The sequence below is a fragment of the Rhamphochromis longiceps genome, linkage group LG23 (assembly GCF_057381845.1).
Source record: "Rhamphochromis longiceps isolate RC_006_pf linkage group LG23, R_longiceps_female_GT1.1, whole genome shotgun sequence".
Lineage (NCBI taxonomy): Eukaryota > Metazoa > Chordata > Actinopteri > Cichliformes > Cichlidae > Rhamphochromis > Rhamphochromis longiceps.
The window spans coordinates 41458057-41746414 of NC_140578.1; the positions used below are offsets into that span (position 1 = coordinate 41458057).

The 288358-nt window shown below is 40.8% G+C and overlaps 8 protein-coding genes and 2 long non-coding RNA genes across 10 annotated transcripts; 6 read left to right on the top strand and 4 right to left on the bottom strand.

The window, feature by feature from the left end:
* Positions 1–45632: 45632 nt before the first annotated feature.
* sox1b (SRY-box transcription factor 1b) lies at positions 45633–47909 on the bottom strand. The gene is made up of 2 exons (XM_085398812.1): positions 46255–47909; positions 45633–46138 (listed from the first exon to the last, which is right to left on the bottom strand). Exon 1 carries the CDS (start codon positions 47556–47558, stop codon positions 46500–46502), a length of 1059 nt encoding a protein of 352 aa, XP_085254938.1. The 5' UTR covers positions 47559–47909; the 3' UTR covers positions 45633–46138; positions 46255–46499.
* Positions 47910–51078: 3169 nt separating this feature from the next.
* LOC146642597 (uncharacterized) lies at positions 51079–155989 on the bottom strand. Its single transcript, XR_014909528.1, has 3 exons — positions 155440–155989; positions 72991–73094; positions 51079–51203 (listed from the first exon to the last, which is right to left on the bottom strand). It is a non-coding gene; the product is annotated as an uncharacterized LOC146642597 (long non-coding RNA).
* LOC146642598 (uncharacterized) lies at positions 96348–97200 on the top strand. The gene is made up of 3 exons (XR_014909658.1): positions 96348–96515; positions 96654–96936; positions 97064–97200. It is a non-coding gene; the product is annotated as an uncharacterized LOC146642598 (long non-coding RNA).
* Positions 155990–164300: 8311 nt separating the features above from the next.
* LOC146642599 (interferon-induced protein 44-like) lies at positions 164301–181352 on the top strand. The gene is made up of 8 exons (XM_085399304.1): positions 164301–164387; positions 164488–164659; positions 168441–168861; positions 179706–179901; positions 180142–180294; positions 180374–180545; positions 180645–180745; positions 180953–181352. The coding sequence occupies exons 1-8, from the start codon at positions 164301–164303 to the stop codon at positions 181130–181132; spliced, it is 1482 nt and encodes a 493-aa protein (XP_085255430.1). The 3' UTR covers positions 181133–181352.
* A 4323-nt stretch (positions 181353–185675) lies between these two features.
* On the top strand, positions 185676–186799 carry LOC146642600 (interferon-induced protein 44-like). Its single transcript, XM_085398326.1, has 4 exons — positions 185676–185875; positions 185971–186142; positions 186235–186335; positions 186547–186799. The coding sequence occupies exons 1-4, from the start codon at positions 185789–185791 to the stop codon at positions 186712–186714; spliced, it is 528 nt and encodes a 175-aa protein (XP_085254452.1). The 5' UTR covers positions 185676–185788; the 3' UTR covers positions 186715–186799.
* Positions 186800–196914: 10115 nt separating this feature from the next.
* Positions 196915–198296, top strand: LOC146642601 (interferon-induced protein 44-like). The gene is made up of 5 exons (XM_085398436.1): positions 196915–197104; positions 197330–197482; positions 197579–197750; positions 197820–197920; positions 198129–198296. The coding sequence occupies exons 1-5, from the start codon at positions 196979–196981 to the stop codon at positions 198294–198296; spliced, it is 720 nt and encodes a 239-aa protein (XP_085254562.1). The 5' UTR covers positions 196915–196978.
* A 37552-nt stretch (positions 198297–235848) lies between these two features.
* Positions 235849–239793, top strand: LOC146642602 (interferon-induced protein 44-like). The gene is made up of 9 exons (XM_085398277.1): positions 235849–236043; positions 236230–236272; positions 236437–236457; positions 237249–237282; positions 238080–238281; positions 238506–238658; positions 238756–238927; positions 239016–239116; positions 239276–239793. Exons 1-9 carry the CDS (start codon positions 235858–235860, stop codon positions 239447–239449), a joined length of 1086 nt encoding a protein of 361 aa, XP_085254403.1. The 5' UTR covers positions 235849–235857; the 3' UTR covers positions 239450–239793.
* Positions 239794–260690: 20897 nt separating this feature from the next.
* On the bottom strand, positions 260691–267118 carry LOC146642603 (uncharacterized). The gene is made up of 2 exons (XM_085399305.1): positions 266945–267118; positions 260691–266641 (listed from the first exon to the last, which is right to left on the bottom strand). The coding sequence occupies exon 2, from the start codon at positions 266463–266465 to the stop codon at positions 260691–260693; it is 5775 nt and encodes a 1924-aa protein (XP_085255431.1). The 5' UTR covers positions 266466–266641; positions 266945–267118.
* A 4058-nt stretch (positions 267119–271176) lies between these two features.
* On the top strand, positions 271177–274203 carry LOC146642604 (interferon-induced protein 44-like). The gene is made up of 5 exons (XM_085398194.1): positions 271177–271366; positions 273186–273335; positions 273428–273599; positions 273731–273831; positions 274027–274203. Exons 2-5 carry the CDS (start codon positions 273252–273254, stop codon positions 274201–274203), a joined length of 534 nt encoding a protein of 177 aa, XP_085254320.1. The 5' UTR covers positions 271177–271366; positions 273186–273251.
* Positions 274204–279052: 4849 nt separating this feature from the next.
* On the bottom strand, positions 279053–283736 carry LOC146642605 (copper-transporting ATPase 2-like). Its single transcript, XM_085399341.1, has 5 exons — positions 283163–283736; positions 280606–280827; positions 280366–280529; positions 280135–280296; positions 279053–280045 (listed from the first exon to the last, which is right to left on the bottom strand). The coding sequence occupies exons 1-5, from the start codon at positions 283611–283613 to the stop codon at positions 279929–279931; spliced, it is 1116 nt and encodes a 371-aa protein (XP_085255467.1). The 5' UTR covers positions 283614–283736; the 3' UTR covers positions 279053–279928.
* Positions 283737–288358: the final 4622 nt, after the last annotated feature.

Genomic DNA, 288358 nt, shown 5'->3' on the forward strand with positions numbered 1-288358 from the left:
ACATCCCATTTTAACGCCTATAGTTTCAGACTCTGCTGTCCCCAGCCTGGCCTCCGTAGTTTAAATGGGATGCAAGCACCAGTAAACAGAAAAGAGGTGATAGCCTGTTTCATGTTGGCGGTGGCTAAATATGGGACACCGTCTGCATCACTCTGCTGACTGTCTCCTTTTACAAGTGCTGAAACAAACTAATCTGATTATCGTGCATCACCCTCTTCAATGCTGAATGGAGTCCAAGCACTCGAGGCAAAAACCTGACATTTCTCTGCTAACTCACTGCGATTCCCTTTCACAGCAATAGCTTAATCGCTGCTCTGAACGTGAATTATGTTTTGAGGTTTTGAAAACACCCATTCCTCTCCTTTTCTTCCCTCAATCCTCCTTTATTTCTTATAGTCACTCCTCTATTTCAGCACCACCATTCCTCTCCAGCCTTCTTGGCGCTCTCCTTTCCTCCCTCCCTTGCTTCATGTTGTCTACCAATCAGGTTGATTGATTTTATGCCTCGTCTTATCAAGCGGAGCAGCCGTTGTCAATAAATATCGTCTGTCATCTGTCTGTGCTCAGACCTGTGCACGGCAGGGAGAGCTGAGAAATTCAGTTTAGCTGCTTTTTTGAAGTTCATGCCGAGTCCACATGGTGCGCTTTTCATGAAACTGTCTTTAATCATGACCTTTGTAGTCCAGTCAATCACATCTGAGCAGTGATTATGTGTCTCTATCAATCAGGAGATCAATCAAATCTCCGAACAAATGTTTGGCAGGAGACGACAAGAACCACCCCATTGTTGTTATCCAATGAAAACCGTGTTTGCCAAATCAGATGTACCTACATAAGCTCCACACTACTTCTAAAGCTAAAGAATAATTTGGAGCAGCCAAAAAGTTACTTACGGTGGACATACGTTTGGCTTGAAGAACATTTTAAAGTGTCATAAACTGGTAGAAGGAACTCAAGAGCAGAGTGGTTTGATGTCTCCAAAACAGTTTATTTACAGCACCAGTGCACGATATATACAGTGAAAGGAAAATCCAAACTCCAGGGAATCATGGGGAAGCTCTCTCACACTTGCTCACGTCTTCTTGCCCAATATCACACACGCTCACACGGCAGGGAGGTCACAGATTCGGGGAGGAATGTCTGTAGCAGAGGAAAGGGAAGTCACTCACAAATCACGAATCACAAGAATACTAAAGCACAAGTTCACAGGAGCTGGGCGAATCACTAACGTCTGTAGTACAATCATCCAGCGATGAGAGGATCTGTGTTCCAGCCTCAAATAGTGCTCCAGGTGATGACAGCTGATTGTTGTCAGGTGTGTGGGGCAAGGGCGGGAGCCCACAGTGAGCTCCACCCAGGCAGAGAGGGAGAGTAAACCAAACACCACATGTAGCCTTGTGGGGCCGGCCGGGCAGGCACAGAGACCATGACATAAAGTGTTTGAGTACCCGGAGTGAACAGGGGGTTAGGTTAGCCCAAAGGTGTGAATGTGAGTGATTAACTCCATTACCGTTTGTGTTAGAATCCAAATTCAGACTTTTTTGGAAAGAAGAGAAGACTGGCTTTATGGTGATATTTGGTGTATCACAGTAGCACAAAGCATTCACAATGTACTGCTGTCTGAACACAGACTGATCACAGACAGAAATATCAGCTCCCCCTAGCTTTTTCCACGTGCACTTCACATTACTGTAACTCTGCAAACATTTTAATCTAGAGAGAATATTCAAATGGTTCCTGAAAGATTTTTTTTTGTGATTTCACAGCCAAAATTACTAAATAATTCCAGGCAACTTGTATGGTACTTTGGTGATAAAGGGTTAAGGCCAGGATTGTATTGCTGTGGTCTGCTTGATGTCCCACAGGAGGAAGCACATGCAGTTTGTGCCCATGTGGCCCCATAACGTAGTGCTTTACACATTCTACTAATAGGGGAAAGTGAAAGTAGCTTTTAATATTCAGTATAATGTACACATGCATGCAGTCAGTTCAATTAATAGGTATATAGCGTTTCATTAATCAACTGATAACTCTCTTCACTTGCTGCTTTGTGACTTTGTGTTATTTTGGTTATAATGTTAATCCATTAAAGTTGAAGCTATATTATCGTACTAGTGATTTGATGCTGTATGATCAATTTTTTAAATGTTTGTGTTTAAAATTTGGGCTCTTCTTAAATATACACATAAGGAAATTTATTGGGCCTCTTGAATACTTTGGCGTTGGTGGTATAACTCAAAATGAAGTCATATTAACTCATTAGCTTGCTTGATGAGCAGTTCTGCACAACACATCAGTCCTCCTGTGTCCTGTGTGACCTACAACACAAGTGGGGCTTTGCTATCCAGTACAAGCACTCACTAACTATTGCAATATAAACAATTAGACTTAAATCTAGTCCTACTGTGTAAAGTGTGCATTCCTTATTTGATGCTGACCATTATCTCACCTCTGCTGTTTGACTACATTTCTTGTAAAAGAGCAAATATGAATAAATGATCACGCTCTAATTCTAATCTGGAAGTGGGAATGATTCAGAAACCCTATGTAGGCCTTTAGCAGCCTGTGTCAGTGGTTTTTGAGCATTAACTCCAGTTTTATGTGCAGGTAATGCTGTTAAAGCTATTTATAAACCTAAACATAGCCAAACGATGACACTTTAACCAGCCAAATAAATCCTGGTGCACTTCAGCACCCGCACATCTTTAGAAAACCAGATATGACCATTTTTTCTTCTTCCTCTGTTTCTGCTTAACTGTCATTTAAATGGGTTCAGACATTTTATCATTTGAAAAGGTGCCAAACCTGCCAGTGTCTTTTCCTCAATTTCACACAGCCACAGAAAGAGAATGGGGGAGGGATCATTCAGTTTTTGTGGATTTCCTTTCAGGTGGTAGCTTTTCAAAACATTTCACAAAGAAAGACAGTAATATCCCGAGAGAAACTGCCAAGGTGCGGAAAAATAAACAAAGAACTCCTCTGTTTATGAAATGCCTCTTTTTTTAAAGGTTATATATACAAATACACACACGCACACACACACACACACACACACACACACACACATATATATATATATATATATATATATATATATATATATATATATATATATATATATTAGGGGTGCAACGATATTCGTATCGATATTGAACCGTTCGATACAGTGCTTTCGGTTCGGTACGCATATGTATCGAACAATACAATTTTTTTCAAATTTTTTTTTTTTCAAATTTTTTTTTGTTTTTTTTTTGTGTCCCGTTTGGATCTATAGCCATCAGAATTGTTGTCTTGAGGCCAAGAAAGATGCCAAGAGGATTTATTTTAAGTGGATCATCATATTGGTCCATTTGATTGACCTTTATTATAATTATGAATTTATTTTATTTTCAGTTGCAAACGGGACAGACATGACTGTGGGATAGGACAGGGGGAAAGAATGAAAGAAAGAGGGGGAGAGAAAGAAAGAAAACCAAAGGGGAAAAAAAAAAAGAACAATACAATATTTGTAATTTATTTTATCAACTTTCCTTCTGACGATGCTGTCTGTGTTGAGCGCTCAGTGAATCTGCATTTGACTACTCCGCCTAGGCTCGAGAGTGCAGCCTAGGCGGAGTAGTCGAACGCAGATTCACTGAGCACTCAACACAGACAGCATGGTCAGAAGGAAGAGCGCAGGGCAAGCTAGCGAGACAGAAGTGGACCTCCCCACCCTCATTCAGATCTGGCGTTTGGAATTATTTTGGTTTTCATGTGACGTATGACCCTGAAGGTAAGCGAGTCATGGACTAAAGTAAAACAGTATGTTGGATGTGCCATGCAATGCTCAATTACATGGGTGGGAGCTAGTGTGTTAGCGCAGTTAGCTCGTTAACATGTTGGCCGTCTAGCCCCTCTGTATAGGGTAGCTCGTTAACGGAGATTTGCCGTGTTGTGGCGTTAAGGTTATTTCAACGAGATTAACCTGAAAGCACTAGTGGGAACACAACGAATATGACTGCACATTTACACCGACATCATCCTAGTGCAAAGACAAAAACAACAAGCATGCTACAAACTTTAGCCGAGTCATTTAGACAGCTGTTAGCACAGGATTCTCCTTATGGAGACCTGATATGTTTAATATGCTGCTGAGAATATAGCCCAGAAGAAGCGGATAGTATAGCTTTTATTTTGGAAAGAGACATTTCTCTGTAATAAACTCTCTTTTCCAAAGATGAGTGATTCCTCAATCAGATACAGGGCTCGCAATATCGCTAGCCCGACGTCCCGGGGCTATCTCTGCCCTGCCTGTCGGGCTATTGTAGGAAGGAAAAATATATGTCAATGCTTTTGCATTCTTTCAGAAATGTAGCTGGGTAATTATGTCATTGGGTGAGCCATGCTCAATATGTGACATATTGAAATCGTGTTTGAATTTGCGCTTGTTTTTTTGCTTTCACGTTGCAATCGCGCGAACTGTGTATAAAGAGCGACAGCACTGATCTGTGAGTGATGATAATTTGTGCACCAATTCCTCTGACATCGTCTTATTAATTGTTAGCTTACTATGCAAACATGACAAGTGAAATCTCCCGCAGCTTAAACATGTGAGAGGTTGATCGCGCAGAGAATCGCTGAGCTTATGTGAGTGCGGCAGGATATATATTTCACTACGATGACCTGGATGATTGAGAACCTTCACAGACAGATATATATTTTAGTTCTGCTGAGCCAAATAAGACAGGTCAGGGTGAAGAAGTGACAGCCAAAGAAAAGCTTACCACAAAACGGAGAAGTTATGACAAATCAGACTATAAGGCAAAAAGAAAGTGCAGCTTTATGGTTTCATGGACAAAAGAATTTCTGTGGCTGCAATATGACGAGCTAAAAAACAACACGCACAAGGGTTAGGGTTAAATTTAAAAACTGTACTTTTGTGTTAAAATATATATTTATAATTTTAATAAATGACATATATATATATATATATATATATATACACATATACATATGTGTATATACATATACATTTTCAAACTGATGCCGTGGGTGTATCTACTAAAAATCTTGGACAAGATTGAAGTTTTCTGAAAATCTTTTGAATGCAATAACTTGAGAACGATAATACTTAAAAGATTAACACATTATATTTTATGAAATCTTTAAACTTGAATGACATTTATGACCGCAGTCATATATTTAATGTGTGTTTGATATATTTTTAATCCAAAATATACTTCCTAACATGAATCTGCTCTTCAGCTTCTACAGATTTTCATACGCTGCCCAATGGTGTGACAAGTATAATGTGTGTGTGTGCTTTGATTTTCCACTTCTAATCACAACATTTTAATCATTTCCAATAAGCCATAGAGAAACCTGAAAGCCTTCATTACACTTTCTACATCCACAGGTCGGCTTGGATACATACATTTGTCACATAAATTTTTTTAGTTGGCGATGAGAATCCGTGTAAATGTCCGTATTTTGTACATAAAAATGAATGAAAATTATTACCAAGAACATTAGAACATTTTAAAATATCTTTCAGCGATGAAGATAAGATTTAAGACTACTGGAACTGTTTTAAAAAAGTACTCCTGTATGAAATGTACAGGAAGAGGCTTTCAGGTCTTCTCTGGGAATTTGGGATAGGGCTGTGCACAGGTGTGTGTGTGTGTCTATATGTGCGTATGTGCGGCAGATGGAGGCAGATCCCCTTTCCCCCCAAGGGTTATATCATTACACGGATAATTAGGCCAAGCCTAAGGGAAGGGAAGCATCAAGACTGCAATTCCAGTATATTCAGAACGATCTTTGGCTGAATCATAGAGGTTGTGAAATATGTTTTTCTTGTCTTTTTTTTTTTGTGAGGTTGTGAAATGTTAAATATACACACACACACACACACACACACACACACACACACACACACACACACACACACACACACACACACACACACACCTGTTTTAATAAAGTTTTTTGTTTTTAGATTAACTTTGACTTGTTAATTTTTAAGCTTCAGTAAACCAGAAAGCTGGGGTATAGAATCGTTTACTTTATAACCTTTATACAGTGTGTATTAAAGTCATGGTGACTGACAGGACTCTAAATAGTCTCCTGACATTCAAATTAATTTCTGTTCTTTTATTTTTCCAACAGCCAAGATCAGAATTGACATTACCGCATGTGCAACACACCTTTTAAACAATTTAAGTAAGGAAAAGTTGTCCAGTTAAAGGAAAAAACTGTTCCACTTGGATCTCTAGTTAATTGGCAAACAGTGTTGGAGTCAAGGTTGGACATTCAAAAGAGACATTTAGCTAAGAAATGCTTAACAGCTCAGAGGAAAATAAAAACTTGATAATTAAAGGGTTACGATGCTGACCTCTGATTATGAAGATGAAATCGTGCTTCACTGCCAGATATTTTTCCTCTCTAAAGAAATTGCAGGAAGTTTAGCTCTTGCAGTACTAATGCTGTATTGAAGGAGTTAAGCCATGAAGGGTGGACCTTGGCACTCATTCAGTGATTAAGATGAATGGTCACAAAAAGGGATTTCTGGCTTTTTATATGAACCTTTCCTGGGCTGCAAGACCACCGTGTTTCTTTCCCACATTTAGAACAGTCTAGAGATAGACACTGCAAGTTGTGTGTGGCCTTCACACCTGGACTTCAAAGCACAAGTTCCACACATAAGACATACTTTTCCTACTTATCTTACTCAGAAAGTCACGAACATTATGTGGAAGGAACTTCAAGCCGAGGTGTACGCTGTGCTGGTTTTCACTGCAATCTTCTCTTGGTTGTTTTTGTCTGTGTGTGTAATTGTCTTTATTTGGCTGTACTGTTGTGTGTTTGTTTTTAAGCGCCAGAAAAAAATGTAGTCGAATTGTTTTACTGTTTTGTATTGAAATAAAGCTTTTAACTGATCAATAAAACAGGGCTTACGAATTCTTTTTAAGGGACTTCAAAGGAGAAGAGGCTTCAGTGAAGAACACTTTAATTTCGTTTTATTCACCATTATGGAGAAATAAATGAAAATAACCATGCTAGAGATGGAGAAAACTCAAAGGAGCAAGGACACCGAGAATAGAAGATCTTGATATCATTGTTTGTCTCGTCTGTCCATTGCGCTGGCTGTCTTGGTTAATATTTCTCTGTTACAGCGGCTAACCTTGCAGGCAATCAATTGGTTTGGACCGAGGATTCATATTTCTCATCACCCCTCCATTTAACTGGATTCACTTGAAGACAAAGACCTCCCCGACTGAATTCAAACTCCTACACTCACAGCTAAACTCAGTCACACACACACACACACACACACACACACACACACACACACACACACACACACACACACACACACACACACACACACACACACACACACACACACACACACACACACACACCTTCTAATATGTTTACCTCTCTTCACAGTTCTCACTCGCTTCTGAATTGATCCCATCTGAGCAGCCTTGGAAAACAGCATTGAGCTCTGCTAGCATTCATCTCCTCTTTCGTCTTCATCTCACTCTTTCTCTCTACTTTGCCTCTCTACCTCTCTGTTTTTTTTCTTTCCCTCCAACCTTGGATGCTTCTGAGAGCTGCTATTCTCAAGGGGGAGCTGTTGAATAGAACTTGCCTGGGAAGCTGCGGCACTTTGTGAAGTTTTTTAACCTTCTGGGAGTTTTCAAGGATTGTGGAGCTGAATGCAGTGCAGACACAGGTTGGGCTGATGCTCGGAGCCATTTGGTGTCATCCACTTCTTTAATGCGGCGCTTCTTTCCTGACCACAGCATTAAAACAAATGTTCAACAGTAAAGCACGACAAGTTTGTCAACCAACAGCCCGAGCCCACTTCTATCCCTCTGTTAAGGCTTATATTGTCGCACTTTAAAAATGGACCTTTACTGCTCTGCATGCAGTATTGGAGTGACATGTGTCTACTAGATGTGGGAATTACCAGACACGAGCAATACAATATCATTGTAATTTATGTCCCCAAAGTTAAACTTGTGAATATATCTATTTCTGATAATTCAGCAATACAACCAGCTGGCAACCAGCTGGCAGCCAGCTGAGTCGAGTTCCCTCGAGTTATGCTCATTGACAAAGACAAAGGAAATCTGTCTGCATTTATAAATTAGACAACAGTTATTTGCAAACCTTGACCAATCTGTCTGAGGGAGCTGCAGTCAGTTGCACATTGGACAAGGTGTGTGATGCCAGTATCTTCAGTTGAAAGAGTATTTGATGCATCAGGTTGAGAACACGTTGTTCATACACATAACAAGCTGCCATTTATACTCAGCTTCTGGCTGTTCACCTAATGTGAAGTCTGTGCAAACTGACAGAATTACTTTGACCTCTATGACGTCAGAGAACAGATTTACTCACAAAAATACTTCTTTGTCTGCAGTACTTTTCTTTTTTTTAACAACTCACTTGCCATCTGCGTTACTTACACAGAAAGTCCATGTGAAAAATACTCTTTTCCTCCACCTTCACTCTCTCTCCTCCTCCTCCTCTCCCCCAGCTGATATCTGATAGGAGTTCAAAGTTGCCTGTTTGATTCAGCACTGTCAGGATCTGATGGATGGCCCAGTATGGGGACATTAAAGGAGAATAATTACTGTTAAACACGGGAAATTAATACCCACCCACACACACACCCACACACACGCACACATGCAGGTTTAGAGGTTAAGAGCCATCCTTAAACCTGTCTTGATCTTACTCATGGCATCATTCTTATTTTCTATGAAAATTCTTATTAAAAACACTCCACCTCTCACCCTATTAACAGCTGGGATTGGCTCCAGGCCCCCCAACAACCCTGATAAGGATAATCGGAAGAGATGGATGGATGGATCTAAAAAAGTTCGGTTAGAATATAAACCTGAATATAACTTATTATATCTTCCTGTACACCTGACTGTCTGTGACAAACTAAATCTCCCAAGTGTGTTAGGACTAAAGCGGGAACACATTTGCTGAAATTAATCTCTACTTAATTATATTTCATCAGGCAATAACAAAGTTCAGAAGCAGAAGTCTTGACCTTGTCCCCATAAATGTCCAATAACAAACACGTATGCATGTGTCTGTAGTTTTGCCCCACCAGATACAGTCTGAATCAAAATCTATTTAAATTTAAAAAAATCTTATTTTGCATGGTTGGATCTTCACAAGGTTCCAAGTAGAGCTTCAACATCCAACAAGAAGAAATGGGAGTGAGACAAAACATTTATTTGAGGATGCAATTTACTGAAAAGAATGCTTAAACTGAAAGAGGCAGTTTTTAAGTTTAGGACCACATGCCTTTAAAAGGCCAAATCTGTGGAAAAATTTATTGTCATTTTCTGTCAGGTATTCACACTGTCATGATGTTCTGGTGGCAAAGGATTAGGGAACTTTCCGTTTTTAAACGTGGTCGAGTTGTTGAACGGCATAAGCAGGGTCTCTCGCAGCGCGCCATTGCACATCACATCTCATTGTGATGCAGGGTAATTTAACCAAATACCAGTGGGCCATATGTATATATCTGAGCCTATATATATAATTTTGACTCTGTGTAAATTCCAAAGTTAAAAAAATAAAATAAAATGTGCATCCAGTCGACTTTTTTAAGTCATTAAAGATGAGACCTGGTAAAAGAACAGTTCAAATAAATCATTAAAAGCCCCAAATTACCATGACATATCCCATGATGGTTGTAAACTTCTCACTCAAGCTGTATGTATGTGGATTTAAATGATCGGTTATTTTTGTATTTTCCCTACTTTACTCCTGTCCTGTATAACATCTCTTTTTCTTCCCCAGATTCAGGGTCTGAATTTAGTGACAGTGTATGGTGTAGACAGTCTATTGCATGGCCTTCTGCCAATTTACCAGTTAACCAAACCCTAACTTTGGAAGTGGGTAAAGTTGTGCTAGAAACTTTGTTTGTACACCAGAAACACCAAAATAGTGCTTGTTGTCCCTTTAAGTAGTCATACAATAGTTGTTTTCCAGGTTGCCCCAAGCTTAATCTTTGTGTAGAAATGTCATAGTTTTATTATCTGTAATGAAAACTGTTTGTTTGTAGCTTTTACAAAGTTCATAATTAAATCATTAGGCTAAACCATTGGTTAATGTTATTGCCCAGTCTAACAAAATACATGCATGCGTGCTTTTATATGTTGATTTCTGTCAGTGGGAGCTGAAGGATGAGCAGTGTCCATGTGTTCCCATGGTTTCTGTCTTGAGACAACAAGGCTGACACCACACACTTTGCAGTTTATTAGCCCATCGATTTCTAGTCAACATGAGCTGCTTGAAGTCAGAGCTTAGTAGTGTTGTTGCTTGATTCCGCACATACACACACACAGATCCCAGAGAGACCGAACTTGATCCCTGGCTCTACTGGCTTGTCAATCGTTTGTGGGATTGGCTTACAGATAATTGACAGTTGTTGGAGCTGATCCCAGTGCCAGGTAAAGAATGCTGGAAGAGCACGACAGGTGAGAGCTTGAGTGGGTGTGTAGTGTGAGTGTAAGTGAGGTCTTGGTACACTGCAGGGCTGTGTTATCTGATAAGAATCAATCGTAGAGGTTAAGAGTGTTTCCATGAATGAGTAAGAAGCACTCTTTAATCTATAGCATCGTCTTTTTGCTTGAAGAGCATCTGCACTGTTTGCCAAGAGCTTAAAGGAAGCATTTATACATTTCGGGAGTCATGCTGTTCCATGTTGTCATTAAGAATTAGACAAGAAAGGACTATCCTCCCCTAGGTTATCTGTGTAAACTGGATTTATAAAATATGTGTTGAGTTTAAGAGACCTATCAGCTGTTTTATGTATATGTGGTGTATTCAGCACTTTGAAAACTTGACTAAATGTCAACAAAATCTGAGTAAAAATCAGTAGCAGTTAGTGGCAAGCAAAGCAAACGAATTACTTAAAGGTTCCTGGGCAAACATCAGATATATTTTTACCATTTCCACCTCCACTCTTTTGTGGATTTTCTCTCCTTTTAAGTGGAGGAATACATACAGTATACTTTGTTTGAGTATTTCAGAACAAATGAGAGATGTAGTCCTTTTGTTGAAGAGAATGTTCATGAGAACAATTTCATATTTGTACTCAGCAATACACTGGTGGCAATTCTGAATTAGGTATTTAGGATCATTTAGTTTGACATCCAGGACCCAAAGATTTATTTATTAAATTTTTTATTCTATTTACTTTGTGCATCTTAAATAAAATGGATGGTAATATCACATCTCACACATTGGCTGCTGTTTTTTCTAGAGATGGACCGATCCGATATTACGTATCGGTCCGATACTGACCTAAATTACTGGATTGGATATCGGAGAGAAATAAAAAATTTAATCCGATCCGAAGTATCACAAAATCGCCTCACAAAATGCGCTACTTGGCGTAACCCAGCTCAGCACATTGGAGCAGTATGTGTCACGTGATAGAGCGGCTGTTGTCTGCGAGACATGTCGGTGGTCTGGTGGAGCATTTGGAGCCTCGCTACATGCTTCCAAACCGCGGTATTTCATCTTGGCGAAAACTATCCCAGAGAAGTAAAGTGTGTAAGTGCATTTCTGAATTTTTGCATACTATTCCCACGTTAAGCTTAACAACTGATATATGGAGCCACAGCTGGACTGGCCCTTGGAGTTCCATACTGAGGCGAAAAGGAAGCGATTTGTCCCGTACTTCAGCTAGAATGAAAAAAAGGCACAAAAAAAGGCAGGAGTTATCCTATCTTTGACGGACAGCTGCCTCTTTTTCTCTCATTCTCTCCCCCTCCCTCCCCTGTTGCAATCATGAAACTGATCAATGATCAGATGATTGGCTTTTCTGTCGCAAGTCCCGTCTTACTTGTTTGTTTATCGCCCACTTTGCGCCAGAAAGAGGAGACCAGCAGATAAACAGCTGCACATTTAAGCTTGATAAGCTGTTGTTAGAATGTATTTAATATTACTTTCTAGTATCAGCTGATGTTTGCTGGAGCCACAGCTGTAAAGCTGCTGGTCATGATGTCGGTTTGGTTATGTGGTGAGAGGGAAACATGAAGATGAAACCAGAAGATGTCCTTACTGAATCATCAGAGCTGAACAGGTGATGGAGAAACAGATTTACCTTTTAGGTGACATGAATGAGTTGAAGTTATGAACTGTTTCTGAGAGACAAATAACACCAGGATCCTTTTCTAAGTAGCTGACAGCTGGTAACTGTGCAGGGGCGGGTCTAGCAAAGTTTTGACAGGGGGCCAGGTTGGGCATTAACAGGGAAAAGGGGGGCACAAGAAAATACTTTTCTTTGTTACTTCATTTAAAATGACTAACTTTTGATAAATAATTATCTGAATCTTACAACCAAAGTGGTCATCTGATTAAATGTATAGAAATCCATTATTGTATATAGTAACTATTAAGTCCAATATACATCCTAGTAAGCTATAGTACTTTTTCCTTTGGGAAGGTACCATCTGTGCAGTCTGCAATTCTGTTGAAGAAAGATGTTGAATCTATTTAATTATTGTAGAAAAATAATTGATTTCTGTGCATTTGCTTTACACGTGCATTAAATTAAAGTTGATTATGTCGATTAAGCATTGTGAGGTGGAGGGTGGGGGGTGGTTTCCTAATATTTTTGCTGGGAGTTGGCAACCCTTTTAGTTAGGTTGTTTAATATTTCCGCTAAGTGCTTTTTAAGATACTAGAATAGGGAGGCTGGTGCAGCTTTAAGTTTATTAGATTGATCAGTATTGCTGAACTATGACATATTTTGGGTGCAGTGTATTTTTTGCATGCAAGTATAACAGAATAGCTTTAGTGTTTTGTTTTTTAACTTGAGTATGACATTATACAAAATCCAGCAACATATTTATAAAAAACTGTTTTATTGATCAAAGAATACACTATATCGGATTCATATTGGTATCGGCAGATATCCAAATTTATGATATCGGTATCGGACATAAAAAGCGGTATCGTGCAATCTCTAGTTTTTTCCCTCCACTCATGTTCAGGTTGTGTTGTAGAATAAAGGCACTCATGCCAAATATTGGAATTTAAGCTCATTAGAATTGTAAAAACTCTGTTTTTGCCATATATACAGTATGTTAATGTATGTTTGCAAGTTTCAGTAAGTTGTGGCACCTATTTCTAATTTTTATGTGAAAATATAAAGAAACAAGAAGCACTCCAAGAGCTCAAACCTCAGCTTGACCTCTGGTCAGTATTTAATTTGAAGGAAATAGTATTGGATTTTCTATATATTCTGTTTGTTTTTTTCTTTTTTGTGCCATGAAACACTTTGTGGCAGGCAGGGTTAGGACCAAGAACGCACGTGAGACAGGGCTGGGCCTGGGAATACAAGACTAGACTCTAGGGAGGACACAAGAAAGAACAGAGAGAGAGAAACAGACAATAAATACACAGAAGGTAATGAGGGAAAAGGAAACGGGTGGAAGCACAGTTGGGACTAATCACTGAAGATGAGACAAAGGAAGAAGGACTAAATACAATGCACAAGAGACAAGAGACTATCCATCCATCCATCCATCCATCCATCCATCCATCCATCCATCCATCCATCCATCCATCCATCCATCCATCCATCCATCCATCCATCCATCCATCCATCCATCCATCCATCCATTCCCTTCCACTTATCCTAGTCAGGAGTGACCTGTCACAGGACGCGCAAGACTGGGACAGGCTGGACTCGAAAGAGAACTAACATCATCATCTAAAAAGGAACCAAGGACTAGAAGCAAAGATCACAAACTCAGAGGCACTAGGAAATAATATCACACTCAAAGAACTGGACATGAATAACCTAAGCTGCTTATATGATATTAAACTACAATATATTTCTAACAGGGTAGCTTATTTTTCATTATTATACTTGAAAGATATAACACATTATGGGGTCAACTTGACAGAAAAGCATACGTGAAAGTGAGGTCAGAGGTCAAATATGACATGATATTTAAAATTCCCATATATAATTCCCTAAATGTTGTCAGTATAAACAATGGCAATAAGAAAAATAGGTTTAAGTATATCTATGGCATTATTATCACATTATTATCACTTTGACCTTCAGATCAAGCCATTGACCTTGACGTAGAGGTCAAATGTGACATATTTCTATATGTTCACAACACACACCACAAGTTTTTTTTATTTTTATCAATTTTCCGCCAATAAAGGATTGATGTGACATTGAAAATGGAAGCCAGATTTTAATGACTCATTAACATGGCCTCTCTCTTACAAAGTTTTATCAGAATTCTCAAGCTGTTGTGTTTAGAGACAGACCGGCAGGCATGCACACACGCAAACGCTACCAAAAACACATTTCCGTGGCAGAAGTAAGACAGTACTGTTCATTGCAACGGTGAAATTAAATGTTCTTTCAGTCTGTTTGCAGCTGATTCATATCAAAGCTGCTTCTAACCTTGTTGCTAAAACTAAAGCAATGCGTGTTGTCTTGAGCAGTTTCTTGGAAATCGACGTCCAAAGTTCGAAAAGTAGCTTGACAGCACCGTGCTAAACATGTTAGGAACCACTCATGCTACTTTTGGAAGCCTTTTTGTTATTGATTGCTAGAAACTGTGCTTTCTAGCAATCCCTTACCAATTCCTTTCCTTCCTCCTACCCCATTGCTCAGCTATCTTCAAAGCAGCAGCATACATTAGTGTCGGTGTGTGAATGTTCCCTACTGCACTGGGACCTAATATTGTGTCTGTGCATGTTCGTCTCTGCGTGTATGTGTGTGCAACAAGTCTACAAGCACGCATGAATTTGTTTGTTTGTTTGTTTTAATAGTGTTTTAATACTCACAAAGAAATATAATAACTGTACTTACGGGAAGAACAAAACCTCCAATAACATCCTGGACGGTCTTTACGTCTACCTGTATGGAACATCCACCATCACTTCTATAACTGTAATGACTTGTCATTATAAACTGGTCAGTATATTTCAAAGTTTATCAGATCCAGCCAGGACTTGGTGGTTGGAGGAAAAGGTGGCAGGTATTCACTGCAGTTCAGTCAAACCTGAAAACACCAAAACATGATTACAGTAAGCCAGGCTTTATACCATTCCTATCATGTCTAACACATTGGCGCCTTGCCCGCCAGATGGCTTCTGGCCATGTCTCTTCATAGTGTGGAATACGTGTGTGTATCTCTATGTAATGGAAATTTGACAGTATATGTCAGAGCAGTGGCTCTCAAAGACCGACCTTTGATTGTGGTTAGTCATGCTTCTTTGCAGAACCCTCACAGAGTCTTTTGCTATCCTATTTTCAACTAGCCAGGTGCCAGTTCATGTACAAAATCATGAAGAGTGCAGAGCAAAGCATCCATCGGTGGCTGGCAGCTGCTACCTTGAATGGTCTCTGCTGTGAAACCAGAGGTGATGTGAGGGAGAGGAGTGAAAGAGTTAGGGGAGGGCTGTAAAGCAGTAGTACATCAAGGTTAAGTTGTGGGCGAAGCAATTCCTAAACTTCACATTACAAAGGGAGTCTTGATCTGCTACTTAAAAGTAGCAGTTAAAAGGTTTTTCAAAAGAATTCTCATTAATGCATTTAATGCAACAGTCTGTAGAAGCAGATGTAATGTTTTAGCTCCGATTAAGCCGAGCTGTGGCAAATTTCATGTAGTGGTTTCAACTAACCCGGTGTCGGAGCTGGTGCTGGTGGGAAACCAGTTCTACTGGGGTGTCTTTTGATTGCCAAAGGTCAACATGTTAGCCAAGCATGATCTCTTGTTAAACAGAGACAGTTAAAGATACTTTTCATGGGAATAAAATCCTGATGGTCATAATCTTCATGGTGTCTCTGCAAGTGAGAGCGTCTTTCATGCTGATGGAATCAGTAGTTCTTGAGCTTTCAGATCAGTAGTTTTGTGGTTGTGAGTGGGCTGTTGTCTGCTGCTTGGTGCCAGGAATCTTTGTTTTTTGTGTGTGGAAGTGTGACAGTCCACATTGTTGGAAAAGAGGGTTCATTATGACTGTTCTGGATTTTATCCACAGTGTAGTTGTTTTTGATATATTAGTAGCTCAAGGTAATACATGTGGACTTATTCTGATCCTGAATTGAATAATCCTATCCTCGTATTCCACTTGAACCAGAGTAGGTGTATTTAAATAGTTTAGAGGTCAAGAGAGATTCACAGGGAAGTTATGTATCATGCCTGGCCAAAAAAGAGATGGATTCTGAGAAGAAGCTATTAAAGCTGTTTTACTTAGGCTGTTCCTATCAAGGGAAAATGCATTAATCTAAATATTGCAAAAGAATTGCCAGTGAAAACAAATTTAAATAAATGAGACTCTAATGAGTGTTTTTAGTATCACAGTTTGAGTAAATTGGGCGACATAACCAGCTCTTGAAGGTCTGATCTTGTTTTTGTGCCATTCTTGTCTGTAAACAGTCATAGTTTAACTCACAAATGACTCCAGTGAAAGCACGAGCTGCTAACGATGTGGACGTATTTCTCTATATGTACCTCCTGAACAGCTTCTAAATGAATGAAGTGTTATCTTCAAGCATGATATATAGCAGTCTTTATACAGGGAGGTCATTGAATACAGAAAATTTTGTTAAAATTTTGACTGTTGATTTTAAGTCAGACAAGGTCATTTCCAGGTCAAAGATTTCTCAAAATCCTTAACATTTCTTAGAATATAGTGGCGCTGGAGCAGATGATTTCAGAAAGTTGGACAAAGGTTCTTTGTTACTGTACGGTGGTATGGTAGAAGACTGTGATGGTACAAGCCTTATGAAACTTTTTCTGTCACTGTATAGAACCTGTGCTGTCTGTCTTTTCCCCCTGAACATTACCCTCATCTATTCATCTTCCTCTAATCTTCCCTCTTTCCCTCTCATTGTTCGTCTCCCTCCGTCTCACCCCCCCATCTCTCTTTTCTTCTTTCTCCTCCTTCAGTGACAGTAAACAGCCCCCCTGCTGCGTGTCTCCTATTACAGCCTCCATCCTGATTCCCCGCTTTCTTCCGTCCCTCCTCTTTTTTTCTGTCCCCTTTTCTCTCTAACCATCAGGCGCTCAGCCTAAAAGCTAAAGGCCCATTCTAGACTCTGGATAAAAAGATACAAGAGGTCCAGAACAATCAAAGAGCCTAAAGAGGAAAGTGATGACAACAGCAGTGATGATGATGAGGGTGAAAATAAAGGTGCTCGTGACAATGGCAGACACAATAACGGCAGATAGAAACCTATGATGACGATCTTTAACATGACAAATACGGGAATAATGTAAAGATTAGAGGTGATGATGACAGATTTAAGTAGTCTAGTTAAACTAAAGATAAGTATAGTCTTAGACTGAACGATGGGAGTAGTGTAACATGACCACAAGAAAAAATAAATTTTGACCTTGGGGATTATTCCTGAACCTTCAGTTAATATTGAGTAAGCTATAGTAAAGAGCTGACAGTATGGATTCCCATGAATTACCCCTACAAGGACTAGCCAGTTTAAAAAATGCATCCACAAACCATCTGTGGAGAAAAGTGGAAACCAGCTTTGGATGTGTCTGTCTTTGTGGCATCAATTTAAGCAGCTACCCTGCTTCTCTGTGCAGTTCAATTTGGTTGCCTCGTCATCTGGCTGTAACATTTAGATTAGGTGGCAGTAACTGTCTGCAAAGCCAGCCCTGCATCATTCTTCATGACGTCTAAATTGCTCTTCTGTAAACCAGCTCACCTAAAGTTATGTCACCATCATCAAAGTCTAGAAAAATTATTTATGCACTGCCTGTTAATTTTGCACTGACTCAGGCTCTATATTGGAAAATAAACTTAAATTCTCTGGCACAAAATAGCAGTTTACCTGAACCGAACCAACAATAATGTCATGCGGTTGAATCTTTACATGCTTTTTCTGCTGCTGCTTGAACTTGAACCGTAACACTACAGGATGAAGATAGCATTAAAACAATACCCCCCAAAAAAGTGCAGTTAAAAAGCATTGTCCTGAGGATGATCTGACAGGCATCTTTGGAGCAAATTCACTTGCCTTATTTTGCCAACACATCACAAATGTGGCGCTTAGAGTGACACTTCTGGGCACTGAAGCTGCATGCTTGTTTTTCTATTAATTTTTAAAATGAGTGACAAATAAAAGAAACATTTTTGAAAGGTATTGTCGCATCAACACCTTCTATGATGTATTAAATTGCTTGGAAAATTATACTGTGTATAACTCTGCTTGTATCTATGGCTGTGGAAAGCCTGTATATTTGTACTCTGAATGAAACGGGTTTAACTTCAAATATATTTCTCAACGAGGCCTTTAACTCTCAACAAGAGAGTTGATTTTAGTTTTAACAAATAATTATTTCAGATTTGAGGACTGCTACTTTTTTTTTTTTTTTTTTTTTTACAAATGAAGGACACTGGCATAGGTACAGCAACTGCTCCAGTACAGCGACTGGGAGGAGGAGGTAATTTCTGAATAACGAAAATGTGAATGCAAGTTGTGGAAAAGATTTTTGGATGAAATCCTAATGTTTAGGAATGGCACAATAGAAGAACTTGGAATGTTTCAAGTATATAAGCATATAAACATAAATATAACTTCAAGTTTGTTTCTGAATGTGATTTACAGTGAAATGTGATTAAAACACCACTTTTGATCTAGCCATCTCTAAATTTCAAGATTGATGCATCTATGCTGCGATTTATATGAAACCCATGAATTGCAATACTCTTCTTCACTATAACAGTAACGATTCATAATAAAAAACATAGCTAAGGGAAGAAATCCCCTAAGAAATTTCCTATTAAGCGGTTCATAGACTACAATACGGTGGTTAGCACTGTTGTCTCACAGCAAGAAGGTCCTGAGTTCAATTCCACCATCAGGCCCGGTGGAGTTTGCATGCTCTCCCCGTGTTTGCGGGGGTTCTCCCCGGGTACTCCAGCTTCCTCCCACAGTCCAAATACATGCTCTTAGTGGGGATAGGTTAATTGGAAACTCTAAATTGCCCATAGGTGTGAATGTGAACACGAATGGATGTCTCTGTCTACGTGTTGGCCCTGCGACAGACTGGTGACCTGTCCAGGGTGTACCCTGCCTCTCTCCCTAAGACAGCTGGGATAGGCTCCAAGCCCCCCCGCGACTATGAAAAGGATAAGCAGAAGCGAATGGATGGACAGACTACAATATGACATCATTTGTCTACATGCTCAACAGCGCCTGTAGTCAAGCTCTTATTGGACAAACAGTGTATTTCAGATAATAATAGCCATTCATACTAAAAGCATGGCGTATGCCATAGATAAACACTATCATGGCTGTAAACATGGCTCTCCTGCCACCCAGCATTTCATTGGTCTTGAACATATAACTCTTCCAACCAGAGGGGACAATTTGTCTAACCTGTTTTCTCAGAGAGGGATATATTGGATTTCAGTGCTCAACATAACCTGCTGGTCTGAAAGATGATTCTACTTTCTTGAGGAAAATGCCGATCGGGCATAAAATTGTGACTACCTGCCTAATTTTGTGTTGTTCTCCCTTTTGCTGCCAAAAAGCCCTGACCCGTCGAGGTATGGACTCAGATGTGGTATCTGGCACCAAGATGTTAGCAACAGATCCTTAAAGTCCGTAGGCTGTGAGGTGGGGCCTCCGTGGATCGAACTTGTTTGTCCAGCACATCCCACAGATGCTCGATTGGATTAAGATGTGGAGACCCGTTGTTGTGCTCCTCAAACCACTCATGACTGGGGGTCTGGGGAGGGAGATGGGAAAAAAGACATACTTTGGAAGAGGGGCAGAAATTCATGTGATTATAAACACATGGAGAGTGAAAGGAGGTGAGGGAAGAAGAAAGGCTCAGTGCATCATGGGAAGCCCCCAACTTCCAAACCAGCATTTACGATAGGATTCATTAGTAAACATGGTTTCTGTAACTTGCACAACTGTGAAGGCAACCTTAATGCTGAACAGAAGGCTTTTAGAGCAGAACAAACACATCCAAGTAATGTGTTTGTCATTGAAGTGCCTTCTTGATTTAAGCTAGATGACATCAAACCATATAATGCATGCATTTCCACTAATAACACCAGAAAATACACCAAAGGAGGCCCTGAACTGGTGAGCACCTGGAATCTCATGTAAAGCAAGGATAGGAAAATAGTTTCCCTTCAAATTTACAGCTTAATCTCCTCAGTTCCCAAATTAATAATTTTTTTTCATAAAATGGGGTATCCATAATTTCTGTCCCAATGTTTTTAATATGTTGCAAATGTAAAAAGAGCATATCTTTAAAAAAATAAAATAAAATCACAACTTCTTTTAATTTTATTTTATTTTTTTACATCTTTTGAACATTTTCTTAACTATTTTTTTGAAAATAGGATTGTAATTGCTCTGTAATTCAAGATGATAACAGCAGCTGTCCTCTACATCGGTAAGGAAGTGTAGTTTGATATATATATAAAAAAATCCCCACTGAAACGGCAGGAAATGGTAATAAGTGTTAAGGGTGCTGAATAATAATATAAAAAAACCACCCACTCTTTACTCTACATAAATGCTGACCAGTATGATGTTGATTAACAATTCATTTTGACGCATAATTATTTCAAAATAAAACAAGAAAACGCTCTCTGTGGGTGACAGTTTTTCATGTTTATAATAAGTTTGTTTGAGCCAAGTCATTAGCTCTAACAGCGTAGATTTGGATTTCAGCTTTTCAATATTACCTACTTTAAATTTACCCCATGCTACGTGTGTGCATGTGTGTGTGTACATCAAAATGTATCCAGTAGAAATGTAAAATGTGTGGCGTAGCTCCTCAGCAGGAAAAAAAGTCAGGAAAAATGACTCTTAATTCTCCTCATCTCACACTTTGTGGGGCTGGAGGACGTCCTGCGGGGCTTATGTGTGCGCATGCACTCACACACACACGGCCAGGTCAAAGCCCCGAAGCTTCTGTGGCAACTTGGAGGGCCAGAATAATGACTTCCATAATGTCTCCCTACAGCGAAGCAGAGTGAGAGAGAGTTGCTGAGGAAGAAAGTGAGAGAGAGGAGAGAGCACTTTCCTTTCCATGGCTGTAGGAGTCCTATTGTCGCTCGCCCTGCGGGAGCTTTTAGTCCTCGGCTCCAACTTATCGGCTGTCCAGCCACGTGGGGTTGGTGGCTAAGAGGGCGTGGGAGTGGGAGGGGGGGGGATTGCTACAGTAAAATGCCCTGGCCGTGCAGGGCTCAGAGGCTTTTTTTTTTTTTCTTTTTTGGTTGGTTTGAGTGTTGTGTGAGCAGAGAGGTCAGAACTACAGTCGATCAGCCTCCCTCCCTTTCTTTTCATCACCACCCGATTGATCTATTTTTCAGTTCTCTTGCTGTTGTGACTTTACTGCAGTTCAATATGTGATTTTTAATATCATAGACACCTGCCAATTGAGCATTGGGAAAGAGCATCGGTGGACACAAACACTGCTAGAAATGAAAGTATGTGAATTATGTGTTTTTTATGCCTTGGAAATAACAAGAGAGAGGAGACTTCCAGCACAAGGCCTATGCACAGCTGAGACACATCTTTATATGAGTAATTATATTACTGTGTCATATTGTTGGGATGTAATACTGCTCTCACTGTCTTGATATTTATATCTCTTAACTATACAGTTTTGCGTTAAATCATAGTTTTAGGTTAATGTAACACCTGCTGTTATTGCCATAAAAAGATAAAGATCCAGATTGTGCTCATCTCGCTTTTTAACCTAACCATATGTACAGAGGCTTAATAATTGATTCTGGGTACTGCATAGTGACTTTACTAAACTTTAACAGGCATAAATGGAGTGCAGAATTAAAACTAGAGAATGCTGAGACCTCCCAAAGCTACAACGTTTTTTTGTGTCGGTGTTCTTTGTGGGCAGAGGTGAACTGAAGGGTGTATTATGGAGGTGACATTAATGGATTAGCGAGCTATGTTGAGCTTAAAGTCAGAGTTTTCTGTCATGAAAGCGTCTCTCTTTTTACCAGCTGAAAGTGCTGCGTTTTCACGGATTCTTTGATTTACAGTATGTTTTAAGTATAATATAGATCAGGGGTGTCAAACTCAATTGCACAGGGGGCCAAACCTCATGGTACACTTTAGGTCGCGGGTCAAACAAGATAAACGTTTATTGAACACACTAAAACAATGTTTTTGTAAACATAAATATGAATAAAAAGAGACAGGAATATAAATCCAGAATAAATAAACTTAAAAAAATAAACTTTAACTTTAAATATTTTGCTCTCCATAAAAATATATCCTGTCAAAATTATGCAAGTTAGAAATATGAACATGCTGCCAAAACCCCAGAAAAAATAAATGAAAGCATACACAAGGTTGGAGCTGTAGACGGAGCTGGGTTGTTGCTTTAGGAATGGAACTAATACACTCTGCGGGCCATTCAGTGTCGTACTTTGCCTTGCGTGTCCCATTACAATGCAGCTCCATCTGAATCAGTTTCCACGTCGACTGTAAATGGGTTGTGAAGCAGCTCGAAATTCTCATTTTGTGCTTCAAAGTCACCAACTCAGTGCGCTCAGTTTATCAGCAAAGTGCGCGTTTGGGAACACTGTTGCACTGACTTGGTTCAACATTACTTGGCAACAGGGAAAGCGAGGCAAGTTGCACTGGTGCATTTGTGACAGCTTCACTTGAAATGACTTCACCGCATCGTCCATGAACTGACAGATTTCCTTGCTGAGCTCAAAAACTCTATTGAGCACTTTTCCCCAACTCAGCCAACGGACCTCTGTATGATAAGGAATGTCGGCAAACTCTGAATCTATTTCCCACATAAAAGACTGAAATTGACAGTGATTGTCACAGTCTGGCGAGGGCAGACTGTATGAATTGAAAAAGGACCCAAAATGCAGACTCCAAGGAACAGGGAACAAAACTTGAATGTTAACAAAAAGCGAGCCGTTTAATATGGCTGGAAAAAAAGGTACAAACAAAGGGCAAGGCAAACTGAAGCAAAATTAACACAAACCTAAACTGGGAAATCTAAACAAACAATAAGAAAAACCTAGACAAGAAACTTGGAAGCATGGCATAGGAAACATGGCGTGGATAACAGACGACCTGACAATCACATACTGAAAACAGAGGACTTAAATACACAGGAGGTGATTAGGGGAAGTGGAGACACATGAGGAAACAGCTGGCACACATGAACATAATGACGTCACAGTGGGAGAGTAAAACTGAACATGATGAACACAGAACACCAGACCTCTTCACAATAAAACAGGAAACATAATGAGACATAGACATGACAACCCGAACTTGACAACGTAAGACACAGACATGAAACGCATGAAGAGCAGGGGAGATTTAACATGGTTGGAAACACGAGGGGAAAATAATAACTAGAAACACTTAGGCATAATAATACAAACTTGATAACATAAGACACGCAGCATGAAACACGAAGGGTGAGGGGAAGCTTAAATACAGGGGAAGAAAACACAAGGAGTCTAATAACCAAATGAACTTAGATAACCTAATGAACAAAATAAACTCAAACTTAAAACGCTGGGTCAAAAGACCCAGGACCATGACAGTGATTTAAACCTTTAGCTCAGATAAAATGTACGGTTTACGTCACGGTGATCATTACATGCTCACTTTTAAGGACTTTACCACACAACCTTTCCTGGTGTGTGATGCATGCTGTTAACTCACCGGTACAGTTCTCTTGCATCTTTACTCGCATCCTGCCGACTAGTCCACTTTTTTCACCACACAACAGCGCTCCATCTGTTGTAAGTCCAACAAGTTTGTCCCAGGGCAGTTTCATGTCGATTGCACTTTGACATACGTTTCTCCTCAGGCTCACATTTGCCAAAATCTGCGTTTTGTCTGGACACAAGACATCGCACAGCTTCATCATGCAGCTCTTCAGAGCGGTACTGGGCTGATTTGGCTCCTCTGCTACAATAAAACTTGCTTTCACAACAGCTTCACTTTGTGATTTTGCTCTGGTGAAAAACATCTGCTGAAATGTCAGATTTTTCTTTAGCTCTTCTACTTTTTGTATGTTCTGCTCTGCATTTAGGTTTTTCAGCTTATCGTGATGTTTGTCTGGTAATGCGGTCTTAAATAAAATTCCTTAATCACAGCCACATTAGTTCCACTAATAAGACACACGGTTTACCGGCAATGTTTGTAAACATATATTCAGCCTCCCACCGGTGCTGAAAGGCTCTGTTTTCAGAATCAACTTTTCTCTTGGCCATTGTGGGGGCTAGCTTCGCAATAACAGAAGTTTGACTTGATTGACCGGTGTTGTGCCAAAAAGTGATTGTCTGCCAAAAAGTGATTTCCGGTATTTGCCAAAAACTGATTGCTCGTATTTAAACTGCTATAAGTAACTTGTTGGGCTATAATATGTGAAACATATGTCAAATGCATCCCTCATGGATGACATAAAGTCATCTTGAGCCACAAACAACATTCGTGTAACAAGGTAGAAGCCGCAATCAGTTTTTGGCAGTGACTTTTATATAACCTTTATTTAAACAGTTAAAAAAAATCTCATTAACATTAAAAATGTCTTTTGTAAGAGTAAGTTGGCCAAGAGGACAGCAGAAATGGCAGCAAATATTACAATATTTCTGTAAAAATATTTTAAGTGGGGATAAAGGACTGGATTGGTTATAATGTAAGTACAATAGCAGAGAGTTGTAAAGATACTTGAAAAACAGATATTGTTTTAATTCTCTATATAACCCCTTTGTAAACCCTGTTCACCGAAGTCTATTTACGAACATACGTAAAGATATTACACATAAAAAATACACAGAAACATTGGAAATCAATTTTTGGCAGACAATCACTTTTTGGCACAACACCGGGAATGTTCCCAGCTAGCCTAGCGTTTGGCAAGGAGGCGCTGCATTATGGGATCTGTAGTTTGTGTGTTACTAGCGCCTCATATCGCATAACAATAATAACAAATCTATATAAAATGATCTCGCGGGCCAGATATAAATGTCGGCCGGTCCAGATGTGGCCCGCGGGCCTTGAGTTTGACACATGTGTTATAGATAAACTGTCAATAGATGATAAACTAATAAGAACATATCAGCATTGCTCCTTTTAGTTTATTGTTCTTAACCACATTATTGGTTTGATAAAGATTTCATATAAAGCAAGACTTTAAAACCTTTCCTGAAATTAAATGCACAGAACCAGAGCTTTTACAACAATTGATCTTATTTGACAGAGACTTTTGTTTTGTCCTGCTATTTCTGAAAATTTAGTAGGAAACGTGTTCTTCTTCATCTTTTTATCATCATTAATGATTTTGGTGGTTTTTCTCTGACTAGAACTTGTTTTTATGGGAAAAAAATCCTCTATTTAAAAAAAAGCGTCAAAATTTGCAAAACCTGGAGTTTATATAAACCCAAAATAAACACACTATTCCCCTAGTATTTGTGTTCATAATGAAAGTATATGACAACTTAGTAATATTTCGCTTACTGATACCTATTACAGTGCCTCAACAACAAACAAGCTCCTCTTTTCAGTACCAGCAGTTCCCCTTTAAGGTAGTTTACAGAGAAGGGCTGTAAGTAAACACTGTTCTCATTGGTTGGGTGTAAGCATTCAGCTGTGCAAGCATGAGAAGCTTTCATGCAGTGTGTGTGTGTGTGTGCATCTGATTAGATGATTATTTCTCGACAAGATAAGCGGGTGAAATGGAGACTCTGTTGACCGCCATTCAGGTAATCAAAACACACACACACACACACACACACACACACACACACACACACACACACACACACACACACACACACACACACACACACACACATAATTCATGCCACGTCATGCCAGATTGCATTACCTGTCCCTTTTCATAGACACATAATGAGATCATGGAAACCTTAAACGGTTGGTTCGGACAAGAAAGAAAGATGGAAATTAAAAAATATATTAAAAGAAAAAGAAGAGAGGTCAAATCACAGAGCATAGATGAAAAGTTTAAGATATCTAAAGTTTCAAGATTTAAAAAAAAAAAAAGAATGAATAAAATGCTCTTAAATTGCTGAATTATCCTAATGAGATAATTTTGAAATATCTAACACTTCATTAATGTTAAAAATTCACTAACTTTGTTGTTAATCTGTTTGCAGTTCTGTTTATTTAATAGGATGGAGAGAAAGTGATAAGTAAATATGAATAGAGTGAGATGGAGATAAACAGAGAGGGAAATCTGGCTGCCTGTCGGCTCAGTTCACTGTGTCAATTTGTCCAAACAGAGGAAACTCAGGTTGCATTGCAGGGCCAGGTAACATGAGCTCTGACAGACAACACCTATGCAACATTGATCCCGCTACTTTACAAGCAAACGCTTGCAAATACAGTAAATGTATAGTGTGGCTGGTTTTCATGCCAGTCTAAAGATGATAGATTTCATAGAAATCACTAAAATCTATAACTGGTATTGACTTTAAAGAAAAGAAGACGAGAAGGTCAGATGTTTGAAAATATTAAACTTTATTAGACAGCTGGAAAAAAGCCTTTGGACTTCAAAAAACAGGAAAACATCAACATTATTATTATTTTACTGCTTTTAACTCCCCCCCCCCCCCCCCCATGCACTTGTCATAATTGGTTGGTCCATTAGTTGGCTTGCCACAGTGCTGCTAAGTGCGACAACAACAAAGTTTAAAAAAAGACTTTGAATAGCAGGATAATATCTACTTCTACATCAGGAGCTACATATTATGTAGCTCCTGATGTAGAAGTACAGTAGGGTTAAATGTGGGTACAAATTGGGCAGCCTGTTCTACCTCAGCCTCTTACCTAAGAAACTTTACGGCACTGGAGAGATGCTGTATTTCTCTGTCTGTGTGGAAATTTGATGTTTTCATATCACAGGTGGTGATCAGAGGGACTGAAATGTGAGTCTTACAGGTAAAACATGAGACCTGACATGTACATTAGGCTATTATAGGAGTTTAGTGGGTGGCAGCTGTTCTGCTTAATGTGCAGGACTTACTGTAGAGCGAGTGGTTCAGGGACCATGACTTCTTATTCTCAGTAGGGATGCACTGACTCAACTTTTTTCCAGCTCACAGTTGTTATTTATTAGTAAAATAATAAATGACAAACAGCCCTAAAACGAATAAAATACATAATCTCAGCAATTTTTAAACATGTGCAAACATACATGGAAATACAGAATATAAAGGCAAAACAATTCTGACAAGCTTGAAAGTCAATATCTGCCAAGACCACCTTTATTCTTCAGCACAGTCTGAACTCTCTTAGGCAGCTTTCTTGTCATGTCTTTAAGTAGTCTTAAAGGAATAGTTCTCCAGGGTTCTTGAAGGACATTCAAAGCTCTTCTTTGGATGTTTTGTTCTGTTCTCTGTCAACATGATCCCACACTGCTTTCAATAATGTTGAAGCCCGGGCTGTGGGGAGGCCAATCCATGACTGATAATGTTTCATTGTCTGTTTTTTCTATCCAGGTTTGCTTTTGATCATCGTCATGCTGAAGATGCGTTTCCAGATGATATTGCATAAAACCTGATGTTACTTTTCTGAATTTTAACCAAAAATGTCAAATTTTAATTCCTCACTGCATAACACCTGCTGTCATTTTGTACAATTTGGGATGACTTGCCTTTTATCCCTTTTCCCTTCTTTATGAATGGAGTGTGCAGGATACACCGATATCTGCTCCTGTGTGCAAGGAGGAACAGGATGAGAGAGCATCCTGACGGGAAACATCTTAACCTGGTTCGGAAACAGCACCATGCAGGACAGATGAGCTCTACAGAGGGTTGTGCGATCAGCTGAGCGCACCATCCGCTCCGAGCTCCCTGACCTGCACTCAATCTACAGCAGGCGGTGCTGGACCAAGGCCAGGAAGATGGTGAAGGACCTCAGCCATCCCAACAACAGACTGTTCTCTCTGTTGAGGTCAGGAAAGCGATTCCGCTCCCTGAAGACCAACACAGAGAGACTGAGGAGGAGCTTCTTCCCGCAGGCGATACGGTCTCTCAATCACACTACCACACAGTACTGACCCACACATATAGTTCTTACACACACACTGGACATTCTGGACATTGTTTCACTTCATCACTTAATCACTTTAAGCATATTTGCACTGCAGAAGACATAATGTGGATTGCACAACACTGGACATTGTATTCTTCATTTCCAGTTAATACTTGTACAGCTGCTGTTATTGTGTATATATTTATTTATATTTCTTCATACATTCTTATATAGTTCTATATTGTGTATTTTGTTGTACAGTTATTTTATTTTCAACTTTAATTTATATATTTTATCTTATTCTTTCCCAGTTAAATTTACCCTTCATTCTAATTTGTGTTGTACAGTTATTTCCTTTTTAACCTTAATTTATATTTTATTCCTTGCTAGTAAAATTTACCCTTTTTAATTTTTCATATTTATTTCCCTTTTTAATTTTTCATATTTATTTCCTATCTTATTCATAGCCTTTTCCTTTTTTTGTTTTCTTTAGGTCACGAGCAGTTGTCCAAGCATTTCACTGCATATCGTACTGTGTATGACTGTGTACGTGACAAATAAAATTTGAATTTGATTTGAATTTGATTTGAGCATCGCCAGAGCTACAACATGACTACCAGCAGGACACTGGTGTGAATGTCTCTGACCAAACAATCAGAAACACTTTATGAGGGTGGTCTGAGAGCCCGGTGTCTTCTAGTGGGCCCTGTGCTCACTGGCTGGCATTGGCATTTGGCATCAAATACCAGAATTGGCACGTCACATTCTGGCACCCTGTGTTTTTCACAGATGAGAGCAGGTTCACCCTTAGCACATGTGACATAAAGAATAATTTGCTGCCTGTAACATCAGTGAGCATGACTAGTTTGGTGGTGATGATCTGGGGAAGCACATCCATAGAGTGATGGACAGACCTCTATAGCCTAGGCAATAGCACCATGGCTGCCATCAAACATCAGGATGAAATCTTTGGACAGTTGTCACACGCAACGCTGGTGCAGTGGGTCCTGGGTTCCTTCTGGTATACAGCAATGCCTGGACACATGTTGTGGTATGTGGACAGTTCATGGAGGGTGAAAAAACTGATACCACTTACTGGCCACCACGCTCACCTGACCTAAATCCAACAGAACACTTCTGGGACATTACGTTTTCATTCATCTGATGCCACAAGGTTGCACCTCAGCCTGTCCAGGATCTCAGTGATGCCCAGCTCCAGATCTGGGGGCAGATCCTCCGGGACACCATCCATCATCTCATTAGGAACACCATTTGGACTAGCCAGCCACATCATTTTAAGTCTTTGAATTCAGCCCTCTGTAGGTTGATTATTTTCATTTCATTTATGTTTCAGCATGATATTTTTTCCCATTGAGATCTGAGTATTCCATTCATTTTTTTTTTTACATTGTATTCCTTGCTGTCCTTAGATAGCAGCATCAGATCAGAAAACACTTTACGGTAACAAACATTTTGTCGTGTCATTTGGAGGCGTTTTTTTCGTTGTTGTTTTATTAAAATTGGTACAGGCAGTAACAGCTATCGCAGCAAAAAACGTGATTGAGCGGAGATCTTGGAAGTGCAGTGCATAAGCACCTCACCACAAATAACCCACGATCTTGAAGATTAGCGGTTTCATCTGCCTGCGTGTCTTTAATCTCAGTGTCGTGTTAAACCGGGATGCCAAACCTGGCAGACGGCTCCTCTGATGGATTTCAGACATCACAGCAGTGGAGACAAGGTGGCTTCCTGGACACATTTCTGCAGCTGCCTGCACGCTTCATTATGCGGCTTATTCTCCTCATATTGCCCTCGGTTAACATGCTGATGCAACAGTCAGCAAGCTCACTCTTTCACTCCTCTTCCCTCCTCTCTCTACTCTGTCCTTTCTTCTTTCTCAGTGACCTCCTTCCATGTTGCCTCCTTTCTTTCATCTCTCCTTCCTCCTTTTTACATTCTCACCATTTGTTATTTCTTTTCCTTACTCCAAATTTTTGTTATTTTTTCACCATTAAAAATCATGGCGTTTCTACAACTATTCAGTAGCTCTATATTTTTTCATCTTTCCATCTTTTTGCTCTCGTCTGCTTTCCTTTCTTGTCTGTTATCCATGTGTAACTTCATTTTCTTATCACATTGCCCCTCCCTCTTTATTTCCTGTCTTTAACGTCTTCCCTTCTTTAAAAAAAGTTTTTCTAGTCTTTTAAATTTGTTTATTTTATCACAGTCCTTCCTTCCTTCTCTTCTCCGTATTCTTCCTTTAATTCTTCCCCTCATTTCTGACTCTCTCTCTCTTTTCCTTCATACTTTTTTTTCCTGTTGGAATGTGTGATGAGCCTCCAGCTAATCCCATCCCTAAAGCACCTTAGCAACGCTCGCTAAGGGAATTTGAAGGGAGCTACACAAAAAAAAAAAAAAAAAAAAATCACATATATACACACAGACATGCACAAAGCCCAGTGAGCAGCCCCCTATTGGCAGCAAGTGGATCCGGGGATGCACTAATACATCTTCAAATGTGCTTTTTAAAGCGTTTGGAAAAGCTCTGTCGTTAGGCGATAACTCCCCACCGGTTAAAGGATGGATGCTCCCGTTGTGTTTCAGCACTGCTTTTCCCTCCCTCTGTTTTTTCTCATCCTTCCACATCCCTCACCATCACCCCCCCTCCCCCAATTCTTCTTCTCATCTCCACCGACCAAGTTGTCTACTTTAAAGACAAAAAAAAAACAAGAAAAAGTTTGTGTCTAAACAAGAGCCACGTTGTCTAAAGTTTCTTCATGAGGATGTTTGACACGACTGTAGAGTCGGCGGGCCGTTCGATGTCTTGCTTTTGTTCTTCCTATTAGTTTATTCTTGCGTTTTAAATATTCAAAAGATGTACCAGCTGTCATAAGGTGCAGGTTAAATGATTACGTGAAACTGGTCGCCGGTAATGACAAACCCACAAAAAACCAACTCCCCTCAGCTCTGTGGAGCAGCAGTTGGTTTATTCATCTGCAATCAGCAGACGTGGAGTCACAGTCAACATTTCTAAGCATTTAGAAGCTAAAGTGCCAAATGAATGAATAATAGATTAGCCTGAAATATCACTTTAACTCCATCAGCTTTCACTGTTGTGTGCACAACTTGTTCTACCGGCCCTGTGTTGCTTCGAAATATTTATTCCACGAAAACGGTGTGATATAATGAGGTTATGCAAGAAGCTTCCTGCGCCTTCCCTTTATGTACAAGGTGTTCTTTGGTGTCGGCGCCCTGACACACCAGATGTGGCAATAACAGAATCAGTCACAAGTTTAACAGCTTCCCAATTTTTTGCGTGTTGGTTAGATTTAAGAGTTTGGTCTGGGGTAAAGTGCACAACATGAAGAATGCTGCAGTGTTCACATACTTTGTGTGTATCCACAAAGTTTAGATCAAGGTTGAATAATCCCTCATCAGCACTGCAGTATTTTCTTGCCGGTTTTTGTATTTTGCTCATTCACATCTTAATAAACATGATTTATTTTTACTGATCAGACATGATATAAATAGGGAGTAGGTTAAGATATTTTTAAAATCAACATAGAACTTTTCTCCATTGTTATCACGGTTTGTTTCGAGTCTGCCAATTTACATCATGTCAGCTCTATAAATATTCTGAAGGTGCTGTTTTCCAAGATGGACTTGGACAGTAGATGTACAGGTATAATTTCTGTTTACTGTACTGTGCAAAACTCTTGAGCTGTTGAACTCTTTCGTGTGATTTCTTCAGGAATAGTTCTCCAGGTTTGTTGAAGGACATTCAAAGCTCTGCTTTGGATGTTTCTGCCTTTTGTTCTGTTCTTTCTCAACATGATCCCACACTGCTTCAATAATGTTGAGGTCCAGCTCTGGGGAGGCCAATCCATGACTGATAGTGCTCCACTGTGTATTTTTCTATCCAGATTTTACTGCACTGGCAGTGTGTTTGGGATCATTGTCATGCTGAATGAAAATGAAACTGTTGTCAGTCAGCTGCTTCCCACATGGTATTGCATGATGGATTCCTTTACTTTTGACAAGCTCCCCGACACCACTGGCTGAAATTCTGCCCCATACTGTAAGAGAGCCTCCACATTTTACAGAGGCCTGCAGACACTCTCTCCTGACATCCTTTGCACATATCGATAATTGATTTGATTTAATTTGATTTGAATCAGAAACTTCACATTTGGATGAATCTTTCCGGTTGCCACTAATTTTCAGTCCAGCACTTGTGTAACTTGGCATTCCTCAGCCTTTTCTGCCTGTTTCTCCTTTCTGATCTGGAGGGCCAACAAAGTTCCTTGTGATACAAAATAAAGTGGCTTCTTTGCTTTCAGTTTTCTGTTATTTGTACACACATCACTGGTTCATTCTTTACCTTAGGTGCCTTTTTTATACCTAACATAGGTCAGTGTTAAATGGCTTAACAAACAAAAACATTCCTCTGAAAATGATCAGATACAAGGACTGGACTTGCAATCCTTGCACCTCTCTGCATTGAAGCATACTTGTTATTAATCTCTGGCTCTCTTCCACAGCTTGTCTTTTGTCCTGCCTTCCTTCTCTCATCCCCAGCTGGTCGCGGCAGATGGCCGCCCCTCCCTGAGCCTGGTTCTGCCAGAGGTTTCTTCCTGTTAAAAGTGTGTTTTTCCTTCCCACTGTCGCCAAAGTGCTTGCTCATAGGGGGTCATATGATTGTTGGGTTTTTCTCTGTATATTATTTGTATTCATACTGTGCATACTTCCCAGACTTACCTCAGTTCATAGGTCAGTTCAAGTGTACACGTCATAAAGAAACATCATGTATAGTAGAAACTGAGGAATCAGCTTTTCTTGTTTAGCACAGGGCTGGACAGAGGTAGGCACTGCGCTATAAATATGGTTTTACCTTCTAAATTCAGTGTATTTTCATGTACATTCAAACCTGAAGCAAAGAAGCCAGGTTAAACTGAAAATATGCTATGTTCAAATTTGGTCTAATCACAGTAAACAGATTAAGCTATATAGGTGATACGATTAGAGTGTGTGTGTGTGTTTGCACACGCTCGGATTCTGAGGCTATAATGAGAATCTGTAAATACCCTCAAACTGAATCCCTCTCCATGTTTAATCTGAGTCCATAACTACTGGCTGCCAACACAGATCATCCATGCACTCACACAAACATACATATAAACACACACCTACACACACACACACACATGCACGCTTACAATCGCAGCAAAGACAACAATATCAATATTCAATATGCAACATCCACAAATGACACAAACAGGAAAACCATGTATAGATGACACCACATATTCTGACAGATTATTCTCTCACTCACACACACACACACACACACACACACACACACACACACACACACACACACACACACACACACACACACACACACACTAGAAGGCCTACATAAGTGGATCAGGGAGGTGGGTGTGTGTAGGAAACTTCAGCCAGGCTATCGCTAACAAGCATGCTCCCCTCTCTTTCCCTGTCTCTCTCTCACTCTTTATACAGCAAATCCCTCCACTCCACGCCAGAGATTAGCATATTGTTTTGCCCTAATGCACACACACACACACACACACACACACACACACACACACACACACACACACACACACACACACATGCACGCACTCTCTGCTACTGATTATGAACATGTAGCGTTGCATTGCCCCAGATGCATGGACACTGGAGGGAAATGTTCACTCACATTATCACGAATTAAAAGTTAGAATTAAAAAAGTCGTTCCTCAACCATAACAGAAGGGGACCGTAACATTTTTCCCCTCTTTGGAGACTTTTTAGTAAGCGACATCACACACTGCTGGGTAGATAAACAGTAGGGTGTTTTTTACTTAATCTTTCTGAGCAGAGACACTCTCTAATGGCACTAAGAACTGCAAAGTAAACAGCTTTAATAAAACAGCTAATATTAAAAACAAACAAACAAAAAATGCATTATATCCTTTAATTTGGCAATAATGATCATTTTACAGTTTGGGTCTTATTTTGATTGTGTTAGTAAGCATCCCTGTCACCTATAATAAGGTTGTAATTACAAAGTTGAAGTTGCAGATACGTGAGAAACATGTGAAATATTACTGTGTAGATTTCATTCACCTGTGAGTTTGACCTTCAGAGTAATTGGTTTTGATGACCCAGGCTCCACTGTTTCTTTAGACTTCTTTCATCCCTGTTGTGTTAACATAACTGTTGGTCTGAACTATGAGCTGAGCTGTAATAAACTGGAACATTGTTTAAAGTGACCGTGAATCAGATGTTAGCGTTAGTTGAGATTGGAAATGCGACAAACTGCAAACTAATGGTAAAGTGCGTCTTCTCATCATTAGCCAGGTTGGCTACTTAATATATAGGTTCACGGGCTGGTGTCTTCCAAAATATTTCACAGAACAAGCCTTTATTCTGTCTGATGGCCACCAGATGGTGATAGCTGTGGTTGTAAAAGTACTTCCGGTCCTATGGAAGTCTACAGGAAAACAGCTTTGTGACTGGATAAACACTTTCCTGCTGAGTTTAAGGACTCAGTCACTCGCTTTAGATCATATTGAATTAAATAAGTTTATTTTGTAAATGTTCGTGATACCACGTTGGAAAATGGAGCACTTTCTGTCAGAGGTGGGACCAAGTCATTGTTTTGCAAGTCTCAAGTAAGTCTCAAGTCTTTATCCTCAAGTCTCAAGTCAAGTCTCAAGTAATGTCAGGCAAGTCAGAGTCGAGTCTCAAGTCACTGGTGTAAAAGTCCGAGTCAAGTCACAAGTCTGAAATTTTGAATTTCAAGTCCTTTCGAGTCTTTAAAAAAAAAACGAAAAAAAGCATGTTGCAGTTATGCTAAATGTAAATATTAGACCATGTAATTTTTAAATCTGTGTTTTTCTCAACACATGACAAAATAGTGAACTTAGAAAATATACACAAATTGTGAAATTGCACCTCTTTAAAATGCAGCTCAATTAAACCTAGCTCCAAGAATAATTTTCACCGACAGTTCTGAGATAAGCTGCATGTTATTCTTGGATGCGGTTGTAGGACTGGCTTTAAAATCGCATGACAAAAATATCATACACATTAAAAAAAACTGTATCACCAACGTAGCCTGGAAAACATTTGCTAGTTAGATGAAGTCAGCTATCTCATCGTAGCATATTTATAATTATAGCTTCTTGGAGTGAGTGGCTGTAGCTCGGGTGGCAGAGCAGGTCAGCCACTAATCAGAAGGTCGGTGGTTCGATCCCAGGCTGCATCCTGGCTGCATGCCAAATATCCTTGGGCAAGATACTAACCCCGTGTTTGCCTACTGGTGGTGGTCAGAGGGCCCGGTGGCGCCTGTGTCCGGCAGCCTCGCCTCTGTCAGTGCGCCCCAGGGCAGCTGTGGCTACAATGTAGCTTGCTATCGCCAGTGTGTGAATGACTGAATGTAGTGTAAAGCGCTTTGGGGTCCTATGGACTAGAAAAGCGCTATACAAATGCAGGCCATTTATACACTCATGAAGTTTAGTAACTTCAGGTCACTGCAACAAGCCCAGGTACAGTTTACTGACGGATGGGTACAGGACCTTGAAATGCACCGTGTAGAAAGTAAAGACCATCGTACGTATCATAAGTTTACCAGTCTCACAAATCGTCATCATAAATATACATTCCTTAACCGTTTATTAATAGGACCTTTGAGCTCAACGGTAATTAATTAGCAGTGGAAATAATTTCTGGTACGCCTTACAGAAATGTAGCAGTGACAATAATACTGTATGCTGTAATCGTACTGGACAATTAGTGATACAAAACAACTGTTTTATCCTGTGAATAAAAGTATATGTTTTTGTCAATGTACCATAATAACAGAAGCGAAACGCAATATTGTGTCAGGACAATTCACTATTTATGCACAATAAACAAAGGAGCATAGCGCGACAATTTCTGTTCAGCGCCAGACTTGCTTGTAACCTATATCACCAATTATGTTATGAAAATGACGCATTAACTACAACAGCAGACTGACCTTTGTGGGAATGCTTGGAGCAGACTAACCTGTGAGCTGGAGTGTTCTGGGACGTTATATTTGGTCTTTGAATGGCTGCAATCCAGTCGCCTCTTTGTTACTTCGGAAACATGGCTCGAACAATTTCTCTTCAACGACGTAATCCGATAACAACTGATCTCTTTACTCGTCGGCTTCCCGTGGCTGTCATGCGACCGGCTATTGCAGTTAATAATACAACAGCTTCTTGACATTTTTGTGTTTCTTTTTATCGCTGTGTAACTGATTTTAATTGAAAGCCTGCGTGCGCTAGTACCGCTTGCCACGAGTTCCCAGAATCCTTTGCGGTTCTACCCGTGAATGATGTCACATTTTCAATCTCTATATAATATGCATGTTAAATTTTATATTTGGGGTAAAATATCAAGTCTTTTCAAGTAAACCGGTTCAAGTCCAATTCAAGTCCCAGGTCATTGGTGTAAAAGTCCAAGTCAAGTCACAAGTCTTAGAACATTTTTTCAAGTCAAGTCTAAAGTCATAAAATTAATGACTCGAGTCTGACTCGAGTCCAAGTCATGTGACTCAAGTCCACACCTCTGCTTTCTGTGGAATAAAATCACACGCTCATTGGCTAACAAGCCATTCTTTTTTTCCCATCAACCTTTTTTTGAAAGATGGGGATGGTGGAAACTTATGTTGAGGCTTCAAAACAAGACTTCAAAAACCAATAGATGACATCATGGTAGCTAACGTGTTGTGTACTGTTTATCCCACAGTTGTGCCATTTCAACTGTATAAGAAAAACACAGTTGGCAATGAAAGTACTGTATTTGAGATGGATGAGTCATAATTGAGTTGCAAAAGTCAAAATGCAAATAATGCTATCGCTCTTTTCAGACCAAAGAAGGAAATCCTTCAAATTGAACAAAGCACCTGAAAGACTTGAGCTGTTCAAAGACAGTCAATGAGTCATAATTCAATATTCAACAACATCCAAAGTGTTATCCTTCTGAAATGCACGTAGCCATTATATTTGGGAGACCTTTGTTCCTCTGGTTAAATGCTTCCAGTGGGTAATCTTCTAACAATCTGTGTCCCATCACTAAAATAGAACGTTAACATTTTAAATAAATGGTCTGCTGTCAGCAGTGATATAAAAACACTTTTTCATAAGGAATTTCATAAGGAATTAGGATTACGTTTGAGTACATGGGACAATCAATTTTCAAAAATCGTGTCATTCTGCTGGTACTGATGACTAGATTTTTGAGATTGTGACATCCCTAATGTCACTACTGATCTAAAGTCCACTAAAAAGTCAAAGTCTTTAGGATGTTTCAGCTGTACACATGCTGAAAAAAAGATCAAATCATTCATAGCATGTGCAGAGTGGCAGCATTTAACTGAAGAACTAATGCAGTTTGGATGCAGTGAGTCTTGGTGCTCTGCCTCTTTTCCCTCTCGTTAGTGCGCACACACACACACACACACACACACACACACACACACACACACACACACACACACACACACACACACACACACACACACACACACTGCTCTGATAGACAGCCTAAGTAGTGTGACTAATGGCTCTCTGCCCTGTGTCTTACCTTGGCTACTGTGGGTCACCATGTTATAATGAGTGCATGAACTGCCTGTAGAGGCTGCACAATCACTTACACACATATGTACGCACACTCCTTCTATTCACAGTCCAGTTTGGGGAGGTGACTTATTTAGGCCTTTTTAGGGGAAAAAAGAGCATTGTGCTCTGGTGTGTTAGTCTATAAATCACACGTTTTATATTACTTTAAAGTGTTCACAACACTGATAAAATATGTGCATTTTGTTAATTTCAGGTAGATAATGGTTCCCGTTTTTTCCCCCAATAAGGTTGTGTTTGGCCATCCTCTGTACTGTTGTAGTTCCTGTAACTGCATCACCGTGCATTGTAACAGTTAGGGTTTCTAGCACAACTCCACTTACTTGGAAGGATATGTGACATTATGATTGATTTGTACATAACTGGGCATGAATAACTTATTATATTATATTATGCTACAGCATATTTCTAATTAGGTAGCTCACTCTTTTTCTCTTGATCATACTTTCTTTAACGATATAACACAAGATGTTTACAGACAGAATGACATGCACACAGTCAAATGCTACCCAAATCATAACCCCTCAGTGGACGAAACTAGAGCTGAATACACGACACATTCAGACATATGGTGACACTTGCCAAGTAATGTAAGATAATCATTACTAGCACGCAGTACTCTTGAGTCAGAACCACGCCCATCTTCAAAGTAACCTTCATTTTGATCCTTTACCTGTAAAGTTTTGCAGCTTCTTGCGTGGATACACCTGTCCATCAGCAGTGACTCTGTTGGTATTCTGTAAACCACTGTGTTTAATGAGAGATGTACGTGACAGCATGTCTTGTCTATAAAGGGATAGCTGTCATACAAGTTTACCAAAATAGTTTGCATTATGTTTGTAGGGTCTGTTGTTTGCAGACATGAGACTCAGTTATTTTATTCAATAAAAGGAAAGCTGGTAGTTAGGATAAAGCAAAAATTAGAGCTAAGCCTTGTCCAACATGGGTGGAACACAGTCAGCACTGAAGGCTCCTGCTTAGACAGTAAATAGTTTTTTTCATTTTTAAAGGTCTGACTCTTAAATACAAAAAAATAAAAATCCAGCCTGAATATGTTAAAAATGCAGAGTAATAAGATATAAACACACACACATGCACACAGAATTCTCCCCATGTCATACTACACCAGATAATTATGGAACCGCTGCTGATGAATGGCGCTAATTCACCAGTGTGTTTGGCACCCGGTTTGGTGGAAGTGAGGCGAGATTTGAACCAGATCTCACCTGCAATCTGCAAATGACAGAGTTCCCCTCTGCAGAGGTGAAAGGAAGAGAGAGTGTTTCATTGGCTTCTGGGCTGGCAGGAGACCTTTTAACTCCAGTGATTACCTGAGCCTGAGCTACAGTTGTAATCATGTTAGCGTTTTCCTGCTCTCTTCCATTCCTTCCTCTTCTCTCACCTGCGTTTTTCTTTCCGCACTAAAGTGCTTTAACCCTCCAGGAAAAGCACCTTGGTGTTTGAGGTAATTGGCTTGAAGAGACCTCACTTTTGCTCCTGCATTTATAATTGGTTAAAAGTAGATAGCCTGAAGCTTTTCTTTGCCTTCTTTCGACCAGTGTTTTGTTTTTCTCAAAGAACACTTGTTGCTTCATTTAAGGCCTTTAAACAGCCACTTGCAAACATTTTGCGTTGTTGTTCAGTGGCTCAAAATTGTGACATTTCCCTCGGAAGAAGACCACAACAGGTTTAAAACTGTGTGCAAGTAAATTGCCGGTGTTTTGAAACATAGACTAGGCCATCGCGGGACAGTAACAATCTTTATTTTGTTAGCAAACATGAGTCTGGTTTAGCAAACTTTAAAAGGACCAATAAAAAGAAATGTAGTAGTTGTGGTAAGCAATCTGACTACTGGCTCAATTCAGCACTGGACAGCTCACAGTTTAATGCATTTTACTGTATGTTCAATAAGGGCATCTAATAATGATTGATGATGTAATAAACAGTCTATTTCACTCCATCATTGCCCGATAGGTGAGAATTAGGAAGTGGAGACGACCAAAATATATCTACAATGATGGGATTTTTATAATATATTGTTACCAATACCAGTGTCTTTGAATAATCATCTACATAGTTACATACTCGAGCAGTTCTGGAGCAATTTCCCCATCAAAGTAATGAAAATATGAGAGAAAAGCATCCAGATTAAAATGCCCTCAGAAAGACATCTCTGCTGTAGAGAAAAACATCTAACTAATCCTGAACAGACAGACATTTATGGGATGTGTGTGTGTTTGTTTGACTCAAAAACCTGTGATCATGTGAATTATAAGTGTGTGTGTGTGTGTGTGTGTGTGTGTGTGTGTGTGTGTGTGTGTGTGTGTGTGTGTGTGTGTGTATATGTGTGTTATAGTGAAAAATATAGGTACAATATTTATCTCTGAGTGCATCACAGAGGAGAAGTATAAGAGAGCAGAGGATATAGCAGAGTAGAAAATGATATTTAGCTACAGCAAGAGCATATGGTTTTGGGTGGAAAACTCAAGACTTCATTAGTCATCTAATTACTCCATTATGAAGCAAGGTAAGACCCGCAGCGGAGAATTTTGCCATCATTAAGTACTTCATGGTTTCTGTTTTAAGAACAGCGTTTCAGGAAGCTGTGATTTAACCTTTTGGCTATGAGTGAAAGCTGGAAGAACTATTAAAACAAACAAAAAAAGACAAGAAGTATAAAAAGACAGGCAGTAAAGCCTTCCTAGTAAACCCGTAATATGCTGGAAAATGGCGCAGGCGGGTAAAACTTACAGGGGGAAAATCTACATTTAACACACACAGCCAGTGAGAAAGGGGAAAAAAACAAACACAGGATAATATGAAGTAAAATACCCTGAAATAAACCGCAGACTGTCTCCTTGCAGTTCCCAGTGGCCCTGTTACTTTATACTGAAGCGTCCAGGCGACGAGTGATGATTATAGGTCCCCAGGGAGATCTAGGGGGTACTCCCTAATTGATTGTCATGAAAGGCTCTAATTGAATTGAGAAGCGGTGGGGAACGAGACACCACACAGTCTGTTTGATGCCTGGTGACTTGTTTAAAATGCCTCCAGGCAGCTGCTCCACTATAAAGAGTGTAGGGAGATTTATAATGGAATTCTTTTTATTTTTCACATTAACTTTAACTGAGGTCATCTTCATATTAGCCAAAATGCTACTTTTACACCATAGATGCCAGGACTTGTGCTTTAAAATCTATTATTTGTGTCACTTGCTTTGCCCTCAGGTGTTTTTTCTTTTGTTTTTTTTAATGCAAAAACCTTACCGCAGACAGACACCTTCTTGTTTTGTGTCATATATATATATATATATATATATATATATATATATATATATATATATATATATATATATATATATATATATATTATTATTTTTTTTTTTTAATTAAAGTTTGCCTGTGAGACACTGGCTTTATATTGACCTTTACCTCGGACCATGTTTGCTTGGAATAAACAGAAGGGATGTAAAGAAAACAGCTCAATTCAATCATATCATGGAAATGGTCTGTGGGTGAATCTACAAACATTCAGACGCAACTAAATCAGGTTAATAAAAAGCTGATCAGTGTGTGTGTGAGAAGCCAGTTTTAATGCACATTTAAAAGCTTTAAACATCTTACATATATTCCAAATAACAGAAAAAAGGTAAGGGTGAGCAGTGGGAGAAATATTGAAATATCTAACTTTCCCAACCAGCTTAACATGGACATGCACTCTAAATTAGACAGCATGCAAGAATCTGGTGTTTTTTATGTGGAATTTAAGCTAATATGTTCAGTATTACTAAAATCACCACAGTCCAGTTCGTGCTCCATCCTTGGGTACAGTTAGATCCTCACATTGTGAATCAGTCTCAGAAAAACCAAAACAAGAGCAATTATCCAGAGCAGAGCATCAAATAATTTTTAAAAACAAATGTGAACATAGACAGAAAAACTGTTCATACTCATTGGGACTTTTGATTCTCGCCTCCAGGCTGACTGAATTTTGCCACAAAATGATCCTTTTTCTGTTCAGTTTCGATCTTAGATGTTACTGATCTTTTTATATCTCTTCCAAAGGAGTTAACTTTTTGGGGCATCTAATTTATCTTAAAAGTCTTTTTTCCAATTGAGAAAAAAAGATAACGCTGTGTTCATCCGTATTTTTTCCCCTCTTTTTTGAAAGATTTTGGAACGTCGACAGAAGCTGATAAAGAGAGCAAATGAGGCAGACTTTTTAGACGGCAGCAGAGACTGATGGAGAGAGTCAGACAGAGAGCAGTGAGACTCCCTCAGCACCAATAGGTCTGCTTTTGGAAAAGAGGAGGGGGAGGAAGGGGGGGGCGGGGGGTTGCTCGGATTAAGAGGCTGAAAAATGGTTAAAACGTGTCAACGTGTAATTGCACGATAAGGCCCCCTCGCGAGGAATCTGTTGGCCCCGTTGCTATTTTCTATGGCGTCCCCGGCTAATCTCCTCGCGCCACATTCAGTCTTGTGCAATCGGTCCCCCGTAATCTCCCATGACAGAACCGGGTCCAACGACAGAGGTGAGGGTTTTTATAGGAGGAGAGGGAGGGAAATATGCGGAGGCGTGATAAACTGACGCTGATTATCCACGTTCAGGACACCAGGAGCACATGGAATGGATTGGGGAAGGGGAGGGGAAGCGGGTGCACGGGGTTATGGAGTGGGACGTGCCAAAGCAGTGGTGTCCAAACATGTGCCAAGCTGAACATGAGGAGAGGAGGAAGACCTGCAGACACATGACTGTGGATGTGCGGATGCACAGGTCCAGCCCTCAGCCTCTCCTGATGATAGAAGCTGCTGCGTATAGCACAGTGTGGACCAGACCGAGCTGCACTTCTGACTGATGCATGCGCTGATTGATGTCTTTTTGCGTGGCGTATCTAGACAAGTGTCACTCGGGTATAATTTCATTTTACCTGGGTTTCGCGTCACATCAGGACCCGAGGATAAGCCTGATCATTTGAGTCCCACTTCTCTGATAATAGTAATTACTGACTCCCTTTCTCTTACACTTTGCGGAGGAAACGCTCCCATCATACCTCGAGGTTTAGCGAATCAATCAGAATAGCTGCGGCAGAATCCTCCACTTTCCCCTCTGCCATTTCCCTATCATCATATTAAGACATTTGCGATCAAAAAGTCCAATCAGAGCGGTATTCAGAGGCAATCATCTCACCTTTTATCACAATGAACAAATAATAATATCCTGCAGAAACAAGTTTTTGATGAGTGATAATTAAATAGTCAAATATCTCTTCACTTTTTTTTTGTTTAAATTATCTTTATTTTTTAATCCCCATTCTTCCACAGGAAGCCACGCTTTAGAAATGCGTCGAGGAGCTGAGAAGGAAGTGAAGTTAACTTCCTGCTCAAACTTGGCGTTTTTGCAAAGACTGCACGACGCTCTTTTTTTTAGTAGCGCTTCATTTCATGCAGCACGAAACCTGATTTGCAAGTCTTTTACAGCCTCAACATCTGGCCGATAATGTTGTAAACTCCATGAACAAGAACACGAATAATGGGGAATGGGGTTTATAAATGTAACAGGAAGTATTCTAAAGTAACGAAGAAAAAGTTCATCTGTACCTGACGTCAGTTGGGTTGTGTCAAAACTCAGAAAAATCTCTCTAATGTACATCATTGCATTTAGAAATGATTTTGTTCTTATAGATTCTAGTTTGCTGTTTTGTATTTTAGCTTCTATATTTACAGTATGTATTTAAAAAGAACTTACCTTACAGTGAGATACTTTGAGCTGTCCGTGTTAGAACACATGACCTTTAACCTCTGATCCTGGGCTCAGTCAGAATCTGGAGTCTTGCGTTTAGCCGTGGACGCTTGCATGGAGTTCCACAAAGTGTCACCTGTGTGATGTCCGAAGAGCATTTTTTATTCTGCTGTCTGTTTTTAACACGGTCTTAGTTTTAAACTTTTCCCAGCCTGCTTGGATCAGAGTCCATGTTGAAACATCCACTGACCTGTTAAAGCTTTCTGCTAACTAGTTCATTTTGTTTTTTCTTGTTTTAACCTTTTGTTGAAAATAATCCAAGTAGTGTCTTGTGAGCTCCTAAATGACCCCCTCTTTGATTGATGGGCTGTTTTCCCACGTTAAAAATAAATCCTGATGATAAAAGTCTGTCATAGTGTATCGAAATGTTAGCAGCTTTTTTAATATCAGAGAGCAAAGACAGAGCCAAACAAACCTGGCATTTTATGTAGGGAAAGAAAGAAATTATATAAGACCAACTGTGTGCATATTAAATACCTGCTGGAATCATCTTTACTAGATGTAACTCACATCCACGCTGCCCTCTCGCTTTTGAGTTCAGACCCGAGTGGGAATTAGTCTGATAAAACCACGGGTGTTGTTTGCCGGGCTTTTTGTTGGGGGTGACCTCCGGATTGCCCCGGCTTACACCAGGACTAATCCCCCATTCTCCTCCAACACAAAAACCTCCTCTCCTCTCCTCGCCTTCTCCCTTCCTACCTCCTCCTGCCCTCATTCATTGCTCGCTCCCAACCCGGGGGCCTCAACAGATTCAGCCATCAAATTTAAAAAAGGAAATAATGTAACAACCGTGACAATTGCACATACAGATGGAGGCATTTGATGCTGGAGGTCATGGGATGGGGTAAGATTTGAGGGCCGGCAGTAGAGTAAAAGCACCCAGGTGAAAGCGAGCGTTGAAGTGGGCCTGAGTGAGGGCACTGGGTGAATTGACTATCGGATACTTGCGTTATTGGATTTTCTTCAGATTGCTGAGGTCATGACCCTGCAGTAAATAAGACTGAAGAGGAAAACCAAAAACAAACAAACAATTAAAAATTATTATAATAATAATATTTTGTCTTGGCCTATAAGTACAATCATTAAAGAAGCCAGGTGCACATTATAAAGTAAGTTTTAAATGATCAAGTAGGATCGGGTAGGTCAAACTGATGATGGAGACAAAAATGTCCTCTCATCCTAAAGAAGGGTATATTTTAGCCATGACTTCCACAAACGCACACACTGAGGCTATTTTATGAGTAATTTTTTCAAATACATATCCTACGTGGACTAGTAAGGCGCTATATAAATACAGGCCATTTATTTACCATTTACGTGTGTTTTTAGAATTTGGATGTAAGAGATACTGAAAAATAAACAACAACAACATGGAACAATTTCTCAAAGTGGAAATAAAATAAAGCTTTGTATCTATCTATGGATGCGAATCACATGAGGGACAGTATTAAACATAGATATTAAAGAATAAAGGCACAGTTTATATTATATTTAAGAAAAAATAAAAAAAATCTTGAGTATTAGGACAGTGTTTGGCTAAAAATGTAGTCAATTTTTGTCTATATTTTAACCATCGACTGCACTCTTACAGATAAATTATCAGATTACAAAATATAGGATCCTATGTTGTCAGCACCTGAGTGTTTATTATTTTGAAATGCTTTTTTAAAAAAAATTCTAGTGCAGAAAACCCCAAATATAAACAAACAAACAACAAAGACGATTAAAAAAAATCTGCATTTACACCAATGAATCTGAATCTGTTCTCAGATGTCTGTTATCATCTTAATAATGATGATGAAAAGAGTAATGATGTAATCATGTAATGTAAAGAGTGATGTTAAGATCTTAATGGCGGGTAAATACCGTTTTTTAACTGTATCAATAAAACATAAATAAATTTAAAAAAAGGCTCGATCAGAATGAAGAGCAAAACCTGATCATGTTTTTATCAGAGGAGAAATCATCTATTAAAAACGCCGAGACTAATTCAAGGCATGCTATTATCAAAGTCACCTCTGTGGTTAGGAAACAGGCGTGCGTGCAACGTATTAATTATTATTTATTTCTTGTTTTGTGCATTTTTTGACCAGATTTGTTTTTCCCCGTCTACTTTAACGTTAATCCAGCCATACAAGGACGAGCATGTGTCGTTATATCCTAACAATACAGCCGATGTAGATAACCAGGAATTCTCAGAGCAGTTTAAATATGCAGACATTAAACAAACCACGAGCTTTCTCCAAGACAGAAGAAATTCTTTAAAATTTATTAAACTCGGCGCATATTCGTTTCCTCTTTAACCCCGCCCCCTCCCTCAAAAGAAAAAGAAATTGCGCATTTTTATAAATTATGTACAATTGCATAAAAGCGTTTTCAGTAGGCCTATTTATTCACAATTTACAAGATTTTACAACAACAAAAACAAAATTCAAATTACACCGACTGACTCACATGTTTACAAGCATTAAAACTGGAAATCATTTTTAAAAACTGCAGCCTAGAAACTTTTTTTCTCTCCTTAGTCTTCTTCTCCAACACATCTTCCATTCCCGCCCTCCGCTCATTTTTCGGACAGCTTTTATGGATCCCTTAAACACACCGCTGGTGCCTTTAATTCCACAGAAAAGTCGGGAAAAAAATAACCTTCAAATCGCACCAGCACTTCACGGATTATAATTTAAATCGTGTGAAAAAAATAAAAAACAAAACAAAAAAACAAAACACTTGGCATGCTCTGTTCCAGAGAGCGATAGTGAACCGTGTGCGCTTTCCTTTAAACTCGGACAGACAGAAGAATCCATCACTGAAAGAAAAAAATATAATAACGATAAAAAAAAGTTTGTTCAAAGTGATTGCATTTTTATGGCTATAACCGCCTATAATTTACAATTCATCAGCAGCTCGTGCCCACATCTAGAGTGTAAATATTTGGTTGTGGTTTGTGGTGCTTGCAGGACATGTGGGGGAGTTTAAATGTGGGTCAGAGGAACCGTCCCGTTTACCGGAGTGGAGCCGCTGCTCTGGTAGTGCTGCGGGTGGAGCACGTGCAGTCTGCTCTGAACGGAGGAGTCCCCCGCCACCTCACCGGTCGGCAGATACATGCTGATCATGTCCCGCAGGTCCCCCGTGGGGCACGGCGGCGGTGCGCGCGCGGTGGACACCGGCGGGCTCACGCTCGGCTCAGATTTCACGAGAGACCCCAAAGTGCCGCCGATGGCCCCGGACACCGGAGACACGCCGGAGCTTTGGTGCTGGTGGGTGTAGCCGGTGATGCCACCGTAGCCCGGCGGAGACGCGCTCATGTAGCTCTGAGAGTTTGAGATGGGGCTGTAAGATAAGGCGCTCATGTCGTACCTGTGCACGGGCTGCGGGTTGTGCGGGTGGTGGTGCGGGTGATGGTGCGGGTGGTGCGGGTGAGCCCCGGTGCCCGGGTGTTGCGTGTACGCCAGCTGCGCCTCCTGCATCATGGCGTGAGCCGCCGCCGCTGCCGCCGCCACCTGGCCCGAGTACGCGCCGTTGGCCCAGCCGTTCACGTGCGTGGCGTAGCCTGCGTTTGGCCCCGCGTGCCCCCCTCCGGGGCTCTCCAGCCGCTGCCCGCCGCCCATCCCCACAGCCGCTGAGGAGCCGAGGAGCCCGCCGGCCAGCGAGTATTTGTCCTTCTTCAGCAGCGTCTTGGTCTTTCTCCGCGGCCGGTACTTGTAGTCCGGGTGTTCCTTCATGTGCATGGCCCGGAGCCGCTTCGCCTCGTCGATGAACGGCCTCTTCTCCGCCTCCGTCATCACTTTCCACTCGGCGCCGAGCCGCTTGCTGATCTCCGAGTTGTGCATCTTGGGGTTCTCCTGTGCCATTTTCCTTCGCTGACCCCGGGACCACACCATGAAGGCGTTCATGGGTCTCTTGATCCTCTCCTGTGGGACTTTGCCTCCGGCCCCCCCGCCTCCGCCTCCCGCGTGTCCCCCCGGGTTGGACGGGTTGGTCTGGGGCACCACGGGGGAATGTAAGTCCGTTTCCATCATGATGCTGTACATTCACCTCGTCTTTGTGGGACACCAGTCAAACACGAAGAAACATTCAGGCTGGCCCGCGCGCGCAGCAGCTAAACCTCCGAGGGAGAGATGGATGAAGAGTGAAAGAAGCAGAGAGAGGGGATGAAATCCGCTCAGAGGTAAACCTGCTCCCGCACTTCCTCCGTTTTCACCTCTTTTTTTCTTCCTCTTTTTTCTCCCCCCTCTGTCATCCACGAGCGCAGACAAGAATGGAAACCGCTTGTTTGAGCTTACTTTGGTTGAAGCTGTAGTGGGGAAAAGTTACCGGAGCGTGCCCGGGCCGCGCGCTTTGACAGCAGCTAAATGAGCGCGAGACGGCCAATGGAGAGGCTCGAGCGCAGACGTGATTTGCATGCAGGGAGGGGGGGCTCGAGGTTCTGGTGACGTCGGAGCGCGAGACCTAAAAATTACTCCCTCTGTCATCTGTTTTTTTTATGTGTGTGTGTGTGTGTGAAAGAGAGAGAGAAAACACACAACATACAAACAGTTTAATTTTTGCGCACGTGCTCTTGCTTCAAACAGGCTGATTTAATCAGTGTTTACGATAAAAACAAGACGCCGTCAGGGCAAATTCACGCCACAAGCAAGTACGAATATAATACTAATATTAATAATTAATAACAACAGATTCACAGGCATCATATAAGCGTGTTAGCCCGCTGCTTACGGCCAGTGAAAACTACAAAGCAGAGCGCCTTCAGCTGCGTGTTTAGCTTTCCCGTTTAGCCGCAGCGCTATGAGATTTAATCCTTTGCTAAGTATTATACATTTAACCTAAATGGTCCCTAAAAAGCTCACCCCCACCATTTTTTTGCCTCTCATTCAGAGCCACAGGTGCTTTTCTGTTGTGCCCGTTGCTAGGTAACAGGTGAGTGACGCCCGGAGCACGTGCCATACAAAGCAGCATCTTTTGTTTGTTTCACCGGCGCTCCCGTGGCGAGCACGCACGAGAGGAAAAAGAGGAGGAGGAGGGAGGCCAGAAAACAAAAACTACAGTAATCCCATAATAAACGTTGGAAATGTTAGAGGCTCTTAATGAAAGCATTTTAATAAACTAATGAGGTCTAATAATAATAATACTAATAATAATGACGACGCTGTCAAGCAGCGGCAGGCCTGCTGCATTAGGCCCCAGATCTTCTTCCATGCTCCTGCTTTTGCAGAGATCATTATTATACATTATATATATATATATATATATATATATTTTCCCCTCTGAATAACTGTTCATAAATTCCTACAAATGCACAAGTCACGTTTTATTAGGGCTTCCACAAATAATCATAATCTGCACATTACTGCGTCTATTAATTGTTTGGTCAGAAAAATGTAATAAAAAAAGCCCATCACAGTTTTCCTGAGCTGACTACTCACAGACCAAAAGGGAAAGATATTCAGCTTAAATGTAAGCATCTGAAACCCAATAGAGAAATAATTCAAATAATTAATCAACAGGAGCTAAAAGGAGTGCAATTTATTTGCATTTGAATCTGTTTTTGGGCCCATGTGGTAGCTCCGAAGCCCTAAAATAGAAAAAAGAAAGAACACATAACAGACAGATAACATTAACATTTCAATTTGCTGTTAGGTATTCCGGTCTCCTCCTGCTTCCCTGGCTTCCCATCATGTGCAGGATCTTTTCATCCCTCTGGGATTATGCTCCCAAGTGGCATCTGTCAGGTGCTGCCCGCCTCTCAGCGAGCTGCTAAACTATATTGGCATGTTGGCACGGCTGGATTTTCCTGTCTCGCTCCCTTGTACCAGTTGGGTATAGTGCTGTTAAGTGGCTTGTGTGATCTGTTTAGCGCTCACTGTGAAATCTCTCTGCTTTTTCTCTTTCTTTTTTTCATGCTTCCAGCACACACACACACACACACACACACACACACACACACACGCACACGCACACACACACACACACGCGCGCGCACGGATGAGCACATTTAAATCCAGCAGAGGAACTCTTTGAGAAATCACATCAAAAGAATTGACAGAAATATTTCCCATTGAACAAATAATAATATCCTGTCAGTGAATGCACTTTGTGCTATTTTCTGATCTATTCATTTATTGATTTTGCGGCAGTGAGGGAGAGGGACTTTGTCACATACTGAGGGCTCACCTGACAGCTGATAGAGATTAAAACTCTTTGAAAGATTCTTTGTTGGGGACATTTGGATGGTTTCATTTACACGAAAAAGGCCGCAAGGACACTGCTCCCACCCTGTCTGTTACTCCATCATCAGTTAATTGGTCCCGTGTGCTGTCTTACTGCAGGTGAATTACCTGCTCCAGGTAAAAGCAGCCCCTTGGATATCCCCGAAGGAAATCTGGTCTGCTTCTGATTGTCAACGAGCACCATGTTTAGTAGCAAACATTATTGCTGCTGTTTTTTTTTTTTTCCATCTGTGACATAATTAAAGCTTGTTTGCATGCACATCAAAAGTGCAATTAGAGAATGATTAAGGCTATTTTTTTTAACAAGTTGCACATGCTCAGAGGAATATTTGAGGGCCTGGTGAAGTGTGTCGCTGTTATAGAGATCCACTTTTCTTCATTGTAGTGAAAATTTGATCTACTGGAGTCACTCTGTATTATTTGGAGAACTATTTATATGTGACCTTGAACCATATGAAGTTAGAAAAGCCAGTGCAGGTGCCTTCACAATACTAATCCAATGTATCTTTATTTTTCCGTCCCTGACTGAGCCTGATTTCCAAACCTAATCAGGTATTCTCTTCATATTAATCTTCATTATCAGGTTATTCTGAAAAACAATTTGTGTTATATATTCAAAAAGCACAGAACTGGAAGTGGAAACAAATGAACAGTTCATCCATCTTTTTTCTTAAGCCATGTCAGTTTTTTTTCTTTGGTAATTTTCTTTAACTTTATTATTATTATTAAAAAAGATAAGGGTAGCTTGCTGGAGTTTGTGTTCCCTGCTGTGCCATGGAAACAGGGGTAAATGGTGACTAAGTAAATAGCTGCTGTGTTTTGCATGCATGTTTAATTGTTATTAAGGAGCCAGTGGACAAAAATAATGTGATGAAATAAAGAACTGACTCATATCAGGTTATCCAAGTGAAGCTTTATAGTATTTACAGAAGGTTAACAACATGTTAAGATTCCAGGTGGTGTAGATGTAACTGAGGGAGTGTATTGACATATGTATTGCCCTAATAACTCCTGTCAATGCAACAACTTGTGTATTATAAGTGAGGCTTTGTGCTGGCTGTGTTAAAGCTCACCAGCTCCTCAACTGTTTATTGTGCCGCTGAATAGGAAGAGAATGTTAACAAATTAAAGATGTGAGAGTGACAGAGAAAGCATGGATAATGTAGCTTGAATCATGCAGTTTCATTTTTGATAAGGCAGCGTGTGACATCCACAATCATACATTATCTGCAGAAACCCGGAAGGATACAAGTAGTTTGTTCAGTGTCTCAGTGGAAGAGTTAGCAGTTAGTGAAACAGTTTAAAGGAACCTGAGCAACATTTATGTGGTTTTTAGCCATCAAAACTCCTGAGTTTGTGTGTTCAGTAATCCTGTTGTCTTGAGGTGGCAGATGATGTTGATGAGATGCAGTTCTTCATTTTCAAGCTTCACTTCAGATCAGTGAAAGTCTGCAACAGACAGAGCAGTTTAGCAAACTTGATAGAAGGGGGGTGGGGAACAAAGCACTTTAAAAGAGGAAGCACAAAAACAACAGCTTCATTCAGACAGTTTCCCTCATTTTATACTATTATTACTGCTCTTGATATGAGCGCTGCTGTCCTGACAAGCTCAGCTAATCTAAATAAATAAATAGCCTTTCCTCAAAATCACATTCAAAAGTCATGGCCAAAGTTACAGCTTGGTTGGGTTTATTTCCCCCCCCCCCCCCTAGTTTGTGAATAAAAAAAAAGATGAGTGTTTTCCCTGGAACATTTATCTCTTCAGTGGTTTAAAATTAGACTAGATGCTTTCCCATCATCAAAATCCTTCACATTTCTAACAAATTGAATGCTTAAACATACTAAACACTAAAATAGCAAAAGTCCTCTGTATAAGCGAAATGACATTATTAAAATAGTTTGCACTGGTTCAATTACCTGAAAGTTGGTGCACATGAATATTTTTTATTTTTGTACTTAAAATTAAAAATTGCATATGCATGTATCCAGCAGCTGCTGGATTTTAAGCAGACAGCAGCACTGAGTGAGCCTGGACAGGCTGGAAATATCCAGACTGCTCTGACGGATATTGTTTGTGTCAGGGCAGCCAGCGGGCCGATAGCACAGTGCAGGAAGCTCTGCTGTAGGTCGACTCTGGATTTTTGGAAAGTGAGACTTTCAGATGTGGGATTAAAACAATTATTCAGTTTTTCAAGTTTATAAAAGCCAAAAAGGAATAATGAAACACTGGATGACTTCTTGTGTTATCAGACATGTTTTTTTTCTTTCAATAAGCGCATTCACTGCTGTATTTTGTTATGTTTTTTTTTCTGTTTCATGGTCTATATATTAAAAATCTATGTGTATGCACTTTCAGACAGAGGTAATTCATGTAAAAGATGTTTTTTGTGCTGTCAGAAACCCTCATTTCGTCAGATGATGATCACTCTGTAGTCAATACAATATGTTCACAACTACGAAGGAAGTTCAACATAGTCAGATTTGCTTTGTGTTAGCTATCTTAACAAAGCTTAAACCCCAGTCAATCAACACAGCTTTCTTTGTTAACCCAGCTTTCTGCTTCAGCCTATGTTAAAAGAATTGACATAACTACTGTGATGCCATCCACTAGTTTCTGAAGTCCTGTTTTGAAGGCTCAAGATCAGCTTCCACTGCCGGCATGCCAAACACAGCATAACCAAGATTTACAAAATAGGAAGTTTTTTTTAATTCAGCAGAAGCTGAACGAGTGACTGAGATCATGAAATTCGTGAGCAAAATGTTTAGCAGAGATATTGTCATTAGAATGGGTGATAGAGATTTTACAAGATTATTAAAATATAACAGCAAAATGCAACACTGGTGCACTGGTGATGATAATCACAACCACGCATCAGTCGCAATCACAAAGAAGATTGTCTCAAGTTCTCTTTATTTTGCTGCTCCCAGTATTTTTTATTTGCTGCTCTCAGCTGCACATTAAAGCTCTGAAAGTTGATTTAGCCCAGTAAAATCAGACTTTATGCTCCACATAGGTCGCTAACCTATCATTCTCACTTCATAGTACAACAGACTGGAACCTTTACTTGGTAGACTTTACCTTTCGATGCTCCTCAGCAACGTTTTTAGAACTTTAAGTTACTAATTGTATCAAAGACACTTTCCATTATCCTCATCTTTTTATAAAACATACAATAATATTGCAAAAAGGGAATTTAAAAGATATCCCAATCTGTTTAGCTCTACTTAATACATCATATCGATCTCACTCCTGCGCAGAGCACATGATCAGATATTTTTTAGATAAAACAAGGTGTTAAGGATATTATTTCTATCTGCTTTTCGGCCTGAAGTATCTAACCTATAAGTCCAAGAACACACACACACACACACACACACACACACACACACACACACACACACACACACACACACACACACACACGCACACACACACACACACACATTCTAACAGAATCAAAGGCATTTCTTCTGTGCAGCAGCCGACCCGGTGGGTTTGTTTAAGGCTCACTGTCACAGCAAACTGTCAGCTCTACTGGAGCTCAGCAGCTCTGACTGAACAGACAGTACACAAACACACACATGCATGCTTGCATACAGTATGAATACACAGCTGGAAGGTATGACATATGTTAAGTGTTTAGAACAATTGTTAAGAAAAACCTCCTGGCATAGTCGAATTAAGCTTTTCTTTAAAGAAAATGCTAGCGCCGCTTCAGATATGTTATCTAGTCATGGGCTGGCTCGTCATATAAAAGGAGCTACAGTATCACATCAGATGTTGCTTTGTTTTCTGAAAGCTTCATTTTTTCTACATCTATTAAGAGGCAATATTTACATATATATTTTGAATACTTTTAGAGCATTTTTTTCTGCTCATGTGAAAAAACACACACACGGGGGGCGGGGGTGTTATTTTAGCTGAAAAGGTACTCGTAGTAACAATGCGTACAGGTGCAGAGACACCTGCTGCAGTCGGGGGCTGTGTTCTGTATGGTTGGACTATTGTAAATTATGGTGAACATTCAACAGTTGCTTTTATTTAGATAATTCCTTATCATCCTGATAAGTTATTACAGAATGCTTTTATTTTGAAAACCTTAATACCAATCAAGAATTTAAATGACAACATATAGTGGGATTTTTGATTGGATCGGTTGTTAGTGTTTTGTGTACTGATTCTTAGCAAAATACAAACGATTTAGATCATCTGTAAAGACTCATACATGCAAGCTGAATGATTGGAAGATGGAACATTCTGACTTGTCTACAAGAATTTGCCAACTACTCGCTGAGCAGCAGTGAAACTTGTAATATATGAGGCAAAAGGAAACAGAGACCATTTGTCTTACTGCTGGAACATACGCATAAAAAATGGGACAACTTTTACTTTGAAAGCGAGTGGTCTCAGTTTCCTCTGTGCCTCACCTTTTTTTTTTTTTTTTTTTACTAATGCTTAGTGACCAGTTGATGAGATGTATACTCTGCTGCACCATATACCTATCTGCACCACTGTTACACCAGCAATGGCCAGCATCAACCACTTTACTACAAACTGGGAAATACAAATTTTTCCCTATAGCGACCGGTGGTTGCTGAATGGTTTCTAAGCCTGTGTGACTGGGGGCTAAAATCTATAGACTCTCTTAGCCCCTGCCCACTGAGGCTAACCTTTACATCACATGAAGGTATCATTTTGTAATACCAATGATAGAGCAACGACATGCATTCAGTGTTGCCAACTCCTCAGTAAGGAAAATCGCTATTGGTTGTCCTAAAAGTCGCTAGAAGTCGTTAAATGACGTCATCGCCTAATTTGCATAATCGGTCATGCTAATCTAATTGTAACCTATGTTGTTGGAGAGAGAAATAACATCGTGGAAGAGACATAAAGTGAGTAAAAAACGTCCTAAATGCATTTAGAGTTTATTTAGAACTACAAATTAAATTTCTTTTAGCAATTATTGTTTTTTTTAATGTCATAATTCCAACCCTGCTCCTTTACCCGGGCTTGGACCGGCAAAAGTGACCCGAAATTGGCACTCTGATTGAGTTACTTTGTGTGTGTGTGTTTATAAGTAGTTTTAAACCTTGTGATCCACAAAACAGCATAAGAGTAAAAGAGTAAAAGAAGAACTGACTGCGTTACAGCACCCGCTGCTTGTTGAGAGTAAAAGCGATACGCGCTTTCACGCGCTAAGGGGTCTGAAAACTCGCTAAATATAGCGACAAAGTCGCTAAGTTGGCAACACTGCATGCATTTCCCTTTCCTTGTGTGGACAATAACGAGTTACGCCCAGGCATGTCTGACAGCGAAGTTCACGCGTTAGCCTCTGACGATTTAGAAAAAGGATCTGCTGTAATGACCTCCAACAAAGCACGATGCTTTCCAGTATATGTAAGAACATTGTTCCTGTCAAAAGGTAGAAACAACAGACTTGAGGTGAGTATAACCAGGATATGAAAAGTATATCGTAAAGTATAACTTTTTAAAAAAAAATTCTACATTTTTAAGCTGCTTGGTGTAACTTATATAATTGCACTGAGAAAAACTTGACTAACTCATTATTGAACTTTAATACTTAGTAGGCTAATACACAAATAAATCAAGACTGGAGCATTTGTGCAAAGTGTGTGGCACTGATAGCGATCTCAAATATTAAAATGTGATAGGCGTCTTTCCCAGACTGTTTCAGCACATTTTTCTGATTGCTGATTGGTCTTGGCCAGTATACTTGTGATCCCCCCACGTCCCCACCACCACCACCAAAACACTGTGCCATGTTCCAGTGAGATGGGCTGAATTTATGCACAGACAGATACAATGCAGTCTGTGATTTTGTCTTATGGGTGTTGCCCTTTGGTGGTTACCAAAGCCCCCTGGACAGCACAAATGTAGGAGTTACGACTGACACTCAAATGCAGTTTTTAACCAAATAAACGAGGAAAAAAATGTTTGCAAATGTGCAAATATTAGCACGAGTAAAAGAATTTAACATGGCTGCATTATATGTCATGTGAGTTATTTAAAACTGATGTATTCATTGTTACTGTTGCAGGTTTCAGAACACTGGAGAATCACAGACTTTGTTCGGATACTACGGCCGCTTCACTGAAATGTTCTAAGCTGTGAAATTGGAAGAAAGTCTACAAATGAACTAATTACAGTTTAATGATAATTACTGAGAGACAATGCGAGCACTTTAACTTCTCTTCGCTCCACTAGCAATTGGCGGCATCATCAAGCTTTGACTTCAAGGTTTTGAAATTCACTTTCTTTAATAACTTGCATGAATAAATTAACCAGTTGCAACCATCCAGTTCCAGCCATCTCCACAGAGACTAACATCATCTTTCTTCCATCCATTTCCCCCCACCCCATTTTCAAGTGTCAGAGTAAAGTGGCCTGGTGTACCGAACACTGTTAAGCATTTGCACTCATCATTTAATCATCACACCTCGTCCTTTGATTGATGCCTAATGAATGCCTGGGGTCTCGGTTTACAAGACGATTGCTAACAGAGCCTTGCTAATGGGTTTTGCCTGTCTGGCAGACAGCTAAGGGTGCAGGCAGAGAAGTCCCCATTTACACTGGAGCTTTAAAACCATTTACTCTAACATTTCTAATACAGATGTTGGACACTTAAAGTCACATATCCTGAGCCTTTCTTTCCGGTCAGGTCCGTTTGCATAAAATAAAACAGTTTTCAGCTCAGTGTAAACAAGACCACAGGTCATCTCTTTTCAAATACTTGAACAATTAGCAGCCACATCACTTTTTGCTAATGGGATCTAGCAGCAATGACCAGAAACTTGCTTTGAGCTTTATATCTCAAAAACAGCATGGAGATGCTTAGAGTGGAGATGCTCAGGCTGTGCCATTTCCCTACTCTTACTCTGGTCCACCTCTTGAGGACCCATCTGAACTTTTCAAAGAAAATGCTTAGAAAGACTTGCTGAGCTGTGAACTGTGTAATTACTACAAATGATTAAGAGCCTTTGGTGGGAGTATGGGGGTGGAGGAAAAGCATGCAAACTTAAAAATAAAGTCCATTAAAGCCAACTGGTTATACTGCCGTACCAAATGTAAGAGCGCATGATTTCTGACTGACTTCATGTTTCAGCTTCAGATGAGCTTCTACATCGTAGCTGAGACCAAATGCTCTGTGAGGTGATCTGGATTTTTGCTCTAAACCAGGGAAATTACGCATTACGTGCATCCTTGACGCCTTACAAGCATTCTGAATGCATTTCCTTTCTTTAGAAAGGATTTGAAAAGACTGTTTCATATAACCTGCATTGTTTATGCTCTACAGTATTTACTTCTGTCGTTGGCACATTGTCTGGTTGCTTTTTTTTCCTTTCCTCTCGTATTAACTGTACAAGATGTAGTCAAAGGTTGAACCTTTAGGCAGAAATTGATATTTTGCCTTCCATCTCAATGTTTGTCCAGCGTACAATGCAACCAGGCAAACAGGGACCTACTTAAGAAAAAGGTAGATCAAAAAAGACATAGTCCATTGTGCAATGAGCAATCAAAAACTGTTTCACAGGTGCAAAAGTCTTTTTTGCAGTAAGCAGGTGAGTATTTGCTTTTCAGACTCATGTTTAACTCTTTGTTTTTTTTTAGTCTTGTCTGTCGGTGATAGGTTAGGATCGGGAATGTTGTGTTCCCAAACACAAGCAGGAAAGGAATGGGAAATTCATTAGCAGAAATTGTCAAACTCTAATGAGTAATTTCTGAAACGTGATGTGTAAAAACAGATTATTAAAAAAAAACATGATGCTGTTAATGTAGCAGCGATGATCAACATCCTGCTTTGACCTTTGGCACTTTCAGCTGAGCTATTCACATCGAGCCTTTATTTCCTCCATCGCTCTTCCATCTGCTGCAGGCGGGTCAAGCAGTGTTGATGCCGCGGCTACATTTTTATTTGTGCCCCCCTCCCTCATAACATCCCCCACATACCCACAACCCTCCACAGACACACACACACACACACACACACACACACACACACACACACACACACACACACACACACACACACACACACACACACACACCAGAATACACATTTAATTTAATTAGAGCATGCGTGGCCTCCCTCTCTGCCAGTATTGTCGAGGCGCTCGGGAGCAGCCAACACTATCACTGATTGCTTCTAGATAGGCAGAAATATGATTAGACCACGTGTTTGAGTTTGCCTGTTTGTGCAGGAACTGGGAAGAAATCTGATTGGGGTTTTGTCAGCGGTGAGAGCAGAGGTAAGCTGAAGGGTTGAGAAAGATGAGGAGATGATTGGAAGGATTGGAAAGAAGTATTTTTTAATTTAATGGAGGTCTAAGGTGTTTGTCGTATACTGCATAGAAATGTTAATCCCTGGGATTCATGACATAAGGTGCTTTGCAATCAGCGTTTACTAAAAAGAAACTAAAACTGTGTGTTGAGAAGCAGTACAGGATTCTTGCAAGAAACAGCATCATAGAGATGGCTTTAAAACAATCATCACATTTTTGCTCAGGCAAGCAAGAAGGTCAGACTCAGCCACACTCCTGGTAAATCAGCTCTTTATGAAGTGAACTAGCAAATCCCACATGGAGTTCTGCATTTAAGTAGTGCTATATGTGTTGACACTGATGCCTGCTCTGTTGTTCTGTCTGCTCACATTTCTACATATGTGTGCATGGAAGGGCACAGAGGTCCCAGAAAAGACTGCAATAGCCACAAGATATAAATAGCTGCAGATGGAAACTACTACTCCAGAAAGAATCCTGCATTTGTAAGGCCACTCCTGTAGCTCTTACATGATCAGAGGGAAGTTGGAGGAAATGGTAAATGAAGAGTGGAAGGATCAGGAGGAGGAAGAGCACAGAGGGGGAGGAAGGAGATCCTTAACCTCTTATTATTAGTTTGATTTTCAAATGGACAGGAGGTAAACATGAAAGCCTTGATTCTTTGTATAATAAGATTAGTGTTATTAAAGGGAGAAGGGCAGATAGAAAGGAGCGAGGGAAGAATTAAGAAGTGACCTTTGAAGAACAAGGTAAGGAGAGAGGGAGGAACCCTGCTGAGGAGTGGTGAAAAGGGAAGTGTGTGTGTGTGTGTGTGTGTGTGTGTGTGTGTGTGTGTGTGTGTGTGTGTGTGTGTGTGTGTGTGTGAGAGAGAGAGAGAAAGAGAGAGACGGGGGGAGGGAGGGCGGGGATGGAGTGACCCGGCGAAAACAGATTAGTCGGCCATGAAGAGGATTACCAGCAATGATAGTCCCTCAGAGAGCAGTCAGTCTCAGCCAATGCAAACACACACACACACACACACACACACACACACACACACACACACACACACACACACACACACACACACACACACACACACACACACAATGAACACATCAAAGTGATCAGCATCAGTTCAACCTGTCTGGTTAATGCAAACACACACATATCTGTCAGAATACACAAAGCACATCCACTGCACACACAGTGTGAAATCATGATGCATGCTGGAACCTCGCTTTCATTCCACTGCTCAAATCCAGCAGCTGAATTCTTTTTTACGACAGGGTTTTTACAAAAAAACCAACTGTTTGCTGCTTTAAACGACTCAACGGGTGGGCTCAGCTCAAGTCTCCTGGGAGCTACAGGTCAGGTTGTTCTCTCCTATATGCAGATCAAAATTCGTTTTTTCTAAACTTTCAGAACTTGCAATCATAATCCAAGGTAAGAGCTTTAAAGTGGGGATGTAAAAGTAAGAGAAGCAAAGTAAGTACCTACAGTAGATGGTGGTTGGCACACCCTAGTTTGGCCCTTTTCAACACAGAACTACAGTCAATGCAAATGTCAAAGTTGGATTATCTACTTTTCAAATAATAACCAAACGTAAAGTAAGACACGTTAACTGAGACTACACACCATTAATCGTAGAATATGGATCTCAGTACTGTCAGTGCATTCACCTCTTTCATTTCCCTGGGACAACGTGACGTCACAGGTGTGAGTGCAAGAACTGCAGTGTAGTACTTCCTCCAGAGGAGGTGGATGCATCAGCAATTCTGAGATTCATATCCTCCTATGAGATCTGATTTTTCCCCCCTATTGTAAATCATGAATGAATGAAAGAAATTAACTAGTTCTGCATGACATTCAGGATTTACTTTTTGTTTGTTTGTTAACAAAACTGCTGAAGTTAAATGAGTCCAGCTCACTGTTGGTATAACACATATGCAATGATATCACAAGCACAGCGCTACTTTCATACACACCCTGCCCCTACTTTCTCTGTCATCAGCAGAGAAAACAGCTGACTGCCAACAGATACCTCTCTCTCTCTCTGTGTGTGTGTGTGTGTGTGTGTGTGTGTGTGTGTGTGTGTGTGTGTGTGTGTGTGTGTGTGTGTGTGTGTGTGTGTGGTTAGTGCCAGTGGCAAAGAGCAGCTAATCCCACACAACCCCACTGTGGCCGAGTTTACCTGACACATCTGATTCTGTCAGCTGAAATCACAGTTGTTCTAACTTTATGTTAACTTACCAGTTTATGAGGTTGTGGAGTACGGTGTGTGTAAAAACATATTAATTTATTCACTTGACAAATGTTTGGCTAACAACATGCATTTGAGGAGACATGATTTAACATTTTATTAAGAAAAAACAAGATTAATTATGAAATCTACTTTTTTTTATGTCTATTAGAACACAAATTCACATCTAATGAAATTAAAGCCCACTTCTTTATCTACCTTTAAAAAAACATGCAATACAGTGAAAAAGTAAAAGAAAATAAGTCATAAAGTTCAAATTACAATTTAAAAATGGTGACATTTACAAATTAGCTGTCTGATTTATTAGTCTAAGTTTGTTTGACAAAGTAAGTTTGACATATTCTGATTTTTTTGGTAGGAGGTAAAGGTAGTAGGAATTTGAGAGTATGTAAAAACCGTGTATAATGAAAAAAGTATAGGCAAATATAGAAATTCAGCATACAGATGATAATGATCCTTTTTCCCAAACGCACAATTATAACTTAATTTTATTAACAAAGAAAATAATAATAAAAAGCAACACCAAAAACTCAATGAACTTGTGAAGCTGGGAGCGTATGGTCGGTTAGCAATCTTCAGTTGATTTGCTTTCTGAAAGCAAAAATCCATATAACTTATGAGGTCGGTCTGAGGGTCATCTTTGCCAATTTTAATAATGACTGGAAAGAAATTATGGGATGGGAAAAATGTCTTCAAATTAGACGCTTAGACACGACCTGATCCAAAAAATCCAGCAGTGGCTTGTTTGTGGAAAATTGGGCTCCTCTAAGCTTATTGATAAAGACACTATAAGGAAGTGTGAAGGTCATTATTTTCAAATAAAATTGTCCCCTACCCTCAGTACAAAGTAACACAATACCAGTTCTGTTATCTAAGAAAACAAATTTTAACATGAAGTAGATCATTTTCATTTGAAATTAAGTTTTTGGAGTATAAAGAAGTTGAAAATCATAATTATGTTTTTTTTCTCTTCTTTTACTTGTATATGAGGGGATCCACAAAAACCAGAGGGAGCCTGATATAAGTTATTACACGACCTGAAGAATATTAATAATTCATAACTATTTTTTTTCACCAGTCATTTCTATTAGTGTCCAGTAATGGACTGGTCAACTTTAAATTCATCCATCCATCCATCCATCCATTCGCTACCGCTTATCCTTTTCAGGGTCGCGGGGGGTGCTGGTGCCAATCCCAGCTGTCATAGGGCGAGAGGCGGGGTACACCCTGGACGGGTCGCCAGTCTGTCACAGGGCTAACACACAAGGACAGACAACCATTCATACTCACATTCACTCGCACATTCACACCTAGTGGCAATTTGGATTATCCAATTAACCTATCCCCACAAACTTTAAATTCAACATCACAAAATTCAGAAAAGGCCAAACCTACACACAAATCAATATCCAAATAAAATGATGAAGGGCAGGAGCCTGAAGCAGTTTTTCTTGCTGACATTTCTCTCTATCCTGCTGAGGGAAAGTTTTGATATTGGACCCCCCTCAGAGGAGGATGGGGGTCCTCTCTCTCCCCCTACACATCCTAAATGAGGGCTTTTTCGTAGCTGTTGGTAGGGGGTGTCCGCTCTGGGAAGAATGAGGACTTCCTGTGGAGGGCCTTTAAGTGTGGGGTTGAGGAGCCGCTACCTCACTCTCTCGCGCTCCCTTGCACTTGTTCTCAATGTCTCTTGCTCATCCTAAATGGGTTCAAGCTTCAAGCCAGGGCCAGCTGCTTTCAAAGACCCCAAAGAGCAGTTATCCCGCACCTGCCCTTTCCTCCCTTCTCTTGATAACCTTTTCTTTTTATTTTGTTCCTTCCCTATTCCTTTTCACTCCTGTCCTTCACTTAAGCGTTCTCTCCTCTTCCTCCCATTTATGTCTCTCTGTCTATCCTATTTGCTTCTCTTGGTGTTTCCACCTGGAGTTACACTATCTGCTTTCTGTCTGCTTTGTATGATTCTAGTTTGAGCATGCTAGAAGAGTGATTTTGAGTGAGATTTTTCCTAGCCCAGGGTTTCTTCGTTGGGCTTAAATCACCCCTTAAATGAAATCTGAGCTGTTGTCATATATTAACAAGCCACATGTTTCGCAACAATCTGTAAGTACATGCTCACATTTAAGAATCTGCTCCCAGGAATCCAATCCAAGACAACAGTTACGCTCTGAAAAACACCGATGTCATATTTAAGGCACTAGAGCTTTTGCACACCACGTAAGCTGTTCCTTTCTCTGATTCTACATTGTGGTCACTTTCGGTGGTAATAAAACCATTTTGTTAAAGCTGAAAATCTGTGAAGGCCTACTTTTCTTCCTCATCACAAAATCAGCACTGAGAATTGAATGTATAAGTATAAGACACCAGCATTAATCTTCCCATGATTGTAAGATTCTTGACTAAAACTAAAAGACACCACATGGCTCTTGGCGAATGCACATAAATTTCCCCAATTCACTTCTTTCCATTGCCAGCTAACAAACCCAGCCATCAACAGTAGTCATAGTAGCTCTTTGCAGGGACCCTCTGCTACAACTTGGTGCAATTATTATATTTTTTTCGCCAATGATGTTGAGGCTTTTTGTAGTTTTTGTGAAAGCAGTGCTTATATGAGAACAGTTGTTGCATAATTATACAGATTCCCTGCTTTCAAAGCACGAAAATATACATTTACCTTCAGCAACTTATTAGCAAAAAAACTTCAACCATGCAAACACACACACACTGTCAGGCCTCAAAGGACCCTCCCTCCTTTAGAAGACGCAACATACCTTCCCTCATTTTACCAGCATCCATGCATCCATGACAATAAAGCAGCAGGTAGGCAAACTGAGAACTTTTCCTCCCAAATATCCATTTTGCCCTTGCAGTAACCAACGAGTCCATCAAGAGGCAAGAGACGCTTTGATTTGTACACTTTTTAAAAGCAATGTTTTCTGGATAGATAGAAGGTGAGCACAAAAGAATGGATGCCCGGTGCTGTCTCCATTATTCCTCATAAGTTCTTGTTTTTCCTAGTTAGATACATTTCCCACTACTTTTCCAATAGTCTGTGTATTGGCTAGCAGTGACAGATTGTCCCCTAGCACATCTTCGTTAGGTAGCTCCCACAGAGGTTTATATATCCATTAATGGCACAAACTTGGTTACGTGTTGGAGAACTAAACTCTGTCCCCGTTTTCAGTACCCATGACTTTTTCTTCTACTTCACTCCTTTTCCCAGTGCTTTCCTCCTGGGTTATTCTGAGCTCTTCCTAAAACCTCTTCTGGTGCTGCCTTGAATCAACTCCTCGGGCCTTCCCCGTTTGGTGTTCCTCCCATCTCTGATTCTTTCCAGTGCCACCACCGATGGCCGGCGTGGCTCTCCGCTCCCCTCCAACCAATACCGGGTTTTATTTAATTTGTCCATATAATAGACGTGAATGAACCCTGGGGTTTAGGGCTACACAGGCAGAGAAAGCAACAGAGGAGGGAGGGGCAGGGCGCTCAGCAATGTGTGTTAAAAGAGAAACAATAAGTGCCATTATTTTTGATTGGCTTCCCCTATTTGAAAATTACTTCCAAAGTGTGATGTCCTATTGTGGGAGCAGAATAACGCTGAACAATGTGGCAGGGGGCGGGAGCGAGAGGATAGTCTTATATACCCAGACTAATATTCAAGGGGGCTTTGGCTGATGCCGGCTGGCCCGCACTGGCTAACCCTGCAGTGCAGCACTGGGCCTGGGGTTAGGCTCATAATGGGATGCATTGGGAGGCCTTTAGTTCCCATTGTGGCAGCTATGTCAACAGAGAGGCCACTGGGAGCTGCCTGGCATGTGGAACGGAAAAAAGGCCCTTTATCCCCGTCTTTCTATGCTTCGTGTGTGTGAGAGAGGGAGACGTTATCACAGCAGTTCAGTGCACCAGCACAATCCATGTCCTTTTTTTACCCCATTAAAAGTCTGTTATAGACTGTAAAACTTGAACAAAATGTACCTATATTAAATATCTGTGCATGAGTCATTGCACTTACTATGCTACAGACTGTTTGGATGAAATTAACATATTTACTTATTGGTCTGTGAATTACAGTCCCCATTTTTAGGCAGCTAAAATGTTATGTCGTCAGGCCTAGAAGCAGTGTTGGTCAAGTTACTTGAAAAAAGTAATCAGTAACGAATTACTGATTACTTCCCCCAAAAAGTAATCCTGTTACTTTACTGATTACTTATTTTCAAAAGTAATTACTTAGTTACTTAGTTACTTTTTAAAAACACGATTTACAACCTGAATAGGTGATAAAGCGATAGATCTTTCAGCCCAATTCTACTTTTTCTGCATAATCCATCATACAAAATGTAATCAAATGGAAAAGTCTCTTTTTTTAAAACTTGTTTTATCAGTTTTAATCTTTTAACTTTATGCATCAAGCAAAAATTTAATTATATGCAACATTCTCTGACTGGAAGAAATTAGTTTAACATTTAAACCTATTTTCTGTACATTCCAGCACATAAAATATTTTTTGTGTTTACACTCAGTCTTTCAAATAGATGCAAGTAAAACACAGCAGAAAATAAATAAAATCAAAGACTAGCGGCCCTGTTGCTCTATTTTCACCTGTAAAGCAGGAGTGGGGTAGGCGGAGGTTTGCCCTGGTGCAGGTGTGCCGCAGCGGTCAGTGGAAGAATCCGTGAGTTTCTCTGTGAATTTCCCATTACGTGGTAGCGCACTCGGTGCTTGTTTAGGGTTTTTTTTCGCTGTAAAAAGAAGTTTTCTTCCCACGCACAATGGACGCTAATGTTTTTGTCACTTTTTATGGAATCAAACTCAAAGTAAGGTCAGTACTTCCACGCTTTAAACGCTGCACGCTCATACTCTCTCCCGCACTCGATATATGATCCATTGTTGATCTGCACACAGCTGTTGTCACGAACGTCGCACTTGATTACGTCACTGTCATGAGACATTCTCGCAAAAAAAAAATCACGGTTTTAGTAACACAGTAACGCAGCGTTCCTACGGGAAAGTAACGGTAATCTAATGACCTTTTTGCAATAGTAATCCCTTACTTTACTCGTTACTTGAAAAAAGTAATCAGATTACAGTAACGCATTACAAGTAACAGATAGTTGAACTCATCTGAGATTTTTAGTAGATGTTGTCACGGTGGGGTGCGCCGGTGTGAAGATGAGGTAGACCCAAAAGCAGACACGGTGGAGACAGAACTAAGTTTCCAAAAATAAAGTGAGCCTTTATTGTGGCTGCTGGCATGAGAAAAATACCAGAGACACACTGAAACTGGGAAAACTAAGGAGACTAAAACACTGTGTAAACTAAAAGACTATGACACTCTGTGAAAGAACTATGAAAAACTATACACGCAGAGTTACTAGGAATGCTATGAAACACAGTGAAACAATGAGGGAAAACTATGAAATCTGTGGTGAGGATAACAGACGATCTGACAAAGACTGAACTGAAACACACAGACTAAATACCCACAGGGATGATTAGAGGAAGTGGAAACACATGAGGGAGAACAGCTGACACACATAAACCTAATGACAGGACCGGGGACGTGAAACTGAACACAATGAACAAAGAACTCTTTCAAAATAAAACAGGAAACATGGAGAAGTAGACATGACAAACTTGACAATGAGAGCCATACAGACCAGAAATATGATAGATAAGACACATACAACAATGAGGGGAACTTGGACACAGGGGTGATAACACAAGGGGAACCTGATAAACCATGAACTAAAACTGTAAACTAGACATGACGAACTTAACTAGAAAACTGAAAAGAAACTGGAATACAGATGAAAAAACAAAATAACAGGAACTCAGAAACACTGGGTGGCCTGACCCAGGACCATGACAGATGTACCCATGGTGCCAATTTGAAAATCCCATGTTGCCTTGTTCTCAAGTTATCATGTTTACAAAGTTACAAAAATCAAGAAGTCCCCCTTCTTTCTGAAAATTGTTTATTTTTTAAAAAAAAATAACTCGACCATCTAATTTTTACTGTTAGATATGCATTATTTTTGTACAGTCCTGTATTTTGCTACCGAAAATGTTCACGCTAGTCAAAATCACAGTGAGTTATAGATTTACCAAGCTAGCTAGTCTATGCTAGCATTGCTGGATAACTCTCTAGCTTCTATCTGTTATTACATTCATAAAATATACCAGAAATAATATGCCAACGTACAAAATGCCAGAAAAAATAAAGTCTTGGCACAAAAAACACTGAGTCAGTTTAGCTGAACACAAATGGGACACAACATGATCAAGTTACAAAAAAAGATAAATAGTTTTACTAGATTGGTAAATGGTTAAACATCTGATAAAAATTTCACAAAATTTATAGAAACTGTCAATTTACAGATACTGTACACTATATAGTCAAAAGTATTCGCTCATCTACCTTCACACTCATATAATCCATTCTGAATCCACAGGTTTTAATATCTCGCCAGCCTACAGTTTACAGCTATAACACCTTCAACTATTGTGGAAAAGTTTTCCACAAGGTTTAGGAGTGTGTTTACAGGAATTTTTGAACATTCTTCCAGAAGTGCATTTGTGGGGTCAGACACTAATGAACGAGAAGGCCTGGCTCACAGTCTCTGCTCTAATTCATCCCCAAGGTATTCTGTCGGGTTGAGGTGAGGACTCTGTGCAGACCAGTCAACTTCTCCCACACGAAACTTGTGTCTTGTGTGAAACTTGTGTGAAAAGCATACAAGAGTGAAAACAGATATAAGATCCCTTGAAAAATTATATAAATGAAACTTGTATGTTTTGGATACTTACTAAAACAATATATGAAAGTAATGAGAAGGTGGCCACATTCATGAGTAAATCATATAAGCCTTATATGATTCACTATATGAAGTAGGCCACATCTTATGCAAGTCTTTTATAAGTTTTTACTATTTCTTTTCCATATGGGAAGGGCCTGGGCCCAAGTACCGAAAAACAACCCACACCTTAATCCTCCCTCCACCAAACTTTACTTTAAGTACCGTTAAGTACCGTTCTCCTGGCAACCACCAAACCCAACCTTGTCCACCCGATTGCCAGAGGGAGAAGTGTGTTTCATCACTCCAGAGAACACATCTCCACTGCTTTAGAGTCCAGTGGCTGCATGCTTTACACCACTGCATCCAGGTTAGATGCAGCTAATCTGACAGCTACATGGCGTTTGGAGATTTGCAGTGATTGACTCTTCAGAAAGTTGTCGACCTCTGTACCTCTGTTTCCACTTTCTTATGATACCACTAACAGTTGACTGTGAAATATCTAGTTGCTAGAAAATTTTATGACTGGACTTGTTGCACACGTGGCATTCTTTCACAGTACTACGCTGGAATTCACTGAGCTCCTGAGAGCGAGCCATTCTTTCACAAATGTTTGTAGAAGCAGTCTGCATGCCTAGGTACTTGATTTCTTTTTTTATACCTGTGGCCATGGAAGTGATTGGAACACCTGAACTCAATTATCAAGAAGGGTGAGTTAATACTTTTGGCAGTATAGCATACCTGCTGTAAAGACAGAAAAGTCGCCAGCCTCATTAAAGGGACATATTTGACTGCCGGGCCAGCTGGAAGGTGTGGCTGTGCTGAGCACGGTTTTCTCTCTCATACCTGAGAGGTTTCTTGGAAAAGGATTTGCTGCCAAATATTACATTTTATAACAGCAGTTTATGCTTCACAAACTCTTAGAATTCACTTTTTCTGACATAGTTTTGAGAAATATTTGTAGACCATTTAGTTAAAATAACAAATATTGTCCAGTTTCTGTTGGTTGTGTCATTGCTCGGCTGTTTTTGCGCACAGCTGGGTTTCTCTGTCTTTGGCCATATGCAGGATGACAAATCTGTTTTTTTTTTTAAAAAAATGACAGTTCAAATTAGGCAAAATTTCCAAAATCAAAATCAAACACCAGAAGTTCCTTCAATAACTATGAGTGAACAGCTATCAGAGCAGTTAGTGAAATTTCTATGTTACAAAGAGAGTAATATCTCACAGTTTTCCTGACAAACAATAAAAAACAGAAATGTGAACAAGCTAAGCAGCCAGTCTACATGCGCACACACACACACACACACACACACACACACACACACACACACACACACACACACACACACACACACACACACACACACACACACACACACACACACACACACGCAGATGCACACAAAAGGTAGCTGCTGGCTTGTCACTATCACTGAATTCATTCATCCAACTCCACCTGGGAATGAGACGGACACGTGTGTTTACTCTAGATTCTATTCCCCCCGGGCAAACACACACACAACAGTATTATTCTTGTCTCCTGGCTGAGAAGAGGCAACCTTGAGGAAGCCGGTGAAGCTGAATAAATAGTGGCATCCAAACACACGTGTACACATGTATGCAAATACACCCATACACACACCTAAACAAACAGCAATGGCAGAATCACACACTAAGCAGCTCTCATTACCAGCAGGCACAATAAGCTGATGTCCAGAAACACAGAAGGACTACACTGCAGCCCAGCGAGACTGGAAGGACAAACCAGCAAGCCAGACACACACACGCTATGCTAATGTCTCCAACTGCATGTCCAGTAAAGCTTTTTTGATTTTGCAAAAAAAAAAAAAACACAGATAAAATTCCTATGTGTAAATGTTTAAACATCATACAGGCTCACATAAATCTCTAATTTTAACCAGAGCAGAAAAGATGAGATTGGTTAAAAATGGGAGGCTGATGGACAGCTCTGGATTCTATTTGTTTGTCACAACCCGAGCAGCATCAGCAGTTTCCTATTGGTTCCTTTTGTTCGACTGACATAGATAAAGCACGAGAGAGCGTGTGTAAGTGGTCAGCACAGAAGGCAGTAGAAAGAAAAACACTGGCAGAGTGACATGATGTGTCAGGGGGAAAAAAAGCCAAATTTATAAATAACTCTTTATTTTGCATTTATATAGAGTTTAACCAGTCTTTTTATACACAACTTTCCAGTTTATGTGGTAGAGCTTCATGCTTTTTCTTTCTGAATTGAAGTTAAATGGAGCTGTCTTTCCATGTGTTCATGCTAGGCTTTAACTCAGCACATCCCAGCTGATCTCTAAAAACATCCAAATCTGGGATTTTGTCTTGGTGTCTTAAAAGTTAAGTCAATGTCCGATGGTGTCCCCATCTCATATGTTATGTTCAGATAAAATTAATCTGTAATAGTAGTACTGCAGATTTTGGTGTCGGTGTGATACCATGTAAATACAGGGCCAGTGTTGCCAATACCAAGACAGATACTTTTACTTTATAAAGGCAGCTTATGTAGGGGAGAGCAATGTGTCATGATTTATGAGATGATCACCATTAATTTGCAAATCCTGAACACATTTTAATGACCACTAAATCAATAAACTTTTTTTCTGTGGGCTACTTATTGAACGTGCCAGAAAGAAACAGTGTATTGATCCTATGGTACTAGCATCGAACCGATACCAATATCAGAGTTGGTATGGATATTATTGATATTTGGATCGTTCCGCCCGCCTCTATGTAACAGTAAAGATGGTAGCCTTGGAAATATTTAAAAAAGAAACTGAACAGGTTTAGTTCCTATGTAACTAATACAGTATATGTGCCAAACAGATGTATGTTTATAGTTTCCTTCTCTGACACAGCTTCCTCACAGCGATCAGTAAAGGCCCTCATATCTTATGTACACCTGTACACACTTTACCATGTGCACACATACATGCACGCGCACAGCTAATGACGAGCCCCCCGGCTGACCCGCTGACCCTCATCACAGTAACAAAGAGGCAGATAGCAGCAGCAGGACAATAGGATGAAGAGGTTGCTTAGGGTGACGAGATAAAAGCAGTGACACTAAGGTGATGGAGAGATCAAAAGCGTGACAGGAGGACAACACCAGGAGTAAGGGTTAGAGGAAGTGAATGCACAGAACTCATCTTGGATCTACCCGGCTGGAAAGTGAGATAATTATTTTAGAAATTAAATGAAAATATCTCTGAAGAGAAAAATCACTGTAAAAATCCCTCCACATCCTGTCCTCCATGTGTGCATCAGGCAGGTATTTAGGTGGGTGTATGCTGGGTGAAGAATCTAGAGCATCAGTGCTCAGTCAGACAAACTGGACAGATGATCAGGATAAGAGTAAGAAACAGGCACGTCCATCATTCTGGCTTTCTCCAGCATGAAGACCACACCTTATCATCTCATCACTGTGCTGTCAGCAGCATACTCCCGAACTACACACACACAACCTGTCATTTTGCACTGATAACACGTCCATTATTCTTGGTTCAGTTTGACTGACAACATAAGCGTATTTTTAGGGACACAAAATCACACATTCCTAGCACTGCTTTAGCACCCCTACATGTGTGTTTATTACACATCTGAATTTTAGTAGTAGCATTGTAGTAGCTGCACCATAAATGTAAAAATCCTTGGCGGCTTCTTTCTTGAGACATAGCATTTACCAGACTTTCAGAAAACTTAACCTCATGGTCTAGGTCAGAGGTCATGGTCAGTGACATCCGAACTTGTCTGAGATTTTTAACAGATGCCCCTATTGTATTAATTTAGAAATCCTATGTCACCTTGTTCTTGAGTAATCATGTAATCAAGTTTAAGGCTGAGGACTAAAAATTCTGTTGGGTGTTTGGAAAAGAATCATCTGATCTGAAAAATAGCGGACAAAGAAGTTTGCAGTAAATTTTAAATACATAGTTGAGTATAAAGGTTCTTAAAATGTTAATAAGTACTCAGTGTGTCCCCTTCTGCAAGCGCGGCACATATCCACACGATAGTCAAACTCGTCCCATACTCCAGGTTTGCGAATTTGAGATGAACGAACCTGACCTGATGAACCTGACCTGTATCTCCTCCCCATGTCACTCTCATACCATCTCTCCCAGGGTCTTCAGTCTCTGCTGAGGCTGGAAATCACAGAAGATCAATCCTTAATTGTTTCTCACGAAGCTATAGCTTGCATCCTAGTTCACCATTCCCGCCCACAAGTCACTACTCCATCATTTACTGTTAAATTAATGGATTTATTATAGTAATACTTTTCAAATAAAATGCAATTATAGAAATAAATTATATACGTTTATTTTCATCGAATTTACATTTTTACATTAAATTTTCATCATATTTAATGGTGTAATAATTGTTTACGAATTGGAAAAAAATAAAGCAGGGTCATTTTGTAACTTTATGAAATGGTGGTGAGTTATTGTCTGTCCGTTTTCACATTTTATGCAACAGAATATTCCTGGGACTATAAATAAGTCAACTGAGAAGGAGTTTAATGCCTTCTGTATCATTTGTATTGTCCTGTACTTTTTTTTTTTTTTTTAAGTACGTGAGGAAGTTTTAGGTATTGTCGGACAGTCTCTTTCACACAGTAATCCAAACCTTATACTTTCCCCTGAAAGATGTACTCATTTAACAAGAGCCCACAGTCTCACCTTGGAAAATGACTCGGTGAGTTTTAAATAGTTTAGCACTGTTGTTTGGTTATCATATATCAGGCAGGAGGAGCTAAAACTGCATGCTCCTGATCTGTAGTCAGCTTCATCGATTTCCTCTTTACCCCAAATTGGCTGAGGCAGATGATCGTCCACCTTGAGCCTGGTTCTGCTGGAGGTTTCTTTTTGTTACGAGATTTTGTTCCTTTCTGTTATCACTACATACTTGATCAAAGGGAATCGTTTGTTTTCAATCCATAACACTGCAAAGTACCTTGAGATTATTGTTGTTGTGAATTGGCATGCCATGAATTAAATGTATTCAATGGATCTCTGGGTATTAGCCACTGCACTGACCTCATCCAAACTACATGCACATTGATAAACTGAAGGGTTCAATTGGATTGTTCACTGAGGGAAACCAATATTTCTACTGAGCCTGTATTAAACATTATAGATTTCCTCCTGTGGAGAATCTATAACTCAAGTGTTTATCTCACTGAAAGCTCAGACACACACACACACACACACACACACACACACACACACACACACACACACACACACACACACACACACACACACACACACACATCGTCAGCCCTGGAAAGACTGAAAGAAGAAAAACTTTTTATAGAACAGCAATCTGACCAAAAAATAAAAGGTGGGCGAAAATTGTTTAACCTCCTAAGACCTGAACTCTTTCATGGCATGCATTTTTAATTTCTCTTTGATATTTGGGCATATTGGGACCTGATGAATGTAAAAACAAAGAATCACCAGATTTTTTTTTTTTGCAGTATAATGTCCTCGCAAGTGGATATCAGGTCCTTGTAGAGCAAAATTTAGTATTTTGGTCAAGACAACCTAAAATGTGATGTCCACATATGTGGACGCCAGGTCCTAGGAGGTTAAATGCAATTTTATCTTGAATCTCATCATTTTGATTTTAACAGTAAAGTTAAAATGAAAATGTTTAAAATGGACCCTTTGCAGTATGTTTTAAGTTTCAGTTTGATCTGATGAACTAACAGTATGATGCTCGTTGCACATCATACTGAATTGGAAGAATGGGCTGCAAAAACGGCTTGATTAGAGCCATCAGAATCACCTGATCTGTGTCTGGATTCTTCATATAAAAGGATGTAGAGAAACAGAATTGTCTGTCGAGGTTCAAATTTCAATGCTTATACAATTCTTACCTTTGGGAAGTACTTCAGCACCATGAAGGAGCCCTTCTCTCTTTAGAGATGTTTGAGTTGTTTTTGCTTTTAGCTTCAGCGTTGACCGCCACAAGATGTTTGTCCTAGAAAAAGGGGATAGATGCGAGAAGATGGTTATTCATGCACAAACTGCAAAGCCACTTACTGGAGTACCTTAAGTATTTGGGCTTAAACACAGCCTCTTTTCAGATGAAAAGAGGAAATAGAAAGGACGAAAGCCTGGAGTCAATGAATCAGTGAAGGAAAAAATGAGGTGGGATGAAAGCAGCCACATGATGCCTCTCAAACACTCTGGATGAAATTTTTCAACCTGGCATGATTTCGTTTTTGCAAAGTTTGATCAGCTACCACGTTTACCACATTTTGATATCAGATAAAAATATGACACTGTTGAAGAGGCAGCACTGTCAATTTTTTCACCTGCTGTCATCTCTCAGCCTTGAGCAAAGTTATTTGCTTTAGTTGGGAATTGTCAGATCAGGGACAAGAATGACAAAGAGTGAATAAACAGTGATTCCTGCAAAGACAAAGTATTAAATCGTTCACACAAAGCTTCAGGTCAAAAATGTCTCTTCCGCAGAGGTGAGTTTGTGCTTGTGTTGTTCTGATGGTCAGGTACAGATGCAACTTTAAGATCTCTGCATTTTACTTACATAACACATTTGTAAATGTTGCAGATATGAACAATAGATTCTAATATGTACTCTATAGACTGCTACACAACAGGTTTGATCTTAGTTTGAATTATTTTACAGACATTTTTCAAGAAACTCAAACACCGTCTCTAAATAATTAACAGACATTCAGCTGAAAATATCACAAATATTAACATTTTGTAGTTAATATTACATCGCGTCATGTCAGAGTGCTTCATGGCTTAACTCGTTAGCCCTTGTTATGTCCCCATGTTGGTCCCAAGAGTAAACAAATTAACATGAAGAGAGTGTTTGAGTCAGCTTGAAATGGTTTAATGATGAGATGTTAAAAAGGAAGCATAAATTTACTTCAGGGAGAGCCAAGGCCAACTTAACTAACAAAACAAAAGAGCATTAACTTTAAACAAAACTCCATCAACTATATAACTTAAGTCAAAAGAAACTTTACAGCACCTCAAGGTGGTGACAGCTCTCCTTTTACGAGCTTCTCTTACCAATGTAACAAAGAACCAATTAATAAAGTAGAATAAGCACAAACAAGCTAAGATAAGATAAGATAAGATAACTCTTTATTGTCATTGCACAGTCATACATAGTACAGTAGTACAATGAAATTGGAAAAACTGTCCTACGTCGGCACTACATATAACACAACACGACACGATATGACACATCACAACGTAACAAACAACACAACACAGTATATTAACTTAGTATAAAAAAGAAGAATAAGTGTATGTGTATTGCACACTGTTATTATTGCACATTAATTATTATTGCACCTTGTTATAAATATAAATATTATTGTTATCGTTTTAAACATTGTTACCTCCCCCTAAAAAGTCCAGGGAGGTATCCAGTCAGGTCAGCTATTTACATTGATCAGGGCTATTGCCCTGTTGTAAAAGCTGTCCTTGAGTCTATTTGTTCGGGACCTCAGCAGCCTGAACCTCCTGCCAGACGGCAGCAGCTTAAACACCCGGTGTCCTGGGTGTGTGCAGTCCCGTAGGATGCTGCGTGCCCTCTTGAGACAGCGAGTGCTGTACAGGTCCTTCAGGGAGGGAAGAGGATGTCCAATGATTTTTTGGGCCATGTTGATGACCCTCTGGAGTGCCTTTCTGTGTGCTGTGGTGCAGCTGGAGAACCACACACCGATGCAATATGTCAGCACACTTTCAATGGAGCAGCGGTAGAAGACGGTCAGCAGCTCCTTCTTCAGGTCCATTTTTCTGAGGATTCTCAGAAAGTGGAGACGCTGTTGGGCCTTCTTTAAGACCGCAGAGGTGTTAGAGCTCCATTGGAGGTCTGTGTCTATGTGCACACCCAGAAACTTGAAACTGGAGACCCTTTCCACGCACTCCCCGTTGATGCTGACAGGCTGCAGCTCGGACTTCCTCCTTCTGAAGTCAACTACCAGTTCTTTTGTTTTGGTGGTATTGAGGTCCAGGTTGTTGTCTGCACACCAATCTGACAGCCTCTGAACTTCAGCTCTGTATGCAGTCTCATCTCCCCCTGAGATGAGCCCCACCACAGTGGTATCATCTGCAAACTTGATGACTGTGTTGTCTGGGTGGGAACTAACACAGTCATGTGTGTACAGAGTGTACAGTAGGGGACTCAGTACACAGCCTTGTGGAGAGCCGGTGTTGAGGCTGAGGGCTGAGGAAAGATGAGGCCCCACTCTAACTCTCTGTACACAGCTAATGAGAAGCATAAAAATCTGAACCTAACAAGCATAAAGCAAAGACTAACAGTGCATTAACCACACCTACATATGTCCTGGAGGGCATCCATTGGCTGCAGGACTCAAACCCTGGCCAATGACATGAAAGGCAGAACCTGGAAAACCTAGACCTGAAAGCAGCATGGTAAACATGACCCTTTACATACACATTACATTGGTTTTAAGTGAATGTACAAGCCCTGAACGTACTTTGTAGGTGAATTGTGAATGTGGGCCGACCGTGGTTCAGAAGGTTGGGAAGCTCATCTTGTAACTGGAAGGTTACCGGTTCGATCCCCTGCTCTGTCTGTCTTGGTAGTTGTGTCCTTGGGCAAGACACTTCACCCTGCCGCCTACTGGTTTTGGCCAGAGGGGCCGATGGCGCGATATGGCAGCCTCACTTCTGTCAGTCTGCCCCAGGGCAGCTGTGGCTACAACTGTAGCTGCCTCCACCAGTGTGTGAATGAATAGTGGTATTGTACGGCATGGTCAGGATCCTGTTTCTTGACTTTTCCAGTGCCTTTAATACCTGTATGCTTCAGGAAAAACTGAACAGGATGGAGGTGGACCCCTGCCTGGTGGCTTGGATCTCCGACTACCTCACCGACAGGCCACAGTACGTCAGGCTGAAGGACATCACGTCTGACACAGTGGTCAGCAGCACAGGAGCACCACAGGGAACTGTGCTGTCCCCTCTTCTCTTCACCCTGTACACCTCTGACTTCTGCTACAACTCTGAATTATGCCACATTCAGAAGTTTGCAGACGACACAGCCATCATGGGGTGTATCTGGGATGATCAGGAAGAGGAGTACAGAAGTCTGGTGAGGAACTTTGTCGCATGGAGTCACACAAACCACCTGCAACTCAACACCTCAAAGACTAAGGAACTGGTTGTGGACTTCGGGAGGTCTAGAGCAGGTCCACTGCCGGTTCAGATAGAGGGGGAGGAGGTGGAGGTGGTCAACAAGTACAAGTACCTCGGGCTGTGGGTGGACAATAAACTGGACTGGTCATGCAACACAGAGCACCTGTATAAAAAAGCCCAAAGCCGACTGTACTTCCTCAGGAGGCTGAGGTCTTTTAACATCTGCAGGAAGCTCCTGAGGATGTTTTACCAGTCGGTGGTTGCTGGAGTACTTTTCTATGCTGTGGTGTGCTGGGGGAGCAGCACAGCAAAGAAGGACTCATCCAGGCTGGAGAAACTGATCAGGAGGGCTAGCTCTGTGGTTGGCATGAAGCTGGACACTCTGGTGACAGTGGCAGAGAAAAGGACATTAAAGAAACTGATGGACATTATGGACAATGCCAGGCATCCTCTGCACACGGCCATTAACCACCAGAAGAGTCTGTTCAGTGACAGGTTGCTTCTCCCCAAGACAAGAACTAACAGACTTAAAAACTCCTTTGTCCCACACGCCATCAAACTGTTTAACTCCTCTCTGGAGGGGAGAGGGAGGGGAGACAGGAGGACAAAGGAGGGGGGAACAACTAAGCTGTAGTGCCTCTTCACCTCACTGTACAATACCTTGTGCAATACTTTTTGTAAATAGTCAACAGTGCAATAGACTCAATACTTGAAATGTGCAATTCACTTGTATTTTTATTTTTTATTCCTATTTATTCTATTTATCCCCTTTGTATATTTTATTTATATTGTCTCTGTATTTATATATATATGTGTGTATGTGTGTGTGTGTGTGTGTGTGTGTGTGTGTGTGTGTATATATATATATATATAATATTCTGTAACTCTGTAACTTCTGTCGGTGCTGTGCTTTTTTGGAAATCGAATTTCCCAGAGGAACCCACCCGAGGGATTAATAAAGTTCTATCTAATCTAATCTAATCTAATCTAATCTAATCTAATCTAAGGTTCTTTACCTTACAATATAAAGCGCTTTTAGATTGTGTTTCCTTAAATCAGAGAAAGTCCGTTTCTAATGAAATGAACCTGTTCATGTTTCTGCTGGATGGCAGTTTAACAGACATGTCCACCGTCTCAATCACCTCATCACCACAATGCCTCTCTCTGCCTCTCTTAGTTTTCTCTCTCTCATACTGGCACCCTCTCCTCTTATATCACGAATTTTCTCTGCCACTCTTCTCTACTACTAATACACTCTAACACAAACACGTCCTCAACAAAAGGTTCATTCATAACCTTGCCATTTTCTACTTCTCCCCCTCTACTGTCTCACTCCCTCGTCTCTACCTCCATCCTCTCAAGGTCTCGGAGAATAATGGCAGATAGCAGATTAGCATTCGCCTCTTTGCGATGTGGTTTGACTCACAAACACACATGTGGGTACATGCAGACTACTGCAAGGCTGCTTGCCAACACAGAGATAATAAATGTGAAACAATTATCACTGTGGAGCTGTTAAACTAATCTGTGACCACACGGACACACACGGGTAGTTATTAATCTGTATATAAGCCTATGAAAGACTGTCACATCACATTCTGTGAAGTTTAGTTTTCTGAATGTGTGACCCCGAGTAAAATGTAATGCAGTGTGGCACCATGTCAAAGATTAAAATAAGCACTATTGTCCATTTCACTGACCCATCACAGTTGTATGGAGTGACACATCAGTGTCCAATGTAGTGGTTTATGTGCAAGTACACCATCAACACTGACACAAATACAAGAAAACAGCCTTTGAATAGCTGCCCACTGCAGTGACCACTATGTGTGGAAGGGTTAAAAGGAGTTTAGATGGCTTTTACATCTGACTAGGATGCCTCCCTCCTGCATGCCTTCTAGATGTTTAAGAGGGCAGTCCCAGGACATGCTGGAGAGATTGCGCTCGGCTTGCTTAGGAGCACTCTGGTGTCCTACGTGAAGAGGTACAGGAGTGGGCTGGAGAGAGGGGTTTCTGGGCGTGTCAGCTTTGACTGCAGCCCCGTGAAGCAGATAGGAAATGGCTACGTGGTCATCAGATGTCTCAGTGTAGAGTTTCAGTGCCTCACAATGACCAAAATGTCATTCAGAATATTTCCCCACCCCGAAAAGAATAAACAGAGTTATTTTCAAATCTGTTTTGTCGTTGCTTATTTGACCTGTCTCCTCTTCTCCTCTCTCTCCAAAATTCCTTTTAATATCTCACAGATGGTTTCACTCATTAAATAGAAAAGTAAATCAATAGCATGTCGATTAGTTTCTGACAACCCTCTCGTGCGTGTGTTTATACATCTTTGTGACGACAGATAATTGGCATGCCACTGTATTTGTGGGGTCCAATAGTCACTTAGGGGTTTAAAATGCTCATCCCCAGGCGTTTGAAGGCAGTTTTGAGGCTCAAAATGTGGTTTTAGTGTCAGTGTTACAGTTAGGTTATGGTTAGGTATGGGCTAAGGGTTAGGATAAGGCATTCATTTTTGATGGTTAAAGTTAGTGTAAGCAGCTGGGGAAAGCATTATGTCAATTAGATGTCCTCACTAAGATATGAGTGTGTGTGTGTGAGCAAGAGAAAAAACTGACGGTATTATTCAGCCAACAACCTCTTTAACACACACACACACACACACACACACACACACACACACACACACACACACACACACACACACACACACACACACACACACACACACACACACACACTGTGAAAGCGACAAAGACGCTGGGGGAAACGACTGATGGTTATCAGCCCCTGTAGGAAATTAAAGGGATGGTCCAGTGTTAATATTTAGATATGCAGATTGGTGACAGAGGCCTCTCTCGCTGTCTGTCAAGCATGTGCACACCACCAACCCACCCTCCCATTCATACAGACGCACACACAAACACGTGCACAGCTACCTATAGGTACAGGTAAACTGAGTGGTGTGTATCAGTGTGGAACTGCAAATGGGATGAGCAGCTTGATTAATCTGTGTGACATGAATACCAAATCAGAGGCTAAAAAGTGTGCGTCCATGTCTGAGTGAGTGCAAATTGATGGGATGATGATGGATGTGTGTATGCATGATGCAAATATAATAATAACAACATCAAACTTTGTTTATATAGAACTTTCCCCAACAATAATGTGCTTCACAGAAAGACTTTTTTTTAAATCCAAGAAATAGTTAAAAACGCAGCAAATACAGACTATGAAATATTCATGAAAGCTTCATGATAAGCATTTTAAGAAGAGATATGAAAAGATAATAAGGAAGTTACCATTCTGGTCTGAATGGGGGCTCTAATACCAAAAGTCTGCTGGCGTTTGTTTGCTAGCCAAGACCTCAGAATAACCAGCAGCACCCCACTCACCAATCCAAGTAAGCACCCAGGCCCATTAGGGATTAATAAGTCATAGAAATTCTTAAGAACTAGGCCATTATATGCTTAAAATTAATTGGTCGTGCCTTTTTAAGATTTAAAAAGGCACGACTGGACACTTTTTACAGTTTTTTACAGACGCTAGGACACATTTCTCAATACTTAAGTCACTTTTGCAAAACTCTTCACACAATCCTCCTAACTGACCCTCAGCCTGGCAAAGCAGTTCATTTCACATTCAAAATGCACTACAACTACCAAAACACTTCATTCAGGTCTCAAATGAACACATTCCTCCAGAACACTAGCAAAGGTTGACAGCCGACAAACACACTTTGTCACCCACAAAACAATGACCTAAAAAACACTAACAACATGTAGCATTACACAGTGTTTTCTTGTGTAAAACAAGGACACATCTCTGTTTATAATTTCAATATATGTTACTGGAATGAATCAGACATCATGTATTTATGTTTATGTATTTTTATTTTTTTGCACTAAGTAATCCCAAAATACAAGAATTTGTATACACACCATCCACTGATACACATACAATAGTAATGCTAATCTACTCGGTCTCCTCCATTTGGCCACAGGTTCTCATCCACATCACATCTTATGTCATCTAGGGTAATACACCTAGGAAAGAATCTTCTGGCTGCCAGAATTGAAGGAGTTGAAAAATTGAAGGAGTAACAACTGTGTAGATGTTCATCTACAATGAGAATCAGCTGTGGCTGGTTAAACTGCATTGTTAGATTTAAAATATGTTTCAATAAAATATTGCCGTTGGATTTTGCTGTCTTTTCAAGTTTTGCATTATGTTATTGTTTTGACCATGAGTTTAACAGTTTTGAAAACAGTATGTAAGCACATGCAAAATGTCCTGTCCGTACAAAGCTGTATGTAAGCATCAAATCAGAGCGTGGTGTTAAAATAACTCTGAGATTTTTAGCAGTTTGACAGCTTTGATCAATGAACCAAGTGTACTGTAGGCCAGGGTACTGGAATTTTACGAATTACTAATACTGTAGTTTTATCATGACTCTTTTTTGTAAAGTTATGTGACAGCTAGCATTTAGGCAGGTGAACACAGTATCAAGGCTTCTGGAGTTGTTTGAGGGGGAGGGACATAACTGTGTGCCATCTGCATAGCTGTGGTGAGTGATTTTATCTCTATTAATGATCTGGTTGAAGGGAAGAAATATACTGAAAATAAAAGTAGACTAAGGACAGAGCCTTAAACTACTAAAACTGTATCAATTCTTTCATCTTCCAGGAAATGCCTGGATACTCTCACCCAATGAGGCTGGGCATTGTTGAGCACCAGGAGGAATCCAGGACCCACTGCAACAGCGGAGGGTCTGACAGTTGCTCCAAGGATTTCATCCTGACACCTAATGGCAGTCAGGGTGCTGTTGCCTAGCTTGTAGAGGTCTGTGCATTACTCCATGGATATGCCTCCCCAGTCCATCACTGACACATGCTTACCAATGTTACAGGCAGCATAACTTTCTCCACAGCTTCTTCTGATTCTTTCATGTCTAACATGTGCTCAGGGTGAGATTTGAGGAACTGGCGATATAGAAAGCTACTATTGGCAAAATTACATTTTGTTTTACAAGTAAGCAGTTTTTGGTGGAAAGGAACTAAAATGGGAATTAATCACACAATGTTTGATCTAGTGTTCCCTGTCAGTCCTAGCAGCTGATTAGTGGCAGTCCAGTAATGATCACTAGGATTAGATCATATTAGATTAGGAGATAAAGATCTTTTACTGATATTTGTACCCACTAGGTCTCCATAGAACTCAGCAACTTCTTTGTCTGAGCATTGATGCTGTTACAGGAACCAGGGAAAATGAAAATGTCACTTCCAGGCAAGAATTTGCAAACATGTTCACAAATAGAAAATGAAAATGACCCCCTTTGGTGCACTGCTTATCTTTACTGTGTGAGTTTCTATATGTTTCCTTAAAAAAAAACCCTCTGCATGGCTGCGTACAGTGACTGTAAAGAAACATGAGCGACACATTTAGACAGAGAGACACAAAGTGAGTGAGAGAACATGAGTGAAGTGATTCAGAGGAGTGGTGATAAGGCGAACTGAAAAGAAAGTGGGTTCAGGCCACAATGTTGTTATTACAGATTGATATACTCTTCAGGTCCCCTTTATTCAAACAGCTCACCTCTCAAAATCAGATGCTCAAAGCTCTTTTGATGACTACTTTGAGCTGAATGTGTGTTATTACAGGTATTACATGAAATTGCCCGTGTTAGGTGAAGGGGATTATGGTGCTTTTGGGTCAATACTTCCTCTGAGCTGTTTGGCTGCTGGAGCTGAGGAGCGATTAGGCTTTTGTCTGTCAATCCGACTTCATAGCGGCGATTATCACACAGACACACACCACATACACGTAACCACCACCTATCAGCACACATACTCGTGCAGTGATTACGGCCTTAGGTATATCAGGCCCATTCAGTATGCTGAGAGGTGTCAGATCTAGTGGAACTGGAGCTGTAACACATGCACGCTCAGTTTGTTGGCTGCAGGAAGGGTGACAGGTGAAAGATGAAAGTGGAGTGCTGAGCTGAAATGAAGACTTGACAAGCTAAAACGTTAAGGGAAAAAAAAAAATCCAGTTTACAGGTTATTACTACAGGTACTTCTTTCATATTTTCTAAGCTTCTCTGAATGTACTTTCCCAAAAAGGTGATAGATTTTAATTCCATAAGAAGTCCTAATTTTTCTTTAGTCACTTTACTGCATGTAGAACTATAATCTAATTACTGCAGAAGTTTCAGTGATGAATTTTACACTTTTGGTTAGAATAAATAATAATTAGTTATATCTATGCTACTCCATTATGGTAAAAGATATTCAATCTGAAAGAGCCCCAGTACATAGAAACAGAAACATATACATAAACATATGCTATGTTCTCCATTTTCCTGATTTTCAAATTTCATGTAGAGTAGAAATAAATATATGTTCCTAGTTAAATTTAAAAGAAAAATGCTAGTTTACGAAATGACGTCGCATATGCTGGGGAATTTCAGTGTCGGGCACTGACCAGCAGCTTGCACATCAGCTCAAATGGACCAAACTACACAGGCAAACAGCCCAGAGATCCCCTTAACTGAACCCTGCAGCTTAAAGAGAGAAATCACAGTGTGCACCATAGAATATTCTCTTCACTTTCGTCACTTCTACTAATGTTGTTGTTAGGATACGCACAATAAACTATGTTAAAAAAATCAGAAAGTTACCTTGCATATTTATAACAGCAGGTAAAACAACCAGCTTTGCATCTGTCAAATATCTGTATGGGAAATGCTGGGAATTTACTGGTGACAGATTTATTTGGAGGACTGAAACAATGTTCAAAAACGTGTCAGCAGAAGCAGAGATATCCTGACTTTTAGATCCTGCTGTGAGGTGAGCTACTGAAGAACTGGATCTTTTTGTTAAAGCCTTGCTGCCAGGTAAACGGCCTTTTTCATGAAAAGGTTAAAGTCTCAAGTTCAAGCAGAGATTATTTTCTGCGACTTAACAAAGCACCTCTGAAGCCTTTTATTTACACAGGCTCTGTGTTACTGCCAAGACTGCTATACTGATCCTGATGTGTATTATTTGTATTTATTTATTATTTATCTGACAACAAAATCTGTGATTATATTACTTAAAATTAAGAAATTGGCATTTTGGATTAAATATACCAATTAAAATGTAGCCTGTGATGGAACACAGCAGTTTTCTTTTGGGATTAATAAATGACTTACTATCTGTGGACACAAACTAATTATTATTAATTAACAGTATCAATGAAGTAATTTGGGGTCTATTAACTTTATCTGCTGTGGTTCCATTTTTTTCCACAATAATTTTTCACAAAACCGATCTGGATAAATGCGATAATGAAGTGATGCTGTTTTTTTTCTTTTACAGCTTTTCATTTTTGAGTCTATTAACGTACTTTTGTAAGTGTCTCTTGTATTCATACAGCACAAGCTAGAGCAGAGCGATGTTATTAGGGGGCCTAGTCAGCCTCACAGTAGGGGCTGAGCTGACTGGGTATGGTGATTTCCACTTTACTTTTGTGTGGGTTAATGAAAAAAAACTGAAAAACCCTGAGCCTAATGGGATTTGGTGATAAGAAATTACCAGCGCCAGGTCCTTCTCCTTTGTCTCTTGCTGGGAGTTCAGTGGCTCAGCCAATAAGAGAGCTCAGGGCCACGGTTACCGTAGAGACGAGAGAACACAGGCCACGGCGTCGCCATGGTAAACAGGGGAGCTGTTTGTCAAAGTTCTTTTGATACACACACTCAGAGACACACAGAGTACTGTACGTACACGAGTGAAGCCTGTATCCAACGCTCCTTTTTTCCAAACTGCTGCAATTCAGAAGTTTAATTTAGGGACAAATTCAAATGGATACAAATGCAAAAACTGTATATAGTTACAGGCAGGTATTCATCTCAATGCTTTAGGGGCTAAAACTGCATTCCTGGATTCGGATTCTTCTCTTTTGTGAACTATCAGCAGCATTGTGACAATTGCCCTAATCACGCCAAGGTTACTGATATGCTGCTGTATTTGACATTTTAACACATGCTAGCCAGACTTTCAAAAATCCGAGCTGTGCAAATCCTGGAAACCACATCAAACATGTAAAAGATTCAAAGTATAAAGAAAAAACGGTGGCGTACACTTCTAAACACTTCTAAATTTGAACTTTTACATTTATATTAGTCTTTGCATTTATCGAAAGAAAAATACAGTATTATACCATAAAAATGTACAATATGGTTCCTTAAAGCTGTAAGTGTTTACTATAAGGGTTTTTTTTTTGTTTAAAATCAATTTTGGGCACTATTAGGGCTCTGTACTGTATAAAGTTGCAAAACAAATAATCCACATCTATATACTACTACACTACTACTAATAGAGATTTCAGTTAGAGTTGCAGCTTTAGGGTATGAAACATTTTCTACATATTCACTATATTCATGTAAGAACTGGATTTTATATTCAGTTTAGGAAAACTAACTGTAACAGACTACTCTATCAAACTATAGTCATATCACTTTGGGGGCATACACACACAAAAAAAAAAAAAATTAAAACGTGTTCTCCTATATGGGTGTTCTGTTGACAAAACAGGCTATTTTTAGAAATCTTTTACAATTACACAAAATGGGAAAATGAAGCTAGATGTTGATATTTTGGCACCTTTTAATTTAGATTACAATCAAAGGAGGATAAATGATGAACAGTCAGTTGAATCATCCTCAATTCTTTACATACTGTACAGGCAGCATTCATATTTTAAACTCGGAAAACCGACAGAGTGCTGCGTTTTCAATCATTCAGTCTTTTTTCGTCACTGTGAGACATTAGGCTCTGATTTCTGTGGTGTTTTTGGCCTGTGTTTTTCTTTTTAACTCGGGAGGCCGCAGAGCTGAGCTGAATAACACAATGACAACAATAGAAGAGAGCATAAACCGAGCAAATGGGCGAGTGAGCAAGGGAACGAGATAGTAGGAGAGAGAAAAAGAGAGAAAAACGCTCTTTGGCTTGCCTGCTCCTGCAGTGCGTCAGCTCTATGGCAAAGTGGAAAACAAGCAAATTACAGAGCACAGACGCAAAGACAGTGGCCTTGTCATTTCAACCTGCCAGTAAGGATTTCCTAAATTACCAGTAGTGCACTGGGAGGGCTGCCCTATAGCTTGTCTGCCGCTCCAGCAAAGAGAGAGACGGCAATCTTTCTGTGAAGGTTAGAGCACTGCAAGACATGAAGCCAGTGAAGTAGTGAGCACTGTCAGGTGCCCTGAGCTCATCAGTAATCATGCAGTGTGGAAGTAACTAAATAAATACATTTACTCAAGTACTCTAATGCAGTTTTGAACTGCAGTATAACTCCTCTGTTAAATTTTATTCTTGTGAAATGTTATTCTTGTGAATGTATTCCACTATGAGTTTAAAACACTGAACACATCTTATCATAATGGACATTAATTACCTGCTAGCACGATATGCCATTAATTGCTTGCTACCAAACTACTTTGAGAGCAATTAGCTAACAGCTAGTTGCTAGCTAACTAAGTAGCTTTTAATCAGGCATTAAGGTTACATGTTACTTGCCCATATTTCTAGTATTTGTAAATTATCGGCTTCACTGTGGAGTAATTTAGTAATAAATGTGTCATTAGATGGTTGGAAAAATGCAGCAGCTGTTGTTCTTGTTGTAAAATGTATCTGAGCTGAACCAACATGAATAACCGGTAGGTTTTCTCTGCAAATACAAGTAATAGGAAAAGTATAACTTAAAAATGTAAATAACAGCCAAACAACCAGGAATTTAAGTGTTCCAGATTAACGTTCTAGCACTTATATATAATGTCCTAAATGCATTTTGAGTCAGATATTTGAGCTGTACATGATGGTTTGCTAAATAAATTTTATTAAACATCTTGCAAACAAAACTGAAGTACATTAAGTTTGTATTATTCTAAGGTTGTATGAACATATTAGACAGTTTAATGCAGGCTGTTTAGTACTGTGAAGAAGAAGACAGTGATGCACTGTGTTGGACTGGTAGGGTAGCAGACATCAACTGATATTTGTAGTAATGATGTTGATTTACTCACAGAATTCTACTTTTTATATTAGCTTTGTTCTGTGTGGGGGTTGGAAATCAGGCATATAGCTCATGAAACATCTGTTTATATTTCAGTTGGATAAATCCACAAAGAGCGGTGCAGGGCCGTGCAGAGAGGTTTAAAGGGGCGGGTGCTCAAAGTTAAAAAGGGGCACATTGAACACACTGACATTTTAGACCTTCTTCAGAATACTGTATATACTATGGGCATCACGGTGCTGATCCAGAATCCTTACATAATTATTTATTACTAGAGCTACAATAATAAAGCAATGAGGAGGGGGAAGTAATAAATATGAAATAATGTATTTATGATGATTCCATTTGTTTCACTATCCACTCTGTGCAGGGCAAAGCTTATTACATTTTTAAACTGCAGAGATACAATAATTTTACTGCTGTAAAATCCAAATTTTGTCTTATTTAAAATATAAATCTAATATAATCTACTTCTTAATGTATGTTCTTTAAAATACAGCATGTTTTTTAATATATTATAATTATAATAATGCATAATTATGTGGACATGCATATTAGATCGTTTTTTAGTGAAATATAATCCCTCCAGAAAGGCAGGAAAAGCCCTGTAACTTACTTTAAAACTAAATATGTTCCCTAAAACGGTGACAGAGCTACAGACCCATGACAGCCTTACACAGGTAGCCAGCAGCTATGACTACTTGTGCAGTTAATAAAAGGACAGGTAATGTTTGTCGCGCTGTTGCACACACAGCACGCTCGTTTGTTTCAGTTCGTCAGTTGCAACAAGACAACTTTCCAACGTGTACGTAATAAGCCAATACTCCTGGGTGCTACACACTACAGTGTACGCTGTACACCTACTTACTGGTTTTGTCGCATCAGTCTGTGTCTCTGAGTTAACTTGTGTTTCTCCTACAGCTCCGGACCGCAAAAAATGCGCGTGCTCTTTGTGAGCTCGTTCCCGGCCCGTAACCAGCGCGTTCTGCCGACAAGGGCGATCATTGGTTAAATGTGATCATGTGACTGATGCAAGCCAGATTTTATTTAGCAAAACTGTGATTAATAGTTAAATATTATTGCTGAGGGGCACAGACAGGACTCCGCACGCACACACACATTAAAAAAAAAAATAAATTTTTTTTTTAAAAAAAAGTTGCCTCAACAAAAGGGCACTTTGGGCATCCATCAGGAAAGGGGCGGGTGCTCAAGCCCCTCTAGCCCCCCCCTCTGCACGTGCCTGGAGCGGTGAATGTGAAGCAGCAGCACACGTCACCTGATCACAGTCACTACATGAAGAAAAATATGCTGAAGCTCACAACACAGTTTGTCCTGACTTATTTCAGAGTAATTCTTTTTCCCATGCTCGCCGCTACACCCAGTCTTAGGGTTCCCCCACCTACCAAAGTCCTGCAAACAACATAATAACATAAACAGTTTTTAGCATGACTACTCACTGACTGTTAGACCAGCTCTGGTGGAAAGATAATAACCAGAATAATCTACTAAAAAATTCTATTAGCTTTCCACTGTTTTGAAAAGATGAAAGGGAAACTCAAAAACAGATTATGTCCAACTCTAAAAATCTCAAAAGGAAGCTATTGGATTAGTGAATAATGATTCTAATTTCCTGCGTCATTATGCTATGGCCCATTGCTTATATAGTAAACAACTGAGGAGAGTAAAATGGACAAAAGCTTGAATTTATGTCACAATGAAAAAAAAAAATTTAAAAGTGAATATTGTTACTGTTGCAGCAGCAGAGAGTGAATGCTAGTAATTTCGCATTGTAGGAAAAATGACAAGACATGAATGGGCCTTGTAAAAAATGTAACACACACACACACACCACAGAGGCAGCCCTACAGTAATGACATTTAAATGGCTCATTTGAAGATAAAAGGCCTGCTGACATCAAATGGATCCTTGTTATCATAATAGCAAACAACTAACAAGAAATGAAGCAGCATAAAAAGACATGCCTCATATTTGTCTCCATGAATACAATAACTAAGCAAACAAATATTGTTAACAAACAGCGATCTAAACTGTCTATTCACATGAACACATTATGCGAGTGTTTGCCAATTTATCCTTCACCAATAGCTGAAGGAAATTAGTGCGCATTACAACCAACTCTCCAAAGGTTTTCAATTAATTTCTGTAAACACGCATGACAAAACATAGTGCTGGCATTATAAAGACTGGATTTTTGTCAGCAAACAAAATCCAGATTAGAAAAGGAGATTCATTAGGCATGGCATGTTGTTTCGAGAATGAGACCCAAATTAACCAAAACATCATGAATGGCTCTTTACAGCTGTTTAATTAACACTTATAGACCCTCTACAGGAGCTAACATTTGCAAATATTTTTTCGACCAATACTCTGAGTCAATAGATCCTCCCTTAGAGCTGGACTTTAAACACCCAAAAGCTAAAAGTAAAGCATAAAGACCAAGGCTTGTTTTATAGTAGTGCATAATTTAATACATCTAAAATGAGAGAAAGCACCATTAGAGCTAAAAGTGTTTGTTTTTTAACAGATGCTGACTTTGTGGGCTTTAATGATAAAGATTTCTCCATATATGTAGTACCTTTGGGTGGAGCTGTAAGCATACTTGGCATTTTTAGATTGCTTCATGAAAGTTCTGTTCCTCAAAGGTCAAATACACCGCAACCACAAACAAGTAGAACAGTGATGCAAAAATACACAAAACACAAAAGAAGTTGATTAAAACACAACAGAAGTTGATTAAAACACAATGGAAGTGTTTTTTAGGGACATAATAATGCGAGCAGACAGCTGTGAAAGTGACTGAAACCTAAAGATGTGGAGGATTGCACTGAGGCATTTGTCAGTGTTCTGAGGGAGAAAAAGATGTGAGGTAATGTGTTTTTCTATCACATAAGCAGTGTTGGGTGAGTTACTTTAAATCAGTAACTTAGTTACATTACTAGTTACTTCTATCAAAAGTAACTCAGTTACTTCAAGTTACTCATTACTTTAAAAGTAACTAGTGACTAGGGAAAGTAACTTTGGTTTTACTCAGAATTCTCTTGTTAATGTGTTGCTTCCGTAACTGGATACCCAGCCAGATTGCCAGTCTTCTAGCTTGCTTACTTGCCACAAGTGCACTGTGCCACGTACCAATAGAAAGGAAAAAATAATGCGCATATTTCCACGAGAGAAATCCCACGCCTGGACCATCGTTGACCGCCGCCATGATTCTAGCCTACGTCACAGCGTCATGTGCGCTTTTTACATCCAACACGAAAACTGCAGTCGCGGTGCTTCGATTGTACTCAGAACTTGGAAATTCTGCCTTCCGAATAGGAAGATGTAGGTAACAACTGACTACAGATGAGCTGCATACAGGGCTGAACTGGGACAAGAAATCGGCCCGGGCGTTTTGACTAGAGACCGGCCCACCATTATAGGAAAAATCATAAAGGCAGATGTGCAGCGTAATGACAGAATAACTGCAGCTGTGTGTCTTTTTCATTGTAGCTGAAGTACGGGACAAACTGCATTCCTTTTCACCTCAATACGAAACGCGTAATATTTTCTCTGAATATCAGACGATTCCGTTTTTTAGGGGACGGTTGGCAACTCTAATAATTAACCTTATGAACAAAATAAAGTTCAACATCAGTAACATCATAGCACCACCCAGCTGTATAGAAACTCCGTCATGCTAGCTAGTACCCAGTACGAAAAAGTCAGCATAACGAAAATAAACTCCACCTTAACTTGGTTCATATCTGACCCAGATAGACTGCAGGTCATAACTTCAGTACACCTGACACTCGGACAAGCGGCCGCCTCGGGTCTCTTCTCCTCCTGCCTCCCCTTTCCCTCATCCACCTGTTGGCCTCCACCACTTGCTAATGTTACTGAATCTGTGGAAGCTCCGCGATAGCCACCACAAGAAGTAATGAATAACAACCCTATCTAAATCCCAGTAATGATTAAGTTAGCGTTACCGTGTTCGTTACCACAATAATAACGTAGTTACTGTAACGCGTTACTTAATAAGGTGTTAGTCCCTACACTGCACATAAGTCATATAATGCTGTAGATACATGTTTGCTGTTAGCTGTTTACTGTTAGCTTGTCACTTCCACAGCTGTTCCTTCAGGTTATTGTCTCCTCAAAAAGATTGTTTTGTGTGCTTTTACAGCATTTTTCTATTTGCTGACATTTTCTTAGGTTCCAGTGCATTTGACCTATCAAGGGCACCTGAAAGGTCATAACCATATAATACCCTAGTAATATCATGGTAACAACAGTGGTTGACGCATGACATGCACCGATGTCAGATGCCAGACCAACAACTGAAGAAGTCAAACATGCAGTCCATGCGCTAGAGAATGGGATATCACCCGGGCAGGACAAATTCATTGCAGAGGCAATCAAAACTGGAGGAAACATCTTCCTTTCTCGACTTCATGGACTAATTCAATAGATCTGGAGAACAGACGAGAGACTATTCTCTCATCCCACTTCAGAAGAAAGGCAACACCCGCGAATGCAAGAACTATCGTGGAATTAGCCTTCTTTCCATTGCTGGTAAGGTCTTTATGAAAATCATTCAGTCGCACCTAAAAAAGCATCATAAGCAGTCAAGCGGAGAAGACCAAGCCGGCTTTTGACCAATGGCCACCGTCTGTTTCACTGAAGACCAATCTGCAACTAAATTGATGTTCGCAGATCACAGCGCCATCTTTGCCGAAAATGACGCAGAGGCTAAAGACATCTTACACGACGTCGCCCAATTTGCCATATGGCCTGGTGTTTGGACTATAGTCAGACCCTGCTTCCATCATCAGTGATGATCCTCAGTGATTGTTTTGTAATCTGTTGGGTTTGACACTGAAGTTGATGTTTGCTGTCTGTGTAAAGTTGAGGCAGATGGGGAAGTTGCAGATTTGCTGTTGATCAGAAAGAAAAGGTACATAATGGGGCATAAAAGATAATGTACTATATCAAAGCAAAGCAATGGGCTGAGTTGCAGATTTTTCTTTTATTGTACCTTGTAAATCTTTTCTACGTACCCAATTATGGTGGGTGCAGATTTCTAGTCTTTTGAAGGTGGCTTTTGAGATTTTCTGGAGCTGTAACAAATACTACTGCATAATTAGTGTTGGAAATTTCCATTTCCTGCAGTTGTTTGGCTGTCTCTGTCCCACACTTGTTTTGTATTGATTGTTCATGATAATCTGGATTATGAGGTTCAACAATGCAGCTACAATCTTTTTTATAATTAAGTGTCTTTATAAATGCTACTTTTTTCCCCTTTTCATTTTCATTTAAATTGATCGAGAAGGTCTGTTGCAAGTCAAAAGTAAAAAAGCACAGCACAACCTGTGCTTGAACCTTAATTTTCAGCCAAAAGCAATCTGCCCACAAGCATATATTAGATTTTAACATTTCTTCAGGGAGAAATAACATCATGTTTTAAACACAGCAGCGACATCAGTGCCACCGGTAAGTAACAGAAGGACTGTGGTGTTCTGACCTTGGATGCTTGCTTTAAAAAGCTTTATTTGGATAAATCAGCCACATTTTCAAAATCTCAATTTCTTGTGGACAAAAATTCCTAAGTATAAAGAAGAGAAAGTATGGGAGATGGGGCCCGGTGTTGTTTTATAATCTGTTTGGTTTTGACCAATCAGCTGCTTTATTTTGATTTTTCTTACTGTTAAAAAGTTTCCTCACACACAGAACGGAGACCTATACGCATTCAATTGCTTCTCAGCTTCCGTTTCATCTTTTTCATCAGTGTCATCATCCTCTCTTTTTCTCTTTCCCATCATTCATCATTTTTTCAGCTCCTTCCTCCCCCTTTCCTCCCCTCTCGGAGGGTCTAGCTGTAATAGGCAGGTAATTTCCCCCCTATTACAAGATAGTACATTAGTATCTCCCTGCACTATTTACACAAGTTAGCGGTCCAACCAAGCCATTTACAGAGGATCATTATAGCATGTGGTGTCCCGATACGCTTGGGAATTCCAAGATGAAATGATGGCTTGAATGCATTATCCCATGAGTGTGTATGTGAGGGAGGAAGCGAGGGAGAGATCAAGGCAGGATCACACAATAGATCCTTTTAAAAGCCCAGCCCAAGATATATGATACTATTAAGATTTTTGAGTACCAATTACACCACCACTACCTTAAGTGGTATTCCAGCCATTCAATTTTGATACATTATGAAGATGGTTTCATATATTATACCAGAATCTTCTTTAAGATGTTCGACAGCTGACGGTAAGACCTCAAAGTGCTGCCGGCAATTTGACAAAATTATCAATCCTCCTGCATTTGGTTGCTGCCCCTTTTTCTGGGAGCAATATCCTTAAATGAGTGCACTCCCCCTTCCCACCTGACACTATCTTAACACCATTTACTGGTAACAGTGTAAGATCTAGCTGCCTAATGATATGGGACGACATCAGGCCAGCATGGCGTCTCAAGGATGTGAAGTAGTAGTCTGGTAGTCGGGGTATTGAGCCAAAACTGTTAGCTGTCCATATGCCTGCTGCTCACATGATACCTTGTACGCGCTGAGTCCGAATGTCAGAAATATAAAGCATTTGTGACTGCAGGGAAATCATTCAGATCAGAACAACATTGTTCACACATCATACAGTGCTGTCACCACCGAGCTGCTGTCACTGTTCAGCAGTGAACAGTGCATTCATGCATGCTGGTACGAGATGGAAAAGGCTCGTGGCTGCGTTTGGACAACTCAGTTTCACGTACATTCTGCTTTAGCGGTTATCAGTGGTGGCTGATAGAGCCTCAACATTATATCACCATATTTTAAGGAAAGTCGTGATAATCACATTTGTGACAAAAACAAAAACTAAACCATATTCTGTCGCTGATTGCATCTTCCAGGCATTTATTACTGCAACTCAAATGAAGGGAGTTTTCCCTTCTCTTCTAATAAGCCACTGTCACTGATGACACTACAGCTAAGTGTGAATCAGTTGCCACAAGATGCCAGCAGCAGCATTACAGTGCAAAGTAAAGACACAGCATAATACACAGTGACACAACAGAAGTCAAACATAAGCCAAGAAGCCACATGGGCTGTGTTTCCCCTGCAATTTTAGACTGCTTCACACTTTAACAATAACTAAACTAACCCAACCTTTTCGCTTTTTATCAGCCAACACAATATAATAAAATAATAAAATTAGGATGCCTACCTGGGATGTTGTAACTTGTGTCAAGCTTTTTAAATCAGTCAATCAATCCAAATATCAACCAGACCGATAACACTGGTGGTATTCGATTAATAATTTGTTTCTATTCTCAAGTTTAGTATATAGCCCACTGAATTGTGTTGCATTAATTCTTTTTTTAAATGGAAAAAATATACCTCAAACATGCACTATGAAAAATGTATGAACCTTTCTTGTTGACTGTCATGCTTATTTATAGCCAATAGCACATTTAAACAACAGAGTTGGCCAAGTGTTTTAGAGACAGGCACATTTACATATCAGGTCCAGTCCCAATTCACTGGGCATTTACTGTACATGCTTTTTCCAGAACTGTACTATTTCTAATGCTAGGATGCATGTGGCCCTTGTGCTGATTATTCAGTCCATATTGTAGGGCTGATTGTTGCACAAGAGCACAAATTCTTAGAGACAGAGCAGCTGTAAGACAAAATCTGTGGCATTTAAACCATATAACTGTATGTCTGTGATGGCGTGTTAGACTTAAAAGAAGGTGGCTCTGATGGCAAATGCTCTCCTGTAATAATGTCTTCTCAGAGGGGTTTCCTGTCTTAAAAGGGTGGGATAGACCCAACACACACCCACGCGCACACACTGTCTCACACACTGAATGGTCTCCCATGGCAGTATCAGTAGGACATTGTCAGGCCAAACAAAAGGCCTTATCTTTCTTTCCCCTTTCAGTCTGGGTGATTGGCCAAGAGAAATGAGTAGAAAAGGCCATGTCCTCACCCGAGGAACCACAAATGTCAGCCACCTTCCTATCTCCATCCAGCCAGTGTGTGTATGAGTGTGTGTGTGTGGGTGTGTGTGCGCGCACGTGCAAGTGTATGATGGAAGATCTACAGCAATCATATGTCTGCCAAGGCTGCAGAGGCTAGGGAAATCTTCCTGTCAGTATCAGTGTCATGAAATATGGACACAAACACACACGTGTGCATGCAACATGTGTCAGTGCATTCAAGTACATCACAGCTTCAGATATGCTGGTCTCTGTTAAAGCCCCCAAAGGCTATTTTCTTTGGGTGTAGTGAAATTTACAGAGGCCTTTGTACTCCTTTGTGATGTGTGGTAAAAAAAAAAAAGTCAGCCTATGAATTATATTAACGAGAACAACAGCACTCACAGTTGTGTGTATAATACTTTTAATACTGCATTGCATTAGAGGTTATGCATGGAAACAGACTGTATATTTAAGATGGACATCATCTGGCATTTTGAAGCCTCGTCATTGTTTTTTTAATGATATAGGTTGAAGGGCTCCGTTATCATCTAAGACTCAAGAGTTAGCGCTAACTTTGTGGGTGCAATGCACAGACACATGCCCCTGCTTGAAAAAGGAGCACGGATTTCCTGGGTGGGCTGTAACTTGCAGCAAGAAAGAATATTAGTGCCTTAGCAGCACAAACACAATCAACACGTCCACACCGGTGATCCAGCTGGCAGAGGTGAGGCCTAGCTGTCAGCTTCATTGTTCTGTGCTGGCACCTGCCAGTCACACCTGAGCTTTGAGCTTTAACACTATGCAAAAAAGTAAGTTTCAGAAAGATGATACCTTTTTAATGCAGACAGGAAACATTTTAGCTATAGAGGCCAAAAATACTTTTTTCCACACTGGCTTCAGTTTTCTGTACAAGAGGCTGGGAACTATAGCGAGTGTTTGAGAGGTAGCGCTTTTATTTTTAAATGTAACAACGTGATCTGGAAAGAGGTTGTGTATCTAGCTGTAGTGATGTTTTAAATACTAAAAAGCAGCACAAACTTCTGCTGAATGCGGACAGTACATGACAGATCTGAACTTTCTATGCCTTAAATCATACCTAAAAAATGTCGAGAATATAGTTATCATGATTCCTGTCATTCACAAACTGGTCATAACTAATTAATGATTACAGTTTTTTCTGATGGCTTAAGCACATTTTTTGTAACTATTGGCTATTTTTGCAAAACTCTACACACAAATAAGAAAACCCTTCATCCAATCAGCAAAACATTGTAGTTTCCTTGTAAAAGCGAATAACCCTTGCTTAACTCTCCACACCTTTGTAAAAATGGTATTTTCGTATCCAACAGTTAACACAAGCCATCATATTACAGTTTTTCTCGATTGCCTAAACACTATAACCAGGCTTTTAAACTAAAATTTCAAAACCGTAACGCTATTGTTCAAAAAGCTCACCCATTTCCCTGAACTATAAACACTATTCCCTGCTTTGACACATGACTCAAATTTGGTGAACTGTTACTGCAAAACTCTACACACAAATCCCTACATTTTACAGTGCTTACACCATGTAGTCATTTAGAAAGCACTAGCATGCAATAATGTTAACTTAAGTCAGCATAGCTTGAGCTCAATTAGCACACAATTAACCAGGTGGAAACACTAGGAGTCAAAATTTAGCACACACCAATCAGAACCTGCGATGGATAGATAAAAGGGCCAAAGTCAGCTCATTCAGGTTTGAAACAATGGATCCAAAGAGATGCAAAGGAAGAGGACGTGGTGGAGAAAGAGGATGTGTTGAAGGAGGAGGACGTGGTGGAAGAGGAGGAGGAGGTGGTCTAGGACAACAGGAAGGTGGTGGAGGAGGAGGAGGACGTGGTGAAGGAGGAGGACGTGGTGGAGGAAGAGGACATGGTGAAAGAGGAGGACGTAGTGGAAGAGGAGGAGGAGGTGGTCTAGGACAACAGGAAGGTGGTGGAGGAGGAGGGAGAGGTGGAGGAGGAGGAGGACGTGGTGAAGGAGGTGGAGGTGGAGAACGACGGCGACAAGGAAGGGGAAGAGCAAGGGCAAGAAGACAGTCAGTCTCGGATGAAATTCGAGCCACTTTAGTTGACCATGTCCTTGTCCATGGGATGACTATGAGGGAGGCTGGGCAACGAGTACAACCGAATTTGAGTCGCTTCACTGTTGTCTCCATCATCAGAACCTTCAGGGAGGAAAACAGGTAGGTGTACTTGCAGTAAGACTGCTTTGTACAGTAACGTTTAAGTTACTGAACTTATGTGTCTTGAGTATGTTTCCATTATTTGCCTGTAAAATGAATGTGTGACAGTTACAGTAATGAGTGCTTCTATTTTTGTAGGACACAGAGACGACCACCTGGTGGAGGCAGGTTAAGGCTTTTGTTGGAGGAGCAAGAGAGGGAACTTGTAAACATGGTAATTGCAAATAATGTAATCCGCCTGCAAGAGATTCAAAGGAGAGTGATTGAGGATGATCATCTTTTTCGAGGCATAAATGCCATCAGCCTCTCCACAATTGACCGCATCCTCCGAAAGAATCAATTCCGGATGAAACAGGCATACCGAGTCCCTTTCGAACGAAACTCTGACAGAGTGAAAAACCAACGTGTGGAATATGTTCAGGTATGAGTTTTGATACTGTATAAAGTATTGTGTACCATCACAGCATGGCAGTTTATGCTGCCATTTCAGCACTCTTGAACTGTGGTTCAGGGTACCGATTGACTCTACTGTGTTATGTGTTTTGCAGAGAATCTTTGAGATTGAAGGACGGCCTGTTCCCCATGAAATAATCTTTGTGGATGAGGCAGGTTTTAACCTGACCAAAAGAAGGAAAAGGGGGAGGAACATAATTGGCCATCGGGCTATTGTAAATGTCCCTGGTCAGCGTGGGGGGAATGTCACTATGTGCGCAGCCATCAGCCAACGAGGGGTACTCCACCGCCATGCCGTACTAGGACCCTATAACACTATGCTTCTCCTTGCTTTTCTTGATGGTTTAAGACAACATATGTTCCAGCTGGACTACAGGGAACCAGCACAGCCAGAGTAGCCTCACTACGTTGTTGTGTGGGATAACGTCAGCTTCCATCGCGCTGCTCTGGTTCGTGACTGGTTTACCAATAACCCAAGGTTTTCTAATATCTTTCTGCCTGCATACTCTCCCTTTCTAAACCCGATAGAGGAGTTATTTTCGGCATGGCGGTGGAAAGTGTATGACCGAGAACCTTATGTCCGTGTTCACCTCCTTCAGGCCATCGAAGAGGCCTGCCTAGACATATCAGTAGATGCATGCCAGGGGTGGATCAGGCATGCAAGAGGATTTTACCCCCGCTGCCTGGCTGGGGCCAATATAGCCTGTGATGTGGATGAGATTCTCTGGCCTGACCCAGACCAAAGACAAGATGCTGAGGTGGGATAATGTTTCTGGTGTGTGTTGTACTGTATAGTACATGAATGACAATGTGCCACTGTACATACATTGGTTGTGTCTTTTGTGTTTATCATGTGACAAGGGTTTTGAAGGGGAGAACCATAAGCAACCTATTTGTTTTGGAACTATTGTTTTGAATTAATTGTACCAGTGTGCAAAACTCTGTTGTGGTGTGTGTGTTTTTGAGGGCTTGTGTTTGATGTCTGAGGGCAAAGTTTGGTTTTTCAGCAGGAGTGAATAGTTTTGGGTGTAGAGCTTCATTTTGACCTGGAAATAGGATGTTTGGGAAATTGAGTGAGATGTTATGGATTTGTGTTTACAGTTGTGAGGATATGAGGCGTAGTTTCAAGAAATGTGTTTTAGCAATCGAGAAAAACTGTAAAGAAGTCCAGACGCTTTTCTTTGCAAGCTCCTTTGACTACGATGACCTGGATGACTGAGAACCTTCACAGACATACTCTTCTTACCCTTCCTCTCCCCCCTCCTCATTCTCCTCTTGCTCCTCTTGTTCCTCCTTGTCCTTGTCGTCCTCTTCATCCTACTACTTCACCTCCACGTCCTCTTGCTCGGCCTCTTCTACTTCTCACTCTTCCTGCTCCCTCCATTGTACTCCACACACAGAGCTTACCTGTATTATAGTGCTTAGGCTGATTGCAAAGTGAACTAATTATCTAAAAAAGTTTTCACATGTGACAGTGTGCCAGACAGTTGGCAAAATAGTGTAAATAATGGCCGTAAATGTGTATAGTTTTGCTAGAAATGCGTTGATCATTTGGGAATTGAGTGTAAAGCAGTGCGTTGTGTTTACAGTTCTGCAAAAAGAGTGCTGTGCAGTGGATTGTAGCTACAGGTTTGCAAAGTGTGTGTTACAAAATGGCAAACTAAGTGCAAAGCAGTGTTTGTGCTTTTAGTTTTGCAAACTCAGTGAGTGGTTTTGCTATAAGTACTAATAGTTTTAGAAATTGTACTATAAGAATCCCAGTTAGGGTTTAAGCATTCAGAAAAAACTGTAATAACTGTGCGGTTCTGGGTTATTGATCTTGGCTGATCTTTTCTCTGACAGATCTTGGCTGTTGAAGTTGTTTTTTTTTCATAATAACATAAGAAATCCACAACACCAGAGCTAAAAATTCTTACTAAAAATCGTGAACCCGTTTTTCAGCAGGTCTCACATTCTGCCATTTATTTCTCACAATGTGCCTGAGAAATTTTGGAAATACAACCCGCCAGAATCAATGAAAAGCAGTCTTTTGAACAACTGGTTTTAAGTTGTTTATAGACTAACAAACACGTGACTTACACAGGTGGCATGTGGACAAAAAACCTATTGTCCTGAAAAATATCCAAATTGAAACTGTTTCACAATTTGTCCCCCGTGTCCATTCCACATTTCCTAACAAAAGGCGAGAGGCCTCCCTTTGCGGAGCACACTTCAAAAATTACATGGCCAAATAAAAACATGTTTTTTTAAATATAAAACTGGCTCTCAGGCATTAAGAATATCACTGACATATTGGAGCAGATTATAAAAAACAACAGCTTTTGAGTTTTTTTTTAACCTTTCTGAATGTAGCTTGATGTAGTGGGACCATTAATCTGCGTGGGTGTGTTTGATCGGTCTTTTTTATTTTTTTTAATATGTATTTTTAGCTCACCTACAGACTACCTGAGGAAACCAAACAACAAAAAGCAGCCACAATCCTCAAATGCAGCGCTTCAACACACGCATCCATCACTGTCCATCTAAACTTTCTTTTCTTTCTCTCATTTTAAAGTGATGGCTTTAAAATCCCATTCTTGCTGTCCATCATGTGACGTGCTCTCTTCATGAGCTTTCCATCACTAATTGAAGGATCATTTTAGCCACAGGATATGGCTGAAGACACTAATCAAGACCTTGTTAAAGGTCGTTAAGGGACAATTGCCCATAATTCCTCTAATCCACTGGATATTTAATTAAACACCTATTAGAGACCAACAACTCTACAGCTGGCATGTTCAAACCAGACAGCCAATTCTAGATTGGCTCTGCTGTGCCATTAATTAGTATTTGAAGTAATTTTCAATTATAAATCTGTCTGAATTATGAATCCTGCTGGGTCTCAGGCCAGGAGGACACTTCTTTCAGTTCCAAGGTTTGATCAGCAAAATCACAGTGGAGCTTTCAAGCAGGGCTACTTTTGATGTTGTGCATCACCTACCCACTGTGATCAAAGTTCAAACTATTTTAAAGTTTAAACTAGTTCCCTTCGATGGTCCCGCTGCCTCAGTCCCTGCTCGACATCTCAGATGATTGATGAGTCCTACTTTTCTGCAGCTTTACTCTGAGACTGACCTTCATAGGTTTGAGTTAACTGTCTCAACAGTTGCTCTGTGGACTATCATAAAATCTGGCACAGATATTAACATAACCCCATCTTTAATAATTGCTTTACTATTTCTTAACATGTTAAACTAAAGTTAGAATGGGAAACATCACACACGATGCATTCCTTTTGACAGGAAGAAACCTCAGGCAGAACCAGGGTCAGGGTGCAGCAGCCATCAGCCACAACCAATGAGGGGTCAGGGGAGGGAGACAGGACACCGGATATGATCTTATGACTTTCTCTAGTGAATCTAATCATTTTGTGAGCTACACAAAATTAAGCCAGTCCTTAAACAGCTGTGTAACCCTGCACAATATATTTAATCAGGGTCGTATGCATATGATTGTGTTTCTTGAATTTATTTATCTTTTGTCTGGAGGGGAAGTACACAGTAAGGCCTCAGCAAGCTGGTGAACCTAAATGGGAACCATTATGTTCATTTCTAGCTCCTAATTTCTATCCTTGGAATCATGCTAAGCTAGCTTTCTACACAGCAAATTCAAAAGTGTTAAATGTTTTGGTGTTAGTAGTCTTCTTGCAAAAGTAGAGTTAAATTTACTCTAAGTAGAGTCACATTCTTTTAATGTAACTCTGAGGTGTAAAATGATAGTAGTTAAAATCGAGTGTTAAAAATGAGTGTTTCTGTGTCAAATCTGGAGGTGTTACAATGGAAACATTAACTCTTGACCTCTTAACTCTGAACTCCTACAGGGGCTATGACACCAATAGAGTAAATTCACAGACTCCGCCCCCAGCACCATAGGCTCCAATTGAAGCTGAAGTGAAGCCGTTTCAGAACATTTTGCTCTACATATTTGAGTTGTTTGCCATGCTTGGTAAGTCATTTTTTCAAAGATTGTTTCAATTATTATTATGAGCTTTTACTTCTGTGGCTCTTTGGAGTTGAGACAAAGCTGTGTGAAAGGCATTAGCCATGTTGCTCGCTGATAGCATAATATTCTGTTTTAGCTAGCTGAAAGGTATTGTTTGCGGGCAAATACCACAGCCTTGACAAAAAGCTTGCATGTGAATTTTCAGTCAAATTTTTGGTCAAATACACCTAAAACAATGTCTAGAATGTGAAATGTTGGTGTAATGGTGCTACTTGAAGCCTGAAAATGATCTCCCATAAAAAAACGAGCAAACAGCAGTAGCTGACGTCCTGACTGGGTTCTACGTTAGCATTTAGATCCCTCCAGAGTTTTGTGCACACGGTTTAGGTAAAAATGAAAAAGGTTGAGGTTTTACATTTAGTTCAGTATTACCTGTTGCCTGTGTTGTTGTCTTTTGGGAAAATACTTTACACAAGTAATGGCTCAAAAAGGATTCCTTTTTTTTTTTTTTTACTGTGCTGCAATTGATTACTGGATTATTTGTGCCATTAATTAGTGTCAACTAATTTTTATTCAATCTCCACACAGGATATGCTTGTGAAGATGGAATATGGGGGAGAGCAGAAGTGCGTTGAAGTTCCACAAAGTGATGAATGAAGGACATGCATATTGTATTGAAGAAATAAGTGATGAGAATGCTGTTATTTGCATTTACCAGCTCACCTATGTCAGACCTTTTGATAAACAAAATTCTAATGAAAGTGAGAACATGTACACTGTTACATCTTTCAGCAAATGTTTTGAAATTGTGGTGCACAGTTCAGAATAAATGTTTTTCAAAAACCATTGCGTCTTTTTAGTAAATGTTTATTTCCAAAAGAAATTTCTAGAAGTTCAGAACTAAAATACTCTTTGAGAGTTAATATATAAACTCTTAACACCTAGTTAGCATTAGTAAGTGTTAAATTATCAACTCCAGACAGATTTGGTGTTTAACACTAAATCAGAGTTAACTTACCAACTCTCCAAAAGGAGTTAAATTAACACTCTCTGGTGTGGACCCATATTAATAGTGTTGAAATCAAATCTGACAGTGTTAATTTGGACATGCTGGATTTGCAGTGTATGATTCAGTTTCATCTCATGCACCATCTGCCTGTTTTAGTGTAGCCAGACAGCCAACTTTCTTCTGATAGGCTTCCCCTCATAAACAAAAGGTTTGAATAGCAGATTGGTGGGGCTTTTGTGTATGCTTCCCTATATCAGGGATACCTGCACTTACTGACATCATAAAGTCTTAAGTCTGTGCTTTTGACAGACAGACTTTTTGTACATCTTTAGTTGGGTGTTTTTTTTTTAACGCTCCATGAAAACGTAGTTAATGTGAGCATATATCTTGCATAAATCAGTATTTAGTGTAACACAGCACTGCAAGCTGAAAATACTTTGCACGTGTGTTCTTGATGATCTTGACGGTCTAATCTTCTGGGGTCGGTCACCTCAAGTTAGACAAAGCGCTTAGATATAGACAAAAGTGCTTGTATGAATGTGAGTGAATGAGGCTTGAAGTTAAAAAAAAGAGTCCACAGTTATACTAGAAAAGTGCCATACATGCACCAGACCACCCAATCCTACTGAGGGTCATATTACATATGGGATTTAATAATCACATCGGGCCTTCATAGGCTGCATTCAACCTCTGCTTTTTAAGTGTGACTAATGAAATGTGATGACATAGAGATAAAAATCTAACAGTGATGCACTGGATGTATTTTCAGTATGCCTCCTGGCCGAGAACCAGAGGATATCAGTACACCTGGGTCAGCGGCTGAAAGGAGGAGCAGTAAACAATGAGCAGACAACAGCAGGGAGAGACCGAGAGAGGCAAACAAGTCGTTTGAGTGTGCTACTAATGTGTCCCTGCAGCAGGTGGGAAATCTATTATTGCCGTTTTCGAGACGCCTCTCAGCACAAACAATTAGAGGCTGAGGGGAGAAGAGGAAGAAAAAAAAAGAGCGGGAGTGAGTGAGGGGAAGATGGGGATGGATAAAGAGAGGCTACAGAATCAATTAGTCTTGTTAGCTTGTTAGGAGTAAGTTCATTTCTCGCTCTCTCTCTCTCTCACACACACACACACACACACACACACACACACACACACACACACACACACACACACACACACACACACACACACACACACACCTGCCCTCAGCTGTAGTCTTCCCATGCAGAGCGGGCCACCCGCAGACCATACGCCATCACAAAAGAGCGAAGTGGCATGGAGGTTTGCCCCCCCTTCACCCACCCCTCCATTCTCTTTACTCCATCTACCTCTCTCGCCCACTCGCTCACTCTCGCTCTGGCTGCTTCTTGAAAGTATGGGCTTTATCAGCCCCCCTGTAGAGATCATTCATCCACATAGTAACACACACACACACACAGAGACACACAGACACACACTAGGGGCTTCTAATTAGTGCTCAGACCGCCTGCCCAATTATTACCAGCCGTGCTCTAATTAGGACTTATTTAAAGTGTGCGTCAATTAGTCTTTAACATCATTGTGTGCTTGAGGGAGCTGGACCGGTTAACACTTCCTGAACCAGAGGCAGAGCAGAGAGGCTCAGACGCATCAACAGTTGGGGTCTGGCTTCATTTAACACAATAAACTTGATTTAACTACACGACAAACTCAGACAACACACTCACACCTTGTTGACATTGATATATGTCCTTATTTGATAGAACACCTCCCCACTAACTCAGTTTATTAGCTTTTTTAGAAAACTTAGCGGAGTCACATTATCTTCAAAGTTAAGTTTGTCTCAGCTGCGTTAAACTTCATTTTTTAATTTTTTCCTCTCATCACTTGTCATCCATGTTGGTTTAAAGGCATGGTGAAGCAGGCTCACCTCACAGTCTGCTATAGTAGCTGTCCTGGAGCTTTTGATCATGCCCCATTACGTAGAACAGGGACTTTAAAACGGTGAGACTCGCCTCCACAGAGAGGCGGGGAGAGATGGTTAATGTGGAGACGCAGGGGGTTGAACACGAGGGGTGGAGAAACGATATTCCTCAGAATTACGAGTGTGACTTGGGCTTTGTGAACGAGCGCATTACTGCTGATTCATCTTTGTGAATACACGAGCAACACGCTGCTTAGAAAAATAAAATGTTTCTATTAGTGTAAATCCTTCAGTCAGCAAATAGGGGTGTGTGAAAAACCTAGATGTTATTGGGGTTAATTCAGGGCTGGGACAGAGACAGCTTGCATCACACACACAGGGGGGTGACTGCAGTTAATTCGAAGGCTGAGTAAAAATGTGTTTCCATTATACTCAAATGTAAAAATGGGAAATGGGAAAGAAACACCATTAACATTTACAATAATTGTGTAGATGCAAAGTCAAATGTACAATGGTTCACATAATATGCCAACATAACACTGTGTCAGATGGGTTTGATCACTACACAAAAATGTAAAACTTGGCACAAAAGTGACCCCCCCTCCCCCCCAACAGCTTTACTGGGTCATTGTAATACCCTGTTTGTATAGTAACAGAACAGTAACAGAAGCAGAACTTCAATTCATTCCAGAAGACAATGAAGCCTTTCAAGGCTCCTTCGCATTGTATATGTATGCACAGAAGGCCCAAGGCAGGAAAAACACTCGCCTTTTTCCATTGGGAGAAACATAACTGTGAATATACTGTACAGATGAGGAAAACCCCCTCGACCCTTCACCCTAGTGGCAGAAAAATTGGCAAAAAAGGATGAGAAGAACAGTAAGAAAAACCCAAACAAATAAAACACTTTGCATCATATACCTCATTAAAGGCAATGAAGTATAAAACGTTTCTGATTTCAGAAGCAATATGGTGAGTGTTTATAAAGTGTATATAAAAGATGGATGTAGCGTTCAAGTCTGAAAAGTGAAGCCGAAATGAAAGTGGCTTAAACCTGGATTCTTTCTAATGCCCCGCCGGAGGGGTTGGCTGGTGGTGAGCACAAAACCCATATGATTAAAAAACAATCAGATTGTATAGAACCTCACGTTCCCAATAACCTTACGGTCGCATTGACTAGCTACTAGTATTTTTCATTTCAACATCCTTTTCTTTTAGCTGCTCCCTTTAGGGGTCATCACAGCGGATCATCTTCTGTATCTCCACTCTATTTCTAGCATCCTCTTCAGACTTGTCCTCCTTCGCTACATAACAAATATTTGTTCTTTTTCTCCTGCCTGGCAGCTCCATCTGCAACATCTTTTGTCTAGTATATCCACTATCCCTCCTCTGCACATGTCCCTAACAAGCCATCTCAGCCTCTCTTGCCTCTCTGACTCAGTCTCCAAACTGCTCAACCTGAGCTGTCCCTGTGATCATGAAACCCTTCTCGTTCACTCTTCTTCATCTCCCCTGACATTCATCTCCACCCTGCCTGCACTCTTTTCTTCACCTTTAACTACAACTTTCTTTGCTTCTTTCTTGCAAGTTGAAGATAAAGCCACATTTGATTTAGGGCGGGCTACCTTGTGATTGGCAAGTCACTAATGAGCAGAGTGGAGTGTCCAGATGACTGGATGACATCGCAGAGGCTGTATATAAAGTCAGCGTGCCCCTGATGGGGCACATGAAGGGGACACTTGAACGCCAGTGATCTTTTCTCAGCCCTAACTTGAGGTGACCGACCCCATCGCTGCATTAAAATAGGCCTGATTCAGTAGTGAGGACAAAAATTACTTGATGGGCTCAAACACCGATGAAATCACTGTTGATGAACATGGTCCATACAAAAGAAAGAAAAGAGATAAAGGATCCTGAAATGTCATTGCTCCATCTACTTCCAGAATATCCAGAGTTTAACCCACTGGGACAAAAGCAGTATAGCAACACATTTGGCTAGAACTGTCAGTTACATATTCCAGAACTTAATTTATGTAAATCTGCTCCCTGCATTGTTCAGAGGAATCAGAAGCCAAATATTGCTTTGGATGTCACCAGCTGTCACAAACTCACCAGGGAGAAGACTACTAGTCTGTGATTGAGACTGCTGTTGTTCTACCGGTACGACTGATAAAACAGATTCAAAAATTACACCAACGGCTAGGCTAAGGTTGCTATAATCCATGACATGTAGGGTCGTAGGAAGTGCATCAGATAGTTGCAAACTCTTTTCCCTCCTGCTTCCCTCCCTCCCTCTCTCCCTCCTCAGAGCGGTAATCTGTCTGTCAGTGTGTTGCCAGTGGTTCTCTGTGGGCGGCTGTCTGTTTGAGGCTGTTTTAATTAATTTTCAATCAGAGCAAAGTAAATTCATTAAGCACTCACAGCTCTGTTTGAAGACACACAAACATGCGCACATACGCACACATTTCACAAGCATGTCCTGCTCGCAGAAGTGAGCATTAACATGAACCTATGAATGTGATATGCACTAATCATACTGTCTTTTTTTTTTTATGTGTGTACGCTGTCAAATAGCTACACGGCAATTAGAGTGAAGATTATTTGAGTTTAACAGGATGAATAAAAAAGACAAACAGCAATAAAACAATATCACGTCCGACAGGACAAACACAGCTCTAAAACGCGACTGCACTGACATTACACTGAACACAAGCTAAAAGAAAATAATATTTTGATATAGAAATTCAATATTATATCAAAGCACTTACACTGCAGGTGGAAAGAAAGGAAATAAATATATTTGAAATGTTATTATGTAAATGATGACATGACCATTCTGGTTGTTATATTCTATTCACGGCAAGCTCCACACAGCAGTTGTTATACCCAAACAGTCTGCAATATTACCTCATCTAACAATGAGCCTCAGTGTTGTGTGGTATGCAGAATTTGGATGGACAAAGTGTGTTTGTACCAAAGAATCAAAAATTGGTATAAATTGGTCCAATGTATTGCCCTCGAGTTCATCAGTTAAAACTATTTATTTGTTTTGAAAATGCTGTATTTCATACATATGTCAGATTTTTACATTCTTAGAGATTTATCTAGAAGGTCCAAACAAAATGAAGAAAATAACCACAGAGTACCATTCATCTTTGAGTAAATAACTTATTATGTTAAAAAAACTCTATAAAACTCACTATATAAACTATTAATTGAATGAATTTGCAGAAAATGTACCATATTGTTGTTTTATTTTATTATATTAAATAATTATTTTATATAATGAGAAAAAAGGTAAGTAGTTAAGAAACTGCTGATCTACGAGTTTCCCGCACAACCATCATTAGGGTTTACAAAGAATGGCCGTTCTTGAGGTCAGAGGAGAATGGTCAAACTGCTTTGAGCTGATAGGAAGACAAGAATAACTCAATAAACACCATATGAAGAAGAGCACGTGACATCGGACCTTAAAGTAGATGTGCTACAGCAGCAGAAGACCACAATGGGTGTGACTCCTATCAGCTAAGAACAGGAAACTAAGGCTACAAGGACCTGGTAGAAACTGGTTGGACAATGGAAGACTGGAGAAACGTTTCCTGGTCTGATGAGTCTTGATTTCTGCAGTTTTCTGAGATTTGGTAGGGTCAGAATATGAAGCAGACAACATGAACGCAACTGCCTTACACTACTTCCTCAATAGTGTTTTTGAGAAGTTTCTACTATTTCTCTGATTGGTGTGTTTAATTTTTCACCCTGATGACGATGCTCTGTAACTGGTCATAAACAGTTAGTACAATGTTTGTGTAAATCTCCTTGAATTGAAGCTGAAGATCTGCACTGTGTTTCATTTCATATCAGCTGCGGTGGTGTGCAGAGGCAAATTTACCCAAACTCTGTCATCATCCTATTACTTTTGGATCCAGATGCTAATCTGTACATCTTTAGTATTCTAACATCACGATTCCCCAGATTACTCAACCTAACATGCTTCATTCATTTTTCATATTTTATCATGTAAAGATTGAGAACAAACCTTTAATGGAGCCATTAACACAGTAGACATGAAATGAAACTCAAGATTTCCCATTATTTTACAGTGTACAAATCATCCAGTGTAAAACTGTTGGCGCAAACAAAAAGGCTTAATTACATCATCTAGCATATAACAGATCCAGTAAGAGGGCCACATTTACATTCCAGAACTTCAGAACAGCTCGAACTAAACTTCCAGCGCTTGATGGAGATAAATGTGGAGACATGAAGGAATGTGCACAGGCAGACGGATGCAGAGTGTAGGTGGAAGGAGGCTGACGAAGGCTCGTTTGGTTTAAAAGGAGGATTTATCAGGCCTAATCTCTCAGCAAACCAAGCAGATCAATCTCCTCTTAACACATAGATACACACACTGGTGTGTATATTTAGCTCAGTAGCGCTCTCTCACTCTCGCTCGCTCTCTTTCTCTCCCCTTAACTGGGTTCTTGCTGGTAAAAGTGGCAGAGAGACAGAAAGAGAGAGAGAGAGGAAAAATGTTGTTGACCAAAAATGAGGAAGAAAGAACGACAGAGAGAGAAAGATAAAGAATGGTTTTGGAGAGAGAAAGAGAGCAAGAGAGGGAGAGACTTCTTAGAGGGCTAAAAGGATTAGCCCTCTCGTTTCTCCTGGATCACAATGTTTCCTGGGATATGTTTGATCAGCAGTTGTGTGTGTGTGTGTGAGGGAGAGAGAGAGAGAGAGAGAGATGTTTGCTCCGATATCAGCGCTGCCTCATCCTGATCCCATTACACGGCAATAAACAACAGCTACCAACATGCGGATTACCGAGTGTGAGAGAGCATGTGGAGATGTGTGCGCAACACTTCTGGTTTTTGGCTGGACTCTTTTTTTTCTTCTTTTTTCAAAAATAATAATCCTTAGAGAACGACGGTCTGTGTGTGTCTCTCACAACCTATGCTTTGAGTAAATATTTGTGTCAGGGCCAGCATAAAATCATAAACTGAACCGTAAATCTGTGTTTGTATTTGCTTCTTGAAACGTATTCAGCAAATTTGAGAAGTCATTTTCCCCCTCATTAGGCTCTTGATCGGCATCTGTGGCTGTGGGTACGTTTAGATGCAGAATTCAAACTAAAGCAAAAAGGTGCACCACTCCTTTCGCTAGATTTATAAAGCCATGTGTGTGCACAGTTCACCATAATAAATCTCAAACATCATGAAGCATACCTTCAGCTCTGTGTCATGTGAAAATCTTGTGTTGCATTGTCTACGTCCTGTAAAAGAAGCATGTTTGCACGTTATCTTAAATATGCACAGCAAATATTCTCCAAGACTCATTTTAATGTTTCAAACTAGACCCCAAAGCACAGAGAGGATGTCAGATCATCACCTGTCACAAAACCGAAGAGGAAGAATGAAAAAAAGCATGACGCTGGTGGAAACAAGATGCAATCTTATCTAGATTTACGTCAAAACATCCGCCCCGGCCTCCTCTTCAATAAGGCCGAACATCACGGTGCTACCTCGGCCTTTGCTTCAGTGTGACAACAGTCACTCTTTAAAGTCATGGTGCTACAAATGGGATGTTTTAAGCACTTGAAAAAAAACCCAAAAACCAAACAAATGATTGGGCTTTGGAGTATGGGTGGAAACAATAAGCTCTTCCAACATGATGACATTTGATTGTCAAGTAATACCTGGATGACTCATCATCCTGTGATCCGTTTTTGAGAATCTTGACTTTCTGCTGCTGTCCTTTGTGCACATTTGCGCTAAATGACAAACATAATCCAAACAAAAGCACGAAAGCCACTTAGCAGAAGGGACGTGAAACTGTAGGATCAGGCTGAATATTGAATTTACAGCAAAATCTTTGTTCTTTCACGTGTGTTAACCATTGTATAAAAAAAGAGAGATTAACAATCATTGCTGATGTTAAACAGTGGAACCAGTTTTCAGCTCACACTCTGATTTAAAGAAATAATAATAGAAAAAAAGGTGAAAGCATGATATTACATGTTTAAAGATAAAGCCAATCGAGCACTGTTTTAAACCAATTTGTTTAATAGCTTTATAAACTTCATTAAAAAAAGGGGGGGGAAAGTCCTTAAACCAACCCATTTATCCTCACGCTCCCTTCTTTTGCTCTTTTATTTCTATTCCTCCAAACTATCCCTCCTTCTCTCCCTCCCCCTCCATCCACCCCTATCCCTCCCATCACCTTTCTTTCTTACAGAAAATCTAAAAGGCTGACATGCAAATGGGGCTTATTAAATCCTATTAGGCCGTCTGTCACAAGCCAGCAGCGAGAGGGAGAGAGAGTGAAAGGGGGAGGGAGGGATAGAGAGAAGGAGCGAGAGACATTGCAATTAGAGGACGGGAGAAAGAGCGCTAAAAATTGTGTGTGAGTGCGTGTGTGTGTGTGTGTGTGTGTGGGGGGGGGGGGGGTGTTGGGGGTAAGAAAGTGAAGAAAGGATGGTTTTTACAAGTAGCTACAAGCTGTTTCCCTTCAGATATTTACTGTACATATAGATACATATATCTGAATACAGGCGAGTAAGATTTTTAGGATCATAGTTGCTCAACGTTTTTCATTTTTTGTGTGTCATTCCTCCTGAAAGCCTGTTTCCTGCCATGCAATCTATGACTTATATAATTCAAAGACATGTTTACTCCAAAATGATATCATAACTAATGATGCTATATACAAGCCCGTAGCTCAAACAGACCTATTCAAAACATAAATAAAATTAAACGTGATCTAAAATAGGCAGCTTTTCCCGTTTGAATGTGTCTCAGTTATTGTGCACATTCACACAGCTCTCAGTGGTAAAACGGAGAGGAGCAGGTACTGTTCATCCTTTGTGTCTGTATCACTGGAATCACTTTTGAAAAAAAGAACTCAAACCTTTTTCGTTTAAATCAAGCCTCTCAGCTCCCGTTTTACACATGAAAGCAGTTCTCCCGAAACGGAGACTTGCTTTCTTACTTCTAGACACGAAGGTGACAATAACAAAAACACACTTTTCTGCAGCAAGATAATTTTTCTAAATTAACACAATGTAACTGAGTATAAAATGTAGAAAGAGGAAAACGTAAAAAAAAGGAAGGACTATTTTTCATAGTTTTTCATATTTTTTAGGGGGGATATGCAGATGTGTATATATCAGCCATTCTGACAAAATAATGAGGTTTACAAAATAAGAAAAGCACTAATATGTTTTAATAGTATAGAGATGTGTCTTCCTGATACTTGAGAGGACATAGTGCTGCGCAATGCTGCAATTTTTGGTATCAATCCTGCAACAAGTAAATACAGGGCCATTTCTGTCAATACAAATAACATTACCAATACTTTAAACTTATAAACCCAACTTTCCAAAAATAATTAGCTAACACAACAAAACACACCTATCATTTTTTTTGAGACCTGGAATGTAATTGTGCCAGTCTCTAAAGCACTTTGGATCAGCGTCTGTTTAAATGCGCTACAGGTCTTAAATAAAAGAAAGGCGACAGTCAACACAAAAAGTTTCAGACATTTTTTGTAGTTCAGCATCGACCCATTGTTATCAATACTGTCAATATTTGGATCAATCCGCTCACCTCTAGTAGAGTTATGCTTTCAGCTAGTGTGTTTGCTGCTGTGTGTTTGTTTGAATGACAGCGACTTTGGTTAAAATCATTTTTTTTTATAATTTCCTTTGGAAAACTGAGATGTGCAACTTTCTAAATAATTCATTTGAGCTTCAAGTTAAAACCTTCAAAATTAATTTGAGATTCACTACAAGGAATGCAATGTGGCTTCACCATATAGACATAATATGCCATCTATTAAATTAATGCTGGCTCAGTATGCATGTTATTGATTGCACAATGTGAAATAAGTTTCAACAGTCAGCTACAGTAATGTATTTTCAAAGTATAATGAGACGTGAGTGGAAGCCAATGGCTGCCCAGAAGAGGAGCGTCTAAGTAAGATTCAGGCATGGCAGACTTTTACCTATGAGATCCCGTTTTTGGGTCACTAGGACCCCTGCTGTAAAACTGCTCATAAAATCTTAACCTTATGATTCAAAGTCAAGTTGTTTGTACACTCATTCTGCAGCAAAGTGCTGTCTCAATTTGAGTCAGCTTTTAAAATGTTTTCAGACACACGGTAGTGTCTCAGTAGTTCTTTGGATATGGTTCAATAGTCCAAAAACTACCTCCTACTGTTCCTCTTTTTCCTAATCATTTTTCCTTGTGGAAGATGTTCTGAAGTCAAGGAGGGTGTAAAAGAGAATTTCTAAAGAGTTGGGAAAAGAAGATCTGTGGTGTCCAACTGCACTAATACTAAACTTCTTGATGTTCCTAACGCTGTTTCATGAAGGTCATAGAAACTAAAACATTTGAAAAGAGAAAAAAAGATGACTTCATTACAAAGATTGGAACAAAAAAACAATTAAAGAATAAAATGAAATAAGTCGATTTTCTCTAAACCTGATTTAGAGAGCTTGTATGAGTTGACATTCGTGAACTGCAACACTTTCTTACAACAGTGTAAAGTAAACAGTTTAGCTTTGGCTTTACCAGCCCGTTGCTGAAAATTCAAAACATATCAGCAGGTTATCTAAATGGAAAACACACTTAGGACCGTTTTCAAGATCTGTACCACTTTGCCACCTCTGATCATTTTCATGAATAGTTGAGTGCCGTGTTATTTGGTTTTATATGTGGGAATTATCTCCTTTCCTTTCATACAGGTTGCTTCAGTGCATCCTGCTTCTGGGTCACTTCACTCAGTTAGCAAAACAGACTATTCAGTCGAACCTTCTGCCTTGGTAGTTTACCTTTCCTTAAACCCCTGCATATGTTTTAACCTTGTCTTGAACAGTCTGCTGGACTAGTGATATTATAACAAGCAGCAATCAGCTTAAGGATCTCTCACAATCCACACTTCAAGAGCAACTCTTACTTACATTGTAGTGTACGAGTTTAAGACGCAGATTGTCTTGACAGCGAAAATTTTTTGTCCAGTTTTCTGAGATCAATTAGACATCTACACAAATCACCAAACGAAAAGAAGGGTGATCAAGAAAATGAGATGTAAAAAGACAAAACCCTTTGATGCAGCAGTCCCCAACCCCCGGGCCACGGACCGGTATCGTTTGGTACCGGGCCGCGATGAGGCTCAGGTGTGAAATGTATGGTTTTCAGGGTTTTTATCGGTTTTTAGCATTAATTTGTTATCATTTTTAGCGTTAACTTGGTTTTCCTGGGTCTTTTCCCATGTGTTGTGAATAAATCTTCTTTTTTTTCAGTACCGGTACTAGTTTTATTTTGTTGTATTTATCCGCAACACCTTAAAGGCCGGTCCGTGAAAATATTGTCGGGCATAAACCGGTCCGTGTCGCAAAAAGTTTGGGGACCGCTGCTTTAATGTATTTAACAGCTATAAATATGTTTGGTGCCAAGACCATCATAAACACAGCATAATGTGATGACCTTGAATTAGAAACTACTACTTTTGAATCTGTATACTTCTACTCCTAGATCAAATATGTGTCAGATATCAGAGCGTTCTCACTCCCGAGGCGTAACATGTCGACGTTTTGTCACGTCCCGCGGCGTTCCTGAGGAACGCGAAAGGAGACCTTCGGCGTTCTTATGGTACGCGGCGGGTTATGGCTGGGATCCAGTGCAATGACGCTTCCGCGGTAATAGACGTTCCAGCCCTGTATTCCAGCCCTAAACCTAACCTTATCCCTAGCCCTGACCATAACCTTATTCCTGACCTTAACCAGGACTTTAATGAAGTTAAATAGCGTGTTTCTAAGCGATTTGAAGAAAAAGAGCGAACATGTGTAGATTCAGTCCAGACGGTTCTCATATTTCCTCTTTTTTCCGAGGTCGTCATTTAGGAACGTGGTGGGTAGCCGAAAACGTAATATGGTGACGATTTGTCACCTAGCGTAAAATGTTACGCTTTGGGAGTGAGAACGGGTTGCAGATATAAGGCCTGGGGGCCAAAATAGGGACTACAATCTGGCCAAAATGTGATTTTATTTATTTATTTATTTAGCTTTTAAGCTTTTGTTCATCATGACAACCTCCCCCATCACCAGTAGATGAACATTAAAATGAAAGAAAGTTCCAGTCTTTTCTTTACAATCTAGAAATCTCAGATTTTTACAGTGGACCCACAGTAAGAACACAATGTTCTGTCAATTAACAAAACCTCTGTTTTATAATTACAGGACATTTTGGGCAACAAACAAGCAAAACTTTTCCTGTAATTTTACACATTTATTTGTTACAGTTTAAGTCCAAAGAGTCGTGCTGATGGATGTCTTACATTTAATACAGCAGCATTTCTTTATCATGTCTAAAAAAGATAAGACCTACTGTTGAAATTGCATTTCTTTCACTTATCTTAAGATATCTCAGGAATGAAATGTGTAGTTAGACTTCTATACATTGACAGAAAAGGGGAGTTTGTCTGGTCTGGCTCGTATATGGCCCACAATGCAAAATTATTTTAACATCCCTGTCCTAGATGAACAGGGTGTCCAGATTTATAACAACTTTTACCTATTAGTTCAGCAGATAGGGTTAGTCTTTGATAAGGTCAGATTCTCAGCCCAAATCATTGTGTTATTCTTAGCTTAAACTACTCAATCCAACACCAGAAAGAAAATGTATTTCTCATAAGTCCTCACTGTGTGCTCTACATTTCTTTAAAAATTGGTTTATGTGGTATATTCATCTTTGAGGTACAGTAGCTATGATGATGATACATGAGTTATTATAACAATGACCAGGTCGAATTTTCACTTAGGATCATTGATAAAATTGTTTTCTTGTGATTGGGAATCTTGTTTATTAAAACAGCAGAATTCAACCTAAATGTCATGGTCCTGGGCCATGTGGGCCCAGTATTCTTAGTTCTTTGTATTTTTGTATTTCGTTCCTTATTTTAGGCCACGTTTTCTGAGTTGCCCTCTTGTGTTGTTCCCTTAGTGTTTTCCATTCGTGGCTTTTGCCCCCTGTGTGCCCCTCTGTGTATCTGTGAGCCCTCGTCTCTCCTTATGTTTTATTCCATGTTTCCCCAGCCCACTATGCCCGTGCTCTCTCTCTCTCCTCCTGTTTGCACCTCTGTGTACTTCCTGTTTTACTTTGACAGTCTCCCGTCAGTGTTGTTTACTCCTGCCATGTCTTGTTATGTTTATCTGTGTCAGCTGTGTTCCCATGTGTGGCCACTTCCCCTGATCATCCCTCTTGTGTATTTAGTCTCTGTGTTTCATGTAGTCTGTGTCGCGTCGTCTGTGTTATCTCCCCTACCCCTTGTCATAGTTCCCCAGCCTCAACTAGTCCTAGTTTGTACCTTGTTTAGCCATAGTTTTCCCAGTCTATGTTCAGGTTTTCCCTCAGTTCCTTTGCTGCCTTGTTCCTTATGTTTTCGGCCCTAAATAAAGGCTCGCCTTCTGTTAAGTCCGGTTTTGTGTCCTCACCTCTGTTTGCTCTTGGGTCCTCCACTCACTCCACACGGTCTGCCCCGGCGGTCCGTGACAGTACGACGCGACCAGTATGGACCCAGCGACACAGAGAAGGGAGGTCGTTCAGACAGTGGAAGCGCTATGCTGTCAGTGGATGCAGCGTTCCGGGGAGGAGGATACGGAGGAGTTGCTTCACCCATTGCGGGTGAGCGTAACCGTGTTCCCCTGGCTGTGGGAGGCGCTACCCCCCCTGATTTCTGATTACCTCCGCACCATCCTCCAACCCCGTCCTCAGGAGCAGGCGCCCAGCGCACGGGCCGCGTCACCACCGTTCCGCTGTCACGCAACTTCCCCATCACCGCCTCCACCATCTTGCGGCTCCGGGGTGATTAAAGTTGGCTCACTGAGACTCGGACGCAACCTGGGGTCGCTACCATCCATTCCTTCGTACACGAGCCGCTCACCCTCGCCGTTTCGTTCGGACTTCGCTTCTCCAGCCTCCTTTCTGGCACGGATGTGGTCGGAGGATGAGGAGCCAGCCGTCACAGCTATCAATGTTGTGTCAACAGCCGCTGCTAGGAGGAAGCGGCGCCTTCGTCGCCGCCGCACGTCAGCGCAGCCAGAGTCCGGGGTGTCGTCAGAGCAGTCGCCTGGGCCGGAACCGCTGGCCGAAGCCGCCTCCGAGTCCGTGTCAGCAGTGATTTTCGGCTCTGAGGAGATGTCCCCACAAATCACTGCCCGGGACATCGCTGAACGGGAGCAGGTGGTTCTCGCGGAGCTGGAGGAGAAGCTCCGGTGGAAGCCGTGGCTGACCCCCGACTGTGAGCAAGTCTTTCGGGGAACGCGCCTCGCTCTTGGGGGCCCGCGGAGCTGCCAGGGCCTGCCCCGTTTCACTTCCCCTGCAACCGGAGCTTCCGTCACCGCGTCGCCTTCAGGGAAGAGGCGACGGCGACGTCACCGTGGCGCCGCGCGGCAGCTGGCGGTTGGGGAGGGTCTCGTTTCATCTCGTGCCCCTTCCGAAATGGAGGTGAGTGACTGTGCTTTTGCTCCACGTGTCTTTTCCATGGGCGAGATCATGCCCACTGCTGAACTGCTGCCTTGCGGGCTCAGCCACAAGAGAGGCGATCGTATCAAAGAGCCAGAGTCCGTGCAAATATCTGTTTTACCGGCCAAGACTAAAGAGACTGTAAATGGACCAGCTGATAGTAATACTACGAGCAGCAAGACTGAAATTGAACAGCTAGAGAGGCCCCCCAAGGGTTGTAGAGTGTCTCAACATGAATGTTTAGCGTTTCCATGTGTGACCTGTGTTAACCACCACTCAATCACTGATGATGAGTCTGGGGGCATTCTTGTTGCTGGAAATGTGAGCAAAACTGAGCATGACCCATTAAGTGGGGTTTCCAGGAATTGTGATGTAGAAGCTCTTCATGTGGCCGTACAAGCGCCAACAGAAACCCTGCCAGTGTCATGTAGCGAGGATGGCAGGGCTGTGTCTACCTGTTCTGAGGGAGCAGATAAGGAAATTCGATACCATGTTAATGATTTAGAGAAACCAGAGACTGTTTCCTGTGTGGCTTATATAACTGAGCCTTTTGACTCCCAGTTGAATGCGTCTGAGAATTGTGACCATGAACCCACTCTAGTTGGTGAGGACGCCACTGTGAATTCTAGGCATGGGAACTTAGACCCAGAAATTGACCCTCCTCCATTCCGTGAGGGCAGGGCACCTGTTTCCACCTCTGCCAGGAGTAATTCAGTCCAGGACCTGAGACCAGGTGGCGAACTGATAAACAGTGAGTACATGGGCACGTTAGCCAAGAAGGTGTATTGTGTGTCAGAACATGCTCGGCCTGAGACAGTCATGACTCATGCTAGAGGGTCTATGGATAACCTGGACTGTGTTCTGGATGCTGTGAGAGATAAGGAAACTGTGTTTAGCTCCACAGCGAGGGCAGCCAAGGGCAGCAGAAGCCACGTTAATGGCTTAAAAGGACAAAGTTCTGTTTCAGGTGTTGCTCCCTCAGCCACGCCCCATGAAGCTAATGATCCCAAGGCTGAGTTTGAAGTGCAGTCTACTTTGGTTTTCTGTGACATGACGAATAACATTGTATGTGTTACTGATCGTGACACTGGAAACGTACCCCTAGGCAATATTTCCGCTGGCAGCCATGTGGAGGTCGTCCATGTGACCAAGTTTTCTCACATTAAACCTGAGACAATGAACTCTGAGTTTAAAGATTCTAAGACTGTTGACTCAGGAGACATTGTGTTCTCAGAGTCTAACGCCGGTACTGTGAACATTAAAAGCGTTCACTTTCTTGACCCCTGTTTGAAGATTGCAGGTGCTAAGGACTGTTCTTCACCTGCCCTCTCAGAGCGTGGAGTTATGTCCCAGCGGTCTGTTTCGCCACAGGCTTCAGCCCAGCTAGCAGCGCAGCTCCCTGCCCAGTTCGCAGCCCGACCTGCATCTGCTGCTGGATGCCCGGGTGTGCCCGGTGGGCCCGAGGAGCCCGTTCAGCCTCCTGTCTCCGCTGGAGGGTCCGAGGGGCCCGTTCAGCCTCATGCCACGTCTGCTGTACAGGTTGCTTCTCGGCCTGCTAGGAATGGCGTGAGCTTTCTCTCCGCCTCAGACTGCCTTCTGCTTCAGCCGTCTCTTCCTGCTGGAGGGCCCGAGGAGCACGTCCAGCACCATGCCATGTCAGCTGGAGGGCCCGAGTCGCCCATCCAGCCACCTTCGGCTTCTGCATCTGCTTCGTCTGCTGCGGCCCCGGCCTGTGCTTCGTCTGCTGCGGCCCCGGCCTGTGCTTCGTCTGGTCCCGCCACGATTGGTCCTGTGCCCACCGGGCCTCGGCCAGTATGCCTTCCGCACGGCCGGCCTCCGGACCAGCTCTGTCACCTGTGCCACCCGCCTGGTCGGCCCCCCGACCGTGTGACCCGTGAACTCTTGTGCCTGTGGGCTCTGGGTCGGCCCCCTGAACTTTCTTCGGACTATGGTCATGTGCTCCTGTGTTTTCTGTTTGTTTTTTGTTTCCCGTTCTGGTCCCTCCATCCTGGTCCCCCGCCTCCCGCCCTGGGTGGGATGTTTTCTGTTTTTGTTTTGTTTCTCGGGTTTGGGCTGTCGGGAGCCAGCCCTTTAGGGGGGGGTGATGTCATGGTCCTGGGCCATGTGGGCCCAGTATTCTTAGTTCTTTGTATTTTTGTATTTCGTTCCTTATTTTAGGCCACGTTTTCTGAGTTGCCCTCTTGTGTTGTTCCCTTAGTGTTTTCCATTCGTGGCTTTTGCCCCCTGTGTGCCCCTCTGTGTATCTGTGAGCCCTCGTCTCTCCTTATGTTTTATTCCATGTTTCCCCAGCCCACTATGCCCGTGCTCTCTCTCTCTCTCTCCTCCTGTTTGCACCTCTGTGTACTTCCTGTTTTACTTTGACAGTCTCCCGTCAGTGTTGTTTACTCCTGCCATGTCTTGTTATGTTTATCTGTGTCAGCTGTGTTCCCATGTGTGGCCACTTCCCCTGATCATCCCTCTTGTGTATTTAGTCTCTGTGTTTCATGTAGTCTGTGTCGCGTCGTCTGTGTTATCTCCCCTACCCCTTGTCATAGTTCCCCAGCCTCAACTAGTCCTAGTTTGTACCTTGTTTAGCCATAGTTTTCCCAGTCTATGTTCAGGTTTTCCCTCAGTTCCTTTGCTGCCTTGTTCCTTATGTTTTCGGCCCTAAATAAAGGCTCGCCTTCTGTTAAGTCCGGTTTTGTGTCCTCACCTCTGTTTGCTCTTGGGTCCTCCACTCACTCCACACGGTCTGCCCCGGCGGTCCGTGACACTAAAAGGTTAAAGTGCATCATACAAAAAGTGTACTTTAACTCAGCTGTCTATTCTCAGTGCTTGACATTTCGATCCATTCTCCCCCCACATTGCTACTTTTCATGAACATCCTCCAACTTTCTTCTTAATCACGGCCCTCATTGTGTTTGTCTCTGCTCTGTTGGTGCCCATTTCATGTACGTGAGCAAAACACTTCATGTAATTTGCTGCGGGCAACATATTACAGGTTATTACTGTTCCCTTCCTCTCATCCCTCACTTCTCTCCTCCTCTCCTTTGCTGTGTCTTTGATTTTCTTTTTCAATGATGAAACAGAGAGGAAGAGGCTGCCTTTCTCCTGCCTGTCAATTATCCCTCGTCCGTTTCTCCGTCCAGCTTAATTGGCGTTTGGGAGACGCTAGCGTTGTCCCAGCGGGCTCAGCCAGGACAATGGAGGCCCATATAGCTGACCGGCCCTCGGCTCAGCCCAAATTGAATTGGAAATCTTCCATCTTCTCTTTAGCATAACAAAGAGGGTGCAGGGTTTTTAGACAAAGGGCCCGTTTTAATGGAGAAAATCAATCTCTAGGAGGAAGCAGCGGCATTGTCTCCCATCAGCTGTACAGGTGTGTCTCGCTCACAGCGGCCTTAATCAGAGGTGGCAGGGGAGAGATCTGGAAGCTACATCTCTGTCACTGCGTGGAAGACTGGCAGTCAGAGGCAAGGAGAGGAGGGAGGGAGGAAGAACAACATGTGTCTAAATAAAAAAAAAAAAAAAAAATAAAAAAAAATCATATGGTGGTGGCACACAGCAAAAGTTAAAGGCTCATCCTATAGAGGGTGAATTTTAAAAAAGAGAGAAATTTTGGGTTTAGATTGTGATTGTGTGTTTTTCAGATGACCAATCAAAAATGCTCAAAAAGATTAGAAAAAAAACACGTTTTAAAACGCACACAATTTCAAACCATCCCTGTGTAACAATTCATTGCATGAAAGTAATATTTTGGATTGCTTCAATAAATGTCACATGAAGCTTCCAAGGGGCTCAAGTGGTTGGCACTGATAGTTTCTGATATAGGTTTAGATACTGTGTGATACTGAACCATTGATTAGAAAAAAGAAAAACTTCTTTTTTTTTTTTTTTTTTTTTTAGTGAAGTCACTTTAGCAGAAATCATCCACCAAGGTAAAACACTGGTATTACACATGCCTACAAGGGTCGCACTGAATCTGTCCCATGACACCACACCACTGTCAGAGAATTTAACCTTGACCCTTACTACACTTTCATACTAAACAGAATGAGTCAGTTTATTAGGGATCGACAGATCAATCCAAATATCGATAGTTTCAATAACAACTATGGTATTGGATCGATACTAGCAGAGTGATTTAGTGTGGTTCCCCAGCTGCACCAAGGCCGATCAGCAAGCACTCCAGCGGGTGGTGAAAGAAGCTGGCAGAATTATTGGAACAAGTCTGCCAGAGATCAGTAATATCTTCCCCACTCGCTGTCTGAGGAGGGTGCACAGTATCCTGCGGGACCAACATCACCCTGCGCGCCACCTTTTCCATCTGCTGCCCTCAGGGAGAAGGTACAGGTCTATACAGGCCAGAACATCCAGACTGGCCAACAGCCTGTATCCACAGGCTGTGAGGCTCCTGAACTCTCTGCCCCCCTCTCACGGACAATAACCATATCCAACTTCTTAATAGCAATGAACTGGTCTGCATTGGTGCATCATATCTTTATTCTCTTCCCCCTCCTGCCCCCCCCCCCCCCCTCTTTCTTAAATAGATAACTATCATATCTGATATCATATCTCACAGTACAATAATATTGAATGGGTTGCATTGTTGTATTTTGTCATGTTTCTCAGGTCTTTGTCTGAATTTCTACGAACATTATTGCTAAGGATTGTCTTATTGCATTGGAGTCACACTGGGTTAAATATGTACACTTGGGTTTTAAGGGGTATTTATTATTTTATTTTTTTTGGGTTGTATGGAAGCCCCAAACGCAATTTCATTGTTCTTGACAATGACAATAAATAAATAAATACTAAATACTAAATCATTAAAATGTGTTCAGATTTTTCAGATTGATGATGATTCATCTCATGGCACACTGCTGTCCCCTACATAAGCTGCTTTTATAAGTTAAAAGTATTGGCGTCGTACTTTAGCCCCCAAACACTTATTTGTTTTGTTAAATGACATCAGTCTTTGAAACATCTGAGACTTATCTTGGTACTTTCATTAGAAAGCATGCTGTCTATATCTACTACATCACTGCAGCCATCAGCCGTGTGATGTCACGAGCACTGCAGTTTGTATGAAAGATGATTAGGGCCACTGGGGGGAAAAAAGTGGGTACATATTTTTATCAGGATTCTCACACCGTGTCTGAGTGCTGCATTAACAGATCTTTGGTTCATTTTTAGCAGTAGCCACTGGTGTTAGTGGTTCCATCTTTGGAGAATTTTTGGGTGCTAGCTTTTTTGACACCTGCACTTTTTTAAATTGTTTTTGGTGAAAGTGTGTGTAGAGAGAGAGAGAGAAAAAAGCATATCAGTCAGTGTTAAAACAGTGAAGATGACACTTAAAAACTCTTAGCTTGATTAAACGCGAAGGACTTATTATAGAGATTACACTTGGCCTGTTCTCGAACAGCTTGAGGTTTGCGTTTGACTTGGTCCTAAATCCTTTGGTCGTGTTATTCCTGCACACTAATAATTAGCAGAGGTGGGACCAAGTCATTGTTTTGCAAGTCTCAAGTAAGTCTCAAGTCTTTATCCTCAAGTCTCAAGTCAAGTCTCAAGTAATGTCAGGCAAGTCAGAGTCGAGTCTCAAGTCACTGGTGTAAAAGTCCGAGTCAAGTCACAAGTCTGAAACTTTGAATTTCAAGTCCTTTCGAGTCTTTAAAAAAAAAAAGGAAAAAAATAATGTTGCAGTTATATGCTAAATGTAAATATTAGACCATGTAATTTTAAAATCTGTGTTTTTCTCAACACATGACAAAATAGTGAACTTAGAAAATATACACAAATTGTGAAATTGCACCTCTTTAAAATGCAGCTCAATTAAACCTAGCTCCAAGAATAATTTTCACAGTTCACACTTCTGAGATAAGCTGCATGTTATTCTTGGATGCGGTTGTAGGACCGGCTTTAAAATCGCATGACAAAAATATCATACACATTAAAAAAAAACTGTATCACCAACGTAGCCTGGACAACATTTGCTAGTTAGATGAAGTCAGCTATCTCATCTTAGCATATTTATATGCATATTTATAATTATACGGTTCTTGGAGTGAGTGCACACACTCATGAAGTTTAGTAACTTCAGGTCACTGCAACAAGCCCAGGTACAGTTTACCGACGGATGGGTACAGGACCTTGAAATGCACCGTGTAGAACGAAAGACCATTGTACGTATCATAAGTTTACCAGTCTCACAAATCGTCTTCATAAATACACATTCCTTAACCGTTTATTAATAGGACCTTTGAGCTCAACGGTAATTAATTAGTAGTGGAAATAATTTCTGGTACCCGTCACAGAAATGTAGCAGTGACAATAATATATGCTGTAATTGTACTGGACAATTAGTGATACAAAAAACCTGTTTTATCCTGTGAATAAAAGTATATGTTTTTGTCAATGTACCATAATAACAGAGGCGAAACGCAATATTGTGTCAGGACAATTCACTATTTATGCACAATAAACAAAGGAGCATAGCGCGACAATTTCTGTTCAGCGCCAGACTTGCTTGTAACCTATATCACCAATTATGTTATGAAAATGACGTATTAACTACTAAAAAACACTGACCTTCGTGTAAATGCTTGGAGCAGACTAACCTGTGAGCTGGAGTGTTCTGGGACGTTATATTTGGTCTTTGAATGGCTGCAATCCAGGCCATCCGTCGCCTCTTTGTTACTTCGGAAACATGGCTGAACAATTTCTCTTCAACGAGGTAATCCGATAACAACTGATCTCTTTACCCGTCGGCTTCCCGTGGCTGTCATGTGACCGGCTATTGCAGTTAATAATACAACAGCTTCTTGACATTTTTGTGTTTCTTTTTATCGCTGTATAACTGATTTTAATTGAAAGCCTGCGTGCGCTAGTACCGCTTGCCACGAGTTCCCAGAATCCTTTGCGGTTCTACCCGTGAATGACGTCACATTTTCAATCTCTATATAATATGCATGTTAAATTTTATATTTGGGGTAAAATATCAAGTCTTTTCAAGTAAACCGGTTCAAGTCCAATTCAAGTCCCAGGTCATTGGTGTAAAAGTCCAAGTCAAGTCACAAGTCTTAGAACATTTTTTCAAGTCAAGTCTAAAGTCATAAAATTAATGACTCGAGTCTGACTCGAGTCCAAGTCATGTGACTCGAGTCCACACCTCTGATAATTAGTTCTAACCACATGCGCTCTGAAAATCTTGCTCATTTATGTTATGCTTGCTTTAGCAGTATTTTAAGGCTCCATGAAACCTGGATGAATCTTAATGCAACATTCAAAGAGGTAGAGTCTATTCAAAAGCGGTTTATAAAAATCCACAGAGCTCAGCTGCTGGCCCGTCTTCTCTCAAAGGAGCCAAAATGGAAGATTTGGAGCCTCGTGGTTTTAGTGGCTGAGATTGTTGTCTCACTACAATGTTGAGAAGATATAAGTGAGAGCGGTGGACCGCCTCGAGCGGGTAGGATGCCGTGACAGATTACTTTCTTCCCTGCTGCGTTTGTCTTTCACATTGTCTTTCTTTGCACAGACCACAATAGAACTCGAGAAGGAGTCAGTCATTAGACAGTAGAGCGATCTGAAGGTTAGTTTAACCAGAAACACCCATTCCCCATTGGTGTATATGGTTTTCTTGGTGAATTAATTCATTTTGAAAATCTAAATCCGTAATTCACAACATGAACATCTTCACAAGTCTGATTATTGTCATCCAAAGGTGTCATATTCAAAAATATTCAATTTACTGCAAAAATCACATTTCACTAACTTGAATTATTAGCCATCATTCAGAGAAAAAGAAGTTTTTCCTGCTCTTATGGGTCAATACTAGACATCAGATATGATGGATTGCCTGTACATAAGGTGCTGGAGCTCGTTACATGACTATAATATATGTATCAAACATTAGGCTGCCCTCTTAAAAAGCTTCAGAGGTAAAAAGTCTGTGCCTGACGACTCGGCAGCAGCTACACAATGTTCACAACTCACACACATCGCACAGATTTGCATTACATTATTCAGTAATAGCAGACCTTCTGGATATTCGTGTTTTATACAGTAATACTCATGACTCATGCACTGATTGATTACTTAAACAGTATTACAGTGACACATTCACGCGCCCCATTTAAATACGTTAGGCAGCAACATCAAATTTAAGATTTAAGCGTCTGATTCTGTGAGACCAAACTGAGGCCTGTATGAAAGTTTTTTTGTTTTTGTTTTTTTTTATGTGTTGGCTTAGACAATGAAGTCATGCCTTTTGCGTTAAAGTGCAATATGAAATGAATGACTTCATTGTTTGACTTTTTTTCCCCTGAATAATCTGCTTCAGCTAACTTAGGTTGTTCTCTCGGTTTCCTGTTTCCTGTCAGGGTCTCTCAGCCACTCCGTCGGTGCTGTTAAGGAGTAGTCTCTCAGGTCTGGGTGTTTTGATAAGGTGAGTGTTTGTGTTTATCTGCGCACTCCCAGCTCTGTGCATTACCATGAGAATGGTTTAAGCTCTCTGCTAATCCTCTGTGTCTCTGTTGTAATAAATGTCTTCATTCATACGCTGCAGTGGAGAGGGGACCGGAGTACACAGCTATGGCAAACATGTCACCTTGTTCTGACCCAAAACTGTGGCATCCAGCTTGGAACCACCCACAAAAAAAGAAAGAGGAAAAAATTTGGTGTAAAACATGTAACATGGGTCTTGTAACGAAAGGCAAAAGTTTATTTTTTGTCACGTTTTGGGGTTAAGACTTTTCCCATAATATCAATCATACAGTATTACTGAAAATAACATTATGGTCATTAGGTCCATACTAAAGACTGGACAACTAGCCTTGGATTACCCACCATGACATCACCCATTGCACTCAAACCTCAACATTAGTCCTCATCATGTTATTTGTTTGGTAACACTTTAATTACATAGAAAAAAATGTCCTTAGGTGCAAGCCGTATTATAAGCAGAATTTAAATGTATTTTACATGAAATTACACTATAATTATATTTACTTAAGGTTTTAACAGAAAACGAGTACATTTAAGTAGTGTGTAAGTAATATAGCAATTATATAGTGCAAAATTATTCAGGAAAGGAGATTATTGTTTAAGTAGTCATTTTAGGTACTGCATAAGTAACTTTAAGTACTCTGCAATTTCATGGTAATTTTGTAGAAAAACAAACATCCTACATCGTAAGTACACTGTACTTTTTCTTGTGTAACTTCCTGGTAAAATTACTTATGCACTACTTAACTGTACTTACAATGTAATCATTTCTTCTTTCCTGTAAAACACATGAAGATATTATTACTTGCACAGTACTTACATTTACTTACAGTATAATTACTTCTTTTGATAAACAAGTGCAGAGCTAATCTATCAGCAATGGTTAGCAAGTTCAGTTTTCAAGCAGCGTCCACAAACTGGAAGCGTTTAACACACAGATAGACATGTCTACTAATTAGTGCTAACACACTAATGAAATACTTGAGTTTGTCTCACCAGAACCAGACAGTATTACAGATGACGTCCCAACTGGTATTTCTTATATCTCATGTATAGATCACAGTAAAAACAGTTAAAGTTACGCTTGAACAGAACTTCCTTAGAGCACATTTTATTGCACAGAGTACATCATTAGTTTCAGAAGCTGAGGGACTTCCATTGAACTCTATTGGACAACTCAGGACATCAAGAACTGAGACTATAGCCAAATATTCTCTGCTGTTTTCACCTCTGTCACCGATGCAGATGGTAATGAAAAGGGTGATGAATTAAAACAAACAAAAAAAGCAAATGAAAATAAGAGGTCAGAAATGAAAGTAAAAGCAAAATCTGAAAACAATTCTGTCTTCTGGATGGAAAATTGGATGGTCTCTTAATGTGGCTAGACTCTGTGGTACCATGTGAGCTAAAAACTTAAGTACTTGGTGGAAGATTAATTCACACGATTTAAAATTTTCTGGTTTCATGCCCTTGCACATCTTATTAACAGCATGGATTCCATTTGAATAGTTTTATTTATTTATTTTTTGTCAGCGCTTAAAGACTCTACTGTAAATATAATTAATAAATAAGAGTACAGTATAAATACAAATGTGGATTTGCTCTTATTTCATTTAACATGATCCAACATACTCTTTTCCAGAAAGGGTATTCACTGTATGTGTGGGTGCATTTAGGAGGAGATAATTCAAGCTATTTCAAACCCCTCTAAAGCCTGAATGTTGTATAATCTCTGAGAATGGAAACCAAATTGAAACAAAATGAGGGTTTGATGCAAACACAGCCGCGAATGTACCGAGCAGCAAATGGAAAGCTTTCCTGGCTGCCATGATTATAGGGTGGGAGAGAAATGTGAGGTTCAAACCCTTTAGCTGACGCCTGAAAAAACTCAAATCTTCAGTGGGACTCGGCGTAATTAGTTATTTGGTCTTCATCAGCACTGTAAAATTGATATCTGCGCCTTCAGCCAATTACTTTTTAGGAAATGTCACAGATGCAACTGCGATTTTTTTGTATTTAAATAAGGTGTTTAAATATGTTTAAGAATCAATAGTCCAGCAAACACCAATTGCCCACATGGTTTTTCAGCGAGCTATTCTCGCTGTCCTTCCGTCTCTCCCTGCCTGTGTCTCCCTGGGGACCTCCGCCCCCCCCCCCCCCCCCCCCCTCGTCACCCACAGATTTCCTCACACAAAGCAGTCTATTAAAAAGCCTTTAGCGAGGCCATTCACTTGGTTTGCTTTTGCAGAGAGATGAGGAATGGGTTTAGGGTAAAGGTCAGAGTGCTGTGTGTGGGCTGTGTGTATATGTGTGGGTTTGTGGATGTTGATGTGGCATGTAAGGTCTAGGCCTTTGGGCCCTTTTCAGTGTCATACCCAAGGGGATTTAGTGTTAGTGCAAAATGTCCTGTAATTCCATATAATCTTTCACAAATACATACGTAAATATACTAATATTAGCAGTACTTTCACTATTGTGTTGCTTTTTTACTAATCACAAAACAATGTTTCTCAGGTGCAGTAGAGCCTGCACCACAGATGAAGGCTAAACAGGAAACAATCTAAAGGATCTAAAGGATTTGAAATTTAACTCTCCCTCTCTCTCACAGTAATAACAATTTTGTTTGTTCATCACCACAAAAGCAGGTGATCATACAGTATAGTCAGCAAACTCAAACATACATCATGTGGGTGTGTATTTAAACTGTAAACAGCAGCTGCCAGGATCCTCTTACACACTTGTATAGAGTCACGAGGAGATGGACAATTCAGCACCTCAAACCAGACGATATCATAGCAGGTTTCTCAATTTGAAAATCCAGAAATCCAAACCTGCTGCCGTGAGATCTGAATACAAACTGCAGATTTATAAAGTAAATCTGCATACAGGCGATGACTGAAGAAACCTGAAACCTGAGCCTTACAGTGAGGATAACTGGTGGGTCTGTTATGTGTTATTCTGATGACTCTGCGGTGGTTGGATGCATCAGCAGGGATGATGAGACAGAGTACCGGGCTGTGGTCGACTCCTTTGTCACGTGGTGTGAGCAGAATCATCTGCAGCTCAACGTGGCAAAGACCAAGGAACTGATCGTGGACTTCAGGAAGACCAGGAAACACTTGACCCCTGTTTCAATTCAGGGGGTCAGTGTTGACATTGTGGAGGACTATAAATACCTTGGAGTACACATTGACAATAAACTGGACTGGGCTAAAAACACCACAGCACTTTACAGGAAGGGCCAGAGTCGTCTCTATTTTTTGAGGCGACTGAGGTCCTTCAACATCTGCCAGAAAATGCTGAGGATTTTCTATGAGTCTGTTGTGGCCAGTGCGATCCTCTATGCTGTTGCATGCTGGGGGAGCAGGCTGAGGGTCGCAGATGCCAACAGACTTAATAAACTAATCCGTAAGGCCAGCAATGTTGTGGGGATGGAGCTGGACTCCCTCAAGGTGGTGTCGGAGAGGCGGATGCTGTCCAAGATAAAGACAATGTTGGATAACACCTCCCACCCACTCCATGACATGCTGGTCAGTCACAGGAGCTCGTTCAGTGAGAGACTGAGATTACCGAAAAGCACCACTGAACGACACAGAAAATCATTCCTGCCTGTGGCCATCTCCCTGTACAACGCATCCACTTAACACACTGTTTGCTGCTACAACTACACATGTTTCTTTTCCAACTATTTATTTATGAGTGACTTATGTATGTATGTATGTATATATATGTATATATTGTACTATTCTTAGTTAGTGTATTGTCTGTCTTGTCTTAATGTTGGTTTAAAATGGAGCACTGTAACAAAAAATAATTTCCCCCAGGGATCAATAAAGTATTCTGATTCTGATTCTGATTCTGATTGTCAATCATTTACACCAAAAGTGTAAATGGGCAGCATTTAACACAACAGACTGAATGCTTGTGTCCTTCGCCAACAGTTTTTCAGATCACAATCAAAATAGTGGAAGGCCAAGAATAGAAAAGCTTCAGAGCAGAGGTCAGCATGACCGGAGGGAAAGAGTTCTAACCCAGTATATAACAATATCCTAATTCGTGTATTTTTAATTAACGTTTGGAAGAGTAAATTTGGGTAACAGTTTCAATTAAAGGTGGGATTAAATTAAATTACAGGGGTCAGTTTGACCCAGAACATAAAAGACATCTATTTGATTTAACATAATAGCTAAGATAATATTGCCTGCGCAAGGAAACAGTGAAAGTGCTCATCGTTACCATCCTATATCAGTATTTGGAGGCAGTACAGCCTGTACACATTGGTCAATATCTTCATGCTTTAAGCACACTTTAGCAGTCATCCATTTGTTTAAGCAAATTCTGCAGTATTTTAAAATAATAAAAACAAAGTACTATAACTATTACTGTTCCTCACAACAACATTTTACAAAGCATTTACCAAAGCAGGCGTCCTTTTACTCTAAAAATCTGAAGGTTGTGAAGCTACAACTCTTGTCACTCCAGCAAACAAAAAAAACTGAGACTCTTAGAGCTGAGATCTAAGGTCATACAAGTCCAATCTGAGGATCAGCCTTTTCTATACCCAGAACACTTCTGTCAGATACTTTGCTAATAGCAAAGACCGGGACAGAGAAGCAAGCGTGAGATGTAGAGCAATACAAAGATGCTCTGAAACCCACAGTTAGCCTTTGCACTTCCCTCTGTTTGAAGAAGATGAAGGGATCTGTGGGGAGGAAGGTGAGATGGCAAACCTCTTGAATACCTTTGATGCTCAGACAGCAGCAGGAGATCAGAGAAGGGCAGATGGAGAAAAGGGAACAGAGGGAAGAGTAGCAACAGATTGCAAAGAGATGGGAGAGAAAGGAAACTTAGATGGAATGAGAGTAAGTGTTCCAGAGGAAGAGAGGCAGATAGAGATCCGTGGGAGCAATAACGTCAATGTCAGAGATATCCTTCCCTTCCTGTGTTAAGTGCACTGCTATTGGGGTATGTCAAAGCAGTGTATTTAGTTTGGGGTTGTGCTTTATGCCAAAACAAACTTGTGAAAGCTACATAATAGCACAGATCTCCATGCTGTCATGTGTGTGTGTTTACCACAATAAGTAGATTGTCTAGCCAACATGCATCTTTCTGTCCAGCAGCCAAATGGAAAATTACACCCTGGCACGGCTTCAGTACTGAACGCACGCACGCGCGCGCACACACATCTGTGTGCATTTCTGCTGCTGTGAAGACTGCCAGTGAGCAAATTCCTTCCCGGACCCTAACCAAAAATAACTTTGGTCTCAACTGTGCTCTCACAACTAAGACAGGTACCAGTTTTTATAACAGTTTAATCACCTTTCAGGTTATCACAGTTGGCTTCTGTTAATTAACGTGAGCGTTAAAAGAAAATGTAGACAAGCAGAATTGCAGAAACTAAAAAACATTAAAAAAACCAAATTCTTTTTAGCTTGTTTTCTACTCCAAGCGGACATTTGTGCCAGATGTGGTGAAATATTATCAAAGTATCCTTGAGATATCACATCCACAAATTGAACTGACATGAGGTCAGAGTGACCTTGATCTAAATCACCGAAATTGAATCAGTTCTTCCTTGAGTCCAAATTAATGTTCGTGCCAGACTGGTTCTCTGGGTATGTGCACAGGATAGGATGGATGGGTGGACCGTCTCGGGCACAATGCTGTAAAAAAAATCTTTTTAAAAGTACAACCTGCCACTGTAGACGTGGTTAATCTTATTACAAGTGGACTATTGTCCAAGCTGCGCATGTCTGGCTGACTGTTAAAGAACAGGAAGATGCCACAGTGTGGTGTGTTTGCTGAGGTATTTGAATACTTTCTAGGTAAATGGAGATAAATGACACAGAGACAGGATAAAGTGATATTCAAACACACTCGAGATGATATGGATTACTGACCTTAAATGGAACACTAGCAGGTATTTTTGAATGATTTAGTCTCATTCAGATGCTATCTTGAATTTATGAGTTCATGTCAAGAGTTTGGCTGAGTTCCTCTCTTCTTCATTAGAATCTGGATAATTTAAGGAGATTAAATTTCAATCTAAAAAAAGGTTGCATTTTGTCAGAAATGTGTGTATTCGCAGCTTGCACGATGCACATAAACATCCAGAACACACACACACACACACACACACACACACACACACACACACACACACACACACACACACACACACACACACACACACACACACACTTTTCTGCAAACACACACTTGTTGTGGTTTGCAGCACAGGGACAAGAGATGGATGGGCAAATATTGAGCTGTGACAGAGTAAACAATGGCCTGGTTACCAGATGGCTGGACACACACACACACATATGCGCACACACACACTTGACAGCGTCTATCAAAACTGAATAGCTGGTGGCTTGAAAGAAAAATATAGACACTGTAGGGAAGCCATAGAGAGAATGAGAGCTTAGATATCCTCAACCCATTTATCATCGTCTCACTGAAGCTCTGAAATCCTTCTCCACATCCATCCATATCCATATTCTCCCTTACCTAAACATCTCTATTTTTGCTTGTATTTCTTTCATTCCTAACCCAAATTCTGTGAGATTAAATGGAGAGCAGAGGGTTTATTAATAAACCATAAATCTAGCAACTCCTTATCTAAAATAAATTCTTGTGTGCTTGTCACAGATGCTGAATTCTGTAATAGCTTAATGCACGAGAAACTGGGTCCAACCTGACCAGGCTACAACTCTAAGTCGGCGTCCACACCAAAACCAATGTAACGAAATGTCTGGAGCTTTGTTAGCAGGGGATACTGTGAAGCAATGTGAGCGCAGATGGCCATATGTACTTCTAAATTTGTAAAGTACGAACAAAATGAGTTACATAGAAATTGGAATCCGACTAATCACCTTTAGCAATGCCAGACTGACAAACAGCAACATTGCACAATCAGAAAAAAAGTGTCACATAGATTTATCAGCAGGTTTCTTTGCAAACTGTAGCTAAGAGTGTGCTGATGATCAGTAATGAGGACAGCAACTTCCCTGCTGACGGTCTCAGCTTCAGCACCACGGTCAGCAACTCGCCTTCTTCTCTTACAATAATCACTTACCAGTTGTGTATTGAAGGAAAACATTTTTTTACTTATAGTTAGGGAGTAAACTTCTACAGATAATAGGCTCGTTGTCAAGTCGATGAGGTCACCTTGTATGTGTATAAAAACTTACCTGCTGATCACATTTCCTTTCATGTAACCATCATCATTCCCATCCTCCCTTACAACAAACAGTCTGTGCAGGTTTACGGTTGTAGTCTTGTGGTCAGTTTTGATGGTATTAGCATCTAGATGGATGGCAGTTCCCACTGGAGAAACAGTGTAGTGCTATTCAGTTATGTATCATATTGTGTTATGAAATTGTATTAAATGTGATTTCATAACACATCTCAGGAGGATTTTACTGACTCAACCAGACCTTCAGTTCTGTTAAAAGAGCAATGCCTTAATTGGTGCAGCAGTACCGTTCAGGAGGTTTCAAACTGATTTAAGGACAAACGCCTATGGTTAGAAATTGTGTCATGCCACACACGAACTCCAGAGACACACAAAAACACACACATACACACACACACACCTGTCAGCTATTAAATATGCTGAACGTTTATCTTCCACAGGGCATTGGTCCAGCCCCATCATGAGCTGTATGGAGAGCAGTTTAATAGACCCCTGATTACAGAGCGTATCACCCTCCTGCTCACCCTCGATCTGGGCCTGTCCCACTGTTTTTACACCCCCCCCCCCACCCTTCACATCTCCATTAATGAACTGACAGAAGCAAGGTCTTAAAGCCGTTTTCTTCCAAAAGATTTCATTCACCCACATTTTTCTTTTCCTTTCACAGAAAACGTGATTCACTCGGAGATTTGAGCTGTCATCGTTCTCTTGTTAAGTTGACTCTAGACTCCTGGATTCAAGTCGGTAGCACTTTCATATCTGTCCAATTTTTAATATGACAATGGAGTCTGCAGCTGGCTAGCTATCTTAGCATTCGGGCTTTCCCCAAATACAAATTTTGTCAGTGGAATCAGACTCAACAGTTCACTATGATTAACTTTCTTTTTAAATGTGTGGAACTGACAGAATAATTAGCTGGGCTTCATGTGTGTCATGCTAAATCATGCTAGTGCTTTGGCTGACCTAACATCCTATATATACATGATCTTACTTTTAAGCAGTTTAACTATGGCTGGTGCTGCTGATAGTTGCATAATGGTACATAAGCACATGCTTAACCTTGCTCAGACCTTTACCATTCAGGCCTGCATCGATGAGGGGGCCAGGCTGGGTGAGAGTATGTCTTAAAGTTGTATGAACTGGGCTTTTACATCATTTGCATACCTGCTACTCTGATTTTCCATATATAATTTTATATATATAAAGACTATGTTTACTAATACAGCTTATTTACCACTTCCCACAATACGAGACTTCACACACATTCCTGCCCACAACTCTCTGCCTCAGATTGCAGCTAAAGTTATAGGTTAGAGCATAAACAAATGCTCAACTTGAGAAACTTTATTCTTTATTCTAAACGTAGAAGCAGTGATATAACCAAGAAATAATTGACCAAACACACATTTCATGCAAAAGACAGAAATAAAACAGGATAAAATTCAAGAACAGTTAAGATACCAGGGAAAAACATCCCCCCAAAACAAAAGCTAATTATAAACTGGTAAAAAAGTACATAAAAAAACTAATTGATACACAAGGAATTATCAAATGACAGATGGCCAACAAGAGGGAGATGGAGAGAGAAAACATCACATGAAAACAAATATAAAAAGGTCTTTCAAATGGACTCGAGTGAAATCACAAATTTTGTCACCTTCTCTCCTTAAGCAGTCATTCCAAAGCCAAGGGCCACACAGCTGTATGGCACACATGTGGTCACATCGATCCTTCCTATAACTGACTTTAATTGGCTGTCCTACCAATGCAAAGACTGAGAACAGGGTAGATTCAAAGCAATAAAATCGGCACCTTTAGTTGTATCTTGTTTACTAAAACTAAGTACAGATAGCACTGCTTTGTAGGTAGTTGATGCACAAGCCTCATGAATGTGATGCTTTTGAGTCCGTCAAAGCTACAGGTGGTTGAATGGTGACCAGTCATTAAAGCGTTACCTTCATGAAACGCAGCAAACTGTGGATAACCAAGCGCCAAACTCCTCAGCTCAAGCAGATCCTTCGCCGCACAGCCGCCTGCCTGCACGTGCACACTCACAATTACCATATGCTGTTTTGTGCGTCTTTGTATTCGTGGTCCAACCTGTATAATAGGTGTCACATTAGCAAGACAACAAATCAAACCAACCTTCATTTCCCAGGCCTCTCCTCTGCTTCCACAGCTGTAGGCCTCTCTTTGTTGTCAGGGGAGTTTCTAATTAATATGATAAATAAGATGGCGGCTTCGACTCCCTGATGCTTTTTAATTGGAGGAAGCCTTGAATGGCACGCGGGCACGGGCAGAGATTAGCGGGTTATTTGTGAGTGTTTTTGTATGAGGAGGGGAGAGAGAATTTTTTGTCCGTGCAGTGATTTCCTGTTTCATTGTGATACCCGACTCAGTGCTTGTAACACACACACACACACACACACTCACACACAGAGACAGAGAATTTGAGAGACAGCTGACAGTCTGGTTGCATGAGTGGCCATGTTAGCGCTTCCTTACAATCAGAACCACATTCATATAGTTCCGCTTCCGCCATCAGCATCACACTATTTACTCATAGAGTTTTGGACCATCTGCAAGTGTGATGACACAGAAAAAGTACGTTTTATTAAGTCTAATGGAGAAAAAACAGTCCTGTGTCAATTTTGCACACTTTTTGAAATATAACCAACAACATCTGGGTTGGATATTTGAAACTTTACTTTAGTTTTTAGTCGTGATCTGCAGGGTTTGATGCAGTGCAGGATCTGTGTGTGTGTATATCCTGCATGGTATGCTATGCACCACCTACGGAACACAAGAAAAATCGGTCGAATATCTGACAGCTTTGCCTCAAGCGTCTACGTATCACCAGCCCACTCCTCTTCAACACACACACACACACACATGCAAACACACTCTGCACACACTGATCTCCTCATCCTCAGCTAATCCTGCTCCATCTAAATCAGAACAAACAGCCCGGAGGGGACAAACCGCTGTTGTTTTGCACCCATCTAATCCTTCTCTCCATCATTCTCATCTCCTTCTTATGTCTGACAAGGCTCCTCACCATGAGTGGAGATCAACGAAACCCAAGAATGGTGAAACAACCACGGCGATCCAAAAGAGGATTTAACTCCAGTTTCTCCAGGCCTATTTTGGTGTCGCGTGTCAAGACTCGACAACTAAGAAAATGTCTGGCTGGACAGTCAAAACCTCTCACTGTCTCCTTCTGAGAAATTAGAGCGTGGATCTCTCCAGAATAAATGCCACTTCCTGGCGCAGCTGATGGCATGAAGAAAGGAAAGAGAAAGGAGGAGAAGGGAAGAGGAGCAAGGAGAAAGCGATTGGAGATGAAGAGAGATTAAGGATGTGAGAGGAGATCAGGTGGAGAAAGCAGCAGGGTGGCGGGAACAAATTAGGAAAACATGGAGAAGGATTACTGAACGACATATATAGCTATAAGAGAGGAGGTGATAAAGACTGGACAAGAAGGTACTGGAGATGAAGAGCAGAGACAAATGAGACAGAGTGGGAGAAGAAATACAGGAAGAACAAATGAGATAATTGGATGAAAGAGAAAGGAAGGTGAAGCATAAGAAGGAATGGGAGAGAAAAGGGATGTATAAAATTAGGAGAAAAGGAAGAGAAAAGAGGTGACTGAATAAAGGAGAAGATACTATATATGTTCTATCTATCTATCTATCTATCTATCTATCTATCTATCTATCTATCTATCTATCTATCTATCTATCTATCTATCTATCTATCTATCTATCTATCTATCTATATATATATATATATATATATATATATATATATAAAACACCCAGCACGCCCCTGCGGGCGGTTTATCCTTCAAGCTCGGGTCCTCTACCAGAGGCCTGGGAGCTTGAGGGTCCTGTGCAGTATCTTAGCTGTTCCCAGGACTGCGCTCTTCTGGACAGAGATCTCCGATGTTATTCCCGGGATCTGCTGGAGCCACTCGCCTAGCTTGGGAGTCACCGCACCTAGTGCTCCGATTACCACGGGGACCACCATTACCTTCACCCTCCACATCCTCTCGAGCTCTTCTCTGAGCCCTTGGTATTTCTCCAGCTTCTCGTGTTCCTTCTTCCTGATATTGCTGTCATTCGGAACCGCTACATCGATCACTACGGCCGTCTTCTTCTGTTTGTCTACCACCACTATGTCCGGTTGGTTAGCCACCACCATTTTGTCCGTCTGTATCTGGAAGTCCCACAGGATCTTAGCTCGGTCATTCTCCACCACCCTTGGGGGCATCTCCCATTTTGACCTCGGGACTTCTAGGTTATACTCGGCACAGATGTTCCTGTACACTATGCCGGCCACTTGGTTATGGCGTTCCATGTATGCCTTGCCTGCTAGCATCTTGCTAGCATCTTGGAGCAGAGGATCGCAAGTTCGATTCCTGCCTGGGGCGTCTGTAATCCAGTAAGGGTCCTAAGGCTAGACCCCTACAGGCCTACCGCAGACATGAGCGAGACAGATAAATATGAAGGCATGCCGGCTCGGACGTCACCCGGATCAACAAGGTCCGCGTCAGGTGTTGAGGAACCAGGGCACCCTGACGAAAAGTAGGCTACTGGAACAAGAAGGCATCAGTGGGCAAGTAACCCCGGCGGAAGAGGCTACATGAATAGGATGAGGGACATATATATATATATACAGACAAAAGGGAATAAGATAGAAAAGCAACAAGGATGCAATGATGAAAGAAAACTTTAACACAAACCCTTCCAGGACATTCATCCAATGCTTTTAGTTTATACAAAGACATGAGTGTTTTTGAACTTAGTGCCACAGTGCAAACTCCCACATCCCCAATTTGGACAGAATTTTGAAAATGGCAAACCGGCAATTCTTCCTGTTGACGTTTCTAGCAGAAAGACTCCTACCATTTGCAGCACTGTGCAATATTCTTGAACATGAACAAACTGTCTCACAGAACTTCACAACAGCAGACAAAAACAGTTGAGCCGAGCAAGATGCTGCAGAGAGAAATGTGAGGCATGTTTGTGAAGCAGGGCTCTGTGCATGGCCTCTGAAACGTCCCCACATGGAAGCTAGCAGACAAATATTTCTACATATTCTGTGACATTAAAAAACAATTATTACTTATTGCTTGGTTAGGTTTAACTAACAAATCTACTCAGTGAGAATTAGGAAAAGATCGTGGTTTGGGTTAAGGTGCCACTTTCAGTCAGAAAAGATTTACCATGAAATCAAGATGAGGAGGCTTGCACTGAGATCTCCAGCTGCCTTACGGGGATGATCTGGGTTCCAACACTTGAAAGCGAACAAGGATCGCACAGACCGTACAAACGGTCGGTAGTTTTGGTGCAGAGGGAAGGAGGAGGGGCACGGCAGGAAAAACAATGGAGATTAAAAGAGATTAGTGAAAGAAAAATGATGGAGGTGGTGGTGTGAAAAGAGCGCAAGAAGAGCCAAAAAGTGAGGCGAGGCAAAGACAATGAACAGAAGAGCAGGAGGAACTCAAACAAGAGGAAGGGCAGAGATGAGAGATTAAAAAAACAAGAAAAGGTAAGAAGATACAAGATGTGGAGAGGAACTATAAAGAGGAGAGGAAAGGAGATATAGAGGAGAGGAAACATGGAGATGAGAGGAAAAAGAACACACACACGCACACACACACACACACACACACACACACACACACACACACACATGGAGTTGCCACTTTGCCACAGCAGCATTTAAAGCTGTAATGACAGGCCAGAGAGTGATAAGAGACTCTGAGTGGAGAGGCCACTATAGCTGCTCTCCTCTCCCTGCTAACAACTGTAATTATCCAAACTCCACACTCACTACTATTGATCTCTCCCTCCTCCTCCCCCAGCCTGAGAATGTGTGTGCCTATGTCTCTCTCTCTCTCTCTGACAGGGTGACAGCAGAGTGCGTCTCTCTCAGCACAAGAGTTGTTCACACCTGCTGCCGGTAGCTGTGGAGAGCAGCGACAAGGACTTGGACAAATACGTGACAGCCGCGAAAACACAAATATTGGTGCAGCTCCGATGTTCCCCTTCATGGTGTGTGTTAAGTATGAGCAGTGTGTGTGTGTGTGTGTGTGTATTTGTTTGTGTGCACTCTCATGTCTCTCACACCTGGTTTGAAGAACATAGCTACAGCTCAACAACAATGTTGTGTGTATTGGTGTGTGTATGTTCATTTATTTAGAATGTACTCGCAAGGATAGAAAGCTTTGAAGTGGATAGTCCTTGCTTTTGAGTCTGCTTTTGTTTTAGTTGTTCATATTTCTTTATGTATAATAGTTTCCATACAAATAAAGGAGATCTTTCTGCTTCTACTGTAAGTTGTAGGATGAAGATTTGTTTTAATGTTACTGGACTACATAAGCAGGTATGTAAAAGCACTTGAACCGTATTCTCTTTTTTCATCCATGTGAGTCACAAAACTGTGGTCAAAATCATTTCAATCCAAATGCTTACGAGTTTTTCAACTTCTTTCGATAATATCACAAGACCATGTTTTGGAGGGGGCTCCTGTACAACAGTTTAAAAATTGCCCAAATGTATCTGTTCTAGCCAGAAAAGGTTGGTCTTGTTAAATCATGGTGATAATCCAAGCTAAGTGCTACTCCTGCAGACTTTTCAGTTTAATTGAATTCCGTTCGGTTTAAACTAAATAGTGCAAAATCACAACAACAGTCATCATAAGAAGCTTTATAATGTAAGGTAAAGATCCTACAACAATACAGAGAAAACCCCAACAATTACACAACCTCCTTTGACTAAGTGCTTGGGGACAGTGAGAAGGAAAAACTCCCTTTTAACAGGAAGAAAACTCTAGAACATGTGCAATGACCAGTTAGGGGTAAGGTGGAGGTGAGCCAGAGATTAATGATAACTAATAATTAAATGCAGAGTGGTGTATAAACACAGAGAGTGAAAAGAGATGAGTGAAGAAGAAAAAGGGAGTAAAAATCATCACAAGTAAAATATACAGTGGTGTGAAAAAATGCTTTCCCCCCTCAACGAAGTTAAGTTACCCCTTAGCGATAACTGGCCGTGAGTCTTTCGCAGTGCTGTGGAGGAATTTTTGCCCAATCATCTTTGCAGAATTGTTGTAATTCAGCGACGTTGGAGAGTTTTCGAGCACGAACTGCCTTTTTATGGTCATGCTTCCGATTTGATTCAAATCAGGATTTTGATTTGGCCACTTTTGTGTTTCTTAAACCAATCAGATGTGGACTAACGGATGTGTTTTGGATCACTGTCCTGCTGCAACACACAAATGTGCTTCAATTTGAGGTCAGAACAGATAGCTGGACATTCTCTTTCATGATGTTTTGGTAGACGGCACAATTCATGGTTCCATTTACCACAGCAAGTCTTCTAGGTCCTGAGGCAGCTAAACAGCCACAGACCATCACACTACGATCGCCATATTTTACTGTTGGCGTGATGTTCCGTTTCTCCAATGCTTTGTTACTTTTACATCAGATGTAATGGGACTTAAACCTCCCAACTGAGGCAAGTGAGGCCTGCAGTCCTTTGGATGTTGTTCTGGGGTCTTTGTCTGTGACCTCTTGGATGAGTCGTTGCAGTGCTCTTCGGATAATTTTGGTTGGCCAGTCACTGTTCCATGTTTTTGCCATTTGTGGATTTTGGCTCCACTTTCATTCTCATTTGTTCCTGAATTTCCTTGGATCGCGGCATGATGCCTGTCTTTTGAGGAGCTTTTTGTCTACTCCGCTTTGTCAGGCAGGCCCTATTTCAGTGATTTCTTTTTTGAGAACAGATGTGGCAATAATCCGGCCTGGCTGTGGCTAAAGAAATTCAACCCAGCTTCTACCTGCCCTTAGTTAATGTATAATATTATGACAATGTGATGTCATGTGCAAATTCCTTGAGAGTTGTCCACCATATTGGGTGACTGGTTGGAAGTTGTTCCTGGAGCTTGCTGGCTCTCGCTGGGTGAAATCAGTTGCAAAGAAGGCACTGCACCAAAAATCTCCCAGTGATTGCTTCGATTGCTATCAGATTGTCACTGTTACCTGTGGTTTTTCATGCTTGTCTTTAAAAACATGCTGACTGCAAGCTGAGCGGTACTAAAACTTTAAAAAGTGCAACAAAAACTGGAAATTGAGAACGTTTTTTTGCTTTAACTTGTTTGTAGTGGCAACTGAATATGGACATTGTCTGCACTTTGACACCTGTTCGTTAGCCTTGCTACTGGGCAGGAAAATGAAGGAAAAAGAAGATGGTACTCAGCCTCCCTGGGCTGAAAAGAGGTACAGGTTAGGTAGAAGAACAAGAGTAACTTGAAACTTCACCCAGCAAAAAGAAAAAGTAGTCCAAACTCAAACCAAAACAAGAATGGATCTTTGGAACTTGAGATGCTTCAAAAGCAGCCATCAGTTGGCATTATTTTTACTAAATCAATAAAGCCAATATCGCAGGTGAACTGCAGCCCTGAACATTTCTACACTGAGATGTGTGTGAGAATGCAATCATCAGATTCAGCTGCACTCAACATTAAATGCTCTTTAACCTTGTTAACAAAGTTATAAGCATGACTCTACTAGTGAAGCAGACTGCCATGGTGTCTGCTAAGGGTTTAAAAACTGTATAGTTTAGACATTACTCATGCAATGACCGCTGTCTGACCTTCCAGCTAGGAGCGAGAAAAAGTGTCAGGCAGCTAAACTTCTGATAATCATACTAAAGCTCCACCAACTTTGAAATGAGGCGATAACAAAATGCCTCCCTGACACTGACCAAAGATAAAGACGGTTATTTTTATTAGCACTTAAGGAGACATAGAGGGAAATTAAGCTGAGCGGCTTTTGTTAAAAACACTAACCTTGTCAAATTTTTCCACACAAGCTAAAATATAATCTGTTTCCAAGATTTCTTTTAAGCAGCTGGACTACCTACTGTGCTTTTTTTGTTTTTGTTTTTTACTTTAAAGTTTTATTAAATTTAAACGTGTTTTCTTTTTATTACAGTTTTACCTTTTGATTTTCTTCTAAGCACATTGCTTACTTATGGAAAAATACTTTGGTGCTGTTTGTTGAAAGCTTAAAAAAAAAACAAGGCTTTAATGTTGGTTTTTAATGAGGAGCCCTAACAACACAAGTCATTATTAAAGAAGATAAAGATGTGGAGAGCATGTTTGTAACAGCCACAAAGACCCGAAGAAGAAAAATAACGGAGTGAAACTGGAAATGTCAGGGCTTTAAGTGTCGAATCTAATCAGCTGAGCTGTCATTATAAAGGCAAGGTTAATAGCAGCTGACAGAATCACCTTCAGCAGACACCGAGATAAGAAAAGGTCTTTTTATTAGCACGCTGGAGCAGATACAAACACACACGTACACAGACATATATACATATAAAGTGTATATATTGTTGTGCGTATGTGAGCACATGTAAACACCGGGAGATCTCGTCTTGTAGCTCTATGTGGAACGTCAGATAGTGCCATTCAGCAGGGAGAAGGATTTACAAGTCACGTTGTGGCCTTGACACCCAGACAAAACCCCTCTTTTGTTCCCCCCATCACCTGGGCCAGATTTATGACGTCCAATTACAAGCAGGGATGCTAACAGTATTCCCCATTAGCCTATCAAATGCTTTAGTGGTTGTTCCTTCAAAAGGGTTATCTGGCTTTTCAGCAGGGGCGTAAGCAATTTATGGCCCCCCCAAGAAGATCTGAACAAAGACCTCCCTGGCTCTGCTTTTTGTTTTCCTGCGCCGCTCCCCAGGACAGGTAATTAACAGGGAAGGAGTTTGTGGTTAATTTGTGAGATAATTATCTAAATTAAACTGCCTTTCGTCGCACGGGGGCTCTATCGCTCTCTCGTACTTGCCCGCGTGCACGCGATCTCCTTCTATCACTTGATGAGGGTGGTCAGGGTATTGTGCGGCTGTAGAAACACAACCAGTAATGACATGTTCCTCTTTCTTTCCTTTTGTTTTCTTCTGCTTTGTTTTGCTTTTCTTTGTTTTTTAGTTAGGGAAGTAGTAAATGAAGAGGGTAAAAGAGCAAAGAGAGCGATATTGAGGAGCACAGAAAGAGAGGGAGATAATGGCAAGAATCAGTTTAGTTACAGACTTTACCAGATGACAAAGGAGAACAGTGCCATTAACACACACAGACTATAATTTGATCTGCTGCAGCTGTTATTTATCAGGTAGCTCTGAATAGCAGTGCTCATCAGCGAGTCTCACTGTGTGCATCTCGGGAAAAGCTGGCTCAGGAGATCAGATTACTGAGGCAAGATCTGGAGTGGAAATCCAAATTTAGTCTGCAGGAGCAACATCCAGCAGTGATTCAAGTGGGTTCCTTGAAGCAGAGATTCCCACAGATTTGTAGCACCTGATAACGATCCTGCTAAAGACCACTGGGCAAAAATATAGTTAACGCTCCGCAACCATCTTTTAGGTATAGAACTTCCTCATCCCTTCAGATACGTCTTATTTTGTTGACCTTAACATGCATGGCAACAAGAGTGAACCCAAACGTGCAGAAAGTTCCCACATGTCCTACATTAGTTTGCCTTTAGCTAGGTAGGCTACCAAGGTATATTTTGTAACTTAATTACCACAACCTGCAACCTTGGGTTAATTGGCTTAGGCACCTGTGATGCTGGAGTTGGACTTACTGCTGGAGATCCAGCTAATTACCCAAATGAAAGAGTAATTTATTGCATGTGTACACATGTGAATCTAATTCTGTGGGAAACATTAAAACAACAACCTTTTTGTGTCTCTTTGTCATTGTTTGACTTGCCAGGAATAAATGTTAACCACCACCTCAAAGAAAAAGACTAGGATAGGCCTGCATTGAGCAGACCGGTTCAGTAATACATCTGTGCCCATACATCCCGATAAAGTATACTGACCCATTTATATACAGATGTTTCACTTATTTGTCTATATACTCTATTTGACCTAGTCCAATCCTAATCATTTGCACAACTTTCTAATATTTACATTGCAATATTTTTAAATTGTTTATGTATTTATGTATTTGTCTTCTATCAATTAAAATTCACAAATGGGAAAATATCATATGATTAGATGAAAGACAGCCAGGTCTACAAAGCATAATTGTAAGACTTTCCTACCAACCTGGAACTTTGACCAATGCCTTTGAAAAGAAGCAGGTGAATATGTGAAATCAGCACAGAGTCACAGTGACATGCTGTTAACTTTTACTGTTACAACAAGCTGCAGCAAAAAAAGTGTCTGAATCCACATTTAAATATCATGATAAAATTACAGCAGTCACTTGATGCAAATCAGAAAGAAGAAAAAATACTTTTGATATTAGGTGAATAGCCTTTAAAAGCCTTATATGCAATCTAGACTACAGTGGAGCTGCTAAAACGTTAATTGTTTATTGGAAGAACTGTTGAATTTTAAGCTCTTCTGATTGCACATTCAAAAGTCTTTTTTAAGTGTTGTATGCCCACCACAAATGCTTCTCAAATTGGTGGGAAAAAAACGTCAGCACTCTGAAAAGCCAAGTATGGAGTAGGCAGTAAAAAGGACTGAATAGTCAACTTTAAAAACCTCAAAAATCAGTGAGGAGGGGAAAAGGCAGAAGAAAAGAAAGTACACAGCCACAGCTTGACAAACAAGGAACACACGCAAGTCTTAATACTGCAAGTATGCTAGCTACAGTCGGTTGCTGTAAAGAAATAACTTTAGGATTTAGCATAAGTGGATGTATGACTCTATGTGGTAGCAGCTGGGAGTTCAGGGTGAACGGATCGTATCCCCATGTCGGTGACAACATGGGCTTCAATCTAAAGTCTTAAATCAAACTCCTGGCCTCCAGCAGAAAAAGTTTTTCCTGAGAAAATTTCATTAGAATTAGCCATTTTTCATGCTGCTTTTCAAATTCGATACATCATAATTTGCATAAAAATGTGCCCGCATGGAAACCCAGCTAGCGCGGCTGTGTCTGTCTTACTCTCTCTGTCCTCATCCATCCCTCCTCACTTCCCCTCTCTCTCTGTACTGTATGAAGGAGGGATGATCGCTCCCTGTCACATCTGTTGGCACGTTGCCATCAAGCCTTGACAGGAAAATAACACTCTTCAGGGAAAATAATACACTCGTTCTGCCGTCGGCGCTCCCAGACACATGCCTCGCTGAGTGTGTGTGCGCGCGTGCGCCTAAAAGCCCTCGCTGTTGCTGTCAACCTGAGCACAAAGGATCACTTTATATGATTAGTATGCATCTCTGAAAAACATACTGAACAAAAAGCCCTGCCCCGAATGCTGCTCCACGCCAATTAATGGATTAAGAAATTATTTTGAGGCGAGGCTTGTTGTGAGACAGCTATGATACGTGGCTGGAGAGGCATTTCTCTTGTGGTTATTGCCAGCTATAAGGCCCGAAAGCTTTTTGATCATACAGCAGCAACATATACAACAAGATATTTGTCTTTGCTGAGTGACAAGGCCCATAAGACATCCCTCTGCTCTATTTAAAGCAAAGAAAAAGAGCTCGGTCCCTCTGAAAAGGTTCACATAAAACACTCTCTGGCAGCCATATCGGAGACTCTCGAGCAGCAGTGCTGGGGCCAATTCACTGTGTAGATTCAAACCGACAACCTTCCAGATCACTTCAGGCTGTGCTGTCCGCCACGCACAATCAGCGCTGCGCGGTTCAGAGGACAAAAGCCACTATGACACGGCAGTTAACCCAAGCCTGACAGAGCCCTGGACCCCAATTTAACCCTCTGCTCTCCCAGCTCTCAGCCCTGTGTTAAGAGCTGCATTTATGGGTTTTTGGAAAAGGTGAAAATAGAGATTGAAATCGACTTGGCCCCCGAGAATGACATTTGATTTCTTACTTAGTGGTGCTCTGGTTTAGGAGTGCATGGGAGTGTGTCTGTGTGTGTATTACATGGGGGAGGTGGGGTGGTTGCTTTAACCCTATTCATGCCTGTACAATGACGTGTTTTTATTTTTTATTTTTACATTAGGAAATATAATAAGTTTCTGACTGTTCCTAACAGCCCCACTGACTGTATAACCAACGGCTTTTGGAACAGAAGGGTCTTTTGTGGAAATATGGCTGATGTTAAAAATGTATTTTGCGATTGCTGTTTGCTAATATGCTGCTGAGGGACTATTCTTCTGGTCAGGCTTCTCTAAAAGGCAAAAATGCTCAAAAGTGGCTCTTAACATTCTCCAGAGGCCAAGGTAATGTTTCCCTGTGTTTACCCAAAATGTTCAGGGTTTTTTTATTGTTGTTTTTTTTTTTTTTGTAAATTTTCCCCGCGACCCTCAAAAGGATAAATGGATGAAATTGTCAGGCAGCACAGAGGCATGGTGGTTAGCACTGTCGCTGAAGGTCCTGAGTTCAATTCCACCATCAGGCCGGGGTCTTTCTGTGTGGAGTTTGCATGTTCTCCCCGTGTTTGCGTGGGTTCCATCCAGGTACTCCGGCTTCCTCTCACCTTCCAAAAACATGCAGTTTGTGGGGATAGGTTAATTGATTAATCCAAATTGCCCATAGGTGTGAATGTGAGTGCAAATGGATGTCTGTCTCTGTGTGTTAGCCCTGCAACAGACTGGTGACCTGTCCAGGGTGAACTCCGCCTCTCGCCCTATGACAGCTGGGATAGGCTCCAGCGCCCCCCGCGACCCTGAAATGAATAACCGGAAACGGATGGATGGACCATCAACCACCTGAAATTGTCCAGTTTAGAGCAATTATCTCAACCAACTAATATAATCATTTAGTTAGAAGCTAACTAATATTGGTCAATAAAATTGCTAAGTTCTGGTACTACCTATGGAAAACTTGTGTTATTGAAGTTTTTCAAAGTATGAGGACTGATACAGTCTGCATTAGGAGCCAAATGCACATGACTGAATCAGGAGATTCAAGTTTAGTGATAGATTGAGTTTTAGAATTCATCTCGAATAAGATTTGATTGCTTTGTAGCTAGCGCTGGTCAGGTTAGTGTTAGCCACCTTGAATGAAGTAACAGCATCTTTTAAAGTCACTGGTAGTCACTTCAACTGCTTACCACAAAGTGATGTTACACATTAGTAACAGTGTTGTTTTTTGTTTTGTTCTTTGCCTGGCATTCCCACAACAGCACACATTTTACAGGCATTTCTTAAAACACCCGATAGACACTACTTAACTTTCATTATTGTACAAGTTGTAATAACAGCTTGTACTTTATCTGCAAGCATGTGCATAAAACTAATTTCATTTTGAGAGTTTTTATGTTAAAAAGATCTTGTCACTCTGAAGCCTGAATTTCAAAATCTACAACTTTTTTAAAGTGGTTTAGCGTATCAAAAAAGTCATAGTGGGGAGTGCTGGTTCGAAAAGATGGATCCCCATTTTGATTGCAAAACATGTCTCCTCTATGAAAGTAAGCAGCGTGAAAAAAATAGGACACGTCACACTAAACATTCCCCTCCAGCATGTTTGGATACCAGCATCACTCCAGCCCCTGTGCTGCCTACTTTCCTGCCCTGTGCACTCACTAGCAAAGCTAAAAATACATTTGCTCATGTAATTAGAAATATATTGAAAAGACTTTCTAATGGTGTAAGTACCCAATGTGATACACGGTTTAAAAAAAGAAAAAAAAGAGGAAAAAAAAGAGGAGCGTGTAGCGTTACATCAGCCCGCTGATTGGTATCCTGTCCATTATAGACCCTGAAAAGAGCTCAATTCTCAACAACATGGAAAATGGCAGTCCATTTTCCTCCACTAATTCAAACAACATAGCTCCTCTAAAATCAATGTAATTGGCCCAGCCATTTACTTAGACTGAATATCTTGTGTAATGCTCGGAGTAGAGTGATGATGGCGGTGTAGTTCCTTCATCGTGTAGGGGTATAAGTAGGGCGCGGTGGGGGGGACACCAGCATGGATGATTGGGGAGTCTATTTAAATATATACACAGGCAGATTTGCATTTATGATGCTTGTCAACAGTTCACACAGCAGCTTTAATCCCACGTTGTTTTTTTTAGATTTATAGTATAAGTGTGGCTACGTTTCACTGATAAAAAGCCAAGCATAAAAAAAATCTTGCTTAGGTAGTTTCTAAGAGTGTCATTTGTCATTTACTTCCCCGTGATTCAAATATCAAATCAGCCTAAACTGATGGGACCCACCTTGCAGTTTCCCCTTATATGATGGCAGCACAAATTAGGTCTCAGACAGTAATAACAATGGATCAACAGAGAACAGCGCATGTTTTGGGGAAGACGGGATCACAGCAATGATAGAGGGGAGAGTAATAGAACCAGGAAATACTTATTATTCCTAAAAATGTGGATTCAAAAATGAAGCCAACTGTGCTGCTTGAGAGTGTGTTGCCCCTGCAGTGAATGTAATGGGACAGGAAGACAAAGCTGTGCTGATATACACCCCAAACTACAGGAACAACACACAACCAACAGCAAAATCACCTGGGCCAAGTCTAAGCCATAAACTGTATGCAAAAGATGGATGTGACCAATGTGCCATCACTCATTTGCTCGTGGAGTCTGTTTTGGGTACCTTCAAGTTACCATTTTGGATTTTAAAAACCTGGATCTCAAAAATGAGGGTTGGATCTGAGTGAGAACGCAAAGACACAACAACTTATACATTACACTTTGCCTAACCCATACACTCGTTCATTATCTATTTTACTCTAACTCGGACCATAACTTTTTCAAAATGAACATAACTATTTATTGAAAAAGACATCAAACTACCTCCCGAGAAATAAAATCACCAGGAAAATGTGTACTCAAGTAGTAAATAAACTCAGAAGTAAGGTAATTCCCCCCAATAAACTTAATATAAAGAAATGGCCTTAAGAGTCAGAGTCGCCACCTACTGGCTATTAGAAAGACTGCAAGTTTAGGGCACTTTAGCGCTACCCTCACATACCCCAACTGTAAGGCAGAAATTAAAGTTTCCTGTTGGTTTTTTTGTTTGTTTGTTTAAGTTATGAAGACCCTGGTGTTTGACTCTCTTTCCAGCTCTGAACACAATTTGCCGCTCGCCTCATTGGGGTGTGAAAACCACAAAACCACAATGCACTTACTGTGACAGTGTTTGCAGACACATGCTGGTTATATGGTTTCAGCAGGGCAGTAATCAACATCAGGTAAGCACTGGCCATGTGGGCATGAATGACAAGAGCTTGGTTTTCTCCTCACAAGTCTGCACTTTGAGATTCAGTTTTAGAAACACCAAAATAATTCCACAAAAAGTGCCCCTTTTTCAGGTTAACTGAAACGTTGACATTTATTAGGCTAGACGGGCTTTTGGATTATGATAATACAATTTTTTAGACTGACCAACAGTACACTTGGGTCTGCAGTTATTTAACTGTCTCTTCTGAATCTGATCATCTTCACCAAACAGCAATATTAATTTACAAGATTTACTAGAAAATAAAATCCATTTCATAGTATTAAGATAAACAATTAGAAAAATTTTAAGTTGAGGAATGCATAACTTCCTGCTGCCCTTTTTCCTAATTGAATCAGGTGATCACCATTACACTTTCAGCTTTCAGCAGTCAGGATTTTTACCCAATATTTTGTTTTCTTCACAATGCAGCACAAATGTGTCTTTCGGTTAATTTAAAATATTAAGACCAAATATTAAGACAAATAACTGAAAGTAGCTGCAAGCTCCACGCAGTAGCACCATGAACGTACCCCCCTCTTTCTTATAAAAGCAACAGCTGTTTTTGTTCTATTGTAAAAAAAGAAGAAAGATAAGGAGAAAGAAACTGCTTGTTCTCTGGATTTTTGGAAAGACTGGGTTTAGGAAACGTGTGTCTGTTTGTATTTGTATTTTTATGTAAAATGTACTTGAACCCAGGCTATATTTGTTGATGCATTAGAGGCGGAGAGGCGGTCGCTCTGTGCTGGAGGCCCTCTCACCAGGATCTGTTTGTCAGCTCCCATGTTTACTGCGTCGAGAATGAATGCATTCGGATATCCATCACATTAGCACGGTTTGATAGCAGGCTGGCACTTTGAGGCAATTCAGTCCACAGGAAGACTCTCGTATCCCACTGGTCCCTGCTTTTTCTGCAAATGGTTTGGAAAGCTTCACACCACTTATATTTCACAGGTTTCTTTTTTAAAATCAATTTCAGTGTAGTTGTTGCTGGTAGATTTTGGCTGTTTTATTGAATTCTGCAGTAAAGTTATTTATTTTGGCTTCATTTCTATAGCTCTCACCTCCTTTTTTTAGTGAAATACCTACTCGAGTTTGCAGACTGTTTCTAAACTTATGTTTAAATGTTGACACAGAGCAAATCTCTCCTCATTTTCAACTGCAACCAGACATTTTTACATTGGCCATTCATGCATGCCTTCTATAGCCTTTATTCTGTGAGATTTGCAAATGAAAATAACTAAAAAGAAAAAGTAGAAATGGCAAAACATCAAATGTAAAATTAGAGGACAAAGGACATCACCAATAAGATGTTGTCATAAAATCATTTTTATCAAAGATGTTAAAATGATAGTGGTTTGAACTGCCAATACACCATTAGCCAGCAGCCACGACCAAAGACTCACCGGCCATCAACCAGGGCACGCTAAGAGCTGGAGGTCTGACATCATTAAAGACGGCAAACAGATTAGACTGAGAAGATCCAACACTTCTACAGTCTTACTGTAAACTGTACATTCTGTGGTCAGACCTATTTGCCCGTTGCTACTTGGGATCTATATATATGACAAAGCTTTTAAAACTCATTTCAGAGCAAAAAATCTTAGATTTGGACCAGAGTTCAGAAACAACCAGTACAAAACTATAAGACGAGCAACTCGAATACCTAACCTGAATTCAGACTTGAAGACAAAAAATAGAAGCGGCAAAAATTTAAAAGCCTCCTCTGAATGTGTCTTTGTTGTTTGGAGAATTGTAAAGCAAAATGAGCATGACTGAGAACATATATAATAAATATATATAAATATGTAAAAATACATTTAAAATTACTGTCTGTAAAATAGTTTTCCACCTTAAATTCAACATATTTTTGTGGCATTTTCAGCTATAGAAAGAAATCATAATATTTTAAAGTAAAACCAAGAACAAGCTAACTGTGTGCACAATCAGAGCTTTAGATGTGCTTTAAATGCATTCTGTGTGTTTAATGTAGTGGTGGACATTCAGCACTTGTGTAATCATGGAAAGTAACTATGAAATATAAAGTTACAACTATATAATTGTTTAAAATAGTGTTTGGAAATGTTTTCAAAATGTCTATACTATTAATATAGTAGAATGACGAGTCAGTCACCAAAGAAATAAACAGATTATATTTTAAAAAGAAATGTGTGTTGTGATACGAGTGCTGGTCACCTTGTATTTCTCCTATAAGCAGCGATAACCATCGGCTGACCATGACGTCCTGCTTTCAGCACTCCCCACAAGCCCAACAGGACTGGGGAGGAACTGTAAAGTTTGACTTTGGGCCTACAGGTCAAACCTGGGATTAAAGGAGCCCACATGCTTCAGTTCAAGAGTGCAGATTTTTTTAAAGACAGCTAAAATCAATAAATTGTGTTTAAATATTTTATTTGGATTTACATTATATGAGTATATTTATGTTATTAGAGTCTTTTTTTTTTCTTTTACAACATTTGAGGGAGTATTGTCTTAATTTCATTATGCTTGTTGATGACAATAAAGACTTATGAACTAATTAGCTCAACAGACCTTCCTGATATTTGGAGACACTTACAGTTTTAACCCAACCTGTTTAAATTCTGTGCACAAGGATAAAAATGACAAATATAAACAAATTAATTACATCAGACTTATCAGCTATGGCACATCTAAACAGATAAGTTCTTTCACAGAAAGTTTGTGTTTAGTTTTACACATCAGACTTCCTGCAGCATTTAGAGTCAAACCACCTGTTGTTTTTCTCCAGTCTTCGTACTCAGTTAACCCCGGTCTCAGCGAGGAGTGAACAACAGTTTCACAATCCAGTCACATCTGAGAACTGAAGCTAATGGCGCAGCAACAGGTCGAGGCTCCGAGCTCACATAATGGCAGGCTTTATTCCACTCAAGCTCGTTTGGCCATTATGGTACAGTTAGTCTAAATAACAGCTGAAGAAATGGCATAATGCGCACATAGTGAGGAGAAGTGATATTTCCTACCCACCTATTCATATTTTAATCTCCGAGCCTCTGGAAAAAAACAGGCGCAATGAAAGGTTCTCCTGTGTATGAGCAGAAACTGTGGATTAATATTTTACAGTGTTTTAATGAACTAAAATTGCAGATTTTAAATAAATAAATAATCTAAATTATTCTCACACTGTGGTTGAGCTGCGCAGCCTGTGGTGATGTGACCATTTCTCTGTTCTAGCTCTAATCTGATGCACTTGAATCTTAAATGGAGACATTTGGAGGCCATGCTAAAAAGGTCTACCTCAAACTGAACCGAAACTGCATGTTTAATGAGACTGTGATGCTAATTTTGTGGGGTATTTCATTTCTTATTTGGAAAATTAAAATGTCATCTTCTGTGTTTTCAGTTTAATCACAGGGGTCAGTCCTTTCTCCCCAGAATATAAAAATGTTTTCATTATAAAAAAGCAAATATTAAACAAACACTATTGTAATGTGATGCCTTGTACTGCTATGAAGAGATGGCATTCTCTCAAATTAAGCTGTCTCTTAGCTGAACTTTGACTTACAGTGTGACAAACTTTATTGGATTTTACAGTCGTTTTTCACACTGCACAGCCTGTTAGAGGCACAACAACCAGCTATGAATACCAATTCAGAAGGCTTTCATTTTTCTTCTCTTGGTCAGTTAACATTATAGTTATATATAGTATTATAGAGTTTAGTACACACAAGCAGCTCGGGTTAACACAACTTCAGAGGCCTGTTGGTGGTTTCAATGAGCAGTTTTGAGGCGGATGTCAAGCTCCCTCTAGTGGAGGGTGTCTACCCTCTTCATCGTAGCAATAAAGAATCTATATTGAGCTTTTCTCTCAGACGCTCAGTGCAACAGGTCCTTATTCCTATATGTTACATATGCTACATGTACCAAACAGAGTGCAAAACTCTTGTTACTGGGCTATATAAATAACAAAAATGGCATTTTAATCTGTGCTGTGCCACTGTTGTGAGAAAAATCAATTAAACTAAATGCAAATATTGGTGTTTTAGCTTAGCATGGGAAACAGATATATCTATACTTCAGAGAAAGAAAGTCAAGTTTAAATGTTCAGCTCATACACAACTTTAACAAGAGCCAGAAAAAGATGCAGTGATCGTATACTTGAATAACCTAAAGATGATTTTCCATTTATATCAACATTTCCACATTTTTAACACCATTTTCAGACTTATTATGATGTCTTATGATAGTATTCTGACCTAAATGAGTTCAAAACACTGGTAATTTTGACAGGAATGTGTATTGTAAATGACTGTTAAGCTAACAAAATTCATGAAGAAATAATTCTATAGAGGTTATTGGTGGTAATTATATGTCTTTATGGTTAAATTTGTTGTCTTAGTTCACCATAATGAGCAATTAGCGGCTTTTTCCTCTTAAAGAAAAAAGCATTTAAAAAAGGACACTGGCATGCTGCTAGTTTAATTGTTCAAATCAGGCTCTGTCAGATAAAATAAAACATGCTCACAAACTGAAACGTTTAAGCTGATAGCTCTGATAAAACTGAATGTCTAACTCTGTAGAATAACTTAAAACTGTAAAACTGCAGTTACCTGCCAAAAGGAGTAAGTCTGTCCAGCATGAGTGTGCCGACACTGTCTTCCTGTTTGTTAGACTGTGCTGCCATCTAGTGATCTGATCAAGGTTCACACCATCTGTCAACTCAAACAGAGCAATCTAATCTCACCAGTCTGTTCTCTTCCAGCTTTTGTTAAAAAATTCCTTTAATAATTGTGTTTTAGATTTAGATCAACTTTAAATATACTGCACTCATTTCATTTCCTGTTTGTCCTATTTGATGGCAAATTGATCTCTTCTGGGTAAAATTCCACTGGATGCATCTGCACTTTAAATCATCTAAAACATCCTAAGCATTAGAAAACTGTCTGAAGTCATGCAATACAAGATCAAACGATGTTCCTTCTTTGAAAAAGAACCACTCGTCATCATCTGTGCAAAGGATCACTTTAAAGATAAAACACAGGAAGTGGTGCACTTTAACCTTCTGGTGTGTTTGACCTGAAGCGTCTTGTCATGACGAACATGATTCAGTATGGTTCATCTTCACATACACTGGAAATCCAAACACCAGCAGCCACCAATATGAGACTGTTTCACTGACAGGAAGTCCAGTTTAGAAAAAGTAATAAACAATAATTGAAATACAGTAAATCATATCAGATCTGTGTACACTTAAATATACGAGGTCTTTAATGCTGCGCTCTGTTATGACTAATGTTGATCTGTAATTAAAGAGAAACCAGGAAGCCTCAGCAATCACAAGAACCAATGTTTCAAAATATGCTTAATGAAGCAGTGATGTCATTTTGAACAGTTAAATTCATCCTGAAGGTTTTAGCCTCAGCCTGGCACTTAAATCTGAAACTTTTTACAAAGTTTGTATTAAAACAAAATAATATGCTGTATAATTTGTTGTTGTTTATATAATTGGTTACATTGAATATCAGAAACACCCTTTTTTTAGAGTCAGTTTTTGAAGTTCTTTCCTCTTTTACACTTGTGGCCTGAACAGCTTGATGCTGGCTATCCAGCAAAGTGAGAAACTTTTAACATTCAAATGCTTTACAGCAGCAGCAGGATTGAAAGACTGTGTAGCTACATTGCACAAAAGTGCAAAACAACCATACAGTAAATTTGCATCATTAAAATAAAATGAAATTCACACTTCATTTGAACACTACACTAACGATAAACCATTATTAACGGACTAATAACAACTTTCATGCAGGCCAGGACAGATTTGCTTCCAGGATACTCAGAATCAAAACAACTATATTAACCATCAGTTTTATGAATGCAATCATCTACACTCTGTGTAATATGAATATGGTTCATAAACAATTCAGAGTGTTCATTCTAATTTAAACATTTCACCAACACACGCATGAACATCTGTATGTCAACACTGCTATAGCTCTGATGTCTGCAAAGTCTCCTGATATAATCAGATTCAAAAGTAGCCACAGAAAGCTTTTAATGTGAAAGGTTGGTACCAGGAAGGATCCAGCATGAAGAAAAGCAGGTAAATAATAATGGAGAAAATGATTCTTTGTTGGGATACTGTTAGTTGCTTCACCTAAAGCAGTCACTCTGATTTGTTCACCATGTTGAGTTCGTGTTGAGTTCTTGTTAGTACCAATAGTGCCGATAAGTCATGTGACTAAATACAAGATCTCTTGTTCAGTCACGATTAAGATGCAACCTATCTGAGTCTGTTCTGTCCTTATTTTGCTGCAGGGGAACATGTTCGATCCTTAGTTTCAAGGATCCCCTTAAAAACTTTTATGAACATCATATAACTTTAGAGTGAGCGAACACACAGCTGTGAACAGATCAGTTCTGTCTGATGCATCTGAACTGCTTTATAAGTGCACATGTTTAATAAAGGTCTGCCTTTGCTCTCTCTGTGTGCTTTGCTTATTCATGGCTATGTGCTACACTTGCAACACAAAAAATGTTGTGACTGTAATATAGCAATGATTTTTAACTAGCTTCACAAACACACAGACATGGATGCATCAGGAAAACCTAAATCTGTTTCCCAAAATAGGATGATGAATGTTTTATTTAGTGAACTTTAAGGCCATTACTAATTAAACAGTATGTAATAAAGTGAACCAATGAAGGAATGAATCATCTTATTTCTTAGCTTAGATTTACACAGGGACTACACAGACAGAGAAGCCAAACATGGACAGAGTAAGAATAATTGGAACAACCGACCAGAATGTCGCAGCTTTGTATGAGGATAATCAGACAGCTTTAAGCTTGTATACAGTGGGTAAAGCAAAGAATATGAAGCTTTTCTTATCCTGCTTTTGGTGTCATCTTTAATGTCAGCTGTGATAACCTGTTTCATGGGCAGAAACCAGCTTAATTATGTTTTCTATCAAATTCATTCTGATCATAAATATGGGTTGTTGTTGTTTTTTTTGTTTTGTTTTTTAAGCTTGGGCTGTTGCTTAACAACTTAACAACTAACAGAAACATCAAGAAAAACACTGAAATATTCCTTCCGTGTGCAACAAGACTTAAAAAAAACATTCGATTCCAAACAAACAAAATATGCAAAAGCAGCACTTGCAACAGATCTTTTGTCAAAAAGTTTGGTCCCGATTTTAAACTGTACCTTATTTCTTGGATGTCTTCACTGTAACACAGCAGGTGGATTTCCATGCAGGAGCAGATGATGATGTCACTGTTCCCTCTCTGTTAAAGGGTTAAACGTTCAGATAAATTATTCTCCAAGCACTGAAGTCCTAGTCTTTTGAAGTTGTATAATTGCCATTTTGTTAGTTTTTAAGCAAAGAGACGCGTTTTTGCTCATTGGTACATCGCTGTGGTCCTGCCATACTGCTGATGCTGAGGTTTGTCATCACCCCTCAACCTGCACCTCCTTGTCTTCTTTTTATTTTGCTTAAAGTCTTCCAACTTTCAGCAGATTTAACAAATTTAGCAACCAGAGAGGTGAAAAAATTGCAAATCCACTTTTAATTTAATGAAGAAGAAAAACCTTCCTCAAATTGGCAAGTAGGCTGTGCTCAGAGAAAAGTAATCCTTCCACACCTGTTGCCTGGCCAAGAAAACCCCAGTCAAGCTAATGTTTTTCTAGCAACAAGTCAAAGAAGAGCAAGCCCCAACACCGTCATTTCTCCAACAGAGACAGCAGAGAAACGGGGTAAAGGATGGAGAGAGGAGGCGAGCATCCTGTCGTCTCTCAGCCAGGAGGATGAATGGAAAGCCTGCCTCTCTGCCTCCCTTTATATTCTCTTTCTCTCTTCCCCTGCTGCCTCACTTTGGCTTTTACCCTGGCTTCAGTATATGTGTGTGTGTGTGTGTAGGGAGAGAGAGAGAGAGACCTCTTTCAGAGCAGCAGGAATATATTATAACCCAAACAAAAGGAGTCGGCTTATTGTTTATGAATTACCAGCCTTCCAAGCCAACAAAGGCCCCTATTTTCATAGAAAACTCCATTTTCATTTCAGCTCCATTTGATTACCAGAGCAAAGAAAAATAAAAAGGCCTCTCCGGTCGCAGCGTCCCAAAGGGATTCATTCCTCCTTCTCTCGCTCATTCAACTCCACTGAAAAGGTTTCTTTATTGCTTTCTTTTCAGGATCGACGTCAAATGGGCTTTTAGGAGTAAACCAATGACAAAAATTATTGCTGGGCTATTTTGTACAATAACAGGGCCGGGGGAAGAGAGGAGTCCTGTGTTGTCTTTGTCATCTTTCTTTCCCCCTTTTCTTTCGCTCCTTTCTGCTATTGGAGAGGAAAATTGCAGAGGCTGAAAATTAATGGTGAGGCTTTTGGAAGGAAAGAGTGAGAAAGAAAGAGGGGGACACGATGCAACAATACAAGTCAAATAGAAATTATCACAAGCTATTCAGCACAATGAAGAGACAGAAAGGTACTGTACGGCTCCAGAGGACTTTGCCTGTGTGCATGTGGGAGTACCTTTCACAAAGCAGACACCTGTTGGACGAAAACAATAAAACTCCAGTGATTCCTTTCACTCTTAGTCAGTATCCTGCATGCATGTGTGGACTCACACTGCAGTCTAGCTCCTGATTATTAGTTTCCTCTGCCACCAGTCGCCTGTCGACTGATCTGTGAACAGTGATGCTTGTTAATGGACTAAATTTAACTAAGTTACATTTGGAGTTAGACAAGTATGGGCAACAAAACCGCTGACACCACTGAAAAAGAAGTCAAAAGTGCTAATGCTGCTGAAGCTTTTCTGTCTAAGTTGTTGTGAAGAAAGAAGAACATTATGTAATATTTCCACAGAACTACCTTTAGTTTAAGATTGCCACTCATACACTAAGTGAATGAAGGGGGCTGCAGTTATTTGGTCATCTTCTTACAAAGCAATGTTCTCTCTGCTGGGTTGTGGTATTACCAACCACCTAATCTTAGTTGAAAACACACACACACACCCAGTGGCAATGGCACGCTCTGACTACAACAGAAGCTAAACTGAAATGTTCTTAGACTTAGACGCAAAACAAGTGAACACGCATCAGCTTTATAAAATATCTGCATCAGCCAGTTTTGTTTTTGTCGCGTGCATCAGTGAATGAGATTTGAATCACAGGTCTGTCATGCACCCTTGTTTCTATATAAGTAAATGTTTACTTTGTGGTATGTTAAAGAGATAGTGATGGGGCTGTTGTAAGGGAGAAAAAAAAGCAGACTGAAGGAATTCAAACAATACTGTTCAAGAAGGCAGACAAAAATTAGGCGTGGGTTGAAAAAGCCAAGGTGACGAAAGCTGATTCTAGTGATACGTTTCACTGGCTCACGTAAGTATGACCTGGTCAGTTGGCACAAGATGAGAAACTTACTGCATGAATGAGAAAAAGAAAGACATCCATAAGTGAGCTATTACCGAGAAGGTTGGGTGCAAGTGATGACATGTAGCAAAGATGAACTTGGTGACGATCCTCATACGAACAAGCATCCATGGAGCCCCAAAGCCAGCATCTCACAGGAGGCACAGGCCCAGCTGTCAGCATCTCAGGGCAATAACCAAGCAAGTAAACGAACAAGCAGCCCATGTGATATTAGGCCGTGATTTTAATGTTTTAGATATTAACATTCAGTATTCCTCAACGTCAACATAATTTTAGAAGGCATAGTTTAATGAGGGCAAGTCAGAAGTTTTCTGAACTGACACTTAAGTCAGCACATGAGCACCAAATATTCTGGTATTTTACAAGCTAGACTTGTTGTTTGTTTGTTTTTCAAAGAGAATAGATGAACACTATCCGCACACACTGTGAAACTGAAGATTCTCTTTCATCTTTCACTTTGCCTCCGGCTTTGTCCTGCAGAATGAATATTTGGCTCAAGACAAAAGGTGAGCCGATCAATTATTCCTCTCGCAGAGCCTGGGTGCTGTTGTGAAAAGCGTTGACATTTGAGCTTTCCAGACGACATCTGCAAATTTATATGCCTTCTATTGTGTGAGGCAGCCAGCCTGTATCAAAGGCTGTAAAAGGCCTTGTCAATTTCGTAAGGACAACTCCACAAAGACTCCTTTCTTGTCTGTTGTTATGGGAATAATGCTTTACGCTGGTGTCCTGCCAAAACCTCTTGGCAATCTGGCCATGTGATGTTATTGATTGCATTGATATTAGGTATCTACCATGGAAACCATCACACTGTCAGTAATGTGTTGTGAAACATCAGAAAATGCATATTTGGTGATCAGCTTCAACAAAAATGTTTTCACAGAGGCTCTGCATACAAATTGTGTACAGTAAATATCTTTTCTCTGACTTCCTGAAGTTCAATGAAACCACTGATAATCAGTAAATAAACTCTGTCTGTGCCATGGAGTCTGGAGAGGATGAGGTTAGTTAACTTTTTACCCAGTTGATGTTTCTGGTTTTCATACTCAGGCAGAGATTTTTCCCTAACATCCACACTGAATGCGTCACACCTTGTGTCCAGTTAAGATGTTTGCTTGGGACGCATTTTGATCTTTATCAGGACTCTTTGCTCTTTGATGAAACCTGCTGTAATTAATCTCAAAACATACCTGTGCAGCCCCAGGCTATTCCCACTCCTGTGAAATAAAACTTGGAGATCCCAGAGAGACACAAACCAGGTGTGCTGTGGCACATTGTGTAACAGCTACGTTGAAACAAGTCTCACCCTGTGGTGGAGGCTGGGAAAAGCTGAGTATGAAGGTGAGTCCTTGATGATCATCTATGTCCAATTGCGAGTGAATCCGAGTGAATGAAATTAAATCAATAGCGTCACCTCCACTCTTTGCCTTGGCAGAGGGCAGTGATGTACTGCTGGGACACAATATTTTCACAAGCTTAAGTGAGGCTAAATGCAGGGACACTTGCATCAGCCACTCTGAGGTTCAGCTTTCCATTTCACCTCAGTCGCTTCCAATTCTTTGTATATCATGTTGGACCAAGCATGAATACCAACGCTAAATGCCCTTTGTGCAAGCACATTGTTAAGGCACCAGAGCTGCCGCCTTTTGGGTCCTTTTCTACAACTCCACACGGCTTGCCCCGCAAACCGTGACAAGTTCACTTTAATCCTTTAACCTTAACTTAAAAATAACAGTTTCAGTTTTACCATATCCAAATGATCAAAAACCCAAAAGGTCCTGAAATTATCCTAAATTATTAAACAATTAAATTATTAAACCCTAAACCCCCCTTTATCTTGATACATTTCATGTGTCAAGATACTATACAAAACTTAAAAATGCTCAGTTTCCCCACTCATGATCCAATCTATGTCATAAAAATAAACTTAAAACAGAACAGTTATCAGTCATGTGTTTCTTCAATTAATGGTAACTGAGTTGCCTCAAAAAATATTTCCCCTTTAGCATTTGGCATTCTCCCAACAATATACTATAATCCCATAATCTAACCCCACTTAATAAAACAAAACAGAAATTTTCTCTGGTAAAAACAAATCATATTTAGTGTTTTTATTTTACGTTAAATAATCACTTTAGTAAAGTGTAATTTGACACAGAACCCAAGGATTGACGCTTCAGCTTTGTCGTTTAGCAGTGCCTTTATTGACAGTAGTGATTACTGTGGTTTCGGGATTCTGCCCAGGACGCCGGCACTCCTCTGCAACTGTCACTCTCTTCTGCTACGTCTCACTGCAAGACAAAAAGAGTTGCCCTTCATCAAACCAGTTCAGCACACCTGCTCTTCCCCGCCTCCACTCCGCTCTGTGAGCTCACTGCATCACCCCTACTCTGCAGCATTCTTGCAAGCAGACTAGCAGTTAAAGTAAACTAAATTCTCTTCTGGGACACCCAGATTATAAACAGATTATAAGAGAAACCCAGGGTTTTTTTCTTCAATAATGAATAGTAAGATGTTCTAGCTTTACGGAGGGCTTTCTCATAAGGCAGCAAACTATTTCTCCATGGCTAAATGATGATCATCTAAATATGTGATATGCTATTCCCTCTCCAGCTTATGAGTTATCTGCCTGAAGTGCGCGTTTGAGAAATATACCTGGGAGTCAAGTACTTCTCATTTGAAACTCTTTTTTTCACAGGAGCTACAATATAAGTACAAGATAGGTACAAGAACAACATTATTGACCTCTGTAGGAGTAGAAGTCAGGCAGCTGCTTTGTGTTGGTACAAGTATGAAATACAAAATCTGGGAAATACTGGAGCCAAGAATAGTTTTGCACTCCTTGCTCTGTGTTCCCAAGTTTATGTACTAGGGAAAACTACGCAGTGCGTAAACTTGGGAACATGGAGCAAGGAGTGCAAAACTATGATGGTAGGAGATGACAAAGGACAGTGGAAGATGGAGACAATAAATGCACACTGGATAACAAGAATTTAGGCACCGAGTGGTACCCAACCCTGCCGGGGAGGTGTCTGAGAAGACTAGCTGGCGATGAGTCACTGGAGTTATTCACTGGAATAATAAAACTAAGTAGACGAACTACATTACAAACTGAAACTACGGAGGATATGATAAATACTAAAGGAAACTCTTAACCAAAGTATGGTCAAACTAAAACACAATAGATTCTCAAAAATACAGGGAATCACAAAAAAAAGTCAGTGAAAAAGAAATCAACTAACAAAACAGTGCAGACATGTAGTGTGAGTTGCAAAGAAGAGTGTGTTGAGTTCCAAGAGGGACAACTACATCAACAAACACAAGATTTTGTCATTTAAGCGAGGGGCTTGAGTGATTTTTCTTCCCCCAGTAGCAGTGCTAGAAATGTGTATGTTTGCAAGGAAAAACAAGAACCTTTAATATGAGATAGTGCTGAGAAATTCTAAAGAAGGTGTTACCTTTCCTTTTTATGTTCGAGTTTTGTTGTATCTGTTTGCAGTTTTGGTTCAAACATAGCTGAACGCCATGGTTTTGTTAGCCACTTCTATAGGGCTGTCTGCAGCTGCAATACGCCTTCTTTTCATTTGTATTGTGTTCTTAATGTTAAGCACCTTAGTCAGAACTTCAAAGGACCATATAAATAAAGTATCTCGGCTGGGCTTGGTGTATCTCTGCTCGTGAATGTGTGTCTTGTACTACAAGCTGGCTGGAATTCAGTGACCTATAAACAACTATTTAGATACTTCTTTCACTTTTCATTAGTGAATGACCTACATTTAAAATAAGTCATTGTATTCAACATGGTAAATATTTGTTGTAGCCACTAACTACAGCATGTCTATAAAGCTGAACCATTAGAACCATTAATACAAAAGCAACTTTGTTTGAAAGTGCTTTATAAATAAAGTTAATAATAATAATAATAATAATATCATCATCATCATCATCATCATCATTATTATTACTATTATTACTGTAAAGTACATAAGTTGAGAGACTATCAAAATAAAACAGGAAGCCTACTCAAAAACTGACTAAACACGGGAAACCTAACAGAAACACAGACTAGGCACAAGGAACATACAGTAGAAGAAAAGGAAAAACTTGAGAATAACAAAGACAACTATGAATACTAAATCACAACAGAGCGGAGGTAAAAAGGCTAAAACTGATTGAGCTGTAAAAAACCCAGAATTATGATACAAGTGAGTTTCTGATTTTAAGAAATAGATGTTAGTGACACATACAAACTAAAAAGCTATGCAGCTACATCTAATCTAGCTGCATAGCTAGATTAGACTGCCATCAGATAGATTAGACTGCCATCAGATAGAGGGAATAATAGAAGTCACATGACCCAAAGAGAAAGTGAAACAGCATTTATAGATCCAAACTCATACTTGAAAGTCATACAAATCCATCAGCTGAAACAAAACCAAGACACACCAACTTCACAGCACAGTTGGACATTCAGGTACGGTAACACTGTGTTAATAATCCAATGCAAGAAATACATTTATTAAATTATTAAATTGACTGGACTGAGTCATCTCTACCATTTGGTTCAGATGTGTCAAGTTAAAAGAATTTAGTTTCTAGAAGAATTTAAATAATTTACTGTTTTTTAAATTTACTGTCTTTTCTGTTTGTTTAATTCACAATTAGTTGATGACAAAAAAAAACATGGAGAAAATTAAAAATATCTTTTGGGGTAAGCATTTTTTTTTCATATCATATTCATTGTTGGTGGTTTTCTTGCCACCCTTTGCCGTTAATATATTGTCATACTTGTGAAGCCCTCAAGGCTTTCAAGTGTAATATTGAGCTACATGAATAAAACTAGCTTGACTTCACTCAACTGTTTAGAAATGAGGAAATGCTGGAGACTCAAGTGATCTTGATCTGAATTTGTTATAGATGTTAAATTATTTTACAGTGGAATAGTTACTATGATGTCCTTTGATTTGAAAGTGGCAAAAAGTAACATTATATTTGACTTGAAGAAAAAAAAAAAACCTGCCCAGAATATGGAAAAGTGTTGCTAACATGTTTTTACTTTGTCATACTTCAATTGCAGGAAATCGTTCATCTTCTCGTAAGAAATTTAAATTATGATGCAAAATTATTTAGCGCTGAAGACAAAACTTGAGGCTGTTACACACTGGACAAGTAAAATCCGTGCAAATATTTCCTGGGTCACAAATATTTTTCGGACTCATCTGTTCTTTACGCAGCTGTTCACACTGACAGTTTGAGCTGAAGAATTCCAGGAAGTTTAAAAAAAAAAAGGTTTCTGTAATGGAACTTTAGATGAGGTGGGATTGATTAGAGGCAGAGCAACTTTACTGAAATCCCGAGTAAATAGTGGAATTAATTCTTTGTCCTATTTTTCAGATCCAAATACCTGATCAGGCCACTGGGTTTGACAACAACTGTGATCTTAACCCACATGGCACTCGTACTGAATACACAGATGGAAATAGTCACACGATATTATTTATCTTGGACACACAGTTACACGATGCTCTGGTTCAGTCGGCTCTGTGAAATGATTTCTCTGCCTCCTCAGATCTGGTCCCAACTCTACCAACAACACCTCAAACTGTCCCACTGACATCCTGAACTATGTACGAACACACAGCTTCAGCTCCTGGATCCAATCATGAAATTCTCCCTGCTGCTGCTCTCTTAGTTTCCTACTTTTCTGAGCTTGTCATTGTTTGAAGTCGGCTTCATTTTTAGTTTTCACAGTTCGTTTATTGAGGAGGAATTGTCCTCAAAAGCACAACGTGTTCAGTGTGTAACAGCCTTAACACATAATGATGTGTAGTTGCTCTTCCAGTGTGACTCATACAATTAACATTTTCCATTTACAGTGTTAGAGGTAGAAGCAAGGAGTATACCATGGGGGTGAGTATTAAGGGTTACTGCTGAGGTTACAATGCCACAGAAATTCACAGTTTCACATGGTGATGCAGAAATCTATATTTGGTAATTTCATGCTGCTAAAATTGCAGGGAGTAGAACACAGATGTCAGTCTGTCTCAGTAGTACACCCCTTGAAGGGTTTTGTTTGTTTATTTTATTAATTGGTGTTTGTTCATATTAGTATGGTAAAATGTTAAACTGTAAGTGTAAACTGAATGCTGTTGTAATTTTCTGAATGAACAGTGAAAGAGAGCGAGACCTGCAGCTTGTCAGAGATTACAAGCCTCACAAAGATGTCCAGCATCTCCAAATTCTGCTTTATGGACCACCAGGTGCTGGAAAGTCCAGCTTCATCAACTCTGTGGACAGTACTTTAAGAGGCAAAATTGCAACTCGAGCTTTGGCAGCAGCAAACTCTGGTGATAGTTTCACCATTGCAGTATGTATCTATTCTTATCACAATTGCTTTTAGATGCATGCATGAAAATACATTCATTTCCTTTGAGGTTTTCAAGGACTACAGGGATGCACTGCAGTGGTAACTCCTCTGTAGACGTTGAACTATAAGTAGTATTCAGAAAACTGTTCTCTGAGACTTTAGTATATGGCACTGTAACACCTACACACTTTGCTATTTACAGTGCAGAACATATAAAATTCAGAGAGAAGAGCAAGGAACATTTTACTCTTTTGTCTTCACTGACACCATGGGCCTTGAGAGGGGAGCTAAGGGAGGAATTCATGTGGAAGACATCAAACTTGCCATGAATGGACATGTCAAAGAAGGTTACAAGGTATGACATCTTTATTCAGATGCTTGTACACAGTCTGTGATACATAAACTATATCATGCAAAAAGGTTTCAGTGAGTTTGATTTTTGTTTACTTCCCCAGTTCAATCCCAAATGTCCCTTGTCTGAAATGGATCCTAACTACAGAGCCTCCTCCACTTTAGATGACAAAGCCCACATTCTGGTTTTAGTCATTCGTGCTGACTCAGTGAGCATAATCGATGATAAAACTGTGATGAAGATGAAAGATGTCAGAGCAGCAGCTTGTGACAAAGGTGAGAGCAGATGTTGTTCTACATGTATGATATCACAATTTGAAATAGTAGAAAAACATGAGACAATTAATGATATTTGAGGAACTTTATAACTCCAGTGTGTTCAGTTAAGTAACTCACAAAAAATAATCAGAATACATAACACATAAAGTTATTTTCAGTTCATCATTTCATTTTTAAGGTCTGCTTTCAAGTCACATTTATTTTCTAAAGCCATCCTTAATTCAATGTGTTAGCTGGCTCTAGCCCTCTGACCCGGAGTTGGATAAGCAGAAGAGAATAGATGGATGGATGTTTTATGACTGAGGTTTTAAACCCATAGAAGTATCCAGATATGAAAGTCCAAATCAGGTTAATCTTTCATCCTTCTAAGTTTACTTTTTTAGGTGATGGTAGATTGGAACAACTATAGTGCTACCTGTAACTAAAATATCAAATGTATGATTGGTTGAAAAGCCAATCAATTTAACAGTTACTTCTCTCTGTATTCAGACATTGTTGTTGGTGATGAGACCCACCACTGTTGTGTCATATGCAAACTTGATGATGTGATTTAAGCTGCACTGTGCAGTACAGTCATGTGTTAGCAGGATGAACAGCAGTGGAATAAGCACACAGCCCTGCGGCGATCCTGTACTCAGTCTGTGGAGGTTTTATTTCCTACAGAGACAGACTGGGGTCTGTCAGTTAGGAAGTCCAAGATCCAATTGCAGAGAGTGGTGTTTAAGACAAAGGATCTAAAAAATCACCCAAAACACATCAAATCTGAGTATGACATTTTTTTTTTTGTTTTTTGTTGTTTTATCTTTTTTTTACTGTAAAAGATTTGCAGTTAATATATTGTCATATTTGTGAAGCCAGCAGGGCTTTATTTGTAATATTAAGCTAAAAAAAACAAAACTAGCTTGACTTGACAAACAGTTTTGAAATAAGGGAATTCTGGACACTTATAGATCTTTGCTAAATTATTTTATAATGGAATAGTTACCATAATTTACTTAGATTTGAAAGTGGCTAACTTAATATTTCATTTGACGTGAGGAAAAAATCAAATGACTTCTGTTAGAGTGAATTGTTAAATGTTGTCATTTTATGCTTGCCAACTCTGATGAAAGGAATTCCACTGTCCTTCCCCCCAGATTCTCGAGGTTCTGGTTGGGGGGCTGTAATGTTTTATTGCAGATACCTGGCCAGGTCGCAGCCCCAGGAGAGAGGTCTGCTGAATGAGCGAGTGTGTTATTCGCCCAGTTCCTGTAGCAAGATGGCGCCGGTGTACGTGGCTTGCCGTCCTCGGCTACATCTGCTTCGCTGCTTCTTACCCTCTCTACGCTCTTTATGGACCTTGGCATTGTATTTTTTTTATCCTTTTAGTTGTATGCGCATCTAATGGCTGTGCACTGATTACATACGACAGGCAAACACTTTTAAATCTAAGACTCTCTCATTCCTCTCGGCCTGATCCTTGCTGGAACCTGAGTGACGCCACCGCGCCCCGACCGGTCCCTCCGACCGGCTTCCTCCATCTATCTATTCCGAATCTACACAAGAAACGCTATAGGAAACGCGGTAGAAGGAGCGGCCGTCGCGTTCGCTTCAGGCTCTACTTTAAAGCCAGAGCCACTGGCTACCCACATGCCAGCCTGGATATCTTATCTTCTTTCCCTCCTTCCCAGGAGCGCTCTGATGCTAAGTTGCTCACCCACCGTTGGATCTGCTTGGCCGACCACGAAGTCTACCCTGCGATTCCTGTGGCATGTTCTCCTGCTCGGGTTTGGATAACATCGCTCCGACGCGGCGTTTGCCGAAACAACCTAAGTGTCCTACGACGCACCACCCGTGGCGACTTAGCCCCTAGGATACGGATGGCATTGCTTAATGTCAGGTCGCTGGTCAATAAGACCTTTTTTTTTAAATGACTTCATCTCCACTAATGGGATTGATGCCTTATTCCTGACTGAAACCTGGATTCGTCCTGGTGAGTTCATCCCTTTTACTGAACTTCTTCCGTCGGACTGTGTTGCTTTTAGCTCACCAAGGCTTACTGGTAGGGGTGGCGGCGTAGCCTCGGTTTTTAAGAATTCGTATGCAGTTCGGCAGCTACCCTCACCTACCTACTCTAGCTTTGAAGTCTAATTATTGGAGATGACTGCATCCACGACCACACTCTGCGTGGTGGTTTATCGACCGCCTAAATATAGCAAATATTTTATCACGGACTTTGCTGATCTCCTAGGCTCCGTTCTTTTTAAGTATGGTTGTGTTCTCATTGTCGGTGATTTTAACATACACACTTGCTGTAAGGATGACTCATTTGCTAAAGACTTCCTTGCCTTAACGGACTCTTTTAACCTGGCTCAGTGGGTTAATGACCCAACGCATGTTAAAGGACATACTTTGGACTTGGTTTTCTCATATGGTCTGGACATTTGTATCAAGGATATAAGTGACACTGGGATCTCGGATCATTTCCCAGTTATATTTGATACTGGCTTATGCACTAATGAACTACATCCTGCGGCTCCCCTTCGCCCGCTACGTGTAATTAATGCTGAAGTGATGTCAAACTTCTCTATGTCTTTCTTGGATTCTGCATCTGTCACTCTCGACTGTTGTTCTTTTCACTCGGTTGATGACTGTGCTAATTCCTTCCTATCGCTGATTTCTTCAATCCTTGATACTGTTGCCCCCATTAAGATGAAGCGCCCTAGAACCTACTCTCAGTGTTGGCTTAATGACACTACGCGCGCCTTACGTCGCGTGTGTCGGCGCGCTGAGAGAAGGTGGAAAAAAGATAAACTTCAGGTTTCCCATGACATGCTACGGACTAGCTGCTTAAAATTCCAAAGTGCTGCTAAAACGGCCAAAGCGTCCTTCTTGTCCAAAATCATCCTGGACAATGACCATAACTCCCGTACCTTATTTAAAATTTTTAACTCTGTGGTTAACCCTTCTCCGGACATGCCTTTAATTCATTCTCAGGGTCTTTGTGAGCGATTTCAAACTCACTTTTAAAAAAAGGTCTCATCTCTTAAGTCCTCCCTTCCCCCTGCTTTATATCCTCTCCCCATTCCTGAGTGCATTTCAACTTTCCACCAGTTTGAGCCTGTGTCACTTTTGACTCTTAAGCGGCTAGTTGCTCAAATGAATAACACCAATACTGTGCTTGACATTCTTCCATCTTGTTTAGCTAAGGACTGTTTTGATGTAATCGGACCTAGTATCCTATTTCTTATGAACTTTTCCTTGCTCTCAGGCTGTGTTCCTTTGTCCTTTAAGCATGCTGTAGTCCACCCGATTCTAAAAAAAAGAAATTCTGACTGTTATGACCTTTCAAACTATAGACCGATCTCTAAGCTTTCGTTCTTGTCCAAGATCCTGGAGAGACTAGTTCTCTCCCAGCTCCAGGCGTACTTGGACACGAACAATATTGCTGAGAAATTTCAATCTGCCTTTAAGCCATTGCATAGCACTGAAACAGCATTGGTTAGAGTTCTTAATGATATTCTTGTAATCACTGATACTGGACGCTCTATGGTCCTAGTTTTACTGGACCTCTCTTCGGCCTTGGATATGGTAGACCATAACATTTTATTACTAAGACTTGAGCACACTGTGGGTATTAGAGGCACTGCCCTCGACTGGTTTAAATCATACCTCGCTGATAGATCCTTATCAGTTCACTTAGGCACCTTCTCCTCTTCCTCCGCTCCGGTCTGTTGTGGTGTGCCTCAAGGATCAGTTTTAGGCCCTATTCTCTTCTCATTGTATTTGCTCCCTCTAGGTGCAATCTTTGAAAAATACAATATCGCCTTCCACTGTTATGCCGATGACATACAGATCTATTTTGAACTTACTGACGACCTTGCTGTGTCCCTGCACTACTTTCAAGAATGCATGCGGGAGGTCAAAGAATGGTTCCTGAGTAATTCCCTCGTTTTAAATGATAAGAAGACTGAGATTGTGGTGTTCAACAGTAAAATCCCTCGTGCCCAACTCTGTGCTGCCCTGGGTTCCTTTGCTAGTTTTTCTTGTGACTATGTCAGTAACTTGGGTGTACTGCTGGATAGCTCGCTCAAACTCGATAAGCAAGTGTCTGCTGTAGTGAGATCTAGCTTCCACCAACTGCGCCTTATCTCTAAGGCTAGGCATTATATTCCGCATGAGGACCTGGAGAAGCTTATTCACACTTTTGTGACCTCCAGGTTGGATTATTGTAACTCCTTGTACTATGGTCTTCCCTCTTCTCTTCTTCTTAGACTGCAAACAGTCCAAAATGCAGCAGCCCGCCTTTTAACTGGTACCAGGAAATTTTGCCATATTACCCCTGTCCTAGCTAGCCTGCATTGGCTGCCCATAAAGTACCGTATTCAATTTAAAATATTACTTCTTACTTTCAAAACTATTAATAAATTAGCGCCAAGTTATCTTAGTGAACTTCTCAAACCACATACTCCTGCTAGAACACTCAGATCTGCCACTCAACTACTTCTGACCCAACCCAGATCTCGACTGAAGTCTCGGGGTGACCGTGCGTTTGCTCTGGCTGCCCCGGTACTGTGGAATACCCTTCCTCTCGACCTCCGCGCATCTGATTCCATTGCACTGTTCAAATCACGATTAAAAACCCACTTATTCAATCTTGCCTTTCCCTCTAGTTAATATTTCTTTTATGATTTTATATCATGCACTTTTATGCTCATTTAAATTCTTGTTTGCTCTGTACCTGTTGCTTTCCTATGTATTAGTGACAGTTATCTGCTTGCATATTTAGTACTTGCTTTGGTCCTATTTCTATTATCCTCCTCCTATACTCTATTTTACTTGTTAAGCACCTTGGTATACCCTTGGTTTTTAAGTGTGCTTTATAAATAAAGTTTATTATTATTATATTATACATCCTATCTGGAAGATCTGTTTCTTGTGATGTTGCTCCTGCTTTTATGACCCTTTGGTCAGCAGGAGGTAACACACACACACACACACACACACACACACACACACACACACACACACACACACACACACACACACACACACACACACACACACACACACACATTCTTACAGAAGTTCACACATATACATACGATGCCTTGTCTGGGCGTTGCTTTGCTGTGATGTGTTTTGTGTGAACTGTCTCTCAATAAAAGGCAGCTTTGGGGTCATTTTTTTGGTGGACACAGACGAGGCCTCCCTTGCGCGAGTAATCGATCGATCGACTGTCTTGTTTTCTTCATGACGAATAAGTCTCTAGAATTAGCGGGGCTTGTGGAAACACAGACCCAACAACTTCCTACATTGTCTTTTTTGCATGTACCCCCCCTCCACCTGCAGGAAATCGCTCAGTAAGTCCTGCTTCACCTCTTTGTAAGATGTTTAAAATATGGTACAAAATATTTAATCATGAAGACAAAATTAAATGCTTTTACACACTGGATGTGTAAAATCCATACAAATAATCCTGCACAAAGAATATTTTACTGACTTATCTATTCTCTATCCAGCTGTTCACACTAACTGTTGGAGCTGAAGAATTCCAGGAAGTTTGGAAAAAAAAAGTTTCTGTAATGATTGCAACACCCGTCCCACATTCTATTGAGAGGGGCCCTGGGTTCCCGTTGTTACTCTCCTACTGATACTCCCTTTTTAATACTTATAGTATAAAATATGCAATAAAACTACGCTATATGGAAATAAACCACACACAAGCAGGTCAATTAGAAAGTTAACTCCACTTTAGTGAACGATTACTTAACAACAACACAAAAGACAATAAGTAAAATTAATAAAGTTCGTTAAACAATGGTAAGGTATCTACCTCAACAGAAACAAAATAATCAAATAATATTGTGGGCCCACACACACTCTCACCAGCACACACACACCTCAAGTGATACAGTCTTTCTGCTAGCAAACCCCTCGTTGCAGGCCTGAGTCGTGGCTCGGGTGCGTTGGGACCTAAAACAATGTGGTCGCTTCACTCATTGCCAAGCAGTAAAATAAAAAGCACGTGCAAACAATAGTACTCACACCTCCCAGCCCCCCCGCCCCAACAGACAACAGAGAACGGGGGTGTGTGAAGCCTCCAAACCTCCCTCCACCCGCTCATATGTAGTGTTGAGCTCCCCTGCTGACCCCAGTAGGCGCCCCCATATTCTGCAACCCACCAGGGAAAGGAGGCCCAGGCCCATCCGGACCAGGGCCCAGTTCAGCAGCACTGCCTGGCTCCACAAAGCCCGGGACAGCCCACCCGCTCCACCACAGAGAAAACTGCACTCACCCCGTCATCCACTCATCTTCCAGACTACACAAGACAATAGACACCCAGACTGAGATCTCCTATATTTCCCCCTCCTGCAGAGTGAGTTTCTGAAGAGAGGAGACCTCCTGCAAGATGTAACAGCCTCCCCCACCAGTCGAAGAGCCCCCCAGGTGGCTCGATGCACTGGCGGCACCCTGCGCCAGGGCTGGGCCACCTTACACCCACCCGCCCACAACCCAGGCGACACACCAACCAGGACCCAAACTCCCAAGGCCCAGCCAGGGCCCCAGCCCAGAGACGGAGCACCCCCAGACCCACCCATGGGCAGCCAGGCTACCAAGAGAGCATGGATATAATTGTCTGGTGTATTGGTTTGACAGTGTGAGCAGTTGTTGGTAGACGTAAAGCCTATCTTGAACATCCGATGACCTGTAGAGTGTACTCTATGTAGTATTTTGTATTGAATTAATTGAAGACTGGGCTTTCTAATTAAATGAAAGGTTTTTAAGCATGTCTGAGACCAGACGTTTTGTTCTTAGTTAACTGATAAATCTGCTTCCCATTTCGCAATAGGAAGTGATATTGATTCATCTGTTTTAGAAAGTATTCTGTATATTTTGGAAAGTAATTTTGGGGGGGGGTTCTTACTTTTCTCAGCTTGCCATCGTTTGACGTCGACTTCATTTTAGTTTTCACAGTCCGTTTATTGAGGAGGAATTGTCCTCAAAAACGCAAGGAGCTCAGTGTGTAACAGCCTTGAAACATAATATTTAATAAATATTAATTTAAAATGTTACCCTTCCAGTGTGACTCATACAATTAACATTTTCACTTTACAGCGTTAGAGGTAGAAAAGAGGAGCATACCATGGGGATGAGTATTAAGGGTGTGGTTAGAGAGAGGTGTACTAGAATTATTAAGACTAACCCTTTAATTTCACCAATTCTATAAATCCTAGAGTCACATTTCTTATTATTACAGTTACTGTTAGAGGCTTGCATGAAAAACACATTTCCTGCAATATTTTCTAGAACTACAGGAGTGCAATGAAGTGTTAACTGCTTTGTAGATGAACTATAAGTACATTTACAGTACAGGACATCTCAAACTCAGAAAGAAATGCCAGGAACTTGAGATGTAGGTTGGATGCTGTACACAAATATGTCCGGCTTTCCGACCCTAGTCAGACTGTTACTCATGAAACTGGTAAGTTTACCTTCTCAGCTTTGTGTTTAATTGTTTCCATTTAAAATAAGTTCAGCCAGCCAGGCTGATACTTTGTTACTACTGCCAGTGTGAGAGTCGCAACATTGTAGCAGTAAACAGTGTAATAGCATTGCTTTACAGACTGTTTCAGTTGATTGTTGTTATTGTGTAGAGCTTGTTGTGTGTTGTAATTAGTACTGTAATATCTACGCTGTCTTTGCAAAAAGCCACATATGTGAGCCCACGTGTCACATGTATTTAAATGTATTTAAGTGTATTCTTAAGAGGGCAGTTTCTATACAACAATGACAATTTCATCACATTTAACTATGATTGTGGGTTTATACCATATTGTATTATCTGCCTCTGTCTCACAGTTAAGATGATATTTTCTTGTTTTTTTACCTGAATAATTGAATATATGAATATATTTATATTACTATTTCCTACTTATACCAATTTCATATTTCTACTTGCCAGTGATGGTGTGTGCCTAAAGTGTGGCAGTGATAAACACAGTTCTCCAATACCGTGTCATTATATTATGACCGTACATTATTACAATGGGACAGCACTGAACCACGTTCCAGAGACAATGGGTTATATTGGATCTGCTATAATATGAATCAAAAGCATGTTGGGTGATTCCCTGATAAATGTTTTCTGCTTCCATGTATATTATATCCTTATATGAAAAATTAATATATTAAGAAAACCTTACCAGCTTGTACTGTAAGTTGCCAAGTTGAAGAATACGTTGAGTTCTAGAGCCACAAATACATCTTTAGATGGCAAATCGTTGAAGCTAGAATTTAAGCATGTGTATAGCATGTGATTTCCCTCCCAGTAACTTTAGTGTTTGAAATGTGTTGGATTGTTTGCCACAAAAATTAAGGACATTTAAAATGAGATACTGCTGAGAAACTCTAAAGAGGCTTATAACAGATATAACACAACTATGTTATAGCTGTGTTATATATGTTTGCAGTTTTATTTAAAAAAAAAACAGTTGGCAGGTTTTGTAAGCTGCCAAATGCTTCTATAAGGCCGTGTCTCTGCAACTGCAATAAGCATCATATATTGTTTAATACTTTAGATGCTGTTGTTGATTTTCCACAGACTGCACTGAATCTGTATTTGAAGTATGTGAAAACTTTTCAAATGTCTTTGTGGATAAGGTGTCTAATATGAGAACTCAGATATCACCATATGCCATTTACCCATCATCTTCTTTTCCCTGCTCTGCTGCCTTTTATCAGTTTTTTAAGCCTGTGACTTTACCTTTTTTATATGAGGTTGTTGGTCAACAGAAGTCCTCGGGTTCCCCACAGATGCAGTCCCACCCTGACTATTTAAAAGAGGTGATTTCTGCTTTGGGGCCAGTTCTTGTTAGCAACAGCAGCTTGTCCTTGACTGTAACTCCAAAAGACTTTAGGCTTATGTGCAGCACTTTGTGACTCTGTCGAGAAAGGTGCTATATAAATAAAATTGTATTTTCATTATTTTATTTTATCATGTAACCTAATTAGAAAGTCTGGCCTGGCTTCCAACATGATGTCCAATTTTAGAGCAATCTCCAAGCTACCTTATTTCAAACATTTTGGGAAAAAAAAGAGTCTATATTATATATTATATTATATTATTATAATATCTTTTTAAGGGATTTTAGTCTGGTTTAAATTTTTTTCATAGGACAGTACCTGTACTACTAAGGGTTTTTAATGACATTCTTTTAGCTACAGATGGTTGGAATTATTTGATCCTAGTTTTTACTAGATTAATAGCCTTTGCTACAGTGGGTCACATTATTCTGATATTTTGTTTGGAACATTTTGCACGCATTAATGGCACTACCCTGAATTGGTGTAAGTCCTACCTGGCTGAAAGAACATTTTGTTATCTTTAATAGATTTAAGTCATCATGTTCTCCTTGTCATGTTGGGTACCTCAGGGCTCAACCCTTGGGCCCCTGCTATTTTTATTAAATCTTCTTCCCCTGTGCTCCATGTTTAGAAAGCATAAATGTGCTTCCCAGTTTTATGCTGGTAACAGTCAGGTGTATATGCCCGTTAACTTAGAAAAACCTTAAATGTCTTGATAAAGTAAAAGTTATTACTGGTGGGTCTCCTCCTTTAGATTTGGGCCTTCTTACACAATACAAAACATTTTGTCACTAACCTGGGTGTCAAAATGGACAGTGATTAAAAGCAATTCAGTGCTGTGGTGAGAGCGAGTGTCTTCTTTTTTATTTACCATATACAATTGGTCAAACACAATCTTCCAGACTTCATTTTAAAATTCTGTAGTTTATTTTTAAGTCTTTAAATGACCTTGCCCCACTCTCTGAGCTCTTACAGGTGCACTCACCCTCCTAGTCACAAATGTCAGCTAAGTTGTGGAATTCACTGCCCTTGCATATTACACATGCTTCTGCACTGACGTTTTTTAAGTAACTATTTAAAGCCCACCTTTTTTCATTGGCCACAGTGAGAGAGTTGACTTTAAAAAATTTTTATTATTATTAATGAATTTGAATTTCTATTGTGAGCTTAATGATGAGCATTTTAGCCAGCATATTGTTTTAAAGCACTTTATAAAAAGTGCTTTGAAGCAAAAAACAGCTAGGCTTGGCTGGGCTTTGCGTGTCTCTGCTAATGAATGTGTGTCCTGTACTACCTGTAGAACAAGTTGGCTGAGTGGCTGGATTTCACTGACGTATAAACAACTCACGCTCACCTACTTCTTTCACTTTTCAGAAAGACCTACATTTAAAAAACATCATTGTATTCAACTTGGTAATCATTTGTTATAGTCATTAACTAAAACATGTCTATGAATCTGTCATTGTTTAGGGGGGATTAGTAGTAATGGCCATATGACACCGATGCTCCAATACAAGCCTCCAACTCCAATTTGTATTTTCCTTGAACCACTGCTTCAAAGCTTACTTTAATGCCGGAGGGCAGACAAACAAACACTTGGCCCGTGATGTCTCCTCACGTCTACTCCACCTTGAATCTGCTTGAAGCAATTGATACTGCTACACGAGATTCTTTGTAACATTTTATTCCCATGTGAATGTGTGTTTTCGAAAGCTGGAGAAGTTGCTAGCAAGAAACTAAAAACCAAAAACAAACCAATGTAAAAATAATTGTGATTAAAAGTCTTTAAATCCCGGTCCCATGTAAGATTAGTCACACCCCGCTTTAGTTACACAAGCACACCCTATCATCCCACCACATCCTGTTTCCAACTGCTTACAACTGCTACAATGCAATTGCTTTGGTTGTATTTGTATCAATCATAAAAACCGTTATTGCACTCAGCACATGATTATTGAGACATTGTTTTGCTTTGTCTTAATTTGCCACTAAAACCTATTTTCAATACAATTCATTAAGTAGTTCAATACTGATTCATTGCTTCATTTGCGCATCACTAGGAATTAAGAGGCAAATGCAGACCCCAAGACTGATTTGAGGAAATGAAAAATAAACCTTTGTGGGGCGATCATGGCTCAAGAGTTGGCTGTTCTTCTTGTAATTGGAAGGTTGCCGGTTTGGTCCCGGCTCCGACAGTCTCGGCTGTTGTTTCCTTGGTCAAGACACGTCATCTGTTGCCTGCTGGTGGTGGTCAGAGGGCCCGGTGGCGCCAGTGTCCGGCAGCCTCGCCTCTGTCAGTGCGCCCCAGGTCGGCTGTGGCTTCAATGTAGCTTGCCATCACCAGTGTGTAAATGTGTGTGTGAATGGGTGAAGGACTGAATGTAGTGTAAAGCACTTTGGGGTCCTTAGGGACTAAGTAAAGTAAAATACAGGCCATTTACCATTTTACAGCGCAAGCATCAAATCCAGGTGGATGAAAAAAACAGGAGACAAAATTACTGAGGCAGACAAACAGTACAACATGACAGAGAACTAAAGAAAGCTATACAGGTACAACTAGAGTAGACTGCCATCAGATAGAAAGAATAACAGAAGTCACATGACCCAAAGAGAAAGTGAAACGACAATTTAAAACCCAAACTCACACATCATCTTCATCAGTGTGAACAACAACCACGACACACCAACTTCACAGCACAATTGGACATTCAGGTACGGTAACATTGTGTTAATAATCCAATGCAGGAAATCCAGTCATTAAATTATTAATTTGAGCGGATTGAGTCATCTCACATTTGGTTCAGATGTGTTAAGTTAAAAGAGTTTACTTTTCTTTTCCGTTTGTTTTATTTACAGGTAGTTGGTAACAAAAAGACATGAAACTTTTTCAGTGTAAGTCATTGTTGTGACTTTCTTCTTTTTCTTTGTTGATTTGCCCTTAACACAGTTTGTTCAGCCCTCTGGGATTTAACATGTAACATTGAGCTACACAAATAAAACTGGCTTGACTTAACAAATAGTTTTGAAATGAGGAAATGCTGGAGACTCAAGTGATCTTGATCTGAATTTGTTACAGATGTTTGCAATATTTTATATAATGGAATAGTTACCGGGGCAGCACGGTGGCACGGTGGTTAGCACTGTTGCCGCACAGCAAGAAGGTCCTGAGTTCAATTCCACCATCAGGCCGGGGTCTTTCTGTGTGGAGTTTGCATGTTCTCCCCGTGTTTGCGTGGGTTCTCTCCGGGTACTCCGGCTTCCTCCCACCGTCCAAAGACATGCAACTTGTGGGGATAGGTTAATTGGATAATCCAAATTGTCACTAGGTGTGAATGTGAGAGCGAATGGTTGTCTGTCCCTGTGTGTTGGCCCTGCGACAGACTGGCGACCTGTCCAGGGTGTACCCTGCCTCTCGCCCCATGACAGCTGGGATAGGCTCCAGCGCCCCCCGCGACCCTGGAAAGGATAAGTGGAAGCGAATGGATGGATGGATGGATGGAATAGTTACCATGATGTCCTTTGATTTGAAAGTGGCAAAAAGTAAAATTTCATTTGCCTGGAAAATCTAATGTAACCGTGCCTGAATATGGAAAAGTGTTGCTAACATGTTTGTAAATTGTCATATTTCAATTGCAGTTAAACGGCCAGCATGCCCTGTTTCACCTCCTCGTAAGATATTTTAAATATTATACAAAATTCAAACCTGAAGACAAAACAAGAGGCTTTTACACACCGGATCCGTGCAAATACTTCCTGGTTTACAAATATTTTTCGGACTCATCTGTTCTTTATGCAGCTGTTCACACTGACCATTTGAGCAGCAGAACTCCAGGAAGTTTAGAAAAAAAAGATTCAGTAATTGAACTTTGGGCGAGGTGAGACTGATTAGAGTCAGAGCAACGTTACTGAAACCCTGAATAAATCGCGGCATTTTTTTTTTTCAGACCAACCGATTCTTCCGATTTCTTGAATCTAAATAAAAAAGACCTGACCAACAAGCCCACTGCATTTGGCAGCTCTTAACTCACATGACACCTGTACTGAATACACAACCAGATGGAAATAGTCACGTGATATTATTTACATCAGACACACAGTTACATGATAATCCAGTTCAGTTGGCTCTGTGAAATGATTTCGCTGCCTCCTGAGATCTGGTCCCAACTCTACCAACAACACCTCAACAACAGCTGCCCCACTGACATCCTGAACTATGTACGAACACACAGCTTCAGCTCCTGGATGCAACCATGAAATTCTTTCTGCTGCTGTTTTCTTAGTTTCTTACTTTTCTCATCTTGGTATTGTTTGATGTCGGCTTCATTTTTAGTTTTCACAGTCCGTTTATTGAGGAGGAATTGTCCTCAAAAACGCAACGTGTTCAGTGTGTAACAGCCTTAACACATGATGTGTGACTCATTTAAAATGTTGCCCTTCCAGTGTGACTTTTATACAATTTACATTTTCACTTTACAGTGTTAGAGGTAGACGAGAGGATCATACCATGGAGGTGAGTATTAAGGGTGTGGTTCCTTAGAGAGGTGTACCAGAATTATTAAAAAATAACTCTTTAATTTCACCAACTCTCTGTGACTCTGTTAATCCCAGAGTCACAATTTTTATATCACGAAATTGATCTGTTTCAACTTGTTATAACAGCAGTCTGGCGAGGAAGGAGCGGCTAGCAGGTCCACCGAGCATGTTGTTGGGGGAGCCAGTCAGTTAAATCGAACAACAGACCTTTATTTGACATTAGCAACATAAGACCATACAGGCTAGGTCTCCAAGGCTCTACTCCGCCCGTACATACATGTAGGGGCATCGGTGCCAGCCTGTTATGTTATGTTATGAATGGTTTCTCTCGGAACAGACACACTAGCAGCATGAAACGTCTGCCACTATACTCACACACACTAGGAGACTCCCACAACTACTACAATAATAATAATTTTCATTCTTTTACATGGTGATGCAGAAATGCTCATCTTTTTTTTTTTTTACAATTATTATAGATGTTTTAAGGCCTTCGAAAAAAAATAAGTCCAGTATTATAGAATGAAACCAAAGATCAAACCCTGTTTTCAGGTCCAGAACATGGGAATAGAGTAGCTGCGAGAGAATTCAACATTAATGAATCAATGGTACGAAAGTAGAGGAAGCAAGAAGAATGAGTTGAGTAAAGGTTGACTTATCTGTTTTGTTTCGCTTAATGCACCTTATAATCTGGTGCGCCTTATGGTCCGAAAAATACATTAACTTCTACCTTCCTTTGTCCAGAAGTCCAACTTTTGTGCGATGTTAGCATCTTCCTCTGCCTTTTGGGTGCTACCGCAGGTGCCTTTGACGGTGCGAAACGTTTAGTCGACAATGTTGGAGAGAAAACTTACAAACATACAGTACAGCACTTCAGAGTCACACTGCTAGCGATCGAAGATTTAAGTAAATTTGGAAAGCTGAACGCATTCTGTACTGGGACGAGACACGGGACGAGATTGATTGATGATCTAAGCCAATCAGTTCACAGAAAACAAGACGTTGTAAAAAAACAAACAAACAAAAAAAGCATTCAAAATTGCACAAAAACGAAAAGGTAAGCCGCGTTATAGCAAGGTACCACTGTAGTAGAAAACAGATTAGAACACTGATTGGTTTATTTGGATATTTATCACAGAGAATCCATCAATAAAATTAATAAAGCTTTGCTGTGGCTTATGTAATTTAGAGGTTTGCCATTAGATGTTAATGTCAGAACAGATTGCAGCAGATAATGTGTAAATGTATCAATACAAAGATTTAATCCTCCACTGAAGAACTGTGCTAGCAGAAAAATGTGTTGAATTGTGATTTCAAAAGATGAATCATTTTCATTATAGATCCACAGCACCTTTTGCTCTAATGTCTCCAACAGTCAGGTCAACGAGCTAGATGACATGTCAAATGCCCCTTTTATATAGCATCACACACTGAGGCAAAAAGCCTGAGTTATCAATAATAACCACCATCACGATGCTAATTTTCTCTGACTCTGGTTTTTGATATTATCAGACTAGACAATTCAAACCTGCCTATGTCAGTCTGGCTTGGTTGTACACCCCTCAAGTGTTTTGTTTGTTTTATTATTTTGTGTGTGTTCATAACACTGTTGTGTAAACTGTAAGTGTAAACTGAATCCTATTGTAATTTTCTAAATGAACAGTGAAAGAGAGCGAGACCTGCAGCTTGTCAGAGATTACAAGCCTCACAAAGATGTCCAGCATCTCAGAATTATGCTTTATGGACCACCAGGTGCTGGAAAGTCCAGCTTCATCAACTCTGTGGACAGTGCTTTAAGAGGCAAAATCGCAACTCGAGCTTCGGCAGACGCAACCTCTGGTGTCAGTTTCACTAATGCAGTATGTATGAGGATGTATCTATTCTTATCATAATTGCTGTTAAATGCTTGCATGAAAACACTCTCATTTCCTTTGAGGTTCTCTAGGACTACAGGAGTGCATTGCAGTGGTAACTGTTTTGTAGACAATAAACTATAAAAAGAGTGAAAAAAGTCGGTACAACTAGTGTGTCAATTATTCTGAAAACTGTTTAGGGTCTTTAGTATATGACATTATAAACACTATTTTTTACATTCACAGTACAGGACATATAAAATTCACAGAGAAAATCCAAGAACCTTTTATCCTTTTGCATTCAATGACACCATGGGCCTGGAGAGGGGTGCTGAGGGAGGAATTCTTGTGGAAGACATCAAACTTGCCATGAGTGGACATGTAAAAGAAGGTTACAGGGTATGACATCTTCATTCAGACACAATCTATGAAACTGTATCGTGAAAAAAGGTTTAAGTGATTTTCCGTTTTTTCCCAGTTCAACCCCAAATGTCACTTGTTTGAAACGGATCCTGACTACAACAGTTCTCCTACTTTAGATGACAAAGTCCACATTCTGGTTTTAGTTATTCCAGCTGACACAGTGAGCATAATCAGTGTTGAAACTCGGAGGAAGATGAAAGAAGTCAGAGCAGCAGCTCGTGACAAAGGTGAGAGCAGATGTGGTTCTAAGAGCATTTATTATGTCTTAATTTGAAATACTAGAAAAACATGAGATCAAATGATTGCATTGCTTTCTGTATTGGCAGGCATCCCACAAATAGCTCTCATGACTAAAATTGATGAAGCCTGTCCTGAAGTCAAAAAAGACATAAAGAACGCCTACAAGAGCAAGCACATGAATAAGCTGGTATGTTCAAAGAAGTAACTTTCATGAGCTTGTAGACAGTTTACACATGAATGTAACATCTCTAATTCAGCTGTACATTTCAGTATATTTTTACAGAAACCTCAGCTGGAATCAGTACAAATAATTCAAGACGTAATTTATAATTATGTCACTGCTGCAACAATACGATTTCAGGTTTTTTAAAAATGTAATGTTGTTTAAACTTAGATGGACACAGTGAACGTGGACCTGGGTATTCCACTGAACTGCATCTTCCTCGTGAAGAACTACCACAAAGAAATTTACACGAAGGACAACATGGATTCACTGATACTGTGTGCACTGAAAAAGATCATTGACTATGGAGAGGACTACCTGAATGACCAGAATGATCCAGATGATGTGTGAGGGGGATAGAAAAAGGTGATTTTGCTTCACCATCATTACAATCACAGCCACACAAACAGTTAATTTCACCAGAAACTTTATCAAACTGATTTTTGTCTTGTTCTTATTTTACTTAACTTTTTGTTCTTTTGCAAATTAAATCCAAATAAACTTCAAAGAAAACTAATACATGTACTTTTTGTTATTTACTGTATGAAAAATGACAGCTATATACCTGTAACCTGTTGCCTCCTGTGTAACTCAAATAACTGATTTCAAGTCTCGATGTAAGACTGTCCTCTCTGAGTAAGTGATTTCTTGTTTCCAGAACTGTAATTAAATCTGTTCACTGAAAATAATGACGACTGACCAGAGCGTGTGTGTTTATTTGTTCATTGTATTTATTATATTGAAATAACATTGATAACGTTGGCAGTTAATGATATTTTAATCAGAATCAGAATACTTTATTGATCCCAATTTTTTGTTACAGCGCTTCATTATAAACAAACATTAACAAAGACAGACAATACACTAACTAAGAATAGCACAATATATACATGCATATAAAAGTCACTTATTAATAAATAGCTGAAAAAGGAAGAAGATGTGCAAGAAGGGTGTAGCTATTGCAGTAAACAGTGTGTTAAGTGGATGAGTTGTACAGACAGATGGCCACAGGAATGATTTTCTGTGTCGTTCAGTGGTGCTTTTCGGTAATCTCAGTCTCTCACTGAACGTGCTCCTGTGACTGACCAGCATGTCATGGAATAGGTGGGAGGTGTTATCCAACATTGTCTTTATCTTGGACAACATCCGCCTCTCCGACACCACCTTTAGGACTTCTCCCATCTTTCTAACTCCAATGTGTTCAGGTAAATAAGTTCCTAAATGAATAATCAGAATAAATAGCACATAAATAGTTATTTTCATTTCATCATTTTCATTTTTAGGGTATGCTTTTAAGTCCCATTTATTTTATAAAGCCATCATTGTGAAGCATGTCAGCCGTGTAATAAACCTTTGACCTGTCCACGTTGTTCCCTGCTGTCCACCCTATTACAGCTGGGATAGCACCAGCACCCCCATGACCCTGAGCTGGATAAGCGGAAGAGGATGTATGGATAGATATTTAATGACTTAGGTCAGCGGTCCCCAACCCCCGGGCCTCGGACCGGTACCGGTCCGTGAGTCGTTTGGTACCGGGCCGCGAGAGTTGAGGCTCAGGTGTGAAATGTGTGGTTTTCAGGGGTTTTTTTTCGGTTTTGAGCGTTATTTTGTTATCGTTTTTATCGTTGGGTCTTTTCACGTGTGTTATGAATAAATCTTCTTTTTTCGGTACTGGTACTAGCTTTATTTTGTTGTATTTATCCGCGACACCTTAAAGGCCGGTCCGTGAAAATATTGTCGGGCATAAACCGGTCCGTGGCGCAAAAAAGGTTGGGGACCGCTGACTTAGGTTATCAATCCATACATGCATCCAGGTAGATATACAAGTCCAAATAAGGAGTTGATGTTATTGTGTAGAGGTAATGTTTACCAGAGAGTGTTATCTGTAGTAATTACTGCTGTAATATCTACACCTGTTTTTGCAAACATATGTCAACCTACTGTTAGAGTGCCTCTTGAGTATTCGTTGGTCCACTAGAGGACAGTGTTGAGCCTCAAATGATCAATGTGATCCAATAAAGCGTTGATGCTGGAACACAATAAATACAGATGAGACCGGGACAGCAGGGAGCAAATCAGTATTAGACGGGGAAGCATGGGGGTCAATATCAAGCACATGAGACTATCAAAGTAAAGCATGAACTAAAACACACACATGCAGCAAACAGGAAGGGAAATATGACTGAATGGGAAAACAATGGACACAACTAAATAGGGAAACAGACAACCAGAGCACAAAGACACAAGACAGATACAGGGACACAAGTAGGAAACAGAACGGGATCATAAAAGAAGGTAACTTGGAATAATAAAATCAAGTGGATGAACTACCTTATAAACAGAAACTACAGAGGATATAACGAGTTCTAAAGGAAATTGAACAAAACTAATATACAAAATGCCAGAACAAAACACAATAAATTCTCAAAACCACCAGGAACATACAGTAGAAGAAAAACTTGAGAATAATTAACAAAGAAAACTATGAATACTAAATCAGAATGAAAACACAACTGGAGTGGAGGTAAAAAGGTCATTAAGACTACATCAGAGGCTAAAACTGAAAACGCTGGTTACAAAACCCAGGATTATGACAGAAGTAAGTTTTTAATTTTAAGAAATAGGTGTAAGGGACACATACACGTTAAGAAGCTATGCAGCTACAACTACATTAGGCTGGCATCAGATAGAGCAAATAATAGAAGTCACACGACCCAAAGAGAAAGTGAAAGGACATTTATAAATCCAAAGTCACACATCATCTACATCAGTGTGAACAACAACCAAGACACGGCAACTTCACAGCACAGTTGGACATTCAGGTACGGTAACACTGTGTTAATAATCCAATGCAGGAAATCCAGTTATTAAATTATTAAATTGACCTTTATTGAGTCATCTCTCATTTGGTTGACATGTGTCAAGTTAAATAATTTAATTTCAAGAAGAATTTCAAGAATTTACTGTTTTATAATTTACTGTCTTTTTTGCTTGTTTAATTCACAGATAGTTGATGACAAAAAAATGTTCAATATTAAAAAAAATTTTTCGGGTAAGCAGTTTTTTTCATTTCATATTCATTGTTGGTGGTTTTCTTCATCCTTCTCTTTTGATTTGCCCTATATTGTCATGTTTGTGAAGCTCTCGTGGGTTTAACATGTAATATTGAGCTACACAAGTAAAACTGGCTTGACTGGACCGAACAGTTTTGAAATAAGGAAATGCTGGAGACTCGAGTGATCTTGATCTGAATTTGTTATAGATGTTTGCAAAATTATTTTACAACAGAAAAGTTACCATAATGTCCTTTGGTTTGGCAAAAAGTAACATTTCATTTGACTGGAAATCTAATATAACTGTGCCTGAATATGGAAAAGTGTTGCTAACATGTTTTTACTTTGTCATATTTCAATTGCAGGTAATCGCTCACCACCTTCTCGTAAGATATTTTAAATATGATACAAAATTATTTAGTCCTGAGGAAAAAACTTGAAGCTTTTACACACCGGACACGTAAAATCTGCGCAAATATTTTCTGGTCTCGTCTGTTAGTGCAGCTAATGCAGCTGTTCACACTGACAGTTTGAGCAGCAGAATTCCAGGAAGTGTAATCATGTCATACTATTTACCTCAGACACACAGCTACTCAATGCGGCTTTCTGAAATCATTTCCCTGCCTCGCCTCAAACTGTCCCACTGACATCCAGAACTATGTACGAACACACATCTTCAGCTCCTGGATCCAACCGTTAAATTCTCCCTGCTGCTGTTTTCTTAGTTTCTTACTTTTCTCAGCTCGTCGTCGTTTGATGTCGGCTTCATTTTTAGTTTTCACAGTGCGTTTATTGAGGAGGAATTGTCCTCAAAAAAGCAACGCGTTCAGTGTTTAACAGCCTTAATACATAATGTGTAATTAATTTATAACGTTGCCCTTCCAGTGTGACTTTTATACAATTTACATTTTCACTTTACAGTGTTAGAGGTAGAAGAGAGGATCATACCATGGGGGTGAGTATTAAGAGTGTGGTTGCTTAGAGAGGTGTACTAGAATTATTAAGATTAACCATTTAATTTCACCTGTGTTAATCCTAGAGTCACAATTTTATATCACAAAATCCATCTCTTTTGACCTGTTTGATCATTGTGGTAACTTATGTTTAATGTTCGTTCAATTTGACTTTAAACCCATCTGTGGGTGTCACATTTTTGCTCATTCTGATGTCACTGTAAGTGATTCTCTGCTGAAGTATTAAATTTTATACATTCAAATTGTTACAGCAGCACAAACCTCTGAGTCACAATGTGGAATTCACATAGTTTCACATGGTGACACAGAAATGCATATTTGGTTATTTCAGGCTTCTGACATTGCAGGTAGTAGAAAACAGATGTCAGCCTGTCTCAGTAGTACAGCCCTCAAGTGTTTTGTTTGTTTGTTGTGTTATTTTGTGTTTGTTCATAGCGCTGTTGTATAAACTGTAAGTGCACACTAAATCCTATTGTAATTTTCTGAATGAACAGTGAAAGAGAGCGAGAACTGCAGCTTGTCAGAGATTACAAGCCTCACAAAGATGTCCAGCATCTCAGAATTATGCTTCATGGACCACCAGGTGCTGGAAAGTCCAGCTTCATCAACTCTGTGGACAGTACTTTAAGAGGCAAAATCGCAACTCGAGCATTGGCAGCAGCAGCCTTTGGTGACAGTTTCACCATTGCAGTATGTATGAGGATGTATCTATTCTTATCATAGTTGCACACTCATTTCCTTTGAGGTTTTCTATGACTACAGGAGCACACTGCAGTGGTAGCTGCTTTATAAGCATTAAACTATAAACGAGTGAAAAATAGTCAGCACAACTAGTGTGTCAATTATTTTGAAAACTGTTAAGATCTTTAGTATCTGGCACTAATATAACAACACCACATTTTTTTTATTTACAGTACAGGACATTTAAAATTCAGAAAGGAAATCCAGAAACTTTTTACCCTTTTGTCTTCACTGACACCATGGGGCTTGAGAGGGGCGCTGAGAAAGGAATACATGTAGAAGACATCAAACTTGCCATTAGTGGACATGTCAAAGAAGGTTACACGGTATGATGTTTTTCATCCAGATGCTTGTACACAGTCTGTGATACAGAAACTGTATCGTGCAAAAAGGTTTAAGTGACTTTGCTTTTTTTTCCCAGTTCAAACCCAAATGTCTCTTGCGTGAATCGGATCCTGACTACAACAGTTCTCCTACCTTAGATGACAAAGTCCACATTCTGGTTTTCGTCATTCCAGCTGACACAGTGAGCATAATCGATGATGACACATGGGAGAAGATGAAAGAAGTCAGACTACATGCTCGTGACAAAGGTGAGAGCAGATGTTCTACATGTATGACATCACGATTTCAAATAGTAGAAAAACATGAGATAAAATGATTGCATTGCTTTCTGTATTGGCAGGGATCCCACAAATAGCTGTTATCACTAAAATTGATGAAGCCTGTCCTGAAGTCAAAAAAGACATAAAGAACGCCTACAGGAGCAAACACTTAAATCAGCTGGTATGTTCCAGGACTTTCATAACTTTCATGAGTTTGTAGACAGTTTACACATGGATGTCACATCTCTAATTCAGCTGTACATCTCAGTATATTTGAACAGAAACCTCAGATATAATGAGTACAAATATTTGAACAAGTAATTTATAATTATATCACTAGTGGAACAATACAGTGTCAGGTTTTTTAAAAATGTAATATTGTTTAAACTTAGATGGACACAGTGAACGTGGTCCTGGGTATTCCACTGAACTGCATCTTCTTCGTGAAGAACTACCACAAAGAAACTTATACGAATAACGATGTGGATTCACTGATACTGAGTGTACTGAAAAAGATCATTGACTATGGAGAGGACTACCTGAATGACATACAATCCTGACCTGTAATCAATGTGTGAGGGAGCTAGAAAACGAAAATGTTCAGTTACTCTTCAAGTGATTATGCTCATGTTTCATTTACCATCGTTACAGTCACAGTCACACAAAAAGGGTGTGAAAAGAAACTTCTTTTCTTTTGCAAATTAAATCCAAATAAACTTCAAGGAAAATCAGCACATGTACTTTTTGCTATTTACAGTATATTCAAAATGGTAACTGCATGAAGAATGACACATATATGCTTGTAAACTGCTATCTGCCGTGTAACTCAAATAAATCATTTTAACCCTTGATGTAAGACTCTCCTCTGTGAATCAGTGATTTCTTGTTTAAAGAACTGTAATTTAAGTTGGATAAATGGTAGAGGGTCGATGTATAGATATTTAATTACTTAGGTTTTCAACCCATACAAACATCCAGTTAGATATATAAGTCCAAATCAGGATATGTGCTTAGTCCCCCCCTTAGCTATGCATTTGAGAGCTTAATCAGATGGTACAGATCATCTGTCCTCTAGTCACAGTCGGACTACTATTCATGAAACTAGTAAGTTTTCCTACGTAGCTTTTTGTTTAATTATTTCCATTTACAGTAAACTCAGCCACGCTGATACTTTGTTACTACTGTCAGTGTGAGAGTAAGAACATTGTAGGAATAAACAGTGTATATGTATTGCTCGCTGCTGTTTAAAAGTTTGAGAGGAAAGAGTAGATATAAAAACAAACATCAAAGATGGGCTCAGTCTACGTATACATTTGATATCAGGTCAGCAATTACAGTGTCTGTGTCCTGGTTTAAGATCATATCTGTAAAATAGATTTTAGCCAACATGAGGAAGTTAAATAAAGTTGTGCCTATTACTTTATTACTGATGCTCATCAGGGAAATACAAAGTGAGCTGTGTGGCAGGCTTGGTTAGGATCCAAATACTGGGCTTTGACACAGAATAATTAATGAAAGGCAGCAGCTTTATTGTTGGAAAATACATGCTAACACTAAGTACATGAACACTAAAAAAGAAACAAACATGAAATGAGAACTAAGAATCTTGCGCTAAACCACGAATGGCTAGGCGAGACATAACATGACGTGGCTATAAAACAAGGCGCTTCCACAGCAACTGCGGAAGAAGTGACAACAAGCAGGAAGACACAGGGCTTTAGTACACAGAGGGAGAACGAGGGAAATGAGGCACAGGAGGAGAGCACAGCTGGGAGTAATCAAAAGTGATGAGACCAAGGGGAACTCAATACATTAGTGATGTGTTGCTCGCGAACGAAATGGCTCTTAGAGCCGGATCTTTGACGTAAACGACGCAAGCCAGCTCCTTATCGCGAGCCGTGGAGTTTTTTTTTTCTTTCTCTCACCCTCTCTCGCACTTTTTTCCACCTCACTCTGCACACGAGCCTTGTGCTTTGCGCTGGGCAGAGGGGGGAGGGGCAGTAGTTACACTGGCAGAAACACAGGAACAGAGCAGGAGGGAGAGACAGAAAGAAAGAGAGCCAGGGACAACATCACATTAGAAAGGTATCCGATTGTTCAGTCTGACGTCACTAGCCGTGTCTGGACCTAAACTCGGCTGCAGGTCCATATATAAAACGATCACTATGGCATTACTGAGAGTTGAAAAACTGTCTAAAGTCTTTCATCTTTAATAAAATGATCAGCGTTCTGCTCTACCAGGTGTAACAATTGAGTTTAACATCCAGGCATCCATGAAAACGGAATTTATGACATTTAATGGAGTTAGAAGTTAGCAGGGAGTTAGCTCGCTAGCTTCTATCTAAATACAATATAGCATGTCCTGACTGCGAGGTTTTGGAAACAAATTCAAACGTACAGCTCTGCTATCACTTCCAACATAAATGAAGACAGAAAACTAAACAGCAGTGACGTTTGTAGGGTTACTGAAGTTTGGCTAGCTGGTATATAATGATGTGCTACATGACCGCTAGCGACACAGCTATGTTAGCATAATATAAACAAGCTAACTTTTTTTCCACTCGATAAAAGATAACGTGAGTGTTCTTGGTGGTCAGGAACAAATGTAATCGCATGGCAGGATGCTGTAAAAGGACCAAACTTCAGCCAGGAGAACAACTGAGATAATCCATCCACAATACGAGGTTAGTCATTCATATACTGCTGCATGGGCTGGGCTGTAGTTACATCCTAAGGGTTTAAAAACTGAGCTTAAATAAATGATTAGTGGTAATAAAAGCCGAGGGAGGTCAACAGTGATCACTGACTGTTTTAGGAGCTTTTTGAGATCAAATAGAAGAAAATACATAACATTAAACATGTTAACAACACAAAAGCCATATTAAACGCAGACTACTTTAGACCCGGAAGTAGGATTCGTCGTGTCATCACTGAACAACCGGATAGTAATCATCCACAACTATTTTCAGTTGCAGATAATAAAAGATACAGAAAGTTTATTCATGCAGGCCCATATGACAGAGAATGTGCATCTTCTTTTTGTTTTCATATTTTAATTTATATTTAATTGTGTTGTGGTTTGCGGTTTTTTGTGTTGTTTCACTTTAAATTTGTTTAAAAGGAAAAAGATGAAAATTTAAATAGTTAAAAGTTGAAATGTGAATAGTTGGTTTTTGTATTATATGATTTATTTATTACATTTTATGTGGAGTGAATAAATAAAAGTATATTTACGGTGGCCCCTACAGACAAAGCACGTAAAAACTCCAAAGCACGTAAAAACTCCAAAACACGTACAAAAAACAACACAAGTGCTCCAGCATGCTAGGCGCAGTGTTGAGCTTTTGTTACCTATGGCTACACAAGCCAGCAAGTACCAATGACCGGATTTGGTGTGTGGTAGTAACAGGTAAATGAACATTTTTTCGACTTATTTGAATATACAGTGAGTGCAGAATTATTAGGCAAATGAGTATTTTGTCCACATCATCCTCTTCATGCATGTTGTCTTACTCCAAGCTGTATAGGCTTGAAAGCCTACTACCAATTAAGCATATTAGGTGATGTGCATCTCTGTAATGAGAAGGGGTGTGGTCTAATGACATCAACACCCTATATCAGGTGTGCATAATTATTAGGCAACGTCCTTTCCTTTGGCAAAATGGGTCAAAAGAAGGACTTGACAGGCTCAGAAAAGTCAAAAATAGTGAGATATCTTGCAGAGGGATGCAGCAGTCTCAAAATTGCAAAGCTTCTGAAGCGCGATCATCGAACAATCAAGCGTTTCATTCAAAATAGTCAACAGGGTCGCAAGAAGCGTGTGGAAAAACCAAGGCACAAAATAACTGCCCATGAACTGAGAAAAGTCAAGCGTGCAGCTGCCAAAATGCCACTTGCCACCAGTTTGGCCATATTTCAGAGCTGCAACATCACTGGAGTGCCCAAAAGCACAAGGTGTGCAATACTCAGAGACATGGCCAAGGTAAGAAAGGCTGAAAGACGACCACCACTGAACAAGACACACAAGCTGAAACGTCAAGACTGGGCCAAGAAATATCTCAAGACTGATTTTTCTAAGGTTTTATGGACTGATGAAATGAGAGTGAGTCTTGATGGGCCAGATGGATGGGCCCGTGGCTGGATTGGTAAAGGGCAGAGAGCTCCAGTCCGACTCAGACGCCAGCAAGGTGGAGGTGGAGTACTGGCTTGGGCTGGTATCATCAAAGATGAGCTTGTGGGGCCTTTTCGGGTTGAGGATGGAGTCAAGCTCAACTCCCAGTCCTACTGCCAGTTTCTGGAAGACACCTTCTTCAAGCAGTGGTACAGGAAGAAGTCTGCATCCTTCAAGAAAAACATGATTTTCATGCAGGACAATGCTCCATCACACGCGTCCAAGTACTCCACAGCGTGGCTGGCAAGAAAGGGTATAAAAGAAGAAAAACTAATGACATGGCCTCCTTGTTCACCTGATCTGAACCCCATTGAGAACCTGTGGTCCATCATCAAATGTGAGATTTACAAGGAGGGAAAACAGTACACCTCTCTGAACAGTGTCTGGAGGCTGTAGTTGCTGCTGCACGCAATGTTGATGGTGAACAGATCAAAACACTGACAGAATCCATGGATGGCAGGCTTTTGAGTGTCCTTGCAAAGAAAGGTGGCTATATTGGTCGCTGATTTGTTTTTGTTTTGTTTTTGAATGTCAGAAATGTATATTTGTGAATGTGGAGATGTTATATTGGTGTCACTGGTAAAAATAAATAAATGAAATGGGTATATATTTGTTTTTGTTACGTTGCCTAATAATTATGCACAGTAATAGTCACCTGCACACATAGATATCCCCCTAAAATAGCTAAAACTAAAAACAAACTAAAAACGACTTCCAAAAACATTCAGCTTTGATATTAATGAGTTTTTTGGGTTCATTGAGAACATGGTTGTTGTTCAATAATAAAATTATTCCTCAAAAATACAACTTGCCTAATAATTCTGCACTCCCTGTATATGAGTGCTTGTGTATAAATACACCAACAATACACATATGCTTTCAATTGTGTAATTTAAGTGATCTAGGTAGCTCTGTTTTGAAGTTTAGTTAATGCTAGAAATGTGTTTTGCAGTTTGTACATGCTTTGTCTCTAGGGGCCACCGCATATATTTATAAATAAACATATATAAATAAAACCACTTTTTTTTTACATTACTAATTCCTTTTGTGCATAATTTTATGTTGTTGTTAATAATACATTAATTAAAGCAACAAAACAACCTAAAGAGCCAGTGTGGAGCCAAAAGAGCCGGCTCTTTTCAGTGAGTCGAACCGAAAGAGCCGGTTTGTGGAGGTAAGCATCAACGACACAGAGCTCTCAGTTCTCACTCCTTCTTTATTCCTCTCCAACATCAACTGCACATATCGCGCCACAAAACACAGGAACACACTTCCTCAACACTGGGTGTGAGTGGAGCCCTCTAGTGGTCCACCACACATGCCCCCCCCCCGAACACCCAGCAGAACTAGTCCAGGACCCGGGGCTTAAGCAAACGGCCTGAACGGCTGAACTGGGGGGGGGACTGACAGAGGGCAACCCAGCCCGGGAGCGAGGCTGGCACTGGCGGTCAGAAAAAGCTGCAGACGACTCGGACTCAGTTGATTGTGGGTCGCTCCTTGGGGAAAAAACAGAATCCATCAGCCTGGTGGCAGGTGGGCGGCCGTGGTGAGGGGCCTGGGCCGGGACCACCTGATCCTCTTGCATAACATGTGCAGGCTTAAGTCTGTCAACAGAGACAACCTCCTGCCGACCGCCAAAGTCCAAAATGAAATGTTTGTTGCCTGGTTTAAGAACCCTGTATGGCCCGTCATATGGTGGACGCAGCGGAGTCCTATGGGCATCGTGCCTGACGAAAACGAAACGAGCAGAGTCCAACGAACTGGGAACAAAAGTGTCAGGCAGGCAGTGGTGCACAGGACCAGGAACAGGAAATGAGTCTCTTGGGGGGCGAAAAGGCAACAAAGACGTATCAAAACATGGGGGAGGGCTCTCGGGTAAGAATCCCCCGGGGACCCGGAGGGGCTGGCCGAGGACCAGTTCAGCTGGGGAAACCCCGAGGTCTTCTTTAACCGCGCTACGCAATCCCAGCAAAACCCACGGAAGATGGTCGACCCAGTCGCCACCTGTTAAGGAAGCTCGGAGCGTGACCAGTGAAACTGTTCGCACATCCCGTTAGCTTGCGGGTGGTATGCTGTGGTGCGGTGGACCTTGACCCCCAGGCCGTCAGCCATAGCAGACCAAAGCTCAGAAAAAAACTGGGGGGCCCTGTCCGAGGTACAGTGGGGCAAAAAAGTATTTAGACAGCCACCGATTGTGCAAGTTCCCCCACCTAAAATGATGACAGAGGTCAGTAATTTGCACCAGAGGTACACTTCATCTGTGAGAGACAGAATGTGAAAAAAAAATCCACGAATTCACACGGTAGGATTTGTAAAGAATTTATTCGTAAATCAGGGTGGAAAATAAGTATTTGGTCAATAACAAAAATACAACTCAATACTTTGTAACATAACCTTTGTTGGCAATAACAGAGGTCAAACGTTTACTATAGGTCTTTACCAGGTTTGCACACACAGTAGCTGGTATTTTGGCCCATTCCTCCATGCAGATCTTCTCGAGAGCAGTGATGTTTTGGGGCTGTCGCCGAGCAACACGGACTTTCAACTCCCGCCACAGATTTTCTATGGGGTTGAGGTCTGGAGACTGGCTAGGCCACTCCAGGACTTTCAAATGCTTCTTACGGAGCCACTCCTTTGTTGCCCGGGCGGTGTGTTTTGGATCATTGTCATGTTGGAAGACCCAGCCTCGTTTCATCTTCAAAGTTCTCACTGATGGAAGGAGGTTTTGGCTCAAAATCTCACGATACATGGCCCCATTCATTCTGTCCTTAACACGGATCAGTCGTCCTGTCCCCTTGGCAGAAAAACAGCCCCATAGCATGATGTTTCCACCCCCATGCTTCACAGTAGGTATGGTGTTCTTGGGATGCAACTCAGTATTCTTCGTCCTCCAAACACGACGAGTTGAGTTTATACCAAAAAGTACTTTGGTTTCATCTGACCACATGACATTCTCCCAATCCTCTGCTGTATCATCCATGTGCTCTCTGGCAAACTTCAGACAGGCCTGGACATGCACTGGCTTCAGCAGCGGAACACGTCTGGCACTGCGGGATTTGATTCCCTGCCGTTGTAGTGTGTTACTGATGGTGACATTTGTTACTTTGGTCCCAGCTCTCTGCAGGTCATTCACCAGGTCCCCCCGTGTGGTTCTGGGATCTTTGCCCACCGTTCTCATGATCATTTTGACCCCACAGGATGAGATCTTGCGTGGAGCCCCAGATCGTGGGAGATTATCAGTGGTCTTGTGTGTCTTCCATTTTCTGATGATTGCTCCCACAGTTGATTTTTTCACACCAAGCTGCTTGCCTATTGTAGATTCACTCTTCCCAGTCTGGTGCAGGTCTACAATACTTTTCCTGGTGTCCTTCGAAAGCTCTTTGGTCTTGGCCATGGCGGAGTTTGGAGTCTGACTGTTTGAGGCTGTGGACAGGTGTCTTTTATACAGATGATGAGTTCAAACAGGTGCCATTCATACAGGTAACGAGTGGGGGACAGAAAAGCCTCTTACAGAAGACGTTACAGGTCTGTGAGAGCCAGAGATTTTCCTTGTTTGAGGTGACCAAATACTTATTTTCCACCCTAATTTACGAATACATTCTTTACAAATCCTACCATGTGAATTCATGGATTTTTTTTTCACATTCTGTCTCTCACAGTTGAAGTGTACCTCTGGTGCAAATTACTGACCTCTGTCATCATTTTAAGTGGGGAAACTTGCACAATCGGTGGCTGACTAAATACTTTTTTGCCCCACTGTAATGTCAGCAGGGGGACCAAAACGTGAAACCCACGTTGACAAAAATGCTCTGGCCACCGTCACCACTGTCGTGGACGCCAGCTTTTGTTACCTAGTGGCTACACAAGCCAGCAAGTACCAATGACCGGATTTGGTGTGTGGTAGTAACAGGTAAATTAACATTTTTTTGAATTATTTGAATATATATGAGTGCTTGTGTATGAATACACAAACAATACACATATGCTTTCAATTGTGTAATTTAAGTGATCTAGGTAGCTCTGTTTTGGAAGTTCAGTTAACGCTAGAAATGTGTTTTGCAGTTTGTACATGCTTTTTGGAGTTTGTACATGCTTTGTCTCTAGGGGCCACCGCATATATTTATATATAGACATATATAACTAAAACCACTTTTTTTTTTTACATTAATAATTCCTTTTGTGCGTAATTTTATGTTGTTGTTAATAATAAATTAATTAAAGCAACAAAACAACCTAAAGAGCCGGTTCGGAGCCGAAAGAGCCGGCTCTTTTTAGTGAGCAGAACCGAAAGAGCCGGTTCTCTAAAAAGAGCTGGTAATCCCATCACTACAAGGGGAAGCAAAACTCAATACATTAGTGATGTGTCGGTCGCGAACGAAACGGCTCTTAGAGCCAACTCTTTGTGTCACGCCTGGCGTAGCAGACGTGTGGAATGGAGATAAGGACCCAAGATGGGGATTGCTAAGTAGTGAGTGAGCTTTATTAACAAAAGGTGAAATACAGCACAACAGGAAGGGGAGCGAGGAACAGAACAGAAAATACTCTAAACTGGGAAAACTAAAATTTAACACAAAGCCAGAACACAAACGAGGGTACCTTGCTGGGAGAATCACCAGGAAGACGGCGGAACAAACATGGAATAACGGAGGGGAATAACGCAGACGAACCAGCAACTAACAGAGGCAGACACGAGGTTTAAATACACAGAAGGATAACAAGGGAATGAAACACAAAAGGAGGGCACAGCTGGGAGTAATCTGACCTGATGAGACAGGGGGAAAGTAAACTGAACACACTGAGAACAAACACGGACCTTCAAAGTAAAACAGGAAACACATACACGTAATGACATAACACACCAACTTAACACAGACTGGGGGACACAGAACATAGGAACATGAACCATGAAACAGAAGAGTACAAACACCCAAGGTAACCAAAACCACAGAATAATATTAAGATAAACACGGAGTCGCAGACTCTGGATCATGACAGGACCCCCCCCTCAAAGGCTGGCTCCAGACAGCACAAGAAAAAAAACATCCAGAAAAAACAGAAAACAACTCGACCAGGGTGGGCGGCGGGGGTCCAGGAAGGAGGGTTCGGAGCAAAACAAAGCAGGAGCACTAGAATGTCATAAAACAAAACACGAGTCCAAAACCAAAAGAAGACAAAAAAGAAACACACCGGAGCTCGAGAAAACAAAGTCCAAAACAGAATACTTCAGGGGGCCAGCCCGGGGGCCGACAACACAGGAGCCCGAACAGTCCAGGGGGGCGACCGTGCGGACGGCAACGACGAGCCGACAGTTCAGCGGGCCGACCGTGCGGACGGCAACGGCGGCGACTCAGGCGAAGGGGATCCGGGGGCCGACCGTGCGGACGGCAACGACTCAGGCGAAGGGGGTCCGGGTTTAACATGTAATATTGAGCTACACAAGTGTTGCTAACATGTTTTTACTTTGTCATATTTCAATTGCAGGTAATCGCTCACCACCTTCTCGTAAGATATTTTAAATATGATACAAAATTATTTAGTCCTGAGGAAAAAACTCGAGGCTTTTACACACTGGACAAATAAAATCTGCGCAAATATTTTCTGGTCTCGTCTGTTAGTGCAGCTAATGCAGCTGTTCACACTGACAGTTTGAGCAGCAGAATTCCAGGAAGTGTAATCATGTCATACTATTTACCTCAGACACACAGCTACTCAATGCGGCTTTCTGAAATCATTTCCCTGCCTCGCCTCAAACTGTCCCACTGACATCCAGAACTATGTACGAACACACAGCTTCAGCTCCTGGATCCAACCGTTAAATTCTCCCTGCTGCTGTTTTCTTAGTTTCTTACTTTTCTCAGCTCGTCATCGTTTGATGTCGGCTTCATTTTTAGTTTTCACAGTGCGTTTATTGAGGAAGGATTTTCCTCAAAAAATGCAACACGTTCAGTGTTTAACAGCCTTAATACATAATGTGTAATTAATTTATAACGTTGGCCTTCCAGTGTGACTCATACAATTTACATTTTCACTTTGCAGTGTTAGAGGTAGAAGAGAGGAGCATACCATGGGGGTGAGTATTAAGAGTGTGGTTGCTTAGAGAGGTGTACTAGAATTATTAAGATTAACCATTTAATTTCACCTGTGTTAATCCTAGAGTCACAATTTTATATCACAAAATCCATCTCTTTTGACCTGTTTGATCATTGTGGTAACTTATGTTTAATGTTCGTTCAATTTGACTTTAAACCCATCTGTGGGTGTCACATTTTTGCTCATTCTGATGTCACTGTAAGTGATTCTCTGCTGAAGTATTAAATTTTATACATTCAAATTGTTACAGCAGCACAAACCTCTGAGTCACAATGTGGAATTCACATAGTTTCACATGGTGACACAGAAATGCATATTTGGTTATTTCAGGCTTCTGAAATTGCAGGTAGTAGAAAACAGATGTCAGCCTGTCTCAGTAGTACAGCCCTCAAGTGTTTTGTTTGTTTGTTGTGTTATTTTGTGTTTGTTCATAACACTGTTGTATAAACTGTAAATGCACACTAAATCCTATTGTAATTTTCTGAATGAACAGTGAAAGAGAGCGAGACCTGCAGCTTGTCAGAGATTACAAGCCTCACAAAGATGTCCAGCATCTCAGAATTATGCTTCATGGACCACCAGGTGCTGGAAAGTCCAGCTTCATCAACTCTGTGGACAGTACTTTAAGAGGCAAAATCGCAACTCGAGCATTGGCAGCAGCAGCCTTTGGTGACAGTTTCACCATTGCAGTATGTATGAGGATGTATCTATTCTTATCATAGTTGCACACTCATTTCCTTTGAGGTTTTCTATGACTACAGGAGCACACTGCAGTGGTAGCTGCTTTATAAGCATTAAACTATAAACGAGTGAAAAATAGTCAGCACAACTAGTGTGTCAATTATTCTGAAAACTGTTTAGGATCTTTAGTATCTGGCACTAATATAACAACACCACATTTTTTTTATTTACAGTACAGGACATTTAAAATTCAGAAAGGAAATCCAGAAACTTTTTACCCTTTTGCCTTCACTGACACCATGGGGCTTGAGAGGGGCGCTGAGAAAGGAATTCATGTAGAAGACATCAAACTTGCCATTAGTGGACATGTCAAAGAAGGTTACACGGTATGATGTTTTTCATCCAGATGCTTGTACACAGTCTGTGATACAGAAACTGTATCGTGCAAAAAGGTTTAATTGATTTTGCTTTTTTTCCCCCAGTTCAAACCCACAGCTCTCTTGCGTGAATCGGATTCTTACTACAACAGTTCTCCTACTTTAGATGACAAAGTCCACATACTGGTTGTTGTTATTCCAGCTGACACAGTGAGCATAATCAATGATGAAACATGGAGGAAGATGAGAGAAGTCAGACTACATGCTCGTGACAAAGGTGAGAGCAGAAAGTAGAATAGTAGAAAAACATGAGCTAAAATGATTGCATTGCTTTCTGTATTGGCAGGGATCCCACAAATAGCTGTTATCACTAAAATTGATGAAGCCTGTCCTGAAGTCAAAAGAGACATAAAGAACGCCTACAGGAGCAAGCACTTAAATCAGCTGGTATGTTCCAGGACTTTCATAAGTTTCACGAGTTTGTAGACAGTTTACACATGGATGTCACATCTCTAATTCAGCTGTACATTTCAGTATATTTGAACAGAAACCTCAGATATAATGAGTACAAATATTTGAACAAGTAATTTATAATTATATCACTAGTGCAACAATACAGTTTCAGTTTTTTAAATGTAATATTGTTTAAACTTAGATGGACACAGTGAACAGGGACCTGGGTATTCCACTGAACTGCATCTTCTTCGTGAAGAACTACCACAAAGAAACTGATACGAATAACGATGTGGATTCACTGATACTGAGTGTACTGAAAAAGACCATTGACTATGGAGAGGACTACCTGAATGACATACAATCCTGACCTGTAATCAATGTGTGAGGGAGCTAGAAAATGAAAATGTTCAGTTACTCTTCAAGTGATTATGCTCATGTTTCATTTGCCATCGTTACAGTCACACAAAAAGGGTGTGAAAAGAAACTTCCTTTCTTTTGCAAATTAAATCCAAATAAATATATATATATTATATATTCAAAATGGTAACTGCATGAAGAATGACACATATATGCTTGTAAACTGTTATCTGCCGTGTAACTCAAATAAATCATTTTAACCCTTGATGTAAGACTCTCCACTGTGAATCAGTGATTTCTTGTTTAAAGAACTGTAATTTAAGTTGGATAAGTGGTAGAGGATCGATGAATAGATATTTAATTACTTAGGTTTTCAACCCATATAAACATCCAGTTAGATATATAAGTCCAAATCAGGATATGTACTTAGTCCCCCCCCTTGACTATGCATTTGAGAGCTTAATCAGATGGTACAGATCATCTGTCCTCTAGTCACAGTCGGACTACTATTCATGAAACTAGTAAGTTTTCCTACTCAGCTTTTTGTTTAATTATTTCCATTTACAGTAAACTCAGCCACGCTGATACTTTGTTACTACTGTCAATGTGAGAGTAAGAACATTGTAGGAATAAACAGTGTATATGTATTGCTCGCTGCTGTTTAAAAGTTTGAGAGGAAAGAGTAGATATAAAAACAAACATCAAAGATGGGCTCAGTCTACGTATACACTTGATATCAGGTCAGCAATTACAGTGTCTGTGTCCTGGTTTAAGATCATATCTGTAAAATAGTTTTTAGCCAACATGAGGAAGTTAAATAAAGTTGTGCCTATGACTTTATTACTGATGCTCATCAGGGAAAGACAAAGTGAGCTGTGTGGGAGGCTTGGTTAGGATCCAAATACTGGGCTTTGACACAGAATAATTAATGAAAGGCAGCAGCTTTATTGTTGGAAAATACATGCTAACACTAAATGGTAAATGGCCTGTATTTATATAGCGCTTTACTAGTCCCTAAGGACCCCAAAGCGCTTTACATATCCAGTCATCCACCCATTCACACACACATTCACACACTGGTGATGGCAAGCTGGCAAGCTGGCAAGTTGGTGGGGCAGCTGTAGCTCAGGTGGTAGAGCAGGTCACCTACTGATCGGAAGGTTGGGGGTTCAATTCCTGGCTTCCCCTAGTCTGCATGCCAAATATCCTTGGGCAAGATACTAACCCCAAATTGCTCTCCGATGCATCCATCGGAGTATGAATGTGTGTGAATGTTAGCTAAAAGAAGCACTTAGATAAACGTGCTTGTGTGAATGCACAAGTTGTACAAAGCGCTTTGAGTGCTCAGAAGAGTAGAAAAGCGCTATATAAGAACCAGTCCATTTACCATTATTACAGAGAACGGCATGTTCTTTTTGTTTTCATATTTTAATATATGAATATATAATATATTTAATTGTGTTGGGATTTTGCGTTGGTTCATATGGAACCCAAAGGGAAGAAATGCTTCACCATATTTTCTAGTCTTTGGCTTAAAATGAAGTTGGTTTGGAAACATATTCAGCTATGCTTCATCACCTGCTTTGCGTTTGTGTGGGCACCCGTGCTAACAGTGTCCAAGCCTTGTTTTTTTTTTTTATCCTTTTCAGCCCCCCCTCCCCCCCAGGGGGCGGGCCCCACACTTTGGGAAGGTCTGGCCTAACATATGAAACAGGAAATTACCGCCATGTAATCCATATATTTCAGCATAGTAACTGTATTCTCAGCTCAAAACACATCTGTTTAAACTGGCTTATTCGCTTTAATGCTGATTTTATCTGTTGTCACGCTCTGTTTTGTAATTTTAACTTATTTTATGTATTTTATGACTATTGTTCCTTTTATTAATTGTGTTTTTTGTAAGGTGACCTTGGGTTTCTGAAAGGCGCCCTCAAATAAAATGTATTATTATTATTATTATTCTGAATATCACCTATTGAACGGTAACTGTAACGGATACATTTACTCATATTTTGTATTTAACACTGCCTGTTGATGAGATCTTGTGCCGCTCCTAAAACACCGGCCTCCAACTCCTAAAGAGACACGGTATCACTAAATTTAGCAAATATTAGCTTCAGGCTAGCTTGCTACGACAAATAGGCTAATACCAGTATTTTACCAGAACTTCACCAGATGTAGTTAAAAAAACTAAACTAATGTCCAGTTCAGTGGGACAGCAAAGAAAGATAACAAAAAATGATTACTTACCCGCGGTTTAGAGGGTCAAGCTGAAATTGAAGCAGCCATTGAAAGACGGGAAGAAAGAAGGATGGCAGCTTGGTCAGCACTAGTGGCCTCTATAATGTCTGCAAATACATACGGGTCGGAATCCCCCCCCAGCGCGCCCGGACGGCAAAACGGTGCCAGCAGAGTGAAACCGAAAAACGGTTTGAAACCGAAAAATTGACTGAAACCGAAAAAAATTGGAATGAATCTGAAAAAAAAAAAATATAAGTGAAAACAACAAAATTTGTTTCAATTAATTGTTTTTCACTATCATTTTTTTTTCCAGTTTCAATATAAGATTTTTCAGTACATTTATTTCAGTTACTATATTTTTTTTCGGTTTCATTTCAAGGTGGCATCGTTCTGATCCCATAAATGACCGGTTCTCTAAAAAGATCCGGAAATCCCATCACTACAATAAATTGACAGGACACGGACTTTCAAAGTAAAACAGGAAACATGACACAATTCACAAAGATGCAGAATTGACATTGAGACACATAGCGTGTCCAAATTCATGGGCTGCATCCTCCTGAGGCCGCATTTGTAGACCGATTACGTCACAGCGACGCGCCGAAGGATGTCCAAATTCGTAGACTCCTCCGAATGCAGCCGACAAATGCGTCCTCCTTTTCCCCGAATTTGAAGGATGGGTCGGGTGTGTCCTTCGTGGCCTACCATATCCCAAACTCCAGTTTCCAACAATGGCGGCCGCTACTAAGTTTTAAAATTACTCTTACTAATCTTTCTGGGTCACAAAATAAACTTTTAACATATTTTCAGGCGAGAAAGTAGCTGTGTAAACATCAAATATCTGCTCGGTTTATCAAGATATCGCATATTTGCAAAAGTGCTTCGACGTTTTCGGAGACGTCTGCTACCCACCAGCTCAATAGCTAGTCGGGAGCTTGAGGGTCACTGAAGCCGCCGAGAACGGCACAACTCCCGGTACATTATTTTCAGATCACCGCGGACCTTCGCTACTCAGGTTAAACGTAATATATAAGTCACTTAGATAACCTAAAAATGTTATTGTTGGGCTTTTTTCAGTGTTTTATTTGTTCGTGAGTCAATCGGTTTGGCTGAGATTAACGTTATTAGATTAGATAAAAGAAAACTTTATTAATCCCCCTGGTGGGTTCCTCCTTGGTTTTTACACAGCTGAATAAACATCAAACAGAAAACTGATTAAACAGAAGTATGAGACGGTCGAGAATTTACGCCAGTGTCCTGTTATATTTTAGATAGCAAGGAGCAGACGGCCGAGTTTATTAAACTCCACCGAGATAGCGGTGACGCTAATCAGAAGGCTAGACCGTCCAATTTCCCCAGCCGTCTACTTCCGGCCTACTACCCGGCAAACGTAGACCGCGAAGGCTGGGTCCTCAGGAGGATGCAGCCCAAGAATTTGGACACAACCACAGGCTGAATGAATATGACACATGGAACACAGGGAAGATACAGTGACTTTAACTAAAAGCAGGAACAACAAATATAACATGAACAGAAAATCATCAAGAGAACTCAAAACTACGAATAGCAATAATCAAGGAATATAAATTAAACACAAACACAAAACAATGGGTTGCTGACCCAGTGCCGTGACACAAAGAGAGATGAGGGATACTTCCCAGAGTCTGACCTGTGTTGATCCAGCTGCTCCGTGGTTACCATGGTTACAGCATAAGGTTGTGTGAATTAAACAACTGGCACTGCAGTAACTTACCGGCGACATAATTGTTTACATTTTCATTACAAAAAAACTGTCTGGCTTGGTTACCTCAAGTTAACTTAGACAACTTATACTTTAGGGGTATCACAGATAACGCCCACGTGATCTCTGAAATCTGGCCTCGTGTGGACTTTCCGAGAACACCACTATACTAAAATAAATAGGCTATTACCAATATACACATGCTATATTATAAACTATGATAGAAATCTAGAGGTGCTATTAATGTTGGGAATTTTTCTATGACATATATATACATATATACTAGGGGTGCAACGATATTCGTATCGATATTGAACCGTTCGATACAGTGCTTTCGGTTCGGTACGCATATGTATCGAACAATACAACATTTGTAATTTATTTTATCAATTTTCCTTCTGACGATGCTGTCTGTGTTGCGCGCTCAGTGAATCTGTGTTCGACTACTCCGCCTAGGCTGCACTGTCGAGCGCAGATCCACTGAGCGCTCCACACAGACAGCATAGTCAGGAGGAAGAGCACAGGGCAAGCTAGCGAGACAGAAGTTAAGCTCTCAGCAACATGGACCTCCCCCACTCTCATTCAGATCTGGCGTTTGGAATTATTTTGGTTTTCATGTGACGTATGACCCTGAAGGTAAGCGAGTCATGGACTAAAGTAAAACAGTATGTTGGATGTGCCATGCAATGCTCAATTACATTGGTGTGAACTAGTGTGTTAGCGCAGTTAGCTCGTTAACGTGTTGGCCGTCTAGCCCCATGCACGGAGCGATCGGCGGTAGCTCGTTAACGGAGATTTGCCGTGTTGTGGCGTTAAGGTCATTTCAACGAGATTAACCTGAAAGCACTAGTGGGAACACAACGAATATGACTGCACATTTACGCCGACATCATCCTAGTGCAAAGACAAAAACAACAAGCATGCTACTAACTTTAGCCGAGTCATTTAGACAGCTGTTAGCACATGATTCTCCTTATGCTGCTGAGAATATAGCCCAGAAGAAGCGGATAGTATAGCTTTTATTTTGGAAAGAGCCATTTCTCTGTAATAAACTCTCTTTTCCAAAGATGAGTGATTCCTCAATCAGATACAGGGCTTGCAATATCGCTAGCCCGACGTCCCGGAGCTAGCGATTTTTTCAGTTGGGCTACCAAAATCTATCTCTTCCCTGCCCGTCGGGCTATTGTAGGAAAAATATATGTCAATGCTTTTGCATTCTTTCAGAAATGTAGCTGGGTAATTATGTCATTGGCATCGGTGAGCCACTGTCAATATGTGACATATTGAAGTCGCGTTTGAATTTGCGCTTGTTTTTTTGCTTTCACTTTGCAATCGTGCGAACTGTGTATAGAGAGCGACAGTACTGATTGGTGAGTGATGATAATTTGTGCACCAATTCCTCTGACATTGTCTTATTAATCGTTAGCTTACTATGCAAACATGACAAGTGAAATCTCCTGCAGCAAGCTTAAACATGTGAGAGGTTGATCGCGCAGAGAATCGCTGAGCTTATGTGAGTGCGCGTGTAAAAGCAGCAGGAGAAGTTATGACAAATCAGACTATAAGGCAAAAAGAAAGTGCAGCTTTATGGTTTCATGGACAAAATAATTTCTGTGGCTGCAATATGACGAGCTAAATAACCAGGGCTGCACATAAGTGGTCCGCAGGTGCGCATTCGCTGTCAAAATAAAAAACACGCACAAGGGTTAGGGTTAAATTTAAAAACTGTACTTTTGAGTTAAAATATATATTTATAATTTTAATAAATGACAAATTAAAAAGGCATGAACATTTTTTTTGTATCGAAAAAATATCGAACCGTGACACCAAAGTGTCGAACCGAACCGAACCGTGAATTTTGTGTATCGTTGCACCCCTAATATATACCACATTAGAGCTGGGCGATATGAGATTTTTTCATATCACGATATGTTTTTTTCATTTCAGGCGATAACGATATCTATCACGATATAAGCCAAATAACTATATTTGTAAGATTTAAATGTGCCGTTGCTCACAAGTAAAATGTGAAATAATCAGCAGCTTGTTTTTATTTAAATATTTATTTCCCATAATAAGTTCAACAGGGTAGATGTACTTAAGGAACATGAGTCTTTTTCAGATAAATAAAGGCAAATATTGCAAACTACACAAAAGGCAGCCGCTAAAGCGTTTAAGTTTCAAAATAGAACAAACGAAACAGACTAAATTGTCAATTCCACTTAGAAACAAAATATAAATTCTAAAAATAAATCTTAGTTTGTTTTACAGAAGAACAGACAAAACTGACTAACTTTTGTCAATATCAAATAAACTGAGAACTAAAAGGAAATTCTCAATCTCTCCTTGTTGTATAGCTTAGCTTTTCAAACAGTTTTAACAGTTACTTTAGTCTGACAAAAGCCGAATGACGAATTAGCGCTTCCAGTCAGAGACTGAGGCTACGTCCACACGTACACGGGTATTTTTGAAAACTGAGATTTTCCGTTTACGTTTTAAAAAATAATCCCGTCCACACATAAAGGCAGAAATGAAGGAAAACGCTGCTATGAACATGCCAAAGCAGCAGGTGGCGCTAGATTCCTAACCGTGCAGAAATGTTGGCCAATCAGAAGTCTAGAAGCCTCGGTGGGAAAAAGTAAACAAAGCTGGGGCATAGAAGCAGAACCGAGTTGTATGTGTGGAGGGACAGTAACTGTGTGTATATGTAAGCATTTAAACACTGCAGAGAGTAGAATTAACAGTATTGTAGAAATTCATTTCACCGAAACAATAACGTGGCGCACAGTGTGACGCATGCACCAGTTCATTGTATTTCCAGACTTGCTTTCGGCACAATTTACAGTGCACGCTACTCTGTTTTTTGTCAGACTTGAAATAGCCGAAATACCTTCACACTACGGAACTTCTATGGCTCTTCCGTTCGACAATCTCTCCGGCGTTGGAACCATTATCTGTTTTCTCTTCGGTCACGCTCGGTTGATTTTTCTAGTCGGCACACTCATTTCCTCCATTACCCGCTGGCTGCTTCCCAAACAAACACACGTGCGGCTTGGCACTTGTGCTGTACGTAACAAGTCACGCGACGTGACGCTGCGGCTGTGATTGGTTCGGCTCTGCGCTACTTAATTTGGATTGGCTGTTCTTTTTTTTTTTTTTCTTTTTTTTTAAGAGGACAAGAGCGACGAGGTCTATCGCAATAGCTTAATTTCTCTATCGAGTAAAAGTTATATCGCGATACATATCGTTATCGTTCTATCGCCTAGCTCTATACCACATACTGTAATCATATGTACTATGTAATCATATATACTGGTATACACAACATACACCTACACCGGAGTGTTTTATATATTGGAATCTTTGTGTTAAGCATTTAACCTACATGTTCAAATCACAAGACCCATATATTTAGGCCAGATATTATCTACAATTATATTAATAAAGTCTGTGCCACTTGTTGTATGAGCACCTGCTGATCCATACTGTTTGAAATATAGTAATTAGGATCAATAAGTAACCTTTGATCATGTTATGGCCTGTGGTGACAAGTCCAAACATAGGGTTAAAGAAACTTGGCCCTGCTGAGGATGCGCCTGGGGCTCTGTCCATCTTCACTAGTGATGTGTCATGTGCAAATGTGCTTTGCAGTGAATCAGAAGAGCCAGCTGTACTGTTTACTGTTCATAGGCCACTGTTTAATAAATCCTGTTTTAAGAATTCTACTCCTATTCCAGAGGATTTCTTTGAGTGATTTGATTTTAATAGCTTATCATATTGGTTTCAAAATTTGCAACCCGACATTAACATTTTTAGTTATAAAGAGACACCTTCCCGCCTTTAGTCCTATTCATAAACAATATAAATTGCCTTCTAACATCCAGAAGTCTGCATGCGTAACAAGCCACTAGTATGTGTCAAGTTAAAAGACTTAATTTCTAGAAGAATTTAAAGACTTCGCTATTTTCTTCAGCTTGCTTTTTATTACCAACATGTAGTTAGTACAAAAAAAACATGAGCTTCGTTTGGAAAAATATAAAATCTGTTTGGGGTAAGCAGATTTGTTTTTATGATGATTTGATTTTATAATGGAAAAGATACCATCATGTACTTTGGATGTGAACATGGACATAAGGAAATAAATTACATATAAAGTAATAGTGAATAGGAAAAAGTGTTGCTAACATGTTGCTACATTGTCATATTTTAATTGCAGGTATTCCACCTCCCCCTTCACCTCCCTGTAAGAAATTAAAAATATGAAACAAAATTGTTCAAATGTTAAGATTAAACCAACACATAATAATGTATAATGAATTTGAATCCATTTCCTTCTGTTGGGATTCACACAATTAACATGTTTGCTTTACAGTTTTCGAGGTAAAAGAAATGAACATACCATGGATGTTAGTGTTACGGACGTGTTTCCTTCTTTGAGTTATAGAACTTTGAAAGTGAAAGTGAAGTGAAATTTATTTCGGTCAACAACAACAACACAGATTATCATTTTACATATAAGTACTCAATCATACAGTAACCAAAAAAGGAATAGGCTGAAGCCTTGTGGATTATAATTGTCAGGGTCCTGGGTCTCCTGACCCAGCGTTTTTAGTTCTTTGTGATTTTTGTATTATTGTACTTGTGTGTGATTTATTCTAGGGTTTCTAGTTTTGATCCCTTGCCCTTCATGTCTCTCTGTGTCCCCTCTGTTCTGTGTAAGTCTGTGTCTGCAGGTTTGAGTTTCCCTCTGTGTCTTTTGGTTCATTGAGTCCTCTGCCTTACTGGTTATGTCTCTGTGTTTCTTAGTTGCTGTCTCTACCATGTCAAGTTCGCGTCTCTGTGTCATACTTCCTGTTTTACTTTGAAGGTCCGTGTCTTATTTGAATGTGTTCAGTTTACGCTTCCTTGTCTCGTCAGTTCTTATTTCCCCCGGCTGTGCTCTCCTTCTGTGTCTCATTCCCCTCGTTACTTCCCAGTGTATTTAAACCCTGTGTTTCTCTGAGTCAGTGTCGCGTCGTACCCTCAACAAGCTGTGTGTTTTGGCTCCGTGTTTCCAGTGTTTTGTCTCCAGCTCCAGTTTAGTATTTCTGCTACAGTGTTTTAGTCCACCAGCGTTTTTGTTTGTTTTTTGGTGAGTTTAGTTTAGTAAGAGGTTTTTCCCAGCAATAAAGCTCCGCTTTAAGTTGTACTTCTGTGTCTGAGTCCTGCATTTTGGATCGACCACTCCTGCTTGCCTGCCTGCCACACAGCCAACCATGACAGAACGACGCGACCATCAAATGGATCCAGCGGACTCACGGTTTCTGTATCTCGCACAGTTGTGGGATTACTGCCGGGGCGTAATCCACGCTGAGGACACTCCCAAGAGACTCATCCAGGTAGTCTTTTTTGACAACTTTTTGTCTTCCACCCTCTGCACAGCTGGTTTTTTGTACATTAAAAGATTAAAACAACTAATAACAGCTCTGAGAGCCAGGATTTGCTTCGAACTGTTTGGCATGGGCGGTCCAGGCAAGGAAGGGTCAGCTGCCCTCCTGGAAGCCCTCACCGCCTGGTATTCTCAGCATCAGCATTTTTTCCCATCAATATTTATCACTAAATTATTCGATCCTCCCTTAAGAAAGAGACTGCATCCTTGCTACCTTCACCCCACCACACCAGTGTCACCTGTGTCTCCAGTAGCTCAGCTCCCACTCCCACCTGTGTCTCCAGTAGCTCAGCTCCCACTCTCACCTGTGTCTCCAGTAGCTCAGCTCCCACTCCCACCTGTGTCTCCAGTAGCTCAGCTCCCACTCTCACCTGTGTCTCCAGTAGCTCATTTCCCACTCTCACCTGTGTCTCCAGTAGCTCAGCTCCCACTCTCACCTGTGTCTCCAGTAGCTCAGCTCCCACTCTCACCTGTGTCTCCAGTAGCTCAGCTCCCACTCTCACCTGTGTCTCCAGTCGCTCAGCTTCCACTCTCACCTGTGTCTCCAGTAGCTCAGCTCCCACTCTCACCTGTGTCTCCAATTGCTCAGCTCCCACTCTCTGCTCAGTCTCCTGTGTCGCCAGTTTTGCTCATTCACTCTATGCAGGGAGGTAACTTAATTTCTACTCAGGGTACTCTTCATGGTTTAGCCGCCGTTGGCACAGTTTGCCACTCCAGGGCTTCCCCAGAGGCTAGGTCTCAGTCCCCAGCTGATTCTGGACCCCTGAAGTTTAAGCAGCCCCCTAAGAACTGCACCATGTTAGCATTGGCTGGGCAGAGTCAGTGCTCGTTGCAGCGCCAGTTGTCCTCATGTCAGCCAAAGGACTTCATGCCTGTTGGCTTTGTTTTGGCCTCTGCTGGAGGGTCCGAGGGACCGCTCCGGCCTTTGTCTCCTGTCTCCGCTGGAGGGTCCGAGGGACTTACAATGGCCCCACTGTGTGTGTGTATGTGATACAGCATAAGGCCCATTTGTGGTGTTATTCTAAATGCATATAACTAAGTGAGAAAGTGATGTTACAATTACTAAAGTGATCGATAAATAAAAGAAATCTGCCAGGACACCTGGTCATTCTGAGCAAGAAACCCTTTCTACCTAGCCTGTTTCTGTTGCCAAAGAAATGGTTTTTAGAAAGACTGAAACTTCCCCTACCGCTTCCCCAGAGGCAGAGCTGCCAAACTCAGCTGATTCTGCACCCCTGGAGGTATCTGCACAGCCTGTTTCACCTGGGAGCTCAGCCGGCCGTCTCAGCTCCCTGTCTCTGCTGAGAGTGCAGGCGAGCCAACCCAGCCACCTCCATTCTCTGCTTGAAGCTCCAGTGAGTTTACTCAGCCAGCAGCGGACTTTTTTTTTTTTTTTTTTTTTGGCTGTTGCTGCCTGAACAGAGCAAATGGTCTGCACAGTTCCAGCCAACTCCACCTCAACCAGAGGTCTCGCAGGTACTGGTCCTGCTTCAGTTCCTGCTGGGGGCTCTGGAGAGCTGTGCAAGTCGTTTGTTGCCGCTGGAGACACTAGAGAGCCGCTCCAGCCATCTGTTTCTGTTGGGGTCACGGAATACTCACTACAGCTGTCCATGGCTTCCACGCCGCCATCAGTGCTGGCTGGGGGCTCTGATGAACCTGCCAAGTTTTCTTCTGTTCTCAGGAGGCTCAGGAGGGTCCATCCAGCCATCAGTGCCACCATCAGCGTCAGCTCAATCGCCAGCTTAACAGCCTTATCCACCTACAGCAGCCATGTCGTCACCCGTTCAGGTGCCAGGGGCTGTTCTGCCACCATCTGGTCCTGCTTTGTCTGGCTCTGCGTCATCTTGTCCTACGCCATTTCCCACACGGTTGACCTCTGGACCTGTCTTCTTGTTGCCACTGCTTTCCGCACGGCAGGCCTCCGAAACGGTTTCAGTCTGAGTTGTTGCCTGCACTTGGATCCTCTTTTTCCTTTTTTTCACACGGCTCTTCTCACTTGCCGTGACAGTTGTTGTGTCCTTGGGCAAGACACTTAACCTACTGCCTACTGGTGATGGCCAGAGGGGCCGATGGCCGATATGGCAGCCTCGCTTCTGTCAGTCTGCCCCAGGGCAGCTGTGGCTACAACTGTAGCTTGCCTCCACCAGTGTCTGAATGTTAGCGTGAATGAATAGTGGAATTGTAAAGCACTTTTGGTGGTCTAGAAAAGCGCTATATAAATGCAGTCCATTATTACATCACTGGTACTGTCCGGGCACTCAGCCACCGGATTTTCTTTGCCCACACCACTGCTGCTTCGCTTTGCACACGGCTGGCCCCTGAACTGTGTAATTGCCACTGCTGGCTTCGCGGTCGGCCTCCAGAACTGTGTGCTGAACTTAACACAACCAAGGCTGGAGAGCAATACTGGAAGATTATATGGTTGAATGGTGCAACCCATTAGGCAATGCTCAGTGGATCTAAAAGGGACCACAGCAACTTCCCTGAACAGGATCCAATAACTATCACCAGCATCAGGCCCTGGCCTAAATTTCGTTCTTTTAATTCTTTTGGCGGAAAAGAAAGCCTGGGCTCAGGGTGGTCAAAGCTCAAAAAATGATCTTTATTTTACATTCCCGGGAACAGAGAGCTGTTAGAATCAGAATCAGCATACTTTATTGATCCCTGGGGGAAATTATTTTTTGTTACAGTGCTCCATTATAAACCAACATTAAGACTAGACAGACAATACACTAACTAAGAATAGTACAATATATACATATATATACATACATACATAAGTCACTCATAAATAAATAGCTGTGTAGTTATAGCAGCAAACAGTGTGTTAAGTGGATGCGTTGTACAGGGAGATGGCCACAGGCGCTATCATGCACCCACAGTTCTGAAAAAAATCACAAGCTGCATGTTGTATTTAATATATATATATTCTTAGTGCTTATTTACTGATTATATTGTTTTGTGTAGGCCTTTATAAACCAGACCCAGATGAGACAAGCACTAGGTTAAGGATGACAAGTTGCCCCTTAGACAGGGGAAGTAGAGAAAAGGGGAAGTTAGTGCAAAGCTGCACTGGAAATCTGACACTGTGGAGGTAAACACAGACGACACGAGAGCTCTCAATTAACACTGCTGGTTTATTACTCATCACCACACAACTGAATACTTTTCCCTCCAAAACACAGCAACAACACTTCCTGAGAACTGGGTGTGAGTGGAGCCCTCAGTCAGGAAAAGCTGAAGATAGCTCGGGCCCCGCCAGGTGGGGGGCGCTCCCAGAGAAAGAAGCAGGGTTGTCCAGTCCAGTGGAAGGCGTGCGGCCACGGCGGGGGCCTGAGCCGGCACCACCTGATCATCCAGACGCACATGTGCTGGTTTAAGTCTGTCAATAGAAACAGCCTCCTGCCGACCCCCAAAATCCAAAAGGAAATGCTTCTGGCCTGGTTGAATAACCCTAAAGGGGCCATCATACAGTGGACGCAGCGGAGGCCTATGAGCGTCATGCCTGACAAAAACAAACTGCGAAGAGTCCAACGACCTCGGAACAAAGGTGTCGGGCAGACAATGGTGCACTGGGCCAGGAAGAGAAAACGAGTCTGTTAGGGGATGGAGAGACAGCACAGAGGGAGCGAAACACGGGGGTGGGCTCTCGGGCAAGAATTCCCCGGGGACCCAGAGGGGCTTACCGAGGACAAGTTCAGCCGGGGAAACCCTGAGGTCTTCTTTAACCACGCAGCGCAACCCCAGTAAAACCCATGGAAGGCGGTCAACCCAGTTGCCAACTGTGAGAGAAGCACGGAACGCGGCCTTAAGCGACCGGTGGAAACGTTCGCACATCCCGTTGGCCTGCGGGTGGTACGCAGTGGTTCGGTGGACCTTGACCCCCAGGACGTCAGCCATGGCAGACCAAAGCTTGGAAACGAACTGGGGGCCCCTGTCTGAGGTGATGTCGGCGGGGGGACTGAAACGCGAAACCCGCGTTGACAAAAATGCCCTGGCCACTGCTGCTGCTCTAGTGGACGCCAGAGGCACTGCCTCGGGCCAGCGGGTTGTGTGGTCCACTACAGTCAAAAGGTGCGTGAAACCTTTTGACTGCGGCAGAGGACCAACCAGATCCACATGCACATGATTAAAACGCCTCCCTGGAACGCGGAAGGGTTCGAGGGGCGCCTGTGTGTGCCTATGGATCTTAGCACGTTGGCATGGGATGCACGCGGCAGCCCAGTCTTTCACCGATTTACGAAGGCCCGGCCAAACAAACCTAGAGCTGACCAGCTTGACCGAGGCCCGGACGCCTGGATGAGAGAGGGCGTGTATGGAGTCAAAAACGCGACACGCCACGAAAGGGGAACTACAGGGCGTGGACGGCTGGTGGAAACATCAGAAAGTAGGCTAGGCCCGCCGTTCCACACGGGTCTGTCCTCCAGTACAAGGCCCGTTTGCGCAGACCGAAGGGCAAGGACGTCCGGGTCGGCCTGTTGGTCAGCGGCCATAGCCTCAAAGTCTATGCCAACATAAACGGGAGAAACCAGCACGCGGGATAGACAGTCAGCCACGCAGTTGGACTTACCAGCCACGTGCTGAATGTCAGTTGTGAACTCGGAAATGGCTGCCAACTGGCGCCCGCTCCACGGATCAGAGACCTTGGACATCGCGAATGTCAAGGGTTTATGATCGACGTACGCGGTGAAGCTCCGACCCTTGAGAAAAAAACGAACATACAGATTCTTTTTGGTGATTTGTTACAGAGCTGTTGGGGCATGAGAGCGCCTAGCAGCTCCCTATTCCCGGGAATGTAAAATAAAGATCCTTTTTTGAGTTAGACCACTTTTAGCCGTGTTTTTCTTCGCCGCCAAAAGAATGCAAAGAACTGAATTTAACAATGTGTATATATAGTTCTGCTACGTCACATATAGTTTCGATCAAAACACTATGCTTAGTTTCACTTTCTGTCTGCACCTCCTGTGCTCTGCAAAAGCATGCAGTTTCCTGTCAGCCTGCGACCTAGTTTACACTCAAAGTTGGCTCTCTCTTATTAAAATACATAAAACAATATAATCAGCAAATAAGCACTAAGAATATATATTTAAATCCCAACAACGTCTACTGACCGAAGAAGCTGACTGCATTCCATGAGTGTCTGGCAGTACAAATGAACCAGCTGCTAGTTGATGAGCGATACCCAGAATGGCTAACTAAAGGCCGGAACAGTCCTGATCGTTAAGGACCCCAGAAGGGACCGGTCCCATCCAACTACCAGCCAACAACCTTCCTCAGTACCATATGGAAGGTCCTGTCAAGCATCATAGTAGACTTATGTCATGAACATGGAACAGAAAGGAAATGGTAGAAACACCAGAGGGGCAAAACACCAGCTACTGGTAGATAGAGCAGTTACCTGAAACTGCAAGACCAGACTGACCAACCTGTGCAATGATTGATCACTGAAAAGCCTATGATTCAATGCCTCACACATGGAATGCCTCGAACTATACAAGATCAACAGGACCATACTGTAAGAGCCTTCATCGACTGGGATGTGGTGCAAAGGCCTAAACCATGTCAGCCAAATCATTGACAAGACTGGCTACAGATACCAACTACAAAATGAAAGAAATGTTACCCACCTCTTCTATATGGATGACAGGAGTAAATGTGACATTGATTTACTAATGAACACCACTAAGATGTATAGCAACAACACTGGAATGTCATTCGTACAAGAGAATTGTAGTTGGATGGCAACAAAGCGAGGGAACAGCTGTGCTTAAGAAGTCCTGAGACATGCCCTTTAGGGTGGTGACCAGAACCACACAAGGTCAATGAATTAATCAACTTAGAGCAAGGGGGGGGGGGGGAAACAAACAAGAACAACAAACAAACGTTAGTGATGCAAATACTAAAATAAACTTTTCTCAGCTTTGAGGATAGCAACTGATTGCTTTATCCTGTCTATATGTCCTCAGAGTAATTTTCACTGTACACATTTTGTTTTTCTGTGAAGCAGGCGACCTAAAGCTCTTGGGGAAAGAAAAGTGGAAGCAGTGTACAGGCTGAAGAAAAAATTTAAAAAGTATTTTTTTTTAATGACCATAACAACACAAACAAGCAAAAAGGAAAAAGAAATGAATTTACAGTATTTAATTTTATAAACTTACAGAATTGCCCTCATATAAAGCTGTCAAATTTGAGCACTAAGCAACAAACATTTTTTGACGGGACTTTTAGAATTATTTGTTTGTCAAAGACACATCATACTGTGCTGAAAAGTAAAGCCAATGCCAAAGTGCCAAAAATTGCAGTACCCCCAATGACCTCTTGAGGCTTATTCCAAAAGTGTCAAATTTTACAGCATTAAAGAGTACGTTAAACACCTGATAGAAAAAAAAAACTCTTGTACTTTGAGGACAATTTCCTCCATTATAACAAATTTAAGGAAGGTGGGATTTTTTTAGTACTCCTAACAGCTAAAACATTAAATTGACTCATATAACTTATTGACGGCAGAGATATTAATTACCTGGAAAAATCTGATTCAACATTTTATTCACTCAGACAAATGGGTGAAATTAATAGGAGGGTGGGGTGATTTTAGTCACAGCAACTACTGTAATAATCTTCACTGCTATAATATCTGAACACACAATGAATTTAATTTTGAGTATCCAGTACTTTGGCTTGTAATGATGATGGCTGAGTTAGGAAGGAGACAATGAGGAAGATAAATCCAGTATGGTTTGAGATATTTATTCATGGGTGGGTCTCCTCTCTCCCATGCTACAAAGTGAAGACACATTAAAGGTGACTGGTTTGTGTCATAGTCCTGGGTCTTCAGCAGGGTTTTACAGTGTATTGTGATTCATTCTTTTTATTTTAAGAGATTTTCATATAGTTTGGTTCTGTATTAGTTCTGTCTTTAAGTCTGTGTTCTCTAGTGCATCTGAGTTTGTTTTTTCTAGTTCCCGGTTTTTGTTTTGTTATATGTTACATTTGTTCTCTTTCGTGTTTCTGTTTTTCCTTTGTCGAGTTCACTTGTGCAATTTACGCCCCAGTGTGTGCTTTTCTTTTGTTGCTAAGCCTTTTTCCAGCAAATAAAAGCTGTGGTTTTTAGCTAAACCTCTGTCTCATGAGTTCTGCATTTGGGTCTGCTCTCTGCACACCACATGCTCTTTTCATGACAGTTTGAAATAAAGAAAAATACAAAATACAAACAAAGTACAATCTCTAGAACAGTATGATGTCTTTTTTTTTTTTTTTTTTTTTTTTTTTTTTACGTGTGTGTGTTTGTGTGGGGGGGGGGGGGGGGGGGGGGGGTCATACCTACTCAGATCCCTACATTTTTCTTTTCTATGGATTTGGGGGCTAATTCTAAAAAGAGTAACATTCAATAACACAAAAAGTACCACTTTAAAGCACACACACACAGCCATGCTAGGACCAGAAAATGTAGTGTGATGTTGTAACAAAAATCTGAACGAATGTCTTAAGACTTGATAAAAACCAGTAAGTGAAATATGTCACAGTGAAATACAAGACATTATGATCAACATTTTAAATATGTATTTTTTTCCACTTGTCTTCTCATTCAAGGTCTGTTGTGTTTGTTACCGTAATGTTATCAGAGACTGAGAGAAAGAATATTACTAACAGGATGGATATTTGAAACAATGAAGCGCCAGGCTTTCACTGCATCAGACAGTGTGTATGCAGCGTATAGCCCCTTACACAGATACAACATTTTTATGATATGTGGAAGCCAGTATACTGTTATGGTAAATGGCCCCAAAGGACCCCAAAGCGCTTTACACGTTTAGTCATTGTAGCCACAGCCGCCCTGGGGCGCACTGATAGAGGCGAGGCTGCTGGACACTGGCGCCACTGGGCCCTCTGACCACCACCAGTGGGCAACGGGTGAAGTGTCTTGCCCAAGGACACAACGACCGAGACTGTCGGAGCCGGGGCTCAAACTGGCAATCTTCCGATTACAAGACAAACTGCCAACTCTTGAGCCACGATCGCCCCACAATGTTGTGATTGGTTGTCTCTTGGGTATTTACTGATAAGGCAATAATCTCCGGTCTTCTTTGTGTTGGGTTCACCTCACATGGACACTTGCCTGCAAAACAAGATAACGCACATACACTCTTCTTTTGTCCTTTGTTCCGTCCATTAGATACATTTTCTTTGTTGCTTCTTCTCTAATCTAGTTTCTAATGTGCTCTGTAAGTGTGAGCGGTGTCTTTCCTTTTCCACCTGTATCTTTTTTATGCAGTCTTTCACACCGTGAGACTGCTGTTTTTATCCTTCTGAACAGGGAGCACATCATTCTGTTAGCAGAGCAATATGTAAAGTTCATCTAAGCATCTCCCATTAATTTTCAGTGATTAAGCAAAATTCCCACAGGTCACAGGGGTGTTGGAGCCTATCCCAGTTGTCATAGAGTCGGGATACACCCTGGATAGCTCATCTGTTCTGGCTGTATCCCAAGATATAGAATTAGACTACCTGGGCAAGGGATTTCACTCTCAAAGTGCTTCTTGTTTATTTTGCTTGCTTGTTTGTTTGTTTTGTTTGGTAATTTCTTTATTTGGTTATTGTCATTTGTAACCATTTATCTTGCCCAGACGCACTTTACTTAATGTGTCAGTCGAATAAAACTGCCCCTATATCATGTACTGTCAGATGAGTTACTGCTATTTAAACTGAACACTTTTTAAGATAGTTTTACTTTCAATCAACTACGCAAGCTTTAACAAATCATTCAGCTGAGGGGTATAGCTCAGTAACATATCCATGTTGTGGGCTTTTGTAATTACTGGGAAATGATAATAATACAATAATAACAATAATACAAATATATATACAAATTAGAATTTGTATCACTTAATTATATTTGTTCTCTCTTAAAGGGGAAATTAAATTCTACACATGACACATGAATTTAAGAAAAACACAGACAGTGTTACATCTCTGTCAGCTTTTAAGAGCAGGGCTCAGTGATGTAAATTAACCTTTATGTGCGTTTCATTTTCCCTTTAAATCCAGCCAGCAGTTCATTTGACTAATCCTGCTTTTCATATTAGTACTTTGCTTGCTCTCCCAAGTGCCTACCAGGTTTCCCTTCACTTGTCACCCTTTGTCCTCTGACAGGAATTAAAAGCTATATGAAATGGAATTTAATGTACTGTTTATAGACATCAGCAATGTCAATAGATGCATATTTTAGATGGGAAATCTGCCAAAGCTGGAAATTAAGCATGGGACTTGGCTGATTTTGTACCTTTCTGCAGTCTGTCCTCACGAAAGAAAAAACAGGCCTATAAATTCTGGTGTTAGGTAGAGCTCTTTCTGTCTCTCCCTCTTTCTATCCCTCTCTTTGTCTCTCTTTCCCCTCTCTTTACTTCTACAGGCTTGACAGGAGGACAAGAGACTGTTGTCATAGTGAAGTTGGAAGAGTTATCTCCTATTACTGGTAGATGTCCAGAAGGTGCAGAAGATGAAATATGAGCCAGACACAGTACTTACTTAGTACTTAGTTCCTCCTACGCCGAGCGGCGCATCGGGCAGCTAGTGATCTCCATCGATGTCGGTCAGCAGCGACTGCTTCAGCTTCGTCCCAGGCAATGTCGACAGTTCTCAGATCGTCCATAAATGTTCGACGCCATGTGGTCTTTGGTCGGCCTTGCTTTCGCTTGCCAGACACAGACCTAAGGTCAAAAATGGAGGACCAAGTTTAAACCGTAGGCCTTCTCCCAGCTATATTGACCAATCACATTAATAGTGTGTTTTTATGACACATAATAAAAGTGTTTACTCCCTGGGTGTGGTGCTCTTGTGTTCATTCAGTTTGTTGAACGGAGGAAGAGACATAGTGCTGTTATTAATTTGAACCTTCAATCGTTTAATTAATAGAGGAAAATTTATACTTTGAGTTTCTTTATCTTCTCTAATAAAATGAATTCAACAAGACCTGCAGAACATTTAGGTTCAGTGGCTGATATGCAAACTTTATACAAATTATTTAAGCAAATCGTGTTTAAATACTTTTTTCTTTCACTTTCAGTAGTGTAACACTTAAATGCAACTGGCATATAGTTCAGTATCCTAGTTATCTATTTATATAGATACAGACAATATTTTTACTTTACCTGAGGATGAGTCACATCCAACCAAGAAAAGGAGAACAATGAGCAAACACCTGGGACAGTGTTGTGCTCTCAACTTTGGGCCATACAGACTCTGGTAACCCCACCATTTCTCCCCATCACTCTCTGAAAAGATCCCTGCTCATCATCCTTGATGGGGCCATTTAAGAACTGTAAACTAGATTTTCACACAAGAATAATGACCTGATGAGAGCCATATCTAGTCTTGCACCCAAATCTAGCACATTTTTAGATCCCACCCTGTTGCACCCTCTGGCTGTGATGGCTGGTACTGTAGCAGATGTTGTAAATCTGAAAAATGAAGTTCTTGTGGCAAAACAGATGCTGCTCAAACAATATTCAAAAGAAACAGACCTGTCCACTGTGTGTAAAGTCCTACAGGAGTACAAGGTAATCTTTCCTAAATTGTGTGTAACAGCCCTGGTAATTGGCGTGTCTTCAGCATTGTGTGAGAGTTTATTCTCCACTTTGTCAATGGGTCCTAACCAGAGATGGGCAGTAACGCGTTACTTGTAACGCGTTACTGTAATCTGATTACTTTTTTCAAGTAACGAGTAAAGTAAGGGATTACTATTGCAAAATCGGTAATTAGATTACCGTTACTTTCCCGTAGGAACGCTGCGTTACTGCGTTACTAAAACCGTGATTTTTTTGCGAGAATGTCTCATGACAGTGACGTAAGCGAGTGCGCCGTTGGTGACAACAATGGATCATATATCGATTGTGGGAGAGAGTATGAGCGTGCAGCGTTTAAAGCGTGGAAGTACTGACCTTACTTTGAGTTTGATTCCATAAAAAGTGACAAAAACATTAGATTACATTAAAAGATTAAAACTAATAAAACAAGTTAAAAAAAGAGACTTTTCCATTTGATTACCTTTTGTATGATGGATTATGTAGAAAAAGTAGAATTGGGCTGAAAGATCTATCGCTTTATCACCTCTTCAGGTTGTAAATCGTGTTTTTAAAAAGTAACTAAGTAATTAATTACTTTTGAAAATAAGTAATCAGTAAAGTAACTGGATTACTTTTTTGGGGACGTAATCAGTAATTAGTTACTGATTACTTTTTCAAGTAACTTGACCAACACTGGTCCTAACCCTCTATCCTGTTACATAAAAGAAAGAGGAATTCTGTGATCTTGGCCCATGAGAAGTCCTTAACAAATAACTAACTGTCCATTTATGTCTGTCTCCACGTTGGGTGAGTGCTGAGTAATTGCATATGAGAGCATGAGAATGGGGATGGATGTTTGTATCTTTGTGTGCCTGTTTGTCTGTGTCTATATGTCAGGTCGGGTATCAGACGCCACCTCTCCATGGACATCTCAGGTCCTCCAAGGTATGGAGACCTATCTCCCCCCACCACTCCCTCAGACACCGGTGCATTGGTGGTTCTTGGTGTCCAGGGATGGGCGTCCAGGTATGCACCGGCTCACTCCTGGGGCTCGCTCGGGCCCCTTCGGGGGGGGGTGGAGTGCCCTCGGCATCTCGGCCTGGGGCTCGGTCACTCTGGCACAGCTGGCTGCCAGTGGAGCTCACAGACACGTCACTGCAACTCCCCCTGGCTTCTGCTCCACGGCTCTGAGTGACCCCTCATCTGGGACTCTCCTCAGCTCTTTCTGGGATAGTGGCGCGGCTGCCCCTCTGTTGGTCTTCCTTGGTCTCTTGTGTTCTGAGGGCCTCTGGATGTCTGGAGTCTGGATCTCCTCCATACCTGCTTCATGCCCTGGAGGAAATACAAGCGCGCTCATGTTCACAGGTGTACACATGGGTGCTCACACAAACAAACTACACCCTTTTTGGCTCCTACCTCAAAGCACACTGTGCCATTATTGGTGCATGTCTGATGCAGGGGCGTTAACACCTTTCTTATATCACCACTCTGAAGACCGATGAGCGTTGTCAACAGGTTTACTGAAATTCAAAAGGGTAAAACTAATGTGCAGCATAATTTATCCTGTCTTCCTTCTCTCACTCCAACCGGTTGCAGCAGATGGCCGCCCCTCCCTGAGCCTGGTTCTGCCGGAGGTTTCTTCCTGTTAAAAGGGAGTTTTTCCTTCCCACTGTCGCCAAAGTGCTTGCTCATAGGGGGTCATATGATTGTTGGGTTTTTCTCTGTATCTATGAAGCGCCTTGAGGCAACTTTTGTTGTGATTTGGCACTATATAAATAAAATTGAATTGAATTGAATTATATACCACCCTGCTACTACATAGCATATGTCAAACTGGCTAATTAATGTCTAATTATGCGAAGTTGTACTATCAATGCTATCCCAGACGACCTCCAAAATCGCGGGTAACTAGCTTAACAAAAGGACTATTCTATTACTCTTGTTCTCTTCTGCTTGTTTTCTTTTTTCTTTCTCAACAGGTGATCCAGGTGATCGATAAAAAAAAAAGAAAAAAAGAAAAAAAAGAACTAGCTTTACAGCCAAATACTGCATTAGCGGGCAACATATTGCACAAAAACAAAGTTGCAACTTATACTTCAAGTACATACTGGCGATACAACCATAACAGGAGATGTGGACAATATTTTCTCCAACAGGACACCATAAACTGCGTGCCAATATGTTTCCCTTCTTTTTTCTCACTCGCTTTCTTGACTGAGCGGACTTCCTGTTCAATAAAGTATTTTTTCAAAATAAAGCCGTTTCTAAAGTGCATTGCTTGAAGCAACCACATTATGTGTAAACACATAATGAATAACAACTGACTGAGAATTATATTTTAGTGATACAACATTTTACAACTTTTAGTGATAACCGAACACACACTGTGTGCTGTCAATCTTACATGCTGCACAATAATGTTTAATATTTAGTATTTACTGTTATATTCACATAGATTATCGTGTTGATGTTGTTTATTATATTGCTCTCTTTTTTTTTTGCTTGTTTTCTTTTTGTTTCTTTCGCAACAGGTGATCCAGGTGATTGATATATGTATTTGTCTGTTTGTTTTGTTGGTTTGTTTTTTGCTCTTTATCACCGTTCCTCTTTTCCGCTGTTTTTCTTTCCCTACCTCTCTTTCGTTCTCCCTTTTCTTTCCCCCAGTCATGTCTGTCCCGTGTGTAGCAAGTGAAAATAAAATAAAATAAACAATAAAACCAAAGGTGGATCAAATAGACCAATGCGGCAAGGCCGGGATGGTCCATTTGGTAAAGTAAATCCGTTGGGCATCTTTCTTTGCCTTTAGACAGCAATTCCGATGGCAAAAGAACCAAACGGTAGAGGCGGAAAAAAAAATTAGGCCATCCAGTTAAATTTTATGTTGTTTGTTTTAAAGGCCTGGATCGATATTTTATTTTATTTTATTTATTTATTTTTTTTATTTCTTTATTCTATTTTTCAGATTCATTTTTCAAGACTTGGTCAACTGACTTTTTTTTTTATAACTTGGCCTACCCTTTTTTTTTTTTTTTTAATATTGGCAATAGTGACAAATGTTATTGTTGGGTTTGGATATATTTGATATAGGTAATTGAATTAAGGTAAATGTTTTTAGTTGTTATAATCTGATGAGGAATATTTTATTTTATTTTTTGTTGCTTTATTTTTCAGTTTTCCCCTGAGGGATTGCCACCTTAATGTGGTCAGGGGGTTTGTGTGCCTCACTGACCCCTTAACAGCTAGACCAGCAGAAGCTTAGCCTTCAGTTGGGAAACCCAAGTGGAACAGGTCTTAGGGTAGAGGCCTGACAAAGTGCAATCCAGTTACATAACAAAAACAGTTATCCAGAGCACCCCACCCCTTCCCTGCCTCCGTTACATTTCTGCCTGCCCCCTCATATGCCTGTCTAGAACCAGCCCAAAAAACTAATGTTATTGTACTTGGCCCTAAAAATCTTAGAAATATGGTATCTAATCAGGTAAGTACTCTGGGTGGCATTACTTTGGCCTCCTGTGAGCAATCTTGGAGTCATTTTTGACCTGTATATGTTCTTCAATGAACATATTAAACAAATGTAGGACTGCTTTCTTCCATTTGCACAATATCTCTAAAATCAGAAATATCCTGTCTCAGAGTGATGCTGAAAAACAATTTTTTGTGTTTATTACTTCTAGATTGGACTACTGTAATTCCCTATTCAATTCAATTCAATTCAATTTTATTTATATAGCGCCAAATCACAACAAAAGTCGCCTCAAGGCGCTTCATAGATACAGAGAAAAACCCAACAATCATATGACCCCCTATGAGCAAGCACTTTGGCGACAGTGGGAAGGAAAAACTCCCTTTTAACAGGAAGAAACCTCCGGCAGAACCAGGCTCAGGGAGGGGCGGCCATCTGCTGCGACCGGTTGGGGTGAGAGAAGGAAGACAGGATAAAAGACATGCTGTGGAAGAGAGACAGAGGTTAATAACAGATATGATTCAATGCAGAGAGGTCTATTAATACATAGTGAGTGAGAAAGGTGACTGGAAAGGAAAAACTCAATGCATCATGGGAATCCCCCGGCAGCCTAAGTCTATTGCAGCATAACTAAGGGAGGATTCAGGATCACCTGGTCCAGCCCTAACTATATGCTTTAGCAAAAAGGAAAGTTTTAAGCCTAATCTTGAAAGTAGAGATAGTGTCTGTCTCCCGAATCCAAACTGGAAGCTGGTTCCACAGAAGAGGGGCCTGAAAACTGAAGGCTCTCCCTCCCATTCTACTTTTAAATACTCTAGGAACAACAAGTAGGCCTGCAGAGCGAGAGCGAAGTGCTCTAATAGGGTGATATGGTACTACAAGGTCATTAAGATAAGATGGGGCCTGATTATTTAAGACCTTGTATGTGAGGAGCAGGATTTTGAATTCAATTCTGGATTTAACAAGAAGCCAATGAAGGGAAGCCAAAACAGGAGAAATATGCTCTCTCTTTCTAGTCCCTGTCAGGACTCTTGCTGCAGCATTTTGGATTAGTTGAAGGCTTTTCAGCGAGTTTTTTGGACATCCTGATAATAATGAGTTACAGTAGTCCAGCCTGGAAGTAATAAATGCATGAACTAGTTTTTCAGCGTCACTCTGAGACAGGATATTTCTAATTTTAGAGATGTTGCGCAAATGGAAGAAAGCAGTCTTACATATTTGTTTAATATGTGCGTTGAAGGACATGTCCTGGTCAAAAATGACTCCAAGGTTCCTCACAGTGTTACTGGAGGCCAAGGTAATGCCATCCAGAGTAAGAATCTGGTTAGATACCATATTTCTAAGATTTTCAGGGCCGAGTACAATAACCTCAGTTTTATCTGAATTAAGAAGCAGAAAGTTAGCGGCCATCCAGGTCTTTATGTCTTTAAGACATTCCTGCAGTCTAACTAATTGGTGTGTGCTATCTGGCTTCATGGACAGATAGAGCTGGGTGTCATCGGCATAACAGTGAAAATGTATGCTATGTCTTCTAATGATGCTGCCTAAGGGAAGCATGTATAATGTAAACAGAATTGGTCCTAGCACTGAACCCTGTGGAACTCCATAATTAACCTCAGTGTGTGAAGAGGACTCTCCATTTACATGCACAAATTGGAGTCTATTAGATAGATATGATACAAACCACTGCAGTGCAGTACCTGTAATACCTACAGCATGTTCTAATCGCTCTAATAGGATATTATGGTCAACAGTATCGAACGCTGCACTGAGGTCTAGCAGGACAAGCACAGAGATGAGTCCACTGTCAGAGGCCATAAGAAGATCATTTGTAACCTTCACTAAAGCTGTTTCTGTGCTGTGATGAGCTCTGAAACCTGACTGAAACTCTTCAAATAAACCATTCCTCTGCAGATGATCTGTTAGCTGTTTGAAAACTACTCTTTCAAGGATTTTTGATATGAAAGGAAGGTTGGAGATTGGCCTATAATTAGCTAAGACTGCTGGGTCTAGAGATGGCTTTTTGAGTAAAGGTTTAACTACAGCCAGCTTGAAGGCCTGTGGTACATAGCCGATTATTAGAGATAGGTTGATCATATTTAAGATCGAAGAATTAATTAATGGCAGGACTTCTTTGAGCAGTTTTGTAGGAATGGGGTCTAAAAGACACGTTGAAGGTTTGGAGGAAGTAATTATTGAAGTTAACTCAGAAAGATCAATTGGAGAAAAAGAGTCTAACTTAACATCAATGGTACTAAGAGTAGCTGTAGATAATATTACATCTGTGGGATGATTACTGGTAATTTTTTCTCTAATGATAAAAATTTTATTTGTGAAGAAGTTCATGAAGTCATTACTAGTTAACGTTAAAGGGATGGTTGGCTCAAAAGAGCTCTGACTTTTTGTCAGCCTGGCTACAGTGCTGAAGAGAAACCTGGGGTTGTTCTTATTTTCTTCAATCAGTGATGAATAGTAAGATGTTCTGGCTTTGCGGAGGGCTTTCTTATAAAGCACCAAACGTTTTCTCCAGGCTAAATGATGATCCTCTAAATTTGTGACACGCCATTTCCTCTCCAGATTACGAGTCATCTGCTTTAGGCTACGTGTTTGAGAATTATACCACGGAGTCAGGTACTTCTGATTAGAGACCTTAGTTTTCACAGGAGCTACAGTATCCAGAGTCGTACGTAGTGAGGAGGTGAAATTATTAACAAGATAATCGACCTCTGTTGGGGTAGCGTTCAGATAGCTGCTCTGCTCTGTGTTGGTACAGGGCATTGAAGATGATAACAGTGGGTGGATTATATTCTTAAACTTAGTTACAGCGCTTTCAGAAAGACATCTACTTTGATAAAGTCTACTCTCCACCGCTGTGTAATCAATTATTGTAAATGTAAATGTTATCAGGAAATGATCAGACAGGAGAGGGTTTTCAGGAAACACTGTTAAATGTTCAGTTTCGATGCCATATGTTAAAACAAGATCTAGAGTGTGATTAAAGTGGTGGGTGGGTTCTTTTACATTTTGAGAGAAGCCAATTGAGTCTAATAACAGATTAAATGCCATGTTGAGGCTGTCATTTTTAGCATCTACATGGATGTTAAAATCACCCACAATAATTATTTTATCTGAGCTCAGAACTAAATTAGATATAAAGTCTGAGAAATCAGACAGAAACTCTGTGTAAGGCCCAGGTGGACGATAGATGATAACAAGTAAGACTGGTTTCTGAGTTTCACAGCTGGGGTGGAGAATGTTAAGCATCAGGCTTTCAAATGAATTAAAAGTCTGTCTTGGTCTTTCATTAATTAACAGGCTGGTGTGAAAAATTGCTGCCACACCGCCCCCTCGGCCTGTGCTTCGAGGTTTCTGGTAGTTAGAATGACTCGGGGGTGTTGATTCATTTAAACTAACATAATCATCCTGCTGCAACCAGGTTTCTGTAAGGCAGAGTAAATCAATTTGTTGATCAATTATTAAGTCATGTACTAACAGAGACTTGGAGGAGAGAGACCTAATATTTAATAATCCACATTTCACTGTTTTACTCTTTGGTTCAGATGTGGATACTTTATTGTTCTTTTTTTGTAATTGTTTATGTTTAAGTTGTTTGTTGCTGGTTTTTAGTTTGTTTTTTGTCTGTTTGGGAGCTGACACAGTCTCTATGGAGATGGGTTTTTGGGGGGGTAGCAGGAGGAGAGAAGCTGCAGAGAGGCGTGTAAGACTGCAACTCTGCTTCCTGGTCCCAACTCTGGATAGTCATATTTTGGGGGGTTTAATAAATTTGTCCATATTTCTAGAAATGAGAGCTGCTCCATCCAAAGTGGGATGGATGCCGTCTCTCCTAACAAGACCAGGTTTCCTCCAGAAGGTTTGCCAATTATCTATGAAGCCCACATCGTTTCTATTATCCCTATTATCAGGATGTCCTAAAAACTCTCTGAAAAGGGAGAAAGACACAATCTGTACTTTTAAAAGGAGGCTTTCCTGTTTGCTAAAGCATATATTTAGGGCTGGACCAGGTGACCCTGAATCCTCCCGTAGTTATGTTGCAATAACTGTAGGCTGCTGAGGAATTCCCATGATGCAATGAGTATTTCCACTTCAGTCAATTTACCATTCACTATGTGTCAGAAAAAATACTGTGAATTAATGTAATTTTCAATTTTAGATTTGAAGGAAATGTCTGTAAATACTGCAGATGATTTACTGTCAATCTACAGAATTTTCTGTTTTACCACAGAAAAGTCTGTGAACCTCTGTAAAAAACACAAAATCTCCTGGCAAAAAACTACCAGGACATTTTCTGACATTTTTATGGAAGTTATTTTTACAGTTTATAGTGCTCGCTCATTCCTAGGTTAAACTCTTTTCCCAGTCTGGCGATTTGAGGAGACAGATGATGCAATTGGTCCAGCAATTTTTGGTTTGGCCTGGGATAGGTTGATTGCTCTTGAAGCTTGTTTTTCACAGTCAGAGTAGGGTGGAAGTGAAGCTGTGGAAAATGTGTTCAAATCTGGCCCTGGATATAAGTCTGATGATGTTGACCTTGCTGGTCTGTCATTTTGCTCTGGCCTTTTTTGTCAATGTGGTCTAGACTAGTGTGGACAAGAGAGGAGGGAATTCATCAAAGTGACCCAAATAAAACTGAAAGCATGCTTATATAAAAAAAACTTGGTCTAGATCAGTGGAGGAAACGGAAGAGAACCACTTTTTTATAGCACAATGGATATTCAGGTATGCTAATGTGTCAATATTGTAGGAAAAACAATGATTAAATACAACTGCCCTACATAAAACAATATAATATAAGAACAAAGAATATATATTTTACCTTAACACCATATAGTCCAATATATAGTCCATGTAGCACCACCTACCTGCTTTATTCACAGGTAGTCGGTGCAAAAAATATGACCTTCATTTGGAAACTCGTAAAAATCTATTAGGGATAGCCTGACCTGTAATCAATGTGTGAAGGGGATAGAAAATGACAATATAAGTAGCTTCGGGTAGCTTCAGCTTACTCTTTGGCTGATTTTGCTTTGCCATCATTACAGTCACAGTCACACAAAAATACTTTACATACTTTGAAGTTTCATCAGAAACTTTATCGTACAGATTTTTGTCTCGTTCTTATTTTCTTTAACTTTTTCTTTTGCAAATTAAATCCAAATAACCTTCACAGAAAATCAATACATGTACTTTTGTACTTTTTGTTATTTACTGTATGTTAAAAATGTTAACTATAAGAAAAATGAAAGCTATATCCATATAACCTGTTGTCTGCTGTGTAACTCATTTCAGTCCTTGATGTTAGACTGTCCAAAAAAAATTCTGTTGTTTGTTTTAAGTCTTTAATTGGCCTTGCCCCACCCTCTTACATGTGCACTCACCCTCCTAGTCACACAGGTCAGCTAAGTTGTGAAGTTCGCTGCCATTGCATATTAGACTTGCTTCTGCATTGCGTTTTTTTAATGTACTTAAGAAACTACTTAAAGTGCTTTAAAACAGTAAAAGGCTTGGCTGGGCTGGGCTTTGCATGTCTCTGCTAATGAATGTGTGTCCTGTACTACCTGTAGAGCACGTTGGCTGAGTGGCTGGATTTCACTGACCTATAAAGAATTCATGATTAGATACTTCTTTTACTTTTCAGTAGTGAAAGACCTACATTTAAAAAGAGCCATTGTATTCCACATGGTCATTATTTGTTATAGCCATGAACTACAACATGTCTATGGAGCTGTCATGGTTTGGTGGGGATTAGTAGTGATGGCCATATGACACCAATGCTTTGATACAAGCTTTGAACTGAAATTTGCATTTTCCTTGAACCACTGCTTCAGAGCTTACTTCGCTGCAGGAGGAAAACCCAACAAACAAACAGGTGGACCATGACGTCTCCTGATTGAGTCGCATGAATGGTTGAACCCATCTTTACTGCAACGGAATGCAAGATTCTTTGTAACGCCTGCTTCCCACGTAAAAGTGTATTTTTGAAAGCTGGAGAAGTTGGCAGCAAGAAAAAAAAAAAAAAAAAAAAAAAAAAAAAAAACCAAGACAGTGGAAAAAAATATTGTGATTAAAAATCTTTACATCCCGTCCCATGTACATAATCATACCCCGACCTAATTACACAAGCACACCCTACCATCCCAGCACGTCCTGTTTCCCCCAGCACAATTTCTTTCAACTGCTACAATACAACTGTTTAAAGGATCAACTTACAAGTCAATCCAGCTCTCCAAAATTGTATTTGTATCAATCATAAAAAACATTGTTACATTCAGCACATAATTACTGAGACATTGTTTTGCTGTCTCCCATTTCGCCGCTAACCTATTTTCAATACAATTGAAGTAGTTAAATGCTGATTCATTGCGTCATTTGCGCATAGAAATTAATACCAAAATGCAGACTCCAAGACTGGTTTGATGAAAGGCAGCAAATCCAGGTGGCTGAAGAAAACAGGAGACAAAATCACTGAGGCAGACAATCAGTACAACATGAAAGAGAGCTTCTTTTTCTTCTCCTACATATAAATGGCGGTTTGCAAACAACTTTTAGGTGCATTTACTGCCACCTTCTGGACTGGAGTGTGGGTTGGAGCAGTTTGTCTACAGTCATGGATACACACCTGTCGATCTTAAAAATCCAAACACTGCCCTATAAATTACATCCCCCGCATTCCTTTGAAATATGTCCCTTACCCTTAGGTGAATTCTATTTTCCTGCAATTCAGACTTCAATATTTCCCTTTCTTGCTTGTACTTATTGCACTCCAACACTAACTGCTCAAATGTCTCTTCATGTCCACAGAAGTCACAATTCCCTGTGTCATGTTATCCATCTTTTTAAGTGTGCTATTCAAGCCTGTGTGCCCAACTCTTACTCTCAAGATTATATCCTCTTCTCTTCTATGACAGAGCGCTAAAGAAAACTGAGGGCTTAAATAGACATCACGCAATCATGGAAAGAGACACAGCTGGGGAAAACAAGGCGCAGGTGAACAGAATCAATTAACTAGCAAGAGGGGACGCTAAACTGAACACAACGTACATGAGATGAGAGACTATCAAAATAAAATAGGAAGCCTAAACACTGAGACACAGACTAAGACACAAACTGGACTGGTACAAACTGGACGGACCAAAGTAAAATCAAAAACAACTGATTCCTGACTAAACACGGGAGACTTAACAGAAACATAGATTATGCACAGGGAACATAGAACAAAAGAAAAAAATAACAAAGAAAACTATGAATACTAAATCAGAATGAAAACACAACCTAAGTCAAGCTAAATTATGTTAAATTTGGGCGAGGTGAGATTGATTACAGACAGAGCAACTTTACTGAAATCCCAGGTAAATCGCGGCATTTATGTTTTGCCCCATTTTTCGGATCCAAAAAGATCTGACGAACCAAGTAGAATAAGTCACGTGATATTATTTACAACAGACACACAGTTACACGATGCTCCGGTTCAGTCAGCTCTGTGAAATGATTTCTCTGCCTCCTCAGATCTGGTCCCAACTCTGCCAACAACACCTCAAGCTGGCCCACTGACATCCTGAACTATGTACGAATACACAACTTCAGCTCCTGGATCCAACCAGGAAATTCTCCCTACTACTGTTTTCTTAGTTTCTTACTTTTATCAGCTCATCATCATTTGACACCATTTTTGTTTTCTGCCAGTGTGAGAGTAGCAACATTGTAATAGTAAACAGTGTAAAAACATTGCTTTACAGACTGTATTTTAGTTAATTACTTGATTGTTCTTATTGTGCTCAGTGTTCAGAGCTGATGTTCACTAGAGAGTGTTATCTGTTGTAATTACTGCTGCTATATCTGCACCTGTTTTCGCAGACAGCCCCATATGTGAACCCACTGTCAGAGTGCCTCTTGAGTATTCTTTGGTCCACTAGAGGACAGTGTTGAGCCACAAATTCAAGATTCTAGAGTCAAAGCTTTTATTGTCATGTGTCCAAAGAAAAAAGCATTTCTCTGTACAATGAAATTCTTTCTGGATAAAATGATGGATAAAAAATAGATAAAATACAAATAGTATTAATAAATAAGATCTTGTTTTTTGTTTTTTGTTTTTTTGCAAGGTTATCTGTAGTGACAGGCATCCTTTCCTGTGTTAGGACTTCTGGAAGTTCATAGAAGGCATTGTTGCCCAAACCAGGAATTTCAAGACCAGCAAGTTAGTGTGTAGAGACAACCTTTTCTTGATCCATCGTTTTGTAACAGAAAGTGAGTTTGCCCACAGGTTTTAGCCTTTGCATATGCTCTGAACAGACACTAGCTGAACTGTCAAAATCTAAAATTGCATATATCTGTATGACATGACTACCTTTAACGGACTTTATTTGAACTGGCAGAATGGAAAGCAAACCACTGTCTCTTCTGGCCCCTGTATGACCACATGTTTTTATAGGAGTTATATTCTTCTGTGTGGATTCTGGATTCTGGACTTAAACTATTTGTGTCTCTGTTATCAATATGGAGGACAGTGAGATGACCTTTACCACATGTCCTACATGTCAAACACTTGTACAGTCTTTACTTATGTGCCTAGCACATAAGCAACCAAAACACAGCCCTTTCTTCTTTAGAAAAAGCATTATGTCTCTGTGCTTCTTCCGCTGAAACTGTTGGCACTCCTCCAGTGTGTGTTGTTGAGTACAGCAGACAAAAGATGCCTTTACTGTAAAGTCATGGTTTGTTGTGGTAATTAACCTTCCTGTGCTGTAAGTTTTATCCATGTTCATGGGTGTGACTGTAGAAGCAAAGCTGTTCCCTTTAATTTGTTTGGTTGGGTGTAACTTCCTTCAGTTTGTTGTTGACCTTTCAGACAGGGATTGTTGATCTTACATTCTGAATGTCCCCAAATAAAGGACCCAAAAGAATTTGAAAATTTTTAGAATTTTTCAGTATATCATATGCAAAGGCTCCATTTCTCTCTCATTTTGTATGGCAGTTTGCATAAAATGATTTTCATGTTCTTTGGCATATCCAGTTCCTGCATACATTGCAGGGTTTTCATGACATTACAACTCCCATGTAAGAACAGAGAATGAGCTTTCAATGATTTCACATCTTCTTTTTTAATGGCAGGCCAGGATAATGTCTTTTCAATGTACGCAGTTGCGAGTTTATATTCATTTCCAGTGTTCTTTGAGCATTTGCTTTGCTTGTATATAGCCTTTTCCTGCAGCCATATATTGGCAACTGTGTACTAGCTCTCTTGGCTGTCATGTTGTAAACTGTTCCAAACAATACAGTACAATACAATACAATTTTTTCCACTCCTTGTTCAAACGCGCCGATGAAAGAGATGTACTGAAGAGGATCACCATTGAATACAGGGATTTTCCTAGATGGTATAGATCAGGGGTCTGCAACCTTTAACACCCAAAGAGCCACTTGGACCCGGTTTCCACGCAAAAGAAAACACTGGGAGCCGCAAATACTTTTTGAAATCTAAAATGAAGATAACACTGTATATATTGTTTTTTACTTTTATGCTTTGTGTGAACAACTAAAGTAAGTAAGTAAAGTTTATTTATTAAGCGCTTTTCACAGACAGGCAGTCACAAAGCGCTGTACACAAATATTAAAATAAACAATACAATCAATAGACATTATACACAATGTAAAAGATCAAATGTAAATAATGTAAAGAATATAAAATATGTAGATCAACAAAAGGCTTGTTTGAACAGAAAAGTTTTTAACTGCTTTTTAAAAGAATCCATAGAGCAAATAAGGTGTGTTACTTATGAAATCCATGAAGTGCTGCAGAGAAAATTACATTTTATTTATGTAATTAACACATTTTGAACTCTTAAAGAAATATAACAAAAAGGAAAGACACCCAGCTGAACTAAAATGATCCAGCAAACAAAAACTGTTGTGTGCCACCCTTATATCGCCTTTGGGCTTTTGGAGCCTTGACCTGACTTTTAAAAAGTAATTGGAAAAAAAGCTCTATGCTGCTAACAAAAATATATATATATATTTGCAAAATTCTGCCTAAATATGTATTTTACCTGGTTAATGTGTGTGGCGGGGCGTGGTCTGCAGCGCCGCTGCAGGGGAGGCGACGCACCTGAGCGGCACCCGCGATCACGCCTCGCCGCCTTAAAGTCTGTGCTCTCTCTGCTGTTGTGTTGTCGGGCTGTGAGCTGAAAAGCTACAGCCGGCTGTGTGCGTACAGCAACCGTGTGTGAAAAGTGGTCAATAAAGAGATGCTGAAAAGCCTGTTCATGCAAACATCGTCGGGTCTGCCGTGATATGTTTACAACGGGACTTCTGCTCCTGAACCTCTGCGCACAGCGGCTGCAAATCGGGGTTGTACGAAGTCACTTTCATCTTTACGCAGGACTGTAAGCTGTCATCTGTGAGGCGTGAGTGGTGTTTGTTTTAACATAGTTCACGGTGGAGAACAGCTGCTGACATAATGTGGATCCGAAGATCCATAACTGGCCTACCTGGGGTCGAAAGTCTCGATAAATACACGGCGTTTCGGCGGGTACACCGGCTTCCGCGAGTGTGACACTTATTTTGAGCAGTGAAAAAATAATAAGATATAATTTTATTTTTATATTTCAAAATCACAATAATCTTCCGATTTAGAACTACAAGTTAAAAAAAGAACTAAACACAAATAAAATACACTTCAGCGAAATACTTCTAATTTATTTTCCCAAACCACGCGGAGCGCCGCAGTATAAGGACAAAAGAGTCGCATGCGGCTCCAGAGCCGCAGGTTGCCGACCCCTGGTATAGATTGTAGCAGCCTTGGCATCAAGAACGACAGAAGAGTCTCTAACGGGTGCAGCCATTTATTTCCTCTCTACACACGGCTGATTCTCTTGACATTCAGCACCGTGAAAACTATAAAATAAGAAAAAGTTGATACCGTACAGTACTTTTTGAACTAATAACAATGAGCAATAACAACAATGAGCTTAAGTTAATTCAGGTAAGTTCAAAACAAGTAATTCTGAGATATACAGTCACAGATTAAATAAAACAAAAGGGGTTACTTCAAACAGCATCAAGGGGTTACACAGTTCAGTTAAATAAAATATAACAACAGATCACCTCTCATCACATACCTCAGTCCGCTTGCCAACTGCCCTGTTACTGTAAAACCTTAATAAACCACGGTGAAGCAAAATGTCTTGTGCTTAAGACTCTATGTGAAAGTTAAAATATATATGTTCAGTGCACATAGAGATATAGAGTATATAGTTACATAGTTATACATATCATACAAAAATCCTCCACACGGAGAGTATCCTGTCAAACTCCATCACAGTGTGGTACGGGAACTGCACCACTCAGGACAGAAAGGCTTTCCAGCGTGTCATTAAAATGGCACAACTCATCTGTGGAGTACCCCTCCCATCACTACAGGACATTTACAACACTTGGGTCAGGAAAAGGGGTTCATCAAGGACCGCACCCACCCACAGCACACATTGTTCACACTCCTGCCATCTGGCAGATGCTGCCTAAATGTGAAAGCAAGGAGCACCAGACTAAAAAACTGTTTCTATCCACAGGCCATCAGGCTACTAAATCTCTGACTTACTGTCGAACTGTAATTATCCATAACTGTAAATTAGTTGTGTGAAGGGAACCTGCAAAGTAAGAATTTCATTGCTCTGTATAACCATCTGTATTTTGCAGTGTACATCACAATAAGCTTCTTGACTCTTGAATCTTTAGTTTACTACCTTTTGTTTCCGAGTCCTGCATTTGGGTCCTACCTCTGCTTGCCACACAGCACCACCATGAGCAGCAAGTGTTTTTGTCACAAAATGTACTTGATAATGAGGGTCGGAAACTGCAATAACATCTCTCAGGAGTCCCAAAGGCCGAGAGGTGTAGCTCTCTTCACTACAACACAGACGCAGGTCGGTTCTTTGAAACAGGGGTTTATTACTTGGGCTTTCTCTGCTCTTTAGTTATACCATCGAGTCTTCAGGCCTTAACCCCAGTACACCATTATGCCAATACACAGTGAGAACTGTTTAAATTGAGTGAACGGTACACACACATTAGCAATTTTACAGTACATATATTTAGTCCAAACATAAAATAAAGACAGAAATACCTCGTTGACCGCTTGTCCTGAAAAGAGGTCCTGATGTCTTTGTGTTACTTTGCCTTGATTTCAATAAACCTTTAGTTTAGCTTAGCAGAGCTTCATGAGTGACATCTGCTCACCCGCAGTCCAAGAAAGAAATATACTCTCTCATTGTACTCTCTCTTGTATAATCTCGCTAAGGGTGTTCTCATGAGACATTAGCCCTTACACATTACACATATACATTTTAAATGAAGACATTTTTAACATGAAATTACATATTCATGAAATTACACAATCCATGATAAATCAGTCATCCACATCATGAGCTCTAAATAGAACATTGTTTAACAGCATTTACAAGAGGCAATGAGAAGCCTGGCATGCCAGACTGCTAGACCCTGCTACGTATGTGTCAAGAACAGGGTCCCAGGTGCTCCACACTATATCTGTGCAGTTTTATCTCAAACGACTGCATGATTCCAGAGAACTTAAATGACCTTTATGCTCAAATGAAACAGGTTCAATAGAATGCGATGACATATCAAAAATTCAGTGAAAATCTTTGTGTTCTCATGAAAATCTAAGTGTTTCTTCTTCTTCCTCACCTACTAAACATTTGTGCAGATGTTCATCTGTTTAATGTCAAACTGCTGCCATACTCTTGAGAAATTAAAGCACAACTCTGCTCAAATTGAATAATTTGAAAGGAATGTGATAACTTAATAAACAAAAAATTACAAAACAATCATATCTGATATCACATATGATAACAGATATCATAATGATATGAAATTCTCAATGAATTTCTCTTTTTTGTGACTCACACTACAAGCTTAAAAATTGTCATCTCAAACCGCTGCAATATTCTTTAGAAAATAAAAAACAATTATGCTAATTTCATTATATCATTCTGCTGAAAAGTTTATTAATATTCCTTATCACAATGTTCCTTTCCAGTTTTGAAGATCAGTTCATTTTATTTCAATCAATAACTTGTTTTGTTCATTCCTATTAACACAAACTTGCCAACATGATGTTTTTTACTTTTCACATACATTATATACCATATGGAGTACAGTTGAATGTTTATCATTTAGTCCTGTGTACAGAAATGGTTGCAGAACTTGAGAAACCGGAGATGAACTTAACAGCTTGAATGTTTCATCAAAACACAGATGCAAAATCAGAGGAACACTGGAGCCAGGAATAGTTTTGCACTCCTTGCTCTGTGTTCCCAAGTTTTTGTTCTAGGGAAAATTGCGGAGTGCAAAAAATTGGAAACAAGTAACGTAAAATTATGACGATAGGACATGACAAAGGACAGTGGAAGATGGAGACAATAACTGCAGAATGAATAACAAGACAATGGGGTTAACTTACATAGAGGAGAACAGGAGTACTAGACAGGGGAGGGCGATAAATGCAGATGAAACCGAAACACCAAGGAACAAATCAGGATTAACTAGATGAGGGGAGTAAAATTCAATATCAAGCACTTGGACTATCAAAGTAAAGCAGGAAGTAACACAAACACACATACAGTCAACAGGAAGGGGGATATGACTGAATGGGAGACAAATAAATAGGGAAACAGACAACCAGAGCACAAAGAGACAAGACAGATACAGGGACACAAATAGGAAACAGAAAAGAATCATAAAAGAAGGTAAGTTGGAAAAATAAAAACCAAGTAGATAAACTGCATTATAAAGAGAAACTACAGATGATATAATCAATTCTAAAGGAAACTAAACAAACCTAATATACAAAAAGCCAAACTCAAACACAATAGATTCTCAAAAACATCAGGAACATCCAGTAGACGAAAAGGAAAAACTTGAGAATAACTAACAAAGAAAACTATAAATACTAAATCAGAATGAAAATATATCTGGAGCAGATGATAAAAGGTAATATTCAAACTGAAAACTGCAACAAAGGCTAAAACTGAAAACGCTGGGTAAAAATCCTGGGATTATGACGGAAGCAAGTTTTAGATTTTAAGAAATAGATGTTAGTGACACATGCAAATTAAGAAGCTATGCAGCTACAACTACATTAGACTGCCATCAGATAGAGAGAATAATAGAAGTCACATGACCCAAAAAGAAAGTGAAAGGACATTTATAAATCCAAAGTCACACGTCATCTACACCAGTGTGAACAATAAACCAAGGGACGACAACTTCACAGCACAGTTGGACATTCAGGTACGGTAACTTTGTGTTAATAATCCAATGCAAGAAATCCAGTTATTAAATTATTAAATTGACCGGACTGAGTCATCTCTGCCATTTGGTTCAGATTAAGTTAAAAGAATTTAGTTTCTTGAAGAATTTAACGAATTTACTATTTTTTAATTTACTATCTTTTCTGTTTGTTTAATTCACAATTAGTTGATGACAAAAAAAATGGAAAAAATTATAAATATCTTGTCAGGTAAGCTTTTTTTTCATATTATATTCATTGTTGTTCATTGTTCATAACGTCCTTTGATTTAAAAGTCAAAAAAACATTTAATTTAACTTAAAATCTAATAGAACTGAACTGAATATGGAAAAATGTTGCTAACATGTTTTTACTTTGTCATATTTCAATTGCAGGAAATCGCTCACCACCTCCTCGTAAGATATTTAAAATATGATACAAAATCTCGAAGACAAAACTTGAGGCTTTTACACACCGGACGTGTAAAATCTGTGAAAATATTTCCTATCTTAAAAATATTGTTCAGACTCATCTGTTCTTTTTGCAGCTGTTCACACTGACCGTTTGAGCTGAACAATTCCAGGAAATGTAAACAAAATTCCTGGACTGGAACTTTGGGCGAGGCGCAATTGGTTACAGGCAGAGCAACGTTATTGAAATCCATGGGTAAAAAGCAGAATTGATGAAATTATTTATTTTTGCGATCCAAGATCGATTTGTCTCATGTTTTGGATCTGAATAAAATGACCTGAATAACAAGGCCGCTGCGTCAGACAACGAGTGCACTCTAAACTCACACGGCACCCCTACTGAATACAATGGAATGGAATACTGAAATGGAAATAGTCACGTAATACTATTTACCTCAGACACACAGCTACACAATGCGGCTTAGTAAAATAATTTCCTGCCTCGCCTCAAACTGTCCCACTGACATCCTGAACTGTACAAACACACAGCTTCAGCTCCTGGATCCAACCGTTAAATTCTCCCTGCTGCTGTTTTCTTAGTTTCTTACTTTTCTCAGCTCGTCATAGTTTGACGTCGGCTTCAATTTTAGTTTTCACAGTGCGTTTATTGAGGAGGAATTGTCCTCAAAAACACAACGCGTTCAGTGTGTAACAGCCTTAACACATAATGATGTGTAATTAATTTAAAATGTTATGCTTCCAATGTGACTCATAGAATTTACATTTTTACTTTATAGTGTTAAAGGCAGAAGAGAGGATCATACCATGGGGGTGAGTGTTAAAAGTGTGGTTAATTAGAGAGGTGTACTAGAATTAATAAAAAATAACCCTTTTCACCAACTCTGTGTTAATCCTAGAGTCACAATTTTATATCACAAAATCAAAGTGCTGCTCCACATCGAAAGGAGCCAGCTGAGGTGGTTCGGGCATCTGACAAGGATGCCCCCTGGGCGCCTCCTGGGTGAGGTGTTCCAGGCATGTCCCACCGGGAGGAGGCCCCGGGGCAGACCCAGGACACGCTGGAGAGATTATATCTCTCGGCTGGCCTGGGAACGCCTTGGTATTCCCCCGGATAAGCTGGAGGAGGTGGCTGGGGAGAGGGAGGTCTGGGCCTCTTTGCTTAGGCTGCTGCCCCCGCGACCCGGCCTCGGATAAAGTGGATGAAGATGGATGGATGGAAAATCAAAGTCTTTTGACTTGTTTGATCATTTTGTTAACTTATGTTTAATGTCCATTCAATTTTACTTTAAACCCATCTGTGGATCTCACATTTACATTTTGATTCTGAAGTGATTCTCTGCTGAATAAATTTTATACATTCAAATTGTTACAGCAGCACAAACCTCTGAGTCACAATGTGGAATTCACATAGTTTCACATGGTGACACAGAAATGCTTATTTGGTTATTTCAGGCTTCTGACATTGCAGGTAGTAGAAAACAGATGTCAGCCTGTCTCAGTAGTACACCCCTCAAGTGTTTTGCTTGTTTGTTGTTATTTTGTGTTTGTTCATAACACTGTTGTATAAACTGTAAGTGCACACTAAATCCTATTGTAATTTTCTTTAGAAACAGTGAAAGAGAGCGAGACCTGCAGCTTGTCAGAGCTTACAAGCCTCACAAAGATGTCCAGCATCTCAGAATTATGCTTCATGGACCACCAGGTGCTGGAAAGTCCAGCTTCATCAACTCTGTGGACAGTGCTTTAAGAGGCAAAATCGCAACTCGAGCATTGGCAGATGCAACCTCTGGTGATAGTTTCACTAATGCAGTATGTATGAGGATGTATCTATTCTTATCATAGTTGCACACTCATTTCCTTTGAGGTTTTCTATGACTACAGGAGCGCACTGCAGTGGTAGCTGCTTTATGAGCATTAAACTATAAAAAGAGTGAAAAATAGTCAGCACAACTAGTGTGTCAATTATTTTGAAAACTGTTTAGGGTCTTTAGTATTTGGCACTAATATAACAACACCACATTTTTTATTTACAGTACAGGACATTTAAAATTCAGAAAGGAAATCCAGAAACTTTTTACTCTTTTGTCTTCACTGACACCATGGGGCTTGAGAGGGGCGCTGAGAAAGGAATACATGTGGAAGACATCAAACTTGCCATTAGTGGACATGTCAAAGAAGGTTACACGGTATGATGTTTTTCATCCAGATGCTTGTACACAGTCTGTGATACAGAAACTGTATCGTGCAAAAAGGTTTAAGTGACTTTGGGTTTTTTTTCCCCAGTTCAAACCCACAGCTCTCTTGCGTGAATCGGATCCTTACTACAACAGTTCTCCTACTTTAGATGACAAAGTCCAAATTCTGGCTTTCGTCATTCCAGCTGACACAGTGAGCATGATCAGTGATGAAACTTGGAGGAAGATGAAAGAAGTCAGACTACATGCTCGTGACAAAGGTGAGAGCAGATGTTCTACATGATGTCACGATTTCAAATACTAGAAAAACATGAGATAAAGTGATTGCATTGCTTTCTGTATTGGCAGGGATCCCACAAATAGCCATCATGACCAAAATTGATGAAGCCTGTCCCGAAGTCAAAAAAAACATAAAGAACACCTACAAGAGCAAGTACTTGAATGACCAGGTATGTTCCAGGAAGTAACTTTCATGCTGTACATTTCAGTATATTTGAACAGAAACCTCAGCTGGAATCAGTACAAATAATTCAATAAATAATTTATAATCATGTCACTAGTGCAACAATACAGTTTCAGTTTTTAAATGCAATATTTTTTAAACTTAGATGCAAACACTAAACAGGAACCTGGGTATTCTACTGAACTGCATCTTCCTCGTGAAGAACTACCACAAAGAAACTGACACGAATGACAACATAGATTCACTGATACTGTGTGCACTGAAAAAGATCATTGACTATGGAGAGGACTACCTGAATGACCAGGATATAAATGATTGAATGAATGGTTGTATATTGTTGGGTTGAATAATCCTGGCCTGTAACAAATGTTTGAGGGGGATAGAAAATGAAAATGCTCAGTTACTCTTCAGGTTATTTTGCTTTGCTATCATTACAATCACAGTCACACAAAAAGTGAATTTCATCAGAAACTTTATTGTACTGATTTTTGTCTTGTTCTTATTTTATTTCACTTTTTTTCTTTCGTAAATTAAATCCAAATAACCTTCACAGAAAATCAATATGTACTTTTTATTTACTGTATATTCAAAATGGTAATGGCATAAAGAATGACACATATATGCTTGTAACCTGTTGCCTGCTGTGTAACTCAAATAAATCAGTTCAACCCTTGATGTGAGACTGTCCTCTGTGAATCAGTGATTTCTTGTTTTCTAAACTGTAATGAGAGTTTAGAAGCGGAAGAGGATGGATAGATATTTAATGACTTAGGTTATCAACCCATACGAGCATCCAGGTAATTATACAAGTCCAAATTAGGACTTGTATATGTCCTTAGTCTCCCCCTTGGCTATGCATTTGAGAGCTTAATCAGATGTTGCAGATTATTTGGCTTCTAGTTAGAGTCGGACTACTATTCATGAAACTCGTAAGTTTACCTTCTCAGCTTTTTGTTTAGTTATTTCCATTCAGTCTGCGGTGTAGCGGCACATCCTTCTTTGCCACTTCTGCAGGACGTAAAGTTTCTGACTCATGCTTTTCTTAGATTACTTGTATGCTTTTCAGTAGCAAAAATACCAAAACACAAGCCCTTTGATTTGAGGAAATAAAGACTGAAAGAAATGTCTGATGGAAAAGGAAACACTGTGTTGTGCTGCTAAACTTTGAGGTTATAAGTCATCAGTGTTTAAATAAGAAAATGCCAAGAGGAGACTTGGAGCCCCGAGTCTGCATGCAAAACATGAAAACTCCATAGCAGTGATACTTGTTCATACATAGGTGTGGGCTACTTATTCTTTCTTATGGTGCTTTGCTGTTCCAATGAAACAAGAAGATCTCATTTGAAAGTACATTTTTGGCCATCCTGTGATCTCATTTGCTATATTCTCTTAATATCTTAGAGTTATTTCCAAGGGAAAGAATGTTTATGCTAGATTCTGTTTTAAATCAGGTTGTTATCTAAAAGTCACTCTCATAAAAGTGATTTTAGAGTAATGTGCAACAAATGTAATGTCTTCTTGATGCATTCTCAGTCATCCAGGTGAGTAAATCTCCAAAAGTCGATTCTGTTCATCTGGACGTAGCGTTTTCCGAAGGAGACACAACCTCCCAGCCCATTGTTCCTTCAGTGGGCTGGTTTCAGTCATTATGCAAATGTACTGTTTATAAGATTGGGGAAACCTGCAGTCAGCTGAGACTGAAGAAATCACTTGGATGAGTGACGAAACATTTTTCCCACGGAAAACGCTAATGCTAGATATTCACAAATTTCATTTCACTAGCTGGGCTCACATCCTCATTTTATGTTTGACAGCTTTTTAGTAGGTAAAGATGAATGATTGGACATGAATTGAGCTATGATTTGGGGAAGGACTGTTGACGGTTCCCGGGCCTGGCAGATCCCCATGTACTAGAATTGAGAACAAGGAGGGAGGGAGGGTGGGGCACGTAAACGAGAATGAACAGCTTGCAGAACTGGGGGAACCAATATAGATGACAACCGGAAGGAGCGTGTTAGGAGGTGTGGTCCTGCTCCTGAAATTCCGATACATAATCTCCAACTTTAACAACTTAAGCTGTTTTGTTTTTATGCTTTACACTTTAAACTTCAACATTTTATATTTTCAAATGAAAGCACAGTGATGTTGCTGCATCAGTGTCAAATATTAATTATTCTGGGATTTGATGGTCAAACTATGTGATTTTCCAAATGTGTGTGGAGTAAAATGAACTTTCTCTGATGATGCAAATGTCATGACCAAGAATCATTCAGGATTAACAACACAAACTGTTCTAATAGCAGAAACATAGTCTTATAGTTCTTGGACGTTACCACTAGTTTTACAAACACATTCTTTTTCATGTCTGTCTATGTGGTTTTTATGGATAAAGTGATTTTCAATAGTACAAACATCATCTAACTTTTCTTTGCTCTCCAGTATAAATGCAGGAACCTGCAGGCTTTATTAAAACTGTCATAATTTAACACTCAATGCCGAAAACAGGGTTGATCCATGTTTCTATGAAGACCACTTCATATATCAACAGCTCTGAAAATCCCTTTTGTTTTTAAAAAAGTAATGTAGAACATGATCTCTCTCATTCTGTGTCTCTAAAAACCGCAGCAAACTGGTAATCACTTCTAAACAATGGGGTTAGTTTATGGCTCTTTATCAGCCGCAACACCACGTAGCACCTGGATGTTAGAATCTTTTACAAAGCGGCATTGTTACTCCAACCCCCAACCTGCAGGCCCAAGGTGTCTGACCTCTAACCCTTGCTGGCATATGGCCCTCTGAGGCACTTGTGCAGTAGCAGTTGCAGTAGCAGTAGTAGTACTAGTATTGTGCAGCAACCAGGCTTCAAGAGCGGTCACTCTTCTGGCTTGCAAATGGTGAAAACATATCACATACACATGTCACAATCTTAACTGCAAATCAGAAATGCTGCTAGGTAAATTATAAAAGGGGTTTAAACTTTAGGTTTGGCATAGACACAGACTTTATTAGTCCCACTCTGGGGAAATTCACATGTTACAGCAACACAAGGGTCAGCAAGAAAAATTGAATCCGAGATATATTAGAAAAATACAAAAGTAAATAAATAAATACTGCACAAATTTAAAATGAGTAAAAAACCTATGTGAGTAATTACTACTGATCTACAAATGGTGGTTATATACAGCAAATACACTCAGAGAATTTTAGCATTTTAGCACACAGCCCCTTCCTCTATAAAGCTGAATGTAATTCCTGGTCAGTTCATGCAGTAATTATAAATTAAAGCTGCACTTCAGTTAACTCTTTTTTTAAAATAATTAATAACAGGTTTGTTTCTTAGATCTACTGATACAGCCAAAACATACTGCTTGTATAATGCTGTATGTCTCCCAGCACCACAGCAGGATGATTCCGAAAGTATGACTCAATAAAAAAAGACTCTAAAGCCAGAACAGAAAGATACAGTTGGAAGATCAAAGATTAAGGACTGTGTTTTTATAGGATGTAGTAAACTATCCCTTTGTCTTCTTGGCCTTGTTGTGTGTACTTTAGAAGTCAAATTATACATTTGCCAGACTTTGAAAAAACTTTTGAATTTCATTTATAACTGAGATGGCAAGCTCTTATCAGAAATCTTATGCTCACCAGAAGCATGTAATCCCACTTTCAAAACCTTTAAGTGTCAAATCCACAAACCCAACATGGGGTCAGAGCGAATGTCAATTTATCTGCACAGCCCAATGTGTGAAGACGCATTTTGTCAGTGTTAGGGAGTTTTTATTGTTTTATTTGTTTATGCTTCAAAAGTTATGTTACACATATTTCACCAGACACAGTTTTCTGTTGAAACAGGAAGCTGACCCTGTGACCCTGTGACATTTAACGCAAGAGATCAGTACAGAAATACACATCTGCAGAAGTTGACTCGCAGTATATTATTCTTAGAAATTGACTTGCAACACACATACTTTGTGACACACACACACACACACACAGCTTACACACAGACAGCATCAGGACCTGCGTAACAGGAAATGTGATTATATTTGCATATTGACGATGTAACCTATAAAAATAAACGAAGTGTCTCAGTGTTGTTTACTCACCTGACTGTTTGTTAACTGTAAATCTCTGACAGTCAGGGATCCTGGGTCTGAGCAACCCAGGATCCCTGAGCAGTTATGGATTATATTATTATTGTATGTATATTTGGTGTTGCTGTCCTTCTCCCTGTTTGCGTGTGTGTATATGTGTTTCTGCGGGCGGCTTCAGGCCTGGTGGGTGTGGCCCTGCTGGCGGACTGGCCACACCCGAAGCCACACACCTGCTGCTGATCAGGCCTCGTCGGGGGAGCTACTTAGGAGAGTCTTGGAGCTCCCACTGACGCGGGATCCTTCCATGAGACTCCACGTTAGTCATCCAGTTGAACTGAGTTAGTGTGTGTATGCCCGCGGTTATATGTGTCCTGACGGCTGCGTCTATTGTGTCCCCATGAGAAGTGTGGAGCGCCAGACAGCAGCCAGCACGAGGAGTGCTGAGACACGGGAGCGGAGAGCACTGAGACACGACCCTGTGACTCAGTGCCATGCCAAACCGTGACACATTTTTACTTTTCTCGTTTGTAAGGCCAATTTTGATTCTGATTTCCTTTTTCTGGCCTAAACAAAAGCAAATACAATGTAATAAAGCTGTCCATCGGGGCAAGCAGCCTCCAAATCTCCCCATTTTCACTGTTACAAAAGCAACAGTTCAACTAAGAATTTTATTTTGGCTTGACCCATTTTCACATGCACGCAGACACACACACACACACAGACAGACACACACACATACACAGTCCCCCCAAAAACTAAAAAGGTGGAATGTTTGGTCAAAAAAGTGAACTTTTTGTCAAAAAAGTAAACTTTTTTTTGTCATAAATCATAAGGTGTATGTTCCTACTCTAAAGTGGAATGAAAGTGATTGGTTGAACCGGTGTTCATGATGTCTGTTCTGAGTTATCTGCACTTCCATCAGCGTAAAAAACTCAGCAGCAGATTAGAATCAAACAGAACATCTATTGGCCACATTTAATAAATCACCAAATTAATACACGCATCTGTGACAATGCTACGCACTGTTTGCCCTTCAATCAGTGATTTTAGTACAGCAGGCTGCATGCTGCTCATTTTAAACACATTCCCAAGTTTTAAACACACAAAACATGCGGTAAATAAAAGGCTGAGTGAAAACATGGCACTTCCAGCTGACTTATAATCAGTGTTGGGAAGATTACTTTTAAAATGTATTCCACTACAGATTACAGAATACATGCCCCAAAATGTATTGTGTAACGTATTCCATTACGTTACTCAATGAGAGCAACGTATTCTGAATACCTTGGATTACTTAACATATTATCATGCTTTTTTACAACTATATGAATGTACTATTACCGTGTGATTTATTAGTATTACTGAAGGTTACTCGCCATACCAATACCAACTAGATATTTAAATCTTAATATAAAATGAGTAACAGTAAGGAGGACATTAGGTAAGGCTGCACTTTTTGCAGTGACCTCGTATTGAAAACTATTGACCCTGTGCACGAGAAAATGCTAACTTCCTGGTTTGAGACCGGATCTAGGGTTGTACATTTCCTGTTGCTTTACTTTGCGGTCAATCGCTACTGCGAAGATATACTCCAAAATCATGTCGAAAACGGAAAGATCACGTTAAGTTACAAAGAGCATAAGGTGGGAACACCCCCCGCTGTTGTGTCATAAAAAATCGAATGATCAATTTTGACGTTTAAAGAGTTTAGATCGATCAGTTGTTTACATCACTCAACACAAGCAGAACTGCATTACTGCATGCAGAAGACACATCATCCACATTCAGAAGCACATCTCTGTATAGTGACTGGTCTCATGATTTAAACAGGTAAATGTTCAGCACTCAAACTACAGGTGAACAATATGTGAGGGCACATATTTACAACCCTTAGAAAACGGTCACGGGGTTGTTTACAGCCTGAAGCAGCCAAGAGGGAGTGACGTAGCGTGAAGAAGACGGACATGCGCAGTGGGAGAGAAGACGAGCGGAGCAAAAAAAAAGGCACACGTGTCCGGATGAGAAGAGACGCTAGGAAAGGGCCGCGGTCAGGAAGAGACCCGAACAAAGTATAAACGGGAGGTTAGCGAGACAGTATACGGTACCGCAGCGAGTCTAGGCTGGGTTTCCGTCCGTGTATGCACTCTGACCCCGGCTACAGCGGCCTTACGGGTGTAACGTCGGGGCGAAGTGTCGGCGGAGATAGCGCTAGCAGAGGGGCTAATCGAGAGCTAAGGCTAGCGGCCGCTCCCCTCCAATCGGCCTCAGTTTCCCGGCGTTGCCAGTAGAGTTTGGCGACAAGAACGTTTAGAAAGCGAGACAGCACGGCTGGCTGTCTGGCGAAGGACCAGCGAGTTTCCGGGAGAGGAATTGGGCGGCCTCACTTCGCACGGCCTGGGGACTGCCGTAGCTCCGTTAGCCCGCGGGACCGCCATCTTGGGCCCCGATGTCGGCGGTGTTTGGAGTACCCTGCCACCCAGACGACGCTCCGGTTGTTCACCCTGCTTCAGCTGGCTGTGTGTAAAAGTTTCACCTACCCGTGGGTTCATTACGCTCCATTTCAGGAGGGGCAAAGGTACAGTTTCTGTGTTTTATTTCCTTGCTTTGATGTGGACCAGAGAATGAACATTCTATTCCGGCTGTGGGAGTTCTGGACAGCCTAACAGACTGCAACTCCGGTTAATGACACATACCCCTAGAACTATCTGTCCGTCCCACCCCAGAGACAATTTACTGGAGTGAACTGTAAAGACTAAAATGTTCCTTTGGTGTGTCGGACATTGTAAATGATGTGATGAGACTGTGTCGACCATTTTAGACAGAATATTTGCTGTGTTAACTTTTACTGTTCTGCTGTGTTGTGAGTGTTTTTCCTGTGACTAGGGTGGGTTGTGTGGAGTCGAGGACTCCCAACTCTGGGTCTCACCAGTCTGTTTTGATTTATTTTACCTCATTTTATTTCTTTCATTTCTTTGGTCCTGGGGAGGCTCCTTGCTGTTTTCCCTTTGCTCTCCAGGACATTGTTAACCAAGTTTGGTTTTTTTGAGGGCTCTCCAGATAAATAAAAAGAGCCACGTGGTTTAAAAAGTCGTTGTTGAATGCTTTTGTCCGACCCAGGTTGCCTTGGAGTAGGGGCACCCGAGTTATTTGGTTAGGCACAGGACGACGGAGTTAAGTGGGACCGTGCTAGTATTCCGTGTGCAGGCGCTGCTATCATTGCAGGTCCGGGCCTGGAGTCCTCCTTTTGTGCCTACTGTTGCCAGGTAACTAACCCCATTCTTACTGAAGTAAGTGTCCGGGTCAATCGCGCTAGAGGGGGGTACGGACTTAGATCCCACCACCCGCTAGTCGTTCAAGGCAGCCTGTGCGCCCTTCTACCCCTACATAGCAGGGCTAGTAGCCCCTGCCAATTGGCGTCACGAACAGGGTTCACCCATTGGCTCGGGGTCGTTATAGAGGAGGAATAGAGTTAAGGCAAACATGTCTGAACTAGAAGATTTGAAAAGGAGCTTTGATGAACTACAAGGGAGGCTTGCGGAGCAGGCGGGTGCCTTACAGCAGGCACGAGAAGAACAGAGAGAAGCTCTTTCTCTCGCAAGGGCAGTGATTGATCAACAGGCCCAAGCTTTAAAAGCCCCGGCGGCAATCTATGTCCACCGAGACCGCAAACTGGCAGATTTTAGTGGTTGCCCTGGAAAGAGTGGAGATGATTGTGTGGAAGAGTGGATCGCGGCAATGCGGTCTGCGTTCCAAGTCATGAAGGTGCCAGAGGCGGACCGTGTAGAGCTGGTCAAGCAACACATAAAAGATGAAGCCAGGGCAACTGTTAAGTTCATGTTGGAGGGGGCAGTAGAGTCTGTCGAGGGCATATTTGAGGTTCTCCTTCAAACCTATGGAGACAAGGTCCCCATAGGTACTAGGTTGAAGGAGTTCTATGAGAGAAGGCAGATGTCCAGCGAGACCGTCAGAACTTATGCCTATGACCTACAGGAGAAGCTGGCTTTGATTAAGAGGCGAGAACCCAACCGCGTTCCCGACTCAGAGACGGTGTTGAAAGAACAGCTAGTGCTGGGTTTGCGAGATGACCTTTTGAGGCGAGAGATGAAAAGGAGGGTCAAAGAGGAGAAAGGCCTAACCTTCATCGGGCTGCTGCAAGCCGCAGTTGACTGGTCCGAGGAAGAAGAAGCCCAGTCCTCTCTCGCCTCCCAAAGTAGGCTCAGAACTAGAGGTGCGGTGAACGCTGCAGTACCGGCCGAAGATAAACCATCCCCCCTCACCCTGGAGATGCTCCACGAGGAGGTTAGGAAACTAGCTGCTCGTCAAGAAGAGCTGTACTTAGCACTACAGAGCAGGGAAAGAGGGAGCAGCCAGCAGAGTGCACAGCGCAGGCGAACACCCCTGAGGGACAGCGAAGGGCGATATATTTGCTACAGCTGTGGAGAGCCTGGCCACACTAGCCGGCATTGTACCAAAAAGCTAGACGCAGGGGCTCTGGCCCCTATCCCCATAGACCTGGCGCAGGTGGCATTTTCTGGCAATCCAAACGCCAAGGGTGGGGCCAAGAAACACCCCACCACACCGGCCATAGGCCGCCAAGCAGCCGAGTGTCTTCTGACAGAGGTGGAGGAGAGCCTCCAAAGGAGTGCTCTTGGGAGGTGTCGCACCGTCCACCTTAAGATAGGGGGGGTAGACACCACCTGCCTCTGGGACACGGGGTCAAATGTGACAGCTATTACGGAGTCCCATTTCCGTAGGTGTTTTGGGCCACAGGAGTTGAAGTCAGCAGACTGGATTGAGCTCACAGCCGCAAACGGGCTCGATATTCCTGTCTTGGGCTGCTTGGAGGCCGAGGTTGAATGCGCCGGGAGAGTGGTTGGTAAGAAGTGCATTTTTGTACTCACCGATACTCACCCCCAGGTAGACAAAGCTAATGGGCTCCCAGGGATTGTGGGGATGAATGTTATAGAAGACCTCGAAGCGCTCTTTATCGCAGATGGGGGTCGCGTCCACATGGACCCCCACGCTCCAGACGAGACAGAGGCCACCATCCGTCGGTTGATAGCCCGAGCGAGGAAGGAGTTCCCGCGCACGGGTCCGGGTGGCAAAATCGGGTTCGTCAAGGTGGCTGGCAGGGAACCCGTCATCATCCCCCCGAGGAGCGAGAAAGTGGTGGAGGGTCGTTGCGGGGTCTCACCTAGGGTTGAGTGCCAAGTGCTGGCAGAGGCGGCAAAAGAGATAGAGCTGCCGCGGGGACTGTTAGTTGCCAACACTATTGCGACAACCAGTGGTGGAAGAATCCCTCTCAGAGTGATGAACACAAGCGAGAGGGCTGTCAAGCTGATGCCAAGAGCCAGGCTTGCCGTTGTAAGCAAACCACGAGCTGTGCTCCCCAAAGAGGTTGTATGGGTAGAGGAGAGAGAGGGGGCACTCGTGGTTAAGCCGCTGGGTCAGGGTGAGAGTATAGCGACAGGGGGCGAGGTTGGGCAGTTGCCGGTCCCTGTACAGGCTAACACCCGGGACCTCACTGAGCTACAGCGTCAAAAGCTTTGTCGGCTGTTAGCCCAACACCAAGACGTATTCTCGGCAAGCGAAGTTGATTACGGCTACACCACCACGGTGACACACAGTATCCCCACCGAGGCACCCCCAATCAAACAGAGGCACCGAAGGGTCCCACCCCATGTCTTTCAAGAGTTTAAGAGGCACGTTCAGGAGCTCGTTAGCCAGGGGATCCTTAAAGAGAGCTCCAGTCCTTGGGCCTCACCTGCGGTGGTGGTTATTAAGAAAGATGGAAGTGTTCGATTCTGCTGCGATTACAGGCGGCTGAACGAAGTGACGTGCAAAGATGCCTACCCACTTCCCCGCATCGAAGAGTCGTTGGATGCGCTCGGCAATGCGCTGTTATTCTCGACCCTGGACCTGACCGCAGGCTACTTCCAAGTGGCCATGAGCGAAACGGACAGGGGAAAAACGGCGGTTACAACACCATTTGGCCTGTTTGAATGGACTCGGATGCCATTTGGCTTGTGCAACGCCCCAGCCACTTTTCAGCGGCTGATGGGTATGGTACTGGGGGACCTCAGTTTTGATATACTCCTTGTCTACCTGGATGACATTATAGTCTTCTCCCGGGACTTTGATAGTCACTGCGAGAGGCTTGAGACGGTGTTCGAACGTTTGAAGCAGCACGGGTTGAAGTTGAAGCCGACCAAATGCTTCCTTCTGCGGCCGGAGGTTAAATTCCTTGGCCACGTGATTTCTGCTAAAGGCGTCCAGGTAGATCTAGAAAAGGTCAAGGCCCTGGAGGCATGGCCGGCTCCAAGGAGCGTGCGAGAGGTGAGGCAGGTGCTTGGATTCATGAGCTACTACAGGCGGTTTGTGCCAAGGTTTGCACAGTTGGCCAAGCCTCTGCATGCCCTGGTTGGGAAAGGGTTGAAAAACACGTCGAGGGGCACCCAGGCGTTTGTTTGGACCGGCGAGTGCCAGGAGGCCCTGGACGAGCTGAAACGATGCCTGGTGTCCCCTCCAATCCTGGCATATCCCAACTTTGGCCTACCCTTTATATTGACCACAGATGGGAGTCTGCACGGACTCGGGGCTGTGCTCAGTCAAAAACAGGAGGGCGTAGAGCGTGTGGTAGCCTACGCGAGTCGGGGGCTGAGAGGCTCCGAGAAGAATGACAAGAATTACAGCGCATTTAAACTGGAACTTCTGGCGCTTAAATGGGCTGTCACAGAGAAATTCAGGGACTACCTGATGTACGCCAGATTCACAGTAGTCACGGACCATAACCCGCTGCGCTACCTGGCAACGGCTAACCTGGGGGCTGTCGAACAGCGGTGGGTAGCACAACTCGCTGAGTATGACTTTGAGGTGTGTTACAAGCCTGGGCGACAAAACACGAATGCAGACGTCCTCTCCAGAATCCCCGACCAAGAGGAACCCGAGCAGGAGGACACAGGCAAGGACTTTATCAAAGTGGGCCCGGAAGAAGTGCGTGCGTGTCTGTGGCCCGCTAGGTTGGAGAAGGATGGTAGGGCTGATCTGAAAGCCAGAGTACAAGCGACTGCTGGGAAAGCTCTCGGTGGGCACAGCTGGGAGGAGGTCGAAGGGGCTCAGAAAAGCGACCCGGTCGTCGGGCCCGTGTATCGGGTGGTTGAGAGGGGCACGGAGATGAGCCATGCCGAGCTCCACGCGTTAACACCGGACGCGAGTCGGCTTCACCAACAGCTCGACCGCCTTAGGCTTTATAAGGGTGTGCTGTATAGGCATGTCAGTGACCCTCGTGATGGGGAGGAGATCAGGCAGCTCATTGTCCCAGAGACCTTACAACGTAAGGTATACGAGAACCAGCATGAGCATGGGGGGCATTTCAGTGCAAAGAGCACCCTCGCGGTGATGAGAAGGAGCTATTACTGGCCTACCATGAGTAGAGATGTTCAAGATTGGGTTCAGCAATGCAGGAGGTGCGCATTGGCAAAGGATGTCTTCCCCAACCACAGGGCCCCCATGACCTGCAGCAATGTCACCGCACCCCTGGAGGTCCTCGCTATGGACTATACGGTGCTAGAAAAGTCTTGTGGGGGTTACGAAAATGTCCTTGTCCTTACAGACATGTTCACCAGGTTCACCGTTGCCGTCCCCACCAGAAACCAAACTGCTGAGACGACAGCAAATGCTTTGCTGAAACATTGGTTTACCTATTACGGGTGCCCGGCCCGGTTGCACTCCGATCAGGGGAGGAGCTTCGAGGCTAGTGTGATAAAAGAGCTGTGCAGGGCCTACGGGATTGCCAAGAGTCGCACCAGCCCTTACCATCCGCAGGGGAACGCGCAGTGTGAGAGGTTTAATAGGACCATGCACGACATGCTCAGGACACTGCCACCAGAGAAGAAACGGGATTGGAAAACATACTTGCCAGAGTTGGTTATGGCTTATAACTCTCGTGAGCACTCCTCCACGGGTTATGCGCCCTTCTACCTCCTGTTCGGGAGGGATGCCAGAATGCCCTTGGACCTCCTGGGAGGGAAAGACATGAGGGAACCAGAGGCGGACAATCTGGACGACTGGGTCCGGGACCACCATGAGAGGCTTAGGACCGCGGTGGAGGTAGCAAGCTCGGCTACTCAGGAGGCCTCTAGGAGGAGGAAGAGGATCTACGACCGGAAGTCCCGCGGCGCCCTGCTTCAGTCTGGTGATCGGGTGCTGTTGCGCAACCACAAGCCCAGAGGCAGGAATAAGATCCAGGACAAGTGGGAACCCAGCCCTTATTTGGTGGTGAAACAAAACCACCCCGACATTCCTGTGTTCACGGTCAAGCCAGAGAAGGGTGGCTCGACGAGGGTCGTGCATAGGGATCAGCTCAAATTGTGCACCTTTCAAGCGCCGACATGGCAGCCGAAGCAGGCCAATAGGCTGCCAGCCGAAGTGGAGTCCGATACCGACTTCATGGAGGGGGTTTGTGTTCTACCACTCCCATGTGAGTCGGACCCGAGCGCTCTCGTTGCCCCAGGGGCGGACGAGATCGGCGACTATGTCGCCCAGGGGTTAGAGCCGGATTTAGCGGGGGAGGTACAACCAGTTATGGCCCTAAGTGAGCCAGAGGACAGCGATGGGGCCTCAGAGGTGAGTGATGAGGTGCACGAGGGGCGAGGGGAGGTTTTGCAGTCTGAACGCCCTTTGAGGCGAACCCGAGGGGTACCTCCTGCGAGGTATAGAGATTATGTTACGAAATGAAGCCATGGATTACTGTTATGCTCATTTGCAATGTAATGCGAGTCATATGTGAATGGTATAGAGTGTTACTGAACATGTGAGTTAATATGTGTTATTCTGTGTTTGTTACAGGGATGAACTGCTTGAGTCGTCGCTGGTGTGGCAGGGTTTAGCTGGGGGGAAATGTGAGGGCACATATTTACAACCCTTAGAAAACGGTCACGGGGTTGTTTACAGCCTGAAGCAGCCAAGAGGGAGTGACGTAGCGTGAAGAAGACGGACATGCGCAGTGGGAGAGAAGACGAGCGGAGCAAAAAAAAAGGCACACGTGTCCGGATGAGAAGAGACGCTAGGAAAGGGCCGCGGTCAGGAAGAGACCCGAACAAAGTATAAACGGGAGGTTAGCGAGACAGTATACGGTACCGCAGCGAGTCTAGGCTGGGTTTCCGTCCGTGTATGCACTCTGACCCCGGCTACAGCGGCCTTACGGGTGTAACGTCGGGGCGAAGTGTCGGCGGAGATAGCGCTAGCAGAGGGGCTAATCGAGAGCTAAGGCTAGCGGCCGCTCCCCTCCAATCGGCCTCAGTTTCCCGGCGTTGCCAGTAGAGTTTGGCGACAAGAACGTTTAGAAAGCGAGACAGCACGGCTGGCTGTCTGGCGAAGGACCAGCGAGTTTCCGGGAGAGGAATTGGGCGGCCTCACTTCGCACGGCCTGGGGACTGCCGTAGCTCCGTTAGCCCGCGGGACCGCCATCTTGGGCCCCGATGTCGGCGGTGTTTGGAGTACCCTGCCACCCAGACGACGCTCCGGTTGTTCACCCTGCTTCAGCTGGCTGTGTGTAAAAGTTTCACCTACCCGTGGGTTCATTACGCTCCATTTCAGGAGGGGCAAAGGTACAGTTTCTGTGTTTTATTTCCTTGCTTTGATGTGGACCAGAGAATGAACATTCTATTCCGGCTGTGGGAGTTCTGGACAGCCTAACAGACTGCAACTCCGGTTAATGACACATACCCCTAGAACTATCTGTCCGTCCCACCCCAGAGACAATTTACTGGAGTGAACTGTAAAGACTAAAATGTTCCTTTGGTGTGTCGGACATTGTAAATGATGTGATGAGACTGTGTCGACCATTTTAGACAGAATATTTGCTGTGTTAACTTTTACTGTTCTGCTGTGTTGTGAGTGTTTTTCCTGTGACTAGGGTGGGTTGTGTGGAGTCGAGGACTCCCAACTCTGGGTCTCACCAGTCTGTTTTGATTTATTTTACCTCATTTTATTTCTTTCATTTCTTTGGTCCTGGGGAGGCTCCTTGCTGTTTTCCCTTTGCTCTCCAGGACATTGTTAACCAAGTTTGGTTTTTTTGAGGGCTCTCCAGATAAATAAAAAGAGCCACGTGGTTTAAAAAGTCGTTGTTGAATGCTTTTGTCCGACCCAGGTTGCCTTGGAGTAGGGGCACCCGAGTTATTTGGTTAGGCACAGGACGACGGAGTTAAGTGGGACCGTGCTAGTATTCCGTGTGCAGGCGCTGCTATCATTGCAGGTCCGGGCCTGGAGTCCTCCTTTTGTGCCTACTGTTGCCAGGTAACTAACCCCATTCTTACTGAAGTAAGTGTCCGGGTCAATCGCGCTAGAGGGGGGTACGGACTTAGATCCCACCACCCGCTAGTCGTTCAAGGCAGCCTGTGCGCCCTTCTACCCCTACATAGCAGGGCTAGTAGCCCCTCACAAATAGTCAAACCAGATGTTTCCCCGTTATGTTGATATCAGCTAGTCAAGTACACACCTACACAGCATGTTAACAAACCGTGAAAAAAAGCCACACAAAAAATGAATGATTGCTGGTAAGGGTTTCTATACATTAGTATTTAGAAGGGTATGTTGTGACTTACCTTCAAAATTACAGTGGTCCCTTGCTAATAACGCGGTTCACCTTTCACCTCGCTGTTTCACAGAATTTTTTAGTGCAAGTTTGCACTTTTTTTTTTTTTACGTCACATTGTGTCCTGCGTCCTGATCGCTGCAGACGATCTCCTCCGTGACGTCTCTCCTGTACAGTACAGAATCACTGCATCGATCGCTAGAAGTGTGACTCTGAAGTGCAGTACTGGATGTCCACCAAACGTTTTGCACCGTCAAAAAATAAAATTGGCTACTTGATTTCACCTATCGCTGGTTATTTGTAGAACATAACACCCGCGATAAACGAGGGACAGCTGAGAAATATAACATTTGAATCCCTTTTCTCTTTTGCTCTGAGGCGCAGGGAAAAATATCGACAAGTTGATGAACATCATTTACAGCTATATTGGGTAAATGCCCAAGACATCTATAGAAATGTAAATCGCCGCTTGATTCATTCATTTGTTTAACTTGTTTTGGACCGTAAACCAGGCGCAAATAGGACACCGGAAACAAAGCTCCCCACAGGAGTTTCCGCACCGGAAGTAGCATATGCTAACGTGCACATAGTCAATTCCGCACGTATTTAAAACAGGTCCGCGGCTCCGAACCGTAGTAAAGAGACCTATGGCTAATATGTTGGGCTCGTAGCCGAAAACTAGCTTTACTTTGTTGTCTGGGTCAACTTTGCTAGCGAGAGACAGAGAGAGGCGTTGAAAAGCTGCTCCAATGGAACTTATTGTTTCGGAGGAAAACACGAAAAATGCCGAATCTTAATAGCTTACTTACAACTGGGCTCGTCAGGCACTCTTTTTAGCTGCAGTGGTTATTATTTACATGCTTCCAGCTCCCGTTTCTGCTCGGTGACAGCTCATACTTTTCGACTCTCCTTTTTGTTCCTCCCTGGCGCTCACAGACACATAACAGGTATGGCAGTCCATTCTCCCTGCAGCACTACTCTGCCCATAAGGCTACATTCTTTAGGGCGATGCCTGTAACACTCTGCCTATTGCCTTCATATTAAATAATTTTTAAAAAATATTTCTTCAAGTCATTATGAGACACGAGATTGAGACACAGGCATTTGAGCCTCTTAATGCGTGTTTTGTTTGGGTTTCCACCGACGTGGAATTACCAAAATAGAGAGGGGATAGCCTCTCCTGAAACAGGAAGAGACCGCGTGTAATCCCTTTATTTCAACAAAGTAACTGTATTCTGAATACCACTTTTTTTAAACAGTAACTGTAATGGAATACAGTTACTCATATTTTGTATTTTAAATACGTAACGGCGGTACATGTATTCCGTTACTCCCTGCTTATAATGGAAACGATCAAACCTGCTCCGAAAGTTTGAGTTTGTATTCTCTCAGCTGCAGACTCGCTGCTGTTTAAAGATTTGAGAGCAAAGTTTAGACATAAAAAGAAACGTCAAACATGGGCTCAGGATATGAGGTCAGTAATTACAGTGTCTGTGTCCTGTTTTAAGATCGATGTAAAATGTATGTAAAATTGTTTTCAGCCAACATGAGAAAATTAAATAAACTTGTGCCTATGATTTTATTACTGATGCCCATCAGGGAAACACAAAGACTGTAGAGGCAGACACGCTATTTTCATCATCAACACGTTTCCATTTGTTTTGCAGTTTATCAGCAGGACCCTGCTGGAAAACTATCTGCACAGCTGATGAATGACCACTTTTTAGTTTCAAAGGGACATGAGGGATACTTCCCAGAGTCTGACCTGCATCGATCCAGCTGCTCAGTGTCCGTGGTTACCATAGTTACTGCATAAGGTCCTGTGAATTAAACAGCTGGCACTGCAGTAACTTACCGGCGAAATGAGTGTTTACATTTTCATTACAAAAGAACTGTCTGGCTTGGTTAACTTGGTTAAATATGACTGACACCCGTAAATGAAGCAGCATCTGGCTGCAGTTTAAAGATATTGTGAATAGCAGAGCAGAGTGCTTTTACTGTAAAATGAAAATAACAGTAAGAGCAGGTTCCACCACAAACCTGCACAGACAGATCAGAACTGTCCATCCCACAGTGCAGTTGGAGGATAGAGGGCAAGCTGGCTCAACGTCTACTGACCCTGTGGTGTCTGGTCCCAAACCAACAACAACTGCTGCAGAAGCTACTAGTGCATCAGCCCATCTTACTGCAACTCAAAGCACAATAAGTCAGTTTATACCAAAGCAGATGACCTCAGCCAAACAGCACAGTATTGATGAGGGGTTGGCTAACATGATTGTCACTGATTTCCAGCCCTTTTCCATTATGGAGGATAAAGGTTTTAAAGGTTTTGTCAAAGCCTTAAATCCCACATACACTCTACCTAGTAGGAAAACACGGTCCCTAACAATAATCCCAAAAGTATATGGCACAGAACATGCATTATGGCAAGACAGGGTGAAAAAAAGCTCCATCGGTTTGCCTGACAACTCACTGCTGGACCTCTTGAACCACCTGCTCTTTCGAGTCTGTCACTTGCCACTTTATTGAAAATTACAAGATGACATCTTTGTCTGCTGGACTGCTTTGACATCACTGACAGACACACTACAGAAATGTTGGTAGAGGAGCTATTAAAAGTGGAAAATGAGTGGCAAGTACAGGACAAAGTGGTGTGATGTGTGAGTGATAATGCTGCAAACATCACCAAGGCCATAAAAATTCTGAAGTGGACCCACCACCCATGTTTGGCACATACATTAAACCTGTTGATAAGAGATTCCCTGAAGGTGGTGAAAACAACCGTGGACAAGGTAAAGGCTAATGTGGAGTTTTTCCACAGAAGCACAGTAGCTGCAAAGAGGCTAAAGTCCACACAGCGCCAGATGGAGTTACCTGAACTGAGGCATTCTTGAAACAAAAGATGCCAGTATCTCCACCATGGCCCTGATCAGTGCACCTGTTGATACGTTAAGTCAAGAGGAATGGGAGCTGGTGAAAGACGTCTGCACCGTCCTGCAACCATTTGAGGAAGTGACCGTTGAGATAAGTACAGACAGGTACCTTGCACAGTTTTTTTTTCTCTACTATTCGGTCACTAATATACATTGCAGAAACAACACATATGATTGACAAAACTAAATTGAAAAATTAAATATGCCACATAATTAAAAAACAAAACTAATTTTAAAAGTTGCTGTTTTCTCTCCTTCAGCTATGTCACAGCCTCCAAAATGCTCCTGCTTAGCAAAGGTCTTCAGCCAGTGACAGCCCAACACCAACTGACAGTAACCGTGCAGAAAGTAAAGGAATTGGTTGCGGATCTTTGTTCAACCATGGATCGAAAATATCTGCGTATGGAGTTCAACACTGTCCTCTCAGAAACTGCATTACTGGATCCTAGGTTTAAAAAGCTTCCATTCAGAAATGAAAGAGCTACAGGAGATGCTACAAAGAGAAATACTACATGTTACGACCCGTAAGGGTAAACTTACTAGTTTCATGAGTAACAGTCTGGCTCTTTCTGAAAGTCAAAAGAAAATAGCTCTCAATTGCCAAGACAAAGAAAGGGACGGCTAAGTACTTTGATTGGTCGATTCCGATTGGTCTGTGTGGGGATCACACTTATCCCACAGAGACAAAGCATGTGCTGACAGGAGGGTTTTTAACAATTCATACATTCTATATTTCAGTTTCATTTTACATGCTAAGAGGCTGTGGTTGTTACATTCTGCCATCACCTAAGAAAGTAAACTTTGAATGATGAAAGATTAGCCTGATTCATCCATCCATCCTCTTCTGCTTATCCAACTCAGGGTCACAGAGGACTGGAGTCTCACCCAGTTGTCACAGGATGGACAGGTCACAAGGTGATTGCAGGGCTAAGACGTCATTGAGGATAATTTATAAAATAAATGTGACTTCGAAGCACACCTTAAACATCAAAATGATGAGCTGTATGTAATCTGATTATTTGTTGTGAATGTATTTAGCTGAACACATTGGAGTTAGATAGAACTTGAAATACCATAAATTGCTAATATTAGCAATGTTTTGTCCGTTTTATTAATACAATAAGTTGATTACTGAACAGATTTAATTACAGTTCTAGAAAGAAGAAATTAGCAGATCACAATCACCACCACCAAAATCACCACTCCTACATGCCTACATGCACAATTAGGTGCACGATCAGGTGGTGCCAGCCCAGGCCCCTAATTTGTCCCAGCTGTGTTCCCACCTGTTCCCCGTCCTCTCATTATCTTTCTGTGTACTGAAGTCTTCTGTCCTCCTTTGTTCAGGGTCAGGTTTTCTCTTGTCTTTTGCGCCATGGCTCCAATTGCAAAGTATCTTTGTATCCACGCCAAGTTTCATGTTTATTTTTAGTTTCCCCAGTTTAGGTTATTGTTTTTTCTTGTCTTTGTTTACCTTATGCATTACTCTGCATTTCTCCATCAGCCACATTAAACGGCTTGCTTTTTGCTAATTCAAGTTTTGTTCCTTCGTGTCTGCATACTGGGTCCACTATTCACACAGTCTGCTTCGGCACACTGTGACATTTGTACTACCAAATACAAGCGTGTATTTGGTAGTACAACATTAAGATCATTCAATCCTGCCTGGTACCGCTCATGACCATGGCTGGAGTACTCTGTTGTGCGGGATGCATGCTTCTGTTTTGCCTGTCGGAAATAAGGCAGCACTGTTAATGAGAGGGATTTAGTTTTTACCTTAACTGGTTTTAACAACTGGAAAGCAGCACTTGATTGAGACAAGGGGCTGCTGAGTCATGTGTCCAGCCACAACTATGTGCATGCTTCAACCATCTGGACTGAGCATAAAAGCAGAGAGGCCACAGGGGCTGCTTTGGATTCAGTGTTGGTTGGTAAACTATAACCTGGAGGAAAAAAAACATTACTATGTCTTGAGTATTGGTAGTGCTATAACGTTTCTCTGTGTAAATGAGTTGGGGCTCTGTGGGACTGCAGAACCCTTGAGATATGATGCAGGGGTTAACGATAATGACATTGCTTAAGGTATTTTTCTTAAAGTGATGGAATATACCTTAGAGAAGGATGAGGAGCTGGCAAGCACTACTAAGGGTATCCCAAAAAAAAAGCAAAATACACAATTTTGGATAAGGACGTCCGAAATGAAATTATCCAATCAGTGGCTGGAGAGGTCAGGAAAAAATATGACCTCTCAGTCAGTTGGTCTGTGCAATGTTTCTGAGGCTCTTAGTGCAGCACCTTAAAGAAACGTGAGGTTTTTCCGTGAGGATGACTGCTGGGGAGTGTCTTCTCCTGATGAGGATGAGTCACATCCAACAAAGAGAAGGAAAACAGTGAGCAAACACCTGGATCAAAGTATTGTGCTCTGAACTTTGGGCCATACAGACTTTTCTGCCCTCCCTGTACGTTGATGCCCAGTTTGGCAGATAGATAAACAGTTCTTCAAAAGGAGAGGCAAAGGCTTCCAGTTCTCATTGCAGGGTTTATTTGTCTCCCTAATGAAGGCACTGTAAAACTACAAACATAAGAAAAGCATATTAAAACATACATCTGGAACATAATATATTTCTCATATTACAAAGTACAGACTGAAGACTTAGCAACTTGAACTATAGCTGGTATAACCAAGAAAAATAAATGAAAACATGTTAACTCCAAATCCCGCTAGCTTGATGCTAACACACAATGGAATTTCCTATTGACATGCTAACACAATTAGCATCGGCAATGCAGCTAACATGCCGGCTTCAAATATGAGAGTCAACAACCCATTTTACATCACATGCTTAACATGAACACAGAATATAATCGTACTTACAAGCATATATTTCTCATGCTCCAGTACAGCCAACTTCAGAGCTAATATTTTGTGTGCTGGTATCAACTTGGCCAGACTCCATGAACTTTTCCAATCCGGTTGTTCAGTCTGACGTCACTAGCCGTGTCTGGGTCTAAACTCCGCTGCAGGTCCATATATCAAACGATCACTATGGGATTACTGAGAGTTGAAAAACTGTCTAAAGTCTTTCATCTTTAATAAAATGATCAGCGTTCTGCTCTACCAGGTGTAACAATTGAGTTTAACATCCAGGCATCCATGAAAACGGAATTTATGACATTTAACGGAGTTAGAAGTTAGCAGGGAGTTAGCTCGCTAGCTTCTATCTAAATACAATATAGCATGTCCTGACTGTGGGGTTTTGGAAACAAATTAAAACGTACAGCTCTGCTATCACTTCCAGCATAAATGAAGACAGAAAACTAAACAGCAGTGACGTTTGTAGGGTTACTGAAGTTGGGCTAGCTGGTATATAATGATGTGCTACGTGACCGCTAGCGACACAGCTATGTTAGCATAATATAAACAAGCTAACTTTTTTTCCACTCGATAAAAGTTAATGTGAGTGTTCTCGGTGGTCAGGAACAAATGTAATCGCATGGCAGGATGCTGTAAAAGGACCAAACTTCAGCCAGGAGAACAACTGAGATAATCCATCCACAATACGAGGTTAGTCATTCATATACTGCTGCATGGGCTGGGCTGTAGTTACATCGTAAGGTTTTAAAAACTGAGCTTAAATAAATGATTAGCGGTAATAAAAGCCGAGGGAGGTCAACAGTGATCACTGACTGTTTTAGGAGCTTTTTGAGATCAAATAGAAGAAAATACATAACATTAAACATGTTAACAACACAAAAGCCATATTAAACGCAGACTACTTTAGACCCGGAAGTAGGATTCGTCGCGTCATCACTGAACAACCGGATATTTACTAGAGAAACTTGAGTACACAAACCCGCTTCCTCCCCCTAGTGGGGTGGTGGAGCTACTGCACCCAGCAGTGGCAGCACACTCCCCGCCTGGTATAATGAATTATACCACTACCCATTCCCTGGATGTAGTAGTAAAACAACCTCCGACACTGGCCGCAAATACACTTTAGGAGTGCCATTCTTGACTACCTTCACTTCCACCTTACGTACTCTATGATCTTGGCTAGGAAAGGCTTTAATCACAAGTCCAACAGGCCACTCAGTCCTTTTTACTTGCGAATCCTTCATCAGTACAACATCTCCCACTTGAAGGTTTGGCTTCTCTGTTGTCCACTTTCTCTGTGTTTGAAGCGTGGTCAGATACTCCGTTTTCCACCTCTTCCAAAATGCATCAGCAAGTGCTTGGACCCTTTTCCAGTGTTTGTTGGACAGATCATTAACATCAAAATCCCCAGAGGGAGCAGTCAACGTATCTCGTTTCTGTGTCAACAACATTGATGGGGTGAGAACTGCCGGTGCTTCTGGGTCAGAAGACACTGAGACCAATGGTCTTGAATTTATAATGGCGGTAACCTCTGCCATCAGGGTGACAAGTGTCTCATGTGTGAGGTACGATGGATTCAGCCTCAGAAGAAGAGCATCTAAGATTCGCCGAGCGATACCAATCATCCTCTCCCACACCCCACCCATGTGGGAAGAGTGGGGAGGATTGAATATCCAAGTACACTTGTTGCTTTTAAGGTAATTCCTCACCTCAGAATCTGATGTGTCAAGTCTGAGTTCTTTACAGGCTCCAGTGAAATTTGTTCCCCGGTCTGATCTGATTGTTTTGATCGGCCCTCTTATGGCAATGAAACGTCTGAGCCCATTGATGAAGCTTGTAGTGGTCATAGTCTCTATAACCTCAATGTGCACAGCTCTGGTAGTCAAACAAGTGAACATTACTGCCCATCGTTTACTTTCCGCATGCCCTCCTCTTGTTCTTCGGGCAGTCACCATCCAAGGTCCAAAAACATCCAACCCTACATGAGTAAATGATGGATCTGGTGAAAGTCTTTCAGATGGTAAGTCTGACATCTTCTGGTCCTCCATTTTACCTCTCAGCCTTTTGCAAGTTACACATTTGTGTATCACACTAGATACAAGCCTTTTCCCCCCAATCAGCCAAAGTCCTGCCAACCTAATAGCTCCCTCCGTGAAATGGCGTCCTTGGTGCGCAGCCTGTTCGTGATATCTTCTGACCAATAATGTAGCAATGTGCGTCTTGGGAATGACCAGAGGATGCTTATCATCAAAAGACATAACGGCTGAGGACATACGGCCGCCAACTCTTAATAGCCCATCTTTGTCCAGAAATGGTGTCAGCTTTCGCAGTGGACTTTGTTTTGGGATTCGGTCCCCTTTGGCTAGACACTGCAACACCCTTGCAAAGGCATCTTGTTGTGCAGTTTTAATGATCACTTTTACTGCTTGTTCTTCTTCATCCCCAGTGTTGCCACCATGTGTATCTGCAACACTCCTTGCCTTTTTGATTAGTGTGGAGACTGCACGAGTCAAAGCTCTCCAAGTGGAAAATGTAAGAAACCTTTGAGCTCCAAGCGAGCTTTCTTTAACCATTGAGCTGAAGGTCGTTACTTCAGAGCGAACTTCTGGATCCACCTCCGGATGTATCAGCTCAAAGTCATCACTCTGGGGAAGGAGTCGTTTTGAAGGGCCCAATAGAAATGATGGTCCAGTGAACCAATTGGTGCCTTTGAGAGCTGCAGCAGTTGTTGGCCGAGTTCCATGGTCTGCTGGGTTTTCTTCAGTGGTGATGTAATGCCACTGATCTGGACGAGACGACTTTCTGATCTGTGCTATCCTGTTTGACACATAGACATAAAACCTGCGTGAGGTGTTATATATGTAGCCCAGTACTATCTTGCTGTCAGTATAGTACTTCACAGAATGAATGTCAATATCCATTTCATCTTGGATGAAGACTGCCATTTCAGTTGCCAAAACCGCAGCACAAAGCTCAAGACGGGGCACGGTGTGCGCTGGGTGTGGGGCCAGCTTTGCCTTTGCCATAACAAATCCCACGTGGATATCTCCTGTTGCAGAAATTGTTTTCAAGTAAGCCACAGCAGCTATAGCCATGACTGATGCATCTGAAAACACGCACAACTCTCTGTGCTGAGTCTGTGTAGACAAAGACACTGGAACATATAGTCTTGGGATCTGGAGCTGATCTAAGTCTTTCATAGAGTCTTTCCAGAGTTTCCAGTGTTCTTGTTTTGAAGCTGGCAATGGTGTGTCCCAGTCATACTGTTCAATGGAGAGGTTTCTCACTAAATGTCTTCCTCCCACTGTGACTGGCACTACAAATCCCAAAGGGTCAAATAAACTGTTCACTGCAGACAAAATCCCTCTTTTTGTCAAGGGTTTCTCCTCCTTCGACACACAGAAGGTGAAGTTGTCTGTTTCCAGATTCCAAATTAGACCTAGACTCCTCTGAAGAGGTAGTGACTCCACTCCTAAGTCTAGATCTTTCAAATCCTTGGCCAAGTCTTCTGGTGGGAATGCTTGCATAACACTGCTGCTGTTCGATGCAATCTTGTGTAGCTTAATGTTTGATTTAGCTAGCATCGCTTGGGCAGTGCGCAGGACACCAGTGGCTTCTGCTCCATTAGGAAAAGATGCAAGTCCATCATCCACATAAAAATTGCGTGTGATGAACTCCCTTGCACTGGTAGTGGAGTCATCTGCTTGCTTAGCAGCTCGTCTGAGGCAGTAAATGGCAACTGCTGGTGATGGACTGTTGCCAAATACATGTACTGTCATTCGAAACTCTTTCACTGCTTTCTGGAGATCATTGTTTTCATACCATAAGAACCTCAGAAAGTTGCGATGTTCCTCGCACACCTTGAAGCAGTAGAACATCTGCTGCACATCCGCTGTAACTGCTATAGGTTCTCTGCGGAAGCGGATCAGAACCCCAAGGAGAGTGTTGTTCAAGTCGGGTCCACTCAGGAGCACATCATTGAGGGAAACCCCTTCATGTTTGGCACTTGAATCGAACACTACCCTTATCTGGTCAGGTTTTTGTGGGTGGTAAACCCCAAATATTGGTAGATACCACCTTTCCTCACCTTCTTTTAATGGAGGGGCCGGCTCTGCTTGCTTTTCAACAAACATTCTTTGCATGAAATCGATGAAGTGTTTCCTCATTTGTGGTTTTTTCTCCAGAGTTCTCCGAAGAGATGCAAGACGCTTTAAAGCTTGAGGTCTGTTATTGGGAAGGTGGTTTCGTGGTGACCGAAAGGGTAATGGGGAAACCCAAGTATTGTAACTGTCTTTATAGACTTGTTCATCTAATGTCTTCAAGAAACTCTCGTCATCGATTGACATTGCCGGGACGTCATCATGTTGTGTCCTTTGAAACACCTGACTGGCAAACTCACTTTCCTTACTTTTCAAGTGTTGTGCAGAGCTTTGAAGACTTAGGTTCGAGGTGTGACAACCAAGCTTTTCTTTGACTAGCATATTGTTTGGACATGCACTCAAGAGTGAAGCTCGTCCATTTGGTAGAATGTTGGTCTTGTATACACAGATGTTGGATGTCTTATGCACTTCTCCCAGACACACTTCCCCTACGATCACCCAACCAAGGTCGAGTCGTTGAGCATATGGTTCATTATGGAGACCATTATGTTGTTCTCTGACTTTGTGCACACGCAGAATGTCTCTGCCAAGGAGAAGGAGGATGTCAGCTTCTGGATCAATTTCTGGGATTTTTCCCTTGATTGCCTTCAGATGTGGGTAGAAATGAGTGACTTCTGGGGATGGGATTTCCGTCCTATCATCAGGTATCATATCACACTCAATAAGAGTAGGCAGGGGAAGCTGTGTGGTGCCATCAAGGGACTCCAAAATGAAGTCACGGGCTCGTCTCCCTGCTATCTCCACAACACCTGAGCATGTTTTCAGTGTATACGGCTCAAGCTGTCCTTCAATGTTGAAGATGTCAAAAAAGTATGTTTTAGCCAAGGAGCGATTGCTTTGTTCGTCTAGAACAGCATACATCTTGACAGCTTTCTCTGGTTGTCCAGCAGGATACACTCTGACCAAACATATCTTAGAGCATGACCTTGAACCAACTGAGTCTCCGCATACTTCTGTGCTTTTTGATGTCACGTCAGCCACACTTGCTTCTCCTTCTCTTTCTTCCCCGCCATACCCTTCACTAGCCACCAGGCTCTCTGCATTTTGAGGACGAGGATTGGGGTGTAGTGCGGTGATATGTCTTTCACTACCACAATCTGTGCACTGCACTGATTTAGGACAATCTTTGGCCATGTGCTGCACAGAAGAACAACACTTGAAACAAATGTTCTTGTCCTTTAAGTATGCCTTTCTTTCTTCCAGGGTCTTACTTTTGAAAAGACGGCATTTTCCGAGAGGGTGAGGCTTGCAGTGTAATGGACACTGTTTATCGGGGTCCAAGTTGTTCTTGCCTGTAGGAACGTTTGGGCTGGCTGCCAGATTACTTGCAGAGACATGTGAACGATACTTCTGTTGTGTCATTGTCTCGATTCTAGGCTTGTTGACGTTGGCACCGGTTACACACGAAAAACTCGGGTCATTACGAATTTTAGCTTCTTCGTTCACAAGTTTCACAAAAAAGGAAAATGGAGGATAAGACACTGCATTCTCTCTCTTGAACCTCGAGGCAGCTGCAACCCACTTCTCCTGAAGGTTGTATGGGAGTTTTTCCAGAATCGGATTCACCCCGTGGGCTGTATCGAGGTGTGAAAGGCCTGGGAGATGACCGCTTGTCTTTGCAGCATGAAGTTCTAGCAGAAGATCCCCCAACTCTCTCAAACGCTGGTTGTCTCTGTTCGTCAGCTTCGGTAAATCCTGGATTTTCTTTAAAAGTGCATGTTCAATGACTTCTGGTGCGCCAAAACACTCTTCGAGTCTCTGCCACACCATCTGAAGACCTGCAGTGGGATTGTTTATGTACGCAGCCCTGACTCGCTTGGCTTGTGCTGCTGATTGTGGCCCGAGCCATTTGGATAGCAGGTCTAGCTCTTCTTGAGGTGTTACACCCAGATCTTGAATTGAACTTAGAAAGGAAGCCTTCCAAGCCCAGTAATTTTCTGGTCGATCATCAAACCTCAGCAGGCCTGAGCTGATCATCTCTTTCCGTATCAGGTATCTCGTTAGATCAGACGTGTCAGCATGACTACTCCTTACAGGTGTGGGTGTCCATACCTTAGACTGAGGATGGTGATATCGATCATAGTTTGCTGGCTCGCCTCCATAGCTCCAGTTGCAAGATTCTCTCTTTGGGCTCAAAGCACGGAAGACTGGCAAAGGTGTGAATTCTTGGTTGTTGCTCCTACTGGGCTGATGGATACTTGGTTCCTTGTGAGCTTTTGGTGTTGCATCGATGGCTGTGGCTGGCTGTGGCACCAGAGAAGATAGGAGTTCTGGATGATTAACTTGTGGAGTCTGCAGATCGTCGCCGAGTTCTGACTGTTGCTGCACATACTCTTGGACTCGTTCTAATGGGCTGATTTGCTGCATGCCGTCCAGCTGGGGCTGTTGTGGGTGCTCACTCTCTTGCGCAGATGCTTCCCAAGCTTGAGCCTCAGCTAGGGCTGCTGCAGCTGCCTTCTGCGATTTGAGTACGTGTAGCTCTGCATCCAGATCTGCTTTCTTTTTAAGCTGCTCGGCCTGTTGTTTTAGGATGCTGGCTTCCTGCTTAGCAAAGGAGAGCTGAGCACGGGCAGCTTCTGCTTTTGCTCGTGCTCTAGCGGCAGCAGTAGATGATGATGTAAGCTGGCTGGAACGTAAAGAACTGGACACTTTTGACCTTGTTTCCAGCGTCTCATCCATCCTTTCTTTTAGAGAACTATCTGGCTGATGAGAATGATGCTTTTTTACTTTTCTGCCCTCCCTGTACGTTGATGCCCAGTTTGGCAGATAGATAAACAGTTCTTCAAAAGGAGAGGCAAAGGCTTCCAGTTCTCATTGCAGGGTTTATTTGTCTCCCTAATGAAGGCACTGTAAAACTACAAACATAAGAAAAGCATATTAAAACATACATCTGGAACATAATATATTTCTCATATTACAAAGTACAGACTGAAGACTTAGCAACTTGAACTATAGCTGGTATAACCAAGAAAAATAAATGAAAACATGTTAACTCCAAATCCCGCTAGCTTGATGCTAACACACAATGGAATTTCCTATTGACATGCTAACACAATTAGCATCGGCAATGCAGCTAACATGCCGGCTTCAAATATGAGAGTCAACAACCCATTTTACATCACATGCTTAACATGAACACAGAATATAATCGTACTTACAAGCATATATTTCTCATGCTCCAGTACAGCCAACTTCAGAGCTAATATTTTGTGTGCTGGTATCAACTTGGCCAGACTCCATGAACTTTTCCTATATTTACTAGAGAAACTTGAGTACACAAACCCGCTTCCTCCCCCTAGTGGGGTGGTGGAGCTACTGCACCCAGCAGTGGCAGCACACAGACTCTGGTGAACTTACCATTTCTCCCCATAAGTCTCTGAAAAGATCCCTGCTCATCATCCTTGACTGGGGCCATTTCAGAAATGGAAACTAGATTTTACCATAAGAATAATGACCTGATGAGAGCCATATCTAGTCTTGCACCCAAATCTAGCACATTTCTAGACCCCACCCTGTTGCACCCTCTGGCTGTGATGGCTGGCACTGTAGCAGATGTTGTAAATCTGAAAAATGAAGTTCTTGTGGCAAAACAGATACTGCTCAAACAATGTTCAAAGGAAACAGACCTGTCCACTGTGTGTAAAGTCCTACAGGAGTACAAGGAAACCTTTCCTGAGTTGCATAACTTGTGTGTAACAGCCCTGGTGATTGGTGTGTCTTCAGCATCATGTGAGAGTTCCTTCTCAACTTTGTCACAGGTCCTAACCTGTCACACCATGTTACATAAAAGGAAGAGGAATTGGTGATCTTGATCCATAAGAAGTCCATAATGAATAACTTTGGATGAATTTGTAAGAGTTTTTGGAAAGGGAAACAGGAGACTGTTGTTGTAGAGTGGACTGAGGAGAAAGGACAGTGGAGCTGTTCAGTTGCAAAAATCTGTTGTATTCTACAAAATAGTTTTACAGTTGTAGGGAAACATGGTGAACTGTGTTTTTTTTAAATTGCCAACCCTGTAAATATTGGCTATATTGAGAAGTCTTATTTTATTCTTACTTTATTTTGCAAATTTATTTGAGAATTAGGTCATCCAGTTAAGATAAATTTTATGTTCTTGGTTTTAAAGATCTAGATGGATATTTTATTTTATTCTGTATTTTATTTTATTTTTTTATTCTATTTTTCTGTTTGTTTGTTTTTTCAAGACTTGGTGAACTGAGTTTTTTTATAACTCAGCCTAACCCTTTTTAATTTTGTTAATATGAGCAATACTGAGAAGTGTTATTGTTGGGTTTTAATATATCTGATATCGAGTATCTCTTTGTGAGAAATTTCACTTTTGTGAGATACTGTTATCGAGCACACCACCCCTTTCCCGCCTCCATTGCCACCATGTGCCATCTTTACATTTCTGTCTGCCCCCTCATTTATGCCTGTCTAGAACCGGCCCAGAAAATTGATGTAATTGTACTTGACCCCAAAAATCTTTGAAATATGGTATATAATCAGTTGAGTACTCTGGATGGCATTACCTTGGCCTCCAGCAACACTGTGAAAAAACTTGGAGTCATTTTTGACCAGGATATCTAAAATTAAATCCTGTCTCAGGGTGACGCTGAAAAACTAGTTCATGCATTTATTGCTTCTAGTCTGGACTACTGTAATTCGTTATTATCAGGATATCCTAATAACTCACTGAAAAGGGAGAAAGATACCATCTGTACTTTTAAAATGAGGCTTTGAAGGAAATGTCAGTAAATAGTGCAGATGATCTACTGTCAATCTATAGAATTTTCTGTTTTACTAGTTTTGGAAAAGTCTGTGAAAGTCCGATAAAAAAACACAAAATCTCCTGGCAAAAAACTAACAGGACATTTTCTTTTTTTTCAATTGAATTTATTTTTACAGTTTTTAGTGCACACTCCTTCTTAGGTTAAACTCTTTTCCCAATCTGGTGATTTGAGGAGAAAGACATGGTGCAATTGATCCAGCAATTTTTGGTTTGGCCTGGGATAGATTGGGATTGGTTGCTCTTGAAGCTTGTTTTTCACGGTCAGAGTAGGGTGGAGGTGAAGCTGTGGAAAACTTGTCCAAATCTGGCCCTGGTTTTACATCTGATGATGTTGACCTTGCTGGTCTGTCATTTTGCTCTGGCCTTTTTTTTTAATGTGGTCTAGACTAGTGTGGACAAGAGAGGAAGGAATTCATCAAAGTGACCCAAATAAAACTGAAAGCATGCTTATATAAAACAAACTTGGTCTATATCAGTGGAGGAAACGTAAGAGAACCACTTTTTTATAGCATAATGGATATTCAGGTATGCTAATGTGTCAATATTGTAGGAAAAACAATGACTGCTGGTCTGTCATTTTGCTCTGGCCTTTTTTTTAATGTGAGTTAATTTAGCTTCACATTTTATTTCTGCAATTTTTTTATTTGTAAATTGGAAGTTTGGATTATTTTAAGTTGTACTTACTTTGAGTTCAGAACTTGGAATACATGGAGATTCTGTAGAATACATGTAGAGCAAACTGATTGAGTGGCTGATATGCAAACTCTGATCCAGAAAAAGCTGATGCTTTGATACTTTTTTTCTTCCACAACCAAAGGTTAAAAACTTACATTTAGAACCAGGTATTGTGTACACTGTGGTAATTATTAGCATTAGTCATTAATTACCACACACTAAGAAGCTACTTTTGAATCAATAATTCCATTCTAAGAAATACGTGTGTATGACACATACAAACAAAGAAGCTATAACGGACTAGTGTGGACAAGTGAGGAGGGAATTCACAGAAGTCACATGACTCAAATAAAACTGAAAGCATGCTTATATAAAACAAAGTCATACTCAGCCTACATCAGTGAAGGCAACACCAGAGAACCACTATTTTTCCATCACAATTGGATACTCAGGTATGCTAACATTGTGTTATCATTTCAGTACTGTAAGAAAAACAATTATTAAATGCAACTGGCATTTAATCAACTACCTGTTTTATTCACAGGTAGTCAGTGCAAAAAACATGAGCTTCATTAGGAAACTTATAAAATTTATTCGGGGTAAGCAGATTTTTTTTGGGCAACATTTTTATGGCTTAAATATTTGTGATGGTTTGCTTGTTTGTTTGTAGCTCTGCTTTAATAAGTTCTTAAATTTTGAGTTTTTTTGTTTGTTTGTTTTCTGTTTTTCATTTACTCCCAGTATGTTTTCATGCATATTAAGCTCTTTGGGCTTTTTCATATATTATTGCTCTTTACAGATAAAACTTGCTTGACTTGACTTACCAAATAGCTTGATGATATTTACGTTTTGGGTTTTTTTTTTCTGTTGTTATTTCAATTATATTTGCATGTTCGAAATAAAATTATATCTATCTATCTGTCTGTCTATCTATCTATCTACATACCTACATACCTACCTACCTACCAAATAGCTTTTTGAGGTGTGTAAATCAAAGCTGCTAAAATAAGAAAATCCTCGATTCTCGTGTTATCTTGATCTGGATTAGTCATAGATGTTTGCAGAGTGATTTTATAATGCAAAAGATACCATCATGTACTTTTGTTCTGAACGTGGAAAATGGTAACATTTAATTTGACATAAGAAAATGAAATAAGTAAATTATATAAGTAACACTGAATATGGAAAAGTGTTGCAAAAATGTTGCTACATTGTCATATTTTAATTGCAGGTACTCCACCTCCCCCTCCCCCTTTATCTCCTCGTAAGATATTTCAAATATAATACAAAATTGTTTAAATATTAAGATTAAATCATCACATGATTATTTTTTTTAAAATTCCCTTGTGTTGTTATTCACAAAATTAACATGTTCACTTTACAGTTTTACAGAAAGAAGAAAGGAACATACCATGGATGTGAGTATTATGGGCGTGGTTCTTTTTTGTGTTCCAGAACTTTGATGTGACTCGTGTTTTTTTACACATGCTTGTTATTAGATGTAAATGTCAGACCAGATTATATAATGTATAAATGTATCGGTAGAGAGTTTCAGACCTCCAATGTGCAGCTGTTCTGTTGGCAATGAATCACAGTGCTGAGTGTGCACTGAGTGCTAAAATAAATGTATTAAATTAGGAATTCAAAAGATTAATCATTTTCTGCTACTTGTTTGTCTCTTGCTGTTATACTTATTATAATCTTTAGAAATCAGCATCACATTTTCCTCTTCCGCCTCTTACAATCAGACCAATGAGTTACATGAAACATCAAATGCCTCATTTATGTAACTTCGCACACTGAGGCAGAACGCTTGAGTTAGTTTATTGTGTTATTTTGTGTTTGTTTATATTACTGTTGTATAATGTTAAACTGTAAGTGCACACTAAATCCTATTGTAATTTTCTTAATGAACAGTGAAAGAGAGCGAGACCTGCAGCTTGTCAGAGATTACAAGCCTCACAAAGATGTCCAGCATCTCAGAATTATGCTTTATGGACCACCAGGTGCTGGAAAGTCTAGCTTCATCAACTCTGTCGACAGTGTTTTAAGAGGCAAAATCGCAACTCGAGCTTTGGCAGCAGCAACCTCTGGTGACAGCTTCACCATTGCAGTATGTATGAGGATGTACAGTGGCTTGCAAAAGTATTCGGTCCCCAGGGCTTCTCACATTTAGTCACATTACAGCCACAAACATGAATCAATTTTATTGGAATTCCACGTGAAAGACCAATACAAAGTGGTGCACACGTGAGAAGTGGAACGAAAATCATACATGATTCCAAACATTTTTTACAAATAAATAACTGCAAAGTGGGGTGTGTGTAATTATTCAGCCCCCTGAGTCAATACTTTGTAGAACCACCTTTTGCTGCAATTACAGCTGCCAGTCTTTTAGGGTCTGTCTCTACCAGCTTTGCACATCTACAGACTGAAATCTTTGCCCATTCTTCTTTGCAAAACAACTCCAGCTCAGTCAGATTAGATGGACAGCATTTGTGAAGTTTTCAGATTTTCCCACAGATTCTCGACTGGATTTAGATTTGGACTTTGACTGGGCCGTTCTAACACATGGATATGTTTTGTTTTAAACCATCCCATTGTTGCCCTGGCTTTATGTTTAGGGTCATTGTCCTGCTGGAAGGTGAACCTCTGCCCCAGTCTTAAGTCTTTTGCAGACTCCAAGAGGTTTTCTTCCAAGATTGCCCTGTATTTGGCTCCATCCAGCTTCCCATCAACTCTGACCAGCTTCCCTGTCCCTGCTGAAGAGAAGCCCCCCCAGAGCATGATGCTGCCACCACCATATTTGACAGTGGGGATGGTGTGTTCAGACTGATGTGCAGTGTTAGTTTTCCACACATAGCGTTTTGCATTTTGGCCAAAAAGTTCCAATTTGGTCTCATCTGACCAGAGCACCTTCTTCCACATGTTTGCTGTGTCCCCCACATGGCTTGTGGCAAACTGCAAACGGGACTTCTTATGGTTTTCTGTTAACAATGGCGTTCTTCTTGCCACTCTTCCATAAAGACCAACTTTGTGCAGTGCACGACTAATAGTTGTCCTATGGACAGATTCCCCCACCTGAGCTGTAGATCTCTGCAGCTCGTCCAGAGTCACCATGGGCCTCTTGGCTGCATTTCTGATCAGCGCTCTCCTTGTTCGGCCTGTGAGTTGAGGTGGACGGCCTTGTCTTGGTAGGTTTACAGTTGTGCCATACTCCTTCCATTTCTGAATGAGCGCTTGAACAGCGCTCTGTGGGATGTTCAAGGCTTGGGAAATCTTTTTGCAGCCTAAGCCTGCTTTAAATTTCTCAATAACTTTATCCCTGACCTGTCTGGTGTGTTCTTTGGACTTCATGGTGTTGTTGCTCCCAATATTCTCTTAGACAACCTCTGAGGCCGTCACAGAGCAGCTGTATTTGTACTGACATTAGATTACACACAGGTGCACTCTATTTAGTCATTAGCACTCATCAGGCATGTCTATGGGCAACTGACTGCACTCAGACCAAAGGGGGCTGAATAATTACACACACCCCACTTTGCAGTTATTTATTTGTAAAAAATGTTTGGAATCATGTATGATTTTTGTTCCACTTCTCACGTGTGCACCACTTTGTGTTGGTCTTTCACGTGGAATTCCAATAACATTGATTCATGTTTGTGGCTGTAATGTGACAAAATGTGGGAAAGTTCAAGGGGGCTGAATACTTTTGCAAGCCACAGTATCTATTCTTATGGCATTTGCTGTTAGAGCATTACATGAAAAAACAGATTTTCTAGCACTACACACTGCAGTGGTAACTGCCATATAGACACTGAACTAGAAAAAGTAAGATAGTAGGTACAACTAGACTGTAAATTATTTGGTAAACTTTTTAGGGTCTCTAGTATCCTGAACTAATGTAACAACACTACATTTTTTATTTACAGTTCAGGACATATAAAATTCAGTAAGGAGAGCCAGGAACGTTTTACCCTTTTGTCTTCAATGACACCATGGGCCTTCAGTCCAGTGACAAAGGAATTCATGTGGAAGACATCAAACTTGCCATTAGAGGACATGTAAACGAAGATTACAGGGTATGAAATCTTCATTCAGATGCTTGTACACAGTGCTGTGATACAGAAACTGTATCATGCAAAAAGGTTTCAGTGACTTTGCTTTTTTCCAGTTCAATCCCACATCTCCGTTGCCTGAAACAAATTCCAGCTACAACAGTTTTCCCACTTTAGATGACAAAGTCCACATTCTGGTTTTAGTTATTCCTGCTGACACAGTGAGCATAATGAATGATGAAACTGTCAGGAAGATGAAAGATGTCAGATCAGCAGCTCGTGACAAAGGTGAGAGCAGTTGTCGTTCATATGATGTACAATTTCAAATACCTGAAAAACATGAGATAAGAATTAATCAACATACTTTATTAATCCCTAAGAAATTATGTAATTGATTGCATTGGTTTCTGTATTGGCAGGGATCCCACAAATAGCTATCATGACTAAAATTGATGAAGCCTGTCCTGAAGTCAAAAAAGACATAAAGAACGTCTACAAGAGCAAGTACTTGAATAAGCAGGTGAAGTAACTTTCATGCATATGTAGACAGTTTACACATGAATATAACATCTCTAATTTAGCTGTACATTTCAGTATATTTGTACAGAAACCTCAGCTGGAATCAGTACAAATAATTCAAGAAGTAATTTATAATTATGTCACTAGTGCAACAATACAGTTTCAGTTTTTAAAATGTAATTTTGTTTAAACTTAGATGGAAACAGTGAGCATGAACCTGGGTATTCCACTGAACTGCATCTTCCTCGTGAAGAACTACCACACAGAGATTGAGACGGAGAACGATGTGGATTCACTTATACTGAGTGTACTGAAAAAGATCATTGACTATGGAGAGGACTACCTGAATGACCAGGATAATCCTGACCTATAATCAGTGTGTGAGGGGGATAGAAAATGAAAATGTTATACAAAAAAGTCACACAAAAAGTTAATTTCATGAGAAATCTAATCCTACTGAATTTTTGTCTTGTTCTTGTTTTCTTTAACTTATTTTCTTTTGCAAATTAAATCCAAATAACCTTCCTGGAAAATCAATACATCTACTTTTTGTTCTTTACTGTATAATCAAAAATGTTAACTGCAGGAAGAATGACAGATATATGCATGTAACCTGTTGTCTGCTGTGTAACTCAAATAAATCACTGTAAGGCTGTCCTCTGTGAATCAGTGCATTAACACAGTGAATCCTAATTTTGCTAAGAAAATTAAAAAGCTAAAAAGATACACATGCACAGATGGAAGGTAAATGGAGGTGTGCTGATTTTGGTGGTGGTGACTGTGATCTGTTGAGTTGATTTCTTGTTTTCTGAACTGTAATTACATCTGCATCTTCTGCATCCACACCCATTTTCACACCTTGGCTCGTGTGATTAGGTAGAGGATCAATAAGGGGTCTGTTGGCTTAAAATCTGGGACCTTTACAAATGTTGACATATTACACGTGACTAACATAAACGCAACAGTTGTGTCACAAATAAACATCTTACTTTTCTAACAACATATAAAATACAAATTGCATGCTGCATTAACTTGAAGGGGTTAATCAAAACACATCTTGCAGTGCACACTCTTTAACCACAGCTGGAAAACTTCACTGCTGTCAGGAGCCTGGGTCTCCTGACCCAGCGTTTTTAGTTCTTTGTGATTCTTGTATTTTGTACTTGTGTGATTTATTCTATGGTTTCTAGCTTTGATCCCTTGCCCTTCATGTTTCTCTGTGCCCCCTCTGTTCTGTGTACGTCTGTGTCTTTGCATGTTTGAGCTTCTTGTTTTCTGTCACTCTGCAGTGGCGTGTCTAGAAAATTTTTGTTGGGGGGGCCAGGTAGGGGCACAGATTTGGAGAAGGGTGGCAGATGTAATTGTCAGATAATGTTAAAAACAATTCTACCAACCGTTAACCATAATTCAATAACCCTATAAACCTAATAACCGAATGCGCTTTTAACTCTTATTAGAATGAGATTTTAACCACTACGGTGCAAAGTTTTTAGATACTGCGTTGATAAAGTACAAGAGATACAATCAGTCAGTGTTTATTCAGCAGTCAAGGACATCAATATTTGCATAGTATTTTTACTGACATGTAGTGCACATATGTTTTGGGTAAAAACATTTTTTAATATTAAAATACGAACATTTTAACATACAATTGGCAAATTAGCCAATGCCAATGCAAAACCAATGCCTATTAAAAAAAGAAGATAATCTTCTCACAAACTGGTGTTTGATTTTGAAACAGGAAAAAAGTGTGGAAACAAATGAAAAGACTAACATTTGAATAACACCTGAAAGCAAGTAAATACTTTCTATGCTGCCTTATGGTAAACTTTGGTAATATTGATGTATAAAGAACAACACTGGCTGATGATGAAATACAGTCAGCTGGCATGGTGACACTGCCAGTATTAACCTGCAGGGCTGGACTGGGACAAAAAATTGGGCATTTTCACTACAGACCAGCCCACCAGGTATTAAAGCCATAAAGCCTTTGAATGAAAACAAACGCTGTTGTGACAGTGATGTACACTGTCTTTTTGGTATATGTATGATTTCTATACATTTTACGTCAGATAAAAAATTTGTTCGCAAGATTCAGATAATTATTTAATAAAAGCTAAATATTTGAAATGAGAATAAGAAAGAAAAGTATTTCCTTGTGCCCCCCTCTCCCTGTTAATGCCCTACCTGGCCCCCCTGGCAACACTTTGCTAGATCCGCCCCTGCACAGTTACCAGCTGTCAGCTACTTAGAAAAAGGATGCTGGTGTTATTTGTCTCTCAGAAACAGTTCATAACTTCCCTTCAACTCATTCATGTCACCTAAAAGGTAAACCTGTTTCTCCATCACTGTTCTGCTCTGATGATTCAGTAAGGACATCTCCTGGTTTCATCTTCATGTTTCCCTCTCACCACATATACAAACCGATATCATGACCAGCAGCTTTTTTACAGCTGTGGCTCCAGCAAACATCAGCTGATACTAGAAATTAATCTTAAATAAATTCTAACAACAGCTGATCAAGCTTAAACGTGCTGCTGTTGTTTAGCGCGACATCCGCTGGTTTCCTGTTTCTGGCGCAAAGTGGGAGATAAATAAACAAGAGAGACGATCAGCTGATCATTGATCAGTTTCATGATTAAAGTAGTAACAGACGAGGGGGGGGGGGGGATAAGAGAAGAGGCAGCTGTGCAGCGTAAATACAGAATAACTCCAGCTTTGTGTCTTTTCCCATTCTAGCTAAAGTACAGGACAAACTGCGTCTCTTCTCAGCTCAATACGAAACCCGTAATATTTTCTCTGAATGAGGGACCATTCCACTTTTTAAGGAGCCGTTGGGAACTCTACTAACTAACCTTATGAATAAAATAAAGTTCACTATCAGTAACATCATAGCAACCGAACAGCTGTATAGAAACTCCGTCATGCTAGCTCACGCAGTACGAGTTATTGTAACTGACTGTAAAAAGTCAGCACAACGAAAATAAACTCCACCTAAACTTGGTTTATATCTGACCCAGATAGACTGCAGGTCATAACTTCTTACCTCAAGTTCAGTTCACCTGATACTCGAACCGGCGGCCGCCTCAGGTCTCTGCTCCTCCTGCCTCCCCTTCCCTCATCCATCTGTTGCCTCTGTGGAAGCTCCCCCATAGCCACCACCAAACAACTGAGTTATTTTTACACATCGGCCAGCATCTGGCCAATCCACCACCTCTCATTGTTCATGCCGTTACAAAAAAAAAAAAAAAAAAAAAGTCATCAGCCCACTGTGCAAATGTCCGATGGCTAGTCCAGCTATGTTAACTTGTTAATCTTTCGCTGAAAAAACGTTTTCTGTGGTGCCGTCTTTCGTGCTTGACTCTCCTACCTTTGCTAACATGATGCTCATAGTGCAGAAGCCGGTGCTGCATTCACTTACCCTCAGACATCTGAGCTTCACTGTGAAGCCATAATCGTACATTTGATATTTCATTAAATTTTATTGTTTTAGCTTTGGGGTGGCACCTGGGGTGGCCAGTCTGGTTGGGGGGGTGGCCTCTGCCCCCCAAGGCCACTCCGCTGGACACGCCACTGTAAACGAGTAACGTATGAAGCACTGATCCCTATATAAAGTGCATTACAGTAATCCAGCCGAGTGCTAACAAAGGCGTGGATAACTGTCTCAAAGTGCTGCTGTGAAATAAATGTCTTTATTTTATCAGCTGCCTGAGCTAAAAGAAGCTTGATTTTACCACTGCCTTAATCTGGCTGACAAGCTTCAGGTCAGAGTTCACTTTGACCTCCAGGTTTGTCACAGCTGGTTTAACGTACTGTGTCAAGGTATCTAAATACACATTGGGGGTCTCAGTAGGGCTGCCAAGAGATTTGAACCCTGGTGGAGGAGACCTTCTCAATAAAAAAGTGTTTAAAAAAACGTTTACAGGCTGCAGTCAGTATGTGGTGCACTAAGAACAGAGTTAATGGTTTTAAATAAAACATGCAGGTTGTGACAGTTTGACGAAACAATGTCAGATAAGTGTTGTCTTTTGGTATCTTTTACAGTTTTTTGATATTGATGCCAACAGTCCTTTAGCATCTGGAATGACACTTGTAGCTTGTTTCCATTCACGCTCAGCTCGACAGCACTTGCGTCTGACAGCCTTCAGCCAGGGGTCAGATTTAGTTTTAGGCTGCCTGGTTCTTAACGGAGCCACAGTGTCCAAAGCAATCTGGTAGGTGGAATAAAACCATGAGCTCAGTTCCTCAGTCTGGCTGCACAAAAACTCCGGGATTTTACAGTTCTGCTTAAAAACTGTTAAAAACTGCTCAGCAGTGGGTCAAAAATACGACAGCGGCGAGCAGCAGCACGGTTTAACTGAGGTACGGGCAAGAGGAACTTGAAGCATCACAGGACTGTGGTCAGAAAACACAGCATCACAAATCTCTACGTTAAAAACAGAAACAAACAGAAGAACTATGAGATAAAACAAGATCAAGTGTGTGTCCATGTTCATGTATGGGACTGACTGAATAGCACAAAGTTAGAATGCTTAGTCTGTTTTTTAGGCTATTTCACAATATGAAAATAAATAACTTATTAAAACAGATCATATACACATCCAATAACTAAGTGAAAATGATTGTTTTTGTTTTTTTATTTGCTAATCAAAGTGTCAGTGCAGTCAACCATCGTTTTTGTCCTCGTGCATTAGTTTTGATTTAGTTATCAAGTAAAATTTAATAGTAATTTTTTTACTTTGATTTTTGGGATGTAGGATGATCATTTTCATTTCTGTCTAACGCTGTGACATCTTCTTGTTCCAGCATGATTTCTTTCTCATTGACATTTGATGGGTTTTCAAGGTGTTCCATTAACATTACATCTTATTTATTATAATTTTATTTGTGCGTGACTTGGAGCATGAACCAGAAATATGCAAGCCTCATGGAGGTTTTTTGTCTCTAAATGATCAAAATTAAAAATCTCAGTATCATCGGGACCTCATCCATCTAGTCGAGGAGCTGACCGCGGTCTAGACTACACTAAGCAGCAGCAGTGTACTCCTAGTATGTACAATGCATCACTATGAGACATAAATGCACACTTAGTGTGATGTATTCTTAACAACTTTGAATGATGGGGTATGAAGTGAGAGGCATTTAATGAACTGGAAGTGCTTCTCTGAGCCCTCACACACCCAAGACAGATTAGGAAGAGAGGGGAACCACCTTGCTGCATGAGTAGCTACGCGGTCAGGTTGACTTCCACATGGTTTGCTGGGGACGCTGCCAGGGAGGAGAATGTCAATTTTAAAAGAGCGTCTCGTTCCTCTGGCAGGGCTGGACTGGGACAAAAAATCGGCCCGGGCATTTTGACTAGAGACCAGCCCACCAGGTATTATAGGAAAAACCATAAATCCTTTGAAAGAAAACAAACGCTGTTGTCACAGTGATGTACACTGTCTTGTTGGTATATATGCGTCAGTCTAATAAACTTAAACCTACACCATCCTCCCTATTCTGGTATTCTAAACAGTACCCGAAAGTAGACTGCTTGGTCGAGTTAACCTCCTGAACTATCTACAACACATGGTGAAAACCTGAAATTAAGACAGAGAAGACTAGAGGTGAGACATGATCATTACTGATTACTGATGACAGATTTACATATATTTTCATAAACCATTCATTTACCACATCAATAAACAGCATGGCAGGGCAAAATATTTTTTCCAACATGGCAACCTTTAAAAAGTGAAAGGAGACAGGAAGACAGGTGAGAAAGAATAAAACTTAATTGACTTTTTGATGGCATTTTACACACAGTACTGGTACAGAATCTAGAAAATGTGGGAAAATACTGGCATCATATACGGTACTTACTTCTGAAGAAATTATGATGGGACCCTAAAAAAATTACTATGTACAATAATGGATTTCTATACATTTGACATTAGATGAAAATGTTTGTTGTAAGATTCAGATAATTATTTATTAAGCATGACCTGGGGTATCAATATATGGATCAAAACCACCATGTGCTGGTTATAACTCTCTACCTGTCAACGGCATACTCTCAGGGTTTAATTGTTAGAAAATTGTTAATTGTTAAAAAGTTAGCATCCATTTAAAAATAAGAACTGTAAACCAGATACTTGCTGTCGAATTTCTTCTTTGTGATCGAGGTTGTTTTTGAAGCCCGCCTGCTCCAGCCTGGCCTCAAATCCAAGACCCTGAAATGAGGAGAAACTCCAAGGTGTGAAATTGCATGTGTAAAAAATTGTAGGTTTAAGATAGCTTTTAAAAGTCCTGTGATAAACACCTGGATGAGCTTGATAATATCCCGAGGTCCGAGCACCTCTAGGTCAAACTCAACCTGAGCTTTGTTGGTTGCCAGTGCGACCGAAGCCATGAGGATCCCTCTGGTTAAGTTGAGCTTGGACTCGATGTTGTGGACACATGATGCGCACGTCATGCCTGTTATCTGCATGTGAAATACATGTGATGTGGAATTTGCACAAAATTCTGCTTATATGGTGTCCCGCAGACTTACAGTGAGGTCCAGCTTTCCATGTGCTACTGCATTATCCTCAATCACTTTGGCACCAAAGCCCAAGTCTTTGATGAGCTCAGTCACTGCAGTAGCATCCAGGACATGTGAATCATACTTCACCTCTGCCTTACCGGCCATTAGCGACACCAACACTGAGAAGATTCCTGGTTAACAAACACAGTACACTTTATCAACAATCTTCATCTCAGTTCAAATGCCTCATCCCTGGAAGTCGCTCACCTCTGTGTTTGAGCAGGTTCCTCTCGATGTTGGACACACAGGAGGCACAGGTCATCCCCGTAACGCAGATGAAGCATTTCTGTGCTTTTATCTCAGGCGAACTTGCAGATGGTGCCTGTGAACCCGTCCCATTGCTGACTACAGGCCTGTTTGTCGACATGTCAGAAAGTCCAAAGCTTACAGGCTGGGACTTTTCATGACTCTGAACACTCTTTATAGGTTCTGAAAGGACAAAAAAATATGGAGGCGCCATATAAGTTTGTAGCTCTACAGATTTATGAGGCTCAACTTAGAATCTTCAATCACCATAGTCCAACTAGAAATTTTAAAAACTCATCCTATTCTCTTCCTGAAGGGAGGGAGGATATAATCTCTTTCATTCATTTTTTTTGTCTGTTTGTTAGCAGTGTGGCAACCAGAGTTTTCGAATTTTGTGTGATGGTAGATAGCAATAACCAATAGATACCAATAACAGCTCAAGGTGATTAAATTTTCAAGAAAATCGGTCAAAGTCAAGGTCATACCAGATGTGAAAGTTAGTAAAATCTTTATATCACCCATAATTTTTCAGATTTCACAGCAATATACTAGGCCCTGTGGGACATGAGTACCTAGGTTGGCTAAGTATTTAACATTGACATTTATTGTTTAAGGTCAAAGTTGACCTTGGAAAAAACACTTCAAGGAATAATATCAAGTAATATATCCTGTGAAAAGGCCTGGAGAGGCATCACAGTGACGCCATAAAGTTTTGCAAAATCACGCATGCATGAATATATCTTAAAATGTCAAACTTTCACAACTTATAGAAGACAAGGGTAAAGATATAAAACTTTAGTATGTAATGCTTCAAGGTCAACGGTCAGGTTCACACAAATTAGGAAAAAGCCTTATTTTCCATGGGTCATCTCCAAACTTTAAAGCAATAGGAACATAAGTTACTTGTTTGCTTGAACTCTTTAAAACATTGTATGCCTTCACAGTGAAACAAATGGATTAATGGATTGGATAACATGGTAGGAACTAACAACTCGGTCGTCAGAGAACATCTGCAGGTGGCATGATTCCCTGTTGTACTGGAAATATAAGGCGCACAAAGTAAACAGGAATGATTTTTGATTGTTTAATTCTCATATAGCTTCAAAGCACAGAATTGGAAACGAGCATGAATGGCATTTCTAAAGCAAGCTGGATTTATTTTATTTTTTTTACTTTAAGTCCACAATCTTCTCCCACACCTTCTGCTAAACAGATAATGCAGAAGAGAAAATAACCAAGCATTTGCTTAGTTTGAGAAATTTGGATAGACTTTTTTACAGCTCACTGGCATATGATATACAACCACATGATATATAACTTCTATCCCAATAAGAGGCCAATAGAGGCCAATAAAACCTGACACTGAGAGCTGAGCAAGATAAAGAGAAATTAAAGAATTTGTTCATAATCTGCCTGCATTAATCCCTCATCTTGGCAGGCTGTTTCTGCAATTAAAGCCCTGGTAAGGATAAGGGCTCTCAGAGTTTCACTGAGGAGTACAGTTGTCTGGTTCCCAGAGTAACCGTTGAGTTTCTGGTTTACTCTAAACAACATACCTCTTCTAAGAAACCCTTTAGATAGCATGTACACGATTTTACGGTTAATGGCAGACATTTCCTAAATGAAAGCAAACCCCTCCAAGGACATCAAACAATGAGTGCTTTTATACCTCGGGTGTAAAAACTAGTTCAAAGATACTTGAGTTCCCAACTCACTCCTTGCCTGACAGAAATACCAGATGAAGAGATGAGGTGCCACTGAGGCATGAGAGTTGTTTTTCATGTTCATCCCATTGGTCTGTGTATGCCTTTAATAATACTAATAATAATAATAATAATAATAATAATAATTATTATTATTATTATTATTATTATTATTATTATTATTATTATTATTATATTGCATAAAATGTAGACTTTACTTTTTTACTTTTTACCTCTTGTTTCTGTCTTGCCCTGACACCTGAGATCAGCCAATACAGCAGTGGGCCATAACAAATTAAAAATTGGTCAGATGATCCAGCTGTGCTACTGTTCTTGCATCTCTGGTGAGAGGCACTGAGACCAGATGAGAGGATTTGGGGAAATGATGTATAAACTCAGAAATGGAAAGATAGGGATAGGGAAAAAATGCACCAACCTGTGCCAAATTCTACCCAAAATAAATTAAAATGCACAACTTCTTGTCCAAGCCTGATCAGCTGGAGTCAAGCTAACACCTGCTACCATGTGAACTAATGGGTAAGGTATCTAGTTCCTGAGTGTTTGTGTCCCTTTATGTTGGAGAAGTTTTGGGATCTTTAGGTTGTGATCTGGACCAAGTGCTGCGGAGCTCAAGTAAGATGTTAAAGAAAAACAGGATGGCAAAAACAAATGCTAACTGTTCCCTGGATGTTCAGTCAGTTGTCACCCTCACTATTTATTAAGATTTGACACACTGAAAAAGAAAACTGAAATAATCCTAAAATAATATATTTTTTAAAAGCTTCATTAAGCAAACATTTATTTTTGTTACCTACCTTTAAGTGAGGCGTCAAAGCCCATGTCCTCAATAGCTGCCCTGAGCTGCTCTGGCTCTGTCAAATAGGGATCAAAGGTTATTGTTCCCTTTTCCGCCTCCAGGGACACCGCTATGAACCGCACTCCAGTCATCTGAGAGATCCTCCCTTCTATTGTCTGCACACAAGAGCTGCAAGTCATCCCTCCAATCAAAATGGTTACAGTCTGGGTGGAGGCATCCACCTCCTTTTTCTGCCAGAAACTTAAATCTTCTACTGATGGGTCCTCAGATAACAAAGCAGTATCAAAGCCCATGTCCTCAATTTTGTCTCTCAGCTCTTCATGTGTGACTAGAAGAGGCTGAAAAACAATCAGCGCTGCTTTGTCCTGAAGAGACACCTGAATATGTGAAACCCCCTGCAGCTCCCCGATCTGTCCCTGAATGGACTGCACACAGGACTGGCAGTGCATACCATCCACCCTGATCTGCACCACAGACTCCACGCTGTATCCCAAGGTCTGTAGTTCCAGGGCGATCTCTTTGGTTGGAATAACTGAAGCATCATAGTCCACCTTGGCCAAACTGTTGGGTACAGACCATGTGACAGTAGAGCTGGGCGATAGAACGATAACGATATGTATCGCGATATAACTTTTACTCGATAGAGAAATTAAGCTATCGCGATAGACCTCGCCGCTCTTGTCCTCTTAAAAAAAAAAAAAAAAAAAAAAGGTCAGCCGATCCAAATTCAGTAGCGCAGAGCTGAACCAATCACAGCCGCAGCGTCACGTCGCGTGACTTGTTACGTACAGCACAAGTGCCAAGCCGCACGTGTGTTTGTTTGGGAAGCAGCCAGCGCATAATGGAGGAAATGAGTGTGCCGACTAGAAAAATCAACCGAGCGTGACCGAAGAGAAAACAGATGATGGTTCCAATGCCGGAGAGATTGTCGAACGGAAGAGCCAAAGAAGTTCCGTAGTGTGAAGGTATTTCGGCTATTTCAAGTCTGACAAAAAACAGAGTAGCGTGCACTGTAAATTGTGCTGAAAGCAAGTCTGGAAATACAATAAACTGGTGCATGCGTCACACTGTGCGCCGCGTTATTGTTTCGGTGAAATGAATTTCTACAATACTGTTACTGTTAATTCTACTCTCTGCAGTGTTTAAATGCTTACATATACACACAGTTACTGTCCCTCCACGCATACGACTCGGTTCTGCTTCTATGCCGCAGCTTTGTTTACTTTTTCCCACCGAGGCTTCTAGACTTCTGATTGGCCAACATTTCTGCACGGTTAGGAATCTAGCGCCACCTGCTGCTTTGGCATGTTCATAGCAGCGTTTTCCTTCATTTCTGCCTTTATGTGTGGACGGGATTATTTTTTAAAACGAAAACGGAAAATCTCCGTTTTCAAAAATACCCGTGTACGTGTGGACGTAGCCTCAGTCTCTGACTGGAAGCGCTAATTCGTCATTCGGCTTTTGTCAGACTAAAGTAACTGTTAAAACTGTTTGAAAAGCTAAGCTATACAACAAGGAGAGATTGAGAATTTCCTTTTAGTTCTCAGTTTATTTGATATTGACAAAAGTTAGTCAGTTTTGTCTGTTCTTCTGTAAAACAAACTAAGATTTATTTTTAGAATTTATATTTTGTTTCTAAGTGGAATTGACAATTTAGTCTGTTTCGTTTGTTCTATTTTGAAACTTAAACGCTTTAGCGGCTGCCTTTTGTGTAGTTTGCAATATTTGCCTTTATTTATCTGAAAAAGTCTCATGTTCCTTAAGTACATCTACCCTGTTGAACTTATTATGGGAAATAAATATTTAAAAACAAGCTGCTGATTATTTCACATTTTACTTGTGAGCAACGGCACATTTAAATCTTACAAATATAGTTATTTGGCTTATATCGTGATAGATATCGTTATCGCCTGAAATGGAAAAAAACATATCGTGATATGAAAAAATCTCATATCGCCCAGCTCTATGTGACAGCAATTATTCCATTCAGGCTGCAGATTCTGGTTTGGATGATGTGGACCTCATGCTCAGAGGTGATCCGCTGAAGTTTAAAAGATGCTCTTGAGCAGGGGCGGAGCGTGGGGGTGGCTTACGGGGCTTAAGCCCGGGTTGTTTTGTCAGAAGCCCGGGGTATTTTGGAGTGTAATTTTTCATAGTTAGATGCCTGGCTGACAACTGTATAAAACAAAAAGTACACACAATATTCGAAGCACATAGTGCACACTGTGGGAATTTACGACTGTGCGTGAATCCCCCCCTGATATTGGTATGATCCAAGCTCAGGCACTAAGCGACTGAGCGAGGGGGCGGGGGGAGCTGCTGCCCGTGAGTGCGCTGTTGGAGAGACGGAGCCAGCCATACTAAGGAGAGCTTAAGTTTGAGCAGGTACCAAAGCAAATCATTCGTACCGTACAAATAATGTAAATATGACGGTGCATCACGAAAGATTGATATGAAACTGATCACTTGACCAATATTATTTTACTTGCTCTTCAAGTGAATCAACAAATGGCGAAATGAAAAGCCGAACAAATGCTATTTTTTAGAGAGTCTTAGCTTACGTGTGTTTATTTCATATTTTCAGTTCTTACCCTCCCCGACTAATTCGGTTTCAGTTATGTACTGAAATATAAGAATGGACATTAGAGGGTTCTTTCAAAGAAAAAACTCAGGTAAATGTTATTTTATATATTATGCTTTGTATGTTGTTCAGTATATTTCTATGCAAAACAAGAGGGATTTCAGTACACAGCAGGATATTCGCATTTGTAACCAGATATTTACACTTTAGGGAGAAAACATAAAACATTTTTACTGTACAACATCAATTTAGAGTAAACTTTTGTTTTAGATAAATATTGAAATATATTTTGAATTAGTTAAATGTCAGAATAAAGAGAGACAGAGCTGTCTATTTTTTATCACTTTCATTAAATTTAGGAGTACATGTACACTAAGTTTATTGTTAATTAATAAGAAAACTCCAGACGATTCCATTCTGAGCTGAAGAAGCTTCTGATAGGTTAGTAGAGCCCATGTGAGTAAATTGGTGGCACAGCTGTGGATGCATATAAGGCAAAACACAGAGCCTGTTTCTTTGACATGGGAAAATCAAGAGATGTCAACCAAAACACCAGGAAAAGAATCGTGGAGCTCCATAAGTGTGGCTCAGTTTGAATACAATTTGGTGCCATTTGCAATTAAAAAACACAGACAGTTTCTCTCTTTACTCTTAAAGTTAACAAATATGTTTTTATATTTATCAATCTAAAAAAATAAACATTTAGTCTGATTTGATGTTACAATTAAAAAAGTGTTTGTGTTTTGATCTGAAGAGTTTGTAAATATCTGGTTTCAACTGTATATTTGATGATTGTCAGCACAAAGAGGGAGAGAGAGGAGCAGAGATTGAGATGGAGAATGAGGACAGAACAGAGATGAACAAGAGCAGGTGAGACACACATGTTAGTCAAATGGTTGCTTACTAAAAGTATCACTGTATCATAGGTACTCATGTATCTCGTACCTAGTGTTTCTTTTTAGGTTTGCTATTTTTCAAATTCTATATTTATTAAGTTCTGCAGGCTTGTTTGCACAACAAGGCTAAATAATTATATAAACTTTTCTCAATCTAAATATTGTACTTTGGTAGAATTAAATAAATAAGTGTAGTGCAGGTCTATGATGATTTTTAGTGCTACTATCATCTAGTTCTGATTGTGGTTCTGTCTTGGTTAAGTCCTCAGTAATCCTGCTTTTGAACTGTTGTAGTCCTGTTTTAATTCTGGATCAGTTCTGGGTCTGGTTGAATTGGGGTTTAGTCCTCGTGTCTTGATACAGCCCCGACTTCGTTCTGTCTTGCTGCTCAATTAAAAAACTAGTTTAAGGTGTCCTGCATGTGTGATATATATATTTCCCTATATGAAGTCATTCTTTTTTGAACAAAACTCAAAACAGAGCCTATTAATCTTTCAGTCATTTCTACCCCCCCCCCCCCTCAAAAAAAAAAAAAAAAATCCCACATGCATACTACCCTTTAGGGCTAAGCCCCGGGTGTTTCAAATGTCTGGCTCCTCCTCTGCTCTTGAGGCAGCTTTAGGTGGAGGGCAGAGCTCAGTTTGGCTCCCATACTCGTAGGCCAGGTTTTCAAAGCCTTGTTTCTCAATGTCATGGTCATTCTCCTGGAAGGACAACAGAAGAGCATATCAATTCAGCATTTTTTTTATTTTTGGAAATGTAGGGAAAATAATTATTACAATTTATCTTAAAATTACAATATCTTAGGTCCTATTTTAAGAATAAAGGCCGTCTTTACAGAATGCTATTATTAAGATATGTAGTAAGACAGAAGGATAAGATCCAGAAACCGTAGTGTAAGGTAATTCTATCAGGCTTCTGCTATTTGACATCTGTGAGCATCAGAACTGGAACATCACAGCAACTCTGACCTAAATTATTCAGATGACACAAAGCTCTACATATAAGCGTCACCACACATTTAAAAGCCCCTAAAAAGTGCTTTGCACATATCAGTTATATATATATATATACACATATATATATATATATATATATATATATATATATATATATATATATTAGGGGTGCAACGATACACAAAATTCACGGTTCGGTTCGATACTTTGGTGTCACGAGCTACCGCCGATCGCCCCGTGCATGGGGCTAGACGGCCAACACGTTAACGAGCTAACTGCGCTAACACACTAGTTCCCACCCATGTAATTGAGCATTGCATGGCACATCCAACATACTGTTTTACTTTAGTCCATGACTCGCTTACCTTCAGGGTCATACGTCACATGAAAACCAAAATAATTCCAAACGCCAGATCTGAATGAGGGTGGGGGAGGTGCCCTGCGCTCTTCCTTCTGACTATGCTGTCTGTGTGGAGCACTCAGTGGATCTGCGCTCGACAGTGCAGCCTAGGCGGAGTAGTCGAACGCAGATTCACTGAGCGCTCAACACAGACAGCATCGTCAGAAGGAAAGTTGATAAAATAAATTACAAATGTTGTATTGTTCGATACATATGCGTACCGAACCGAAAGCACTGTATCGAACGGTTCAATATCGATACGAATATCGTTGCACCCCTAATATATATATATATATATATATATATATATATATATATATATATATATATATATATATATATATATATATACACACTA

What these genes read in the sequence shown, in the direction of transcription:
- LOC146642601 (XM_085398436.1), top strand. Translation starts at nt 196,979, where the DNA reads ATGCTTCATGGACCACCAGGTGCTGGAAAGTCCAGCTTCATCAACTCT. An exon ending in ATGTCAAAGAAGGTTACACG is followed by an intron (nt 197,483 to 197,578) that starts GTATGATGTTTT and finishes TTTTTCCCCCAG; the next exon opens with TTCAAACCCACAGCTCTCTT. An exon ending in GCAAGCACTTAAATCAGCTG is followed by an intron (nt 197,921 to 198,128) that starts GTATGTTCCAGG and finishes GTTTAAACTTAG; the next exon opens with ATGGACACAGTGAACAGGGA.
- LOC146642605 (XM_085399341.1), bottom strand. Translation starts at nt 283,613, where the DNA reads ATGCACTGCCAGTCCTGTGTGCAGTCCATTCAGGGACAGATCGGGGAG. An exon ending in GAACCTGCTCAAACACAGAG is followed by an intron (nt 280,530 to 280,605) that starts GTGAGCGACTTC and finishes TTTGTTAACCAG; the next exon opens with GAATCTTCTCAGTGTTGGTG. An exon ending in ATGGAAAGCTGGACCTCACT is followed by an intron (nt 280,297 to 280,365) that starts GTAAGTCTGCGG and finishes TTTCACATGCAG; the next exon opens with ATAACAGGCATGACGTGCGC.
- LOC146642602 (XM_085398277.1), top strand. Translation starts at nt 235,858, where the DNA reads ATGCAAATTAAGAAGCTATGCAGCTACAACTACATTAGACTGCCATCA. An exon ending in CAGCACAGTTGGACATTCAG is followed by an intron (nt 236,044 to 236,229) that starts GTACGGTAACTT and finishes ATTCACAATTAG; the next exon opens with TTGATGACAAAAAAAATGGA. An exon ending in AATTATAAATATCTTGTCAG is followed by an intron (nt 236,273 to 236,436) that starts GTAAGCTTTTTT and finishes TTTCAATTGCAG; the next exon opens with GAAATCGCTCACCACCTCCT.
- LOC146642603 (XM_085399305.1), bottom strand. Translation starts at nt 266,465, where the DNA reads ATGGATGAGACGCTGGAAACAAGGTCAAAAGTGTCCAGTTCTTTACGT.
- sox1b (XM_085398812.1), bottom strand. Translation starts at nt 47,558, where the DNA reads ATGTACAGCATCATGATGGAAACGGACTTACATTCCCCCGTGGTGCCC.
- LOC146642604 (XM_085398194.1), top strand. Translation starts at nt 273,252, where the DNA reads ATGGGCCTTCAGTCCAGTGACAAAGGAATTCATGTGGAAGACATCAAA. An exon ending in ATCAGCAGCTCGTGACAAAG is followed by an intron (nt 273,600 to 273,730) that starts GTGAGAGCAGTT and finishes CTGTATTGGCAG; the next exon opens with GGATCCCACAAATAGCTATC. An exon ending in GCAAGTACTTGAATAAGCAG is followed by an intron (nt 273,832 to 274,026) that starts GTGAAGTAACTT and finishes GTTTAAACTTAG; the next exon opens with ATGGAAACAGTGAGCATGAA.
- LOC146642599 (XM_085399304.1), top strand. Translation starts at nt 164,301, where the DNA reads ATGGGCCTTGAGAGGGGAGCTAAGGGAGGAATTCATGTGGAAGACATC. An exon ending in AGCAGCAGCTTGTGACAAAG is followed by an intron (nt 164,660 to 168,440) that starts GTGAGAGCAGAT and finishes TGCTCCCTCTAG; the next exon opens with GTGCAATCTTTGAAAAATAC. An exon ending in GTGTCAGTTTCACTAATGCA is followed by an intron (nt 179,902 to 180,141) that starts GTATGTATGAGG and finishes TTACATTCACAG; the next exon opens with TACAGGACATATAAAATTCA.
- LOC146642600 (XM_085398326.1), top strand. Translation starts at nt 185,789, where the DNA reads ATGGGGCTTGAGAGGGGCGCTGAGAAAGGAATACATGTAGAAGACATC. An exon ending in ATGTCAAAGAAGGTTACACG is followed by an intron (nt 185,876 to 185,970) that starts GTATGATGTTTT and finishes TTTTTTTCCCAG; the next exon opens with TTCAAACCCAAATGTCTCTT. An exon ending in ACTACATGCTCGTGACAAAG is followed by an intron (nt 186,143 to 186,234) that starts GTGAGAGCAGAT and finishes CTGTATTGGCAG; the next exon opens with GGATCCCACAAATAGCTGTT.